This window comes from Talpa europaea, assembly GCF_964194135.1.
Source record: "Talpa europaea genome assembly, chromosome: 13".
NCBI lineage: Eukaryota > Metazoa > Chordata > Mammalia > Eulipotyphla > Talpidae > Talpa > Talpa europaea.
Window position 1 is genome coordinate 681182 of NC_140080.1, and position 273824 is coordinate 955005.

At 57.2% G+C, this 273824-nt stretch overlaps 1 protein-coding gene across 1 annotated transcript; it reads right to left on the minus strand.

The window, feature by feature from the left end:
• Positions 1–83876: 83876 nt before the first annotated feature.
• PPP3CA (protein phosphatase 3 catalytic subunit alpha) lies at positions 83877–231977 on the minus strand (the record flags this gene model as incomplete). The annotated part of the gene is made up of 14 exons (XM_084252451.1): positions 83877–84064; positions 86718–86747; positions 89181–89278; positions 90878–90962; positions 95936–96010; positions 97149–97274; positions 101529–101623; positions 102912–102989; positions 107090–107229; positions 111017–111162; positions 112056–112167; positions 116374–116498; positions 141470–141670; positions 231920–231977. 14 exons carry the CDS (start codon positions 231975–231977, stop codon positions 83877–83879), a joined length of 1557 nt encoding a protein of 518 aa, XP_084108577.1.
• Positions 231978–273824: the final 41847 nt, after the last annotated feature.

Consider the following 273824-nt stretch of genomic DNA (forward strand, 5'->3'; position numbering starts at 1 on the left):
GCCAGAGGGGACACCTGCGCCACCTGGGGCAGAAGACTGTCCTCCCCAGCCCCGGGCCTGGCAGCGTGTCCATCACATGGGGATCCTAATCACAAGGGGAGACCAGAGTGGAGGCGGGAGGAAGGTTTCTAGAAAGTTGGTATTGAGGTGGGCAGATCCACCTGGACTCCCAGGTGGGGACGGTGCAATCAGAGCTGTCCTAGCAACAAGAGGAGGTGGCATCAGGGATGCAGCGCTACCAAGACTGGGCCGCTCATGCTGGTTCTGAGGTGTAACGGTGCCACGGGCCGAGGACACAGTCGCCCAGAGACCAGAAAGGTGAGGAGCAGAAAGTACTTTTACCTTAAGAAGAATTGTCCACAGCCCCAGCCCAGCCGGCAGCAGCGACGCAGATGCAGGGGACAGGGAAGCCCCGCCTCGGCCCTGAACCAGCACTGGGAGCGCCACCACGGGGCAGGGGAGACTTCCCGGAAAGCGTCGCCGGGCGAGGCCTGCCCTCGGCCTGCACACATGAGGCAGGGGTAGCGCCGGCTTTAGAGCAAAAAACACTGCCCAGAACGGGCCGCGGGCTTTGACGACTCTATTTCAAAGTGTCGGAAAGTGAAGTGCTTGGCTGGGGACCGCGGCCCGGGCTGGCGCGGCTGCGAGAGCCTCGGCGCCCAGAGCTGGACAGGCAGATGTCGCTCTGCTGTCTCCTTCGCTCCCCGACGTTGTTTTCACAGCTGAAGCACCTACGTGTGTTGAAGGACTAGGACCCAGGGGGTGTGCACGATCCTCAAAATCCTTCGAGCACGTCTGCGCACTCCCGGTTACCATCTACCAGGGCGCCGTCCTGGACAGCCCGTGGGGCCGCCGAGGGGCCTGCTTTTACGGACTGCGAGCGCCACATCCCCCCGCGGCCGGGGGAGCGCGTCAGCGGCCTCTCGATTCTGTTTACTCTGAGAAAACCAAGTAACGGGTTCCCTTGAGTAAATATGATTCCGTGTTGACTCCATGACAAAAACAAATTGGAAAATAAATAAAAATTGTTTTCCAGAAACTCCACGATCACGTGACCCAGCTTTGAAAATCGAGCTCTTCCTGACAATAGGGCCGGGCTCTCTCTTGCTGCCCGCGGAACCTGGTCCCTGCTGTGTTTGGGCAGCAAGTTTCCTTTGCTCCCTATTTTAGTCGTTTCCTACATCCCATGTCCAGGATATGGAGGAGCGGCCACTTCCCATTTCTCTCGTCCCTCTCCACCCTGCACAGGAAAGGTCACGCTCAAGCCTGTCCACCCCAGCTGGAGAGGGAGCTGGCCCGCTGGGCAGCCCCGCGCCTCTCCAGGGGCCGACGCCGAGGGGCTTGAAGGAAAAGTCTGCGTCACCCACCAAAGCTCCCCACGGATCCGCACGGGGCGGGGAAAGCTGGGGTGGAACGTTCCTCACCACTAGCATCTTTACTATTATTTTTAAAGACTTATTTATTTATGCAGACAAGAGCTGGGGTGCAGGCCAGAGATGTGGGGGGTGAGAGGACTCACCAAAGACAGAGTGGGGAGCAGCACAGGAAGATCTGCTGAAATCCACTGCTGAGGGAAGCAGTGGGGAGACAGGAGAGGTCTGCCATGCCATGTGGGTAGCTCCCTGGCTGGGGATGGAACTCGTGCTGCAGAGGCTGTGGAGAGCTTCACAGCACTGTCTTTAACCGGGGATGCTTGCGGGGGGATGGCTGTAGGGTGTGAAGAGCCAAGGGCCGGCTGAGGTCCCTGTTGCTGACGCTTGCACTCTGCCCGGCCTCTGTGGCCTCTGCCACTGCAGGGGGCACCTCCACACCCTGTGGGGTCTGAACCTCCCGCGCTGTGGTCTCGGTCCAGGCACAAAGCGTGTGACACTCGGGCCTTCCCCTGGAACCGGCTGTGCCACAGACATGCCAGCCAGCCCATGCCCTTGGTGTGGGAATGGGTCGTGGGGACAGAACCAGTCACCTCACCCACCTCGTGACCCGCAGGAATCGTCAAGCTCTCTTTCGGGAAACCTAGGCTGGCTTTCTCCCCTTCTCCCGGCACGTCTCTCACAGTAAGCTCCCACCCGGGCTGAAGTCAGTGACGTGGAGAGGGGCAGAGGGAGGGGGTCTGGGGCCCAGACGAAGCCAGGACATGAGCGCCACGTCAGGATCGCTGCTTTTGTGCAGAAGAGACAAATGCCAGGCTAGTTCTCATTCGCTCCTGCTTTCCAGTGAGCTCAACCCAAATGCTGCATTTGCAGAATGTTAATTACCTGATCTTAATCCCAAATAAGTCGGGATTCTGGAGTGAATTTCCGTACAGCAACCTTCACTGTGCCCTCTCATGAATAAGGATTATTCTGGTACACAGACCTCTCATTAGATGGTTACGTAACCGCCTCTCAGCTAGTCTGAAAACGCTCAATTAAATGGGCGCCATGTTGAATCTGTGTGGTTGACTTTTTTCTGATATTCAGGGAGGATGTAAGTAGCACAAGAAGGTTATTTTCAACATGCACAGAGATGCTAAATGGCCTCGCTTTTAGTTGACTTCTCAGCTAAATTTCTCCTGAGTTCTCAATAAATGCAACGCTTACATGTTTTGCAGAAAAACTCCACTCTAAGTCCAGTTTAAATCAGGTCAAATAATTCGGGAAATTCTTTTGTTATAGCCACATTTTTACATTATTTCCGCTAGTCACACATTCAAGAATTGCCAGAAAACAAAGAAACGCTCAGTTTCAGCATTTCAGTGAAGACCGATAAGGGATTACAGAGAAAGTAGTAAAAAGTAATCACTAAGGATTGTGATTTTCATATTTTCAATTTGCTCGCTTTTCCTTCAGTCAGAACAAAGGCAGCCTTCCTTATTTCCATAGGCGCAGCCCTCACACATCGCTGTCACTCCGTGCTCCTCCGGCTCCGGCACTGGACCCAGGAATAAATCCCAATTAAACCCTTGATAACCGCTCACATCTCGAGGGCATATCACACCTTCATGCTCTTCACACCTTCTCCAGCTCAGCTTCTCATCTGTAAAACTGGGTAATGACGCTTCTCTGCCGTGAAATAATAAAATCTTTCCCAAGAACGCGCCGGCAGCTTCATGGGGTGGCGAGTGTTTCCGTCAGGAGAGCAGCGGGTGCCAGGAACAGAGGATGGACGTGCGTGGCCAGGCCGAGCCACGAGGCTGTGGCTTACTCAGTGCTCACGGGTTAGAGGGAAGAAGGCAACGCATACTCTTGGATAAGACTTTCAGGTCAAGGTCATTGGTAAGACTTCAAGGTCATACTTCAAAGCTGTGGAGGTAAGAAAACTTTCATCTCCAGCACTGGCGTTCATTCTATTCACCCAACGTGTGGGTGGCGTGTGGGTGTGAGCCACGCCTTCCTCCTGGGCCAGAGTCACCCACCCACATGATGGACAAACCAGGTCCACAGAGCTTATTCCCGGCAGAGAGCTTGGAACTGAGTGCTGGTCACTCGGCACTGCCTGTTGGGAGTCCTGGAGAAACAAGTCACCAGAGTGCCCAGGGCAGGGCAGGGATGTCCGTCTACATGGTGGTCAAGGAAAGCCATGTCAGGAGGCACGGCTGGGCCACGGCCTGACAGAGGGGAGGAGCAGGGCAGGCCTGTGTGGACACCCGGCCAGGATTCCCTGAGAGGGGAGGTAGAGGGGCACCCTTGAGGGGAGTGGGCCCCAAGGCAGGGTTGTGAGCCCAGCCCCGCTGGTCACCAGCTGGACAGAGAATGTCAGGGGAACTTTCTGGTCACTGAAAGGGCTTTGGCTTCAGAGAGTGGACACAGCGGTCCTCAGAAGAGTGCCACGCTCTGACTCGCACTTGACATAACTCCTCTATTTTCTAAGTGTAGGGAGGACCGAGAGCGGCCTGGGCGGGGGGCCCTGCACACGGTTCCAGAGAGGGGGCGGCAGCCGGGTGCGGGAGGAGGCAGAGAGGGGGTGAGGCGGCCGGGACGGATCTGAGAACACAGCCGTGAGCACATATTTCGGCGCTATCTTAAATCAGCAATATTAGGGCACTTCTCAATCTAAGGAAATAGGGTTTCCTGGAAAATCTTTATTGCCCAGTGAAGTAGGGAAAACACCCTCAAGTGGTCTCCTGAGTCCTGTCACTTCACCATCCCCGTCCCTGCTGGAATTCCAGGACTCAGCAACTCCTCCGGGTGGCCAGCGAGGCCGCAAACAATGCTCTCGCCTGCCACACTGGCTCAGGAATGTTGCGCTTGGCATCATGGATTTCCAGTAGCGGGGCGCTGATTTCCTCAGGTCAACGCACCATCTGGCAGCAAACAAAGACTTGCCTGATGAACCCTGAGATAGAGCAAGCCGCTGGGGAGGAGCAGCGCCCAGGCCTGGAATCCAGTGGAAGCGTCGCCTCCACACTCGGCGTGGGCGGCCAGAGACACTTACCAACTTCCCATTTTCACAGAAGACATTTTAAGGTAAAATGAGGCAGGCGCATCTAGAACATTCTGAAGCAAGAACACACTGTAACGTCATAGCTGCTGTCATCTACAAGTCACATCCCACCTATGCCCTTGTTTTCAAACACCGTCCTTTGTGTAGAGGAGTTCGAGGTGCAGCCACCCCCACCCCAAGAACGCCCGGCATGGAGACGTGAGGTGGCAGGAGCACTCGCTATCTCGTGCTGCCCCAGCGCAGCGGCCGCTCGCCTCACAGCTCACTTCCAACAACGCCGACGAATGTTTAGGAAACTTTACTGCAGGCAAATGTTCTTTAAATGTTTCCCAAGGATGAAGTCCTTGTTAACTAGATACACGGTCACAGAGGTTGAGTGGCCAGGCCATAAGTGAAGCTTCCTACCCAGGCACGAGACTTAGCTCCCCCCACCACGCGCTGTCCTGAGAACGGAGCAGCTACGCTGGTGTAGGTAGACGTGCACACGCCTTCCCTGTGTCTCATGAAAACGGTTCGCTGTGCTGCTTGTACACCTTAACATAGCATGACCGAGTACATGAATTGTTTTTTGAGAGGGGCACGCAAGAACTGGGGTGTAGGCCAGAGGTGCAGGGGTGAGAGGACTCTCAAGAGACAGAGTGGGGAGCAGAACAGGCAGATCCACTGAAAGACACTGCTGAGGGGAGCAGCAGGGAGACAGGAGAGGTCTGCTGCGCCCTGTGGGTAGCTCCCTGGCCGGGGCTCGAACTCAGTCCGCAGGGGTGACAGCCTAAGACTTAGCCCCTAGGCCACCAGGGAGGCCCCCGAACTGTGTTTTTCTAATACAACATTCTTACAGACATGCAGGAGGCAAGAGCCAGGCTTTGGAGCTTGCCTATTTATCCGGTTTTGTGGACACAAGAATCACCCAACTGTGTGGCCCTTCTGGAGCAACGGGAGCCCCTGCAGGCTGATCGGTAAGGACAGCACTTTCCCACCCTGCTGAGTCTCCCTCACGTACTGCAGTTTGCAGCCTCTCAGTGTAAAGTGTTTTCTTTTGTTAATGAATTGTTCATTACTTATATATGATGGTTTATCATGAATGTATAAGATAAACTTATATGCATCTATTATAAGGTGTAATTAAGATAATGCAATTGCGTTGTTTCTTTTTCCTTCTGGTAAGATGAGCTCTTCAGCATGGGTCAGCTGCTGCCACGTAAGGAGTTTTAAGCAAAGACGTGAAATGAACTTAAGATGAGACGCCAGGCGCACACTGCATTATTTCAGAATAAGTATATACAGACATACTCATATCACGAGAGCTATACATTCAGGAGAAAGAACTATTGCCGGGTAAAATAACTTTTGAATGTGTGGATCTACAACATTCTATAATAGAATGTCATCCACAGTTCAAGTGATTCGACGCTTTCTCTCGCTTGGGGTGATACAGTCAGGAGCGTGTTAAGCACGGTTCTGTTGGATTCTCCATCACTGTTGCAACAACTACACCAACTATTGGCTACATTTTAAATTTTTATCCGTCCAAAAATACTAGAATCTTGTTCTTTGCACTCATTTCTAACAATGCACTCTTGAGAAAACAAGTATTTTGGAACACAAAAACAACCTCAGCTTACATAAACAAATGTGTGTAACTTCCTTGGGAAAGGTTTGTTGTTTAATTTGTTTGTGAAGGAAGTAATTGATTTTTCTTGGCAGATTTGATAAAAATAACCAGAACTCAATTGTCTAATCTGGAGGTCGTGTCCTCCTCAGGAATCATCAGTGCATAACTCAGATTAAGTAAATCTAGACCTCCCAGGACTCTCCCTTGACATGCAGCTACAACATGCCATCAAGCAAGTCTACTGAGCCACAAGTACTCACAGAGGCTGCCTGCAAGTAAAAAGCCATGGGTGTAGAGGTATGGTGATATATGTCGTTCGTTTTGTGTGACATGCCCATGTATGTGGGAAGATGAATCACACAGCAAGATGTTTAAGAATTCCCTTTCAGGATCTGGACAAATAACAAGGAAAGTGGTAGAATCAGGACTCAAAAACCGCCCAGTGTGGAACCAAGTTTAGCCAAGGTTTTGCCATTTTGTATATCCTCCACCTTGATATGTTAGTCCTTGTCCAGCCGCATTCCGGAGATAGTTTCAGCAGTCACAACCCTCACTCCACTTGGTGGCGAAAAAGCAGACCACCCCAGCCGCCAATGAGGGCAGTCCTGTCCATAAATGGGACAGCATCTCTAACCGTCCAGTCAGTTTGAAACTGTAACCGCGCGCGCCAAAATGCCTTTGTAGTAGCCAGTGAGTCATTGCCAGCTTCTTTCAGAGTTCGCGCCACTCGCGACCCTATAAGATACCCCTGCTTCCTCTATTCGGGGCTCTCGACCTCTGCCGTTGCATCGGTGCGTGTCGAGGGCCCGGTCTCGAGCCCGTCATAAACTCCCTTTTGCATTTGCATCAGCTGTCTTTGGATTCTTGGAGGCTATGCTCGCCGAGTCTGCTGATCTTGGGCACAACACCCAGCAGACAACCCCAGGACCACTGGCTTCACCTGATGAATTCTACCAAGCATTCAAGAATTAACACCGAACTCTGAACATTCTTCAAAAACAAACATACAAACAAAATGGGGGGCAGGGGATACTTCCAAACTCACAAGGCCAGCATGACTCGGAGGCCAAAGCCAGATTAGGGAAACCACAAGAAAACTATAGACCAATATTCCAGGTGAACACACGTGCAAAAAGTCTCATCAAAATGTTAGCAAACTTGCCCCGGACCAGCACAGCAGTAGACGATGAGGCCACCTCAGGGTTGAGAGAAGCGTGCAGGGTGGTCAGGGCGTCGGCGAAAGAAATGACAAACAGACACACTTCAAGAGTGAAAATCTGAGTGTAATTTTCTTTGAGTTTGTGACCAATATGTATATGTTTTCCAAAAGCACAGGGACAAAGAATATCAATGAAATCAGCTTGCTCGTGGGCTCAGCCTATCACCATCAGGGAGGTGATCTACATAACAAGCAATGACTTTTATAGAAGAAAGAAGGAAGTTTAGAAAGACAATAAGGGATTAAAGTTTGTAGTTCTAAAAAGAGGGGATAAGATTTTTAGCATTCTTGTAGTGGTTCTTGGTGGTGGTTATCTTTTGATAAGCTTCTGCCTTTTCAGGGAACTTCCGCTACACTTGCTCTGCTTCAGGGTGTTATGCTGTTCTCCCCCGCACGCTAGTTGCCCAGCCGGACCTAGGGACGGTTAGCCCTAAAGGTCACTGCAGGGGGAGGTGCAGCACAAACTGAATTCCAGAACACATCAAGGGGCTGCACAGCATGACCAAGTGAGACTTATTCCTGGCATTCAAAGTTGACTCAATATATGCAAATCAACAAACATATCACATTAATAAGACGAAACATAATAATCCTTTGATCATCTTACTAGATGCAAAAAAAAAAAAAGAAACCATGTGACAAAGACATGCTTTCATCATAAAGACCCTCAGCAGACTGGGCACAGGAGGAATTTATGTCGCCATAACAAAGGCCGTATATGACAAACCCACAGTTACACTCAGTAGCAAAAGGCTGAAGTTATTTCATCTATGATCAAGAACAAGACAAGGATGCTCACTCTCACCGCTCTTGTTCAGTACAGGACTGGAAGTCCCAGCTAGAGTAATTAGGGAAGTCAATGAAATAAGAAGCTTCCAACTTTGGAAGGAAGAAGTAAAACTATCACTATTTGCAGCTGATAGGATTATGCATGTGGAAGATCCCAAAGGCTCACTCACTCACACAAACTGTTGTAACTCATAAAAATATTCAGAAAAGTTGCAAGATATGAGACAACATACAGAAATAAGTGGCATGTCTTTACACTAAGGATAAAACGTCTGCTAAAGACATAAACCTATCCCATTCACAACAGCATCAAAACCAATAAAACATTTGGAAATAAATTTAACCAAGGAAACAAAAGATCAATACAATAAAAACGACAAGACTTGGATGAAAGAAATCAGAGAAGATGCAAACTAATGGAAAGACATCCGTGTTCATGAATTGGAAGAATTAATATTAATGAACTATCCGTATTATGCAAAGCCATCTATATACTGAATACAATGCCCACCAAAATACCATTGGTATTCTTCACAGGAAAAAAAAAAACCCGTAAAATGTGTATGGTACCTGTAGTGGCAGGATGGACACAGGGCAGGATCTCTACAACCCGAGCAGACGGGGTAAGGAGGAGAGTCCTGGAGCCCTCGGTGGCTTTTCAGGCTTTTACTGGGATTTTACTGGATACACAGCAGGCAGGTGCACTGGGGGGCCGGGAGGCTGGCAGGCTCCCAGCCCCCAGCAAGTCTTCACTCTCCGGGCTCTCCGGCCTTTTCTGGTGTCTCTGCTTCTCTGCTCTCCACTCCTCGTGGTTCCGCTTCTGCTGGCGTCCCCACGATGTCACCCTTATAAGCCCAGTCTCTCAGCCCAGGTGCACCCACTCACGCATGCCCACGCCCTACTCCAGGTGCCGCCATCAGCCCTGCGTTCGGGACCGCAGGGATCCATCATCCATCCTGATGGCGCGAGGGCAGGAAAGCCTGATGCTTTCCACTTACCCTACAGTACTACATAGCAAACACCCTGAATAGCTAAAGACATGCTGAGGAAAAACAACAAAAAGGAAAATATCACACATCCTGATCTTAAATTAGCTCACAAATTTACAGTAACAAAAACAGTAAGGCGCTGCTGCAGAAACAGGCATAAAGACCAATGGAAAAGAATAGAGAGGCCCTGTAGGGCAAGTAAAATATCAGGTTTTTCTGCCCTCCCGCTATTAGGATGGATGACGGATCCCCGCGGTCCCAAGTGCAGGCCTGATGGCGGCCCCTGGAGTAGGGTGTGGGCATCAGTAGATGGGATTCACCTGGGCTGAGTCTGGGATTATAAGGGCAGTGTCACGGGGATGCCAGAAGATGAGAAAAGCAGAGAAGCAGAGAGAACCACGAGGAGCAGAGACCATCAGAGAGCCAGAGAGCCCAGAAAAAGTGAAGACTTGCTGGGGGCTGGGAGACCTGCCAGCCTCCCGGCCCCCCCGGCACCTCTGCCTGCCGCGTACCTGGTAAATCCCAATAAAAGCCTGCGAAAGCCACCAAGGGCTCCAGGAGTGTTTCCTCCTTTACCCCATCTGCTCGGGTCATTGAGAACCTGCTCCTTCCTGGAAGGAAGGACACGGGTCCTTCCTGGCCCCTAGAGCCCCAAATTAAACATATTTTAATATGGTCAACTAATATTTAACAAGGAAACCAGAAGGACCCAGTAGGGAAAGGAGAGTCTCTTCAACAAATGGCGCCGGGAAAATGAGAGAACAGGAGCAAAACAATGAAACCAGTATCTGATGCCACCCACACACAAAAAAGTAGCTCTCAATGGATCAGAGGCAGAAGCATTGAGAACTGACAGCAGAAAAACTCCTAGATGAAAACATAAGGAAGAAAATCCTTGCCATGGGTCTATTAGTGAGATTTTTAATATAACACCAAAAGCACAAACAACAAAAGTGAGAAGGAGCAGAAGGTACGACATCAAACTTAAAATAGTTTTCAAAGCAAAAGAAACAAGGAAATGAACAGACAATCTAGAGAAAGGGAGAAAAAAATTGCAAACCATTTATCAGGTGCATCAGAGACCTACACATAAAAGTAAAACTACAAAACTCTAAGGAAACATAAAGGGAAATTTCACGGCCTTGGATAAGGAATTTATTGTACACAAAAGTAAAAAAAAAAAATTGTTCTTTCTCAAAATTATAAAGTTCAATGTAGCAAAAGATACAATTAATATATTGAAAAGACAACTTGCACGGGATGGGATAAAATATCTATAAACCATTTAAATGATAAGAAATAAATATCCAGAATAGGGGCTTCCCTGGGGGCGCAGGGGTTGAAGACAGCGCTAGCAAACGATCGCCAGCCTCTGCAGCACGAGTTCGATCCCTGTCTAGCCAGCGAGCTACCCACAGGGCGCAGCAGACCCCTCCCGCCCTCCCAGCTGCTCCCCGCGGCAGTGGACTTCAATGGACCCGCCTGACCTGTTCCCCGCGCTCTCTGGTGAGTCCTCTCACCCCTCGCTTCCCCCCCAGTCCTTGTGTGCATAAACAAATCTTTTTCAAAAAGCAATGACTCTCCAGAACAGACCAAAAATATCTGTTACTCAGGAGTGAGAACAACTCTATTTCAACAACAAACAAAGAAAGGAACAGACATCTCGCCATACATGACATACAAATGGCTACCAGGTAATCGTCAAGGAAACGTGTACATCGAAGCACGCTGAGATATCACCTCACACCCCTGGGCCGGGGGACGGCGGGAGGGAGAGCGCGCGTGAAATCCTGACAGAGTTGCCCCCATGTAAGGCTGGAGGGGCTCACCCTTAGCATAGGAAATAGGAAAGTGGGGAAATGACAAATTACCCAATAAATTTTCACTGGGAACGTCCAAATGTGCACAGTGTGGCCGCCCGCCGTGAGGAGACTGGCCGACGGGCTGGCTCTCGGTGGGCAGTGCCCATGTGTCCCCTCGTCCTTCAGCTGCTGCTCGAGCGGGACACGCAGGCCGAGCTGCCCTACCGGCCCGGTGCGGTGCCCGCGGGGGCAGAGACAGCCTCAGGAAGCCAGGGCAGTGACTTCCACGGTTTCTGGAGAACAGTGGAGGAGGAGAGATAAGAGCGTGGGAAGAGGAAACAATTTAAAGCAATTCCACAGGAAAAACAAAACCAAACCGAAAAAAAAAGAAGGAATTTTCCCTGCTGGAGGCGAAACAACAGAAGAGGCTCCAAAGGCTGGGAACCCCGGTCCCGGGACAGTGAGCCCCGGGTTCTGGAGAGCGGGCCCGTGGGTCTGTGTCAGATTTGGGGCGTGTCCAGGCAGAGACTCACCGAGATGCTGCAGAAGAGGAGCCGCGAGGCAGGAGATGGTGCGGACCCCCGGCCTGGAGTGACAACGTAACGCGCAGCTTTGCAGAGACCAGGCCCCGGCACACTCGTGGGGGTCCGCTCGGGCAAGCAGCGTCACCGCCTCCGAGGACGAGGGCAGCGGCCAGGCCGCCCACGGGCGCGGAGCCGGCCGGCCCAGCCATGCCGTCGGGGGGCGGCGCGGGAGGACGTGTCACGGCCCTAAACGCTGCTCCTCGGTTTTCCAGGCGCGCTTGGTCTCGTGCAGACGGGGGGGAGGCCGAGCGCGACCCTGGCTGCAGCGGCCACGCGGGGGCTGCCGGCTGCCCGCGGGCCCAGGGCGCCAGGGCGGGCATCGAGGGGGCCCCGTGGCCGTCCGGGAAGCGCAGCCGCCGACACAGACTGCGGAGGGCGTAAGGAGCTGTGAAGATTGTTTCTAGTAATTACATGTTAAATGACCACGTGGCCTCAGAAGAGCTGGCATTTTTTCTTGAAGACATGAAAACGAGCGAGCTGTCCCCCAGCACTGGGCAGAGGGCTGTGCTCAGCGTGCAGAGGCCGCTCCCTCCCGTGGCTCCAGGAGCGGCTCCCGGCCCGCGCCGACGGAGAGGCTCGCTCTCCCAGGTCAGCAGAGGGCTTCACATGAGCGCTTTTTCTTGGTGTTTATTTTTCCAGGGAACTCATCTGTGACCTTCAGCCTGCGGGGCAACTGTTGTTTAAACATTTCCATTCATACCGCGCGTGCTGCTTCTCTCGGTGAGCTCACTTCTGGAAGTTTCCTGCGTCCACTCACACACAGAACAACAACAGAGCAGCATGACCTCATCTTTACTCATGGAAACGGTTCCTCCTGCTTTATAGCTGAGTCACTCGGGGCACAAGGAGCCACGAGCAGGCGTGCTGGGGGGCACAGAGGGTTCGTGAGCCGAGAGTCTCCCCCACAGAGTACCGGGAGCCCCCCGGAGGCCAGGCGCCCCCGAAGGTGAGGGGGAAACGCTGGAATCTACAGAGAGCAGGAGGGAGGCGAGGCCGGTCTCAGAACGACGAGTCACGCTCCGGATAAGAGGAAATCAGGGCAGAGCCTGAACCAGGGCCACCGAGTACTGGGGGCGCCTGACACAAGCCGCTCGCCCTCGCCGAGGGGGCGTAAGGGCCGTGGTGAGGGCAGAGCCTCACGGCCAGGCCGAGGCGTGGGGCCGGGGCCACGAGTGCTGCAGCGGCACCGAGATGCGGGAACGGCGGGCCGTGAAGGAGTGCCCCAAGGAGGAGGAGGTCTCCAGAAGCTCTCCCGGGCCCCGGGGTGAGGAAGGTGGAGCCCCCGGCAGAAGGGAGCTCCGCCCGGCGGGAAGATGTCCGCGCGAGAGAGGACAGAGCGGAGCGGGTGCTCAGAGCTGGTCTCTAAACGTCTCAACCAAAGGAAAGAGGGATTCGGTGCACCTCAGAGTCGGGGGGCTCCCCCCGCCGTTCTCCCTCCTCCCCCGTCATCTTGACCAGCGCAGGCCCGACAGCTCACGCCGGCCGAGGGCCCGTTCCTGACTGCGCTCGCCGTGAGGGTGAGGCCGACACCCCACCCGCCCGCGGCCGGTGGCTGGGCCTGGGGCTCGGTCCCTGCACACCCCCCGGGGGTCGCTCGCAGCCTCCATCCGTCTCCCGCGGCCTCAGCCTGAAGCCTGTTCTCCCGCATGGCTGCACGCGTGCTGGTTCAACCTCTGTTTTCCTCAGACCCTCGGCTCCTTGCAAGCAGAGATAACACATTTGCCCCCTTTTCTGGCATTTTCAACATCCATCACGGGAGGTTTACAGTTTCCCACCCGGCACAGGGACCGCGCAGCGTGACAGGCCCCCGGAGAGGGCCCCTGGGGCCTGGGAACCCAGCCCTGCTGGCACAGCTCTGCCTTGTGTCAGGAAGGGGGGGCTCGAGGACTGTTAACTATTGTTCTCAAGCAAGTTATAGCAAGATTTCTGGGTCTTGGGCTCTTTCCAAAAGATAGGGTGGCCAGCTCCACAGGGAGGGGAGTATCCGCAAGGCCTGTGCCTCACAGCCTCGGCCCAGCCGCTCCCACTGCACGGCCCAGACCAGGGCTGAGAACAGGACTGAAGATGCCCAAGAAGATGCTCATTTCTGCTGAAATGGCAGGAAAAGCGGGGCCGGCCACAGCCCCGCAGGAGGAGCTGACTTGGCCAGGCGCTCCGAGGGGCCCCCTGGCTTCTCCCGGGGCCCACGGGGGAGCAAGGGCTGGGGCTGGCGTCACAGTGAAAGACCGTCCGGGAAGCAGGGGCCAGTGAAAGCATAAGGACAGCCACACTGGCACCGTTTTAGTTGGAAATAGAAAGGTGATGAACCCTTTGACCGTCTGCCCTAAAACGTCATTTTTGTAGTTTTCCTTGACAGAGAGCAATAAAAGAGAACCAAAGCGCCGCACACCGAGGAGGCAGCCCCAAGTCAGTAAAGTGCAGAGTAATCCGTGGCTGGTCCACAGTCATCCGCCCACAGATAGCTGCTCAATTCACAGCGAGATGAGAGGGCAGAGGTGGGTCCGCCTCGTCGGGCATCTCCAGGGACGCCGTCCACGCCGCCATCTGCGAAACCCACAAACGCACGGAGCCGCTCAGGAGCCGCCTGAGCACACGCTCGGGTGCCAGGAGAGCGCCGGGCACTGCGGCGTGTGGCGTGGGAGCTGGATGGCGTCGGCCACGATCCTAGTGCAGGGATCCGAGCGCCTGCACGCGCAGTGCTGAGCTGTGATTTACTTCCCCCTCAAGGTTCCAGTAGAACTGGACCGAGCTTGGGCGACTTGTTCTCTGAGCTCTGCGTTTTGCTCCTGTAGGAGATGGGAGAATCCTGACGGAGAAACAGCCCGTGGGGAAGGCCGAGGCCCCTCAGCCCACACCCGCCAGGACCGCGGCACTGGAGTCGCCTCCTGGTTCCTGCTGATGCCGAGACGCCGTCCATCGCACTGGATTATTTTCAGGAACAAGAGCCAAGATGGCCTGTGTCCCCAGCACAAGCGGAGGTGCTGCAGTGCGTAGCGGCCTCGGCCGCGTGCCCAAGAGATCAGAGACGCCCCCTGCACGGGCCTGGAAGGAAACACGCTCCTGCTGTCCCCTCCAGCCCACGGAGAAGGGAGATGGGACACCGTGGAGCGTGTCCTGTCCAGAGCGCCGGCACGAGGGCAGGCTGGACCCCGAGCCTCACTGGGGTTGCGGCCCACATGCCGACCACCGCCAGCTCCGTGTGGGTCACTCCACTGACTCCGTTTCCCCCAAGCTACTTCAGGCCAGATGACGACAGCAAACAACACAGACTAAACATTCGATTTACAAATCCAGAATTGCTCAGGATGCAGAAAGGGCTTGGGGAGGGGGGTCAGAACTTAGCATGGCCGTCGAGTGCTCAGGCTCACAGACCCCGGATAACTGTGAGGCTGTGGGGCTGCGGGGGAGAAAGCCGCGGGCCCTGGGCGAGCGGGTGCGAGCGCAGAGGAGGGGTCTGCAGAGAGGCCCACCCGGCGAGGCTGCTGGCGGCAGGACGCAGAGGGCCAGGCCAGGGGCTCTGCAGAGCGTCCGTCACCCCCGACCCCTCACCCACACTGGCGCCCGCCGCCCGAGCCGGCTGCGCTGGCGGCCCACGAGAGCCACTGCCGACGGCTCCTATAATTATTCAAATGTAAAAATCACTCACGTGACTTTCACTACCTGGATGCCTCCTCAGAGTGGAATTATGAGCCCGCAGGGAGTCCTGGCCAGCCCCGGGTGACACGGTGTACCCCAAAGGACTGTGGCCGTGCAGGAAACCTGGGGTGAATTCAGATACAGTGGAGGAATATTTGTTTCTCGAAATCTCGTGACTGTGCTCTCTTTCCCGCTTCGCTGTGCTGCTAAGATGGGGCAGAGCAAACACCCAGTGGCATGAGGACGCAGCCCCGGGCCCTGCGGTGCTATGGGGAGATGCCAAACAGGGTCAGGCCGGCAGGCAGAGCGAGTCCCGTGGGGCCGTGAATCCGCCGTTGAAGGATTCAAACCCATTTGCACAAGCCAGTGGATTGGGGGGGGGCAGATTCCACGTGGCTGATCCATCCCCAACCCCTTGTTACGGTCTCGGTCTCCTAGCAACGAGGGGCTCCTCAGGGGGTGTGGTCCCTGCGAGGCTCCAGGTTATGAAAAGCTTTGCTAAAAATGATACATGTTGTGCAGAACGCTGCAGCAGTGCAGGGCAGGAGAGAGGGCTCAGCGCCCCACAGGCAATCACGGGCCCTGCAGCAGCAGCAGCAGCGGGTCTACGGCATCGGAGGGGCTGATGCCCTTACAGGGAGGCCGCTGGGCGGCCACCAGGGCCTCTCGGAGACTCTCCTCGCGGACTTCAGGCCCCCTGGCCAGGCTCTGCGTCTGTGAACACCTTCTCTGCCTCTGGAGGTGGGAAAAGAGGACACACGTTCCCCTGTGTGTCCACAGGAAGGAGTGGGGAGCCCGCAGGAGGGAGACCCAGCTGCCGGCCCGAGGCCCTGTGGCTGCTGCAGGCCCAGCGGGTCTCCGGTGTCCCAGGACCAGCTGCTTACAGACCCTGGCCGCAGCCCGCAGAGTCCTGCAAAGTGGGTGCAGTCCGCCTGCATTTTCTAGAAGGTTCCTAGTGATGTGGACCCCACTCCTCTCACTCCAGGCAATGGTCTTCCATCGAGGAGGAGGACCTGTGAGGGTTTCCTTCTGCCCAAGTTGATATAGAACAAAAATCCCCTTAAACAAGGCGAGTTTTTCCTTCTCAGTTGACTCAGTTGCATGTGAAGCTTTTCTGATGTGCTTCCAGCTCTGTGGACAAACACTTACTGGGTGTCCAGTGCGTTGCCTGCAAATAATTGCACAGAGAACGTGTGTGTGTGTGTGTGTTCTTGGCTTTTTGGTTGCAGGTAGCATGTGGAGGCGACAAGGCCCTAATCTGGGAAGAAACAGACGACCCAGAAAGGCACTCATGAAAAGCACCTGCTTACAAGGTGAAACGCATTTTAGGTACGGAAAGACTCATGATTCTGGACTTGAATCGAACTCTCTAAATAAAAATCAATTAGTCTGTGTTATCCTTACTATTTTCAAAGGCCATCACGTCCCCAAGGACACACAACAGGGGCGCAGAGATCCCCACGGGAGGGTTAAGCTGTTTTGCTGACGTGGGAACATGACAAAACGCCTTGGGGCCGACGAGGCGACTTCTCTCTTCTCTATTTCCCCAGCCCCGCACCTTGGCTTTCTCCTGGAGCAGGAACGGAAAACCAGAAGGCAGGACAGCACGACCGCTTTTGTATTTAGATGAGGACTCAGGGCTTGACAAAGTGCACTGCAGCCAGCCAGGACCCTGAACTTGATTCGACTTTGTCATAGAACCCCCCCCCCCCCCCCCCGCGCGCGTCCAGGACTCTGTCTTGTGTGGGGAGAGGGTGAAAGAGGCTTGGAGTTGGTAGTTTTTTCTTTTTATGCAGTCAGAATGTTCGTGTTTCATGGGCCCAGAAATAAACCCTCCCGCAGAGGGAACTAGTTTATGGTAAAGGAGACAAACGTGCCCAGTGGGGAACAGCGAGGCTCCGGACAAAGGGCCCCGGGCGTGCTGAGCGGCAGCGCAGAAAAGAAGGAAACCAGACCCCGCTTCCACACCACACACTCGAGTCAGCTCAAAGGTGGACGGAAGACTGACCGCAGGTCCTGGCATTCCAAACCATGTAGATGAGAACATAGGGGGTAAGACGTTCTTTGGCGTCGGCCTTCGTGAGGTTGTGAACAGCAAGAGAAGCAGAAGACGGTAAGCCAGCGGGACGAACTCAAGCTGCAAACCTTCTGCCCAGTCTCCGCTCGGATACGGAGCCCCCTGGGATGCGGACACGAGCCTTCCGAAGATGCGTCCCTTCACCTGACTTTCCAATTAGCCCTGGAAGAAGGTGTTAGTGTGAGCTGTCCACAGCCGCGTGTCGGCCCGCCTGGCCTGCAGCTCCTCTGGCAGCAAAGACCCTTCTGTGCCCAGTTTTCAGAACAATATCTGATACTTTTAAGTCAATAAATATTGAAATCGTGGACAGCTAAAATGGAGATAACTTGTCTTTTATTTTTTTAAAGATTTATTTATGCATGCAAGAGCTGGGGCACAGGCCAGAGGTGCAGGAGGGTGAGAGGATTCACCACAGCCAGAGTGGGGAGCAGAACGGGCAGACTGACTGAAATCCACTGCTGAGGGGAGCAGCAGGGAGACCGGAGAGGTCTGCTGCGCCCTGTGGGTAGCTCCCTGGCTGCCGGGGGATAGAACTCATGCTGCAGAGGCTGCAGACAGCTCCATGGCGCTGAGACTTAACCCCTGTGCCACCAGGGAGGCCCCCGTCACTTTTTACTTCTTTGCTGCATGCTCTTGTCTGCTGGTCAGTTCTCTGCAGCAGCTGTTTCTGTAAAGACTCGTGCTGGCTTACAGGGGGCCCGGGGCAGCGTTACCACACACTCTGGGGTGTGTGAGTTGACAGACCAGCACTCAGGCGGTCCCGGCACACCTGAGAGAGGTGGCAGGCGATCACCAAGGTGACGGCCGTCCCCCTTCACGCAGCCGGGTGTGGAGCGAAGGGCTGGGGCTGGGGCAGGGTCTGTGCCGCACATGGCTGCTCGCGGGTGAGGTGCATGGCCACAGCCGTGTGCAGGATGCCTCGGGGGAACCCATGGTGGGAACCATGGTAACTGAGATACATGCGTTTTGAAAAACCACAAAAACGTGATTTTTATCCAGTTGGTATGTTTTGGACTCAAGGAGATTAAAGGCTCATGTTTCCCACCGTCTCCTGAATTTCCTGCTTTATGAGAGGCCGCACCGTGTGATCAGTTGATGCTCTACGACTGTTGTCACTGCTTAACACTGCAATGCAAGCTTTCTCGTTTCAGCTGGTGGTTTTAGGCCTGACCCCTACAGCTGACCAAGGGAGCGGCCGGCCTCGCTGGCACTCCCTGGTTCGGCCTTTGTTGATCAAGGCGTACTGAGCCTGTGCGGAGCTCTCTTAGCGCAGATTCAGTTAGGTTTTGTACTTTCATTGAAAATACTTTCCAGTGTTATTGTGTTAAGATTGTCATCAACATTGTATGAGTTTCAGGTGCAACAGGATTTGATATTTGTGTCTATATTCCAAAATGACGACTCGCAGCTGTCGCCCACCTTCTGGTTATTATCGTAAGACTCCGCTTGTAACGCCAGCGTTTTCATCGCCTCCAACAACGACTCCGTTCATGCGCCATCCACCTGCGGGGCGCAGCGTCTCAGCATCTGAGCGCTGAGGGTCTGAATTCCTAAGAGCAGTTTGCAACCAGGGTGTCTTTCATGTCCGGGATATTCGCACCCTCCAGCTTGGGTCAAACCCATGCAAACAAAATAAGGGCGTCGACCCACGATGACAGTCTTCTCGCCAACTGTGGCTTCATCCCACGTCTCATCTCTCACCTTCGCTCCCCGTCAGCAAAACAAGGGGGCTGGTCTTGATCGGCAGAAACTGTGAGCTGCAGCTTTCAGGTTATTCTGGGGATCCTGCAAGAGGCTGTGAGGATGACACCGGGAAGCAAATCTCTTTTCAGTTTTTACTTCAAACTGAACTCCTGTTCCTTTACCTGTACCACGTACTACGTTTTCGTCAGATTTCTTTTCAAGAACTGGATGTTCAGAAAGAATTGGAAACGATCGCATGGCTCCCTAACGTTCCGAAGTTCTACTATTCCCTGTTTCTTCTGGCAATACGTAGCAGAAAGGGTGTCAGAGAGGCAGGAAAATGTTCTGTGGCGTGAAGAATGGACGGACGCAGGCACCGCCTTGTGCATCCACTGCTGACCCTCCCGGGTGCGCACGCTAGGGCCAGCCACGCCAGGCAAAGGAGGCCGAGGCTGCAAACCCAGTCTGGAGCGACGCGCGGGGTGCAGGTGTATTCCAGGGCCTGGCTAGCTGGAGACTGGAGAGCCCCGCCCGGCCCTGAGGATGACTGCACAGGAGCTGCAAGTCGCCCCCCTGGAGTTAGGGGGGGAATGCCATGGATGTTCAGAAAAAAGGAGGTTCTTCATGGGCTGAGTCCCCGAGACCACACTGTGTGGAGGGGTCCCCGAGCACACGCAGCAGAAAAAGCGGGCGGGGGACGCGGCGAGAAGAGCAGCAAGGGCAGCCAGGGGTGCAGGACCGTGGAGCTTGCCCCCCCAGCACCCCCGGCACCCATGAGTGCACACAGAGACCCCGGCTCTCACTGCAGGTCTGGTGTTCTCTTGTGCTGTTAGGGAGCGCGAGAGCGTCCTGACTGATGGACGGATGCGCACAGGTTTTCATGGGGTAAGCCGTGACTCTTTGCAGAGATAAACACGGATGTGGGACATGAGCTTCGGGCTGGGGCAGGAAAGCCCAGGAGGACAGAGAAGAAGAGGCTGTGCGGTAGGCTTGGACAGACAGACACACAGACAGACAGCAGCGGGCCTGGGGGACGAGAAGGGGCACCCGACTGGAGAGTTCCAAGGAGCTGCCGGCCGGAAGTGACAGAGGCCCAGCAGAGGCCACGGGGCAGGTCGGTCTCCGTTCCAGCTCATCAAGGATAGGGAAAAGAACGATTTCTCACCAACAAGCCCGGCAGCTGCGCCCTCTCCCTGCAGGCGTGAGCCGGTCCTTCTGCGGTCCCGATGGACGCGCTGGGAGGGCCTGGCGGGTCCTCAGGTGAGAGGTGAGGGCTCCCGGCGGGGAGGACACGCCGTTGCTGGTGATGTCCCTGCGCGCCTGCCCGTTCTAATGCAAACTCGCCCCGGGGCGCGCCTATCGCCGGGACACCTTCCTGGTCGCGCACCTGGAGTGTGTTCTTGTCGGGCGGATCCTGACAGCCAGCCCCGTGGGCCTCCATCTCGGCGTCGACGGCACACGCAGCTTCAGAGCTGCGGCCCAGTGGGGGCTGCAGAGCCTGTTCCCGAGACAGCAGGAGGCCGGGAAGGCGCCTGCCGCCGCGCGCTGACCCCCCGGGACTCCAGTTTCAGTTCCCAGGGTGCAGAGGAAAAGACACACATGGACATTCACTCCCCTGGCCTCACCGGGAGTGCAAGGCAGGGACTGGTCAGAGCACCAGAGGAGGGGAGAGGTGAGAGGAGGGGAGGGGCGTGGAAGCTTTCGGTTCATGCCAACCCCTGCCGTCCAGTCCCCACAGTCAGTGCCCTGCACCTGGGAGCCAAGTAGGTTCCTGCATTTCAAGGCTTGATTTTCTAATCTGGCTCTTGGAGCATGAGCTAATCAAACAACACAAGGAGTTTATTAACCAGCAACCTGAATTACAGTGATCTCAAGAGCGGTGTCGGTAATTGAATCGTCGGTGTCTTCAGAGCAAGATGCAAACCAGCGCTCTGGACATCTTGAATGAGCTCCGCAGAGCTAAAAGCCTCAGGAACATTTCATAAACAAGCCGGCACTCCAGGGCAATCTGAGAGAAGAAGGTGGTTTGCAACGATTTCAGATTCCTGTTTGGCCGTTATTATTATTATTATTATTTTCATAATGTTTCCCCTGACAGCCTCCCCGTGTAGCTGGATATGTCCCAAGGACGCTCAAGTAAACGAGAGGAACAAATGTAAAATATGAAAGAATTCATGTCCTCAGAAGTCACTGAGACTTTGTTCATGTTTTTTCTAGAAATCGAACCAGCAATGTGAGGCAGGGGACAGGCCTCTGCCTGTGAAAGGCTCTCTAGGGTAATCTTGCACCCACAGGGGGCCGCGGCGAGGAGGGGAAATCCAGCCAGCCCCTTCCCTGCCAGCGAGACACTAGCAGGAGCTGAGTTGATGCTCTTCTCTCTGGTTCATTGGGAGCTCAAGTCCCTGCTTCGTCCGGAGTGAGGGTCACAGGTGAGGAGGCGGGTCAGATGTGGGGGTCCGGGCCAGGGCAGGCCACACCTGAGTCATGTGCTGTGTGTGCTGCCCTGGGGAGGGCTGGCCTGGGTGTGGGGCACCCCCTCCGGCTACCGGTTTCTGATCTGTCTGCTGGAATCCCCCGTCAGCCCAGAGGGTTTCTAGGAGAATTACGGGGTACCACTTATACACAGGAGGGAGGAAAATGACACCAGATGGAAATGTGGGTCTGCAGAAAAGTGAGCCAAGACTTTGTTCTTTGACAAGGATGTTAATTCATAAAATCTAAGTTTTATGCAATAATAATTTAAAAAGACAGAAAACATTAGTTACCACTATCAGAATGAAATAAATATCTATTTCTCTATACATATCTTTTAGAAAGTTGTCAGAATATCACGGAAAACTTTATACCTTAAACAGACAAACTTCTCATGGAGCTGAGACCGAGCCGAGGTAACATTGTAAGTGAAGCGTCGGCAGCGACGAGAGCGCAAATCCAACACTTTCTTACCAAGGAAATTCAGAGCCCGCGGGGTTTCACTGTGAATTCTACTGAACGTTCAAAGCCACTTGCTGTCAACCTTTTGGATCTCCAAGAAACAGGGGAGGACACTCCCGGCTGCCCGAGTGAGGCCAGATACCCCGACACAAAACTAACAGGCCTTAGAAAAACCTAAGCTTCTGGCCAATATCACTTCCTAGAGAGGCAGAAATCCACACGCAAACATCAGACGTAATCCAGCAGCATGAAGTGCATGAGCGTCTCCTGACCCAGTGCTCTCTACGCCAGGGATGTGAAGATGAAGCGTCTGAAAAAGTCAGATTAACTGAGCGGAGAAGTTCTGCGTCTAGCTCACGCGGCCATAAAGACACGGAAGAAGCATCTGGCGAAGTTCAGTGCCGTCCACACTGACAACTTTTATTCAACTGTGAATAAGAAGTAACTTCTTTAATGCAATAAAGGATATTTACCAAAAACAAGTAAAAAAGCCCGGTATTCTGACAGCCAGGCAGTGAAAGCTCCTTTAAGGCCAGGAAACAGACATTTGCTCTCAAGACGGCGACGCAGGTTCTCCTTGATAAGCCGCGGCTGCCAGGCAAGCAAGGGCAGCAGCGCAGAGATGGACGGGGGTGCGGCACGGGGGTGCGGGACGGGGGCGCGGGACGGGGCTGGTGTCTGGGGCGTGAATGGCTGTGCGTGGGGCGCCGTGTGCAGGCCGGGACGTGCGAGTTGAGCTGTGGGGTGCTAGTGGCCCCCTGGCTGCCTCCAGATGCTCTTGGCCGAGGCAGGGCCGGGGGCACGGGCCGAGAAGGCAGTAGGTGACTGGCCACGCGTGGGCGAGAGCCACAGCAAGGCCTCCTGGACGCCATCGAACTCAGCCTGTGGTCCGGAGCAGCTGGCCTCCTGGTCTCGCGCCTCCCGTTTGCCTGCTCGTCTCCTGTGTCTCCTTCCTCCCTCCTCACCCCAGCCCCCCTCTCCAACACCAGCACCCAACACCCACCTGAGGTCAGGGCGCCTCAGATAAAGCTGCTCGCTGGCGTGTGAACGGCTGTCTGGGAAGACAACCGATCTTCTAAAAGGTCACAGCAACAGGAGGGAAGGTGCTGGAGGGGCTCAGCATCCCAACAAGGGGAGACTCAGGCTGTGCAAGGAAACCCTGGGGGCAGCTGGGAGGACCACGCACGGCCTGGCCAGACACCCTCTGGCGGAAGCGAGCCCGGCTGTGAAGTGTCCCCGACACTCTGCCCAGGGCCACTGTGAGCACACGTGGGTCATGTGCTAGGACCCACCTGTAGCCAGGGGTACACAGGGTAACCCCAAATGAAAGACGGGGAGCCAGGAGAGGGCAGGGTAGGTGTCAGCTAGGGGTGCCCTACTTCCTCGCCTGCCATCTCCGCTTCCTCTCAGCTCTGCCAGACCTCTTCAGGCCCCGGGCCTGCTGCCCCCGCCGCCTGCGTCTGCACCTGCCCCTGCACCTGCCCCTCCGCTGGGCCCCGGCCTTCCCGGCAGTTTGTCCCTCCTGGAATTCTGAGGGGGCCCTTTGAAGCTTTCCTGAAGCTGCCCCTCCTGTGCTTGCCCTGACGGGATCTGCGGTGGCCATCAGGTCACCCCGGGCCCGGCCCCTCAGCGGGAGCGGCTGGGAGGCTTCCACTGCCCACCCAGCCGGGGGGCACCGCAGGGCGACAACGCACAGGCCGGGGGCCTGCAGGACCCGGCGCCGCTGCAGGAGACGCGCCTGCCAGGCCCAGAGACGCGCTGGGGAGAACCAGGGCCGGCAGGCCGGAGGTTTGTGGCGGAAAGTTTCAGGAATCTGAGTTGATGTTTAAAGACCCCACCTGCCACTTGGGGGCAGTTTGGAAAGCCCTGGAAAAATGTCGGGAGCAGTCAAGTCTTCCTTAGGCGGATTTTTGCTTTTACTGTGGCGCCATCTGGGACTTACACCAAAAAAAAAAAAAAATTCAGAACCAAACAAAAAACAAGAAAGACACGCGAGCACGCGAGCGACCCTGCAGCCCCCGCCCGCCGCAGGCCTGTGCTGTGCTTTTCTGGGCCCACCGCCAAGGGGCCCCGGCCCCGCCACCCCGCCGGGTGCCCACCCCGGCCCTCACACCGCAGCCGAGTTGGGATCGTTCTCTCCGGGCTGGTGCCCTGGAGGCGCACGGAGAGGGACGGCAGGGGCGTGTTCCTCACCCTGCGGCGGGAGGCGAGGGCGCTCTCTGGCAAGGACACTTTCCACTTTTAGTAAGAGGGGGAGGCCGGCAACGCGGTCAGCCCCACCAGCTTCAATTAATGATTGAAACCAAACAAAAATAGCCCCCCCGGCCCATTGTCCTCGGCGGCGCTTCGGCGGCCCCTGTCTCCTTCCTCGTGACTCACGGCCCTTTCCTGTGCTGGCCGCCGGTGGGCGCGGTGTGTCATCGGAAGGACAGCCCTCCCGCGCCCGCCGCCCAGCCATCCCTGCCTCAAGCCCCGAGCTGCGGGCCGGGACGGAGCAGGGCGGAGGGGCGTCCTGTCTCAGGCCCGAGGTGCCGGGCCTGCTGCGAACGCACACGGGCCGCTCTGTGGAGAGTTCTAGATCGCTAAGTGTCGCCTGCTCTGTGGGCTTAGAATCACCCCAGGCGTCTATCCGTTGTGCATAAACCGCCCTTAGCACAAAGACATCTTCTAGAAATAAGCCTCACAGGCAAAGGCCCCTAACCTGGCGGTAAGAGCTCCAGGCATCACCACCGAACCCTTAAACTCAGAGAGTTCACGCCCCACAACACTGCGTGCACGAGCACCACGCAAGGGGTTGTGTGTCTCAGAACTTTTTAATTAAATTTTCCGTTGTTTTACGCTGCTGTTTGCTTTTGCACAGTATTGATCTCTGCCCTCAGGTGTCGTCCCCGCAAATCTCCCAGCCCCACACCCCGTGACCCAGGACAGATGACGCCGGTTTCCATTTTCAAAATTCCAGTCTTTGCTTCCGCGAGGACACCCAATCCCACGTAACTTGGTAAATTTACTGTTTTCGAGCCGGAGCCACCACACCGCTCTCTCCCGGCCTGAGGGGAGGCCCGGCCAGTCCGTGCGAGAACAGGGCCACTGTCGCCACCTACAGGCCGACGTGGGTGTCTGCTTCGTTCCCCAAGACCCAGGCGAGAAAGAGCTAGAAGCCCTTGGGACCACGCGCCCAGGCTGGCCGGGTGTCCGGTTGCTGCAAGCCCTGCGCTCCCTCACCCGGCCGCCGTCAGGGACTGCGTGGACAGTTCCCAACGCCCCGGCTGCTGAGCCGCCTCAGGGCACCCCTGCGGACCGCGCGTCTCCAGCATCTTCCCTCGCCGAGGAGCGCCTTGGCGCCCACCCGCCCCCCAGGCCGTCGTCCGGAGCCGAGCACCGTGCCTGCCCGCACAGTCGGGGCTCCCCCGCGAGTCTCGACAAAGGGGGCACAGCGCTCGCGGTGGAGACTCTGGGCTCTGATTCTGTCTCCCCGGGAGTGTCTAGTTGCTTCCCGACGCACGGCCTGCGGCCCTCGGTGGGCCCATGACTCGGGGCGAGGGGAGGCGGTGCCTCAGGGACGCCTCACCCCAAGACTCCTCCGTCACCGCCCTGCATTTTGATCTTCTTACGTGTTTCTCCAAGTGTCAACACTGACCACAAACTTTTATGGTATTAAAAGTATTTGAAAATCTGTTATCTGTAGTCCCCAGATCTCCTGAGTCCATTTTCGGCATGCCACTTGCCAGCTACGGGAAAGGTTGTATTTCTCTAGATTCACGGAAGATTTTAGAGAATTCTGAGTGCGATTTCATCCACTTTAATCAACCAAGAAGCGCATAGGACATTATTTCCTGCCTTCTAAGTCACTGTGCCCAGGACAGAGCACCACGGAGAATCCGGCAGCTCAGAACATAACTTGCTCCGGAACCCTCACTGAGGAGGCCATCCCGGGGGTCTCGCGGGGCCGGGAACTAGCCTGGCTGCTCCAGAGAGGTCCGCGGCGGGCCCTGGAGTCCATCCTGCACTGCAGGTTTGAACATTCTCCATCACGCTGCGGTGCACGACTCTTCTGGAGAAAAAGGCTCCGCCACACACCCGAGATCCTCACTGAGAACAGCTGTTCTCTCTCGGGCGCGACGCCATCCCGCCCATCGTGAGAAGATGACTGGGCAGTGTTAGTCCAGACAGTGTGTGGAGAAAGCGCCGCACAGCCAGCAGTTTGAGAAGCTCCTGCTGTTATACCCCCTTCTCAGGTTTTCCTCCTCCTCTTCACGCAGTTAAGTGCTAGCCACCCGCCGTGAACACACGCATACCGCGTGGATTCAAGCCTCCCCAGTCTGCTGGACGGTGAATCCGACTCATGTCCCGCCGGCCACTGCCGGCCACAGCCCTCTCGGGAGCTCCGGGGCCCTCGCGACTCCTTTCCTGACTCTGCAGCTTTTGCAACTTGACACCCCCACGTCACCCCACCCCCTGACGTAAGTGGCAGCTGTGGCAGGCTACCCCGGGAGTGCGCTGAGGGCCACCATGCCGGCGCCACACCCTCTAGTGACAATAAGAAATTGAAGTGGCCTCAGCACAGAGCCGGGCAACCTGGCTGGGCAGGCGTGAGGAGAAAGCCCCTCCACCTGCAGGAGAGGAAGCGTGAGCAAGAAATGGCCTTTTGGGGCTCCGAGCCCCTAAGTCCGGGGCTATTTATGACGACCTGTTCTCAATGATACGCTGGACATCAGAGGGCTTGTAAGACTCCCAGGATGAATCACAGAGCCTATGATTCATCCTGGGAGTCTTACAAGAAATGTTTTAGGGGTTCTGTGGCCGCCTACCCGGCTTCAAACATCTTAGATGCTGTAGTGGGAAGCTGGTGACATTGAGAATGTTCTTTTGGTGAAACTATATAGCAGGGCAGGGCCGGGCCCGCGCCTTCCAGCCCGCACTCGGCTCCCCGTCCGGCCGCATTTCCTCCTGCGCAGGTCCCCACAGCAGTTTCAGATTCTCTTCCTACCCCAATGGGGTTAAAGGCCCCTGGAGGGCCTCCCCGGTGGCACAGCGGTTGAGCGCTGGGTTGCGAAGCTGCCCGCAGCCTCTGCAGCACCGGTTCGATCCTCGGCTGCTCCCCGGCCACCGGAGGAGGGTCCCACATGGCGCGCAGACCTCTCCTGCCGCCCGCTGCTCCCCTCAGCAGTGTCCTTCGGTCCTTCTGCCTGCTCTGCTCCCCGCTCTGGCTCTGGTGAATTCTCTCACCCTCCCGCGCTTCTGACTGTACCCAGTGCTGTATAAATAAATAAACAAACAAACAAACAAACAAACAAACAAATAAATAAATAAATCTTAAAAAATAAAATAAAATAAAGGCCGCTGGAGCACGTCAGCCGCGGCCCAGATAAAGGGGAGGCAACGTGGTTTCTGTGTTTCCTGAAACCAGCTCTGCCTTTGGCTTCGGGACATTAATGAAAAGACTAAACTCACGGATTGGGTGCTTGAGCCCAAGGGGGAAACACCTGCAGTCAGTGACTGTCTTCGGCCACAGACTTAAGGGGGGCCCTGGGGCCGGGAGACGCACACAGCGCAGCTCCTCAGTCCCCCAGGAGTCGGGTCTCCAAGCAGAGGAAACGTCAGGACCCCAGTCCACACTTCTATTTGGTGCTGACCCTTCCCAAAACCACAATAAGAGAAAACTCAACAGGAAATCATCTCGCAGTTGTCAAAACCACATTTCTGTGAACTCTCCAGGCCACTCCAGTCTTTAATCCCTGCACTTTTTATTTATTTTTTGCCTCAGAACCCTGGAAAAACTGAATCAACGACACAGTTTAGTTCAGGACGAGCAGGAAGAGCTGATTTCTGCCTCCGCCTGATTTGTTCATCGTCCTGCAGAAACACGAAGCCTCTGTCCTCGGCGTGCAGCGCCTCACTCGGCGCCGGAGGAGGGAGGATGTGCTCCGGCCGGTGACCGGGCGCGGGGACCAGACCTCACGTGCTCTCCAAGGGCACAATCCAGTGTCTTGATCTGCATTTTCTGACACGACCGTCACCAACCGCACACTGCCACTTCAATTAATTCAAGACTAAAACTGAGCCCTCGGTCACACCACACCTGCCTTAAGTGACCAGTGACTGCACGAAGGTAGTGGTCACCCCACTGGACACCCGAGCTAGGGAGAGTCCGTCACGCAGTGTGCTCTGGACTGTGCTGACGCAGAACGTGCGCACCGTCACTCAGCTTTATCGGACAGGGCCTGCTCTAGGTGATAAAACTCACGTCAGTTTGAGCCCAAGGGCTGTTTGGGGCCCGAGTGTGTCTTCCCGAAGAGGCGTGTCAGGCATGCAGGTGCTGCAGCTGGGGCACTGCTGGTGGCCGGCGAGGCTGGGCTCCATAGGGAGCTGCGCCCGGCATCAGCTTAGGTGCCACAGGCCACCTGTCATGCAGAATGGACCCAGGCGGCGGCACCAACGGGCCTTGGTGACACTCCCCACTCCAGCGACACACGTGTGCCCATGCAGGGTACCGAGCCAGCTGGACACAGCCCAGCAGGAGGGTCCCACACGCCAGCACCTGGGCCTGCGCCTCACCGCTGCCGGCCTGCTGGGGGCTCTGTGCCCGCCCAGGCGGTGAACATCCCAGGGAGACCAGGGGCTCCAGGGCCTAGGGATGTAGCCCACACCGTCACTCTCCACAAGGGCCAGAGCTGCCGGAGGCAGCCTCTCACGGCCAGCACTGAGGGGCGGAGCGGGGCCTCCGCAGGCCCGGTCAGGCTGACACTTGGCCACTCACGCCCCATGGCGCCGGGAGGGCGGACGAAGTGGCTGGTCATTGTGCAGTGCCAGTGTCATGTCCGCGAACATGTCTTCACGGTCAGGAACAGACGCGGGTTCTGACCACACACTGACCCAGACGTCGGCTGCTCAGCACAGGGAGGCTTTGCTCTGACGGGGGCCACTCGGGTGTGCACATGCGTCATCTCAGAGTCCGATGTTGCTGCTGCCGGCGCAACACTGAGGTCGACGTGTCAAGTATCTGGATCATCACATAGTCTAGTTGAAGGTAAGTCTGGGAAAGTGCTCTAAGATGGAGTCACAGGTCACCTGCATCAAGACTGCGGGGGAGGGCCTCCCCTGGTGGCGCAGGCGGTTGAGCGCCGCGCTCTGAAGCTGTCTGCAGCCTCTGCAGCGCCGGTTTGATCCTGGCTGGCTGGTGAGAATCCCACAGGGCACGGCAGACCTCTCCTGTCACGCCCGCTGCTCCCCTCGCCAGTGTATTTCATCAGTCTGCCTGTTCTGCTCCCCGCTCTGTCTCTGGTGAATCCTCTCACCCTCCTGTGCATTTGGCCTGTACCCTGGTTCTTGCATGCATGAGTAAATAAATCTTTAAAAAAAAAAAACAAACAGAAAGACTGCAGGGGAATGTTCTTCTTCACATGGACTGGAGCAAGAAGAGGGTGCCTGCGCCAGTCCAGGCTGAGTCCGGCCCGTCCCCTCCGGGGTCGGTGGTGCCTCTGAAGCAGGAAGGGCCCCCACACCGCTGCTCCTGCTCTCCCGGCTCCTCTGTCACGAGCCTGCTCAGACACCAAACCAACAACCCTCCTCCAGTGCCGCTGCTAGTACAACACAAAACACCGTTTCAAATAATGGCTTACTTCAGTTTTATGTTTTCTCTAACATTTGAAATAAAGAAAACAATGGCCACATCCCGACAAATGGCGCGTATGGGAAGTGAAGTGTTGACAACGCAGGTCTTTGCTCTCTCCGCCGGGCTAATGAGGACCCCGTTGCAGAGGAGCACTTTTTCTTCATTATTTCAGATTTTTTACTTCTTTCACAATCTTCGCGAGACTGTCTGTAACTTCAGGGGCCGCTCAGGAAGGCGGGTATGTGCTCAGACTAAGGATTCTGTGTCCAGCGTGCAAACAGGCAGCCGTTTCGTCATAATTCCCATTCCCGGCTCTGGGGGACATGGGACGTGGACTTCATGCGAACGCAGGGGCTGGCCCAGCTCCACCGCTGTGCCCCGGCGAGCCGCGATGAACACAAGTGTTGGATTCTTTGTTCTCAGTGTAAACGAGCAGAGGACTGTCTTGTTATCACAGGTAGAAGGAGATAATACATGGACGGGGTGTTCTCAGGTGGCTGCTCTTCTATTTTTCCAGCACCTCCCACAGTGGCTGGCCGGGAGGTGCTCACTAAATATTTGATCAAACAACAGATGTTTGAATAAATGAGTCGCAACCACCTCCCTCTGAGGCCTCTGCAGCTACTGAAATGGCTGCCACGGAGCCTTGGTCACCAGCCTGCATCTCCCGCCTGGAAGCGGCTGTGCGTTTCGTCCCCGGGGGAGCCGATCACGTGGGGGTGAGCACTGTGCTTTTTTTTTAAAATAAAGAAGCCGCGGCAGCTGACTGCGTTGCTAGCGGAGACACCAGGGTCGTCAGGTGAAAGCGCCTTCCTCCTTCCGTCCTCTCTCCCCTGCGGAAGGGCGCGCGGGTGAGCGGGCGTCGGTCGGGACGGGCGAGCTCCGGGCACAGTCAGAACACAGGCCCCAAGCCCCGCGCCTCACCGCAGCTGAGCTTTGCGTCCACGACCACCTCGGGGGCGCACTGCCCCTTCCGTCCGCTCACGACCCGGCAGAGCAGGCGCCACCTCCGGCTCCCAGCTGCCCACACATCAGGGGGACGGAGCTCCATGGGGCCTCAGATGGGCAACTAGGGGCACCAGCCCGCCGGCCTCGTGGCAGGGGAGACGCCGCCCTCCCAGGCCGCGCGGCCGCAGGTGGCATGAGGGGCCACCACAGCAGATGGCTCTGCTCCCAGTCGCTCATCGCCGCCGGCACGCTGGCCTCGAGCTGCACAAATCTTCCCCATTTTGTTCCGAACAGAAAGAGAGTATGACGGTGACGAGGCAGCCGGGGACAGCAGGGGAGAGAGACAAGAGAGCCCGGAGGGACGGCGGGCAGGCGGGAAAGGAGCACCCCAAGAACAGTTCCTCCGGAAAGGCCCCAGCCGGCGAAGGGGCGCACGCAGCTGCAGCACTTTCGGAGACCCCATTCCGCGAGGAACTTCCAGAAGTACGAGGGTCCTTAGGGGAGACTTTCTCCAGGCGTCATCATGGCCAACGGTGTTTACCGCCGGCAAAGGGTCTCCCCACCAGGGTCGTGGGTCCGGGCAGCACCCGAGGGGGAGGGAAAGCTTCCCCCACCCCCGGGCGAGGTGGCTGTGGGGGCGCACAGCGGGAAGGAAGGAGGAGAGGGAAGGTGAGAGAGGGAAGGGGCGTTGAGGTGGCCCTGGGAGGTCACCCAGGAAGGAGAGGCGCTGCCTCCGGGCTGGCGCTGTCCCGGCGGCTTGGCTCCTCTGTGTTCAGAGGGCTCCTCGCACACCGCGTGGCGTCCCGGGCTCAGCGTCCTCGCGACCGTGCGAGCAAGGGGTCAGGACGGTGAGTGCGAGCCAAGGTGCCGAGTGCTGGGAGCACCGGACGGGGCAGGGCAGGCGGCGTGGCCCTGGTCAGGCCCGCTGGGTGGACGGGCGCCCAGCGCGGAGGAGGGGCGCCCCGCGGCCTGGTCGCAGCGGGAGAGCAGACGGCACTGCTGCACCCAGGAGCCCCGGCCCGGGGCACTGCTCACGCGGGGGTCGTCGTGGCCGCAGCCCGGCCCGCGGGCAGGCCCGGGGTCCCGGTCAGGGGAAATGTGAGGTCACTGCAGTTTGGCCCGTGCAAAGAATAGTTTTCTAAGTGTGTGTTTGGTTTGATCCCCTCCACTTTTCTGCAAACTCTACAATCCTTAAATACCAAGTATTTGAAGTGAACTGTTCCTGAGACGAGGGGAACTCCATTCCGTCCTGGAGGAAAACTTCCCTGGGGAGAAGCTGTGGGCAGCGGTTCCCGTCAGGGCCCGGGTCTCCCAGCTGCAGGGCCCACGCTCTGGTCTCGGGCGAGAGGCCTCCAGGGCGTCAGGTGCACGCACCCCTGCGCTGACCACTCGGCCGCCCTCAGCGCGGTGACGTTCATGTGCATTGAGGCCCGAGGGGCGGGAGAGCATTTTTCTTCACATGAGCTTAAAAGTGACAGAGGGGGACGGTCATGCCCACCAGGGGCGCCCCGCCCTCTCTCCCGCCTCCTGCTCCTGCTCGCGCCCCGGAGCCCCTGTTCTGCTCCCAGCGCAAGGACCACAAGGGCCGGCGACTGCACTTAGGGTGCCCCTGCCACCTCCGCGCCGGCACCCTGACCCCCAGGAGAACTGAAGGCGCAGAAAAGAACATTTCCTCAGCCACCATCAGAGATGACGACTTCCCCTGGGGCCCCAAGAAGGAGGACATATTAAAATTGGGGCTGGATATTTGTTCACATGGCTGAAATACACTGCTCCCCAAAACGTGACCTCTAAGCCAGGACCCAGGGGGTCACCCGGAACTGGTCAGAAGTGGAGATCTGAAGACCCGGCTTTCTGAATCAGAATCTGTAGTGTAGCCACACCCCCAGCCCCCAGGGTTCTATAGACAGGTGGAAGTTTGCGAACTGGTGCTCTGAGCTGCAGCTCTCTCTCGGGGATGTCAGGGACAATGGAAAGAACAGAGAACTGAAATAAAAAAGACGGGTCTCAGGGCGTCACTCGGCCTCGGCGCCAGGGTCCACTCCACGCGGCTCACTCCTGTCCTCCCACTTGCGTTGGTCTAACTCCACAGCATTGAGCGGGCGCCCACCAAGGGCCTGGGCAGTCCCGAGCACCTCACTCGCTGCTCTGGTCTGCCTGGTAGCAGGCTGGCAGGCGGGCAGGCGATCGCCCTCAGCTTCCAGAGAAGCACCCCCAGCAGGGCCCTCCAGCCCCGGCCTGTCTGCCCACGCACTGCTGTGGCCCCAGGGCTGGCCGGCGGAGTCGGCGAGGACGCGGACCGTGAGACACAGCCCCGCCCGGCAGGGATGCAGCGCCGGGACACCTGCCGCCACGGCGCACACTGGAACGACATGTGTTCCCAGCTCTCACACCGCCGTCGGCAGGGACTGAGCTCACTAAACTGCCCTCCGTCAGGACACGCTCAACAAAACAAAGACTCTGGATGCTTGCGCTCCGGGAAAAGTCGGCATGTGTTAGAATGTACAGAAAACACCTCACGTTGGAAGGTACACATCCAGGATCACTGCGGCTAAATGTCTGTGGGGCTCAAACCGGGGGTGAGAGGCATGCCCCCCGAATTTCCAAGATGCTGCTGAAGAAGCAGGGACTGACCCCAGCACCCACCCACCCACTCGCAGCTCCACTGGCACTGAGTTTCCAGAGACTTGTTTTTCTTCCACAATAACGGGACCGTCCCGTTCCGGCGCCCTCGCGCTGACTCGGGATGAAAACTGCTCCTCCGGCGCTGGTCTGCCGGGCGTCAGGCAGGGAGAAAGCCGTCCTCCGCTCCTCCTGACGTGACAGCCGCTCAGTAACCTCGCCTTAGACTCAGGGCAGGTCAACCAGGTTTTGGTTAAAAACTGTTATTGGGATCATTGATTATGATCATGTCCAAAGCTGACTTTAGTCAAAAGAGAAATGGATTCACTCAAGAACTACAGATTCTTTTTAATGCGTTTGGCTTCGATTAGTTTCCTCTCTGCCACTTTACATGACAGCCAGTAACTCCCACGAGCCCCGTCCTCAGGTAACAGAACAGGCGCGTGGCCTGGCGAGGCTACGGTGCCCCAGGACAGAAGGGGAGACGCGCCTCCAGCGCCCGGCCCGGCAGGCCGAGTGAGTCAGCACAGGGCGCCAGGGACACCGCCGCTGCTTGCTTTGTCCGTCTTGAGGTTCCGTCTGCACACTAAATAGCCATGGCCCTGGCAAGCCGCACCGCTGGCCCGGGGCTGGCCGCCCTCGGCTGGCCCGAGGAGGAGCCTCGCCGGCATCACCCGCTGGGGCGCCAGTCACAGCGGGTCTTGCATGAGGAGACACTGTCACGGTGCCTGGGGCTTGAAATAAGGGCATGTGCCTCCCAATGACTGTTTATCACTGGGTAATTACAGAGCCCGGCAGCCGCGCTCTGCACTTGAAGGCCTCCTATTTTTCCTCAAGATCCAGCAGTCCTTTGTTTTAATTTATTTTGCTCCTAAATACCTCCTGCTATTAGGCAATAATTCCTTCTAAATCAATTGTTAGCAGCAGTTAATGACTGGTTGGTTAATTAATAGCTCAAAGCAATGCTGAGGGTGTCCCTTTCCAAGCCGCCAGCAGACTGGCTGCGGCATCACTGCTGCGGAGGCTGCGCTCGCCGCCCCCTCGGCCTGCTGCACCTGTGAGTTTATTTTAACTCGAAAGGACGAGCTGAATGGGAGCGAGGTGAGGGCATCATAAGCCCATCACAAGAGCACACGTATTTGTCAGTGATTTTCATGTCCAGGTCGAGGCTTAATCCCACAGGATGCGCCAAGAGGCGGGAGAAACAGCAGCTGGGCGGCCCCTCTGCCGCCTCGGGGCGCTGAGCCTGTGTTGCTGCACCAGCCTCCTGCCTTTCTAGGTCTTCTCTGTTCCAAAATTGGACTCTGAAGCGCCGCGCTCGCTGACAGGGAAGGAGAGCACCGCGCCACACACTCCCTGCCTGACACGCACGGCCTGCGCGGCGACACCCAGCCCCTCCGTGCAGCGAAGAGGGGTGCGCGCTTAGTGACTAGCCCAGGGAAGCCAGCACCGAGGGCGCCTGCTGTTCCCGACACCTCTGCCTGTTCTGTGCGAGCACAGCGCGGTGACTTAGCCAGTCTGTGTCCTGCGCGGAGAGGCCTCACGCTCCCCCTGAGGAAAGAGAAGGCACGCGCTCCCCTGGCCCGCCCGTCTAGAAACGCCACCGCGCCCCAGGGTCCCCGTGTTTACGCGCATACTGCCTGAAAAATGCCGCAGATACTTTGTGATTCACTAAATCACTAAAGTAAAGCTGACTTTTTTTATGCTTCCTTTACTTACTGAGGCGGCGCGCTGGCCCCGGCAGGGTGGCCTCGGCTGTGCTGTGCCATCCACCCTCTCTGTGTGCCACACGCCGCCGAGCTGCAGAGGGCGCACACTGCTGAGCGGAGTCAGGACGGGGCCTCAGCCGCGTCTTTCTGCCATAGTTCAACACAGCGGACACTGCCGGCTGCACAGGCTGCTGCGGTGGACGCGTCCGCCTCAACCCAGCTCCAAGGGTCTGCTGACGGCTGTCACCGCTCTCTCCACAGCCGACGAGAGGGAAAGTCGACAGGAGCTACCCACAGAGAGGGATGTCCCTGGAGGGGAAGGACATGAGACACACACAGAGGGAGGAGGCAAAGGTAAACACGAAGATGCTGTCACAGGTGCGGCCCTGCCGAGGCCCGCGAGAGCCAGGGACGGTGCTTCGGCCGCGTCTGGGAGGAAGAGCGCCCGGCCGGGGCTCCGAGCGGCTTCCAGGCCAGGCTGCGGGGAGGCCCAGACTGCCCGTCGGGGCTCACTGGTGCTCCCTCCTGCCTGCATTTCATGAATCTCACGGTTTCTACGCTTCATTGTTCAAACCGTCCCGACTGCCAGAATGAGCAAGACATTCCCACAACATAACACATTTCCCACGAGTTCTCAGACTGCGGAGATGATTAACAACATGGAATGTTAAAATATCCACAGAAATGAGTTTTTGACTAAACCAAGTTCCCAAGTACGTTGCCTTCCCGAGAGACCTTCTGGGAGGGCAGAAGCTTTGGAAGACGTTGTTCCCACGAGCGATAGAACAGATCGCCTCTTCCGCGCCGGTTTACGCAGCATCCGCAGACGCAGGGAGCACAGACGCAGGTTTATTGGAATTTGGGGAAGGCTTCGGTTTCAGAACTTGGAGGAGTAACTCCAGGGCTGAGTAGCTCGTCCGTTCTGGGAGCTGCCCTCATTTCACTTAACCACGACAGCGCGCGTGCCTGCCAGGGCCACGCTCACCTGCCCTCGCACACGGAAGACTCTGGGTGCACAGATGTTAAGTCCTTGCTTGAGGTCGGCCCGCGAGCAGCTAGCAGAGCGGGGTTCGGCCCCCACGCGTCCCTCCCACGCAAGGCACCGACTCTGAATTTCACATCGACTTAACGTGTCCCCTGCGATGGTAACACACGCATCCTTTTCATCCTTCAAGTTCCCTGCTGGTACTTCCCTTGCCTTATGTTTTCCTAACTTATATTTCCAACCATAGAATTGTCTGGAGAAAAAACAAGCGTAGTTCTGGCCTTCTCAGTCTTGATTAACATTAAGTATCTGACCCTGAAACAGAATCCCTCTCCGCCAAGGCCCTCTTCAGGGCTGACTGGAAGCCTCTGGCTAAGCACACCCAAACCGTGCGCTCAGGCTGCGGGCTCGGGGGGGCTTTACTGCGACACTCTGGGCTGCGCTGGGGGCCAGCCCGAGCAAGCCGCCTGCAGACGTCCAGCTGCGGGAAGGCCGCCGCCCAGGGTGAGCAGGGCATGAACGGTGAGTCACCAAGAGGTACCCCCGTGGGCCTCAAGTCGACAGCGCTGTGCCACACTGGTCACAGCGAGGGCACAGGAGCTGATCCCAGCCCTACTTCAGTCAGACGTGCTCTCCTTTTTCAGCCGGAGCCGAGCCAGGCCTCCCGACCACACTTCTCACGGTAACACGGGGTGTCGCAGCCACGAAGTAGCCGTACATGAAAACTGAACTTGTGGCCTGTAAACCCAGGCCCACCTCACGCTGGGTCACAGAGCATTTCCAGCGACCTGGGCTGTGTTTATTTTGTGTGGGAATGTAAAAGGGAGTAAGCCAGGCTCCATACATTTATTTCTTGCACACAACCCAATGAACATATCTGGCTTTTAAGCCGCACTAATTATTCACACCGTTTGGCAACTATTCAAAATACTGCAGCGGTGGAGACTAATGCAGTAAAAATAATTTTCACACATTTTCATTTTCTGTGAAAATTGTTCTTCCAATTCCCTAAGTGTTTACTTTGCAGTTCATTAGAAGATGTTTAATCTCCACCGCTGTATTGAAAGCAGCGTATTTGCTGTTCCTTCCCATCACACCAGAAGGTGTTGCTGAAGAATAAAAGGTGGGACATGGAACAGCACTTGCTCTGCAAGGTTTCAACTTACAAAAGAGAAACTTGGAGCTCTGGCCCAGCTTCAGAACAGGGTCTGCGAAAGCTGTGCAGTCAGGGCCCCACTGGGGGTCCCTTGGGGGCTTCTGAGTGGGGCCCAAGCCTGCAGGGCTGCGTGCAGGGCAGCTGTCACAACAGTCATCAGAGGGAGAGGCCAGACGCTCACTTGGGTCTGCGTTTACCTGTGACTGCCCGGGAGGCCCAGGGAGTGCGGGCAGGGGCAAGGGGCGTGCAGGACATCACGACCTGGCGGCCAGGACAGACACCCAGTTCCACCTGCTCATCGGCTGAGCGGCCGCTTCTGTGTGATCCGCAGAGGAAGCCTCTCTTGCACCCGCGTTCACGCGAAGAGCGTGCACAGGCACCCAGGTTGGCTGGGGTGAAACAATAAACCAGAACATATTCTCAGGGAACGCTTCCTCTTCACAGTACGGGATTCTGCCGTGGAGCCTTCTCTGAAGATTCTGTCCACGGGCTACTGGGCACAGCCGGCAGGGCACGCTCTGCGGAATCAGAGAAACGGAGCATTCGAGAGCTCCAGCCGGACTCAGATGTCAAGGGTGAGGTGCTGGGCGCTGGGCTGGCCTCCCGGCTTTCCCAGAAATGGCCAGTCGCTAGGAGGTGCGGGGAGGAAGCAGGCTGTGGTGATGGCACGTCCTGGAGACTCCTGCCCCTGGAGAGCGGGTCATGGTGCGAGCGGGTGGGTCACCTGCTCCGCCTGCTATCAGCCTCCCTGCCGCCCACAGACCGGGGACAGCAGTGGGGAGGATGCAGTTCTGAAAACACCAATTTAAAAAAGCTTCCTGAAAAATGCGTTCCCCTCCTGCCTAGACAAACACTTGGGAGAAGCGCTGGAGCTCGAGGCCGGGGCGCAGAGGCCCGCTGGCCGGGCAGGCTCAGGGCGTGACACTCGTGGAAAGTTATGCTCCAGCTTTCCAACGTTGCGCCAAGGTCTGCAGATCAAAACGGAGCAGAAGACGCTCTGCTTCTGGGAGACAGGAGATGCACACATATTTTGGAAAGATGTCTGTCCAAAATTGCCTCAGCACTTCAGAGGGTAAGTGGTATTTGTCTGCAAATGCACTTCCAAGAATGAGCTCATGCCTGACAGTAACCCGCCCGCCGCGAGCCGGTGGAGGGGGGGCCGGGCGGGACAGGCAGGCGGAAGACAGCTTGGCTCCTGCGGGCCACGTCACCGCCCCGTGCGAGCGCCGTGACGCCTGGGAGCACCGCAGCTCAGGGCGACGGCGGGCGTTGCGTTAGACGGTTCTCTGCGCACATGTGTCAGAGTCCGAGTTTTCTGGTTAGTTTGATTATTTACACGTTTTTCAGTCACTCGTTGACTCAGCACCTCCTCCTCAGCGGTGCTCGCCCGAGCACTCCCGCTCGCGGCTGCGGAGATGAGGAGGACAGGGCTGCCTTCGAGGGGCTCTGTTATCCGGCCACCGTTCCCCGTCTGGGGCGGCGACCTGAATGCGTGGAAAGCGCCTCAACAAACTCTCAAGAGCAGCTAAAGGAGCACTTTGCGGGGACTTCATGAGAAGAACGAGGCGCCGTCGGAAGACTCAGCGTGTCTCTGGAAGCCACATTTCCGGGACTGGCAGCTTCACCTGGTGCCCAGGACTACAGGGAGGGGCCTCTGGACGGCTAACTCCTGGGGTGCGCCCACCCAGCGTGTCTCACGGATTTCCCCTGTGAAGACCCCAAGGCCTGCAGAGGCTCAGAAGCTGCCGCCCCTCCCACAGGAGAGTTTCTCATGTCAGAACACCCGCTCTGGAGGGATCTCGCGGGCCTTTAAGCTACTCCTCCTGGCTGAGGAGGGTCTGACCCCACTGGGTACAGGCGCGCCCCGCATTGGCGCGCAGCAAGTGTTAACACCAGCGGCCTCCACAGTGGTAATCAGAGTTCCCTGGGATAAACTAGTTTGTCTCCGCCTTGTTTTTACCCCGTGTCTCCTATAATTGTCTGGCATTTTCCCTGCGGTTTCTGTCTTTTTTAATGACATCCTCCTGATAAGGCTCTTTGGCATCTTACGGCACATGGAGAGGAAGGTTTGCAGCTCTGCTCGCAAAAGCAGCGGCGGCGGCGGGGCCTGCAGCGGCGGGGCCTTCCTTACGACTGCAGCGTGAGGCTGAGCCGGGAAGGGAGAGGGAGGTGCCCGCACGGGCGCTGGGGGGACACGCGCTTCCCGCTCCCCTGCGTCCGTTCAGTCGCGCTGGGGGCGCTGGGACAGCAGCTCGCAGCCACTGCTCAGGCGCTTTCCCGGGGCGGGGAGGGGCTCAGAACGTGTGTCGGGCCACGGACGGGCGGGACGGAAGCACCCGGTCCTGGCCCCGCCACGGGCGCCCGGCAGGCTGCACGGAGCTGCCCCGTCTGTGCAGGCAGCGCTGACGACGCTCCCGGAGTCACGCCTGCAGGCCGGGCTGTGCGGGCCCCCGCGGCACCCTGGTCTCGGGCGTCGGGCGGCCTAGGCACGGGGCCTGTGGACTGTGGAGGACCCCGGGCTGCCTGAATCCAGTGGGGCAGAGACGGCGGGGCAAGCTAACCGCACGGCTGCTCCAAGTAGAGGGGCCGTCCCAGCCGCGGGGACGCAGGGACAGGACCCAGCTCTCCAGCCGAGGCGGTCCTGGGAGGAGCACCCGCACCCGCCAGCCCCAGCCTCTCACCAGCACCCTGTGGGGCTGTCCCTCCGCGGGCCGGGTGCTCGGGGACTGTTGCCCGGGACTGACTGCAGAAGGAGACGAGGGTCAGACCCGCAGGCGAGCCGGCCCGGCCTGGAATGACACACACCATGCGTGTCCCCAGCGAGGCCAACAGTGGGGGCCGGACGCCGGTCTCTGGAGGACACACGCCTGGTCACCGGGTCACAGGCGGGCAGTGTCGTCCTTCAAAGAATGTCCACTTGTTTGTTTGCGGCCTTGACCGGGACGAGCCGCCACTCACAGGAGCAGGTGCAGCCTCACCCGCGCCCTGCTGCGCCGGCCCTGCCCTGACGGCTCCTCGCGTGGTCCCCCTCCCGCGGGGTTCGCCCGCCCTGCGCTCCGCACGCAGAACCACCGCTCCGTTTCCGTTTGCTCACTCCCCGCTGGAGGCTTTCCTGGATAATCCTCCGATTTCCACATTGAGAGCAGTTTATTATTTTTTTAATTTTTCAATTTTTTTAATATTTTATTTTATATAATTCTTACATCATTTTTAATTTTTGTACAATGTGTGCATTTTCATTTTGGTTATTTTCCCCATACAATTGCCCCCCCCTTATTTTGACCGTAATCTTTCCTGTCCCTGCTCCCCGCTCCCCTCCCCGTAGGGTGTCTCTGGTTTATAGTTGCTTGTTGATTTTGGTTTTTTACTTTATTATAATTAGTCTTTTTCCTGGTCCCTTATTTAGCTTTTCTAGATTCCTACTAGGAGTGAGACCATCCATCCGGTATTTTTATTTTTCTTTCTGGCTTATTTCGCTGAGCATGATCCCTTCCAGCGCCATCCATGTTGCTGCAAACTGCATGTGTTTACCTTTTTTGATTGCTGAGTAATATTCCATGGTGTATATGTACCACATCTTCTTGATCCAGTCATCTATTTTTGGGCATTTGGGTTGTTTCCAAAGCTTAGCTATTGTAAATAGTGCTGCTATAAACATAGGGGTGCAGGTGCTCTTTGGAATGGATGTTTCTGTGTCCTTTGGGTACATACCTAGGAGTGGAATTGCTGGGTCATATGGCAGCTCCATCTCTAGCAGGTTGAGGAATCGCCACACAGCTCTCCATAGCGGTTGGACCAGTTTTGGGGGCTGTTCTTCCCACGAGAGCGAGCAATTCGAGGTGTCTGAACCACCCTTCACCCCCAGCTGTGGGCGCACTGCCTCCTGGGTATATGGGCGTCCCCAAAAGGTAACATTTCACATATCTAAGCATCTCTGGTGTAAGTCATCACTGAGCTCTAGTCATGGACAAGGATCAGGTGCTGGTTCAGATAGAATAAATATTGTTCTGAGTAAATAGTTATTAGAACAAATATTCGTTGTCTATAAATATTTCCTTGAGAATAGATTTTATATTAAAAGTGGTGTCATCTTCCCCAACATTCAAACATGGGATAAAGACTCTCTAGACCGCCTCGGCCATGGAAAGAAGCCCCTGAGAAGGCAAATACCCTTCCAAAGTCAGCCTGCACTGCTCCCCTATATGCTTCCGCTGTGTCATCAAGGGCCAGTGCCGTCCACGAGGACTGGTCACTGAGCAGCCACGGCCCCTGCTTCCAAGGGGCTGACAGTGCGGAGGGAAAGAGAGTCCGTACATTACAAAAGAAACTGCTGAATGACAGCTGTGGACAACCCAACCGCACAGGTTCTATGTGGAAAAATATGGGTGCGATGCTAGCAGGTGGGGGGGACAGACCTCGCTGGCGAAGGGGTGACCACGCAGGTACGAGGAAGCGGAGATCGCCTCGGAAGCCACGGCGTCAATGAAAAGAGGACCCTGCCCCGGGCGAGCGCTGTGAGCAATGACGGAGCCGGACCCGGCAAGGCCCACGTCAGCGCTAGAGTCAGCGGGCCCCGAGACGGAGGGGCTGGGCTGGAAGGGGGCCAAGGGGGAGGGGAGGAAGAGGAAGGGGAGAAAGACAGCAGGATGGCCCGGGCCACGTGCCGCGGCTGCTCCAGGGCTCATGACGCCGGCGACGGCCGAGGAACAGCGCGAGGCGAGAGCGGGGATGTGCGCACAAGCGCGCGCGTGACTCCTCAAAAATAGGAATTAAGCTGTAAAGAGGAGCTTTCCTGACCTTCAAATAGCCTATTCAACCCACGTCCCCTCGAGCCCTGCTCTCGAGGAGACCAAGCGGAGAGCAGAGGACCAGTCACGGAGGCCCCCGGCGCCCACGGCCCCCCATGCCGGGCACGTCCCACGTCTTGAATTCCATCCTCTCAGGTTAAAATTTTAAGAGAAACTATTTTCCAGGCAGGAGTCCGACCCAGACCCAACCCCAGTCAGTCTCACGCACCCGCTGGGCTGGCCTGGGAGGCGCTGAGCACGGGGCAGGCCGTGGCGCGGCAGCCCGTGAGGGCCCGGGGTCCCTGGCCGCAGCGGGCATGGGGCCAGCTCAGAAGGGAGGTTCCCCAGGTGTTCCCGAAAGCCCGGTCTGTTTCTGCAGGTCGCCCGGCCGGGCTCCGAGCTGCGAGACCCCCAGGAACGCCCGTTCCGCTCACGGCGCACGTGACTGCCGCCCTCGGCTGAAAGCCGCCCGTCCCCTCGACGTGGCGGGAACGATGCGTGACGCTCCCACGCGGATAGAGTCTGTGTTGAGAATAACTTTATTCACTCCACACGTGTTGTTATGCATTGAACACAGCTACACCCGAGCACAAATACACCGCTGAGATGTTTCCAAAAACAACCTAATAATTTTAAACTTACTAATCGAGTTCACAGAGTATAAAAATGCCATAAAAAAGGAAATAATCTTTAAAACGGCAGGAAATGAATATAGAAGCCGATCCATGCACGGCTATTTATAACCAGTCTCCAAGAGACAGAGGAGAAACAGGGCACGGAGCCCAGGGCTGCGGGGCTGAGGAGACAGATGGCGGGGTGTTGCGTAACAGGAGCCCCCACGCTGGGCTCCCACTCTTCCGTCTCCACCGAGCCGGGAGGGGAGCCTCGCAGGGGCCGGGTGCGGGGCGGGCAGGGGCTGGACGGGGTGCGGCTGGCGCGGGTCCCCACGCGGTCTACCAGGCCGACGACCCGCGGGCAGGACGCCAGCGGTGTTCAAGCCACCCCGGCAGGAAATGGAAAGCATTAAGAGCACGTTAAAGCTCTTCCTCTCTCTGCCCCACCCCAGCGACCCGCCACCCGCCGCGAGTCGCTTGACGTTTCCCCAACACGGCAAGTCAGTGCAGCAAACTCTGAGGAACTCCCATGAAACAAGGACGTGAGTGGGCAGCAATGTCCCGCCGTCCTGAACCCGGCGCAGACTGGGTGAGGAGAACCGGCCCGTGTCCACCCCACGCCAGGCCCGCCCGGGGCTGTCCTCGCAGAGCCCGCGGGTGAGGCCCGTGGTCAAGGAGAAGGGGCCTCACGGCGCCACGCTAGCGGGTGGGAGGGTGAGCCCCCACCTGCTCCGAGCGCGCTGCCTCCCCAAGTCTCCTCCCGGGCAGCGGCCTCCCCCCGGCGCAGGTCCTGGCCGCCACGTTGCCTTCCCCTCCCGACACGGGCCCCAGGGAAAGCCGCTCCGGGGCCCTCCGCAGCCGGGCCGGCCCAGAGCCGTTACCGCCAGCCAGGGGCCCTGTCTTCGGCCCCGGGCCCCCTCACAGGGCTTCTCCCCACAGGCAACGCTCTGGCCAGCACCGCACGGGTCCCGCCTGGGTTTCCAGCGCGCACACGCCCGCCCTCCGCTCGAGACCCGCACGCGCTGGCACAGAGGCGGGCTGCGGGCTGCTCTCCTGCAGGAGATCCTGAGAGCCTGAGGGGCGGGAGAGCGCCCGGGCGACTGGGCTTGTTTCGTTTATCTCCACAACAGCGTTCCCGCGGGCTCCGAACCGCGGTCCCTGGGCGGCAGGCCAACGGGCAGGGCCCGCTCCGGTGCGCTGGTGCCATGAGTCATTTTCAACACTGCGGCTGAGGGAGAGGCTCCCGACGCCATCATGGCATCACCAAGAAAAGCGCATTAACACGACTTTGTCCGCCGCAGAGGCCCTGGGCAGCCGCGGTCCGTGCTGCGGCTCTGGACGCACGTTCCGTCCTGTGGTGACAGACAAGTAAGACAAGGACCCTAGAGAGTCAGTGACGCGCCCGTGCCGGAGTCAGCCGGCGGAGCCCGAGGGCAAATCTACGCTTTCTCCCTTCAGCCCCCATGTTTCTGGAAAATGACAACTTTTATGACAAACGTAATAAACCACCAGTAAAGTCACTGAAACGTACACGTCAAACAGCGAACTTTAATTTTCGCTCTTAAAAATCAGATATAAAAAAATCGGAAAAAATTCACCGTAGAAAACAGTTAATAATTGTATGAAGAACAAGTTAACAATATTAGTGTTTTTTAAAAATGCCTAACTGCTGCCTAACAGCTTGGGGGGGGTTTGTCTACACTGGCAATTACAGAAGCTGAACAATTCACAGACACGGGGGGCCGGCGATACTGACACAACGTGTAGGTCGAACACGCTCTGCACCCCTCACACGCAACACTTCACTCGCTTCCTTCTCCACAGCAGGGTCCTACTGTCACGCTCTCCCTGCAGACGCTTGCAGCAGAAAGGGCCACCAGCTCGGCGGCGGACCAGGGAGAGCCGGCGCGCCCGGGACAGGAAGCCAAATGCTGCTGCGATGGGCCTCGGCGCGCTCCTGCTGGGCACTCACCTTGTGTGAGGGGACCCCGCGCCCCACTCCCGTGTCCCTGCGACCTCCCGTGAGCCGGGAGCAGGGCTGGTGGGGCCTACGAGGTCCTCGCTGTTTGCTGTCTCTGCTCCCCCAGCAGGAGCTGCGCTGCGGCGCGCGGCTGCTGCGGGCTTGACGGGGCAGGACAAACAGGGCCGGCGCAGGGAGGGGAGTGGCAGAGGAGCTGGACCCCCGGACTGGCCCCAGGGCCGGGAGCGTGTGGCCCGGCTCGCCCACAACGAACGCTGGAAGCGGAGGGCGGAAACCAGAAGGCCCGGCTCCCATCTTTCCTGAGGAACTTCACCGAAGCCACTGAAGGTTTGACCCAAATCAACCCCAGGGCCCTCGTGACCCAGTTCTGAGTAGAGTTTATACTCAAACGGACGCAGTTCAGAAGCCGAAAAGAAAGAAATTCTACCTTTTGCACATTCTAAGGCCAGGACAGCGAGCCCGTTCGCCGTGAAACCAGCACTTCTGCAGACCCGCTCCCTTTCCCTCCCTGTTTTGTGCTCCCGCTGCTGCCCCTGATCCTGACCTTTATTCTTTTCTCCGCCTGCGCCCACAAAACACTTGACACTGTCTTGCTTTCCTCGCTGCCATCAGTCTGTGAACCTGCCTCACGCCGTCCCGGAGACCCGAAGACGCAGGAGTCCTGTGGAAGGGCGTGGAGCCTGGCCGCGGGCCCTGCCTCAGGACACGGTCTCCAGCGCCCACGCAGACATCGGCCGCACAGCAAACGCTGGAACACACCTAACAGATATTTTAAAGCATTATTTCATAGCAATATACCCCTTTTACCTGGACATTAAGTGGTAAGACACAGTAACAGCAGTAACGCCTGCCATAGCTATAAAGTCATGGTTAGTGTAAAGATGCTGTGCAAAGTACTGCTTAAAAGGGCTCCACGAATAGCTGTGACGTCTATTGTTGAACAGCCTCGTGGATTTTTATTACTGTGGCTTGTTGTCACGCCAGCTGGTAAGTGAAAACAGCGAGCTGCGATGAGAAGTTGGTGAGGATAGTGATGAATGTTCCCGCACCCTAGCTGGAGGGGCTGCAGACACCTCTGGGCGCCTGAGAGCCCTCGGAGGACACGGGAGGAGGCCAAGGAGGCCAGAGGCTGTAGCGGGCAGGAGACAGGGAGGGCGGCCAGGAGCTCGCCTGTGGGGATCATTTTTACCAGCAAAGCTTGGGATGAAAGAGTGACATTCCAACAGCAGGGCTTCACGGATGTTAATTTGCTGGTGCTCGGACAATATGGGGAGCAAGGAAATGTAAACCGTCAGGAAGCTTTCCTGACAGCTAATGCATGAGGCGAGCAACATCGCTTACATCATATTTAGAAATAAGGGGATTTTATTTGAATGTATTTCAAATACTTTTATTTGAAAGTGTTTCCGCCACCCGTAAAGCAGGGATAGGTAGCAATGAAGCGAATGTTTCCAAGGAGTGCTGAATCCTTTGTTTCACAAACTAACTCCTCCCTAAACTCTCACACACACGCGCGCGCACACACTCAGAAGCGCGCACAACTAAGAAACTAGTAGAGTTATAAGAAACTGTGCACTGAAATTATTCAATAGGAAATTGCTGGAAAATTACCGCTAAGTAGAGGTATTTGGAGCGACAGTTTATCTGCAAGCCTCGGAGCAGACACCATGACTAGCTCACATTCTTACTCTGCCCCTCGCGCCCCTGGGCGGTCTCCGTCTCTACCATGAGAACAGCACCGGCGGCCTCCACCTCACAGGGCTGTGGGGATCCTCCCCCTGCACAGCAGCGCGGGGCCAGGGGCCGCACGGCGCGGGCCTCAATATGAGCTGATTGTATTTCAAAACAAGAGCGCCTGGATCCGCACACTGAGATGTGATCAATTTAAAATCATCTTCACACAAAAGGCCTCCTACGTTCCCTCTTTCTTCTCGGCTAAATCATGTGTTTGCTGCCCTGGAAAGAAAGCCGTACTCTGGCTCCCCGGAAAGTGTCCTTGATCCCGAGGCTGCGCTGCGCCGCCACGCTTGGCATTCGGGGAGTTAGAAAGTTGAGGACCTAACCAGGGTGCTTTGAAAGAATTCTGATTACATTGCACACTCCCGTCTTGTTGCCTCGGAACAAAATAATTATCCTCTTTGGAACACAAGGCTTGCGAGTGCCAGCCCGGATTCCCCAGGCTGCGCGGGCTCCGGGCCGAAAGAGCGGGTATCACGAGAGGAGGCTGCACCTGCTTCCTGGGAGCACAGACGACGGTGGGGACAGGAGCTGACTTCCGGAGCCATAGCTGGGGATGTGCACACAGGGAGGGTCTAACATTCACTCAGCGACGCGCTCCCGTGTGTCTGCCAGGTGAGCCCGGAGACCAAGGCGGCCTTTGTCCCGGCTTCTTGAGAAGAAGATGAGCTGCTGTTCGCCCGTCCTGTCAAGGGACGCTCCAGCCACGCAGGACGCGTCCCCGGGGAGGGTGCACCTTAACACACCGTCCTTCTAAAAACCGCACCTGCCCTTTGCTCCTCGCGAGAACGCTGGCGGGGTGCCGGGAGCCTGACGCCGGCCTGAGCCCCCGCGCTCACGCCGGCTTCTCCGCACCGCCCCCCGCCTGCACGCGCCAATCCGCCCTCCACACTGGCAGCTCCCAGCAGCTTCCCGCCCGTTATTTCCACGGAACAAGGCAGAACCAGAAAACTGAATATTTCAAGGCCAGGGGAAGGACACGTCATGCTGGCCTCGGTCCTCTCCAGACCGGCTCTAAGGACCGCCCGGAGGGCCCAGGCCAGACACCGCCGGGCACCCGTGGGCCTGTCCGGACCCCCTGCAGGCCACTCCCGAGTCCACCTGCTTCCGGCGCCTGTCCAGGGGCGGATGGTGTGCAAAGCTTGCTCCCGATGAAGACGTTGCGACTCCAGATCTCTCTCTCCCGCCGTCGTCTCCGCTCGCTCCCGAGGCGCTCTTCGGGCTCCGGCTGCAGCCCACACGCTCACAGGGAAACGGCAGGATTTTTCCGACTCCAGGTTTGCATGAGTGCAAGATCCGTGTGGGCGCTGTGCAACCCGGCTGCCGCCGGGCGAGAGGGAAGGCAGCGATTCTGCTGCCATGTAGAAGCACGGGGACTGCAGGAAAGGAACCTCAGCGAACTGGAAGACAGACCACAAGTTCAGGCGGTGAGAGCCGCGTGGCTGCGGGACACGGGCGCAGACAGCACCAGGGCCTCGGTGACCTGCCTGGGGTGGTGCCAAGCAGCGCTGGCTGGCACACGGGCGCTGAGGGGGCAAATCCCACCGCCGGGCCACGGCTGAGACCCGCAGGTTCGGGGCGCGCCCCCTCCCAGCGGAACCCCGGCCGGGGTGATCGCCGGTGCCCCGTGGAGGGAGCATGCCCTCCTGCTTCACGCAAGCACCAGTCCTAGGGCGCTTTCTGCAGTTGCTTGTCTGAAACACGTCCCCGACAGTTAAGTCTTCAAAACACAGCTGCAGGGAGAGCGGGCTCGCACGCGCGCGGGGGACACGAAGGCCGCCCCGGCCGCCCCACCTCCCTCAGGCCAGCCGCACACACCCACAGAACCCGTCGTCTTTAAATAACCTGCGTCGATACTGTGCCTTGCCTGGAAGCCCGCGGGGCCCTCACCTCTGTGCTCATTCTACGTTCTTAGCAACGAGGAGAAGGCGCTCGTCAGCACACCCCTTTCCAATTAAGCTTCCTCCTCTCTTATTCCCACTTGAAATGATCTTTTGTGTCAAGCAAATTTGCTCATTCCTCAGACGCTGAGTCCAGGCCCTGCATTTGCCCCACATTCCCAAATAGGTAAAATCAGGTAAAAGTAAGGGAGGGAAGGGCAGGACAGAAAGACACTGATCAACGTGCCACACTTGTATGAGATGCATTTGCTGAGGCGTCTTCTCAGCAGCCTTGCTGACCACGCCACGGCTGCGTGTAGACCCCCGCTGGCCGGGGAAACCATTTTGGGTTGTGTGGACACCCCTGGGCCAGGGGTCTGGCAGGTGGTGTTCCAGCAGCTACTCTGAGCTCGGCTAGCCCACGCAGAAGGACACGCAGAAGGACACGCGGCGCGTACGCCCAGCTCAGCTGAACCCAAGCCCGTGTTGTCACTCACTAAACCACACACCAAACCTCACCTGAGAAGCAAAGAGCAGTTCGGGTTACGTCACCTACAAATGGTGCCCGCGGGTAAGCACTCGAAGGGGCAGGTGTGAAATCCAGAACCCCCGAGCGGCCCTGCTTCCGGAAGCCACCGCCAGCCGGCGGTCCACGAGCCGGGGTTTCCCCACCTGTCACTAGATGTCACCTCGCGAGGAAGACAGTTTTGCCTCCGGAACCTGCCATTGATTTTCTGAAATCTGTTGCCAGTTTTACTTCTCTCTGCAGGGCAGTGAGCCAGCGACGCGTCTGCCCTGAGCCTCTAATGAGGTCGGGAGTGGCCTTGTGAGCTCTCGCGGAGCTGCCGCTTGCAGCCGAGGCAGACCCGAGACAGGCCCGTGTCCAGGGCATGTTCTCAAGGGCCCAGCTCACATCACAACTGCCCGCTGGAGCCCGTGGGCCCCTTAAGGAGAAGGAGAGTCAGGGCAGCAGACCCCTGCGTGGCGGAACAGACATTCCAGAACCGTGCAGGACAGCAGCACTTGTGAGAACACCACGCCAGGGTCCACAGGCTCCGAGCTGGCTCCCATTATGCGAGTGAGACACCCGAGCGCCAGCGGCGCCCCGAGAGCCCAATGCAATCAGGCAGTAACAGGATGACCCCGACTCCAAAGCGGCCCCAGTTTTCTGTGCCCACATTGGCAAAGATCCTGCTCAGCTCGCAGGGGTAAAAGCCACTGGGGCTGACTGTGACGTTCGCACAGGCACTATGACCACAACCCACGCGGCCTGAGGGTGAGGGTCTGCGCAGGGGCCGCGCCAGCCCCTTCACCAGGACCGTGTGCTGCCTCTGCCACGTTCAGGGCCTTCAGGTCTACAAGGGTTTCCTGTGCATTACGTGAGCAAGACTTGTGTCAGCAGGTCTGGCGTTAGCAGCTGACCGCAGAGTCGAGATCAGAGCTATCCCCCTACTCAGCCCCGGCCTGGGGGAGGCCAGAGACAGCGAGAGGGTTTCTCTGCTTATGCCCGGGCACGGCCCGCCACAGTTACCTGCGTGCGGGGGCGCCCCAGCTTGGCTGTGTTCCTCAGGGTCCAGCCCCACCCAGCAGCTCTCCTCAGCACGGAGCCCCCGTTCTGTCTTCCCTCCTCACCACACCGTCCTGACAAACACCACCCCATCTCGGGCTGAGAACCCCTGAGCCGGCCTCGGTGCTGCCGTGAGCGGGGGAGCGCGAGGGGGCCGCTGCAGGGAAGGTGGCGCCAGCACCACACGCACGTCGCCGGCTGCTGAGGGCAGCGCCAGGGAGGGGCGGGTTCCGAGGACTCTGCCTTCCACACGTAACGCAAACCCCACGAGGGTCGAACACCTGATAAAAACTGCAACGATGACTTTGAAGGAGAAGAAAGAACTGCTTGGGTTTGCAGATGAGGGTGTCTCAGGAATAAAACACGGACCCGCACCGGCTGGAAGGAAAGGGCGCCCGGGCACACTCCTGCACGCGGCCTCCGGGGCGGGGGGCCGGGGACGCGGCTGCTCTCGAGCCAGCAGCTCGGTCTCGCCCCGGCTGGCGACCGCTGAGTCACTCTGCGCACCTGTAACCCCGGAGCCACGCCACTTCCCCGGCGAATTTGAAAATGAAATCACGTCCCGCACGGTGCCTGGCGTGGAGCCGCGCACATGGCAGGTTTCAGGGAACACCCGCTCCCCCGTATGGCTGCAGGGCGCACGCCACATGCAGACGGAGTCAAGAAGCGGAAACTCGACACCAGGCTGCAGGAGGGAGAGGCCCGTGAATCCCGCCAAAGGCTGCTTAGAGAACTGATGAGGAAAACAGAAAAGCGCCGCTTGTTAAAGCTTCCTCAGCTGAAAACCGCAAGCACAGCGGGGTTTGCTGCGTTTCCCTTGGCGGAGCCTTCCGTGCCCGCGCATGCCCACCGCCACGGCAGAGGCCCGCAGAGAACGGGTGGGCGAAACCGGCGACGTGCATGAGTTGGCCGAACACACACTCCTTTTGCTTTGAAAACCATAAAATGCAGAACAGCAGCGCTCGGAGCACGACCTCTGCGGACAGAAAGACTCAAAGTCAGGCGCTGGGAGCCGAGACGGGCGGGGAGCCCCTCGCCAAGGCCGACGGGGCCGGCTGCCGGCAGACGAGGCGGCGGCGCAGACGGCAGAAGAGCAGGGGCCCGCGGCAGGCGGCTCGGGAAGGACGGTGTCCAGCGGTGACGCGGCGGAGGGAGGCCTGTGCTGGCACCCAGAGGCCTCCCTCGCTCCACCTCACGCCTCCGACGCCGCCGCCCCCAGCAACAGCTGAAGGAGCCGGGGCTGAGGGAGCTCCGCAGCACAACTGGCGTCCTTGGTCAAAAAGCGAAGAGGGAGAGCCCAGAAGCTGCAGACAGGCGGCGACGTCGGGGCAGATGGAACCGCGGCACGAGGCGGCCACGGAGCCACGCCGTCCTACACGCCCAGGCCAGCGCCTGAGGAGGGCCGCAGAGCCCTTAAATCCCGGGCCAACCTCCATCTGCTTCTTCCCGACCTTCGTGCCACACCTGCCGGGTTCCAACAGGGACACTGGCCGACGGCATTGCTCGGAAATGGCCCAACGCTGTGTCCCCCCACCCGCTCTCGCAGACCTGCCGCTCTCCCGCTGAGACGCAGGACCCGCCACCGAACCCCGCAACAGTCTTCACGGCTCACTTCGCAGAAAGAAGGTGCGAGAGAGACACCATGTGTCGCCCCCGGGCTGGGTGGGGGAAGGGGTGGCCAACGCTCTTCCCGCCTCCCTCTCCCCAGAAACAGCCAGGTTCTCTAAGCTGACAGGAGGAGACGCAGCCGCCTGAGCGTCCTGCGGGGCACATGCCAAGGAAAAGTCACCGCAGGCAAACAGACGTCCCGGAGCCCCAGCCAGTCCCGCTCTCACGGCCTGCGCTTCCCCGAGCCAGCCCCTGGGATGCAGGTGCAGACACTCAGCTGGCGCCAGCTCCAGCCTCCTCCCGTCATTGCTGAGGCCAGCGGGACAGGAGCAAACTGCCCCCACTAAGGCCTTTTCCAACTGCAGACTCGTGTGCAAGGAAAATGCCGGTCCTGGCTGCCCACCACGGAGGCTGTTTCAGTCCTAATGTCGTTTATCAGGCTTCACAGGTGACTCGAGGAGTCGCGGTGAGTATGACAGCGAGCGCTTCCCGGAGGAAGTGGGCCTCAGGTCATTGTTCAAAAAATAAATTCGAGGGCCTCCCTGGTGGTTAAGCACCGCACTGTGAAGCTGTCCGCAGCCTCTGCAGCGCGAGTTCGATCCCCAGCCGGCCAGGGAGCTACTCCCATGGCGCAGCAGACCTCTCCTGTCTCGCCCGCTGCTCCCCTCAGCAGTGTGTTTCATCAGTCTGCCTGTTCTATTCCCCACTCTGTCTCTGGTGAATCCTCTCACCCTCCCACACCTCTGGCCTGCACCCCAGCTCTTGTATGCATAAATAAATAAATCTTTAAAAAAAAAAACCCACATTCAAGCCAATACACAGAAGCATCCACGGCGGCTACGATATCTTCTCTCTACAGTGTTGCAGTCTTTCCAAACGAGGCTGTCCCTGACACAGTAAACACGGGCGCCCGTCGGCAGCATCACAGGAAACCCGATTTTGTGAAAATATGGGTAAACTTGAACTTTTTTCATTTCTTAAAAGGAAATTATTGAACATTTTCGGCAACGAAATCATGCTAAACTGGCATCTTCTGGCCTCGTCTAGACGCGCTCTCACCGCGGATGGGCTCGCGATCTCACGCCATGAAGGAACTCCCGCGGGTCCTGTACCTCCACCCGTGTGGGAGGTGAGGCAGTCAGACCCTGTGGAGAGTGGAGCTGGAAGGTGACAGGGCAGGGACAGGCAGAAATACCAAGCTGCAGGGGACCGACACCTCGGCTGGCCGTGACCTCCAGGTGGACGAAAGGGAACGGAGCGCGGGAAGCTAATGAGGGGGAGGCCTTGGCGACCGCGTGTCTCCCTGGGCAGAGGAGCACTCGCCACACTCATCGGCGGATTCCAGGGTGACGACGCCAGGCGCTGGCAGTGGTTCCCAGCACGCAGGCCACACTGGGATGTCTCCCCAGAACAGCCCCAGTCCTCATCACCCGGACACCCACAACTGCACCTCCGCCAAGGAGCGGAGAGCTGCCTCGCTCCGTGTTCTGCCCCCGGGCCTTGCTATTCACGCAGAGGAAGGGCGGCGCCTGGGGCAGCCAGAAGCTCTGGCACAGCTGGGCACGGGAGTCCGCAGGGCTGGCTGTGTGGCCACACGGGCAGAGGAGGGCCTGCAGGAGGGCCCTATTTCTCTGTGCTTCACCACGTTTTTAAATGAAATGAAAACTTTTATAGAAATTTCATTATCCGCACAATTCAGGGTCAGACCTTAAATAGTTGGAGCGATGGGGAGACAGAAGCTAGAAAGAACAGAAAAGGGAGTTTTAATCAGGGCAGTCATTTCCTCATTTACCCTGCGTCCCAGCAACTGTCAACCTTCACCTGCTCTAGTACCGCCCAGCCTGCTGGGAAGGATGGTGTTTATGCACAAGAGGGATTTTGGGCCTTCGGGGAGAGTTTTGAAAACACTGTCGATGCTATTTTATTAGTCTGGCCTTTCGATGGCATTTCAGTGTTTCCTTTCACAGGCTCTTGTCATTTACAGGCTGTTGATGAGGGTCCCCAGTGTTGGCACAGCCCTGGCGACCTTACAGTCAGGCCCTCCACTTGAGTGCGGGCAAACCTCTGAACATACGGACAGGCAGTCCCGTGTTTATTTATGTGACTGTGTGGAAGACTCAGCTAGGGCAGGCTAGAAGGTTCTCCTGCTGGCTCTGAGGATGGCATCTGCTACCTGGCGAGGACCTGAAGGCAACTCCTACGCACTGAGAACAATCTCCAGCCAGCGACCAGCAAGAAGCCAGGAACCTCAGTGGCGCAAGCACAGAACTGAACGTGGCCCACAAGCTGGAGGAGCTTGGAACAGGCCCGAGCTCCTGCGAGAACACAGCAGACACCTTGGTGTGGCCCCCGGGGGCCTCAGTGGGCCCCATCTGTGCCGTGGCCAGATTTCTGACTTGCAGAAAATGAGATAAGGAGAAGATCACACCTGAAGCGGCTCCATTTGTGCTTATTTTTTTTACATAGCAATGAATTCTCAAACCTCTCTTTCCACCACCCCCAGAGTCCTGACGGCATGACATCGCAGTCCGCCACTGTGCGCACATCACATTTTACATGAAGCAGCTTAGCTTAACTTAATCTGCATAGCAAACTATCTCAGCAGGTCTGACTCACTCGTGGCTAACAAAGTATCAGCAGGTATAATAAAACATTTTTTAGGTGCTTTTAATTTGGGGGGCACAGAAAAACTGGGGTGCAGGTCAGAGATGAGAGGACTCACCAGAGACAGAGCGGGGAACAGAACAGGGGGATCCACTGAAATCCACTGCTGAGGGGAGCAGCGGGGAGACAGGAGAGGTCTGCTGGGCCATGGGGGTAGCTCCCTGGCCGGGGATCGCACTCAGCCGCAGGATGATAGTGCTGAGACTTCACCGCTAGGCCACCAGGGAGGCCCCAGCGGCTTTGAAAACCTCTTTTCAAATGTAACGGGTAAGGGGTCTGATAGAAAGTGAAGTGCATAAATGTTGGGTAATTTGTTAATATCATATGCAGAGAATTGGATTTTCACATCTTCACGTGGCCGAGCATCACCTAACTCCTCGCCCATGTCTCTCTTGGCGGGCCATCACTTAATGCAAAAGCAACAGCAACAAGGAACCAGTGCATGGCAACTGAAGCAAACAAGAAAACGCTACACAAACATCAGGGGCAATGCAAGGTTCGGGGAGAAGCAGAGCTCACCTTTGGACACACACAGAAATGGCCACAGTGGCCCTGGGGCGCTCCGGAAGCTGCGGGACTTGAGGACGGGCAGGTCTCAGCCCTGAGGCCCGCCCTGCTGAGACCTGGCTCCGGAAGGCCGGTGTGCTGGGGTCACCCCACAGACAAAGGTCCACGTTTTCTGCAAACATTTTGCCCAAATCCCACGTGTCGACCTTGCCCGGCAGCAGGGGACCGGCTGGGCCCAGAAAAGAACCCTCTGGGCAGGGGGCATATGCAGAATGGGCTGACGGCGGCTCCCCACCTCCCCGCACGGCGGTCACCCCGTTACTTACACCTTGCCACGAGCTCCGTGCAGTGCAGTGGCCGGTGCTACCCGCGCAGCAGGTGCCAGGTGCGGTGCGGGCGGCTCCGGGGTGGGGCGCGGCGGCGTCTGCTGCTTCCCCTCACAGGCATCCTCTGCTCGGAAGCTACTTGAGGACGTGCTGAAGCCAAACAGCACAAAGCAACCTGATAAAAGGATCACAGACTACGTGGCTGAGATACATGCTGGAAAAACAGACGGATAAATTCACAGAGTGGGGTGCGGGGGTGAGAGGCTCCATAAAGCAGATTATCTAGCTGTGCCCTGAGATAACACCGCAAACACCACCATCTCCAACAGGAATAACATCTAGATCATGATTAGGAAATGTCAATGTGCATAAGGGAAGGTAGAGATTTGTAACCCGGAAAACATAAAGGCCGGCTGGCAGACTAGCATAGGTGGGCAGAGGGAGCGCCGCTCGGGGCCTGGGGACACTCTAGAATCATCTGCTGGAATTAGACACGGTCATTTCCGTAAATTGCTCGAAGTCTCGAAATGATCCATAAAACCAGCTCTAGGCTAACTCGGGGGAGCACAGGCAGGGGGGCAGGATGGTGGTGTCAAGGGCGCAGCCTCGCCCGCCAGAACAAGGAGTCTGAACCGCCAGCCGAGAATAGCAGCGTTTGTTTCTGGAAGAGGCGGGCCCAGCCCCCGGCACCGGAGCCGTCCCCCGTAGCAGGCCTGAGGACAGCAGGGGGAGCCGCGAGGCAGAGCTGTTCTTTCTGGATGCTTTTCTCGCAGGTTTCTACACATGCACAGATTATTTTAATTGAAGCTAAATTTTTGACTTTTCAGATCTTACAAGATGAATTCTGACTTGGTGAGCAGGTGGCAGTATCGTGACATCCTAAGACTTCATTCGGTTTCTCTGAATTGTCTTGAGAACGGACAGTCAGGCTGTGAAGTGAATGGCCAACGCAGCGATAGTCTGGGTGCCTGATGAGGGTCCCCAAGAACCCATATTAATTCTGCCCCTCCCAGGCCGTGACCGAGCACAAGCAACACTGTCCCTGGCAATCTGGGTCATCAACCTTAGCATAAGCAGACCGAATGGGTTGGGGTTTGGTGACAATTTATCACAGTTCAGGATTTAAAAAGCTCAGCAGCTGAAGCAGGCAGGCTTCCAGCACCGAGCAGCGAAATTTAACAAGTGAAATCTCCTGCTCGCCTTGTTTCTGTTTCCAGATGGAACGTAGGTAGGAGAGGGAGAACGCAGAGCTCCAGCTTCGAAGAAATCCCAGAAGAGGGGCCCTGGGGGACCCCGTGCTGGGGTGGAAGGAGGAGGGAGATGAGGCGCCGGCTGTACAGTCTCGGGGCTCCTTGTTGGGATTGAAAATCCCCCTCCCCTGGTATCACGCAGCCAGGTATGCAAACCTGCCGCACGCCTTCTCCGAAGGCGCGAGGCTGACAGCCATAAGGGGGACACCCGTTTAATTCCAAGCTGCCCTGAGAAATTTATCATTTTCCAGTAAAGCCCTGGCCTTCATCTCTTGGTGCTTCAAGTGCCCCATTTGTAAACAGAGAAACTGTTGCCTGCGCGACCTCACAGAGATGGCGCTCGCGTCACCACGCCTGGAAACACACCGGGACTTCCCCTCAGCGCTCGACGACATTGATTCCCCACGAAACCGTGTGGGGGCTCAGAGGCCCTGTGCACTGAAGTAGCGTTTCTTACCACCCACTGAAGTAGCATTTCCTCACACAGATGACTGTGGGCAGGAGCTCTGGCGCTCCCCGGTAGCCCAGGCCGGGATGACCATGTTCCTGACGCCATGTTCCCGGCGGCGAGGAACAAACCAGAGGTGGGCACCGTCTCAGGTGACAGACACCGGCCTTACGGGCTGTGGAGACAAATGGCTGTTTACCTCACTCAGATGAGAAGCTGAAATACAAAAATAAAAACCCACGAGGAATTCTGTTCTTGCATGAAAACAGGCCCTCTTCGTACATTCAATACAGGCCTTGGGCAGTGCTGGGGTTTGCTGTGCTGAGAGCATGTGCGCGAGCGGCCTCTCGACCTCTGTCACCCTCCCATCCTGCTCCTTCCCGTGGCTTTCACCCTCCCAGGCCCTGGACGTGCCGTGGGCCTGGCTGTGCTTGCCTCGTCCCCCGCCCCCGGCCCACCATCACACACGGGGAGCAGCAGCCCCGGCGCAGGAGCGAACAACACCCGAGATTCCAGATGCAGAGACAGTTCCAGACACGCGTGTAGCCTGTGCTCACGCCTGCGCTCCCCTCTGCACACAGTAACCTTTCCCCGGCAGCCCCCGGGCCTCCTCACCCACTCATCTGTTCCTACTAGGTGAGCGGCTCACAGGGGGCCTGACACCTGCTCGCAGAGCCTCTCTGTCAGCCTCCTCCAGGCATCCTACTCACCCCCCAGTCAGCTGCATCAATGTCAAATCTTCTCCCGGCTCCGCAGGCCCGGGAAGGCCTCACGCTGGCTCCAGAGGCCCGGCAGGCGGCTCCGGCGCGGCCTGTGCTGCTGTACGTCGAGCCTCTCAACTCTCACTCTTCAGCACCATTTCCTCTCAATTCCTTTAAAATCAACAAACTAGAATTTTTTTCTCTCTTGAAGCACTTCTGTCCCTTAACAAAATCCCTGTGAAGATGCTACGCCAGCTCTGCAGGGTCTGCTTTAAACGCTGCCTTTTTGACTCGGAAAGCATTTCTCCTTCTCCCAGAGAAATGCTCTGTCCCTTTCCGCCGACTTTTCCCTTTCTCGCTCACCACCAGCCTCACCACCTCGGGATACTCGCGCGGCGGCAGATGCGGGCAGGCGGGCGCGGCGAGGCCTCTGCTCCCAGCGGAGCCCTGGAGGCCCCGCGCCTTGCCTGGGACATCTGCCCCGGACGTGCTGCTTCACGGGGTGAGGGGGGTCAGCGGGACACGGCTGCTCGGAGAGAACGGCGGCGTCGCATGGAGCACAGCAGACAAAAGGGAGACCCCATTGGTCACGTTCCACAGCCCATTTTCTCCTCCGTTGTCTACAGGAGACAAGAACAGGCTCACGCTGAAGTTTTGAAAGTAAAGCTGGATGCTGTCTGCTGTTCCCACGCTAACACCCGTCGAGGACCAGCGAGAAGCCGGCGGAGGCGGCCCCCAGGCCCCGTCACGTCTCCCTGCTCGGGTGAGACAGTGACGCATCTGGAGTCCTCCAGAACACACACCCCTCGCCACGTGCTCGTCACCACGTTCACGCCCAGGCACGTCACTTGTTCCTCTCAAGTAACCCCCCACGGCCATGATGCTGCCGTGCACGGTGTCACTCCCACCTTGCAAACACCTCGCCTGATAATTAAATAGCTGGACACGTGCAAAGTGTTGCTGAAGGAAAGCGCCACGCACAGCTACAGCGGTCAGTCCCCTCCAGGCATGCGTGACGTGGGCCCAGACAGGCCCGACACCCACAGTGCTGGGCCGGCCTCCACAGGGCGCTCGGGGAGGACCTTGCAGACAGCCGCCCACTGTGGACTTGTGGATTTCGAGGTCCCCCGCAGCCCCCCAAAGTACTGTGTACGAAATAGCCAGGCCTCCCTGGCAGAGCAGCCCCGGAGCTGTGGGAACAGCCAAGAGCCTGGAGCCTGCACAGCTAACTGGGCCCGCCGATCAGGGACGCTCTCGAGAGTCAGGCTGTCACGGAGAGACACGGAGGAGGGCTCGGGGCGCCGCAGGGGCGGCTCTGTGTCCTCACACGCTGTGCTCAGTAGCGCGCACAGCCCTGGCCCCCGCGTCCACCCCCACCTCGGGGGCTGCGGCTAACACACACCCCAGACGTCCCCCACAGCTGAGGTCCTCGCAGGTCTTTGTGTCGCCAACAGCACATTTAATCTCATCACCATTAGAATTTTCTGGAAGCAAACAGCCCTCAAGCTCTGTGTAAATATTACAGGCTCAATAAGGACAGGAAGGAGTCGAAGGATCTTTAAAGTGTTTGTGTAAACCTGTCAGAACACCCGCGAGACCTCATCTGGAGCCGCGCTGACAAGTGAGGGGTGGTCGGGAAGGTGACGTGGGGCAGGGAGGCCTGGCCACGCGGCGCCCGGAGCTAGACACCCAGGAGCCTGACTGGGGCGGGGGCCCCACGGCGCTTCTGACGGGCCGCAGGTCCAGGTGAGCGGAGACAGACATGGAGACGTAGGCTCCGCGGCCTCACCCCCGCAGCTCGCAAGCTCAGCTGTCCCTCCTGAGAGAGACTTGGCCTTGCTCCCCCTTCCCTCAGCCAAGCATGGCCTGACCGGCCAGGAGTCCCCAGTGGCCGGGGCCGGCTCGTGCACACCCACACATGCACGGTGGACATGCACAGTGGATACGCTCAGCCGCCTGCCGGCCCCTGGTGTCCAGAGTGCGTCTTCTGTGCTGGATAGGAGTGTCCGCTACCTCGTCCTCTCCCTGCTGCTGGGTGGTGACGTGGGGTGTTGGGTGGCCATTTGATAGAGCAAGGAGCCCACAGCGTGGTGACGCCTGGACAGGGGCCTGGGGTGCACGAGGAGTCTGTGAGTCATGGACGAAGGCCCGAGGCCTGCAGAACGTGGCCAAGCCACACCAGCAGGAGCGGAGAGGGAGGGCGGGCAGCAGCGTCAGCGCGTCACCTGCACCACAGTGCTTTGAACAGGCTGTTTCAAAAATTTATTTATAACTTAAAATCATCTTCTGATTTAAGATGCCAGTTCATGTCTAAGTATGTCTAACATGTTCATTAAAATAATTCGTTAACAGGAAAAAAGAATCTTCCGCTGCGGGGGCCCACTTTCACTGGCTTCAGAACCGCTGAAGACACCCGCGGGGCCTGGCGAGAGCCTTCCCTGCGTCCGCTCTGGCCGGGGCAGCCGCAAGAAGGAGAAAGACCCAGGCAGGAGCACGGCGTTCCGGAACATTCTATCACATCCACGGAAATGTTCTCATATCTAGTTTTCCAAATTTCAGATAAGAAACTCTCAGCGTTTCACCCCCACAATGCCCCCGGAGGTTGCTGACCTCTCACCGTGTCGCAGGCGCGGCCCCCAGGCTGGCAGTTCTCTGTGCGTGAGTGGAGCGTCCTGGATCTCCTGGCAACCAAGGTTGAATAGAATCGATTTGCTGAAAGTGACACAAAGCGATGCTATAATGTTGTTATGGCAACGGGAACACTTCAGCTTAAATACCCATGTTCGTGTAATTTTAAATCACACTTGGGCAGTGAAGCGTGCGCCGGTAAGCAATCAGTGCGCATCCAGCCACTGCTCCCACTCCCGGACCCTGCGGACTGCCCTCGCCCCCACCGGGTCCGTCACTCGCCCCGGGTGAACGTTGGTGTCAGCACCGCGTTCCAGTCTGTGGCCTGGCTGGGCCGCGGCACGCTGTCCCCTCCCGCCCTGGCCCGTGTGTCCTCGCTGCGCTCCCCTGTTCACGCCATGCTCCATCGAATAACACCCCCTTCTCAGAACAGCCGCGTTTCGCTGGCGTCCAAATGCCGCTGGGTGCTGAGCCCGCTCTGCGTGGCACTGTCCCCCACGTTTACTCGGAGATGCCGGATCCAGCGCAAGGCACCAGGCCCGGCGGGTGTTCAGGCACCGGAGCGGGGAGCCGGCTCGGCCGCAGGTCCAGCCCGCCGCTGTGCAGACGCAGGCTCGGACGGTGCTGTCGTCCACCCGACGCCCAAGGGCTCTGGCTGCCTGCGACTCGCCCAGCAGTCCCGTCTGGCAGCTACGGACGGAGCCTCCTCCAAGCGCCACCCTGGAAAGCCCCATCCCTGGCTGCTGATGGCGCCGGCCTCTGCCGCCCTCAGCTGGCCCCAGCTCCGGACCCCGTGGGCTGGGCCGATGCACCTCTGGCGACGGAGAGCCGGTGTAGTTGGGCTCTCTGGGCTTGGCTTCCTGCTCTGCCCAGGAGACCGTGGGCTCAGTCCTGCCTCTCTCAGGCAGCTGCCTCAGGCGCTGCAGCCCGTGCTGACCCGCCTGGCCTGCTGCGGCCGCTACGCCCACCAGGGTCGGTGCCCCAGGGAGCCGGATTCCTGCCAGGCGCCCTCCACCTACGCCCCGCTGGAAGGTCGGCCGTGCAAGTCCTCCAGCCTTCTGCTCTCGACACGCGGCTCTTCAGCCCCGCTCACTTCCACACGGACCTTGGCCTCAGGACACACGCGTGTTCTGGGTTCCGACTGTGATGACGCGGAATCTGAAGTGCTTCTCGGGAGCAGACACCCTACCGCGGCCGGGCCCGTCACCTAAGAACCCAGGCAGCCCTGCGGGTAGGCGCGCCGTCTCCCGCGTGGTCGCGGCCGTCTGGACAGACCCTCTGCGTCTCCAGTCACATCGTGTCTGGGCCGACGGGGGCGACTCGCTGCCCCTCGCCCGCCTCTTGGTGAGCCGGCGCCCCGGTCACTCTCACCGCCACACGGTTTGCATTTTCGTGCTCTTCGTGGCTGACGCCCCTGTTCTAAGGACCCCCGCGCACCGCGGCTAAGTGCCACCCACGCTCCCCCGTGTGAGGGGCGAGGCCGCCTCACAGAGCGAATACCTGCGTGGGGGGAGCGTCGCTCGGTCGTGAGGGCCGACGCTGTTGGCAGTGGGCGCGGGGTTTCCCTCCCCTGCCCCGCCGCAGGCGCCGTCAAACCCTTCTGGAAACCACCTCTGCTGTTAGAGCCCTTCGCCCTAGTCCTTTCTCGTGTCTTCGTCGCTGCACAAGGAAGCCTGTGCTGCAGCTTTCCATGAAGAGGATCGAGCGAACGGAGTAAAACAAGAACAGGAGTCACTGCAGCTGCCTTCCAGAGAGGCCCAGCACACGGCCCCCGGCAGGGCCCTTCTGATTTCACGAAGAGGGTCTTTCAGGATGGAACGAGAAATCGATTCTGAGGGTCGCAATTCAGCTCCGAGAACAATTTCCCGAAGCCCCGTCATTCTCACCTAAAAATGCCGCCGTCATCCTGGACTCTGCCTGAGGACACGGGCCGGCACCGCGGCCGGGGGCCCGCGGGAGTGTCTCCCCGGCTCCTCACCGCTGCCTTCGGGCCTGGACCGGCTGTCCTCCGGCCAGAGACATCGCGGGCGGCGAGGAGGCTGCCGGGCGGGCCGTCCTCTCTGCCCCGGCCTCGGGGGTGCCCCGAACTTGCTAGCAGCCCCTCGCAGTCACAGGTGCTGCGACACAGCAGCAAATACCTCCCGTGGTAATTGCTCCTCCCTCGGAGGCTCTGAGCAGGGCTGCCCCACGGTGAGTTACGGCGGCGATAGTGGGTGCATTTACAAAGTTCATATAAATGCTGCATTGGCAGAGGGATTTTGTTCTGGCTGATGAAAGCTAATCGCATGCAAGCTGGCGTCGCGTCACTCGGCATAAATCTTCCGCAGAGCGCTGCCCGAGCCGCCCGGCCCCCAGGTGGGGGGGACATTTATCTGACGATTTCCAAACTGTCCCGATAAATCTTTGATGAAGAGAGCCGTACCAAAGGAGCTGACGAATGGCTTGTTTTCCAGAACTGTTCGAGTAAATGCATTGCCGGGGGCGCCGCAGCTTGAGCAGCCAGCCGGCAGGCATCTACAGTCCCAGGGAGACTCGCCGAGGAGTCAAAGGGGGAGGGCTTCGCCTCGATGCCCACGTCTCTCTTGACACTGAGAACCTTCCATGAGGCCAAGGAGCAAGCTGAGGCCCACGCCACGTCCCAGGGCTCCAGTTCTGCCCCTCCGGGCCTGGGCTGAGCTGCAGGTCTGCGAGGGGCGCGCTCACGCGCTCTGAGGCGACCATCTACTGCTGTTCGCTCCAGGTGCTGGTCGAGCTTCGAGACTGAGACTGAGTGTGGCTTCAGCAGTGACCACTCTGCCTCTGCTCACGCCGTGCTGAAGGATGCGTGAGGCACGCGAGCAGCTCAGGAGTGAGTGGCCGCCCGGGGGGCCTGTGTCAGCCACGCGTCCTCCCAGCGCTGCTCACTGTCTCCACAAGCCAGCCGCCCTGGGACGCGGGCCCTGCCGAGGTCACACTCCCTGGGGAGTGACCCTGAACCCAGGGTTGTGTGCACGTGGGCCCTGGAGTTTCTGCTGCTTCCTGACGGGTGCTCCAGGATGCTGGACTCTGATGTGATGAGATGCCATCAAGAGAGCCTTGGCCTGGAAGACGTGAGCTTAGGGAGCGCAGGTCAGACCCGGGGTCTGATGAAACCGACTACAGACAACCCCGAGTCCTTGCTGTGGGTGCAGACAAGACGCCCCCGCCAGCCACCCGGCGGGCACCGGGGCGTCGGCCCCCAGGCGACGTCCACCCAGCGGTGACTGTGGCCGCTGGTTCACGTAAAAGGAAAGTTCTGCATCTTGATTCTGCTACTGCCTGTGCCTCCTTTGTGAGCCGCCCTTCTCTGCATCTCATTTGCCTGGCTTGAAAAATGGGGCTTATATTTTGAGCACTAGGTTTTCATACGGGAGAGGGGCTCAGGGTCACGGAAACCAGCAGACACCCCGGCTTCGGGCGGCAGCTCTGCAGCCTGTCCTGTGCACGGCGCTGCCGTGTGCCCTTGGAAGCGGGTGACGTTTCTCCTCTCCTCTTCTGTCGTTGCGTTTAATTAAAATGTGATCTTTTCTAAATTGACTGAGTCACTTGGCTCTGCTGGGTGTATTTCAAGCTCCACACATAAATTCTTCACCAGATTCCCATTTGGGGAGGATTAACCACTTTGCAATCTAATTTCACTCCAGCAGAATGCTCCTGGGTCTCCGTTAATATTCGGGGGGCATCGACTCCCCAGGAGTATCGTTTTCTCCGCACAAAGGAACTGTTGGGGGCACCTTCTGACTGCCTCCTCCACGCCCTCGCCCCTGCCAGGAGCCTGTGTGGGGACAGCTTCTCAGGGAACAGGGACGGGTCCCCCGCCCCCGCGAGCTCAGCCTTTGCCACACGTGGCTTCTGCCAAATCTCATCAGGCGAATGCAAGCCTCCTGGCCAGGGGCTGGCCCAAGGGATTTCCTCGAGGGCAAGCATCTGGACGGATGATTCCCGTCTCACTGCTTTGCGGTGCCTTGACTGTTGGTGCTGGACGCCTCTGAACAGCTCTGGAGTCAGCGGCCTCACTGCAGACACTGGCACAGTCGGGGGGTGAAATGCAGAGGACTCAGGGCCGGGCCACACCCTCACGACACAGCCTGCGGCCTCACCCTCTCCGGACACTGAGGGGGAGAAAAGAAATCAACACAAAACCACAAACTACTTATGTGCAGTTCAATCCTCGATACTCGAAATCAAGGTAGCAATTATGGGGGGGGGGGATAAACTGGAGGCGAGGACACTGCTGTGGTGTGGGAATATCCCGTCAATTCCTGCATTTACAACCACTTTACCTGTCCACTCAGGTGCACGGTGATCTCAGCGAAAACAGGGCAGGGAGCCTGCCGTGCCCCCAAACAGCTACATCTCACCCCAATCACACCAAGACAGAACGAGGCGCTGAGAGGAACTGAAGCCCGGCCCAGAGGTGGACAGACAGGGAGCAAACAGCCGTCACACAGCAGCTTCCTGCCCTGCCCGCCAGTCCGTCTGTCCTGCAGGCACCAACGCCAGGGAGTAAGATGGTCGGCGAGGGTTGTCTTCTATGGAAACAAGCGAGTTCTGAGCTGAAACCAGGGAATATTTGATCCTGAGGTTTCTAGTGTTCATTTCTTTTGCTCCCCCTCAAAGCCCCACATGCAAAGCCTAGATCAACACGCGGGTCCAGCCAGGCTGTGTGAAGTCACGGTTAACTCGATTCTGCCCAAATGGCTGACATAACCCCACGCAGGCCCTTGCCAAGGCTTTCCTTTCTGATTCCCAGAGCACTGCTGACAGCGGGTGATCGCATGCATTGTCATTAACGCCGTGTTAACAAAACACCCAGGAAATACAAAACGCCTGCAATTTGCACAAGTCCTGGACTGCAGCTAACACACACGTCTCGCTCAGAACCGAAAGGAGAGAAGCCAGAAGACCGCGCAGGCAGTCAGGGGAACTGGCCGCGCAGCCCCACGCCAGAGAACGCCTCACCAGGAGGCGCAGCTGGGCCGCAGCGAAGGCACCAGATAAGCACCAAGGTCCAAACTCACCCGCCGGACAGAGCGTGGGTGGTGTGGCGGCTGGTCGGGGGAGCCAGAATGTGGGCCACGCCGGGGACGTGTGCGTCACTGCACGACAGCGCTCGAGAAGGTGACCAGCCAGGTCTCCCGAAGGCCCCTTTTGCAGGGAAGCTCTGGTGTGGCTGCTGCAGGACATCAGCACCACTGAGGCCTGTGGGAGCAGCAGCAGCCCCGAGATGGGTGGGCTGCACCCTCAGAGGAGCCCCCAGCAATTTCTCTCAGCAACACACTTGGGGTCAGCCCAGGAACTGGCTCGGCCTGTGCACGCCTGAAAGTCCTCCTCCTGCTGCCCACCTTGAGGCTGCCCCGCAGGGAGTCACGCCCACCATGGCCATGTCCACAAGGCACGCAAGCAGCTTCTCTCCCCCGCGGGGGCAGGAGCGGCCGTCGCCTGGGCCTCACCAGAGGGTCTGCGCTGTCTGAGGCCCAGCAAAGCACCTGTGACCAGCCGCAGCACCCTCCTAAGACTCCCGGGCCTCGCCTCAGGGTGCTGACTGCATACATGCCGGCCGGCACCCCGCATGTGGGCCCGTGGCCGCATCGCTGGCTTCCGGACGGTTCTCTGTTACAGGCCTGGTCAGTGGTCATGGTGACCTTTCTGGCCCAGACCGTCCAGAGCGGGTGTCCGTCCTGACCACCCTGTCTGCAGGCGACTGGGCCCAGCAGGAGCTGCCGCGCTCAGCTCCACGGGCACAGGAGGTCAGGGTGAGGGGCGCCAGGCCCTGCAGGCAGCAGTGTTTCCTCCAAGCCGGGACACTCACGCCTGCTTGTCCCGCAGCGCCCCCCTCCACCCCTGCTCCGCAGCTGCACCTCCAGCCCAGAGCAGAGCCCGAACACTCGTGACTGGGTGTGGGAGGAAAAGACTAAAATTAGAGAAACCAACACGCTCTAATATGAGGGATTTATTCGGAAAGTGCCAGTTCCAAGGAGAACTGGGAAGAAAATCCTCTAAAAATGGCTTGCTGGGGAGCACGGAGGGCGGCCCTGTCACCCCGAGTTGCTCCCGGCCTCTGCGGCGTTTCCAAGGTCGTGCAGATTCGGGCCGAGAACAGCAGCTTCAGGGCCGCGGCTCGTGGACGGCGACGTCCCCCGCGGCCCAGGGAGCAGAGATGAGGACGGAGGGCGGGGACAGGGGCCCGGCGAGGCACCCCAGCCTCCACTGCCCGGGCTCTCCCCGGTTTCCACTGAACAGTCCGCGCACACACGGCCGTCACCGCGCCCACCGCCAGCGGAGCTGCGTCTCCATGGCGACCGCTTGGCTTAGACTCTGCTCTGCACGCAGCCCCTCCGGGAGAGCTGGGGGCCGCAGCTCCCCGAGGCTCCTGCGAACCCCCTGCCGGGCAGGCGGGTCCTTGCAGCCAACGCTCTCCCTCTAGGAGGTGCCTTTGGGTGGGGCGTGTGCATCCCCTCACCCCGCGGAGGGCCCTGGGGTCAGCGGCGCAGACGGGAGTCCAGGCGAAGGGCATGAAAGGGCCTGGCCAGCTCTGGCTCTGCAGGGACGTCGGGGGCCCAGGGAGCAGGAGCCGGAAGGCCCTTCCCTGCTCTCCAGGCCTCCCTCCCCCGGCCCACCGTGGGGTGTTTTGGATCATCTTTCCTGAAAGATCATCCCCAAATAGCAGTCTCACCCCCGGGAACGCCCCCTTAGGATTAAATCGCTAAGAAAACAGCTCCCGGCAGGCAGAGGAAGACCTTGTCAGAGGGAAGCCGGCACAGGCCGCCGGGGGCCCGCCGGCGCGGCTAGGCGAGGTCAGGCGCTCGGGCTCCTCAAGCCCGTGTGTCCTTCCGGCTTATTTTCCATCTTCGAGAAGAGAATTCAAGGTGACAGGCTTGGCGGAAGTGACAGGAGTGTCTCCCCGACTCCAGGCCCAGCGGGCTCTTCCCTGAGCCACAGCAGCACGTGAGCGCGGGTGGGTTTTGCTGAGAAAGGGGAAAATCAGTCTTGATGCTCCCGGCGACCCCGGGACACGAGCTTCCAGGTCAGGGCGCGCCCAGGTTTGTGTTCGCAGCTGTGTCCTCTGCACCCAAAGCTGCCGTTGCCCGGAGACGCAGCTGGCCCGGGCCTGCAGGCCGCGCCGCGCCGCGCCGGACCCTCGGGGCCTGCCAGGCAGTCGCAGTGCCTGCGCCGTGGGCAGACGGTCAGCATGTCCAGCTCACAGTCGGCTTCAGCTCCAGGCGTCAGCAGGCCGGCCCTGCTCCATCGGAGCCCTCCCTCAGACTGATAGCTGCTCCCTCCACCCGCCGGGGGACCCCAGGGCAGTGAACCCCACCCAGCTCTGGCCAGCTTCCCCGGCAGTCCCAGCTAGACTCTGCGGAAGTCCTAGGAAACGGCTCGAGGCCCGCGCCTGTACAGAGCGGGGTGCTCGCAGCAAGCAGGTGGCCAGGGCTGGGGACGAGAAAGCACAGGACAGGCACACAGTGAAGGTGCACTGCTGGCCCAGAGGGCGCAGGGGGAGCCGCCCCGGGCGCAGGAGCGCGTGAGCGCAGCTGAGAGGCAGGCAGGAGGTGGTGCCGGCCTGATGCCAGCCCAGGAGGCAGGAGGGCCTGAACGACCTCGCCCCCATGACGACCTCAAAGGTGTGCTGCCTGTGGGCGCCACGCCCGTCTCGGGAGCCGCCCCATGGGCTGCCAAGGGGACACAGGTCCCGGCTCAGGCTTGGGTTGTGCTTTCCGGCCTGTTCTCAGCCGAGTGCTGCCATGTCCGTCAGCTTTATCCTTGGGAGTTTCTGCCTAAGATTTTATCTTATACAGAAGACCTGTCGCTTTTCAAAACTTAGGGGGGCCCTCCCAGGTGGCGCAGGGGTTAAGCATCAGCACTATGATGCCATCTGTAGCCTCTGCAGCACGAGTTCTATCCCCAGCCGGGGAGCTGACCCACATGGCGCGGCAGACCTCTCCTGTCTCCCCGCTGCTCCCCTCAGCAGTTGTTTCAGTGGATCTGCCTGTTTCTGCTCCCCACTCTGTCTCTGGTGAATCCTCTCACCCCCAAACCTCTGGCCTGTGCCCCAGCTCTTGCATGCATGCATGCATAAATAAATAAATCTTAAAAAAATAAATAAAAGTATAAAAATTAGGGTCCGTTGTACGGTGAAGGGTAGAACTGACCTTGCAGTGGTGACTGGTGGCTTCCACACGCGTCTGTCCCCAGGGATGCAGCCTAAGGCCGGGGTGACAAGGCAAAGTCACATCGGTAAGGAGCGAGATGAGTTTTTAGATGAAGAAACTGAAACTCAGGCAAGTGCTCACATGTCTGTCGTCAGCGATGGGCAAATCAGGGCACCCCTTGCGAGAGCACAAACACGTGTGCTCAGTCGGAAGGGCCAACAGCTGAGGGAGACGCACTGATGCCGCCCAGCTTCTGCCCCTTCCTGCTGGGTCTGCACCTTTGAGGAGGCTCCACCATTTGCTGGGATGAAGAACAAGTTGTCTGGGAAGGAAAAACCTCTCACTAATAGGTGAAAATGTCCTTAAGCCTGGGCGGTTGGTAACGAAGGTTACAAATGACGGAGGCACCAAATCCACACTCTGCAGACCTTTGTGTTAGCCTGAAGCCCATCTGGGTACATTTTTATTTCAGGTATTTGTCATCTTTATGGAGCTTTTGACTCATAGGGCTGTGATGTCTAATTTTAAATGTCCCCTCATGAATTTACACTTGAGATTTGAAGTTGAAAAGTATAAAAGCATTTTATCCCACCGTCAGCTCCGTTACATGTATGTCTACGTTATTCAAGTTGCGATAAAGAACTTGTTCAATATTTTCAAAATTTCTGTCGGCCACATCATTGAAATAGCTAAGAGCATCGAAGATCATACACATGTAAATGAAATTTAAAATTAAAGCCCCTTAAGAGGGGTTGTTGCCATTTATCAGATTTTGAATCAAAACATAAGATTTCCATAAAGGAACGAGTGTTTCCAATCCTGTTTATTTGAAAGCGGGCACCACGCCCCTCAGGCAGTGCCGACGTGTGCCGCCAAAACTCATTTTTCAACAAATGTCTGCTGGATGAAAGAATGAGGCCAGATCTGTCATAAAGACACGGCCCACGGGAGATCGCTGGCCGACATGACAATCTCTTTAATGAAAATATGAACAAAGCTTTTGGGGAATAAGTATCAAGTGTCTGGTGTGTTTTATTAGCCTTAACTGCAAGCACATGCTTAATTACTTCCTGAGAGTTCTGGAAGCGGCCCCAGCCCCAGCCCCAGCCCCGCGGCCCTCCCTGGCCGCCTCCCTCCTCGGCAGGCAGGGAAAACTTCCACGCAGCCTCCTGCCTGGGCCTCGAGTGCTGCTCACCCACCCGGAACCCTCCACCTAGGGCCGCACTCACCCTAACTCCCTAACTGCACGCAGAAGGAAGCTGCAACCTGCCCGAGAGACTGTGGACTCCAGAAACCTTTTCATGAAGACCCATTTCCACGTTAGCAGCCAATTCAGATCACCACATTGTTGATTTGCTCGACTGCCAGAAAAACGCAGCTCTTAAGCTTGGTGTCACTTCAGACGAGACCAAGGAACGCTCCTCGGGACATCTCCCAAGGCCACCTCTGACTTCTCTCCAGTTTGATTAAAAACAAACACGGCTCTGCTGCAGACTGTTGCCCGAAAACTGGAATGCTCTGGATGTTCATCTGTGCCACTTTAGAGGAAGCTCCCAGCCATTGGCTGCACACCCCTAGTCCCAATTTTATACACTGGAAACATTTGTAGTGTAAAAATACCAAAATCTTCTCCAAGCCAGACCTGAATCTCTTCCCTCAGTCATCTGTGTTTCTATGTGTAAACTTCATAGATGCATCTGTTTTGAGTTACGTAAATACACCAAAGAAGTATTTTAGAGCAGGAAAGTTTATGCATTCCATATTCTCACAGCTTGAAAATAGCCAAATTTATTCTCTGGAAGAAATGCTCTGGGGATAAAATCAAAAGCACAACTCCCAAGCTATGTTTTGTGAGTTTTCACAGTATCAAAGAGAAAGAAGGTGCATAAAAATAGGCACATGTAGATGACATGCAGATCCAAATAGCTGCTGTTTACGCCGAGGTGGATCTATCTGCATGGGGGATCTGCCGCAGCTAATTCCAAATGACTTACCACTCAGCAGCTCTTTATTTTGGGCTGACATGTTTCCATGCAAATATTTACATTTGCGTGCGGACGCGTTTAATAGTCTGCATTCAATTAAAAGCAAATACAGGAGTCAAGAGGGCTCCAGTGGGCCACATCGGAGAAGGATTTTAGGAACCCTTGCGTGACTGCTAGAAGGTTCTCGTTGTCAGGCCAAACGAACAGAGGCTGCCCCACTGAGGCTGAGGACAGGACGGGACGGGGTCTCCGTGCCAGCTCGTCCCCACGCCTCCTCCCACAAGAAACTGTGTGTCTGAGGCTGAACGCTGTCGTCCTCTGATTCTCCACCCTGCCCCGGACACCTGTGGCAGAACAGGATTTCCAACCCAGGCTCCGACCAGGACAAGCAGGAGGGAGGTGGGGAACAGCAGGACAGCCGCCCACGTCCTGCTGTGTGCCTCAGAGACTGGGCACCCCTGCCGGCTCCCTAACCTCACGGCGCCCCCAGGACTGTGTCCGCTCCTGCTTGGTGCCTGAGACTGGGTTAGCTCTGCTCACCCCCACCCTGCCCAGGGGTGCCCCCAACCCCCTGCTATGCTGGCAAGATCAGCTGGAGCAGCTGGTGAAGCTGGCGAGTGTCCGGACTTGGTTTTCTACAGGACAACCTGATTCAAGCTAAGGATCAACTCACTTAGGAGTTAAGGTTTTATATACTTGGGAAAAAAAAAAAAAAAACCCAGTAAGCAGTTTCAAAGATTTTCCTCTGCCAAACTACTAGAATGTCTTGACATGAGCATGAAACAAATACAGGCATCACAAGGAGACAGCCACCCCCGAGCCCCGGTGCTGGGCCCGCATAGAACGCCCCCGAGGACAATGAGGGGGACGCCTCGGCCCGCGGCTCTCTGGTGCTGACGCCCAGGGGAGGCTCCGGCCCGCTGAGGCTTCGCGCACGCTGGGCCCTGCTCTCCCTGGACAGCCCGGCCCTCTGGCCCCGCCCTCTGGTCTTTCTGAAACGTGTCCTCATTTTCCATGCCGGCTACTGCAAGAAACTGACTTTTTTCTTTTAATTTCCTCCCCAGTAGGGAGCCAAATGCCAAGCCACCCCACCCTGGCTGGTAAGCATGGCGAGGGAGGGTCGTGGTCAGGAGAAATCAATGGTTTTTACATAAAATTGGAAACAGTAAAGAACTGATTGCCTCAGCCTATGCATTCCTTTAACAGTCCCAGATGTGCCCTATCAAATCCCCACAGAAGTTTGCATTTCTGCTGCTACGTACTTCATTTTCGCAAGCATCTATATTTAATAATAAAAATGAATTAAATTTTAGTATTCTTTTACATGTGCCTGATTCCTAGTTTAACTATTATATTTTGTGCACTACATTTAAGGATGGATGTGTTTTCCATCATGAACAGGTTTCTGAGCACTGAGCTAAGCATGCAATATTTGTTCATAATGTTACCCCTTTAAAGAGAATTTTATAAATAACCAATGTCAAGACTTTCAAACACACCTATTTTAAGTTGAGCTGCGTTTTAACTGATAATTGCAGATCATACAACCATGTCCATGTCGGAGTTTCTCCGTATCACCCAAACTTGCCAAGCTTTCTTTTTCTAATCAGTCGAAGGATCAACAAAAATGTCATGAATTTACCAATTACCTTCAGAAGGAAAGTCGAGTTGAGGGCGTGGTGGGTCCAGTCCATTCAACGTGTGTTCCAGCCTCCCTGCACGCTGCAGACTGAGCGGGGTGCATAGTGGCCCCAATTCCAGGGGCTCCGAAGACACCTTGGAGCTTCCTCAGCAGAAAAGCCTCCTCCCACTCGGCGCAGAGTTAAAGCTCCTCAAGCCCCTCTGGTGAAGCGCAATTTGACCTGCAGTTTCTGCAGTTAAAACCCCCAATCACCCATCTCCCTATTTATCTCTAACCCCGCACCCATATTTATGTGCATGACATGTGCCCCCAAAAGTTTTGCCAGCAGCTTTTCACTGGATGAGCAGAGTGCGCCTCTCAGCCCCGCCCCCGGCCCAGCCCCCTCCCCGGCGGGGGGCCAAAGAGGGGAGGTGCAACTGGAAGCAGGTTTGGGGCGCTTTAATTTTCACACATTTGCAGAACATAGACGTCACGGCTCACCAGTCAAAGGGTGAAGGTGAATTATGTATGTGGACATTTGACCTGTTGTTCTTGTGGCCTTAAGATAATTGACTTTTCTCAAATCATTGATACCCCAAACCATTTCATCTTCAGTTAATCTTGGTCATATGGAGAACATGTTAGGGTTAGCTTCCATGAAAATCATTCCAAAATGATCCACCAGCTATTACTATATTCTACATGCTTTCTTCCAAATTTGAGTTTATCCTTTAAAAAACCTATTATTTTATGGCGCTTCCATATGATCCAGCAACTCTACTCGTAGGTATCTACCCAAAGGACACAGAAACATCAATTCAAAAGGACACCTGCACCCCTATGTTTACTGTAGCACTGGTCACAAAAGCTAAGTTATGGAAACAACCCAAATGCCCAAAAATAGATGACTGGGGGCCTCCCCGGTGGCGCAGCGGTTGAGCGCTGGGTTGCGAAGATGCCTGCGGCCTCTGCGGCGCCGGTTCGATCCCCGGCTGCTCCCCGGCCACCAGAGGAGGGTCCCACATGGCGCGCAGACCTCTCCTGCCACCCGCTGCTCCCCTCAGCAGTGTCCTTCGGTCCTGCTGCCTGCTCTGCTCCCCACTCTGGCTCTGGTGAATTCTCTCACCCCCCCCGCGCTTCTGACTGTACCCAGTGCTTGTATAAACAAAACAAACAAACAAATAAATAAATACATAAGCATGCCTCTATAAAAAATAAATAAATAAATAGAAAATAGATGACTGGACCAAGAAGATGTGGTCCATCTACACCATGGAATATTACTCAGCCATCAAAAAGCATAAACACATGCTATTCGCAGTGACATGGATGGAGCTGGAAGGGATCATGCTCAGCAAAATAAGCCAGAAAGAAAAAGAAAAATATTGGATGGTCTCACTGATAGGAGGAATGTAGGGGAACCAACTAAGGAATCAGGAAACAAAAATAACTATAATAAAGTAAAAACCAAAATCAACAGGCAACCATAGACCAGAGACATTCTACAGGGGAGGAGGAGGGAGAAGGTTCAGGACAGGGGTGGGAAGAGCACACGGGACTATGGTGATGGTGCACGGGGGAATTTGTGGGAATTTCACGGGAAATCATACATTGTACAAAAGTGAAGGATAATGTAATAAATATATATATATAAAAAGATTAAAAAAAAACCCTACTATTTTAAAGTGAAGCAAAATTGTGCTAGGAGTTAATATGATTCATCGATTGGACAAATGTTAACTGAGTGTCTATTCTTTGCCAGAAAGCTCTCGCAGATAATGGAAGTGACCGGCCGCTGAGACCTTGGCTTCTTCGTGGTAGTGTCAACAGTCTTGTTTTCTGGACTTATCTTCTAGTTGTCCGATGCTTATATGTGGGACTATAACGGACTTGGGCACTTTGCCTTTGTATTTTGTGATCTTGCCCGATTTACTTAATACTTTTAATTCTTTGATGACAACTTTGCATTTGCTACATATATGATAATGCCAGCACGGCAAATAATTTCACTTCCGTTGTTTTCCAAATCGGTTTGCCTTTATTACTTCCCCCCTTTATCGGAGGCCCGGGCCCTCCAGCTCAGCTGAGGCTCTGAGAGTGTTCTGTTTCCTCACCTGGGCCGCCCACGCCACGCCTCTGTTTTGTGTGGTTCACCAGGAGCAGCATTTGCGCAGTCGCTGGTGAAATGTCTTCTTCTGGTCACAGGAAGTTCAGCACAGCAGCTCCCGGTTGCCCCGTTTCCATCTTTGTGTCAATTTTCCTTCGAGCAATTTTGCTTCACTTTGAAAGGTTTCCCTTGCTAGCCCAACGACCTTCCGAGCTGCGCGGGAAGGCTAAAACTTGGACCATTAAGTAGCCGTTGCTTCCAGAGCCAGCATCAGGCACGCTCACGAGCTATTCACCTTCCTGACTCCAGCTGGCTTTGCCGACGCCAGGAAACACGGCTATTCAGACGGACGCCCGCAAACCGCCCTTGCGGGAGGCCCGCTGGTGAGCGCTGATGACCTCGAGTAGAATTCGGCTCCACTCGCCTTGCCAGGTTCAGTGGGCCCGCCGGCACCTGGTGTGCGGGCGGCGAAGGGGAGGCGACGCCAGGGGCGGACAGACCTCCCGTGCCGGGGCCGCGCCCGCCCGCCCGCTTCTAACACGTTTGCTCGCCGCTCGGCCGGCAGCGCTGCGCGTGTCCCCGCGAGGTGCCGGGGAACTGCGAGGCACCTGCTCATCCCCACCTCACCAGAGCGTGCCCACTTGCTGCTCCTCTGCCACTGAGGGATGGTTTGCAAAGAGCGTCCAGAGTGGACAGAGGCTGGTCCCCAAATCCGTCCATTCGAAATGTGCCCTTGACCCATGCGAGACTGAGCTGACCCTGAGCGCCCTTCGCTGCAGGGGCCTAAATGTTTATTCTTTCTTTTTGTCCCAAATACTCCCTGAGGCGATGCCGTGACCGAGGGAGAAGGTCCTGGTGGAGGAGCGCGGCCCCAGGCCGCCAGGGTGGGAGGCCGAGGCGCGGGGCCCGCCCCCTGAGGACAGCTCCTGCTCCGCCAGGGTCTCCCATTACCGGTCTCTGCCTCAATTTATCGAGAGAACGAGGCAAAGGAGTCTTGCTTTCGTCTCTGGAGAACGGCTGCTATTTTCACGGCGTATTTCTTCCATGATACACCCAGTGCTCCCCTTAACCGAAAGGCCACTGTCAAGAACACTCCGGAGTGGGGGACGGTAACCAGGGAGCTCTGTGCTTTCTCCACAGCCAGTCCCGGCCGCGGCAGAGACTCTGGCCGGGGGATAGAGGGGGTGAACGTGCACCCCGGCCTGCCTTCCGCGCCATCGGGAACCATGGATCCCTTGGCTCCCCCAGGTGATGCGGGGCGGAGGGGCCAGCGGCTCCTGGGACCGGCCACTGCAGGGCCAAGGCGCTGCCCTCTGCGCCAGCCCGTGTCTTTCCAAATGGGAAAGTGCCATAAACCCGGGGGCACCCACCCGCTCCCCACAGCCCACTGACGCCCGGGGTGAGGCCCGACATCTGGGGCCTCCTTGTGTGAAGCTCAAATGGCTTTCGGAATTGGAGTCACGGGTTGGATCACGGAGTGAGGCGCTGAGGTGGAACACAGCCCCCTGCGGGCCCCCCCCAGCGGCTGCCTGGACAGAGGGCGGAGCCACTCCTGCAGCTGCAGCCGCCGGGCCCACGGGCCCATGACCCACCACGGCCCTGCTGCCAAAGGGGCTTTGGGCAAATTGCCGGAGGCTGCCGTGTGGGCCTGCGGTCAGGGCCGCGCTCCCGGTGCGGGGCTGGCCCAGAAGTCACCCTTCTCTGCAGGACCAGGCTGCCGGCCGCTGAGGCCGCCCCACTTCTGGGAGCAGTTTCCGTAGACAGTAGAAGAATCTTGGCGCTCAGGCACGGTCCTTTCTCAAAGCCCCGCAGCCCTTCATGGGGAGAGGGCCGCGGGAGCAGAGTCGAGCGTCGGCCTGCAGGGCAAATGGAGGCACAGGAGACCCTCAGTTCTGATTAAAAGATGGCAGCCTGTGAGGAGCTCAGCACGCAGCCTCCTCAGGACCGTTCTCCACCGGCAAGATGAGGGGCTCCGAGGGGTGCCAGGTGAACCAGACGGAGCCCCTTTATCCCGAGGCCCCGGAAGGTGCACGGTGGACCTTCCCAGGCGATGGCCCGCCTCGTGTCCTGCACCACCCCCCAGGGACGTCTGTCCCTGTCCCCCTGGGTCCCAGCCTCTGGGCGCCTCTGAGTCTTTCTGCTTCCTTCTCTCAGCCCCGCTGCCCCCTCACCACCCGGGTGTCCGTCCACGCCCTCGTGCGCCTACTGTGAGGTCGCAGGCCCCGCTCCGCTGCCTTCCCTGCCCGGCACCTGCTGTCCCTGCGGCCTGGCTTGTCCGGGTGGCGTCCACCTGGGGTGCAAGGCCTGGGGCCCGCAGCAGCGGCTCTCACAGGGCCACATGTAGAGACCCCGTGACTCGGGCCCAGGGGGAGGGGCTGCTGTTTCCCTGGGCTTTGGGGCCAGGACAGCGCTGAGTCCGGCCCAGCCTGCAGCTGAGCTGCTCCGTGTGCTGAGCTCCCGCCTGCTCTCGCGTGGGGAAGACTCAGAGGCGCTTCTCCTGTCCTTCGAGGGCAAAGGGTTTTACGAAATAAGCTGCTTTGAACAAAAGGTTGAAAGTCATCTCCGCCCCCCAGCACAGGGGTGACCCGGCCAGCCGGGAGAGGCGGGCACGCGTGGCAGCACGTGGTGGGGTCTCCCTGCTCCGTCCTCCCAGGGTTTCCTGCGAGGCTCGTCCCGGCTTTTAGGATCTGGAGCTTTTTATCCGAGAAAGGCCCTGCTTTTAAAAGCACGGTGTCGGGACACAGGAAGGGCTTTCTAGAGACAGGTACTTGCAGGTCGCAGCCCTCGGGGCAGGTCAGGCAGGTAGGGGCACCCTGCAGAGCTGTCACCCTCTCACCCCTCATCTCGGCTTCTTCTGGGGACACGACGGCACCAGGCTGAAGCATCTGGAGCCGACGTTTCTGCAGGTGGAGCCGGCCAGGTGCCCGCAAGCGCATAAGCTGATTTCCCGGCAGGGAGAGGTGGACGCTGGCATAGGCGAGGCTCCCTCAACTCATCTCTAAATCTCCCCCCTTCTTGACACTTGAAACAGCTCTGAGAGCTGACGCTTACCTCCGGCTCTGTGTCCCCCCACTGCCTGGGCGCCCCGGGGGCCTGGGCACCGCACCCCGCGACTCCATCGCTGTCCCCAGCACAGACAAGACTGAGCCTCGGCAGTCACCTGTCCACGGGCCCGGGGCTGGCCAGCCGGGGCTGGGACACGAGCCCTGCGTGCCGCCCACCCTGGGGCCCTCCTCCAAGCTGTTGGCGTGAGGGTGTCTCCGGGGGCTGCACCCCCTCCTCAGGCCTCCCTGGAGTCCCCAAGTGGAGCCCCGGGTTCCATGACTTAGCGGGGGCTCCGGAACTGATGGGAAGCGCGGGCGGGAGCACGGGCTTGTCCGCTCCTTGCCAGCGCGGGTCCAGGGCTGCTTTGTGCTTCTTTGTTCTGCAAACGCGCCAGGATTCCACGGAGACCAGGGAGGCTTCGGCCCAGCCTCCAGCGGGATGGAGGCCACTGGAAGGCACCTCGGGACGGGGTAAGGGAAAGCACGTTGCGGAGGGAGCGCCAACAGCACCAGACAGCCCGCGCCTGGCCCGGGCAGTGTTTTTCCAGCAGCCCGGGCTCCGCTTCCCGGTGGCGTGGGAGCCGCAGCGACGTTCCAGCTCGGAAACTGCCCTCGCCCCTGGGAGCACAGAGCCGGGCTGTGAGCAGGAAGCGGGGAGGGAAGGGCCGGCCTCCCGGATCGCCCCACGCTGGCCGGAGCTTTGATCTCAGTCGGGGAGACAGGCCCCAGGCCTCCCGGGCGGGCGGAGCAGCCGGCTCCTCTGGGCTCGGTCCCATTGGCCCCGTGGGTGTGCTGTCCGGGTCACGCCAGCTCCAGGAGGGGAGCAAGACACGCAAACGCCCGGGATCAGAGGAAAAGTAACTCCGGGGCACAAACACCGCGTCCCTGCCCGAAGCCGGAGGCCCCGGGGTGCAGACACGCACCCCTCCCCTCCAGCCCCACGCCTGGCATCAGGACACGGCGGCGGGGGAGGCTGCGCCCTGCCCACCTCCCCCCCGGCTCCGCTGGCCTCCTGGCACCGTCCAAACAGCAGCCGGGCCCCTGCTCGCCGAACGCTGGGTCTGGAGGCGTGAGCCCTGCCGGGGGATGCCAGACGCCGCGGCTCACACGCCTGCACACGGCTTCTCCCGGGAGAGATGGCCGCGGGCGGAGGGCGCGCCGCGCACACCGGGGCCCCCGCAGGACGGCAGCGCTGACTGTGCCTGCACCCCACGGCCACTCTCCGCAGTGATGTCAGAGGCTGACGCCGCGAGTGCCGAGTGCCGGGGGGAGAAGCAGCTGACAGGCCCTCGGAGGAACGAAGCAGCACCGGACGCGGCCCCGGTTGTGGCCATCGAAGTGTCTTCACAATCAGCCTCTGCTTAGCGGCTGATGTTCTGTCTCCAGATGCTCATGGGACATTTCCACCTTCTCCTCCTCTCGGACATGTCAAGGGCAGCAGCCCCCCACCCGCCACCCCCCCACCCCCGGCTCACCCGCTCCTGGCTCTGCGGCGGCCTTGGCCAGCATCGGCCTCCAAAGCCCCGGCCCCCTCCAGCTCATGGGACCCAATCCTGAGTCGGGAGGCTGCGGGTCACCCCCTTTGTGGTTCACCAGCTGGGGGGGGGGTAGAGTGGGGCCACTGCGCCTCCGGGGGCCGACCAGCAGCTCCCGTTCCCCGCCCCTCACACACGCTGCCCAGCTCAGGCGGCTGCGGGAACGTGGCACTGGGAGGGGGAGACGCCCCCACACCCGCTGGAGCCCAGGGGTGCCCGCTGCAGGAACGGCGGGTACGAGCGTTCCCACCTCTGGCGTTGAGGACGCGCCCTTCTCCTGGGGGCCGCGCTTTGCCGGGTCGGGTCTATTGACTTGTGCCCCTCAGGACCCTCCCGTTGGGGTGGGACTGGACTCGGGGCGCAGACTGTGGGGGCACAGGCTCCTCTGACGTGCACTCGGGGATCTCCTCAGCACCCAGGGAGCCGGGGAGCCGACTCCCTCACCCGTAAACCTCCAGCTCTCCAGGGCGCCTGCTCCCAGGACTCCCCAAGCCTCCCCAGGCCTCCCCTGCTCCCCAAGTCCCTCTCACACCCCGTGCAGACCTGGGGCAGGGAGACCGTGCCCGGGGGCCTCCGTCAGGGCGGGGCCGGTGCCCATCTCTGCCCAGGGCGGTTCTTGGAGACGGAGCCTCGCCGCGGGCTCCTGGGAGTTCCAGCGGCCCGTCAGCCCCGTCCCCCGGCGTCCTTCCGCTCCCTGGGATGGCCCGCGGCGCCCGAGCTTTGTCTGGACTCGGCTTTTGGAAAACGCAAGCGGACACGCCTGCCCCCCGTGACATCTGAAACGCGGCAACGGCCGAGCTGTGGTCGCACCGAGGCCCCAGCGCCCGGCAGAATCGCTGGGGCCGAGAAATCCCTGGCTGCGCCACGGAGTCAGCGACGAGCAGAAGGAAACCCACCCCGACTCGTAACTGAAAACCGCCCGGGCCCCCTCTCGGAGCGGCCGTGCGCCGGGAAGCCGCCACCTGCCCCGATTTCACAGCCAGGGCGACAAGAACGCGCCGGCCACAGCCCGGGTCCTCTGCGCGCAACGGTTCCCGCACACGCAGCGTTTCCAGGAGCTGGGAGGCCGCGCCCCGGCAGCCCGTGGGGAGTCCCCGGCATGGCAGCTGCACCAGCTCGCCCGGCACCCGCCCCCCTCCCCCGGCACGCACCCCCCGCCGCCGCCGCGGCCCCCGGGCCCAGCCCCCCTCCTGGACGTGCTGCACGGACGGGCAGTCTCCGCGTGGGCACAGCGTCCTGCCCTGGCGCGGCTCTTGCTCTGCGGCCGATGGCGGGCGGCATGGGACTCGAGGGCCGGAGCAGCGGGAGAGAAAGGACGGACGTGGGCTTGGGGCGGCGGGGTGGGGCGAGGACGGGCGCCCCACGCGTGCCTGAGCGCACCCCATGCGTGTGCACGTGGGTGGGACGTGAGGCAGGGGGGCGCGGCCTCTGGGCTCAGGACCTTCCCGACTGGCTCCCGGGGCCTGCTCCTGCCGCCCGCCCCGCCCGCCCTGCCCCACCACGCGTGTGTGCAGCCCCGCACTGGCCTCCACTGCCCGGGCCAGGTGGCCGCTCGGCCCCCCGGAAGCTTCACTCTCCGCGGTTCCTCCTGGGTGTTGTCTGCAGCGTGAGCTCATGGTCTTCTCACCTTCTACATCCGGTCCACGCTTCCCCCCAGGCCCCATCCTGTCAGCCCTGCCCTCTGCCTTCTTCCTGCTTGTACTGTCTGAGGGGGACACCAGCACCCCACTGCCTCCTCAGGGAGTCTCAGTCCACAGCAGCCCCTCATTTGCCGCGTGAGGGCCCTGCCGGCCCCCAGATCGCACCCCAGCTCAGGCCCGAAGCGCAAGGGGCATCCCCCAGAGGGCAGTGGACACGGCGGGCAGCCCGGCCTCCAAAGCTGCCGTGTACCCAGCTGGCAGCCAGGCTCAAGGGGCCCCGTGGGGTGCAGAACTGGGCGTGGAAGCACAGGGGTGGGGGTAGGCTCCGCCAGGGCGATGCAAAGGGAGGTCACAGGCCTGTCTGTACACGCACTGACCGACGGATCAGGCGGGTGGCGGGAAAGCCCTGAGCACCAGGGGAGCTGCCTTGGCCCCGGACGCCGCCACAAGGCAGGTTTCAGAAACCCTGGGGTGCAGGACACCCCTAGCTCCCCGGCCAGGGCCCGCGTTAGAGAAGGCCACCGCGGGTGTGCAGGCTGCGGTCCTGCGGGGCGGCTGCATCCCAGCCAGCGAGGGCCTCACCAGCACCCCGCCCTCAGCAACACCCGGCCCAGCACCCCCGTCCCCGCCTGACACACCCCACCTGTCCCGGTCCTGAGCCACCTGCCCCAGACGCCCCAGGAGCGGGCAGCAGCTGCCCTCCTCGGGGTGCGCGGCCTGGCTGGGCTCAGGGCTCCACGCGCTCCCCTGCAGGGTCAGCTCTGTTCCGGCGCGCGGGGGTCCGGGCACGTCTCCAGGCCGTCTGCGCAGACAGAGGCCCTGCCGCACCCACGGCGGAGACACCTGACTTCCCACAGGGGCCTCACTCCAGGGCTCCCGCAAGGCCAGGCTGGGCGGGGGCAGGACGCAGCTCCCCCACCTGGCGCCCGCCCCGTGTCTCTGGTGACCCCATCTCACAGGGCCGTGCCGGGGCTCCAGGGCGTCCTGCCCACTCCCCTTCAACCACGCAGAGGCCACTGCTGGGGAGCTGTCAGGGCCCCTGCTGGACAGCGGCCTTCCCCCGCCCAAAGCGCTGGGTGTCTGGGCCACCAGGTGTGTGTGGGAAATAGAAGAATCTAGAACAGTGGGAGCAACACAGGGGTGCAGGGTCGTGTGTGAGTAACGGGAGGCCACACGCCAGGGGAGCAGAATCTCTAGCGTGGCTCCCCGCTGGCCCAAGTCAGGCGGGTGCTCAGGCTGGGCCCAGGGGTGCTCCTCCACGGGGGTGACTGGGGCCCAGGGGTGCCCCTCGACGGGGGTGACTGGGACCTAGGGGTGCTGGCTGAGGCCTCCCCAGGCCCTGCCCCACCCCACCCCACCCCACCCCACCCCACCCCACCCGGCATCAGCCAGCGTGGCTCGGGTTGCAAACCTAGATGTGACATTTATCCGTGACGGGCCAGGCGGGGGCAGGGAAGGGGCGCCCAGGGCGGGGTGGTCCCGGGTTCCGGCGGCAGAGTTACCGTGACCCTTTGGTGCCGACACCACGCTGCGGCCCACCGGGGGGCCCGCCGTCCTGCCGCGGCGGCCTGCCCGCTCACACTGCACCCTCATCACGGAGTGAGGCCTCTGGCGACTCCCCGTGTCCTCGAGAAACAGTTTAAAGGAGTGTAAGCAGAGGGACGCCGAGACGGGAAGCGCTGCCAAGCGTCGGTGACTCAGATCAAGCGCCTGCTCGTAAGCCCTGGGCGAGAACCGGGCGCCGGGTTTGAACCCGAGAGGGAAGTCACCTCGACGGCGGGTGGAGGAGCTGCGTGCCTGTGTGCGTACCTGTGCACACCTGTGCGAGCACACAGGTGCCTACCCTGGTGCACACACGCGCACTGCACACAACCACGTGTGTATGCCTGTACCTGTGTGCAAGCAATGTGTGTGCACGCCTGGCTCAGCCGCCTCTCTCACGCCCGCCCGTGCCGGCCAGAAGCTGAGCGGCTGGAGCGGCCCCAGCAGGCGGCAGCTCCCTGCGGCGTGGAGGCGACCGGCCTGGTGACCAGGGCCCGGCAGCACCGTCCGCTGGAGACGCGGCTCGGCCGCACCGGCACGTCCCCGACAGCCTGCTCCGGCCGCGCCGAGTCGCGCCCTCTCTGCCTAGGACCACCGACCAAGCAATACTCGCATCCACTGCTGTTTTCATGTCAAATGTTTATTTCTATGCCATAGTTGCCTCAGCACAATTTGTAAAAGAAAAGAATCCAAAAAAGGAGAATTTTTTTTTGGTCAGGATATTTTCTCTGCAGTTATAAGAAAGAAAAGAAACACCTCAGTAACAAGTGCCGCTTGTTTCGTATCATTCTACTAAGTTGCATCTAAATTTTTTCCTTGGGTGTCTTTTTTTTTTTTTTTTTTTTGGGTGGAGAAATATCCTCGGGGGAAGACTCGTTAGCATACGCGTGGGGTGGTCTTCGTCAGAAAACAACTGCGACCCCCGGGTCGGCGCGCGGCGTCCCTCACGGCCGTGCTCGACGGCTCCGTGGGCCGGGCGCGCTCCGTCACGGGAACAAAGTGCTCCGGGGAGGAACCGCGTCGGGAAACAAGCCGGCCCCGCGTCTGGCCCGAGGCTGGCGCCGCCGGGAGCCGCGCCCTTCTCGGCTCGGCACGGGCGGCTCCGGGCCCCGCCTCGGCCAGCAGCCGGCCGACAGTCGGGGCGTTCGGTGACAGGGGACCTGGGTCTCCACGGCCGCTCTCGGGCGGCCGGAGGGGGCTGGCTGCGGAGGGCGGTGCCTCCCCCAGCCCGCGGGGAGCGGGGGGCGGCCGGGGGGACGGACCCCAACGCCGGGGCCGGCCGTCGCCTCCGCAGACTGAGTGACGGGGCGAGCGCATCAGGTTCATGCACGTTTATTGAGTAGTAATAGAAAATGCTGCTTCTGTGTCATGTTACAGGTGCATGCTTGGATTGCCAACATCTCAGAGGTCAAGTCACAAAGGCAAGGCGGAGGCCGCGGCGGACGGCTCGGGCACTTACACACTCGTTAAAAAATAGGAAGGGGCTGTTGCTGCCGCCGTCGTCGGGACGGCCCAGGGGTCACCCGTAACCGAGATACAAAGGGCGGAAAGTGAAAAAAGCACAGATTCGGTGGCACGTGACGGAACAGGACGGGGGCAACCGTGAGGACGCCAACAGTTACCATGCAGTTAGTCTCACACGGAACTACAAACTGAGTTGGGCGAGGCTTGCTAAACATGCTGACCGCCTCGCCGTGCACTGACAAGCGTATGTTAAAAACTGTTAAGAATACTCTCCCCTTGAGATCGTTGTCAAAGCTCTTTTGATTACAAAATTTGAAAGGCATGAAGCATTGTAGAGAATATAAAGTACGTCAGGAACATACATTTCCGGTACAGGTCAGACCACTAAGCGCATTACGGTCCCATACAGGCCGAGACAGCCGTTTTGTTTCTTAAAAAACATGCATAGGCAGATTTTTTTGTTTTTTTGTTTTTTACAGAATATAGATGCTTTATCACTGTACTTAATATGGTGTCTTGTTCACTATACTTAAAAATGCACCACTCATAAATATTTAATTCAGCAAGCCACAACCAAGACTTGATTGAACAGAAACCCCTAAATAGAAACAGCAAACGAAAGAGAAAGGTCATTATTCCAGTTTTCCTTTTTTTTTTTAAACTCAAAGAAAAGAAAAAGAGCGTCATCGCCAAATGAACCAGAGAAGTGTCGGGGCGGGGCGGGGGGGGGGAGGGCGCCAAGCACACGAGAAACCTGAGGTAAGCAGAATCTGTACAAAATGAAACTGTCCTTTTTTGGCATTTTTAACAAATTTGCGACATTCTTTTTTTTTCTTTTTCTGTTTTTTGTTTTTTTGAGACTGCCTAATTCAGTTTATAGCCATTGTCTGACAAGAGTAGCAAAACATTATCAATAAATAGTCCTTATTTAGTTTGTACATCATTGTTAAAAATGTTGATGTCATCCATTTTGAGTGCTGCGACTGTAAACGTACAATAGAGTAAGAAATTAGACAAAGTTTTCGTGTCCAGTAACATAATAAAAGGCCGTCCACCAGCCCCCCCGCGCGGCAGGGCTGCGCGGCCACCCCCAACGGTGCAGCAGGTGCTAGCGTTAGCTTTCTTTAAAAATTTTTTTCCTAGAAGCATTTTAAAAGGCATACCCAAAAGAGGTGCTTAGTCACCACCCCCACCAAAATATAGTTTCTCATCTCCCTCTTTCCGAGCGATAGTGTAAACTGAGTCCAGGCCTGGCCCCAGAGCAGACCCGCCGCCGCGGCCCCGGGGCCGTCACTGGATGTTGCTGCCGTTGCTGTCGGTGCCGTTGGCCTCGGCGGCCAGCGCCTTGTTGATGGAGTTGAGGCTGGCGTCGGAGGGCGGCGCGTCCCGGCGGGGCGGCATGCGCTCGTTGATGCGGTCCAGGCCCTTGGCCTCCTCGAAGCTGGTGATCTTGTGCTGCGGCGAGAAGCCCTTGATAGCTGCACGGGAAACCATCAGAGGAGAGAGGAGGGTTAGGCCGGGCAGCGGGGGCGGGCGGGCGCCGGGGGGCGCGAGGGCCCCGGGTGAGGACACAGCGACGCCCGACACAGCACACAGACTCCTCCCATACCCGGGAGGACCGCAAGGGCGAGAACAGCCTCCGTCTCGTGCCACCCGACACGTCCGCCTGCCGTCAGTGAGGGGGGCCCTGCCTGCCGGGAGCTGGGACTGAGGGGCTGCGGGAGGCGGGGGCGCTCCAGGCCTGGCCGCGCCGGGCCCTGGGTGGCTGGAGCTCCGCCCGCCGCCACGTCCCGCGCTGGCAGCGCCCGGGGTCCGCTCCCTCGGAGCAGAAGCCACAGGCTGCCGCGGAAGGGCTGACCTCGGGGTCTCCCTGCCAGCCCGGAATTCCAGAAAGACTTTCTCGGCCAACAGCTCAGCGTCGGCAGGAAAAAAATGAAGCTGTGAGCGCCTGTGTCTGCAGTCAACTGAGGGCGTCTGTGGCGTGGTGCCAGGCTAAGAGAAGCTCGCAAAAATCAAGATCAGACCACGCATCAACAGCGTCGTCAGCCCTCGGGCAGCGAGCGGCCGGACCGGCGCCCCCCGTGTGCACCCCCACCCGGGCACAGGACACCGTAGCCTCCAGTCGGTCACCGAGGGGACATGGCCGTGGGAGGCAGCGGCGGCCGGAGCCTGCAGGGACCGTGGGCAGAACGCGCAGGCCCTCGTGGGGCCCGACTCAGGAGAACTCGGGCTCTCCAAGGGGCAGCACCGACTGGGGCTCTGCTGGTGACCCTGCCCTGAGCGGGCTGCGGGGACGGACTTAAGGTCCCCCCACGGGCCCCGGGGAGCTGGAATAAAGAGCGGGGAAAGGGGCAGCAGTGGAGTCAGGGGAGCGGCTTCTCCCCTCCTCACCTTACTTGGGAAAAACAGGGGCAGCCGAGCAGACTCGCTCCAGCCGGTCCTGCACAGACGGGGCGGCCTGGCGGCACCCCAGGTGGCCCCACTCGCCCAGCCTGGGGGGGGGGACCTCGCTGCCCTCTGGGAGGGGAGGGCGCCACAACGGTGGCCAGTGGGCTGTGAGCGGAGGGTGGGGACACGGGAGAGGCCGGCCCACGGCGAGGCTCGCGCCCCCTCCTCTGACTTAGTGACCAGCTGCGTCCCGGGAGCACTGGGGACTGAGCCAGTCACCCAGGGGCCGCCCTCGCCGCGCCCCCAGCTCCTCTCCTGGTGGTCCCGTCACCGTCACCGTCGTGAATAGAAAACGTCTGTCCTCGTGCAATTTGTGAGGCCACGTCACCAATTTCAAGGGTCAGTGCCCGTCCTGGTCTGGAGGCCGCGCGGCCGGCGGGCAGGGGGCCCGCTGCGTCCGTGTCAGTCCTTCTCGGCGGTCCTGGTATGAGAGAGCGCGCCCGCCGCGGCCACACAGTGGGTTAGCGATTCACACCGGTAGTCGACTGGACACAACACAGTCACAGAAACCACAGAAAACAGCCAAACTGTCCACGAGAATGCACACTGCAGGTCGGGGTGCTCAGGGGGACGGGATTCCCGCGTAAATAGCAGTCGGGCCACTGCTATTTAGGAAGCAGTTGTATTTTCTCTTACAGTCTCTCGTTGCCTACGAGATTCGAATCACAGACAGAGAGAGTCTCCAGGGGCCCTTTGGACAGCGTCCCACAGGCACACAATTTGGGGGAAAAGAAAAAGTTAGCTTGCAAGAACAAAATACAACTGAATCATATTGTTTTAAAGGGGAACTTCAAATGATGCTTTCGTGAATTTCCAGAGGGCGTGGGAGGCAGCATGTTCGAGCTCTCTGAGACGCAGTCCCCTCCAAACACAGCGCTTTAAGGAGCCCTCCGAGAGCGACTGCCGGAGGGCGAGCTCCGCTCGGGGGCGGGCAGCGGGGGGGCGCCCCGGCCTGCACCTGCAGCCCCCGCACGCAGCTGGCCCCCCGCGAACACTGAGCGAACGGGCCGTGACTCCAGAGTCCCAATTCTTGTCACCGGCCGGCCACGTCCACAGCCAGTAGGTATTTTTTGGGCCCTCTAAGATTTTGCTAGTGCCACTGTCCCACCAATGACAGATCCGCCAGTGGAAATTTGGTAAAACGAGCAGAACTGTTTGTCTCAAACACAGCTGTCTCGTGCCGGAGGAGTGTGCGAGACAGGAAGGAGCGTGCGGCTGTGACCAAGCACTGTGCAGGTGGGGTTTTTTTTTTTTTTTTTTTTGGCTAGACATTTCCGCTGACTAGCGTTCATCAGGCTGCTTGGACCCTCTCCTTTTCAGCGCTGACAGACAGTGATTGGAGGGAGGGACACGGTCCAGCTCAAAGAATATTGTCTTAGGCGTGAGTTTTCACAACAGCCGCCCGAAGCCCCACCCCCATCGGTCAAGGCCAGGAGCCAGGTCCTCTGGTTTTCTGTGATTATGCGAGGTTCATCTTCTACAAAGTGAAACAGCTTGAAGGGAAACAAACAGACAAACAACCCGTAAAAGGACATTTTCCCCTTTAAAGCAAGAACGTCTGGTTAATACGGAGCCACACTGTTAGCCCACGCCCACACACTCCGTACAAGCTACAGCGAGGGGTACACCCGGCAGAGCCCTTGTCTGTTGCGGGCACAACAGAAAGGGGACTGGCCAATTTACCTTCATCAGCCTCAATAGCCTCAACAGTAGCTGAAGAGAAAAAGGGGGTGCAAAATGAAGGAGAGAATGAGCAGAGGATTTTAACTCTAAGAACAAATCAGCGACGACCGGGGAGCGTGTGTTCCTGGAAGGGTGGGGTTCGGGCACAGACAGCAGAACAGAAACACTGGAAGGCAGGCGATGCGGGGGAGCCGTGAGCCTGCTGCGGGCCGGGGCGCCCGGGGAGTGAGCGCTGGGGGCCGGCTCATGGGGTTGGGGGGGGCGAGCGGCCTGCAGGGCAGCGCTGGACCTGCTGTGCCCGGCGCAGGCTTTGGATGCCAGCAGAACGACCTGACAGGAGGTGGCTCCATGGCGGGGGCGCTCCCCGCTCGGACATGGACAGCGCCCTCTCCTAACATGGCGGGGAGACGGGGCGCCGACCTGGCGGAAGCGCAGAACGGGTCCGTTTGAATGGACGGTCGTGAGACTCCACGGGGGGACGGGGGTGGGAGGGCCCCTTGCAGGGAGCCCCTATCAAATCATGTTTCCTCATCAGAGCATCACTTTTGGAAATCAGATTCCAGAAATGTTACAGCCGACGGGTACAAAGCCAGCAGCGGCACGACGATTCCATCGGCTTTTTGAAAAAAAAGTCACCTCAGCACGGAAACCTCAGCACTTTCGAGGCAAACCGTGCAGGTCGCTGCTTTCACCAGCGACCTCGGCGACGGGGTGAGGCCGCCCCCCGGGCAGGTGAGGGGGCCTTTCCGTGGCCAAGGGCAGCTGATCGTTCCCAAAGCAGCTGCGGGAACGCGGCGTTTCTCAGGAACTCCGAAATGCTGCCTTTCACACGCCTGCCCTTCGGCTGTCGTTTGCACATGTCCTGTACTTGAAGGTCTGAAACCTGGATCAGCGGCCAAGCGCGCGCTCTGATTTACTCCCCGCGCGTTCTCAGCGTCCCAGGGAACACACGGACTGTCACCAGCGTGGGGGTGGGGGTGGGGGTGGGGGGAGGACGCAAAGCTCCACGCAGCCCCCGCGGAGAGGGGCTGCGGGCGGGCAGTGGGCGGGAGCGGCTGCGGGGTGGTTCCGGGCGGCCTGAGTCTCCCGGCTCTCGGGGCTAGCGAGGCTCCCCCTCCGCGGGCTGGCGTGAGCACAGGCGTACGCGTGAGTGCAGCACAGAGGAAGAGAAGCAATGGGTTTAAAATGCAGGGAAAGGAAACAGAGTAACTTAAATGAAAACAGGGGTGAGGATCTAGAAGAGGGCCAAGCTGTAACGACTAAATAACCGAGATTTAAGACTAAAGCTCAAGTCCGGACCCGCGGCAGCGCCGGCGCATGGGGTGTGGCGCTGGCCGCGTCCCTGCCCACGGGGGCGGCCTGGTCTGCCCACGCCGAGGGGCCAGAGGACGCGTCCAGCACGAGGCAGACCAGCCGCTCAGGTGGACGTGCGTGTGCACAGACGGTGCCGTCCTGGCGTCCCCGGGAGCGCGCGGACCTGGGCGGGCAGACGGTTCTCGTAAAGGTTGTCAAGTAACGTGCAGATGTAAGAGACAGAGGCGCCTGGCTGCAGTGCGCTGCGTCTCCCGCCTTCCGCTAGAGCTGCCTGCCTGTTGGCAGAGCCTCAAAGGCACTGGCGTGGGAGTAAATCCACGTGAGAAGGAAGGAGGTGACAGGGCTGAGCAGGGCCGCCTGTCGGGGGGACCCTGGGGGAGGGGGGCGGGCGGCCCGGGGAGGGCTGCCTCCTGCAGACTGAGGCCGGGATTGGGGAGCAAACACAAGACGGTTTGTTTCAGGGAGAGAAGCAGGAAAACAGGCCCGAGGCCCAGATGCATGTCTTAGTGTGTGTTGTTTTCATTTTTTCGCTTCCACTCCAACTGCAAAACCCTCCTGACTACTGCGGAAACTCAGCGCCGACAATGTTATGGTAACAGCCTGTATCGTGTAGCCTTCACGTATGTCTAAGGTGCACTCGACTAATAGCCTCGTTAACAGATGAGGAAAGAGCGGGCGGGGCTGTGGCGCCTGGCGCGCGGGCAGGGAGCGCCGGGACACGGGACCCCAGGACCGGCTCCCCGGCGCGGGCGCTCTCAGGGCTGGGCCGCAGCGGCCAGCGGCGTCATCGCTGGGGTCCCGCCGGACACGCTTTGCACAGAATCACTCCCTTAGGGGAGGTGTTTTCAAAAATAAAACGTGTCTCTCCTCAGTCTCCCGTGTTTGGGGGGAATAAACAGGAGAAGAGGCTTGCGGGACCGCGGGTCCTGCCCAGGAGGGCGGCGGGTGTCCCCACGCTGCTGCCCGCTCGGGAGCGCCGGGGTTGGTGAGGTCAGGGGATGAAGGTCAGGGGACGAAGGTCAGGGGAGCCCGGCCTGCTCTCTGTGGGGTGCGTGTGCAGCCGGGGGTGGCTGGGCAGTGGGTGGAGCTGTCTCCTGAGAGGCCAGTCCTGCCCAGCCCAGGCGCAGGGACAGGGACGGGGGCGCTTACCGCTCTGCAGCGTCTGCTTCCCTCCAGAGAGCACCCCGCTGGGGAGCATGCCCGTGGGCGTCAGGCCTTTCAGCGTCAGCACACTCTCGCTCTCCTCTCTGCGGGGACAAGGGCCGGCGTTAGCGTCCTCCAGGGAGACGAGACAAGGACAGCGCACGGGGCGGGGGGGGGGGGCCTCACGTGACCCGCGGCCTGGCCACGGGCTGGGGCCGGGGCTGACTCCAGGCTCCCCGCAGTCCCACGTCCACACCTGCACGGCCCCCGGCCAGCTCGGCCACCCACAGCCCCTCCACCCAATGGGGACTCCAAGGGCTGCGCCCCAGAGTATTCCAGGACCAGACCCACTCCCCGTCGGCTCTGGAACAGCTTTCTCGAGCACCCGGGGACCTGTGCAAGTGCAGCGTGTGGTTCAGGGAACGCCTTGGAGCCGTGACACCAGCTCGGCCGCCCGTCCGGAGTGTGCTCGTCACCAGAGGGGGTGCACCCCCGAGGGCCGGGAGGCTGCGCCCCACTCCCTCCCCACGCACCCCAGGCTCGCTTCTGGACCGCACAGCGGTCACATGGGCTCCCTGCGGCCTCCTGCTACCCCCCCACCCGCCCCTCCCTGCCGGGGCTCCCCAAGTGTGGCCCTCAGGCCCTGCGTTCAGAGCCCCCACAGCTGCGCCTCTCCTGAGGGTCAAGGGCAAGACTCTAACAGGCCAGACAAGAGCTTCAAACACCGGCCCCCACACCAGCTCCGCGTCAGCACCCACAGGGCCGCCCCTCCCAAGAGCCGCCCCTCCGAGGTCACTCTCCCCGGCGGCCCGCGGCCTCCGCCCTCTGCTCTGGCCTTGCCGCCCAGCCAGGGCTTCCTGGGAAGAGGCCCTGCCAGCCACCCCGTTCTCAAAGCGCCCTTTCCTGAGCCTGTGGTTTGGGGTGCCCTGCACACTCCACCCCAGGCCAGGAGGGGGCGGCCGCAGTGGACTCCGGCTCCACCCATGACGTGCCCCAGCCGAGGAGAGTGCTGAGACCTGCCCCCAAGGGAGCCAGCGCCCCTCTACCCAGAGTCCTGGCCCCACAGGGGCCACGTCCCCTGGCTCTCCCCCGCACCCAGCCTTCGGGTGCTCCTGCTGCCAACCGCCAGGGCTGGTCAAGGGTCATGTGTGGATTCAGGAAAACCGGGACATTTCAAAGGAGCACTTTTCCTTGGTATTTATGTTTAAAATCGGCTTTAACCTCACAGGTGGAAGAAACTTCTCTGCACAGAACCTAGGCTCAGTCCTAGTAAGCCCGGGCCGTGCAGACAGAACACGGATCAGCCCTGATCTTCACACAAGAGCAACTGAGCTATGCGTCGTGTTTTAGCCACATTTTCCGTAATCTGGGGTATTTTTTTTTAATCTTCAAAATTTTATGTTTGTATCTGCTACAGCGAGATCTTCTGTGAGAAACAGCTTTGGGGTCAGACTCACCCAGGCCATGTCCTGCTCGTATGACCGAGGTCAGGATGGGTAAGGTGAGGGGGGCCCTCACCTACAGCAGTGGGACTACTGGGGTTCAATCTGTGCAGGGAGTGCTCTGCAGAAATGCCCGTACGCTGCAGTTTGTATGAAACAGTGGGGTGGGGGGGGGCAATTCATCCCACAGGAGGAAGGAGGGAGCAGCCCTTTTCTAGAGCAAGGGCTGAGGGCCGGGCCGGCCGGGGCGGGGGCACCCACCTGAGCACGGAGAACACCCTGGCCATCTTGCCGATGGCCCGGATCTTGTTCCGGATCACCTCCTTCCTGGCTGCCGCCGTCGCGCCTGCGGGTTCAGACAAAGGGCGTCAGTCAGGCCGTGTGTGACCGTGATCACCCCACAAACTGGCACGTAACATGGACCTCATCGGTGCACCCAAGCCCCCCTGCCACCCCCCAAGTCCCATCTGTAAATCAATTTTACAACTAAAAAAAAAAGCAACGCCTCTGGGGTCACTGTTGGTATGAATTCCTGAGAGGCCCCAAACAGCACAGGGCAGCTCTCAAGGTGCCCCGAGGGCGGCGGGTGAGGGTTCTCGGGCCCCGAGCAGCGGGGCGGCCCCACTCACGCTGGTCCCCATGAGGAAGGGCGGGAGACCAAGGGAGGCTCCTGGCGCCCCGTGCTCCCAGGGACACACGGCCACAAGGCGTGTGCCCCGGCATCTGCCACCTCATCTCCTGGTCAGTCCACAGAGACCAGGGACCCGCTGGCCTGGGCCTCGCAAGGGTGGAGCCCGCGGCTGCACCTGGCCGCACACGCAGAGGCAGACACAGCTCCACCTACGCGCGGCCCGCGCCTCCTCCAAGTGCAGACGCAGTTCACGCTGCGTGTCCTCACGGGTGTCTTGCTGTGGCTGAGCTGTCGGATGATGCCACGCGGCTGCCGGTGAAGCCATGTTCTCTGTTCTCACGTCACCCAGGCATAGCGAGCCTCTCGCTTCTTCTTAAGTCTCCGTGGTCCAGTGAACAGGGAGGAGACGCCCTCGCCGTGGCCGCGTGGCCGTGCGCACTTTGCAGGACGTGCTCACCCGAGGAGGTGCGCGCTCTGACTGTGCCACCTTGGCCAGAAACACGACGCCATGTTCCACTCCGAGGAGAGGCGCGCTCCGGCCTGAACCAGCAGTCTAAGTCCGCTCCGCCCGGGCTGTCTGTGGGTGGCTGGCTGCTGCACGCTTCTCGGCCGTGAGGACACGTTTCCTGACCTCTGCCCTCGTGCTGAGCGGGCTGGGAGGATGAGGCTTTCAATCCTCAGTGTTCGACACGGGTCAAAACCTCAGCATTTTGGTAAGAAAGAAAACAAACTTACGCCAACGGCTACTTAACTTTGAAATGGCTGGAGGGGAGGTCTCGGCCTCACCCAAGAGAGCGGGACCTAGGAGCCATTTCTCGGTCGCTGGCCTGTCCAGGGGGCTCGGGTCCCCGCTCCCCGCCAGAGCTGCCCCTGAGTGTGCAGCCCCCGCTCTCCACCCGAAGCCCTCACCTGGCCCAGGAGGGGAGGGCCGAGCGGGCGGGGCGGGGCGGGGGGATCCCTGCAGCCGGTGGCAGACCATCGGGGAGCCAGGCCTGCCGTGACGAGGGGGTGGGCGTGCAGGCCCCGCCTCACACCTCCCTCCCAGCTGTGTTAACCAAGACGTGTGACGAAGCGCCTGGTCACAGGGGAGCCTGTCCTGGAGACAACTTCCAGGTCTGACATTTCTGTCTGGCTTGCCAATGACTTTCGCTGAACAGGGGAATGAAGAACTTCTGTCAAGAGACAGGGCGGGTGGCAGCATCTCCTCTAAGGGGCCGACCACGGAGTTTTCAACCATTCCCTGCAGCGAGGCTTTCGAGAAGCATGCTCCCGCCACTCGCTGCCGAGCGCCCGCCCGCCCGCCCGTCAGGTCAGGATGTGCGGAGCAGGGTCCCGCCAGGCCGCAGGGGGCGGCCGCGGGTCAGCCCATGTGGAAACACAAGTCAGGCAGTGAGAAGGAGCCGCTAAACGTCACGAGAAGCGTGACAGGAGAAGTGAGACGGGACTCAACAGGAGGCCAGTGAAAACACGTAAGGAGGAGACTCCCCACTGGCCCCGGAGGATGTGTGGAAACCACGGTGGTGGGGGGGGGAACACCATGCAAAGGAGGGCGGCGAGCAGACGCGTGTGGGTGTGTGTGCGTGTGTCCAGCCCACGGCCACCGTGCAGGTGGCAGCTCCTGCTTAATGAGGACGCCCGGCTCGTCACGATGTCCCCACACACCAGGTGAAGTGAGTCTACTCGAGTCCTCACAGACAGGAAGATGAGGCTTTGAAAACTGGCCTCTTGCTTGCATCCAAGGGGTCCTCGTCAACACCACACCAGGCTGACAGCACACACGTGACCTCACAACACCTCACAGCGCGCACACGAGAGACCCGAGTGAAAGTGCAGCAAACGGAAGCCCAGGGACAGCAGCAGGGCGGGCGCAACTCCGACAGGACGGGCCCCGTGTCTGAGCGTGCGATTCCTGGTTTTGGGGTTTCCCGAGGTCACCGAAGCTCTTTTTTGAATATTGGTTTCCACTACGAGCCCTCGCAGTCCGTGACCCGACAGGACCAAGGGAAATGTGTTCTTCGGGTTTCACGCTGAACAGCGTTTGCAGCGTCCTGCAAACACCAAGTCAACCCCCGTCCTGGCGTGCGCGCCGCGGGCGCTGTGGACACACAGCCCATCGCGTGAAGTCAACGTGGTAACTATTTTTCTTTGAAAAAATAATCACTTAACTGCAAAGTCTCAAATTCAAAAGCAACATTCCATGTGTTCAGAAGTGGTCATTTTAAGTAAAGCTTCATTTTTGTGTTTTCATTCAAACGACAATCACTTCTTTTCGCCCCCATTCAAACTGCACGTTCTGACGCCATACGGTTCCGTGAGGCCGCACCCGTGTGGTGTCGGGGTGGGGGAGGCTGACCCCAGGGTGAAAGGCGGAGGCTGGGGCACGGTGTTACTCCCAGGTCCCGGCAGCTCCACACACTCTTGGTGGGCCGGTGACGGGACTCTCAGGAGCTGCCCGGAACACGTGTCCTCCGGCCCCTCCCTCCGCGCCCCCAGTCCCGGCACGCACCCCCCGCCCTCCCGGGGAGCCCCGGCAGCCTGGGCTCAGGCCCAGCACCAGGCGGGTGAGGCCCTGTGTTGACCGCACTGGCGGGTGTGCACAGAGCACAATCCCCACCCAGGCCACTGCTTCCCTGAGAGTCCCTGGGCCTCCCTGCACAGCCGGACAGCGTCGCTAGTCCGCGGCCGCGTGGTCACACACACCTCCGGAGCGCGTTTCTCATCCCACAGGGCGATCGCTGACTTTGAACAAAGGCTGTTGTGGGCAGCGGCATGTGGATTGCGGTGAGGGCCATCTCTGGTGGAGTTACGTTGAAGACAAAAATGGCCTCCACCCCAAATCAAAGCTTGGAAATACAAGGAACACGACTCCGCATGCTTCCAGAACCCTGGCGGAACCAGCTTTCAGAGCTCTGTGCAGACGGAGAAGCAGCTGTGAGCACACCGCCGTCGTGCTGCAGGACACCGAGTCCCTGACATCTCTGGGGTCAGCCCCTGCACAGCACTGGCCAGAACGGAGGGGGCACGAGGAGGAAGAGGCAGAGGCCGCGCCTGCAGCCCGCAGCTCAGTGAGTTCGCGGCGGGTCACCTTCAGGAAGGAGTGGACGCTGAGCAGCAGGGTTCCCGCCAGTTCCCCCGACCGTGCAGGGCAGCCTGGCACACGCGTTGGGGTGGCTGCCACCTGAAAGCTCAGCCCCACCCACCCCAGCCTGGGGTCTGACTGCCGCGTGGGCCGGTGCTCCGGCTGGCCCGGGCGTGCCGCTGGCTGTGACCAGCCTGTGAGCACCGGCCTCTCTGAAGATCACGTCGGGCGCATGAAATGCCTGCGGGCTCGCCCCCGGCCACCAGGCCGGACAGACGGCTGCCCCCACCACCGCGGGCCCGGGCCCGGAGTTCCCTCTGTGTCTCTCGCTCAGCCGTGCTCTCGGCACAGAGCGTCCAGCGACGGGATTCCCTTTAAAATGCCTATTTCAAGTAAAAGGTGCCGCCCGCGGAGCGGGTCTCCAGGAACACTGTTCTGCGCAGACTCTTTTTTCCACTTCTTTTGTCATAAAAAATGACGGACTCCTCTGGGCGAGACTTAGAGTGCACAGGTGACCCCAGGCGCACGGCGGCCACCACGGCTGTCCCCGTAGAGCGCCGCATCCACGCACGAGCTCTGGCTTGTCCTGCGGGTTCTGAACGTCCGCTCCATGGCTCCGCGGCAGAGGTGCTGCCGCCGCCCACAAGCACAACCCCGGCGTGTGTGGAAATTAGAGCCTTTACATTGACTCTTGAAGCTTCCATTGATTTTTCGAGAAACTTTCACATATGCAGCCTGTGCCTGACACAAGTCATTTCGGTCTGTTGTACTGACCAAAGGAAACAGCAGTCACAGGTGAAATCCTCTGTCCTCACCGTGACAGAGAAACTCAGCAATTTTATAAATTGAAGAGAGCAAAGAAAAGCAAAATAGAAAGACGTGATGCATGTCAAGTGAGGAATGTGCATTTCTACTGTAAAGGGAAACCAGTGTTTCTCATTCAAGGACTGTTCTGGATCTAGAGGGGGTGCAGCAGGTGTCATAAAGGTGTTATTAAGGGCCTAATCATGCCAACACACTAAGTGATAAGTGCAGGCTCTCAGCCGAGGACTTCATTTTAGGTCCATACCGACTCACTTAAATACTAGAATGCTAAGTGCACGCCGTCTCGGGGAGTAAACAGACTGAACGGGGATGTAGAGACAGCCAAACACGCTGGCCGTCGTCTCTGCAGCCGCCCCGCTGGGACACGGTCGCGCGCTGGACACCGAGCGAGCGGGCACCTCCAGGCGCGGCCTGGCATTGTCCTTGGCTTATTCCTTTCCTTTCCCGGAAATCTCTGGATTTCAGTTCACACCCACAGTTCTTTTCTGCCGGTCAAACTCACCGCATGTCATAGTCCCTGACAGGACGTGTGTGTATATGTCTGTGTGTGTGCGTGCGTGTGCACGTGTGCGTGTGTACACGGCGTGTGTTTTCAGGGTAAGGGAAGAGTTCTCCGGTTGTTCCGGTTGCTTACCTTCCTCCAGAGGGAATAAAAAGCATCATAACGAACATTCCCAGTAACACGCTGGGGTTAAAACGCAGCCCCGGTCTCAGGCACGCCCCTAAGGGCGGTGAGGCCCGGGGCGCCTAGCAGACGCCACCCCGCCACCCCGCCAGCTCTTACCGTCAAACCCATCCTCCTCCGAGCCCAGCTCGTCGTCCGAGCAGATGTTGAGGACGTTGACCAGCATCTCGGTCACTGCAGGGGAACAAGAAGAGGCCGACATCACCCTGACTTCGGTCACACTTGGCGCCACCGGCACGCGCCGGTCCCCTCCTCCTGCCCTGCTCAGGGGCCGCCGTGGCTGGGCCCCGGCAGGTCCTCCCGGTGCCTGAAGCAGACAGGACAGGCTAAACCCGCGGGGGGCTGTGGGCCTCACACATCATCCACAGAGCCTGCAGACCCGAGGGCCTGGCTGTGGGCGGGCACAGGGGCAGGCGCGGGGCCGCGTGTGTAGTAACACTTGCTCACTGATGAGAGGATTTATTTGACGTCACTCTGAGAACACGGACATAGACAACCACCACTCAATTTTAATTTCAAGGGGGCTTTAAAAACAAAGCTTTGTTAAGTTTAGTGACATTTAGTTGAGTGAAATGACCACGGCGGGCATCTCCACATGCCCACAGGAAGTCACCCGCACGCCGTGTCCACACTGAGGTGGCGCCACTCACGCTGGACACTTGAACGGTCAGCCGGGCTCCAGCAGGGAGGGCAGCTCGGTCACTGTCCGTCGAGAGCGGCTTTCTGGGGTCAGGGTCTGCAGGCTGTGCTGGGGCCAGTGCGGCGTGAGCACCGCCAGATTGTCAGTGAACAGTGCTTTGTCGTCATGTGTGTTTTCTTTCGAAAGAGTCCCTGCACCCATCGCCACGGGGCCACTGAGAAGAGCAGCAAAGCAGGCTGCGCTGCAGCTCAGCTGACGGGCAGTTCGCACCACGTGATGGCACATGAAGCCTCAGCACAGGGGCGCTGACCAGCGTGCCCCGGCAGGATGTGGGTGACCCCTGCACTGAGATTCGTGACAGCTGGGCTGTTCTGATGAGACTGCACCCCCGACAGCCTCGCTCCTGTCCTCCCCAATTCCCCGCCTGTGCTCTCTGGATCCGCCCTCAGGCCCTACCCGCTGGGCAGGCTCCGTCCGCCGCCCGCCATGGCCCTGCCTCACCTCAGGCCTCGCAGGGACACACAGTGTGTGAGCCGCGTCACCCAAGGAAGGAGAGCAGACTGACTGAGCGCAGGCCGAGGGGGCGTGAGCGGTGGGGGCGGGCTCCGTCGTGACTAAGGCCTCGTGACACGCAGTTGGTCGCCCAAGGCCCCCCTGCACCCCACAACGCACCTTTCTCCCCGACAAACGGCAGCGACCAGGTGAAGACGTCCATGAAGTTGGGGAGCCAGTACGGGTGAGGGGAGCAGTTGAACTGCCTGATGTTCATGACGTTGTTCTCGTACTTCAGCACCGCGGCTGGGGGCAGAGAGAGGGAGTGAGATGGGGGGCCGCTTATGGGGCAGGTACCCCACCCCCCCCGTCGACCCGGTCTGCGTGTGTGTGGGGCGAGCCTCCCTCGGGGGGCAGCTCGGAGTGTGCACAGCGGACCCCAGTGGCCTCCGGCCCGGCAAACACTGAGACGCCAAGTTTCCCAAATGCCTGCCAGGCAGCGGCCCAGGCTCCCCGGTGGCCGAGAGGCGGAGAACATCGTGGCCTCTTGAGTATCTGATGACACTAACAGGAGGAGTTTGACATGATTCAACAATGTCCTCGCATATGTGACTATAATTTCTTTCTGGATTTTTCGGAAAGGCACGCTGTGTCCCCCAACGTGTAAATCTACCAACGCTTAAGGCTGAACCATGAACGGCCTGTGACGTCCAGCAGGAGCTGGGCGTCTTCATGGTGGTGGTAGCGGGGGGTGTGGCTGGGGGTATCTTATTGTCTGGTTTTAGTGACAGGAGACACGCCTGGCCCACAGTCCAGCGTCGCAGTGGATGGCCCAGTGGCCGCGCGTCCCCGTGGTCTGGCACATGTTGCTGCGAGCGGCCCCTGTGGCTGCGGTGACGGCAAGAAAAGCCAGGGGCTGCCCGGGAAGCGGCTGGGCTCATCACACCCGCCTTGTGACCAACCGGCGCCCGGCTTGGGAGGCCCCAAGACGCTTCACAAATGTCCTTGTCCAGGCTAAAGGCCCCGCTCACCTGAGACCGGCCGGGAGTGGCTCTGGCCAAGCGCAGGCAGCTCTGCAGGGCTCAGGGGCTGCCCTGAGGGAGCGGCACCCGCTCCCTCCCTGTGGTCTCCCCTGCGGCCTGGCCCCCGCCCCCGCAGGCGCCAGGCTCCTCCTCTCCTGGGGCGTGAGGCACACCCGGGAGGGACAACAGGGGTCTGGACAGAGTGAGAGCGCCAGCTGGGCTGCCTCCCCGTCCCCAGGGCATCACTGGGGTGCCCCCCGGGGCCGGCCAGCCCTGCCTCAGCGCTGACCCACCTGCAGGTGACAGCTCACCTGCGTCCCTGCGGGGCCTCCACCTCCCCATGGCGGCAGCCCCCTCCTACTTGCAGTGGGCGTCGCCTGACCCCGAGATCACGTCGTGATCTGGAAATATCCGAGGGTGTTGGAAACGTCAAGTTTTGTGAAAACTAAAATGCTTTGCAAAAGAAATTCGATCAAGTTGCCCGGTTTAAAAGTCCAGAGTATCGCAGACATGACTCCCCAGTGACGGGCAGGGCCTCGCTTCTCAGGATGACAACCGACGACGTCTTCTTGTCTCCTCGAGACCCAAACTTCCACTTCCCCCTCCCAGAACCTTCTGTGGGAGTGAGTGGATTTGCTTCCTGGCTGCCATCTAATCTCTAGTCCTAATTGCTGAAGAACTTTGCTTGTCATTCAAATTCTCCTTTCAACCCAGAATTCCACGTGGCACACTTCGGGCGTGACTGGGCGCTCCAGTCCGTGCTGTCCCGAAGCCCAGCCGTGCCGCGGCACGTGGGCTCCCCCGTCTGCATCACAGCCTCGCCCACCACCCTCTCGCGCCCACGGGGACCCCCGGGACCACGGGCACCTCGAATCTGCCTGGATTTATGTGAAGCACAGGTGCAGCAGCGTGGGGACAAGGGATGGAGCCGCTGACCCCATTTTGCCCACAGGCCCAGTTGCTGGCCGCCAGGCTGCTGAGGCAGAGCCCAGGCCCGCCCCTTGCAGTCCGACGCCGGGTCAGTCTGTGCCGACGTCGCCCCAGCTAAGCCCTGTCCCCTCAGCTCCCCTCTACCCCCTTTATCCCGCTGCTTGGTGGCATTTTCCTAACACAGGAAAACAGTCACCTGTGCCGAGACCAGACTATGCCCCACATGGGGCAGGGCTGGGGCTCTCCTATCCCGGGCACTGGGCACGGGTAAGGGCTGCGCTGCTGATAACGAGGCTGAGACACGCTTACAGGTGGGAAATGATTTAAAAAAATAAAAAAAAGCAGCTACGTGCCACGCGCCTCCCTCCTGCAGCAGCCGCCGGGCAGCTGTGAGCGCTCCTCCCAGGGCTGCGTGCGCGGCAGGACGCCGGGCCACCAGGCCAAGGCAAGGGCCAGCGGCGGCGGACACCTGAGCCAGCGTCCGGCCTAGTGTCGAGGGGTGCTGGGTGCTGGCCTGCCGCTAACCCCTGGGAAGAAAGCGCGACACGCGCAGTGTTGCCCGCCTCTGGGGCACGGCGCCCTGCCCACGCGCCGGCGGCCCACGCTGACCCTGGTGGGCGGGGGGCAGAACGCTGCTGGAGGGTGGTGGGCATCGGGGCTGGCCAGGTTGGGCCTCGGCCACGCGGAGGCCCGGAGCGCCCACAGGAACACGTGAGGGCAGGCCCAGGCACACTCGCTGCGCAGGTGTGCACGGAGGCCGGAGGGGGGCCGTGGGCAGCAGGGCCAGCGGCAGGCAAGGGCGCGCCCAGGGCAGCAGAGGCAGGTCCGAAAGGGGCGGGAGACCCCGGCCGGGCAGCGGGGGGCTGTTCTCCTGCCCGGCCTGAGCCCACGCCACGCCATCCCGATGAGAACAGCTTAATAATGCACCGAGCGGCTTCCGAGGCGCGTCGTCCATTATTCACAGGAGACACTTCCCTCGCTCCACGGAGATGTCACCACGCGCCCGCACGTCAGCAGGCGCGGCTGTCGCAGGCAGGGCTGTGCTGCGGCGCGTCTCACCCACGAGCTCTGCAAGGTCCTTAAAGCCACAGGCAGGGCGGGGCGGGGGTGAGCGGGACCCCACGGCCTGGGGCGGTCCCCAGGCAGCCTGGAGAGCTGAGGGACAGGCCAGGAGCACGGGCGCAAAACCAGACACATCCCAGCAGGGAGCTGACGATGGCACGGCCGCTCCTGGCTGCGGAAAGCCAGCGCCAGCCCGTCTCCTCGTTCTTCCATTCTGCCGCGGTCGCCGCGGCCGCGCGAGTCTCAACAACAGTCGCAGGGAGACGCAGGTTCCAGCCCCGGAGCCCCCGGGTCCTGTCTTCCAAAGCCAAAGGGTCTGCTCGGGGGGGGGGGGGGGGGGCCCCGCGCGTCCTCCTCGTGCTGACGGCCCATCTGGGCGCTTCGGCCTGCATCTGCCGCCTCACATCCCCGTCTGACATTTGTTACCCCAAGACAGTAACTCCCACCCCAGGGTGGGTCACCGACTGGCCAAGGGCCAAGGCCGCCCAGGCCTCCCGACCCAGCTGACCGGGGGCGCCCATCACGCCGCTTCATTCTCTGCCTGACTCCTTTACTCTCAAACAGCCACAGCCAGGCAAGCGGCCCTCAGCACAGCAGCCCCAGCCATGGGCTGCCTCATCCTGTCACCAGCCGCCACCTGCACCTGCTCACACAGCCTCTGAGTCAAGGCCCGGGCCCCCCGAGAGGCCCTCACGTGCCCTCCCCTCCCCGAGTCAGTCTGCGGCCCCTCGTCCCAGGCACCCCGGGTGGGGCTCCGGTGGGTGGGACGGGGCCCAGTCCCTCACCACCCCACGGTCGCTCCCCAGGAGAGGCGCTGACCACAGAGACGCGGCCCCGTGTGAAGAAGGCAGCCGGTGCTTGCTCGGGGCGAGAGGCTGCCTGGCGGCCTGGGGGTAGGCTCAGCGCTGCCACTGCTGCGGCCTGAGTCCATCCCCGGTCAGGGAGCAACCCACATGGCGCAGCAGACCCTCCTGTCTCGCCCACTGGTCCTCTCAGCAGTGGATTTCAGTCACTCTGCCTGTTCTGCTCCCCACGCTGTCTCTGGTGAGTCCTCTCACCCCCCTCCGACTATGGCCTGCACCCCAGCTCTTGTGTGCAAAAATAAAAGAAAAGCTGTGATGGCGCCGCGCGGGGCTCGGCAGACACGGTCTGCATTAGAATTCAAGCTACAGCTTCTCTGGTGTTTTTCTCTACCCTTTATCTGCACAGTGACAGCATTTTTATTTAAATCCACATCCTTTGTAAGGAGCATGATTCAGGGAGCATGATTTTGGGTTACTTTCCACTATAATTTCTTTAGAAAGCCTGGGCCCGTCACGGCACTAGCTGTCGCCCTGTCCGCTTCGACTCTCCCGAGAACAGGTACCAGGGACCGGGCTGGGCCCCTCCTGTGGGCTGATCTGCCACTTGCAAGACAATCTCAGAATCCGCATCGGCGGAGCAGGAGGGAAAGCAAGGGGGGCGACGGTGGCCAACGCTCCCCTCAAAGCAAACCGAATCGCAACGGCTCCCAACTCCCCGCAGCTGTCCCGGGTGGCGCACTCACCTTTGTTATTGTACACGTCTAAGTAGTTCGGCGCTGAGAAAATGGTGATGAGCGACGGGAAGCCCGTGGTCTGGCTCTTCCTGTACATGCGGTACCTGCAGCAACAGCAGAAGGTGAGCCGGGCCCGTGGGGAGGACGGGGCCCAACCACGTCGCGTTCAGCGAGCTCCTCTCCGGTCTGTGCACGCTCCCGTCCGTGCAGCCAGGGTGACAGAGGACACACACTCTCAGTGTCCGGACCACTCCAAGCCCCGTGGGCCGGGAGGATGGTGAACCCTTCCCCGTGTCTGCGCGCCTGGCACAGAGGGCGCAGGCACCTGCACACACAGGTGTTCTGGTCCTGCCAAGTCTCGGGAGTTGCTGGCATTTGCCAGACTGAGTAACCCGAGCCATGTGCCCAGCCCGCCCACGACTAGCCCGGCTGGCGACCCTCCTGACCTGCAGCTTCTCTCATGGCTGCCCATACGCACTTCCTAGACTTACTCCTTTGGTGTTCAAGACTACCCGGCTAATAAGTGATTGATTTTACAAGTTGACAGTGTTTCTATTTTAGGGCTTTATTTATTGCCAATCGAGGCTGGTGTCTGCAGGTCACAGATTACTGTCTCGGCAGGAGAGTATCTAGTCAATCAGGAATGAGCTTATCCGCAAGAACTTTGGAAACCAACCAAAAACCTAGGAACTTTTCTCCCACCGAGACAAAAACAGGACTTGGTCCTCAAGAAATAAAAAAAACACACAAAACCTGGGCTCTTTCCAGCAAGGTGAAAATAAATTTCATGACTTCGGTTTGATAGGTTTCAGGAAGATGACTTAGAAGCATTACTACAAGGTGCAGAACAACAGTCTATCATTCCCCGGGCAATTTGTGTCAGTTATTTCTGGCAAACTAAGCATGCCTTATGCGGCACAGGCTGCGGGGTCAGCTCGGACCTGAGGGCCATGCTTGGGAAAGCCCCGTTTGGACGAAGCCCAGCTCTGCTGGGCTCAGGAGCACACACAGGGGCTCACGGGCTGACGCGGCCCCCATGGCCAGCCTGAGGCCCGTCACAGCACGCAGCCCTCCCTCTCGGGAAATGCAGAACACGGTGGGACGAGTTGATGCATCTGAAGGCAAACAAGGGCTTCCGGTGACACCTCCTGAAAGGACAGTGTCTCGGGCTTGAAATGCTATAGTTTTAGGCCTGTTTCTTCCTAATGCAGGTTTGATGTGGAGTTAGTGCCACAGAAAACCAGCCCTCATTGCAAAGTCACGTTACACATTCGTCACTTGGAACAGGATTTCGTCATCACTGACACGCCTGTTTGTGTCCTTCAGCCTCACCGCCCGACCGAGGGGGTGGGGGGTGAGAGCCTGGCTGGCACTCCCAGCCCCAGTGCTTACCCCGCGTCCTGCGCTTCGTGGGCTCGGAGTATAGACAACAGGTTATTGTGCTGTAGGAACTCACACACGGCCGGGTAACTGTGGGGACAGAGAGAGAAGCGTGTGTTACGGAACCACGGAGCCAGCGCATCCTCCTCACAGCCAGACCAGCACGGCCCCCCGCCCTCCCAAAGCCTCTGGGCCCAAGGCAGAGTCCCCAGCAGCAGACGCACCCACTGGCACAGCCGCCTTCACAGACGGGGGCCAGGGAGCAAATGCAGACCCTATGTCTCCACATGTGCACATGTGTGTTCCGGAACATTCTAGGGGCGAGGGAAAGCCCCCGTCCCAACGTCTGGTGAACAGTCACGTGCCTGATGACAGGAGTGTCCACCTGGGGAGTGGACACCACCCAGGTGGACCGGCTCTGAGACCCTGCTCTACTTGAGGAGCAGCTGCGTGGAAGCCTCTCCAGATCGTGTGTGGACCAAAGTCCCCTGGCCGTGCAGACGCCGGCCTCCGAGGAGCAGGGCCTGCTTGGGGGGTGAGCCGCTGCTGGGCACCCTCACGGTGGCACCGAGCTCTGTCCCCGCTCGGGCGCATCCCTGTCCTGGCCAAGGCCTCATGCGGACACTCGGCGAGCAGAGGCCGTCTGCCCACGCGAGTCACTTTTCTGCCCTTTGGAAATGACCTGGCTGCGCTTTTCAATTTCCTTTTTCTTCAGGAACGGCTCACAGCGTCTTAGGACAGCACAGCACCAGGGTACTTTCTCCACGCTGGGTCTGATGCCCGCTGGCGCCTAAAGTAAATTTCCCCATGAAGTACATGTCTGATCTTGAACGGGCAGGCGCATCTACATTAATGATAATGTTCCTAATTTCTAAAATTTTTCATCTCTATTATCTAAACATTAAGATTTCTAAATAAGTTTGGAAAACAGGCGAATAGCACTTGGATTCCTATGACTGGCGAGCGGCTGCCTGGGGCAAATCTTTAATAACAGTGAGGAAATAACAGCTCCATTTCTGTGCCTTTTAATGGTTTCTGTGGTTTAACTCCAACAAACCGCAAAGTGCTCAAGCAGGAAGGTTCAACAGCAAGGTTCGTAGGAAGGCAGGAAAGCAGATTCCGCGGCCCCGAGAGGCCGGGCAGAGAGCGCTCTGCCCCTCGGGCGCGCTGGCCTCTGCGGTCACCACCTGGGGGTGCGTGTGACCTGCGGGCAGCAAATCGCAGTGACAGAAAGCTGGACAGGACGCGGGAGAGGAAATCTTCCTGGAAAACACCCACTCGTGTTAAGTCTTTCCTGTCTCCTCGCATCCATCAGGGGCGCCCGGACAAGTCCAGGCCGGCCCCGGAGCTGGCGAGAGCCGGGGCGAGGGTGCTCGGGTTCCGGGCGCTCGCTGAGGAGCTGGCATGTGGGCTGACACTACGTCCCCCCACTGGGACAGGACTGCTCCTCAGGCAGGAGAGACGGCATCTCGCTGAGTAGGGAGGACGTGGGGATTTCCGTGGGATCTTGGGGACCCTGAGGCCTGGCTCTGAGGCCCATTTCCTGTGTAAACGGGAAAATCGATCAGACACGGTGAGCGTCCGTCGCCCCGTTTGTACAAACGCAGACAACACTATGTGCATGCGTCCCAGGCCGGAGATGGGACGGTGCGCCAGCCCAGAGAGGGCCGCTCCCGACGCCCGTCACTGTGGGAGGGCGCGTGCGAGCCTGGGCCCGGTCTGGTCCTGCCACCGCCTTGGTTGCTGCTGGCGTTAGATTTTAAAGGAATTAGTAGAAAGGAGAGGGGCCGGGAGGCACCCGGGAGGGGCTCAGGCTGAAGACGAATAAAGGTCAGGGAGCAGAACAGTCAGCACAGCGGTTGAAAGCCCAGCAACTGGCTACTGCTGGCTCCTGTCCATCCCAGTTTTGTTTCTTGCTGCACTGAACTGCATATTAGAGGCTGAATCAAATCTCACAGATTTCAGGCTGTCGTGTGACAGGGCCCTGGGCATTATTAAAACACTTTCTATGCTTCCCTGCCTCTCCACAGGCTTGCCAAGGAGAGGGCCGTGCCCCGTCCTCGGCCTCAGGCAGCGCCCCCGCCCCGCCCCGCGCGGCAGGCTCCATCTCAGCCTCCGCCCCCGGAACGTGTGCATGGAGAGGACCATGGTCAGCTCCTGCCTCTGCTGCCCAGGCCCAGTGGGTGCAGCAGGGCTCACGGCGGCGTCCAGCCCTCAGCAGGAGTCCTGCCCACCTGGCGAGTTCGGCTCTGCTTCTGAGGCCCGCCACACGGCGCCATCTCTCCAGCACCCCAGGGTGTTGCTTCCTGCGCTCACACCTCCGTGAGGAGCAGCCTTGCCACCGTGAGCCTCCCCAGAGCTCTGCTTGGAGGGGGCCGGCTCTCCTGTCAGCACTCCCCACGAGAGCCCTGGCCCATCCAGGTGACGCAGCAGCCCCAGCGCGGGCGGGCGGGTGTGAGGGTGCCCAGGACAGCACAGAAGAATGGAGGCGGGAAGTTGGACGAGTCCAGCGGCCTCGGGGGGGAAGGTGGGGAGCCCAGGGCAGGGGACAGCAGGGCCCCGGTGCTGGTAACTCGCCGACAAAGGGCCAGTCAGACACAACGGACGATCGACGGCGACGTCAGGGCAAGGAGAACACGCAGAGACAGCTGCTGTCTGCATGTCAGAGGACGCACTGTGAGCAGAACGGGGGAGCTGCGGTGGGGCACGGGGCAGGGGGCAGCCTGTGCAGGCGAGAGGAGCCTCAGGGGGAGTAGGTCGTATGGCTCCAGACGCCGCAGGGGACAAAGAGGACTCAGCCTGGAAGGGGAGGGGTGACGGGCAGGCACAGGCCGGGCCGGAGGCCGCAGCGAGCTTACGGGGACGCTAAGGCGGTACACGGCGGTCCGGGGAGGGGTAAGAAACAAATGTCCGAGAGGCAGGCCCTGCCGCGAGGAGAGGGGTGGTGGGTGTGGGGGGGGAGGCGGGGGAGGGTGTGTGAACGCAGCTGCGGCAGGAGCTGCTGAGCAGGCGTGAGGAGAACAGAGACTGGAGGCCCGTGAGCAGGAGGCCGGGGTGATCTGAGCGAGCTGCAATCTGCAGCTTCAAACACACTTTGAAAACGACTGTGAGACGTTCTGCAAACCTCGCCGCTCAGAACCGTGCCAGGCGTCGCCTTTGAAGCCGGCGATCCCGGCACAGAAGCGCCTGACTCATCCGAGGACACGGGCTCTGGGCGCAGCCGCGGGCGCCATGGCAACGGGACGCGGCTTCGGTGTGCTCTGCTCCCCACCAATCCTCACTCTGACACTGGCCTGGCTCGGGTCTCCGGGAGCGGAGCTCCGGCTGGGACACAGCACTGACTGCAGCCCTGGGGTCAGGCGGGGGCCACCCGGCCCCTCGTCGCACGGCCCGTCCTCCACAGCTGGCCGCCATGTTTGTCCCGGCCCATTTTCTGACTGTTTTATGTCAATCCTGGCCCAGACAGTGCATTAGCTCACGGACTGGGCGGCGTGGCGCTGAGACACGCAAACTTGATGCAAACACGTCAAACACAACGCGGTCTCACGGGCCAAAACTGCTGCCCGTAACTCAAAAGGCGACCGTACCAGCCTGTCCACCCGCGCTGCTGCCCCTGGTGTCCCTCCGGCAGCTCCACGACGGCGCGCAGAGGGCGCCGCCACACACGTCAAGACAGACTGAGGGAAGACAAGAGAATCGGGACAGCCCTAGAAGGTGGGGTCACCTTCGCATCCTGGACAAACCGTGACCCAGGCCGCCCGCATCGGACAGAGGCTACGGCTGTGGGTCCAGGTGCTCGGTCTGTCGTGACTGAAGATCACTGTTGATTAAGAATCTCAATGAGAGCAATGAAGTCATTATCGATATTTTTGTTGGGAACAGAAGTGCAAAGATGCACGATCCCTGATTACCCAGCGGAGCCTGACGTGAACACCCCGTGTCCACACCCCAGGAAGACACCCGACAGCAGGTAAGTTCGGGATAGGACTATGTCAAGCTCAGCTGTCTGCACCTGTCCTGACTCCGGCATGCAGAGCAGGCCGTCCTGCAACTCGAAGCCAGGGTCAGGGGCTGTGCACAGGCGACGTCACACGGGCAGCCTGGGGTGGTTGGGATTTCAGACTGGACGGACGGGCTGGGAGCCCACGGTGGGCGCCTGGCCGCGGGGTCCCACGGGACGCCGCCCTCACCTGTAGAAGTAGGAACAGCCCCGGACCGTGTTGTGCGTGAAGTGCTCCTGAGTCTTCTCGTTGCCGAAGTCCTCCAGGGGGTCGGACCACAGGATGTCGCACATGGGCCCGTAGGCGGGCGGCTCCTTGAACCGGTCTAACTGGGGAGACAGAAGACAGAGCGAGCCCTAACCTCGCGCCACTGGGACTTCGGAAGGAAACAGCCAGAACCTGCAGCAGGCTCCCGCGCGCCCCACAGAGTGAGTGTGGGGCCTCGCCGCCCCCTCCTGCCTCCCCCCCTTCGGATCTGCCCGCTCCTCCTGCCTCCCCGCCCCTCCCCCCTGCCCTCCCAGTGTCCTGCAGCTGAGTCACCAGGACCTCCGGTCACTCCCTCCAGGGCCCATCGTCCCGCTCTCCCCAGCGCCGCCCCGCCTCCGCTCTCTCGCACTTGCCCCCCCCAAGTGTTTCAGTGCCGTGACCCTCCCTGCCCAGCCCCACTTCTGGAACAGCAGCACTCACTTTACCTCGGGGAGAGACCCACGGCCGCCTGTGGCGTGGGGGTCGGAGGGGAAACTTCTGACAAGGGTTACGTAAGAACCACGATGGGGAGAGCAGGCGGCTTGTATTTTAAGAGCAGCAGCTGCTCCATGACATTCTGGGTAGTCACTCACTGGGGACAGCCAGGGCTTCTGGTGAGAGGGGGCGCCCGCTGCAGAGTGTCTGGGGGGCAACCCGAGGAGGCGAGCAGGGCGCACACTCAAGCTGCGCGCGGTGCCGAAGCTCTCGCACGAGACCCGCGCCCCAGCCGCGCTCGGTCACCAGCCCACGGCTCCATTCCCACGGGTGCCCTGAGACGACAGGAGCCCATTGAGAGGGGCCTTTCACCAACGAGGTTATGATGCCGTCATTTTCTTTTAGTTTATTCTGAATGAACTACAATTAAACTACAATTCAAGGCTCTTCGGGAAAGCTAACAGCCAGTACAGAGCCTCCTGAAAGCAAGCGCAAAGCAGCGACGGAAACCCATTCAGAACTGGTGTTCCGAACAGTCAACACTTTGAGGAAAAGCCCACAGAGGCAGGTGAATCCAGAAGGCTGGCCGACTTGTCGATTCCCCTTGGGACATGAAAGGTGATGCCCACAGTGGCTCCGCTACCACCGGTTTTTTCATTAGTGTCTAAAAAGAATGAGGCGGCATTGCACATCTTCAACACCCAACGAGAGACTCCGGCAAGAAAGACCCTCTCTCTCCGCCATCGCGCTGTCCACGAAATGTTCACTGCAGACACAGACTTGTGTAAGAGGCAGAAATGATGGATGCCTTTGGAATAATTCATCCCGGCAAAATAATGCCTCCCCATAAAAATACAGAGAAACAAGAACTAATTACTAAGGGTGAAGCAGCGGAGGAGGGAGGACTCTTTGATTAATGTAAATCCCCAGATGAACACTGTAAGGCGACCAGGATACAGAATTTCTTCTGGAAAAATTATAAACAGCCGTCTAAAAGCTAACACCGTCCACGGTAAGAATGAACAACGGCACAATTCAGGTAACCACGGTGCATTTCTGATCGCTGCATGGCGGAGGCACTCCCGAGCACGTGGGGCCGGCGGGCCTGCCGGACACGGACCACCACGTCGGGGCGCCAGGGAGGATGTCCCGGGGCAGTGAGCGGCGTCTGGAAGACCTACTTAGTTTACCGTAAGATGTTTCGTTGCTAGTCCAAGCCCATCAGATCACAGGCCTAATCAGCTACAGTCCGGCAGGCGTGACTGACCCAGGACCCGAGCCCCAGCGAAAGCCGGTGTCCTGCCCCACAGGGCGCTGCAGGCAGAGCGGCGACAAGGCTCCGAGGCCAGGGCAGAGGGAGGTGCGCAGCAGGGTCTCGGAGAAGGGGCCACACAGAGTCGGGCCCGTGTTCACTTGATGTTAACTACAGCTCCTGCGTTTCCCTTCTGACAGGAAGGCAGGATGCTGCTCCTGGAACGCTTGGCCTGATGCTACTACTGTGCTAACGTGGGGCTTGAATGTTTTACTTCCCGGAGTGTAGACTTAAAAAACAACAGCTGGGGACTTGTGCAAGAAAACCAGGAGTCGAGGTCCAGAGGCCTAGTGAGGCTCATGGCTAAATGAAGCGTCCCTTCCCTGCAGTGCCATGAGCACAGGCAAGTGTCCGGGAAACACCAGCGTGAGAGGCAGACACGTGGCTCCTGGTCCCGTGGGAGAGGCCACAGGCACTCACATGGCGGCTGCACGACAGCCTGCGCCCTCTCCTACCTCATCACCTCGCGCAGTACAGAACGCTGCACATCCGTTCTGTGCGGAGAGCGAAAACGCTGTGTGGAATGGATTCTGCACTGACCCTGTTCTTACGAGCATGACTGGTGCGCTGCCCACCTCCCAGCCAAGCCCGTGAAACCCGGCGAAACCTTGAGTCACCCCTGAGAGTGAGCCCTCTCTGCAGGCCCCTGCCAGAGAGCCCCTCCATCCTAGGACGCCCCGCCGCCCACGCCTGCTGCCAGGAGGGTCATCGGCCACTGATTTATTACAAGGGACACATGACGAGATCAGATATTTGATGTCCTGCTCTACGGAGCACAAGGGGAAACATGGTTTCCTAATTCAGTGTTTTAAGGGAATGGACGGGATTTGTAAATGTCCATCAAATGGATTTCAGGTTCAGCGATGAAGCTGTGAAATTCTGGGGAACCAGAAAAACTGCTTACCCAAGGGGCACCCAGGGGTCCTCTGAGTAAAGGCCCCGGGATTGTTGGTGATCCTGGAGCATGTGCACACGGGGGCGGTGAAGGGCACGAGGCCACGGGGCAGGGCGCGGCCTCTCTGATGCCAACTTCTACGACGCAGCAGGCGTCAGGACAGAGGCTAGACGCCCTGTGCTGCGGGACAAAACCCAGCACACCCAGATGCTTATAACTCGAGCACAGTGTAGAAGAGCGTGAGCCGTGCGTTCTCCCTGGACGTACACACAGGACTGGGAACTGAAGGTCAGATTCTATCCACCTCTCTTTCCTCCTTGGGGATAAGCGCCAACATCTTTTCTGATGTCTCTAGAAGCAAAGAGGGCGCGTCTGCCCTAACAGTGTGCAGCTCCTCGTCATTCTCTCAGAATCACAAGAATTTGGACTTCCTGGGTAGAAGGCTCGGTGGAACAGCATCTCCCCGTCGTGTAACGTGCTCCACCGTGATGTGAACAGACTCACAAACCTCGAGATGATTCCAACGGATATTATTTTAAAATAACGTAAGTAAACAACACTGCTTGCTCCCTTTGAGGAATTTCGCACTAAGGAAAAGATTACATTTCTGATCATTCTTTGTCTTATCCTTTTGTGTTGCTGCAATTATCCAGTTAGAGCACAGCCCCAGAAACAAAAGACCGTGTCTCCCACGACATGAAACTATCCTCTATTAGTACATTCGCTGATGAAAAGACACTTCCACATTCAGCGGGGCTCATCTTTTTGCTGCCTAGAACAGCAGCAATAGTCAATGTTAAATTGAGGAGAAAAATCCTTCTTAAAAAAGCAAATGCTAAATTGTTACTTGAAAGCTTTAAGCTGTAACAAATGATTTTTTTAAAAAGACGATCATATGAATACGTTTTAAAGGTCGACTTGTGATATTTTCCAAAAGCAAAGCAACGTTTCTATCCACGGGAGGCCCTGAATCCCCAGCGGGCGCTGGGAACCGCCAGCAAGAAACGCGAAGACGGGTGTCTCTCAGCAGTCGCGCGCTCGGGGGCTTGTCTTGGGAAAGACCAAGCTGAGGTTCTGGAGCCGACAAGGGTCCAAGCCCAAAGCTTTGCCTTCCCACACGGAGCCCGGGCGCAAAGCGGCGATCGCGCCCACTGCTCATTTTCATTCAGGAGGGGCGTGGGGGGCAGAGCCGGCGGTGGCAGTGCCCACCGGGGGCAGCGGGACTTACTTTCCGGATGTCGTCCAGGGTGTTGATCTCGGGGGACAGGCCGCCATGCACGCACAGGAACTGCTGGTTCATCAGGGCGGCCAGGGGCAGACAGTCGAAGGCGTCCATGCAGGCGTCATACACGCGCTCCGAGTACTTGATCTTACCTGTGGACACACACACAGGTGTCCCCTCTCAGCCTGCGCCGCGGGCGCTGCTCGGGACGGCTTCGGGGCTGTTTCTAGGCAGAGCCTATCAGGAGCAGGGAACTAGGCCGCAGACGCCAGGCGTGATGAATAGGATCGTCAAATGCCCTCCAAGCGGCCACTACATCTGCTCATGCACCGTTTATGACACTGGCTCTGAGCGTGGCCAAGACTGTTGCTGACGCCCCTGCTACTGACCTGCAGGACAGCTCGCAGGCGGCCGGGCACCCACACCATGGAGCGGCTGGCCCCCATCTGGCCCTCGAGAAGAGCTGGCAGCAGTGTGCTGGACCTGCCCATCTCGCTGCTTCCTGCTCTCCCCTCAGCGAAAGCTTGGAGAAGCTGCCTTGCCCAGTGAACACCGGCTCAGGAGAGGGAAACCGAGTGTCAGCTGGCAGCGGGCAGGCTGAGGAGGAAGGGACGCGTCTGCCAAGCACTCCTCAAGCCTAGCGTGCACGTTTCAGGGAAATGGCATTTTGCAAAATCCACAAAAGGCAGCAAATCTATGGGGTCTGAAGAGAAAGGCCCGAGGCTGGCTCTGCCCCCAGAACAGAGAGCTCTGCTCTTCTCCAGGGGCCTGAGGTTGAGGGGCAGCACTGTTCACCCCAACACTGGCGTTCTCGCTTTATTTTTTAAATGTACTTATTTCTCATGCTGTTATAGCAAATATTAATTCAAATAGAGACTTCAGAATTCAAAACGGAAAGCTAGCTTTCGGGGCTTGGCAGATGCGTTCGCCGTAGCACGTGATGTGTGATGTTACAGGCTCTGCTTTCGCATCCGCGCACCCGGCCGCAGGGTCCGGACACACGCACTGTGGGGCCCCGCAGAGGAGAAGCGCGGCGGATACTCACATTCTTGTTTAAATGTGAAATACTCCGTTAGATGTCTGCACTCGTGATTCCCGCGAAGTAAGAACAGTGTTTTGGGGTAAAGGATTTTCAAGGCCCACAAATACAGCACACACTGTGGAGAAAAAAAACAACAGGACGATAAGCACGTTTCCAGAGACGCCCTATCGCCGGCGCTCGCACGGCAGGCAGCCGAGAAGGGACGCGGAACCAGCCGTCACCGGAGGCTGGGCCTCAGCGCCACGCGGGCAGTGCCCCCGGCCCACGGCCACGGAACTGACCCCGAGACGGGCGCAGGAGCCCGCGGGAGCACAGCGAAAGCCAGGGCAGACGCCGTGCGTGTGTGAAGAGAAGGGACTGATAAATAAAATGAGGCGTTGTCTTCACGACGGCGCGCCCGTTCCCAGGTGACAGACAAGGGCGAACGAGAAGCGACTCGCCAAGGCGGGCCCCAAGAGGAAGCCGCCCCGGAGGGCTCAGGCACCTGGGGGGCCCTGCCTTCCCAGCTCCCTGCCTTCTCTCCCCAGCACCTGGCTGCAACCCGGTGCCTCTGCTGTGCGAAGCTCTGGGGTTGGTGTTAAGATACAAGCTCAATGTCATCAAGTTGAGGGTCAAGGAGACTCAGGCAGACGCTGCTAAGAGTGGGAGAAACACCTCCCACCTGTGGACGCTCCGGCTGGTACAGCTGAGGGCCATGTGGGCCTGGCGGTCTGGGGACACCGCACCACAGCCTTTTGGACAGCCCCGCTCACCCGTCCCCGCTTCGTGGCCCCCCCCTTTGACACCCAGCAGCTTCCCACCCTGCAGCCCTTCCGCTGCAAAGGGAGGCTGAGGAGGAACAGAAGCTCCAGCATGCTGAGGTTAGTCTGGTCCTGCCCACCAAGACCTGAGAGCAGACAACAGGACGTTTCCGTCTGAAGAAGACTCGTCCCCGGCAGGGCCCGTGGCAGTGGATCAGATCAGAGGAGACAGTGACGTCCGAAGATCCAGTCCAAGTTTGGGAGCAAATACTGACCCTCAGCACTGGCCTGCACTGGTGTGTCTGGTCAAGCAAGACCGGGCTCCAAGTACGTGATGACGACGGGCGGGAGCAGAAAGCGGCTGACACAAAACGATACCAGCCCGTTACTTTTGCTTTCTGGTCGCGGTTTCCGACTATGGCTGTGAGCTGGGGCTCACGTCACGCGCGGTGTAACTACTTCTGAAGAGCTGGCCGGACCCCTGCCGGTGACCCCTGGCCTGCGGTCACTGGCCTGTGGAGGTGAAAGCCCCCCAGCGCCAGGGGCGGGGGCACTCAGGGGGTCTCTGCGTGTCTCTCTGGGTCTCTGCGCGTCTCTGGTTTTACAGAGGCACTTTCACTGCTTAATCCAAAGGGTCTGTATGACTCAAGCTTGTCTCCCATTCCAGAGAAGATGAACTGCTGTTAATGCCGCCGAGCGGACTGTTTTTTTGTAAAATGTAGAAGGCCGTACCTCAACATAAAAGGAGCACATGTCTCTCAAATGCTCATCCACTTTGCTTGTCTAAGGTGGAGCGGGAACGGGTATAACGGCGCTGTGGAAAATCATGTTTCCTCGTTGAAAGCGCGCAGGGAAGGCACCTACCGACACGGTGGGCAGCGAGGCAAGTGCTGACCGCGTGAAGCCCACACAGTACATGCGGGTCCGTCATCTCCCACGTGTGAACGTGACTGCACGGGCCCTCGCTCCCGGGACACCCGGCCAGACCCAGCTGCCCTCGGCACGGACGCCCCTCTGCCGTCCAGTCGGGGCCCTTTCGCAAAGGCAGCCGCAGCCCCTCCCTCCAGCCCTGCCGGTAACGCTTCTCCTGACAGCGGAGCTCGTGTCTCGGCGCCTCCGAGCCCGCCAGCTGCTCCAGGGGTCTCCGACCGGCCTGCGTCCTGCCCCGTGGAGGCCCCGCGCTGACAGCACCCGCTCACCAGCCGGCCTCCAGCCTTCCGGCGCCAGCCCCCCGCACCAGACCCCACAGCCACCAGAGAGGGCCCGGGGGCTCCCTGCCAGGCCCCCCAGCTTGCAGTCACGGGGCACACATATGCTGCCCCTTGCTACCTCACAGACACTGGGCGCCGAGGCCTTCAGACCAGACCCCGATATTCCTTTAAAAAGGGAACGTTTCTTGTGAAATCACCACCAACAAGGAGCAGTAGAAACTAGCGAGATGATCACGTCTTCCTTCACCACTCAAAGCTTGCTGGACTCATTTGGGCCAACTTCGTGGGGATGCCCCCTACTCTGGCAAGAAGAGGGGATGCGGGAGAGGCAGGGGGGCTGCACAAGGTGAGCTCCGTGTCGGGGCCTCCCGGGCAGGACCTGCGCACCCAGCTGGCCAGGTCAGAACCGCACTCGGGCCCCTCCTGGGACGCGGCGGGGCGGCAGGTCCGAGGGGGACAGAGCCCCGCAGTCAGCCGGGACAGCACACGCTGGAGGCCGGCTCTGCCTTCAGGATTTTTCTAGAGCGAACAGTTCAAGAGTGTGTCTGCTTTGACGCCGCGGGCCTCAGATGGGGGGAGAGGGCCTGCACACACACCTGTAGCGTAAGAGTCTCTGCAGGACCCACATGAGGCCTTGTGGTTGGCTCGCCGAACCGCTGGCTGGACACAGGGTGGGGGCGCGGACTCCAGGCCCCGTGAGCCACATAGCCGGCGGCCCCCTGGCCTGGGCCGTGCATCGGGAAGGGGAGGCACCGAGGTGCCGGGGGGCGGGCGGGGCGGGAGGCCATCACACACGTCAGCCCCCGGGCCCGACACGGCCACGCGGGCTCCCTGAGTAGGGAGACCTGTCTTAGATATGACGGCATCAGTGAGTCATCCCCAAGCCCCTCAGAGGTCACATTCTTATCAAATCAGACCATCTTCACACACGAGGCCACTGCATTTCCGTCACCTCTGCAGGCACATGGCGTGCCTAGAGGCTGCTCCCCAGACTCTTGGGGTGTAAGTGAAGAGTGTCTGGAAGGCGGGGCCTCTGGCCCAAGCACCTCAGAGCGTCCACATGCCCTCCGGCAGCTGAGGCTGAGATGCATCATTTGATGGCTGCTGCTCAACCTTCTCAAGACAGACAGCTCGACAAACACTCGAGTTACGGAGAGCCTCGAGAATGCCAAGTGGCTTGAGGCGGAGGATCAGAAGCTAATGTCGGCAAGAGGCCGAAGGGATTAAGAAACTGTGTCACCCACGGAGCGGGAGCTGGAGACGCCCGCCTGTGCCAACGGCTCCTCAAGCAAAGTGAGTCTATTTAGAAGGAATCCAGCATGGCCTCCCCACCCTCCTCTGGCGGGAAGAAGCACCAGAGCCCTGGGCTCCCCTCGCCGGGTGGGGCTCCCACAGAGCTTGCCTGGCCCTCCCCACCACGCCTCCGCCGAGGCCCGCCTGGGCGTCACAGCAGGATGACCTCGGGCATCACCAGGAACTTCCTTCTTGGGGCATTTACGAGGCTGCACGTATCCTTAACATCGGGGAAGCAACAGGAAGCTGCACCGCCTGGAGTCTTCGCTCCAGCAGCCCCTGCGATCCCTGCGGCCTGTCACGGCTACTGCCCATGCAGCTGACCGGCCGCGCCCCTCCCAGGGGTCGCCCCAGGGGGGAGACAGCTCCCCCTCCTCACAGCGGGATGGGGTGTGGGGACACGGGCCAGCGGCTCTGCTGCGCATCCTGTTTTTTCAAAACTTGCTCTCCTTGCAGGTCGCTCCTGGAGAAACGGTTAAGTGTGATGCCGGGCAAGGCAGGCAGACCTCGGCACCCAACATGCAAGGAAATTCGGTCCAAGCTGGAATTTCCACTTACCCGAGGCAGACGCTGACGGCAGGCTGGGCGGAGCCTAGCCTCGGAGGTCATCTGATTTGGCTTTAATTAACACGCTGGACAGCTCACCCCACATCAAGGACAGGTGTCCCCAAGGACACAACCAGCAGCTGTGAGTGTACACACGCACGCGTGCACACAGAGGCTCACACAGGCAGGACGCACAGGCTACAAGGCCCAACCACGTGTCCCTGATTCTTACGCCACGTCTGATTAGTTCTCTCCACAAGGAAGAGAATTCTCTGATATAAAAAAAAATATGTAATTTTCGCAAAGCGGCAAATGTGTGAAATGCACAAAAGGCAAAACCCCACGCCTCGCCATTTCCTCGGCATCTCTTGAGGCGTCAGAAGCCCCGGAGCAGCCCCGGAAAGCAGGCGATGGAGCGTCCCAGGAGCCGTGCCCCAGCGCTCAGCGTGGCCGGCTGCCACAGTAACGGCTCCTGCTCCACCCACACCCGCCGGCCCTCCCTCGAGGAACCCGCACGCGCGCTGGACTTACTTCGATGCTGAAGTACCCTCTGTCGACGTAGTCCCCCAGGAAGAGGTAGCGCGTGTTGGCAGGGGACCCCCCCACTTCAAAGAGCTTCATCAGGTCGAAGAATTGCCCATGGATGTCTCCGCAGACTGAAAGAGACAGGGAAGCTTGGATTACGGCCACATCGTGGCGAGGCCGCGAGTGAGCAGCACAGTCAGACTGCAGAGCCGGGCGAGGCAGCGGGCGCCTGCGCAAGCCTCCTCTGGCAGAGCAGGAGTGTGAGACGGGCTCCAAAGCTCAGACCTGGCTCTCGTGCCCAGGCTGCTGCGCACCTGCTGGGAGGTGACACCCGACGGCACCGCGGCTCAGGCCTGCGCAGTATGGTGGCCAGGCAGACCCACAGCCGGGTACTCTGGCGCAACGCTGCACAGCGATGGCAGAGGCGTCCATTCGCAGGCCAGTGTCCCCGGCGCAGCTCTGGGAGTGGACAATCGGGAGTGGGGAGGGGAAGGCCCGGCACCGCCAGCTGGTGTCTGCAGGGGTTGGTTCTACAGCCGCCCGTGAGGAGAGAACACGATGCTCGTGTCCCTGCCCAGCAGGGAGCTGTCCTGCCCTGGCACAGCGCAGCCCCTGGGGCGGACTCAGGCCATGCGAGACTATGGCAGCAGCAAGGTCCTGGTCAAGAGGGGGGCGCAGATGGCACAGGCCGGGGCAAGCCCACCAGCACCATGGTGAGCCTCACACGCGGTGAGTGAGCACCCAGGAACCAACATCAATGCCCTGTCTCCAGGCCTGAGCCGGCGCCTGTGCCCCGGAGCGCTTCCCCTTGGTGTGAGGGACCCACGTCCCGGTCAGCCCCGGGCTGTGGTTGCTGTGGGTCACAGGCGCCGGCCCTCCCCCTTGGCTGCCGGGGCTGCTGTCCTGCGTCTTGCCCTGGGTACAGGCGTGGGGGGCCCGGAGGCCAACGTCGGAGCCGCTGCCTGGGGCTGCCGGGCCTTGCAGTGACCGCCTGGCCGGGGCACACGCTGGCCACGCTGCTGCTCCCTGCCGGTGAGGAGGTCACTAGCAACGCTGGGCCTGAGTTTCCCCTCCGAGATGGGGGACCGGCCTCGACCCTGCTGGGCCCTGGGTTCCTGTTTGAAGGCTTCCTGGGACCGGATAAGAACTTGATAAATTTGTATCAAAATGGCCTTTCAAAGTGGTTTTAAATAAAATGTCAAGGTCCAGAAAGAAGGGGACTGAGGAGCTGAGCGGGTGGGGGTGGGCCCCCACGTCCCTCCGCCCCCGCCCCGCCCGGGGCTCATTTCAACTCCCAGCAACACCGAGCGCCGGGGCTGGGCGCCCTTCACTGTCTGGGCAACGACACAAAGGCCAAAGCAGCGACTGGGGCGTGGCTGTGGCCCTGGGGCCGCGATTTCTGCAGCTGCCCTCCAGGGACCTGCAGACCAGAGCCACGTCGCCAGGAAGGGGCTGATGGAACCCAGAGACCAAGCTCCGTGACGGCCTCGAGCCAGGTCTGAGGGGCAGCGGCCCGCGGGACGGCACGCTCGGAGGCCACGGCCCAGGCTCAGACGGCCGCCCCCGCGGGCACCGTCCAGCCCAGAGCCCCACGCGACCGCAGACACACGGCTACTCAAACGCCAAGTCCACGTGGATGACCCCCGCCCCCAGCCACGCTGTTACTGTTACAGGGCAACCCCCGAAGCCTGTATGGAGTGTGCTCCGGGCATCCTTTTCCCCGAACATGATCAGGACACTCAAGGACGCCGGGCAGTGAAAGACAAGGCCACGTCCCTCATTGCCGCCCCCCTCAGTCACCAGACGCCGCCCCCGTCCCTGACACGTGGACACCTCGCTCCTCCCCAGCGGTGCTCTCGGCTCACAGTGGCGCTCAGAGCTCTTGCGGGCACCCCTGCACATTGCAGCTGCCTGCTCCCAGCACCGCTGCCCCCCGCCCGGCGCCCCCTCAGCACCATGCTCAGCGCCGCGGGCTCCCAGGCCGGCCGGCCGGCCCAGGCTTCCGGCTCCCCTGCTGGCATGAGCTTGGGCAGTGCCGAGGAGCCAGGGCGGGCCCGCAGGCGGCTGACCCCACCGCAGTGTGAGCGCTGCAGTGAACACAGGCCCACAGGAAGCCCCGAGGCAGCTCTGGCGTCTCGTCCTGGACCTGCCAGCGTGACAGACGCCCATCCAGGGACGGACAGGCCGGCGCCTCACGACGCGAGCACAGGCCTCCCCGCTCCTCCCACATGGGATGTGAGCCACATGTGCCAAGTTAAGGAGTTTCACAAACTAGGGGCGCAGGAGAAAGGGGGTGTTGTTTAAAGCAAATAAAGTGCTATCAGACAAGAAAGTAAGGTGAAAAATAGGTGTTCAACAGACCAGCATTTCCCCTGTGGTCTACACGCTTTGAAGTCCTGGCTCAAAACCCATCTTTCTGTAAAGACCCTGGCGGCCTCTCGCATCCGGCTTTCATCATCCTGGGAGACCTGCATGAGGCGGGGTAACTTTACACGTGTCCCCAGGTCACTCTAACCTAAGATGCCGTGACTTTTCCTTTATGACAGCTGTTACTGAGCCCAGCGATGGCACCCGTACAGCCCCGCCCTCCCGGCAGCCTCCCGACTTGGGCCCCGTCGCGCCCCCCAACAGCTGCGTTCACCACCACAACGTGAGCTCCACGGCGAAGCATCTACCCATTGTAGGAGCAACCCTCTGAATTCGCTGGTGAGCCTGCCAGGTTCTAGCTACCTCAGCATTTTCTTCTCCAAGACCTACAGCCTCGCAGGGAAAGATCTCAGAGTTGGCAGCTTTTGCCGGAAGTTACACGCAGTGGCCCACGAGGGCACAGCTGCTGCCCGTGGCGGCTCAAGGCCCAGCAGTTCATTAGCACAAAGGGAAATCTTCTGAAATCAGGCAATTACTCAGGTGGAAGTGAGTTTGATTACATCATTCACGTAAATCTAGAAACCATCATCAACTGAAAAACACACTAGCCAAGAAAACAAAATCACAGGCGTCTCGCTCACTCAAGAGCATACCTCGGAAGAATTCATGAACTCACTGAGGAATTACAAACGTCAGCATTCGGGGTGTATGGCCACGCTCACGGTGTCACTGGACTCAGTCCCGCCATGCCCCTGTCAGGTGCGCAGTGCGGTCCTGGGCGCTACCTGTGACCTGACAGTTCGCCTGCTCGCTCATCGCCAGCCACCGAGAGAACACGGTGAGCACTTCAAGTTGACAGGCTTTTAGCCAAGCATGAGTGAATTTGATAACAAAGGTACGGCCTGCACGTACAGATCAATACAGTGATCGAGGCCTCTCTTCACCTTTTGAAATCCTGATCCTGAGTATGGGCTCCCCAGGGACTGCCCAAGACCCTGAAGATGGACATCATCACCGCACCCAGACCAGGCGCGAGAGACCTCGGCCTTTGCATTGCCCCTCGGACCTTCCAAACCTGCATTGACAGAGCTTATTTTGAACTGCTCAGTCAACACGGCCACAGAAAGCTTTCGGTTCTGCCCAGTGGCCTTTCCCGGGGTGTGGCATTTCACCCCGGGGAGGTAGTGCGGCGCAGAGGTTGAGATCACTGACTACAAAGCGGAACGGCGAGCGGCAGGGTCACATGTCCTGGGGCAGGCGGCCTGATTCCTCCTGGGGAGCTCCGTCAAGGCTGTGGCCTCGAGTTACCCGTGTGCCATCCACTCTCCCAGAGTCACTTTACTACCCCAGATGCATGACTCCTCCAATGTGCTTTGCCCAGTCTCCCCGCACAGCCTCAGTCTACTCCTGTGTCTCTCTGGGTTTTGCCCGCCCTGGCCCATAAGTGGCCACTGATGAGGCTGGGGGAAGACAGCCACCCACTGCCGCAGATGCCTCCTAGTAGGGGCTGCAGAAGAGACCCTCGCCTGTCAGCTGGTTCTGGAATGAAACAATGCAAGGCGCACAGAGCCCAACTGGGGCAGGTGTGGTGACTGTTGTTGTGGGAGGCGGCCGCCAGGCCTGTCTGTTCAAGAAGCATCCTGAGTGGTTTTTTTTTGTTTGTTTGTTTTTAAAGATTTAACCATTCATTTATACAAGCACTGGGTACAGTCAGAAGCGCGGGAGGGTGAGAGAATTCACCAGAGCCAGAGCGGGGAGCAGAGCAGGCAGAAGGACCGAAGCACACTGCTGAGGGGAGCAGCGGGCGGCAGGAGAGGTCTGCGCGCCATGTGGGAGGGACCCTCGCCCGGTGGCCGGGGATTGAGCCGGCGCTGCAGAGGCTGCAGGCAGCTTCGCAGCCCAGCGCTCAACCACTGCGCCACCGGGGGAGGCCCCATCCTGCGTGTTTTGCCAGATCCGGACAAACGACCTCAGCACCTGTAATCACGCACCATAAATAACACGCACGGACGCTGCTCCACTTCTCCCCGCCTGCGATGCACATGACGCCGCCAGATGCCGGCATCTGGCAGGGCTGGAGTCGGGTGGTCCAGCCCCAGACCCCACGGCATCCATCTCTGGGAGTGGGAATCTGTCCAAGCAGCCTCCGTGACGTCACAGGGCTTGCGGTGAGTGGCAGCCCATGAAGAATTTCCAGTTGCCTCATCTTTTTTGCAGCACAGCTCGCTGGCAAGCCCCCTCTGCTCCTCAGCTGTGTGACAGCCAAGTGGTAAAAGCTGACAGTGCACAGTAAATTGAAGACATGTAAGGTGTTTCACCCAATGGATTTTTGAAAAAAATTAACTCATGTTAGGCTTCTGGAAAAGCCAGTTAAGAAACATCTCCTAAATAGGGAAAAAAGTGAGTCATCTCTTAGACCTTTTATGATACTGCGCATAAGTTGACAAGCGAAAACATTATTTGGGTCTTCACAGGTGAAAAACCCCAGGCAAGCGAGCTAATGGCATCGAACTCTAACGCAGTCACCGGCTGGGCACCCTCAGGCGGTGGGGACACTGGGAAAGGGTTTGTCTCTCCGTGGCTTTCAAGGTCAGGTCTGCGCAGCGAGGGACGGGGCCAGCCAGCGTGCTCCTGAAGGCCCGGCCGCGGCCGGGGGATGGACGACACGGCTACAGGGCGGCTCAGCCTGTTAGGAGGCGTCTCTGGAAACGGAACTTCCGAGTCTTAGTTGAACAATCCTGAAGAATATGAGCAACTTAGACACAAAATATTTTCCAGAAAGTCATTCTGAGAAAGGAATTAAGTCTAGTTCTTAGTTCTACCTCGTTCTCTCTTATCTGTGATTTCCTCGCTGTCTTCCAACAGCTACTCGAGATTTCTTTCCCAGGCTGAACATCTAACGACGTGACTGAAACACTGAAATGTGACTGTTACTCGTTCATTTACTATAAACACCACCACAGCTGACTCCTTTTCACTTTGCTGGGTTAGTCGGGACAATAACGACACGGAGGTGATGAAATCTGGCCTCTCGCGCACTGGAGGCTTCCTGAGAACACTCAGCAAAACGGGAAGAAAAGTTTTCGCTTTGGCCAACTTGTGAGCACTGGTTTGTGGTGGAAAAAAGGGCTGAAGACTTAGGTTTCCCATAAACATCTTCTAAGGGCAAATCATTGCCGATTGGTCAGCTGATAACTTTCTTAACAAATGCAGAAACGGAGCTTTTCTAAAAAGAAATGCTCAGTTATCATCACATTACTTTGAAGAATGGTGTTTTTATTTCAAAAAATTTAATTATGGAAAGGTAAGAGATTGCTTTGTTTATCCCAAGGGGATGCTGATTTAAAAATCCGTACACCCGGTTATATCCGACGCTGTGTTCGAGGCGGCTGTTTTTCAGTTGAGGATTCCTGTACGTCCCACCAACGGTCAGTGTCGCGTATCTCCACGAACACAAACGGGGCAGTGTCCCACTCTGACCGACACCCTCGTATCAGAACGTGTTTGAGGGTTTTGGTACATTTTTGGGTGTGTTCGCCTCCTATTTTAATGGGAATCATTTCTTGTTTCTTGAGCATCTGACAAATCTCTAATTAAATTATGCAAAAATCACGTTTGCCTAACATGTTCTATAGGGCACATAAACTCTGTGATCATGGCAAATAAATGCAGGTGTTTGGAAAACAGAAAAGTAGCTGCTGAAAACTCCTAACTTGTGATTCACTGGTAACCATACTTTCAAATTTAGTTTCATTTTCATCAATTAAAAATGATGAAAGTTTGTTATGTATTTGGATTGCTAAAGAGGTCAATCAGGATTGTCACTCGGTCTTTTCCATCCCCTTGACAAAATACCAAAAATTGAAAACCATGTTCGTAATGCGTGCGGTGAGTTATTAAACTTGTTTTCGGGAGGGACAAGTTTGTTTTGTAAAATTACATAATTTTGAGTTGTTTCCTTCCAGACCTTTCTTTACTTCATTAAATCTCCAGAATTCCTTCCATTGTCTACAATCATCATTTAGTGCATTTTATTTATTTTTTAAACATTTATTTTACTTATACAAGAACCGGGGTACAAGCCAGATGCGCGGGAGGGTGAGAGGATTCACCAGAGCCAGAGCGGGGAACAGAACAGGCAGAAGGACCAAAGTACACTGCTGAGGGGAGCAGCGGGCGAGACAAGAGAGGTCTGAGCGCCACGTGGGCATCTCCGCAGCTGGCAGGGATCGAACCGGCACCATAGAGGTTGCAGACAGCTTCACAGCGCTGTACTCAACTGCCTGCACCACCAGGGAAGCCCCGTTTAGTGCATTTTGAACTAACGTTCTTAATAAATATGACAGTCTTTTCAATAATTAGCTATTTTTGTTAGTCACATAAAAAATTAAAGTATACTTTACCAAATAATAAGATTTCTGCTAGGATGTTTTGTTACTTTATAAGAGACAGTTCACATCTCGGAGTGGATAAATTGCCTATAATAAATAATAAATGGCCTATAACACATTGCATGCAATAAATATGTAATAACTAACCTCATAAACTAAGATACTTTACTCAGTCTTAATTATCAGAGTTATTAAATATCTCTAACGTGTCAAGTTAGGTATGCAGGATTAAAAACCAGACATTATTCTTTCAAACTGGTGCAAAGACAAGTTCATAGAAATATGAAATAATTACAGGATAATAGCAATTTTAGAGTAAAAGAATAGAAGACACGGAGAGTATTTGGTACTGAAGACACGTGTGAATCAGGACCAGCCACTTAACTGCGACTGATCTGACCTTCCAGCAAGCACAGGCCCTGACCTCGGCTGCGGACCCCTCTGAGACCTCTGGCCGGGGGAACGCCTGGGAACATTCCACACGTCTCAGACCCGGAGAGGGGTGGGGTCCACCCTGTCTCCCTCACGTGCTCCTGGGGAGCCAGTGACTTGGGATTTGAAGTGTTGGTGGCAGCAGGACGGCAAGCGTGAGCCGCCTCTGGCCTCAGGGGTCGCCGGGACCGCCGCGCGCTGCGCTATCCCGACCGTGATCCTTCTCTGCAAGGGCCAGAGCACACACGGCATCAGGGCCTTCACCTCAGAACCTCAGGTACTGTTCTTTACACCCTGCAGGGATGCGTGTGTGAGCAGCATGTGTGCATATGTGTGTGCATGTAAGCATGTGTCAGTGTGTGTGAGTGTGAGCGTGTGTTGGGAAGGGCTGGGGGAGCAGACCTATTGTATGGCATCTACCAACACAGACATAGGCTTTAGGTAGGAAGATGCAAACTAACCAGGAGACGTGGACACCACAGAAAATCAGGCGGGGGAGAGGGCGTATGTGAGGTGGGGGGTAAAGCCAAGCAGGAAGACAGTGGAGGAGGAGGGCCGGGCCCGGGAGGAGAGTTCTCTGAGGACGACAGAGCAGCGTTAGCAGGCAGGAGGGGCAGCAGAACTGCCTACAGCAGGCTGCTCCCAGCCAGGGGCTGACTGCAGGACCGTCAGGCTCCGAGACAGGAGCACGATGCGGCTCCAGGGGACATGACACTCCATGACCAGCGTCAGTGAGACAAAGAGCGGGGTCTCTGCTCTGAGCCCTGACTCAATACCTGCTCAGTCCCACAGCACCGGGTGTTCGGCCCTGAGAATGCCACGAGCAACAGGCGCGGCAGCGAGGACAAGGAGCTGGCTGTCGTCAGCCTGGGGGATGGCGCCCTGACATGCCGCTACAGGTGGGCAACCCCATGCAGTTACGTGCTTATGTCTACCCAGTAACGTACACGTAACATCACACACACGGAATGTTTATGGTTAGAATTCCTTGCTATGCTAGGATGTGAGACAGGGAAGAGACGAGAGGCTATGAAATAACACGCAAAGCGCTTCCAGGAGTCCTTCCCAGAACACGGACCTGGGTGCTTTCTGAAGTGTAAAGCCCACCTTAGACTTGCCGGCCCACTCGGGATGCCCCGGCTGGCTGGAGACGAGACCAGGCCCGGCCTCTCGGGACACCCCTTACGGTCATGTCCACACAGCCCAAATTTGTTGGGCAACAAGAGGGAAAAACAGCCTGTTGTGTCCTCTCCGGCGTCCAGAACCTGCCTTGCTGGGGTAAGGTGGGAGCCCCATCCTCTGCCTGACCCCTGACCCAGGATGCCCAAGGGGTCAATGCAGAGAAAGGGAACTCCAAGGCCTGGGGGTTGTCACATCATGGGCCGGATCCTCTACCCAGCACAGGTTTCTTTGGTTTTGGCTTTTGTGCTCTAAGCGCTCAGCAAACAAAATAAAGGACTTGGACAAACTTCATTCTCTTACTGATTTTGAGTTTAAATCTGTTCCAACTCCCAGTTCCCGAGGAGACATGCTACTGCACACGGAACAGCACAATCACTTCTCTAAAGCCTTTCCATTTTTTGTTTTCTCATGCTATTTGTAAGTCTCTGGCAAGGCCAATTCCAGGTCTCGGCCACGGATCGCGCATGTGTAGGCGCTAACGTGGTTTCCTCAGTAGGACTGAGTGATGAGAGTAGACAGTCCCCTTCTAAGCAACTTACTTAACTTAGCAGGTTTTGAAACAGTTAGCGGGCATTTATCCACACCTCGCTCTGTCTGAGAGGCCTGCCGCGCCCCAGGGGTCAGCTCCCTGGCCGGGGATCGAACCCGTGCTGCAGTGGCTGCGGACAGCTGCACACTGCTGCGTCGTACCCCCTGCGCCACCGGGGAGGCCCTCATTCTGTCTGAGTTCACTGAGGGGGATCACTCATAAAAATGCTCACTTGGCCGGAGTCAAGCGGGAGCCAGGCTAGATTTCTCTGTGCAAGTTCTGTTTGCAATGACCTTCCGCCTGAGTGTGTGTCCACGCTGAGTTCAGAGGAAGGACTCAGAGCGCTCATGACTTCATAACATTCTCATTCGCAGAAGCACTACCCTTTCGAGACACAGATCTGGGCAGACGCGCAGCCCACGCAGGTGGCTCGACTGGTGCCGGGAACAGCCGGGACCGAGTGGCCCGCTCGGCAGGGTGTGCACACGTGCTAGGACCCCCTCCCCGGACCCTCCACTCCCCCTTCCAGGCTCAACTCCTCTGATAAGGCCATTTATTGTGCGATTCAGAATCATGGGGGAGAACATGCTCTGCTTTGCTCTCCTCGGAGGTGGAAGGAAAAAAATCGAAGTTTCCCTGCTTCCAGAGGGACGGGGCCCCAGGGTCTTTGCACCTGCCGCTCCCTCTTCTGGAAGGTTCTTTCCTAACATGCACTCTCCTCCCCTCTTCCTCGCCTCAGGAGCAACGCCACGGCCATGTTCTCAGGCCTTCCTGCTGCCCCGTCCTGCATCCCTCCCAAATGTCCAGTCCTTGTCCTTCCTGGTCTTCACAGAGCTGGATACAGCCTCGTGTTATTTGTTTCTTAAACCTACCAGCTCATTGGTCTCCTTCATGGAACACAGCTGTCTCAGAAGGAAGACTCTGCTCTGGTAACTGCTCTATCCCTGCAGTTTGCCTGTGAGGGGGCCCCCATGTTTCTCAAATGAATGGATGGATGGAGGATGGGTGGAAAATGGAAAATGGAGGATGGATGGACAACAGATGGATGGAGAGAGTGGTGTACACAGGCATCCTCTGCAGGTGCAACAAAAGTAGCAAATATGACCTCCAAGTCCCTGCTCCGGACGGCACAGTGATACGTGGCTTTGGAAGAGGATGCGAAACTATCGATCACTGTGGATCATTTTGGGAACGAAGTTAAAACACTGACCGGCTCACTATAAATTACCTGGTCAGGTAAATATTCAGGGCACTGATAGCACAGAAGCAAAACAGAGCAGAGGGGCTCCGTGCACCCCAGCCCTAATAGGAACTTGGTCCCGCTCCCCAGCTCAGCGGGCCCTGGCTTCTCCCGGGGGTGGTCCTGCCGGGCCCCCCCTCGGCTCTGGAGGGTCACCCGGAGAGCACAGCTGGCCCCGAGGACACATGCCAGGAGCATCTCGGCACGAGGGCTGAGCGTGGCCCTAGGGCTGAGGGTGCGGAGGGCTCCCGTCTCTCCGGCCACTGAGCTGCTGCTTTCCGGGTGCCCTGCCCGCGGGGACAGGCGCCAGCGCGTCCCGTTGTTCTTTGCTACAACCTCCCTGAGCCGGCGTGCCCTCTGGCTTCAAAGGGTCAGCTGTCACGGGAGTCAGCACAGCGTCAAAGCCAGGGGAGGTGCCTGCTCCGCGGTGAGCTTCCGAGCCGCTGGCCTGCGCCTCACACGCGGCGTCTCACTCAGGTGCAAGGCAGGGCTGGGAGCAGATCAGGAGACGACGCAGAGAAACTGAAAGAACGGGCCGGCTGGCCGGACGCACGGCTAAGAGAGCCAGCACCGAGGCACCCCTGGCAGGGCGGGCCTGACCCGATCCCCCGCTGCTGAAAGGCACCGGGCACGGCTTCCTGGCCGACAGCCCCCCATTTCCCCCCTTCTATAGAGCACGTAATCACATTCTGGCTTAATTTCCATTTACAAAAGTGGTGTGTGACGGGGGCTGAGACCGCTCTCGGGGGCGGTGCAGACAGGGAGCTTGGAGGCCGCTTCCTGCGCTGCGGGACGCTGGACCAGCCTGGTTCTTTGCCGCGGCTGCTCCTGCCCGAGCGTGACACACACCACTCCCTGTTGTACCTGCCACCCTGTTCCCGTGGCGCTCGCCTGGCCCCCCCCAACACACACACACTCTCTCACCCTCTCTCCCCGCCCCCCACAGGTTCCTGGGGTCACGGAAGGGCAGGCGGGCGCGGCTCCGGGCAAGCAGGGGAGGAAGCCCTGACGAAGGTGTCGCCTTGTCTGTGTACATTGTTAAGAGGGGTGACGCCCGCGATTTCCCGTGACCAGCCTCCAAATGAGAAAAAAAAAATGTTTTTAGCATGTTGTATCGAGACTTTCCTTTCAAAGCAACCCATCCGAGCAACAGTTCTTACTATTCTTTACTCAAATGTCACCTCTGAATCAATCGCTGAAGTGAGTCTCTTGTCAAAGTTTCCTATTCTGTTTTAAAAAGCGATGAAAGTTGCTTTTTGGAAATTGACACTTATGAACACAGAGCTGTGGAAACGCAGCCGTCTGTCCCGGCAGCCCTGGGCATGTGTGCACCGCCCACGACCGAAGGCCGGGCCAGCGCGCAAAGGCGCTCTCTGAACCGAGCTCTGGATTCTGAGAAACCACCCTTGAGTGTATTTCCCAACTATTTCTACAAAGCAAAGGTAACAATCGACATTTCTTGGTGAATCCTCATAGCTGGGAGGGCGGGGGGCGAGGCCAGGAGGGAGGGAAGTTGGGTGCAGGTGGAGGGGACCTCTGGGGGGCCTTCGGGGGTCCTGCCTGGCCTCTGTGCACGGGCAAGCACCCCTAAGTCAGACTGAGCGTGACAGTTTCTCTAACTAATCCAACCGTTTGTGCCGCTGGCTAAGCGCCGACCAGGTCTCACGGAAAGGAAGGACAAGTGGGAAGGACCGACTCGCCAGGGGGAAACCGCCCTCGTGCAGGGCTGCTGCGGGCTTGGAAGGGATTTTCCCATGAACGGTCGTGAAGTGTTGTGAGTTCTGTGTCGCCGACCACGTCCTCAGCCAGCGCCTGAGGCTACTGCACTCTCAGCCACGGCCCCTCACAGCGCCACGGCAGCACCGACACTCCTGACGGCGCAAAGGCCGGGAGTTGGCACTTGGTGATCCAGACCCTGGAAAGCAGATGAAATAAAGTGGAAGAACGAAACTCAAGAGCTAGTTTCCACTGGAAACAGAGTTCTCATCAAGCGCGTGCAGGACTTTGCATCCTTGTCACTCGGCCGGCAAATATTTTGGATAAAAGGCCCTGGGCGGACTCAGTCACCTCGGGTGGGGAGACACAGAAGGGCGTGGGGTCAGGCTCAAGAACGAGCGTGAGGTCTGGACGGCCCCGGCCCCGGCCCAGCGCGGGGAGCGGGGAAGAGGCGGCTCTGTGGGCAGGAAGGGCTTAGCAGCAGAGACAGAGCGCGAGCTGGGTGGCCTGGGTGGCAGGACCCAACGATCCCGCCTCCGGGGCAGCCAGGGCGAGGAGAAGGGCGGGCCCAGGGAGGGCCCAGTCGGCCCTGCATGCTCGGAGCTGGGGCCTCTGGGGGCAGGGGGCGGCGTCAGGGGAGAGCCAGGCTGTTTCTCAGAGTGTGACCCCAAGAGCCGGTTGCTGGGCCACGTCCAGGGCATCCTGTGAGGTCAGTTATCAGCGAGAAACACAACAGAGGCTTCTCCCTCCTCCTTTCCGTTGACTCGGCAGCACACACAGCCCTAGATTTCAGGGGGCGTCGCACGTTCCTGGGGCACAGAGCGTGAGCTTGGAGGCCTCACCCCGCCGGGTCAGAGCCTGGCTGGCCCTGCCCCCAGGGAGCGGCACCACACGGGGCTAGCTGAGCAGGGATCTCTTGCCTCCCTGTTGACCTTCTCCTGGGGGTGAGGTCAGCCAAGACAGCAGCCGAGAACCCTGCGTCCAGAGCACAGCAGAGGGCCCTGGGAATCCGCCCCCAATGCCGTCACCACCGCGCTCCTCCCAAGCGGGGTCAACGTGGACACCACACGCTGTCGCTGGCCTCTGAGGGGGGCCATTATCAAGCTCACGGCCATGTTCAGGAGAGAAAAATCCCACCAGCGACCCAGAGGACACGTCCACTCACAATGACGCAGCTCAGCGCTGATGAAGCTCCAGCTACTGGAGTATTTTCCCACCCCGGACTGCTGCCCACCCGCCAGGTCCTTCCAGAACGGGGCATGAGTGCACGTGAGGGCGGCCACACTGCAGTACTCAGCACCCAGCTGCTCATATGGGCACAAGGAAAAGAAAAGGAAGGACCAACGTTTTTCCTGGGATGAGAATCCTTAGGATCGACTCGCTCTGCTTTTGAAAACAGATTCCACGCGGGCCTCTCTGCTAGCTCGCTTAGCACCGTGCCCTTGGGCCCAGGTACTGCACAGGGCAGCGCTTCCGTGCTGGTTTTTTCTTGGCTGAATAATATTCCACTGCGTCGACTGATCACAGCTTCTTCACATGCCACCGCAGAGGGTGAGGGTGTCTTCCCCTTAGCCTTTTCCTTTGGGTCTACACCCAGAAGCGGGACTGCTGCGTGATAAGGTTTTTCTATTTTTAATTTTTTGAGGAACTGCCGTGCTGTTCTGCATGACTTACTCCCAGCCACTGCCACACAAGGCTCCCGTGTCCCACGCCCGGCTGGCACCTGTTATCTTGTGTCTCTTTGATAACAGCCGTCCTGACAGGTGAGAGGTGGTGCGGCCCGAGCTTCCCATGCCCCTCCCTGCTGCCGGGTCAGCACCGTCTCACGGGCCTCCTGGCTCCGCAGGAAAGACAGCGCCCTTCCTGCCCGCACGTCCCAGCTCAGACCCGAAGACCTGGGCGGGACGGCAATGTCAGCGGGGCTGCGCTCACAGCGCTGGGACAGTGTTTGCCACTGTGCAGACTCTACCAGTGAGTAAACAAGAGAAAACTATCAGAGCCACAGCAACACGCCCAGTGACACTCACAGGATCGAGACTCGGGGGCGGGGTCCCCAGAGCTGGTGGCCTGCAGCCGAGAGCTGTGCCCTGGGCCTGGTCTGCTCCCAGGCTGAGCAGCAGACAGGGGATGACACTATTCTCCCAACACGCGAGAGCCATCTGGCCTCCTGGCCACGTGCAGACGCCGGCTGCTCAGCGGCCTCCAGGCTCCAAGACCCTCCAGCCCGGAGATGTCCCAGCTACTTTCATATCCCGAATTCAGATCCACGTTGTGTTTGCTCCACTTGGCAGTGAGTGTAGCAAATGTAAATCCGTTTCTGAAAGTGTTCATTCCCTGAAGCAACAGCTCAGGATTTAATATGACTTGCTACATTGAACAGACACATAAACAAACAAAAGCCTCCAACATCGACATCAAGGTGGGGCAGTGAGTCCTGTGCTTTCCCCAAGGCCTGGGCCCAGCGGGAGACAGAGCGCCCCCCTTTTGCTGCCCCGCCTTGGAGGGCCCGCCCCAGGCAGGAGGGAGCAGGGCTGGAGCCAGACAGCCCCTCATGCCTGTTGGGGAGAGCGCTCCTTGCTCCTGGGAGCAGACCCACTGGCCAGGGCTTCTAGATGGGGCGATTCCATGACGAATGCGTGGAATGGCGACTCGTCAACGGCCCCTCTCTTGCAAGCCCCCACTTGGAGAGCACGGAGCTGCTGCGGCCCAGCAGCCGCCTCATGACCCTTCAGGACGCGTTCGGGGGGTTTTTATTTTAAGTCTGAGTAGATTTCATTCTCAAAGCAGGAAACGCCTTTTAACTCGAAATTAAACGTGGTGAGGTAAATGCCGAGACAGAAGAATACCACGTTCATGGGAAAGGAGCCGCGATGATCGTCTAGATCACCAGCTGGGGAGGCTGAGGCCAGCTGCCGCGGCCGTCGTGGAGGGACTTCTGTAGCTGACGGTGCCTTGCTGCAGGGTTTCAACTGGGGCGGTGGGGGGGGGGGGCGACAAGCGTGGTTTTTGAAAAATTAATGGGCAGAGCCTCAGGCTGGGCCCAGCGGGCAGGAAGCAGCACAGCCCTGGGCACAGCAGGTGCCTCGTTCCCACCTGAGCTCTCCGGAGGGGCGTGCAGACGCCCGCATTCCGCGCTTTCTGGGGCACAGACTGTGAGGTGGATTTGGGAGAGTGAGATGCTCCCTGGGCCTCGCCCTGCTTCTCCACGGGCTCTGGCTCGCTCTCTGCCTGGGGGCTCGCCCCAGAGGTAATGGAGTGACCGCGACTGCGCTCAGAGCAGAGGGCATCGGAGCAGCAACCGGCCCAGCCACACCTCAGGGTGTCCCAACAACCAGTGTCCCCAAGAATCACGGGAGACCCAGACCAGGCCGGCACCATGGGCAGCCCCGGGACGGGTGGGTGCTGCCCTGGGGGGCTGGAGCCAGCTCACACTGGTTCTCTCTGCTCCACACTGCTGACCCACGAAGGCCATTCTCTTTCATCCTCACGCGCCACCCGAGAGCTCCCTGCAGCAACGGGAAGTAAGGCCCCGGGGGTTGGGACATGGGAAGAACGATGATGGCGCCTGCCTCCTCCGTTGACACCAGCTTGGCTCGATTACCCTCATAATCCCCCAGCAAAATCCACCTGGTCTCCAGCTGCAGGTGAGCAGACAGGCTTCAGGTGACAGAGCTCTCAAGGCTGGAAACCCCTGCCCATATGCCGTGGGCACAGTGGGCTCTGGAGCCCCTCCGCTCCTCCTCCCCTCCACGCCTGCCCTCACATCCCCCCCCATAACACACCCGCCTCACCTGGGGTCACGTTATCTCTGGGGGCGGGAACAGGGACATGACCACCCTTCTACCCAAGAGACAGCTTTAGTCTTGAGATGGGTTTTTAACCACGAGTTGTGTTTTTTCCCAATTCAGCGAACAGGCTGACTTCTTCCCCATGCCAGCAGGAAGGCTGCTCTGCCAACGAGTGGCCGGCAGGGCCGAGGGCACAGCTGTGCTCCCAAGAAGCTGAGGCCCACAGAGAGCCATGATCCCCGAGTCTGCAAGTGGCCCCCGCTGGGTGCAGTGCTGTCAGGGCCTTCAAAACTCACAAAACAAAATCCAGTCCTATTACAGGACTGCAAAATTCCAGAAATAAATCTTCCCAAAACACATATTTATGGATGTAGGGCTAATTCTAAAACGGGGACCGCAGGCCTGGCTTTCTGAGCGGTGCTCCAGATACCTGCGTGCCTGCCCGAGCCATCTGCACGCAGCGGCAGCCGCGGGCCGGCGTTATTCTTAGAGCCCCAGAAACCGGAGCTGCCGGCCCCGTCTTCTGCCTGGTTCCTACTGAAAATAGCCTGATAGGGAGAAAAGCCAGGTAGGCAGCAGCATGACACTCACGGCGAGACAGGGAGGAAGCTCGGGAAGCAGACAGGGGTGTGAGGACAGAGGGTGCCGGCTGGGGCCTGCGGGGACACGGCGCTCGCCCCGGAACCAGCGCGCAGCCGGACACCGGGGGCAGAGACCAGGGCAGCCAGTGTGAGTGTGCAAGCCTGAGAAACAGGGCGCGGCTCCCTTTAAGAAAATAACTGGATGTTTCCACCCCAAGTGGTTTTTTTGGTTTGTTTTTCATTCCCCACCCCCCCACCGCCATTTCTCTGACGTTTACCTGTCAGGTGAAAACGTGTGTTACTAAAGATGCGCAGGAGCTGTCACGCACGGTCCAGCCCAGACAGCTGGGAAGGGTCAGCGTGGGCTGGACTCGTCGAAGTTTAATATCCCTCGACTGGGTCATAAAATAATGTCCCCAAATGTCTGTGTCAACAGACTATGTGGGTGTCTAATCTGGTAACGAGCAGGAGGAAAACTCACTCTACGGTAACTATGGCGGCGCTTCACAAGCTGCGTGCGTGTGTGTGCGCGTGTGTGCTCGCGCATGTGCGCTGCAGGATGACCCCGAGCCCGGCTCGTGAGGCAGCCTTCCGCAGGCACGTAAACTCTTTCGCAAAGGAGGGACTTTACGCGACTGCGCGGGAGCGGCAGCGGCACGCGTGACTTTCACAACCCATGCACATTTCCGCCCTGTGTGCGCCCAGGCTGCTCTTTAAAAATATCTTTAAGATCGACGGCACGAAGGCGTGTGTGAGGACACGGAGAGAGGGCACACCCAGGCACAGCGGGGCCCGGGACCCTGCAGCAGGGGCCCCATCCTCCACGTGCCCAGCACGGTGGAGGGCGGTGCCGCCTGTGGTAGGGGCGCGCTGGGCAGTGGCACCCACCCGGCGCCTGCCTGGCGCGGAGCCACCTCAGAGCCTATGTGCAGCGAAAACAGGAGGCCCTGAATCCTCTGTGTCGAGGGGTGTCCCTTGTCTGTCCCATGCATGGGACAAGTCGTTCTCCGTGGCTGTGGCCTGCGTTTGGGCACTGGAGGAGACGGACGACAGATCCTCTGAGATCCTTCCGGAAAGCTGTCTCGAGGCAGGTCACTGCCGGGCACTTGGTGGCAGTCCTGGGGCCGTCGCTGAGAAGCCACCAGGCATGAGGGTGCTGGGTCAGTGCTGGCTGTCCTTGCTCATCCCAAAGGACGTCCTGACTGGCCCACCTCGGGCCTCCTGACTTCCGTTCCTTTCTTTCCAAGCAACGTCCTGACACCATGAGAAATGTCCACGAAAGCAAAATTTGTTTTTCTTAATCAAAATCAAAGCTGACTGGCTGCTTCCAGAGGATGCAGGGGGCAGGCGGGCATCCCCAGGGACAAGGCCAGGCTGCGTCACCTGCTCTGGCCAGCTGAGTTCCCACGCCTGTAGCCACACAGCGCAGCCCCGGGCCAGGCGTCAGCAGGGAGCCCCGGTGGTCCCAGGACAAGAGGGAGTGGCGTCTCCAGACGAGGAAGCAGCTGTGGGTGGCACGGCTCCGGGTGGTGGGCAGCTGGGAGCAGGGACATGCAGGCCGAGCTGGACCCCGGGTTTCCAAACCTGGAGGTGAAGTTGTGGCCACACAAGCTAGGCCAAGCTGCCCATCCTGTCTCCCTAGTCCACGCTGCTCCTTTCATTTACTTGTGTTTCTCAGGTGAACGGCCGCACCAGGAGTCTGCGTGTAATCCGAGAACCCGCAGTGGGTTACCAGTACGATGGAAAGACTCTGCTCACTTGCCCCCTCCACCTGGCCCTCAACACACCAGGCCAGGCAGCCACAGATCGTTCTGGAAGGGCCCAAACCTCATGCATTCTCACCGCTTTCTCAATTCATATGCTCAAGTGGAATGGATATTCTGTATCAATAATGCAGGCAATTTACTTTCTAATTTTTACCTGGCTTTGATCTATATGTGATGAGTATCACCAGCTTATCGCTTGAAGAAAGCCCTGAGCAGTAGCTAAGATTAAGCCGAGGCCCACCTCTGAGGGAGTGGGCTGGCCTTTAATGTTTAAAACATGAGGCAGAGGCCTTCAGATAAGTCATGTGTGTCATGTTTACGGCGATCTGCTGGTCTCCTGCTCATACGTGACGGCCAAGCCATCCCTCCAACGCCACCTTGCAGGGCCTCAGTAAACATGCAGGTGGCCAGGCTCTCAAGGTGACGGGACCAAGCTGCGTGGTTGACATCGCAGCTGCTGCTGGAAGTCAGTGCGTTTTTAGGAAAGACTCAGACACTGCTAACGAAGACCAGCGCGGAGCTGGATTACTTCTAGAGCCAGGACGCAAGGCACAAGGGCGCCTTTGTTTCACATGGAGACAAAAGCCTTTGTGAGTCATCTCAGAAACACCCCCCCAGAACCAGCCAGGGAGGAACCTGGCTGGGCGGCGGGGGGCTGGAGGGACACGCCAGCAGGTGGACCTCGAGGCCCACTCGCGTCCAAGCCAGAGAGCACGTGGCCGCATTCCTGGGATGGGGCCAGGCACGCCCATCCCTGCAGGCTCTGGAATGCTGGCGCCAGTCTGTCACGACCCCCAAATCTCAAGCCTGGCAAGGTGGCAGAGGTGGGGCTCTGCAGAGGAAAGGGCTGCGCAGAGGGGCAACCATGACTGTTAGTTTTGGAAAATCATTACAAATGGGGTCTGTGGGTCTTTACCTATGATTTCCTCCCTCAGTGACCCTGATTTCCTCTTTCCTGACGTCGTCTATGGTAAACACGAAGGCGGAGAGCTCGGAGCTGAGTGCATGGGAAGGGGGGAGCAGCCACACCCTAGGGGTGACATCCTGCAGGGATGCTCCCTCGAACCCCGGTGGGACGTCCTCCCTGGACGTGGGCGTGTTAGCTGTTTTGGGACTGGCAGATAATGAGTGGAATCTCGTGGCCATAATCCCACATTTTGCTAGAAACGTCATTTCCACGAGGTGAGAAGCTCAGCGCGCACGGCTGCCACGTGGATCCACCTTCCAGGGCTGTCCTGAGTCCTCGTGCAAAGCAACACATTCGTGCCCTAAACATGGTGACCCGCCTGCGGCCGCGTGGCACATGCCATCCATCTCTGGAGACACTCAGCAGCACCACCCGTTCTCTTAAGCAACGAGGAGCAATCCTCTAGCCGGAGGAGGACACTGCTGCGCTGGGCCGTGGACGGGAGCCAGTGCAGCGGTGCATCCTAGGCAGTGCCAGCCACTCGCGCCCTCTGCCTGTACCTTCTTGGGCACGGGGGACAGCGCTCCCGCAGGCACCCATCCCAGCTGGACTGGGTGTCCAGGCCCCTGGGCCCCACACCTGATCCTAGCTCCGCAGGAAGGATTCACAGTGTGTGCGCGCGCGCGCGTGCGCGCGTGCGCGCTGCTGCCGGGCCTTCTGGTCACGCTGGCCCACGTGTAAAGTCAGCCGGTGTCCTGACACCCTCTCTAGTCTGTGACACGGTTCCTAAGACCAACCTTGCAAACCACGTCGGGGATCAGGGAAGGGGCCTGTTCTCATGTAGTGACTGTTACCTGCCTGCCTGCCTACCTGCCTGCCTGCCTGCCTGCCTACCTGCCTGCCTGCCTACCTACCTGCCTGCCTGCCTGCCTACCTACCTGCCTGCCTACCTGCTTGCCTACCTGCCTACCTGCCTGCCTGCCTACCTGCCTGCCTGCCTACCTGCCTGCCTGCCTACCTGCCTGCCTACCTGCCTACCTACCTGCCTGCCTACCTGCCTGCCTACCTGCCTGCCTGCCTACCTGCCTGCCTGCCTGCCTGCCTGTCTACCTGCCTATCTGTCTACCTACCTGCCTGCCTACCTACCTGCCTATCTGTCTACCTACCTGCCTGCCTACCTACCTGCCTATCTGTCTACCTACCTGCCTGCCTACCTACCTGCCTATCTGTCTACCTACCTGCCTGCCTACCTACCTGCCTATCTGTCTACCTACCTGGCTATCTACCTGCCTGCCATTGTACCTGCCTGCTTGCCTGCCTACCTACAGACCCATCTACCTGCCTAAACCAAGTCTGACACACAAACCCCAGGCCCAGGCTCAGGGCAGTGAGGACATCAGGATGGCGTGTGGCCACCACGGAAGGGCCAGAGATGTGTGCCTGACCAGCCCTGGGCTGGGCTCCAAAAATAGGCCTCTGGCCGCGGGGCAGGCCCTACGGTTTGGCCGCTGAGCCCAGTGGGCACGACGCCTCCCCAGCGACACCCCCAGCGAGCCCGGGCCACGCGCTGTGACGGTGACAGATGAGGGCGGCAGCGGACAAACACTGATGTTCAGGTCCCGAAAGGCCCAGAGTCCTCTCCGGCACTCCCCGGGGAGCCCGGCATGGGGAATTCTCCTAATTGACGTCAGCTGCTGTAGGGGAAGGAATGCCGTGACCTTAAACTTGGCCACGGTCCGCCCTCACATCCAGGAACGGAGCCAGAGGGCTCTCCTGGCAACTGCCCGCTCGCTCCCCAGCAGGGCGGCCGCAGAGGGAACCCTGCCCGCCCGGGGCACGTCCCCGCTGCAGGAAACAGACGGCCGGGGAGATTAGCAGCCCGCCCGCCCGCAGGCCTCTCCCCAGGCCCGCGGGGCGCCACCTCCCCATGCAGGCCGCTGCGGGTCTGCGTTTCCTCACAGCCGAGGACTGCGTCTCGGCTAAGTCAAGGGAAAGCACTCGCCCCCGGGAGAGACCGCGCGGGTCGGCGTGACGCCTGCGTGTTCGTCAAGTCTTCAGTGGACTGAGAATTTTAGCTGCAAGCTACACATGCTTTACGGCCGGCGTCGGCTATCGTTTGTAACAAGCACAGAAGTAAAAATCGGATCCAGTCTTCCACCCGTGTGGCTCCCGGGCCCGTGCGGCTCCCTCTGGTCAAGGGCTCCCGCCTCCTCTCTCCACTGCTCTCAGCCCAGGGCCCCCAGCCACACCAGAGTAAGGGAGGCCCTGCTGGGAGGCCCTGGCCGCTGGGAGTGCTGACCGGGACCCACGTCTCGGCCTGACCACCCACCTCGACGCGCCTCGCCGGGCCCCAGGCCTGCCAGCCCACACGGCCCTCCCCTCGCTCCCTGCCCGGGGGCGCCCCGCACCACGCACTTCTCCTGCGGGGCCTCTGCAGGCCCGCGGCCTCCCGCTCTCCTCCTCCGAGTCCCCAGCGTGCAGGGGCGGCTTTGCCACCCCAGGACAGGCCCCGGCCCCGCCCGCAGCTCCCAGGCTCCCAGCAAAGGCTGGGGCCACAGTCACGACAGGCAGGAGGGCGGGCCCAGGCTAGGTGGTAACAGTGGGTACCGCCAGGGAGAGCCCAGCCACTTGGAAGGCAAGAAAGCTGTCCCTCTGGCTGCCTCTGGGTTTGACTGAATCCTGGCCTCACCCGCTCATTTCATCCATGCATGTAACTCGTCTCTGGGCAAACAGTTCAGTCCTCCCCCGACATCCTGGTCCCTGGAGAGCAGAACACAGGTCTTACCCGTGCGTGACCCACCGCCTCCACCAGGTAGATGCTCAAGAAATGCTAAAAAGCTGGACTCCCAACAAACTCTGATCTCTCAGTCAGCTCTGCGAGCCCAAGACCAAGGTGCTGGTGGACTCGGCGCTGGGGTGGGACGGGCCCCGCCAGGGAGGCCATCTTCCTGCGCATCCTCCCAGGAGGAGCACGCGCGCCTCCTCTCCCTCCTTCCTGGCACTCCCACGGCGGCCACCCGCACCCTCCTGTGCCAGTCTCCTCCCGCCCCCCCCCCCCCAGCAGCTCCCCTCGGGCCCAGGGCTCAGCCCTGAGCACCAGGGGGTGGGGAGCGGTGTGACAGTGCAGACACAGCTGCTGACACAGGTGCTGACACAGGTGCTGTCTGGACGCGCTGCGGTCAGGGTGCCTCCCTTGTTTGCAAGGAAACAAAGAAAATTCAATTCACTTTTCAGAAAAGATTCCAAAAGGCAAGGACATACTTTACAACAGCCCCAGCACAGGCACACTCTTCAGTCACGTTTCTAGGACAGCTGCCCCCGGCCCCCCCCCCCCAACAGGTTAGTTCACAGGAAAAGGCCCCGTGTGGCCGCTCCCAGGGCCGAGGGCAGCACGCGGGGTGGGACCAGCAGCCTCCAGATCCTCCTGTCTTCTCCAAATAAAATGGGCTGCAAAACCCTACGTAAGTGCAAACCTTCCCCAAAGAGAGGGGTTTGGGCAGCGTGGTAAATCAAACTATTAAAAAAGTGCTACAGAATTAAACATCGGGGCTCCCTGGTGTTGCAGGTGTTAAGTCTCAGTGCTATGAAGCTACTGCCAGCCACAGCAGCACGAGTTCAATCCCCAGCCAGGGTGGTGACCCACATGGCGCGGCAGACCTCTCCTGTCTCCCCGCTGCTCCCCTCAGCAGTGGATTTCAGTGGATCTGCTTGTTCTGTTCCCCGCTCTGTCTCGGGTGAATCCTCTCACTCCCCCACACCTTTGGCCTGCACCCCGGTTCTTTTTTTAAAGATTTATTTATGCATACAAGAACTGGGGTACAGGCCAGAGGTGTGGGGGGGTGAGAGGACTCACCCCAGACAGAGTGGGGAGCAGAACGGGCAGATGGACTGAAAACACTGCTGAGGGGAGCAGCAAGGAGACAGAAGAGGTCTGCCATGCCATGGGGTATCTCCCTGGTTGGCCAGGAATCGAACTCATGCTGCAGAGGCTGCGCACAGCTTCACAGTGCTGCACTCAACCCGCTGCACCCCCGGGGAGGCCCTGCACCCCAGCTCTTGTATGCATAAATAAATAACCTGTCTCTTCACCTCTCTCTGCAGTTCTCTCCTGTGCTAATACCACTTTCCCTCTCCCTCCTGTCCTCCCTCCTCCCGCCTCTCAAGTGCTCTGCTCTCTCCCGTGTGGAGTCCTGACCTACAGAAAGTACGCCTGCCTGGGTGGGTCTCAAGTGGAAACTACGCCTCCTACAGCACAGTGCAGAGTCAGTAGTAAAATACAGCTTGACTGATACAGTCATCCGAGCAACAAATACCCTAAATTTGAAAATAAGTATTACAGCGCTGGCTCGGCAGGCCAGGAAATCTTACAGGCAAGTTGTTACCTTGGAAAGAGACCCTGCTTGCTTCCGGCCACCGCGCCTGCTTTCACTGCCCCGTCCGGTGTCGGCTCTTGCTCAGGGCGTGACTGGTTTTGCTCCGTGTTGGCTGCGAAGCCTCGGGTTTAACTTCCTGGTGAAATCCGCAGGACGTCCCCCATCTATCTTATGTTAAAATCGGTGTTTCTCTCCCACCCCTCGGCCACTGTTCTCCCCCGTCAGCGAGGGCCACGAGAAGGCCGCACCTGAGCCCTCAGAGGGGGAGGGGGTCCTGCCCATGGCAGAGGTGGGAGCCGCCTGGACCAGGCAGCGTTCCTGCTCGGGCCCCAGCTGACCAGCACCCCATGGCCATCCCACGCTCAAGCACCTTGCTTTGTCCACCCCCGGCCTAGAAAGTCCGACGTAACTGAGACCTGATTTCCAAAGTCTCTTCCTGTTGGTATCCCCTGTCGCACCAGCTGAGAAAGCACTAGGAAAACCAGGGCGATGCGTCCGTGGGCCCCAGAGAGTCCAGGGTAACCTGCTTCTTCCAGACTCTTCCTTGTGTGTTCTTGCAGGACCGTGCTTATCCACAGAGCAATGCTGACTGCAGCCGGAAATACTCTATCTTTACCGTGTGCCCTACGCGCCGCCTTTTGTGAAATTCTCACCTCCGTTACCCCACTGGTTCACCAGAGAGGGCCAAGCTAGTCTTCAGACACTATTTTTTTTTTTTTCATTATTCTCACATGTAATAAAGGAAAGCACATTCACCCTGGTTTTATCCTTGTGCGTTCTCAGGCTCTGTGAGCCGGGGGTGACACGCGTGAGCCCACGAGCTGGGGTACACAGAGTGCCTTTGCACCTGGACATTCATCCACCACTGGCCCAATCGCCTGCTGCCTGGCCCCAGGCACAGCCGTCACCTTTCTGATCTATGAACAAGGAAGATAAATCTCAGTCGAAGACAAAGTCGATCTCTCAGTAGCAGAAGTCCCCGCGGGCACTCGGGCCCAGGAGGTCCGGCCTGACGCTCAGGACAGGCTCTGTCCACCCGGCAGCGACAGGCGAGGCCGCCAGGCTGCAGTGAGACCACAGAGGAGAGGCTGACGGTGCGTGGACAGTGTTGCTAAATGTCCCCTCTGTTTTGAGAATGAAAATGTTCTGTGTCTACACTGGATCCTTCTGCCAGGACAATCAGCAGCAGCCAGGAAAAGGAGTGACTTTTAGCTTCTCTGAATGTGAACGCCTGCACCCCCATGAGGGGCAGGGGGGGAAGCCTAGAGCACCTGCCCTCTGGGCCACGTGAGGTCCGGCGGGGTCTGACCGTCGCGTTTAAGGACGTTACCCCGACGCCAAAGCGGATCTGCCCGCACACAGTGACGGAACAAAACCGCCAAAAAGACACGTCTGGCTGCAAAGCATGCACGCGACACACTTGTCCTCCCCGGGGTCAGCGGCTCTTGGGCGCCCCTTGGAGCAGACTGTCAGGCCCACCCAGGGCGGCGGGCTCAGCAGGGGAGGGGGGCCGGCAGCGGCTCTGACAGGCTGCCAGGAACACTGCTGTCCGAGACACGCTCCAGAACCACGCCCCCTGCCCGGCCCCCTGCGGGCGCAGCGGAGGTTGTCCTTCCCACTGGTGTGTGTCTGCACCAGTGTGTGGCTCCACGGGGGCCCTGGATTCACCAGGACCGCCTGCCCCGCCCACCTCCTTGCATGCCCAGGGCGCCCCGCACCCGAACCGTCCCCGTGCCCCACCTCCAGCCCAGCCTTGATGTGGCGGCAGAGTGTGTGTGTGTGGGGGGGTCTGCGTGGGTCTGGGCCCTGCTCCGGCGCACTGGCACTGACCTGTGACCGGAGCGTCGATGTCTAGCAAGTTCTTCTCCTGCCGCAGGATGGAGGCCCCCTCGGTGACAATCCTCAGCGCCACGCTCTCCTCCAGCCGGCCCTCCTTCATGAGGTGCGCCTTCAGCACGTCCACGCGCGGCTTCCCGTCGCCATCGAACACTTCCTTCGCCGTGAGCCGGTGGCTGGGAGGGAACGGGACAGCTGCAAGAGAAGGCGTCCGTCAGCACGGGCCGCGCTCGGCACAGGGCATCGGCCACCCGCACCCCCCACCCCGCGGGCCATGGCCCCCACGCCACGGCGCTGCGAGCCTGCGAGAGTCACCCGCCGCCCACGTCTCGGGCTGGGGGCCTCACGCTGCCCGTGGTCCAGCACCGCCTGAGTCAGCAGAGAACAGGCAGCAGCTGTTCCGATACAAGAAACCCCCCCCCCCACATACACACACACACACACACACACACTCACGGCCCCGGCCTGCTGGGGAGCAGCAGCCTCTGCAGCAGGACGCAGCTCTGCTCAGACCAGATGCCACCCTGGGTCTCAGGCCCGGAGGGGATGGAGGAGCACAGCAGAGGGACAGAGCAGGACCCACGACGCCAAGGCAAACCCCGGGAGTGCAGAGGGCAGGCAGGCTCTGTGCACACCAGCTGAGGAGCCAGCTCAACCGCAAGGGGCCCCTGGCGCTGGGGCACTCAGTGTGTAGAAAGGCGGAGCGAGGGAACCCCACTCTGCTTGACTGGGCCCGGCCACTGCCCCTTCCACACCCCCCACCTCCTCCGGGGAGCTCCCCCGGCACCGGCCAGGGACGAGGATCAGGGTGCAGGACAGCGAGGCCACGCCAGAAAGGGCCCAAGCGAGAGAGAGCCCAGGGGGCTGGGCTGCCCCCTCTACAGGGCTGGTTTCCAGGGAGCCGCTCCCAGTTCCTGACACACCCGGGGCCCAGCCCCAGGCTTGGGGGCAGTCCCTGCCTGTGCACCAGCGCGCCCCGGGATGCGGGACAGAGGAGTTCCCCGCCCCATCCCACCCCGGCTTCCCAAAGCTCCCCTCGAAGCAGCAAGATGCCTGCAGGTCCACGCCGAGGACGGGGCGAGATCAGAGATCCAGGAAAAAGGGAAGTGACGTGATGGCCACCAGCTGGACTTCCCTGCCCACTCAAGCAGAGGCTTCACCTCGCTGCCAAGCACAGCAGCGGGGGCCCCCGGTGGGCAGGCACCAGGCTGCGGGACACCCGGGGGGCGGGCACCAGGCTCCAGGGGCCCCCGGGGTCGAGCACCGGGCTCTGGGCTCAGAGGAACAGGCGGCGACCTTGGGCCCACACGGTGTTGACCTTGGGTGAGCTAATAACCCACTGTGGCTCCAGGCGCCCCGGCTGCATGGAGAGATTCTGGCTGTAAATTGCTCTAATATCTAATGCAAACAGGAGCGGCAGCAGGCGGCACGGCTGGGGTGTTGGTGCGATGCCAGGCGCAGGGGGCAGGGACGTCACCATGGCGGGAGCCACCCGAGGAGCGGGCCAGACTCACACGCGCGTGTGTGTCAGCCTGGTAGGTCCCCTAACGTCGCCGGGGAGAAAGCAGAGGCGCAGAGACACTAAGTTCCTCGCCCAAGGCGACGGCCTGGGGTTGACACGCAGCGAGCGCCTGAGCGTCCGGGCCGGCAGGGCGGGCGCCGGAGTTCCGTGTCCAGGCACCAGCCGGACCGTCACGCGGCCAGACAAGGAGCTTCGTCGCCTTGAAACTCCAGCAGAGCCCGAGAGCGGTTTCTTACAAAGACCACTTCCTCGTTTCAAAAATTACTTCGGGCAGCTGAAGGCCGGACAGACGTATCGCCAAGGGCTGACGTAAGTAAAGGCCCGTGGGCGCAAGGACAGGGCGCGGAAGGAAAGCGGTCCCGGCATTCGGCGAGGGGGCGAGGGTCAGCAGGCCAGCCTGCTGGGCGGAAGCGGCCTCTCGGGTTTCCTGGGCTCCTCTCTTTCTTGCCCCACATCCTCGCCTGTGAGGACAACATGGGAACTTTTCCACGGCTGCACTTCTGGCCTTGGTTCTTTATCTGTACTTGGTTTGAACTTAGAAAGGAAACCTGGCTGGCAACGTCCCCAAACCCTGGATACAGGGTGGGGCGGGCTGAGAAGACTCCAGAAGGCCCGGGGCCCAGCGAGAGCTGCCTGACCAGGTGTAGCTGGACAGCGGAGGAGGCCGGGCAGTGGCCGGGCCTCAGGCCCTCAGGCGCCAAGGCGGCCACTGCGGGGTCAGGCCGACGAGCCCGGGGCCTGCCACACTCGCCCACCAGCCGGCTGGTGAAACTTGACTTCGGAGCATTAGAACCGGGCCCTCCGGCGGGCGACAAGCGAGAGGCGAGCAGGGAAGGAAGCTCTCGGGTCTCCAGGCTGGCAGGGCCCCCCACCCCCACCGCAGGTCTGTGGCCTCCAGAAACCGCCGACCCCTGCTCTGAGGCGCCACCTGCTCGGGATCCGGGAGCTGCTTCCAAGCCAGGGAGGGAGGGAAGAGCGAAGCCAGTCAGAGGCTCCCCCAGCTGACGCGGGCCGCGGGGAGCCGGGTCCTCGCGGTGCACAGATGGCGCGGCCGGCAGGGAGCCCAGCTGGGCAGCGTTGGTGCCAGGGGCGAGCACGGAGATGCCGCCAGCCGGGGGGACGTTCTCCGGGACAAAAATAAGAGCGGCCCCTGTTGGTGTGTCCCCACACCCCTTCGGGCGCAGAGAGAAAACGCCGGCCGCGCCAAGGTCAGGCTTTGCTTTCTCTGTCCTGCCGAGGCACCATGCAGGCCTGCGCCAAAAACTGAGCAAAAACACCCGGGCAGAAACGCAACGTGTCTGGAAAACGCGCCTTCCGGCGGCCATGTGAAGGGAGAGGCGCTGAGAGGCGCAGGGAGTCCCCCCTCCGCTGCTGAGGCCGCAGGACGCTCTCAAGGCCCCGGCCGGGCGGGCCAGGGCGGGGAGACCTGCCGTGCATGCTGGTGAGAATTCAGAAGTACGTGTCGATGTGCGGGAGACTGTCCAAATCAAGTTTCTTGTAACAGCCGGTTAAGCACCAAATACAGAGTTTTACGACAGGCTTCTTAGAAGCTCCCGGAAAAGAGAGAAACACCTTCCCGGCTCGCTCCACTCCACCATTCCCACTCCTGTCACTTCCTTTCCCTGGGGATGAAACATCCAGCGGCTGACGTGTGGCACCAGCGAGTCCTTGGCGTACGCCTCACCCCAACCCCACCACTGCAGGCCGCGCCGGCCCCCCCCAGACAGGGCACCTGCTGCCGCCCGTCCCCCCACCAGAGATGCCGGCTCAGCACTGGGCGCTGCCCTTCAGGACACGCACCCGACGGGGTGGGGACTGGCCTGGGCGCCCCGCGTCCCTATGACACCGCCTCCACCAAGGCTGCTGCAGCTCCGTGGTCCCCGGGGAGCCCGGCCATGCAGTGCAGCCACCCCCAGCCCCCGCCTCCTGGACATCCTGCCTGTCACACTGGCTGCTCCAACTGTCAGTCACTCAACAACCACCAGCCCCTCCGGCAAGGACCCCTGCCGGGCAGCGAGGCAGGTGGGAAGGGCAGTGGAGCAGTGCAGCCCCGAGGAGGGGCCGGCTGGGAAAGGAGAGGCCTCCCTCGGGGGCGGCCGGGCTCCTGGAGCCTTTAGCGCAGCAGCACATTCCTCTCGTCTATAAAGAACAGCTGATTTTCAGATAACTTACAAGAGCAGGTTCTGGTTTTTAGGCAGGCGGTGAGAAGCAGACCCTGCACGTTGCTAGACGCCAGCTACGCATGCACCAAGCCCTCCAGCACGACACTTGGCACGCACGGGCCCTCGCCCCGCGTCTGTCTAAGGGAGGAGAGGCTCCCCGCGGGAGGCGCTGCTGACCTCGCTGTCGGGGCCCAGTGCTGAGCAGGGACGTGTGACTCCCATCCTCTGGTGGAAGGCCCCGCCGCAGGGACACGTGTGTTCCCACCAGTGTGTGTGCGGGCACAGCCGCTAGCACGGACTGGGGTGCAGGGACAGCCTGCAGTCTCCGCAAAGCCCAGGCAGGAGCGCCCTGTGCATGCCCACCCTGCTTCTCGGCCGCTGGGCTCCCACCACAGCTGTCGGCACCCGTGGGATGAAAACCTCCGCCCCGCCCCCCACCCCCTCAGCTGAGCTTCGTCCTGGCGGCAGAGCCTCGGTGCCACTCACACTAAAAACCTCCTCATGGCAGGTCCATAAACAAGACTCCAACTGACCAACCTGCTGGGGGGCTCAGACTGTGCCCATGACCTCCGCCTGCGAGCAGGGAGCCCGGAACCCTCCCCTGCGCCCACCTGCACAGGTGCTGACCCTCAGACACGGCCCGGCTGACTCCCGGGAATGCACACGAGCCACAGAGGCGCGGTCCCTCCGACGGCCCCTGACGTGGCCAGAACATCCCGTCCTCTGGTTTAGAGAATGTTTCTCACACATGGTGGGGTCCGAGCCTAAGTCCAAACTATTCACGAGCAGTTCTTCCATAAAGATCGGACACGGATTAAAATCTCTGGTGCAACTACAAGGGCTGACTACTAACAAGTAAAATAGAGCACCGTGTCAGCAGGTGCGCAGCGGCCCTGTCACCTGGACTTCAGAGTAAAGGTCACTTCAATGTGCTAATCATGGGTGCTCCCCGCTCCCCACTTGCACCTCTCCTCAGGCTCTGTCCATCCCTGCGTCTGAGGCTGGGGGCACCACAGGCAGGGCTGCCTCCCTCCGCCACTCGCCCCTCCGGAGTCTTGGAATCCTGGGTGGCTCACAATTACCAGAGTCACCGTGAGTAGCCCACGTACTGACTTACGTAACAGTGATTCAACACCAGGGAGGATGTGGCCAGGTTTTAAGAATTTCAAAATTTTTCTGCATTACTGAAAGCTCACAACTGTCTTGCTGTCGTTAAAATGAACATGTTATAGGCCTAAGTCCAGTGCGGAACGTGGCCAGGTCAATCACAAATTCTTTTATAGATGCACATGATAAAGCACATTTACATTTGTTGGTTTTGACAGGTGACGTTGGGTATGCAGATGAAGAACTTTAATTCAATAACTTTTCTGTAAGTAGACTGAAAAATGTAACTATGAAACCAAAGCTGTGCTGTCTTATAAGGGTCTATTCTATAGTGTTTTGCTTCGGTAAATAAATAGAACAGTCGGCAGAGTTCAGCTACACCAGCAGGCACCACACCGCGCGGGCCTCAGAACGAGAAGTGATTACAGCGACACGTCCAACGAACGGCATTTCTAGTCATCTTTGCAATAGCAGAATTATAATAAGGCGTAAAACTCTGGGAAGAATTCGGTCAGAGGACTTTTTATTTATTTTTTTCCCTTGGGCATTTTCTTTTTCCTCTGGAGAAGTATGTCACAGGAGGAGATTACCATCAAGAAACAAACAAGATACTTTCAGACAAGCTGAATTTATTTCCCAAGGGAACGGGTCCCTGAGAACACAACGATCGTCCCTCAGCAATGACGAGTATCCAGAGCCTCCCCACTTCAGTTAACCCGAGACGCGCCGTCCTTTCTGGACATCTCGGAGTCAGGGCCGAGAGCTGTGAAGTATAAGCGAACTCTGTCTCCGCGGCGTGGGGCTGTTTGGTGAGAAAGTCTTGAGCACAAACTTCAGAAATCTCTGGATTAAAAATAGCAAGGCAGCAGCCACACGCAACACGTGCCTTCTCAGCCTCAACCCCGATCTCAGGAATCGATAGGGAAAAATCAGCGCGTGCCCACGCACAGCTCTTTCTGTCACTCGGCCGTGGGCCCCGCGTCTGCCCACAGACCCACTCCCTGCGGTTAGAACACCTACAGCCGTCACAGGAACTCATTCTTTCACGAACAGGCCATCTCTTCTGTGAAAGTTTTTATGAAATGGCAAATCTATTCCCCACTGATGTGAGTCCTAAGCGGCATTTTACATGTTACCATTTTTGCACATAAAAGGTGATTTTTGCTTGAAAAATTAGTAAGCTTGGCACAGACCCTGGTATCTGAGTGCCAGGGAAAAGCAAAGATGGAAATACTGTGCCTCATGGCTGCCCTCCAGGGACCCAGGGCCCGCCGGCCCCGCCCGGCCCGAGTGTCTGCTGGCGCAGCGTTGCGGGGAGACCAGGCCCCAGGCCCAGGTCCCAGCAGGCCCACACGGGTGCCCGCAACTGCCTGGCTCTCGGCCGCCATCGCTCAGAACCTCGCCTCCATGAGCCCCCAGGGCCCCGCACCTCACGCGGGCACTCCCCAAATTGTGCCCTGATGCCATTCCACGCTCGGGGAGTTCACGAGCGCACAGCACTGTCCTCTCCGCGCCAGCCCCACCGGCCTTCCATGGAACTAGTCGGTTCTGATTTACGAGTCAAAGGTATTTCGGAACCCAGACGGAGGGAAACGGGTGACTCTCCAACGACACTGCAACCGACGGCAGTCCCTCCCCGAGAAGGTCGCTCTGGAGAGCTCCTGCCTGGGGCCGGGCGTCTCTCGGACACGAAAGACGTTCTCGAGTGAGAGAGGGCCTAGCGGCTGGGAAGATGATGCCGGCTGGGGGTTCACAAGCAACAGCAGCCTCGCCCTCGGCTGACACCCGCCACCTCGCCGACAAGCAGGAATGCCCTGCGGAATCCCGAGGATGCACTTCGGCAGAATGAGACAAAGGGCCTCTCTCCTCGAGTCTGGGGAAACTTCGGTGGCCCTAGGAGCTTGGGAAAAGGGAACGGAACAAGCGGCCTGGTTCAGATCTCAAAGGACGGTGTCATAAAGGGGGGTGAGCAGCCAAACTACGTCACATGCCCGGGAGGGTTAGCCCAGGGCCAGGCCAGCAGGGACGAGACCGGCCTTGGAGTGCTGCCTCCCGTCCCACACGCGACGCGGTCTCACAGGTGACCCGTGTGACTGCCGGCGGCGCGATGCGGACCCAGCGCCAGCAGAAGAACTCTCCGCGGGACAGCAGCGCTTCAAGATTTCAGACCCATAATTTCAGAAAACAGCTCCAATCTTTCCATCAAAGAACATTCCATGTGTGATAGCCATCTAGTAATATATATTGTATATTTTCTATATATACAGGTTTAGCAATATCTACAAAGACTTTCACAATCATCTTGGGTTGCTGAACTCTATATAGGAGGAGTTATTTTTCAATACGTATGTCATATGTTATACGCAAGAAACAACGTAATAAAGATGATTCTTTACTAGAATGCTATTAATGCTGTGCATGGAACCCGCTTCAGTAAAAAAGACACTTTAGATGGTTACACTTGGGACCCCTGAATGGCACTTCTCAGCCTCCCTGAGAGTCAGAAGTGGTTCAGGATGGGGCCTCCCTGGTGGCGCAAGGGGTTGAGCACTGCACTGTCCGCAGCCTCTGCAGCACGAGTTCAATCCCCAGCTGGCCAGGGAGCTACCCACATGGCATGGCAGACCTCTCCTGTCTCGCCCGCTGCTCCCCTCAGCAGTGGATTTCAGTGGCTCCGCCTGTTCTGCTCCCCGCTCTGTCTCTGTGAGTCCTCTCACTCTCCCACACCTCTGGCCTGTACCCCATCTCTTGTATGCATGAATAAATATATCTTTAAAAAAAAAAAGTCCACTCGAGCAATAGCCATGGCGGGCTGCGGGCTGCTGACAGGTTGATGCAGATGTCAGATACTGGGCCTGTCCTGTGGAAGAACATGACACACACACACGCACACACACACACAAGCATACGGGACGGTGCAGAGTACATGTGTTCTAACAACGCAGACGTGCGTGAGTGCATGTGAGCCCCCAAACCTGCTCCCCTCCACCCACCGAGCTCTAATCCTGGGGTGCGTGAGGAGTGTGGTTCTGACCAGCGGAGGCTGCATGCACGCCCCCCCCCCCACAGCGGGCACCCGCTCCTGTAGGCCCCGCTCCCTGGCCAGGTACCCTGGCGCCCGCCTCCCAGACACACCCCTTACAGAGGGGAGGATCCGACTTTGATGTGCTTTCATGAGCTAGAATGTGCAGATTTCACAGGTAAAAGAGATGCCCCAGCGCCAGCCCCTTCACTTCAGTCTAATGAGCGCCTGTCCCGATGGCAGCACGTGAACGAGCACTTTCCTGCACTCACTGTTGTTCTTTCTGGACTGAAATTCATACCCACAAAATGGGGGGAGTTGGAGAAAATCACATGTGGCAAAGCCAGTCAGAGCAAGAAGATGCCGGTCATGGACATCCATCAGCAAAGCATCGGACAGAGACAGACTCGAGTCCCGGGGCTGCCGGTGATCAAGGGGGTGCTCTGGGGCCAGGGAGGGGGCGGAGAGGGCGTGACACAAGAGGGGAGTAAAAATAATGTTAAAAACGCTCCGGTAACAACACGAAAGCAGCATGAAACTGAAAAAATAATAAAACGAAATCCAAGGCGGAAGAGGAGAAAAATTCGAGTCACGAGATGCTCATCCCCAAAACAGCGCCCTCGGCCATGCCCAGGGAAACCCAGACCCGCCTGCGGCTGCTGCCACAAGGAGAGTCTGTCGTGCGGGAACCCCGGGACTCCCACGCGGGGGGCTGCGGCTCCGGGCTACCTCCCCTTCTACTGTCCGTCGGAAATCACTGGACGGCAACATCGTGGGCTTTGAGGCTATTTTTACTCATTCAAAGAAATAACTGATACTTTGATAATGGAGACTTTTTAACAGTCCAGAGCGCCATAAAAGTTCAGGGGAAATTAAAGGAAAATTAAAGGAAGAGAAGGAAAGAAATCGGTGCCACAGCTCGAGGAAGGTAAATCTGAGCAGCTCACCAAAGTGCCGGATTAGGCGGTGCTGACAACAGACACCCCGCCCCAGCGAAATCCTGAACAGCATGTGAATTTACTAGAGCGACTCCCCAAAGGTCGGCGATGACTACCCCCCCTCCCCGCCACGTGGCCGAGAGGGACCCAATTACCATCTCACACCAAGTGATAAACAACTCACAGGCGATGCCCAGCCTCCCCGGGCCCTGCTGAAGCCTCTAATGACCCTCGGGGTGGGTCCACTTGGGAGACAGAGACGTGCCCTAGGCGCAGAGACAGTCTCGGGTCAGAGTCTTCTCGAGAGGCTAATTCAGCAGGCGTCGGGCAGGGCTGGTGTTGGTTTGCAGCAGCCAGGGGCTCCCCCAGGGGCGCCGATGCCGGTCACCAGTGAACGCAGGACAGCGAGCCGAGCCGTGGCCACGTCTGCCCCCCCAGCAGCTGGGGAGACCCCGCGGGTGTTATTCACACGTATCTGCTCGGGGGGCCCGAGGGGATGAAGTCATCTGGAACAGGGCAAAATCCTATTTTGTGAAAGTCAATAACCAAGAAACAGGCGCCTAAGAGGGGGTGAGAGAGGGCAGAACAGGAGACGCAGAGCAGGGCACCGCAGGCCCTGCAGGGTCAGATCGTGAAGGGGCTCGATGAGCAAGCAGGACGCTAGGGCGCGAGCCGTGGCCGGCACCGACGATCCGAGCCTGGTGGGGCGCAGACGCTCTGCGCATGCTGGGGGGAGAAAGTCTGCCGGTCACGAGATTTCCAAAGGGGCCAAGACCCCTCTGTGCAGCTTCCCAAGGCCACGGGTGAGTGGGACTCCCCGCCCTCCCCCCACCCCACCCCCGGCCCGTCGAGGTCTCAGCGCGTGCTCACCCGGACGGGGAACGCCAAGGCCGTGTTACTCTGTGGGTGCCACGTGTCTCCCCAGCCCCCAGACACAGCGGTCCGGCCACCCCAGTTACGCAGCCCTGCACACGTGCCTGCTTCCCACAGACTGCTGCGCGGGGAGGCACGGGGTGGAAGCAGGAGCTGGGGAGGCCAGACTGTACCCCAAATACACCTGCTGCATGATCTCAGGCGCAGGTTTAAATTCTCTGGACCAAAGTTTCCAGGTCTCTGTACTTTGTGCCTGGCACACGGAGGGTTAAATAAACTAATATTTGTAAGGTGCTCGGGAAATGGCTGGCACCGTGACGTGACTGCTCCGCAGGTGCCCTGTGCCCACGAGCACCGCACTAGCGGCCCCCCCGCCCCGCCCCTTATGCAGCCTCCTGATCATCCCTGCTCGCGCGTCACAGCACCGTGCCTACACCTGCGCACCCACGGGGGCAAGCTTGGTGCGTGCTCTGGTCGCCAAAACACAGCGCTTGGATTTTTTTCCTACTTTGTTTCCTGTTAATCTCCTGGCCCTTAAAGCACCAACCCTTGCGCCTGCCCGGGCGTCTTCAGACCTCGGAGCCCACAAGTCCCCCAGCCAAGGGCAGAGCTGGGTGCGAAGCTCTACACGTGCGCGGATCTGAGAGCCGGCTCACAGCGTCGTCCCCAAAATCACTAGGCCCACCCAGACGCCTGCTGTGTGCTGACAGCCCGGGCTCCCCGCACTCCTGCCTCGGGGGCTCCTGCTCTGCTCGCCCAGGGCCGCCGGCTTCCAGCACGGGTCAGTGGGGACAGCGCCCAGGCCCAGCTCTGAGCCTTGAGCCCTGCCCAGGTCCAGGAGGCGGGCGTCGAGGGGGCACTGCCCAGGCCGAGCCAGCACGGCCGAACGGCTTGTCCTGGATGCACGATCATGGGTGCACGCTCAGACATCACCCTCTCCTCCAAGGCAGCAGTGCACCCGGGGCACCCACTGTCCTCCAACAACTTCCAGGTGTCTGTGACGCTGTCCAGCCACTCCTTCCGTGACGACACTGGCGCTCCCTGCTGGGCCCAGAGGCAGAGGCCGGGCATGTCCTGCTGCACCCAGGACTGTGCGTCCCCAGGGGCCCTCGAGACGTCGCCCCAGGGCGGCTCAACCTGGTGCTCCGGTGGCTCAGACAGGCCAGGGCAGCCCGGGGACAGGAGGCCCGAGAGCCCAGGCCAAGCTCCGGCGCCACCAGGACACGTGCTGACAACAGGGTCAGTGCTGGGTCCTGCAGACCCCCTCAGAAGCTGCACACGCTACCGGGCCTCGCAGCTCGGTTTAACCCGGGGCAGCCCGTCACACCTGCACCCCACTCTGTTCCCTCAGAGCAGTCGTGCTGATGCAGGGCCTCCTGCAGGCCTACAGCAGACAAACTGCCAGCTCAAGTCTTCCCGACAGAAGCAGCCGGTGGCGACACAGGGTATTTAATAACAAGGTATCAGCAAAACGGATCAGAAATTTTCATCAAAGTCATGGACCTGCCAGTTCATCAGCCGAGGAGAGACTGCCAGGGCCTGTCGATTTCCAGAAAATGGGGGAAAACCTGCTTCTTCCCCATCTCCACGTACTCTGTGGCCACCACGGGAATGGTGACCGCACTGTGATGAGTTCATGTCGCTGGCCTCGACGGGCTGTAATTCTGCCTCCACACTGATGCCGTGGCGCGAGAACATGCCCTCAGGTGGGCTGAGGCCCAGCCTGGTCTGAAGACACTCCAGGCTTGGCCGGTGTCCTCCAGGCCAGGGGCGACACGTCCCCGGTGTTTTCTCTCAATTCAAGCCAGGCGCAGTGCCCACTGTCGTTGTCTTACTTTGACTGCTCCACCCAACGGGGAGATAAGTCATCGTAGTGAAAAACAATTTTATGAATTCTGAACTTTGTATATAAGATGCTGAACTTCAAAGAAGCTCGCACACTGGAGTGGCATCAGCGCAAGTTCACATTTCTGAACATTCCCAGGCGGCGGCACCTCCGTCCACTTCCCTAGCCCGGTGCGGTGGGGCTCAGTCCCGAGAGTAAGACAGAAGGGGCTCACCGCACGTGGGCACAGCAGAGCGCGGGGCCGGATGTAACCCCCAGGCCCGACGGCAGCCAGGCCTCTGCGCCAGAGGTCGGACATGCCTGCCAACGCGGGCGTCACAGCAGTCGCGGCTTCCCTTTACAAGGCGTGCGAGGAAGAAGGGACGCAAGAGTCCCCCGAGGACAGAATCCGCTGCCGTCCTTGCCCTTCGCCCGGGCCTGCTCCTGCACGTTGGCGTGGGCAGCTCTGCCTCCTGACGGCCAGCCCACCGCTCGTGTTCGCTCAGGCTCAGCGCCAGGGGCAGTTGTGTGGGGCAGCCGTGGCTCCCCGGGGCTCTGGACCCCGTCTGTTCCCCCAGGCCCGGGCCTGGGGTGAGTTCTCCACACTCACTGTGCCGACCACCCCGCCTGGAAGTGCAGCCGACTTTAACTCCGCCCTCGGAGGCCCGGGAGAGCGGACGACGGTGCCACCCGCAGAGCCCCAGCACAAGGGCCACGTGTGCTCCATCCAGGAGCCTCAAATGGGGGTTTGCCAAGAGGGCCGTCGCCAGCACCCCAGCTCTGTGCAGAGACCACCAGGAAGACCCCCCTGGGCTGCAGGGCTGGGAACCCAAGGACACGCTGTCTCCACCTCTTAGACGGGAGGCCTCACGCTCACGGAGACTGTAACCAATTCACCCCAGCAGGGGGACTCGGGGGCTCCCCGCCTCTGGGCGATGGGACTTGGCTTCAAGTATTCTCGGGACATTGTCCTGTGGGGCCACGGAGCTGAGCTGCACCGAGGACATGGTCTCCTACTCTGGGGCGCTGACGGCGATATTCACCACGAGCGAGGCGGACGATGTGCAAACGTTAGCTGACGACAAGCGGCGTGCGTTTTTAAGCCAAGAAAAATATGCCTGGAAATTTTTAATACAAATTAGGATGAAAATACAGAAAGAGCCATCTGAGCCGACATGCGAAGTGAGAACATACTCATCCGTCCACCCAGAAGACACTCAGCGACACAGAGAGGGTACAGACTTCTCGTGCCAGGGAAAACTTGTACCCAAGCGCACGAGGTTATTACCAAATCCCACACTGGCTCGGTTAATACAAGTCCTGCTGATTTCCTCCCAAGTCCCTCCTAGCATTAAAAAATAATCCAGAATGTTCTGTATTTCCTCTTGTACCTAATTACCTAGTAACCATCTAGCTATTTCTTAAGCAAAACATAATTTATTCTTAAGTGGTTACCGTGCAACCATTCTCTCTCCTCTGTGCAGGCAGAGACAAAGGGAACGGGATAGACTGCAGAGACGTGGACCCCAAAGCGGGCGTGTTACCACGCTACATCACAACGTGCCCTTTAACCTCATAAATCTAAACTGCAGTTTGACCTGTTGTATAAAACGTGCGGTCTAACAAAGCTAAAGCCACCTTCTCCACAGCAAACCTCAAATTGCTGATAGGATGAACTTGTTCTGAAAGGTCGTTCGACTACTTTAAATGTGCGATACTTCATAATACAGTGTGGAAATGCCACTTAGCGAAGATCGAGAGACGTGTCGGTTTCAGATAAAAGCCTTGTCACTGCAGGCAGCACTTGAGCAGGAGAGAAACCTGAGCCAGGCTGCATGGGGCTGAATTCAGAGGACCTTGCATTAAGCAGGCGTGTGACTTAATTAAAGGAGAAAAGCCCCTCGCCTTGAATGTGTGTGCCAGCGGAGAGTATCTCGCTGAAGATCTGAGAACGGCGATGCTTCCGGGGCAAGGCTCTGGCTGACCCACACATAAATGCACAGGAAACTGGTGCTCTCCGCCCGTGAGTGACCCATTTCCGGTGACCTCCCAAGCGGAGCGTGGCCCTACAGACCACCAGGGGAGCAGCCTGGTCCCCAAACGCACCTCCTTTACACAAAGGACCTCCCCCGTCTGCAGAGAGGGGACCGTTCCAGAGCAAGCATCCGGTGGTGATAGCCCGTGAGCACGAGCACACTGGTGTGAAGCCTGCATTTTCTGTTCTTGCCCCCAGTCCTGGGCCCTGGTCGCCAGGGCCCTGCCTTCCAAACCCATGTGAGTCCTTCAAGTGCCTTTCTACAACTGTTCTCTTACTAAGAAATGACCTTGTGGGCCCCCCTATTGGCACAAGGGTTAAGTCTCAGCACTGTGAAGCTATCTCCAGCCACTGCCCAGCAAGTGTTCAATCCCCGGCCAGGGAGCTACCCACATGGCGCAGCAGACCCCTCCTGTCTCCTCTGCTGCTCCCCTCAGCAGTGTGTTTCAATCTGCCGGTTCTGCTCCCCACTCTGTCTCTGGGGAGTCCTCTCACCCCTCCCCACACCTCTGACCTGCACCCCAGCTCTTGCATGCATAAATAAATAAAAATAAATCTTTAAAAATACATGTCCTTGTGGTTGTAACAGTCTACTGCGTAGAGATAAATAAAATCACCAAACCTCTATGGCTGTACCAGAAGCCACTTTAAGACAGAAGCCACACAAAAAGAAGACCTTCCTCAGCATGATCCAATAATAAGGTGCTGTCAACAATTGGGGACATAAAAATATGGCAGACTCTGAAGGAAGGATGGCAACCTGGAGCATGCTGGGCTGAACGGTGCTGGCTCTGAGAAGCCTGCAAACATGCTGAAGGAAGGAGCTCCCAAGGGCAGACACTGGGCGCTCCAAGGGTTCCTAACCCGGAGCACTTCCCTGTGGCATCAGGAGCTCTGAGCATCGGGATTTACCAGAATCGTATAAAGTAAGAGCTTAGTGTCCCCACCTGCCAGGATCCGTCACTGCCAGGCCGCACTGGGGGGCGGGGCCCACCGCCAGATGCAAGGCTCCAGGCGTCTCCCTATGCAGCTCTCGGTCATCGCATTCGCCAAGTAACAGCGGCCTTCGCAGAACTTTCGGGGAAAGGTTGAGCTCTGAGGCCATCAGGTCCAGCTCTGTATGAGAGCGAGCCCATGGAGTGGGGTTCACTGTCCCCCTATAGATGGGGGCCCCCTGCCTGGCCGGGCGGCCTCCCCGCCCAGTTCCTGGGTTCCATCCGTGACAGGAGGGACGGGTCAGCAGGCCCCACGTTCCTTCCCTTGTGCGGCTCACCTGAGGGCAACCGTCGCAGCCGCTGAACTGACCGTGACCCGGGGCGGCCCCAGGCCTACAGCCTTGGGGGACACTGGAATAACAGCCCCAGTGAGAGGCAGGGGTGCTGCAGGGTGCCTCAGCCAAGCCCTGTGCCCACCCCCACACCTCCTGCTATGAGGCTCCAACCCCAGTGACCAGTGACCAGTGACGGGGACAGCGCAGAGAGCAAGCGAGGGAGGGGAGAGAGCAAGAGGCGCAGGAGAGATTACACGTGCGGTCAGGAAGGGCGCCAGCCCGCGCTCCCGCCCTCTCCGAGTTGAGAGGAAGGTGTTTGATCTTCACTGGTGAACAGGAGGCAGATAAATGACGTCCTCTCGGGAAAGCCCCTAAGGCTGCACGGCGGCCTGACCGCGGTCAGAGCTGGGACGCGGGAAGGTAGCCGCTCGCCAGCCCCCACGGCAGGGCTTCTCCCTTCGAGATGTTTGGTTATACCCAAGTCTCCCAGCGCTTCTCATGGGCACCGGGGAGGCTGGATGATAATTACCCGCAGTGGCGATTCTGCTCTAGAAACAAGTCACTCAGAGGACACAGCGGGGAAACCCCGTGTGGGGCCGTGGAAAATATGGCCGGCCAGCAGCCAGGGAGGCCGGGAAGACACACCCCGACGGCTGCAGTGCAGGGAGCAAGCAGGGTGGGCTTCTCCCCGGGGACAGGAGTGGGCTGTGGAGAGAAGCGATGTGACAGAGAAAGGGGAGGCTTGGGGTGACCCGCACACCCCCCCCCCCACACACACACACACACGGGCCTTGGAGATCACATGCGGGAGGCCTGAGCGTGTCCACTCCCTCTGAAGCTTCTGTCAAGTGCGGGGGCGGGGCTGAGCGGTCTGGGGAGGGTGCTGGACTCTGGCTTTGCCGCTGGGCAGAGGAGCAGAAGGGACGGGGCCCCAGATTCACAACCACATCTGAAAGGCCAGAAGAGTCCACACTATCTCACGCATGCAGCTGGAAAGCACACGTAAGACTGTGGCCCATGGGATAAAGAGGATAAAAAGTAATCAGGAGAGACCTTCAGACACACCTGTGTTAGTGACACCTCTGCTGTCCACAGCAGCCACCGCCCAGCTCTTAGGAGAATGGGACAGAAGTGCCTGAAATCCCACCAAGATATTTAAAGAAAATGTAACACTGAGTTAACAATTCATAAAATATTGTTGACATTTCCATAAAAACCCACTACTCCCACTCCAATGGTGGTTGGCTAAGCTGTGCTGTTTCCAACTCAGACCTCCTTGATGATATGGTCTGTCCCTCACACCCAGAACATTCTAGAACTTTAAGGAAACATACTGAACACTGAACACGACAGGAATGAAACTTCAGTAACATCTCTTCTGTCTCGGCAACCAAACCCGGCTCGGGTGTTAGGAACTGGGTAACCACAGCCAGGTCAAAGGAACGCCCGCGCGCACTTACTTTCTAGAGACAGTGTTGGAATCCGTTCTGGAAAATACTAGGAAAAACGAACGAGGACAAACCAAAGGGAATTACCCTGTTCTTCAGGATGACTGGATTGTCATAATACAGTCTCGGCATGACATGAAGCGGCATCTCTTCCATCTGGACTTCTGCAGAATCGCCTCTGTGGAATTATCGCTTCCCCGGAACAGTGAATCACGGTGCCATCCGAGGTGGACACGAAGGCTTTTGTTCCTAGAGCTGTTTTCTTTACAAGAAAGCAGCCTCAGGTGTGGTCAGCACCTAGGGCACAAGCACGCTGGACACAGCTGGCCCTGGGGGCCGGCCGGCTAGCTGTGCCGGCTGGAACAGTGCAGGCTGATTTCCTACATCTGGGTTCTTGCTCTCAACTTGCAAAATGAAATGGTAGAATTCAAACTCCAGATGAGACGCTCCCCACAGCCCCTTCGCAACGAGACATGCAAAAGCTTAACTGGGGTGCATTAAGAGCGGCACTGACTTTGCATGAGATGTAGTCAAATGAGTGTTATTGAACATCCATAATGATCATTTTCCATGAAGCTAAATACTTATAATCACAAGGATTGATTAACATGCTCTGGTTTCTTGCATGCCAAGTTGTCATTATAATCAGAAAATGAAAGAAATTGTCTCCAATTAAATACACAACAGATGATCGCACTTGGGAAGAAAACACGTTTCACTGCCACTTATACAGTTAAGATTACAAATACATAGGAATATTTTCATGATAAGGAAAGAAAACTATCCAGCAGTCTAATTTCTGCAACCCTTTTACATTTTCAAGCCCTTCGGAAAAGTTCTAAGAACGCGTTCTTAAAATAAGACTATATATACCCAACGCTTTGTTTTCCACAATTACTTGACAGTTTGTTTTTCCTCTTGTTCTTTTGTGTGGTTTATTTGCTAAAATAATCCAAGGGGGATGGGGAAATTAGCCTATTCCTTTTTCACCAGAAACATTTCTCAATTTCTATTTTAACCCTTTTTAATAAACTGAAATGTAACCTCTGAAGTAGATCATAGTATTGGCATTAAGCTTTAACAGAATTACTGATGCTTCTCACCTGCAGATGAGTGAGTTTTAATAAAGGGATCTGGCATTTCTGCTATTCAAGGAAAATATACTTATCTGGGTACAACTGGCCTATGCAAACAGCTTTCTTCTTCCTTAATTATTCTTCGTACCTACCACAGGAAAATGAAACACTGGCTATTTTACCTGCCAGTTTCCCAACTCACATAAGGATAGCGTCTGCTGTGGATACGCTTTCTCAATCAGTCACACACACACACACACACACACACACACACACACCCAAGTGGAAATGATCCACACTGAATGAGGGCAGCAATGCCAGTCATGCCACAGGTTTCATAAACTTACAGTTCAGCCTTAAGGTCTGCACTGTAAAATGCTGGCTTGGCCCAAATAACTCCCTTTACTCCGAATTCCTCCGGAGGCTTTACGGGAACCCTGTCCTGTGTAATTAAACCATGAAAACGTCCAAATGTTCCACTAAGTCACTCTGTATCAGTCTTGCACCCACAATTCCAGAGCACAGGGCATTTTTCTCCTCAACGCTGTGAGCTGGACTAAATCACAGACAGCACTGTAAACCAAGGTTGCCTCAGTAAGAAAGACCCTGAAACACACCAAACAAGGACGCGTATGGATCTGAGCGCGTCTAAGCCAAAGGCGGTCGCACCACAGTCTGAGTAACATCTCCCACTTCCTCCTGTGGAACGACCCGCCTCGCTGGCCTCAGGGTCTCCCACGCACCGTCCCTTCCCTGGTGAGGGTCTGCAGAGGCCTGACTCCCAAGTGTGCCTGTGACACAACGTCAGCGCAGCCACAGAAAGGCTCTCCAGGGCGCACGGGAGGGCCGCAGGGCCGCGCACAGCAGGTGAAGCGATGCCCCACACACCAGGCTTCTGACTTGGGATTTCTGGCTTCCTGGACCCAGGGTGGGCCACATCACTCAAAGCGTGTTCAAAAGAAACGTCCTGAGGCACGCTGTGAAAAGGATTCCAGTTGGGTTCCCTCCACAGTCGTGAAGGGATGATAAACTCTTTTCAGGCTGGAATTCTAGACCAAAAGCTCTTTTTGGTAAAACAGATGAATCTAGAAGAAACCGTCCGTGCGGCTGACAGTGTTGAGAACATGCACTGGGTGGCAAGCCCAGTGCCAGCGGCAGCACACGGGGAGCTGGGGGTGGCCGTGGGTCCTGCAAACCAGCTTAGGGGGTTGGGGAGGGCAAGAGAGGGGTGAGGGGGCCGAGAGGGCCAAGGGGGTCTGAGGGGGGCTGGGGGTGGCCATGGGTCCTGCAAACCAGCTGAGGGGGCTGAGGAGGCTGAGGAGGCTGAGGGAGCGGAGGTGGGCTAGGGGGGTGAAGGGGGCCTACGGGGCTGAGGGGGACTGAGGGGACCGAGGAGGGCTGAGGGGGGCCCTCCCCTCCCCATTCCCGCACACCCCCTGTACAGAGAGCAGCGTCAGGCAGGGACTTTACAAACTGCTTCAGGGAACAAACCCCTCCGCCCTGACAGGAAGGCACATGTGAGGGCTGCCTGGAGGCCATGATTCCTGGCATCCACCACGTGTGTCCATGTGCACGAGCTGTCAAAACCCACATAGACGCGGCACCGCCCGCCTGGACCTGGGTTCTCTGCAGAGATCCACCCACTGGATTCTTCTCACACCCCTCAGCTGGAAAGCCACCCGTGGAACAACTCAGGCCACTCTACTCAGGCGACTCTAGATGAAACACATGACTGGGGAGCCGGGAATTCATGACAGACGACAGGTCACACACCACAAGTGAGTGATGAAGACACGCGAGGCCCTCGGAGGGCTCATCACGCTTCTCAGGCCACTGGAAGAACCAGAGCGAGCGGCTCTTGCTTCCGGGCTCAAGCGCAGGGACAGAGGCAACCTGTGGCTGTCACCACTGTGGGCTCCCCAGGAACCCCACAGGCTCCGGTCCCGAGGCCGAAGGAGGACCCCAGGTGACAGGCCAGGCCCCGGCCCCGTGCTGTCCTCACAACACCCTGTCAGGGGTGCGGAGAAGACCCAGCAGGCCCTGCGCCCCGCAGAGCAGCAGCTGGGGCGACGCTGGGCAAGCGACCCGGAGGCCCACCCTGTCTTCCCTTAAGAAGAGCCTCGGCTGAGGAAACGCTGTAGGCAAATCCTTCACGTTTCTGTACTTTCAAACACACAAAATGCCGCATCATATTATGTTGAGCTTTCCCAACTGAATACACCTTGTGATGGCCCCGGACCGTCCGTCCTGTGACTCCGTCCGCCGGCCCAGCACTCGTGGTGTCCGGACGAAGCGAGGGGAAGTTTCGGAGCCTTTCCCGCCGGAGCCTTCCCTGCTCAGATCTCGGCTTCCTCGGTCAAGGCACACTGAGCCTCCCCCAGGCCTCCGCCGGCACCGGGAAGGCAGAAGCCAAGCCTGAAACAAGCTGTGCCAACCCACCCCGGAGCTTTTGTGCATCTGTTTTCTTTTTTAATTTTTTTTTTCTTTTAGTGAGAAGTGAAGATTCTCTGCGTGCGAGGGCTCAGGGAGAAGCACCGCACGAAACAAGCGGGCAGAGCGCACGTCCACACCACTCGATGCCTCAGCTTTGAGGTCCCGCCCTCAATGCCACCCCAAGCACACCAGAGCAGGCAGCATGGGCCATCTCTCAGCCATTGTTGTTTCAGTTCTCAGAAGAACAAAGCCTGACTTCCCTTCCCTGGGTTTCCACGCATCTGAGTCACTGCGAGGCAGAGGGCGCCCTCAGGGGCCCGCACAGACGGATGCCAGGGACGGCTTCCCCATTGTTACTGCCCCCAAGGTCAGGACTGTCTGCTGGCCGGTGCCCAGGAGCGGGTGACTCATCGTGCTGATGAAGACTGGCCTCATAACAACGCAGTTTCTGCCAGAGCCCGTCGCACGGGCTGGCGTGAGGCTGCCCCTAACTGCGTGAAGGCCTGACGGGCCACTGCGGCCCACGGGCAGGCCTGCCGAGCACAGGCGTCCGCGCTCCCACACGGGAAGTCAGGCCCACGCGGAGCCGCAGGCACCAGCCGGGCGGCTGCAGGGACACAGCGAGGACCCCACTAGCTCTGCCATCAGCGCGTCACGGGTGCTCACCGCCCCAAAACTACTTGCTTGGGCACAACAGACATTTGGGGACCTCTGACACCTATTATTGTCCATTAATGTCACTAAAAGAACGAAATCGCTGTGAAAGGTCGGTTTCGATCCCCGTGCCCAGGCTCCCCGGCTGTCCAGCTGCTCTCGCCGGCTCCTGTGCTCCCTCGGAGCAAGGGATGAGCAGAGTCGTCGCCTGGACTAATGGAAAGACTGGCTGAAATCTGACCCTGGCTCTCTCTTCATAATGAGCTGATTCACTCCCTAGTGGAAGGAGGTAATTAACTTACTGGTTCAGAACTTCCTTAGCAAAGAAATGCAAGGGGCTCACTTAAAAGGGCTGTCCTTTTCTCTGCAGATCGAATGCCACGTTGGATTGCGACCGAAATGATAATTCACAGCATTTTTTTCAGACATCCTAGCTCCTTGGCTGCACACAGTAATAGCCCGTGGCTCAGCTGAGGCCAGAGAGCCGGTCAGAATGGACGACACGGCGAAGCCACAGTGCCGCTTACGAGAAAAACAGAACCTGACTCGATTCCTGCCTCTCATGCTCTCCCCGACGCCCAGGCGGTCACAGGAACGTCACACCCATGCCCACTGTGCAGTGAGGCCTCCACTGGACACGCTGCATTAGCAGAGCCGCGTGGACCCACACATGCGAGTGGCCATTCCAGAAAGCCCGCTCTGAAACGAAACCTTTGTTTCTGTCTGCAATCCCTTTCCACAGTGTTCCTCTCAGTAATAAATAACATATGACATGAATAACATACCATCGTGCTGGTAACATATGATCAGTTAATACCAGGTTAACAGCAAAACCGCAGAAAACACACCTCTTTGAACCTAAAATCTTTTCTCATCTAATGGATCCAGACGCCAATAAACACAAACATCTTGTAAAATAAGGTAGATTTCCCTGCGTTATTGGAAAGCAGACAAACCCTGGTGCCCTCAGATACAAACCCGCCGCTGTCCCCACAGGGGACGCGATCCTTAATGGGAAAGATGACACTCCCCGAAGTCACCAGCACCAGTGTTGCCCCACATCAGGCTCCACGGAGGGAGACACCAGCACAGGCCCCGTGGAGAGCATCCCAGGTGTGGCGGGCACAGTGCGGGGGTGCGGAGGGACTACGCCCTCTGTCCGGGGAATCAGGGCATTTTGGGATGAGGGGTGCAAGTGTAAGGAGGTGCCCTGGGCACCAGCAGGGCTGTGCTTACCCAATTATGTCCCCACCAACTGGGTTTTTTCAAGGATTCCAAAGCATCTTGATACTTTTTTACATCAAAATGACTGTTTCCCGTCATCCCTTCCTGCTCCTATTTCCTTCTCCCATCCCGGAGAACGTGCTCTGTGACAGGGCCGTCCTTCTCTGCCTGTCGTCTTCTGTCCACTCACCAGGGCAATGAGTCTGAGGCATCGCTAGGGACAGGCCCCCCCAGCCTCCACACTCTCCCGTGCGTCCATCTGGATGGGCCTGACCCAGCCACGCTGGCATCCGCGCCAGGCTGGCAATGCCCTGACTGCAGTGTGAGGCGCTCGCCGTGGCCCGTGCGAGCAGGGCTGGAATGAACAGGGGAAGGGAAGAAGAGAGAGGCGCAGGATGGGGGGGTCCTTCCTACAAAGGAGGCTCTCCCCACGCTGGTCTCTGAGGCTTTCCACACTCCCCTGCTGGAAGCTACCTCACTGGCTGCTCAACTTCCACAGTCCAGCCACAGGCCTCACAGAAGGGTTTTTGGGCCCCCTCTCCCCACACAACCCCTTTTTCACCCCCTCTCTGCTCCCCTGCCAGGCTCATGGGCCTCGGGCCCAGCCTGTGACCACCCCTCAGCAGTTGCAGGGGTAAGACTATCTCTGCTGGAACCTTCCTTCATGGAAGTGCTTGGTGACTCCCCTCTTATACCCACTTTCCTTTGTAGCTTTGTCTCCAAAAAAGAAAAAAAAAATCACTGTTTTATGTATGCCATCTTCTACTGATTGCCCCCCTAGAATGGAAGCTTCATGAGGACAGAAATATTTTGGGATTTTTATTGGTTGTGCTCACGGCTGTATCTCCAGGGCAGGGCCTAGAAAAATGACAGTACCTGGAAAGACTCAATAAACATTTGCTAGATAAATAATATAGAAATGTAACCTTTCCATGCACCGAACTCACAAAAAATGGCTGGCAGTCTGCCACGCCCCTCACACCTCGCCAGGAGCCTAATGGCCAGCAGAGGATTTTACATTACAATCCAGACGTTGTTCATCTGTAAATGTCCCGTTGAGTGTCAGTGAAACACAGAATTCCTTGGGTTTGAAAGAATGTGCTGTTTCCGGGACATTTTTATCAGCAACAGGCGCAGCAAAGTAGTTTTATTATGTGCTAAAGTCTAGTTCTAAAAGCCGCATTAAACATGTGCACTTTACTGCAGTTAGCAAGACTTTTAAACAGAAAGACAGAGGCTCCTTTATGTACGTAATGTAGAGAATACAGGAAATTGCACGTGAGGCACTAGGAGGAGAGCCCCCCGCCTCCCCGTCTCTAGAGCCCCCGGGGTGTCGTGGCCCACCTGACAGTGACACTCAGTGGCAACGTCATGCAGACGCAAACACGACCATCAGACGCTGGCAACCCCGTTTCCAGTTTTCTCCATCAGGAACGTTTGTAGGTGAGTGTGGGGGGCAAAAAAATTGAAACGAGCATGACATAATTTGAATTTGCTTTGAATGGAAAATAAAGTGTGCTGTGCAACACCGCCAAGCCACGGACGATGACACCTGGAATGTCAACATCTAATCCTGAGTCAGACACACTTCCTGCCACGTGAGGAAGACCTCCGGGGGGAGGGCCGGGGTGCGGACGGGCTTCAGTACAGGCAAACGGGCCTGGGCTGACACTCTGTCCACAGCTGAGGTATGTGACTTTTGTGGAAATCCAAGCTCCTGGCACACACACGTGTGCGCGCACGCGAAACACACACACACACACACACACACACACACTCTCTCTCTCTCTCTCTCTCTCTCTCTCTCTCTCTCTCTCTCCTTGCTTTGTTTTTCCCCTCCTTGTTATCACATCCAGCACTTGGGCAAATTTCCCTACAGCACAGCCCCAGCCACCAGCACCGAGACTGCAGACCCCCGTCCCCAGCAGCGTGGGCTGCTCAGGGTGGCAGAGGCTGACACGGTCACGACCGGGCCCCAGCACCAGCTGCCCACAAAGCAGCCCTCGCCTGGGCCGGGCCAGTGTGCTGCACCACTGAGCTGAGCTCCAGAAGCACAGCCCTGTCCCTGCACCACTGCACACTGCACGGCCTGCTCCTCCTCCTTCAGTGTGGGCTTCACATGAAGATCGCCCAGGGATGTATCTTTTTTGTACTAAAGCAAATGCACACACTTCAAGAAAAGTGAAATGCTTCCTTTTTTTTTTTCCACATCGAGCTCAAGCCTTCAAAATATGCCCCCTATAAAGGCCTCTCAGAACTCAAGCAGCCCGGCGCACTCACTCACAAGCGCTCCTCTGCGGCCACGTGTCGTCTGTGAAAGTGTCTGAGAACACCAGGAGACATCAGTGCTCGGGCAGAGAAAAGGAAGCAGACACCAGCCACAGGCCTGGCATGGCTCAGAAGGGCTGTTTGCATGTGATGGAACAGCACGCAGGATGGAAGACAGAGATGTTTACAGCTTCTCTGAACTAAAAGAGCGTCTGTTCTCAAGGAGCGTTCCGGACATGAAGTTAATGTGGTCCTGCTGACAAGCCCAGCGTTAGCATACAGATGCTTGCAAGGTAAAGGCACCTAGGATTATACATTCACACACACACACACACACACACACACACACACACACACTGACTGCCCAATGTCTTAGACACATGAACACATCACACCACTTCATGGGAACAGTCACACCACACTTGTATTCCTCTTAGGAAAACGAGTGGCATGAAGAGATGCCTCATATGATGCACTGTTTACAATTTAAGGGTCTCCCTTATGTCTCTCCTGTGTTTCCAGGTATCCGTAAGACACTCTTCTTGCTCTGTATGCAGGAATGCATAGTCTGATCATATACAATGGTATAACTGCTTCCTGCTTCTGCATTGCTGCAAAAGTGAAGCAGTGTGATTTTGTGACACCCTCTTCCAACGGCTACTTTTCAAAGACCTCATCTTTTTCCCATTTTGATCTGTCCATTATTGCAAAAGTGAACCTCGGGCAAGAATTACTTTCTGCATCATTGAATATTTAGCTTAATACTCAGCGCACAGAAGGGCACTCGAGTGTTTTTGGGTTAAGTGCATGATACAAAAGAACAAGTCCCAGTGCCCCTTCCTTGTGTTTCCAACCATGGACAGGCCCTCAAGGGGAACACAGAATTCCCCACTGTCCATGCACCTGCCACAGGGATTCTCTCTTCCATGATGGCCACACACACACACACACACACACGTGACCAGCAAGCGCGAGTGTGTAACACCCATCTACTAGGATGATGTATTTTGAGTAAACACAGCCTCCTTTTCCTGCCCAAAGAACAAGTATCAACAACACTTGTGCTTCAAGAGAGCTGGGACGCCCAGCTCCGCTTTGGTGATTTGAGTTCTCCGGCTCCATCTGGTTGGAAACAAACATAAACTCCAGGAAGATAACGGCCTCTCCCCAAAGTCCATGCTGTGCTAACCACCCGGTGTCCAAGACAAAAGCACCACACAGGAGCGTCTACTCTGTGGTAGGGGCAGGTGTCCTCGTGGGGTCCCCCTGCTGCAGGCAGCTCCGGGAAGGCCATGGCTGTCAAGGACGCGAAAGCAGGAGGCGCTCCCACAAAGCAGCGAGTCTGTGACGGCCTCTTCTAACAGCCACTCTTCAAGGACCGTACCTGTTTCCTGCTTTGATGTGTTCATTATTGCAAAAGTGACCTCAACCTGCAGAAACAATCAGGGAGTCTGGAGATAAGCTAGGAGCTGAAGAAACTGCAACCCTGGACAATGTAACATGAGCCCTGGGGCGTCCCTGGGGGTGTTTCCCCAGGGGCGTCTCCCCCGAATCCCACGGCCCAGCACTGTTACCCGGCGCTGGTGCTGGTGCTGCTCGTGAGGCAGGAGGGAAGGCAGCAAGAAGGGGAGAGGCGGACAAGGAGGGATGAGGAGGTGGATGTGCCCGCAGATTGACAGCTGTTTTCACAGGGAAACGCACAAAAAGGAAAAGGAGAAGCTAAACGGACGAGGACAGGATGGAGGAAAGTCCAAGGAATGGGGAAAAGATGGCGCCGCCGATGGTCGGTCAAAGTACTCGCGCCTTCCCTGGGCTGGGGAAAGGTGAGAGTCACGCACACCTTCTCCACCAGCACTGTTTTCAGACACAAAACTGGTGTTAAAAAGTAACAGTCAAGTCCATCAGATTATGCCCGCGGACCTCTAAGCGCCTTCTAATCAAAGTACCTTCACACTTACTAAGCATTAAATGCTAGTAATTTTTGTAAACCCTTTATCATAAGACAAAAGATGGTTCACTGGGCCAGCTGTTCTTCTCCAGGAAGGCTGCAACTTGGAGCCCACCTTGCCTGCAGGTCTGACTTGGAAGACATCACCTCTGCATGAATTACAGCTTTCAGGGACTTTAGAATCCATTATTACCTTATGTATCTCCAAGAAAGAAAAATGAAACTGCTGATTAATCTATAACTTCCGTCAGCTCTAAGACACAGCACGATTTGAGAAACGCGCAGAGTTCAGAATGGAGTAAATCGGAGTGCTGACTGAGCCTCTCTTCCCAACTGCACACATTTCCGATGCAACTGCTGGGACCGAATGTATAAATTTTAGCTACTGAGCACGGCCGAACACCTTTTCTTGTTAAAAATTTAGCTTTTTTCCACCAAGCAACACCACCAAGAGCAAAATCAAACGCCCAGGGCAGGCAGAGCAGAGAAGGCTCTGACCTCGCTGGGCTCGCGGCCGGTCACCTCTACCCCTCACGCGAGGCCCAGCCTCTCAGGACGGAACACACACAAGAGACCTGTGCGGTGGCCAGTGCTGGCCGCTGGCTGCTGGCGTCCTGCCTGGGGTCAGTGTCACAAGCCTGGGGCGGTCTCCCTGCATCCCAACTTCTATGTGAAACCTACTGTCTATGCTCTAAAGTTTTTATTTTGTTTCAAAATAAAAAAATACAACTTTTTATTTGGAAAGCATCAATTTTAAAAGCAGGCGTCGTCCCACTGGTGACAGTGTAAGGTCCACCTACCTAGTATGAAATGCGCAGAAGAAACCACACCATTTCCAATCACCCTCTGACAACTTTTATTAGAACTTTCCAACATGCAGAGGTGAAGGGTGGCTCTCTAGAGGCGTGAACGGAACAGGGTTTACCTGGAGGGCCCCGCACCACTCCTCGGAGCAGCCCCGCTCTGCTCTGCCTGGAGGAGAGGGGCCCTGCAGGCCTCCCTGCGCTGAGCCCAGAGCTGCCTTGGGAAGGGAACCCTGGTCTCGGCTGCTACAGCGAGCTGAGATGTGCCCGTGTCTGCACAAAGTGACGTAAAGGTAAGCCACCAGCAATCCCAGAGAAAATTCATGCTTGCAGCAGCTGGGGTTGTCGGAAAGGTTCGGAAAAAGGCTTGTTTTGTCTGCCTACTTTGAGGAAAATGGAAATAAACCCTAACAGGTTTTTTAAAGTCACCTTCTGAATTAGGGAATTTAGTCTTAAAAGTCATGTCCTTTTCACTTCCTATAATCAAGGTAACCCATCTTTGTGTGTGGCTTTCAAAGCCAAGAACAATAAACTAAACCAACTCATTAAATATTCAACCCTAATGAAGACTCAGTGACTTCCTAATGTCGGAATGTTCAGGTCTTTTGTGTTAACGTCTTGGGGTAAGCACAGCATTACTCAATTTTTTATTTTTTGTCTCACGAAGTGATACTTAATCGTTTGGCAAATTATTAACAGTAATAGAAAATCTGTCTATTGTAGCATGTGTTAAGGCAGTTAATAGTTAAAAGTCTATGAGAAATTTACATGTCCCAAGTGAAAAATGTACCCAAAAAATACTAGGCTGGATGATGACGCGTTTTTACTGGGTAGGTTTTGGCCTACCCAGTAACTGAATTGAATTCTCTAACCATGAACCCTTAGACTCTGAATATTATTCTAAAATTACTTAAAAAAAAAAAAGAGTAATATGTTCAAAGGAAATGTGAAGCCTTAATGGAGTTATTCACAAATAATTACCACAAACAAGCTTTCTGTACAACAAACTTTTCGATAAATTACTAGGGAATGACACAGGGATACTTAGCTGACTTTTTTTAACATATAAATTATTAATAAAAGGTATTGTGAAGATATTACTTCAATATAATAAAACTTTAATTGCATACCTGAATTTAAACTGCCCAAATTATACATAATTTATACAACTTAAGAAACTAAACCTCTTTACAAGCTGGGATTGCATAACTCACTTTGAGGGTTGGAGTGAAATGCCTGAGGAGCAAATCCAAATGAAAAACACTTTTTAAGGAATCTCAATGGGCTTCAAAGAACACTGCAGCCCTTCAGCTTCAATCTGCATCACTTAAGGCTTTTCAAAGGGGGCCTCCCTGGCAGCACAGGGGTTAAGTCTCAGCACCATCAAGCTATCTCCAGCCACTGTAGCCTGAGTTCAATCCCCAGCCAGGGAGCTAGCACAGGGCGCAGCAGACCTCTCCTGTCTCCCCGCTGCTCCCCTCAGCAGTGGATTTCAGTCCACCTACCTGTTCTGTTCTCCACTCTGTCTCTGGTGAATCCTCTCACCCCCACATCTCTGGCCTACACTCCAGTTCCTCTATGCAAGAATAACACTTAAAAAAAATATATTAAAAAAAAAAACAAAACAACATTTGAAAGGGTTCCCAAACCTGTGTGTACATAATTGAAGAGAGCACACACAGGCCCATCATAAAACCCGTCACTGCAATGGTGCCCAGATGCCCAGGCGCCAGAGATAAGCTACACTAGAGATAAGCTGACAGCAGTAAATACTCCAGCTGACCTCCTGGCAGGAAATCCCAGCACATCCCCTCAGGGCAGGAGACCCCACCTAACCCTGTAGACCAGAGCTCCTGTTCTGAAGTGTGACTCTTGGCCTGGAGAGTCGGCACCTCGCGGACTTTCAATAAAGTCTGCTTCTGTCTGATACTCTTGGCCTGCTTTCTTTTCTAACAATATTAACAGCAGCATTTTACACGCACAGGGCGTGGTGTGAAACGAGCACCCGCAACAGCACGTGGCACTGGGGCGAGTGTGCAATCCCAGGCCCTGGGCAACACTGCTGACGAGGACATCCTCTCCTGGCTGGACCAGGCCCTGAGGACTCGGGGTGCCCACACTTCCCAGCCCAAGCACCAGGGCACAGCCCAGCTGGCTAGGGCCGCCGCATCGCTCCGCCGTCTGCAGTGGGTACACATGGGGAACAGCCAGTTGGAAGAAGCAGATGCTGCGAGAGTCTCTCATGCTGGCATTCGCCCAGGAACAAGAAGTTTGCCCTCTGACAGCAGACCAGGGTAAGGTCGTCTCACATCACAACCCCATGCCACCGAGGGTGTGAAAGTCAGATTCCCGGGGCTGCGGGGAAGAGCCGGCCCATGACCACATGAGTCATTCAAGTAACGCAGGAAGACCCCGTCCTCCTGGGCCTGGGCGGGCCCAGACCCAGACCTCCACGCCCGCAGAGCCAGGGGCAGCGTCACAGATCACGAGTGCTCGGGAGAAGTCAGAGCAAGGGCCAGGCGAGCTGCCCGCCTTAAGACACAGGACCTGCAGCAAGGAGCCGCTCCAGGAGCAGGGTCAGCAGGGGCAAGAGCCACGTCCTCAGAAAGCTGGAGGAGCTGGGGTGACTGAGTGAGGCTGAAGGAACCTGGGGGGCGGGCCCCAAAGGGTAAGTCCTCGTGGGGATGAGGAGGGCAGGCCTGAGAGGCCCAGGGCCACATCCCTGGAGGGGCCGGCACACAGCTGGCCACCTTCTGTGCAGGCCAGGGGGCACCTGCTGAGGTTGCTTCTTGTCCTCCGCATTAGTGAACTTTTACTGTTTTTAAACCTCCCCTCGTCTCCCACGACCGACACACTATTTCCAGTAAACACGATCAGACATCAGGGGCTCAGAAGGCCGGGGGCTAAGTCCTGGCTCTTGTGCCTCCGGGGCTGGCCCTGGGTCCAGGGTCCTCACTGCGCGGAGCAGACAACAGGCCTCCTTCCCGGAGAGCCTGTGGAGACCAGGGCGCATCAGCTGAGCCAACCCCTAGAACCGCGGGCTGTTGGCAGCTGACAGGGTGATCATGGCAGCCCGGTCAGTCTAAGCAGAGGGCCAGTCATTGGTTAATGATGATTATGGTAAAAAGTGACTTCGGAGGTCTTCTTTATTGGCTAGTCTTCTTCTTATTAGCTTAAGAATGCAATTTCTCCGGGAGCCTCAAGTCCAGCAGGGTGTACCACAACCACAATTGTGATTTCCCAATGAATCAAGTCTCACTTGGCACGCGAACCGCGCCCCTGTGCCGGGATGAGCGTGCCACCGTCCTCGCGCCCGCCGACAGCTGCGTCAGGCTCGCCCAGCACCCGGTGAACAGAGGGCTGCGGGCTCACGCAGGGACCGGTCATTGTAACACACAGGTAAAATAAACCCAACCGTGAAATGCAGGCCATGAGTTTATGTTCCGGAGCAAAGCAGTAAGGGCTGTGCGGATCAAGTGGACACAGCCCGTGTGTATTCTTCAAGCGTTCACCTGCAGCGTCCAAACTGATTCTTAGCTTCTTAATATACGGCTGTCATAACACCTTGCATGAGTGTCTGTAAGAGCCACAGGTTGGTTTCATTTGTGTTGTTTTTGAACATTGACTCCAGCAACTCGCCCGAAGACTTCACCCAACAAATACGGCAGAGACCATGAGCGGTTCTGCCCCCCATCCAACATACCTTCCTTCGAAGGAAAAACCATTCTGAAAGCACGAGCCGGCAGTTACACTGGCCATAAAGATGTGCAGAGAAGCTTTAAGAACAGCCACCTATCAGCCCGTGTCACTATTTCATTCACTGTCAGGCAGTCAGATGTAAGCAGTCGCCTCCAGAGCTTACCCTTCCCTCAGAGAAAAGGAAGCTATCAGGAAAGTGAAAACCTCAGCTCTACACAAGCCTCAAGAACAGCACGCTGGTTTTCATGGAAGATAATGTGTGCTGCTGAAAATAGGCATCTTGGGCCAGGCCAGACTCTTTCTTCTCAACTTCCATACCCATCTATTTTTCTCCTAAAAAGAGATCTAATATTTATACTTACAGGTAAAATTATTTAATCTAAGAAGTCGACAACTCCCTTTCTTTATAACGGGTTACTACATTGGCTCTTAATTTAAAAAGCAAGGTATACTTTAGTATCATTTTGATTTTATCATATATAATGGGCTGAAACATTGGAACATAGAAGAAAAAAGTTGGGGCCGGAAGTTCAAAAAATAAGGGGAGATACTAAATCTTGAGGAGCTAGGGAAAATGCATTCAAGCTTATTTTCTCGTCTGCATAAAACACTGAACTCCCCGGGGGCCATTTACAGGCTTAAAGGGCATGGCATAAAGAGCTACACGTCCAAATCATACTTTTCCTACTTCAAAAATCAATGTTCATCTCAAAGCCCGAGCTGGGGTCACGTGGGGCGGGAGCCTCTGCAGCGCTCACGGCTCTGAGCGGAGAGCGTGCCCCGCAGCGGGACCTGGAACCATCTTCAGGAATCAGCCCTATCACCTACCCCTCCCGAGTCTCCGGAGACTTAATTCTCTGTCTGACCTAAGATGTTTTGAATGTCTTACACAATTATCGCTTTACTGGCACTCCCATGACTCATAACTATTTTTAGGGCTGAGCCCCTAGCGTAACCGCCGCCTGCCAGCTCTCCTGCACCTGTCCTGACAGCCACCCGGGATCCCGCCAGCTGCCTCTCACAGGAAGTTCCCTGCGGCCCAACCGGTTGTGAGGCGCCAGCGACCCCATCACCAGAGCGGGGCACCCATTATCGTGAGGGGCACACGGGCCCGGGCGGTCCTGCCCCCGGCCAGCCTCGTGGCAGCTGAGACATCCCACCCCCGTAACGCCAACGGATCCGTTTCCACCCTCACGAGTGGGCCCACGACTTCTGCCCAGCAACATTCAAACGGTGCTCCGCGGTATTTCCTGAAGCCCTGGAACACTGCTTGGGGTGACCGCTGATGACCCCCTTTTCTCTCTCGGCAGAGGGCTGTCCACCCCAGCGGAAGCTGGAAGCCAGCACACAGACCTCCAGCCCGACGTGGGCTCACATCGTCTCTGCAAACAGAGGACAATCCCGCCCGACATGAGAGGATCCGGCAGACGGGCCTTCATGCTCACGGTCAGGCAGCGCGGGGCCCCGGGAGCGGCGGTCCGAGGCGAGCCGGCGGAGAGCGCGGGGAAAGGCAGCGAGGACAGGAGCTTGCAGGACTCGGTCCCCAGCTCTGCGCAATCTCACCTTGAACACCCACCCTGTGCCCGCGCCTCGTGCAGAGAAGACACCGGGATGAGACATGATCTGACAAATGACAAATCGCCAGCGCCGGCCCCGCACCCCCTGCAGGCCCGGCAGCGCTGGGGTGGACCCCCTCGGCCTCAGGCCAGGCCACGGGGTGGGGTGGGGTGGGGGAGGTGAATGGAGGCAGGAGTGGGTGCCTTGGGGAAGCCCCTGAACCCGGTGCTGGTCAACGGGTTGTCTCACTCTGCACCACGCACCTCCTTGTGCTGAGAAACGCTGCTCAGAAGCGCCAAGGGGACCCCGAGTTGGAGCAGGGGCCCTGGCATGCTCTCCGGGGAGCGCCCTGCCCGGAACTGGCGTGGAGGTCGGCAGCCGCCACTGGGAATGAGCAAATCGCATGAAATCAATGGGATGTGCTGCCAGCTATGCACACACTCGTAACTGCATGGTGAAAGCCGCCTACCGTGCGTCCCGGCAGGGGACGGCCGCGTGCGGGTCCGGTCCTCTGCGGAGAAGCCACCGAGGGGACAGGCCCACCTGCCCTCCTTGCGGGGCTCCTGCTGCGCTGAGGGGCAGCGGCCAGGCTGCCCTCGAGTTGAAGGCCAGGAGCAGAGGTGAGAGAGACGCAAATGGGAAAAGTTAAAAAAGGGAAAGCTGGGACTTGGAAAAGCCACAGACACAAAGGAATGAAAAGAAACACCAGAAATATGAAAGAATTTTGTCAATCAAATGTTCTGGTTATTTTTTTTTTAATGCACACTTTGGCAATATTCTGAAAATCTAAAAGAAAAGAAAAACCCCAGGATGGAGCCGCCGCGGCCCACCCCCGGGAGACTCCACAGCCTGCCAGAGAGCTAGGCCCGGCCGCAGCCCTGCAGGACCGGGCCTCCGCCGGGAAGAGGGCGGTGGGGAGAGGCGGCTCCCCCCAGTGCGGTCTCTGCACCCCCAAGAACAGTGACCTCACGGGGAAGGGGCACCATTATTCCCTGGGCTGCCTCACAGGAGGCAGCCGCACCAGGGCTTGTCCAGCGGGCAGAGCACAGCTGGCCGGCCGGTGAGAGATGCCGCGGGCAGTGCCACCGGGCGCCCCAGGCGACGTCAGTGGGCGGATCAGCACACTTCGTGATTTCTGGGACCTGAGACTTAACCAGCCGGTGGGTCCTACAGGCAACACTGGAACATTCTGCAACATTCTAAGTTTCTATAGCAAGTGCAGTGCACCCCCGTGCTCACTGCCTGCGGCCCTGCTCCGCACATTGGCCACCCTGGCTGACGGCATCTCCAAGACCCCATCTCCGTCTGACATCGCACTCTTGGGGCCCCGTGGGGTCCTGATGACTCACGTCAGCATTAAATGAAGGGGCCTGAGCCCCATCTGGGCTCCCTACCCCCGAGAGGGCAGGTCTGCAGGGGGTGCGCTGGGTGGGGTCGGTAAGGCAGAGGCTCTAGACCAAGAGTGGTCCCCAAATATGGAAAGTGTTTAGAACAAGCCCTTGTCCGTGTGCCCCCCCTTCGCGACCCACATCCTGGGAGAATCTTCTGCTTTCCTGCCGCCTCCTCTCCTGCGGGTCCCTCAGTCCACACTGGCCACTGGTTTCTGGGAGCGGCCTGGCTGCCTTCCAGCAACTCGGTACACACACGTGTGCAAATGTGCTCACGTGTGCACACACGCACTGCACTCACACTTGTTTACATGCCCAGGCTGCAGGGCCAGGCCACCGGCTGGGCGGGGCCACTGCTCAGCTCGGGGGGCGCAGAGAACGGCCGCCCAGGCCCCAACGCCCCTGTAGCCCTGGCTCTCCTCGCAGGCCTGCTTGGCCCTGGGGACACTTCACCTTCCTGACCCCCAAATCTCTCATCCAGAGACTCTAGGGTGATGAAACAGCCAATCCACTCTCCAGTTCAAAACTACTCATTCTTGAAAAAATAAAAGTAACTTGAAAGGGAAGCAGAATGGTGCTGACACACATGACCGAGCTCCGTGTTCCCGGCGGTCACGGGCGCGTGGAGGGCACGCTGGTCCCCAGGCCAGGGCAGGTGAGAGCACTTCTCCAGCTAGTAGAAAAATTGTTAAGATAACGCCTCCACTAAACCCTTCCCTGAAATTACCCTTTCCTTACAGAGGCCGTTGTCCTTACAGCGAACCGTTCCCTGAAAAGCACGAGAAATTCTCTCGGGAAGAGCCGCGACCCGTTTTCCATGCACCACATGGGCGAGGCGCACATTCCCCTTTCGTCACGGCATCCCCTCCTCACTGAGATGCCAACGGTGACCACCGAGCGGGGCCGCACGGCCGCCAGGCGCTCTGTCACTCGGTGAGGACGACATGCGAATGTTCCGACTCCTTATCTCTCCTCTTCAGCTGACGGAACTGAGTGTTAAGAACTGAAGGGAGGACCTGCAGCAGACTCTGTGTTTCACTTTGGAAGGAAAGACTCGATCTGCAGCTGTTCGCCTCATTTGTAATACAGGACAAAGGTGCCATTGTATCTTCAGCTTCCACTCTCCGGTGGAACGACACACTAGCAAACCCAGCTTCAAAGGGCAGGGCTAACCCACCGCCGGGACGGCGAGCGCGGCAGGGCCGTGCCACACCGTGGAAAGTGTCCCCGACACATTGAGAATGTGAAACCGGAACAAACTCGTTGTGTCCTGAGTTGCTGCCTCTCTCATCTTGGCGACGGAGCGCCAAGGACTCGTGCCTGACGTCGGGGTTTGGATGGCTGAAGACTGGCGCGACCGCGTGTCCGCGTGGAGGCGAGAGCACTGAGCACACCGCGCCGTGAGCCCTGGAGCACCGCCCCGTCTCCACCTCTGGAGCAAGGGGAAGGGAAGTTGCCAGAATTAGACAAGCCTCGCTCCTCCACTGATGGGAGCCCCTACAATAGGGGGCCCCCCGGCAAGGCCGTGCAGTAGGTGGCGTGGACGGGGGCCAGGGTGTCATGGCAGAAGCACGTCACAGGAACACGTGGGTGACCTCGGCGCAGCGGTGAACAGGGCGCGGGGTCTCAGCCTTGTCCTCTGGGCCATGGGTGACGGGGAGCGCGGTCTCTTAACGTGCGAGTGGCTCGAAATCCAAAATCTATTTTCCCCTTATAATTCTGAAAGTCATCCCTGTCAGGTCAACCTCGGACCCCAAAGCTTGCCTCCTGCCACCTACACACTCAGCACGATGACTTCATCTGCCGTGACCCGAACAAACTTCTCCGTCCTACTCAGTAACCTCTGCCTTTTTCCCCTAAGCGAGGCCAATTTTTTTCTCCAAATTGCAAAAATTTTAACAGGGCTAGTGAGGGAGTATGATTCTCTTTTTAACCACCATGAACTGGTACCCTTTATAGTAGTGGGGGGTTCAAGTCAAATTAAATGCCGCAGCTATGATTACCAAGTGGAATTTTTCCTGAATAATGACTTTATTTAAAAGTCTATCATTTAAAAGGGAAAAAGCTTGGCCCTCTTTCAAATAAAGCCTCTAACGATTATCTGTAAGAGAATAATTTTAATTTTCTAAGTGAAACTGCACTTCCACTGAAACCAAAGAAAAATTTCCTATGACTTAGTTTTAACCTAATGCAGTTTATATTAACTTAGGAGGAATAGCAATGTGCTCTCAGGGCGCCACGTATCCCGGCTGACATCTGTTTGGAGACGAGAGGACAGTGGTGAGAAGTCCGGGACAGGGACAGGTGGAGAAAGTCCTGTATAGTTTCGTCGGCCAGGACCAAGACTGCAGGTAACGATCACAGTAACAGGGGCCTCCCTGGTGGCGCAAGAGATTAAGTCCTAGCACTATGACGCTATCGTCACCCACTGCACCATGAGTTCCATCCCCAGTCAGGGAGCTACCCACATGGCGCGGCAGACCTCTCCGGTCTCCCCGCTGCTCCCCTCAGCAGTGGATTTCAGTCAGTCTGCCTGTTCTGTGTCCTGCTCTGTCTCTGGTGGATCCTCACCCCCACACCTCTGGCCTGTACCCCAGTTCTTGTATGCAGAAATACATAAATCTTTAAAAAAAAAAAAACTATCACAGTAACATACAGGCTTTCCTCCTCCTCTGTTCCCGTGATCAAGACATTCTTTCATTGTTGTAACTTTCATTAGATACAAACCAGTAAACGCAGGCCTCAGACATTCCCGCTCGGGCCTGGCTAATGCTAAAACGCAGCCCTGGAGACTCTCATGCGTGAAGCATGGCTGGCACAGTCGCTGCCGGACACGGGAACTCCTGGGGTCACGATGATGGGGGCTGACCCGGAGGCGCCGCCTGCAGCCTGTCTTCTGACGGCAGCCCGTTTGCTGGGCTCCCTCCCGGGCAATAACCACACACCCAAACGCTGCTGAGCCTGGGACCCACGTGGAGCCCCACGGCAATGGAAGTGCACCCCAGCACCCTCTGTCCGTCCCCAAGGGGGATGTGTTGGAAAAACGTCTGTGGGCCCCCAGAATGAGTCTCCACCCAGCACGCACACTTGCACGGGCCCCTCTCCCCAGCACCCTCTCCCTGCACCAGGGCAGCCCGGGGCGCCTGCGACGCAGACTCTGCTCGGCAGCCTCCTGTTCCGTTGCCGTGGCGTGCCAGGCTCGTGAGCTGCGGCCCGCGGCGGGCTGCGCTTCGCCCAGTTTAAATTAGGCCTGAAAAGCAGGCCAGTTACCAGTTCAGGGCAAGAATAGTTTTCATCTGTCAAGGTATTTCGGGCACTCAACCAACTGTCACATACACTTTTCTGGGATCCCTGGTTCCGTGGCAAGTTTGGATCCAAACCCCAGCCGTCACACGTCTGCAGCAACAGGCAGAAGCCCGGGGAGACCCACCCTGCCACACGCTGTGGCTTATGTTTATTTATGAAGTTCCTAGTGCCGGAATGGGGTTATCCCGTGTGGTACCGGCTGCCCGCAGAGCGTTCTCCACACGAGGAGCAGGTGGAGGGTGTCGACCTGGCACCGCTCCCCGGGGGTCTCTGCAGAGCCCGCCAGGTCCAGTGCTGCCCACAGAGGGAGCCAGTGGCGCTGCTGAGGACAGGCACCTTCTTCCCGGGATCCATTCACCCACGGCACAGTCTGTCTCAGCACGTCTTACTAAATGGACCGCAGACGCAAACAATCACTTCTAGGAGCTGGTATTTTTCCCACATGAAGAAAAGAAACTACTCACAGATGTCTTTACCCTCCACAGACCCAGATGCCTCGGCGCCAAGGGACACATGCCAGGAGCAGCCACGCATGGTAGGGTCTGGGGCGCGGGACCGTGCCCAGGCGTAGGGTCTCCTGTCAAGCTGTGGTGCCGGAGTGAAGAGGTTCAGTGCCCTCATCCGACCTTCAAGCCGTGACCGTGCACATGATGTACCCAGGGAACCAGAAACCGGAGGGGGAGCGCCCCCCGGCCCCGTGCGCGCGCCCTTGCGGCCACCCTTTAGGGAGCAGCGATCCGTGCCCACGAGAGCGTCCTGAGCGCTGTCCACGGCAGAGGCAGGACATGAGTCCAACCACCCCCTTCTATGAATGAGGCCGAGCATGCGTGACGCACAAGAGCTGCCGGACCAACGTCAACAGCGAAGTGCTGGGGTGTGAGACGCTGGGGAGACAGGGCCATTCAGGGAGCTCCCACGCACCAGGCGGCCACAGCTGGGCCATCGGGTCCTTCTACCTCACTACGCCCGTCTCCATCGGGTCCTTCTACCTCACTACGCCCGTCTCCATCGGGTCCTTCTACCTCACTACGCCTGTCTGCTGGGGTGACAGCCTGGGGACGTGGGCGCCGTGCCAAAGCCGCAGAACTCTAAGGGAGCCTCCCTGAGGCCGCTCGCGCCTCTGTCCCGGAGAGATGCGGCTCCTGCTATCTCCTGGCGCCGCCCAGCACGCAAGCCACAGCGACCCCTCCCAGTCGCCGTCCGTCAGGGCGCGTGTCCGGGAGGCTGCCCTGAGCGCAAAGGGACACATCACCATCAGACAGACGAGGACAGTGGCCAGAGTTGCCCAGCAGAGCCGGACGTCTCCTTGCTCCAGCCCCGCCCTGGCTTCAGCCAGTCCCTGGCACCCACAGAGTCACAGAGGCGCGTCCCCAGCTCTAGAAGTGGGGGCCACGCTATCTGCGTTGTTTCCGCGCTACACCCCAGGCTGTCACAGGGCCCCAGCGCACACGTCCCCCTCCTGCCCTCAGCTCCTACCGGATTCCGCCGCCCGTCTAATCGTGACGTTTCCTCTTACATTTCCCCTTCACTCACACCAACAAAATCCCAGCGTCCCAAGCTGTTCCCTTGTCTGTTGGGTGCTCACTGACCCATGGCCGTGCTCTGGAGGCTCTGAGCAGCGAGTCCGCAGAGGGCAGGGCGAGCACACGCACGGACACGACGTGATGTTCCCGCAGCCTCCTCCGCCAACCCCCACCCGCCCCACGGCCTCTGGGCTCCCCAGCGTCGGCACCAGACTCTGTGACGCCTGCATCTCTGGAAGAAAGAGGACAAAAGATCTGACTTCTCAAAAAAAAGGTCAGCTCCAGTTCTCTCGAGCGGCCACGACGAAGTCTCTGGACTCCTCTGCGCCTCTGACCTCGGGGGCCGCTGGCCTGACTTCATGCTCTCGGAACGAGGTGCTGCAGAGCCTCGGCGCACCGCGTCGGAACAGGTGGAAAGGCCCATCCTGGCTCTCGAGCCCTGGGCCTCCTCCCTCTCCCAGGAGAGTCCGTTCTTGCTCGAGACGAGTCAGCAAACCGCCCTGCGGGTTCGAGGCCTGCTAGCGTGGTGAGGCCAGGTGTGGGGCCAGGTCTCCGCTCTCTGCCCAGCAGGAGACATCATGCGTCCACGGACCCCATGAATGATGGTGGGAGCCACGGCTGTGGCCAGCGAGTGACTTACACGTGGTCTCTAACTTCTCTTTCTTATTAACTGCCTGCATTTTTAATCTTTAACAAGCGAGCGGTCCTGGTCTGCAGCTTCCTCCCAGAGCCGGGATGTTCATCACTGTAACAGCGAAAGCTGACAGCTCTCGGCAAGGTGTCCACAAATAAAGATTCAAGAACATAGTCTGTCTTTGCAAGGAAAAGGAGGCCCCGCGCGCAGGAAACGGGACGGTGCTCCCGACACCGCTCGGACCAAAGGCAGGGCAGACGCCCTCCGGGAGGCCTTGGGTCAACCCCACCCAGCAGACTCAGCTGAGTCAAGAGCAGCCGCTGCCCCCCACCAGCAGGGGCTCCGGGCCCCAGGATGGCTCCTCTGGCCGCACCACCCTGTCCTTACCTGTGTCCACTCACGCCCGAACCCCCACCGAGCCGCACCACACACACAGAGGCTCCGTGGAGTGGCCAGGCGGTAAGTGGCCAGGGAGAGGCAGGCCCCACCCCCACACACCATGGTCACCAGAGCTCCCCGGCCAGGAGTGGACAAACGCTGCGTTCATTGCGTTCCCTCGAGGGGCTTGCAGACCTGGGATCACGGCAACGGCGAAGCCTGGCCCGGGCCCCCCAGCTGCCCTTCTCCAGATCGCAGTGCCCCTGCCCTCACCCTGCCAGCCCACCGCTCTCGGCGCCCCACCACCAGAGGCCTCACCCTTCCAGCCAGACCCCACAGTCCTCACCCTGCCACCCCACTTCCGGAGGAGAGCCGCCTGGAACCCGCTGGCTTTTTGCAGCCAGTGACCCGGCACCATGCGCCCCCCAGGGCCTGCTCTGCTTAAAAAGCGGAGGGGGACAATGAGACAAGGCAACTCCTCCTCCGAGGGGAAACACACAGAAGGTCAGCGCTGAGGGAGAGGCCGCACGGACAGTGCCCCCACAGGAGAGGCCGGGAGGCACCCAGGCGGCCCGTCCCCGGGGTGCAGGTGCTGTGGAGACCATCACGTCCAGGTTTCCTGGCAGACAGTGACCCTGGCAGACAAAGGCAGGCCCCGGGGGTGGGGCTGCCACTGCAGCCACCAGAAAGCGTCCCTGCTGGACACCAAGGGCCCCGCGTGTTAGTGCCGCCTCCCTGCCACACAGCTCAGGCAGGGGAAGGCTGGCAGGTGAGTGTTCGGTGAGCTGCTTTTCTTGGAAGAAATGAAGTCTCTAGGAAGCAAGTCTCCGAGAAGACGCCAGGCAAGCGCGTGCTGACTCCAGGGATCCCAAGGCCAGGTCTCCACAGAGCCCCAAGGCGCCCAGCAGGCCGTTCAGAGGGTGTCCTGCCTGGCACCCGTGGTGCCTCCCGCTGGGGGCAGATGCAACTCTTCATCTCTGCCCCGGGTTTCCCCTTTGGCCAAAAAATGGGAACTGGGGGTTTTCTTCGTTTTATTTTTAAATGTTTTCATTCCTCTGCACACTTCCTCTCTGCACAGGGGAGGGCGAGTCTGAGTGCCGCTCCCTCTTCCACCATCACAACTGCTTCCCCTCTCGCAGCCCGGAGAGGTCAGCCGGAAGGTGCCGGAAGCGGGTCACGAGCCCGGCTGCCATGCATCTCGCCGCTCAGCACTGTCCCTCCATCTCCTGGTTCCTGCCTTCCTGTCCGACTTGCTGGGTGGGTAATTATTCATTCAACAAACACCTCACCGAGCCTCCACACCACTCCGCTGTGGCTTTGGGGTGACGGTGGACCCCCCTCCCGTGCGAGCGCGAGCAGCCATCTGAGCCCCAGCTTAGAGAGTGCCCGTGTGCGTCCGGTGGGGTCAGGGAGACGAGCGCAGCATCTCACGCCAGACGGACGGCGCTGCATTGAAACCGTCCTGGTCACACAACTTCAAGACTCTGAGAGGCGCCTGCACCCCCCTGGATAAAGAGGTGGCCACGCCGTCCTGAGAGATGGACCCTGGAGGGCCGGCACAGCTGGACGGGCAAGTGGATGAGCCTGAAGCCTCGTCACCTGCCCGTCGCTGAGACCGGCCCTTCCCCGGAACCCTCCCCGGCCACCCACCTAGGTCTCCCGTCCCCAGGCCCTACCTGAGCCAAGGAAGCTGCTTCCGAGACACACGCTCTCAGATACGCCAGCCGGCGAAGCACACGAGAACCCCCCCAACTTCAGCACCGCCACCCTTTCACTCAAGCAGAAGCCACTGCTCGGCCCAGCCAGCTCTAGGGCGGCGGCCAGCGGCGAGGCGGCGGCGCAGAAGACGTAGTTGTAGGGAGGCCAGTTGCTCTGACCGGCCCCTCTCCGCTGCATGGCTTCTGGGGACGGGGCAGCCCACTCCAGGGTGGGGCAGAGCTGCCGCTGGGCAAGGCTCCTAGTGCCGAGATGCCAGCCCCTCGCTAAGCCTCCCGGGGGCAGCTCCACGGGACAGTGACTGAGCGGGGCGCACTGTCAGAATGTGCAGCTCAAGGCTTTGCTACCCCACGGACTCCGGCCTGGTCCTGCGAGGAACTCACAGCCCACAGAGGGCCTGCACGGCCAGCGTTGCTCCCCCCAGGGGCCAGCGACCTTCCTCAGCAGTGTCTCCAGTCTCCCGGGAACCCCTGCTTCAGCTCTGCTCCTCGGGGAATGGCGCCCGGTCGTCCCCTCGCCTCCGTGGTCCTCGTCGCAGAGGCACGTTCTCAACCAGCCCTCGGGTTCTGACCCGGAGGCAAATCATTCACCGAAGAACAAATTCTAGCAACACACTGCAATTCCCTCTCCCGCTCCAATGTGAACCCCGACTACTGGCCTCTCCCTGCAAACAGTAGCCTCTGTTGGTTGGAAGTGACTCCATTGGCTGCCCTCGGACCGTTTTAGTCGCTTCGCCATCATCACCGGGAAACGACCTTCACCAAAGACGTTAATTCCGGCTTCTAATTATCACCGCCCCCTACTTTCTCCTTATTGCCATCTAGAACAAGAGCCACTGAGGCACACCCCTTCGCTGCCTGCACCGTCCCCGGGATACCTGAGCTCTTAAAAGACAAAGTTCGAGGCGAGGGTTCAGAGCGCACCAGCCGGCCGCCAAGCAGCTCCCAGAACAGACACGACGGCGGCCCCGCCCCGGCTCCCCCCGGCTCACTCCGGCTGCCCTTCCTGGACGCCCGCTGTTGCCTCCCTCGGTCTCCTGAAGTCCAGGAGGAAGGTCATGACCCTCCCTGACCCTCGGGGGCCTGGTGACCACAGCTGCCTGCCCAGCACCGGGACAGGCAAGTGGCCAGCGGGGAGCCCCGAGTGGCTGGCTGGAGGGTGAGTGCAGGGGGGCCAGGGAGGGCGGGGGAGGGGGGAGGCCGCAGGGGGCGTCAGGACCACCCTAGTGCCCCAGGTCCCGCGGTGGACGTCAGCGCATGCTTCCCTCACCCTGCAGCTCCCGTCTGCCTGATGTACCCGCTCATGCCACATTCGGTGGCCGCAGCGACTGTTTACGGGCACTTCCCAAACAGCTGCGCGTCTCCGGGAGCCTCCCACACGCTGCGCCCGCGTGCCCAGGGTCCTCTACACATGACGGTGCTGCAGGCGTCTTTTAAGACCCTTTTATTTTCTGTAGAAGCCTCAATGATTCCTTGCAAAGCACTGGTCAGAACCTCGTATATGAGCTCAGAAATACATAATTCATTGTAATTCTGCAAACTGCCGAATTATGGAAACATGGTGCGTTGCCTACACATTCTTCTGAAGATCGCCTTTGAAAAGTACTGAAACTCTGGGCCTCCCCGGTGGCGCAGCGGTTGAGCGCTGGGTTGCGAAGCTGCCCACAGCCTCTGCGGCGCCGGTTCGATCCCCGGCTGCTCCCCGGCCACCAGAGGAGGGTCCCACATGGCGCGCAGACCTCTCCTGCCGCCCGCTGCTCCCCTCAGCAGTGTCCTTCGGTCCTTCTGCCTGCTCTGCTCCCCGCTCTGGCTCTGGTGAATTCTCTCACCCTCCCGCGCTTCTGACTGTACCCAGTGCATGTATAAACAAAACAAACAAATAAATAAATAAATAAAAACATGCCTCTATTAAAAAAAAAAAAAACTAAAAAAAAAAAAAAAAGAAAAGAAAAGAAAAGTACTGAAACTCTACACAGGCTGTCAAAGCCCCCAACAGTCTATCAAAAAAGAGTCAAGACCAGATGTTTCTTCGCCCCAGAATCACTCACATCACTGACGACACGGACCTCCCTGCGGGGCTGCGGGTCAGCACACTCACGGCCTCAAGTGTGCGCAGCCTTGCCTGGTCTTGGACTTCAGCAGCTTTTTATTGCTAATTTTACCGTATTAAAACAAGTGATTTTTAGAGCTTTGTAAGAACTATGAGATTAATTCCTGAGCGTGAGACAAGGCAGCTCACAGACATAACTACTTTATCAGGTTCTGCAGCAGAGGAGCAGAAATCCGCAGGCTCCCGCCCAGGGCACTGGCCACTCTGCCAACGCCTGTGCCATCCCGGGGACTCCGTGTGCAGCGACCCGGGAGCACACCCAGGCCCCGCACAGGAAGCAGCTCCCTTGGCGTGGCCTCACCCCTGCATCGAGACACTCCCATCAAAACTCTCCCAAACGAAAGCTGTGGCGGCCTCACCTTCAGCGCTGCCGCCACTGCCCCCGGGTGACCGAGAGGGGGGCCCCCGCAGGCACGGGCCAGCAGCCCAGCAGCCCTCAAGCGCGCACGATAGCTTGGCAAATCCAAGTAATCGTTAAACAGACAGTTCATGGATGGCCCAGGAAAGCAGCACCCAGTCGCCTGCAGGGATGGGTGACAGGGTCACGCTGGGTGGGGGAGGCCCCCGGGAGAGTTGGGTTTTCTGTGCAAACTTTGAGATCCCACAGGTTGGAAACCACACGGCACCAAAGCCTCCCTGCAGCCAGAGTCCTGTCGGAGCCGGGCGCAGCCTGCTCCGCTGGCCGGGTGCAGGAAGGCAGGAGGGAGCAGAGCAACAGAGGAAGCCTGGAGCCATTCCCTGGAAGTCCGGGGCCTTCCCATCTGCGCGAGCTGGGCCTGCGAGTGCGCTGTCTTCTGTGGTCCAGACACCCCTTCCTAACTAATTCGGGCTGAACCCTCAGGAATGTGCCAGGGACTACAGGGCCTAGGCAGAGCCGCCTTTCTGGACAGACCATTTTCTGCGGTGACTCAGGAACTGGGTCACCGCACACGGCTCTCCTGGAGACAGGGGTAAACATAAACAGGGCTGCGCCGCCCGTGCTCTGCTGCCGTCAACATTTCGGGGAGAAGCTGAATGAAAGGTAAGGAGTGGCTGCATTCCAGAGTGGAATCCTATGCCAAGGGGAAACCACACGAGATTAACAACAGAGCCACAAGCACTGCCTTAAACCAACCGTAACCCATAAGCACGCGGCGAACAATGCAACTGACTTTCTGACAGGCGTCCCTCGCCTTGGTGGAAGGGGCAGAGCCAGAGGGCGGGCGGGCGACGGCGGGGAAGGCCGGGGCGCAGCCACGTCTCTGACCTGGGGAAACACTGCACGTTTACAGACGTGTCCGTGACCACGGGCGGGGTGGGGCGAGAGAGAGATGGAGAAGTCGCCGCGTCTCTGCCTCTGGGTGAACGGCCCTGACACAGACACCAAGAAAATAAGAAAACGCAGTAGGCTCATTCCTTGACCGCTGTACTCGCTGCCCACGTGACTTTGACAGAAAAAAATTCTTCTGTCTCCCCCATTAATTTTGTATTTCACCGAAATTCTGTATTTTCTTTCAATCTCACACTACTAATCCTTTTCCTAAGCTGTCAAAATATGAAAAGTCAAAAATAAAAAGAAGACAAAGCCACATATTCCTACACTTTCGAGACTCGTTCGCAGAATCAGAAGTGTAAATAACTAAATAACGCGACAGAATCGAATTACATCTTTCTCAACGAGGTTATTAAACTCAGATGTGGCTACGTGACAGCGACTAACGTGTTATTAAAATTACTTTCACTCCTGTAAATTGGATGCTTAAGGCCTCGTGTAAAATGGCAGGGTCACTGCACAGTCCTCACCGACCGCGCTCGAGGACAACACTGAAAACCTACCACGAAACCACCTCATCCCATCCAACAGCCCAGCCACGCTGGACGCGACCCGCCGACACCCAGAGGTGGCCCGAGCAGGGACAGAGAGGACGGAAGCCCCGAGCGCGGAGTCCCACCCAGGAGCCGTGGTCTCCACCGAGCCCGTTCACGGAAGATGTGCGAGCACAGACGTCCCGCAAGGGGCGCGGAAACGCCCGCACCGGGGCTGCCGCGGCGCCCCTCTCAGCTACACGCGCCGGCCGGGGTCATCTCTTCAGACCCAGCAGACCACCGCCCGCTGTCCCCGCAGGCCACAGCCCTCACCCCAGCCCGCCCGTGCCGGCCTGGGGGCTCCCCGGGCGGGGGCCACGTCCAGGCGGGCACCTGGCCCTGCGCACAGTGGGGCTCGGGCGCCAAGGGTGAGAGAGAAACGCGCAGGTAACTCGGCCGGCACAGGACGCACGCTCCGCACGGGGCAGGCGACCGGCTCCCTAGACCGTCGAGGCAGACTCTGCTTCCACGGAATGAAACAGGTTTCGGAAGCCACTGTGGAGCGTCGCGCACAAAAATGGTGCCCGGCAGACGGTCATGCTTCTGACTGGTGTTTATTCGGGTGTAGGAGGCGCGTGAGAGCTGGGGCTACCTGCCCTGCTCCTCAGATGCGCCCGTCCGTGGGGAGCGGCCGGGAAGCCACCGCGCAGCGGCTCTGAGGGCCCGGGCCTGGCGTTTGGCAGCGGGGGCGTGAAAATCACCCCACTGACGCTGTGTGATTCACAGAGGCTGCCCGGCTTCAGACGAGGCCTTGCGGTTCCATCAGATTTACTCTGGAAGCTTCTCAGTTTCCCTCCACAAATGACTGGCTGCTGCAGCGTCCCGTGCATCGCTCTGCGAGGCCCGGCCAGGGGAAAGAAGGAACTCCCTGCCCTGCCGGCTGCGTCAGGGGACGGGAAGCTGACTCAGCCTCACAAGTCCTCCCGCACCTCGTCTCCCGGAGGCCCCTCACAGACCACACGCTGCTCCCGTCTCCCTCCCTCCCCCAGGCCCTCTGCTTCCCGCCATGACTGAAGAGCAGCATCGAGGCAGTGCTGACCGCTGGGTGTCCGTGGCGGTGCGCGGGACCCACCCCGTGCAGATGACCGACAGAGACGCCTGCGGCTACGAATACCACAATCCAGACTTTCTAAAATGTTTTTTAAATAAACGATCCAAGCACTTGGTGAGACAGCTGTCTCTGGTGTAGCATCTGGAGCAATTAAAGCCCGTCCACCAAACACGCCTCTCAGTGGACCAATACGGAGCGGCTGAGGCCAAGCGGCTGGGGACGCGCCCGTTACCTGCTGCCCACACACAGGCCGCTGCTCAAGGGCAGTGCAGTGGGCACCCGGCGAGCAAGCGCCACAGCCCTTCCGCCTGCTGAAGGAGGGACGCACCCATATATGTGAAGCTGAGAAACAGAGCAGCTGTTTGCTCGTGGCTATGCCGGTGGAGCAAGGAGGAGACACTTGGTGTAAAACGACATTTAAAAAGGCAAAAACTTGTGCTCCTCAGCATGTGCTGCTCCTGCTCCGCAGTCCCGCTCCGCCGTGCCCCAGGGCGGCCCCCCCTTCCCCCACCCTGCCCCCACCCCGCCTGGGGGGTGAGTCGGCACCAGGGTGAGGCGGCACCAGGGGCGTGGACAGCTTCTGGCCGCGGGCTCCGCCCCAAACGGGACTGCAGAGGGCCCGAAGACCTGGTGGGAGAAGCCGAACCAACACACCCCGGGAGCAGCCGTGCTCGGGGAGCCCGCCGCTGCCGAGATGACTTACCTTCTTAAACCCAACTGTAAATACCACGCTCTGTGATTAGTCACTTCTAGTCATCCTGACATAATGATGATTATTAATTCCCTTAATAATTAGGAACGTAGTTTTATTAGTGGTTAAGCCTAATTTGCTTGGAAGAGGCTTCCCTGGCACCCACGGCCGCCCCCCAAGTTAGCTCTGTGCCCCGGCACGGGCCTGTGGGCGCCCCGATCACCCCTGGAGTCATGAACATGAAATGGGGGGCTCTGTTTTCACGTGTCTCCTGCTTGAGCCCTACCGATGCCGCTGTTGGCTCATCACCTCGTTAGTGTCACCCTACCTCATGAGCACCCTGGCTACATGTTCTACCTGAACAACTGGAAGCAGGGGAGTCAAGACTGAAACCGGTTCTGATCCGCACCGGGCCCTGGCCCGCTCCACACAGGTGCTGCCTCGGCCCAGCCCATGCCGGAAGCGCAGCTCACACAGAAGGCGGCCGCCCCCCACCCCGAGTTCGATCCGAGCTTATCCAAGAAAAACGTGTCCACCCTCCCTCCGGTCCCGTCCTCTCCAGCTCAGAGGAGCAACACAGCTCACAGCAAGCGTCAGGCCTGGCCCCATCCCGCTCCCCACCTGCTCCTCCGCACCCGCGGGACTCGGCGGGAACACCGCCCACCGCCCAGGGCGTGCTGTTCACAGAAACCCTCTTCAGTGCAGACTCTATCAAATCTGCTTAACGCGAACTGTGGTGACAACAGAGCGGCGGCCTTTATTTAGGGAGAAACACCTTGCAACCCAATACTGGTAAGCACTCCCTCAGGGTGAGGGCGCGAGCTGGAGGCTGGACAAAGAGCAAATTGTTCCAGGCAGGAGCGAGGAGCCAACAGCCCGAATGAGCACAAAGGAGCTAAGTGGGGCGCACGCCTCCCAAACAGCACGTGCCTTGGCCGCTGGAGCCCGCAAGGTAGCCCCAGACCCTAAGATCACGCCCCGTTCAGAGGCAGATGCTGTGAGTGTGCATCACAATCCTCTGATGTGACTCAATAAGCCCAGTGTGTGCGAGTTGGTACTTGGAAAGTGCAAACTGGCAAGTGTTACTTTCAAACTCAAGATCACTTCTTGTAGGTTCCCACACCTGCATAAGGTTTCTATTACTCATCAATAATTAATGAACAGTGGGCCTCCCCGGTGGCGCAGCGGTTGAGCGCTGGGTTGCGAAGCTGCCCGCGGCCTCTGCAGCGCCGGTTCGATCCCCGGCTGCTCCCCGGCCACCGGAGGAGGGTCCCGCGTGGCGCGCAGACCTCTCCTGCCGCCCGCTGCTCCCCTCAGCAGTGTCCTTCGGTCCTGCTGCCTGCTCTGCTCCCCGCTCTGGCTCTGGTGGATTCTCTCACCCTCCCGCGCTTCTGACTGTACCCAGTGCTTGTATAAATAAATAAATCTTTTTTTTTTAATTAATGAACAGTGTCTACATTTAATAGAGAAAAATAATAAAAATTCGCTTATTCAGACACGGTTATGACCCTGTGAGATTAAGCGTCACTGTCTATCAAACATCTAAGGTCAGAATGAAGGAAGAAGTGGAATGAATTCTTTCAGAAAAAATGGCCAAAGGTATCAACCCCCTCGACAGAAATGCCAACACCTGTCTACACTGCAGGCTAAAATGGAAAAGAAATGTAGACCTTGTCAACAAACCAGCAGTTAAGCGTTGAGTATTACAACAAAAATGTTGTGTTTTTGAATAAACAGATACCTGAAAAAAGATTTATTTTAAAAAACTACAGATTAGCTCGGCAAACAGCACAGAGGAGATATCAGAACATTCTAGATGTTTCCGTTTTAGTCTGTTCTGCAGTGTTTACTCAACACTGAAGCCATCTCAGCTATGATTTGGCGACATTTTCCAAAATCTTTAGTACTTATTTATTTCAACTAATCAGATCAAAGGTCTGTTGAGTTATTTAATAATTTAGGGTATAATTTATTCTGCATGAAGACTAAATCGTTACTGTTTTTGTAATTTTCAACTTATCCCTTTTCTTGTAATTCTGTTTTCTGTGAACAGCCACAGACCCAACGGAAGAATACTCCACGTGTTTGCTGCAAAAGTAAAATCTTTGGGAGGTTTTCTCTTTCTAGAAAACCCTTGTTCCGTAAATCTACCCTATAAAATGCATTTAATGTTTCACATTAATCAAACGAAAGTCAAGTTTCATTCAGATTATTACAAATCCAACAGGTGAGTTGATTATTACAAGTTTTTTTGAACCATTTATTTAGGACAATTCATTCAGGAAAAGACTGGGAGCAATAACATTTAAGACCTTTAAGAAGCACTCATTATTGAACTTTCTATTTCTAAAGTATACGATGTTCAAAAGCTCTAACTGGTCCTGAGAGGCCTGTGATGCCTGGGTTCTGGGGCTCGATGGGTGAAGGCCCAGTCCCTGCGCCCGCCCTGTTCCTCTGGAATAGAAGACCCTCAAGCCAACTCCCTTGCTGAGGCACATTTGCTCAGAGTCCTCAGGTCAAGGGGCCCATGGGGCATGCAGGTCCCAGTGACGAGGATCGCTAGAATCCAAGTCACTTTACAAAACAGACGAAGCACAGCCACATAAAGAATACACAGTCAATGTCGTGGTGCGCGGGCCAGGCCTGAGGCAGCTGGTGGGCCCGGAGGCCAGGCAGCCGCCAGGGAGAGGCGCTGAGGGTGGAGGGAGGGGCCTGAGGGGCAGCAGCTGGGGGCGGCCGGCCTGGCGGACCCCAGGGGACAAGCAGCTCCTGAGTGCAGATGGAGGGGCCTGCAGAGCAGCCCAGGGTGGGTGCCCCGTCTCCTGCCCTGTCTGGGGCGAGGGCTCTGCAGAAGTTGCGTGCAGAGCCCCCGGCTTGGACCCTGCTGCGTGCAGCCTGGCCCAGGGTGACCCCTGAGGCCCTCACCATGTACAGGGCAACCTTCCCGAAGGAAGAGCTGGTGCCTCGGGGCAGGGGAGACCTCATGCACAGAGGAGAACATCCCCAGGGCGGGCCCAGGCCAGCTGCCGGAGGCCTCTGCAGTGTCCCTTTCTGGACCGGAGGGGCCTGCTGATTCCTGACCTGAGCCCGTCACAGGCCAGCCGCGGTGGGGACCCGGGCCTGGGGGTAAAGCGGGCAGAGGCTCGGCCCTCACAGGGCAGGTGTGAACTCGCTCGACGCCACGCCTGGCTGTTGGCTACTCAGGGGACAGCGGTGATTTAGGGGGCGAGTCCAGCAAGACGGCGCTACTGGATCACACAGCAGCCCTCAGGTTCACTTCCTCTTCCCTGAAACTGCAGGGCCCGGGCGTGCCTGCGCGTGTGCTGGCTGCTCTGCTCTGAGCTTGCGCTCCCGACAGCCTTACCAGGAGGCATAGTGGTCATTTCCGGGACATTTTATAAAAAATTTCTGGCACTCTCAAACTTCCCAAGTCTTGGAGTTAATGTCACTTCAAAATGTAAAGAACACGCACGCTCCTGGTGGACTCCTGGTCACGGGCTCGTGGGAAATATGGAATTTGAGTTCCTGGGGTTCACCCATGAAGCCACGGAGACCCAGAAGGCCGCGACCCTGCTTCTGCTTCTGAACAGACTTCACTTGGTCTAACCGGGTATTTAAGAAGTCGAGTAAAATGGCACATACAGCTCGGCCCTGCAAATCGCATGGCTCCGCAAGAACCAGGTATGGAGTTTAAATATTTGCTTATTCACCGAGCTGGCACTGCACCAACTCCTGCCCACCCCCACCCCGTCTCTCCCTCTCCCCTGGCTTCTGTGTGAGGTGCACTCGCCATGGCAACCATTGTTTGTAATGTCACAGTTCCCCTATCTCACAGGCTCAGGAAACATTCTGTACTTTCAAATCGAGTAGCAAATACATTTTTATTGCGATTTTTATTTTTCACCAGAACCTTTATGTTCAGATGTACCACGTGGTCAGTCATCTGCACAGACTGTGATCTGGAAACTGGCCGTGTTTTTATCTGGTTGCCTCCAAACCTCACTTCAGCTGCGTGGTCTAAACCGGCGCACCTATGCGCCCAAACAGCTCCACAAACCGATGTGTTAGTTCTAACACCCCCCTCCCAAAAAAAACTCCCCTGAAACACAAATCCAACAGTGACAGCCAGGAACGCTGGCACGCTACCATCCTCACCGTCTCACGCCTCTCGGAGAGACACCCGTCACCGTCCACCCCCAGGAACTCGCAGGTTGTGCTCCAGTAAATACAGCATTTGCGCAGCACTAACTTATATAACAAAGGAAGATGAAAGATATGACTTTTGAAAATAGTATCCTGTCCTGAGCTCCTCAAGCCACCGCTGGCACATGCTGGAGGAGGAGTTGGTGGCCTCCCCGGCCCCTGCTGTTAGAGACAAATGCCAGTGTCCTGTGCGCTGCAAGTACCCGCAGAAGTGGGGCGACAGTGACAGCCCCGCAGGGCCCCCACCGGCTGTGTATGCCTCCCACAGGAAACAAGCAGAGACTCCCAAACAAACGTCCAGGCCTCCGGAGACAGCAGGCAGTCTAAAGAGTCAAGCAGGACTATTTTCTTTTCCTTCTGCAACACCCGAGTGTGTGTGTGCGTGAGTGTGAGTGTGGAAGTGCCAGCAACCCCATCTCGGGAAACCTTTCCAGCGTCCCAGGCTTAGAGCACACACAGTGCGTGGGGGCAGCCCGAGTCACAGCAACCCCCGTGTGAGTCCCGAGGGGTGCACAGGCGCAGGCCCGTGGGGACCCCTCCACTTACCTCCGCGGCAGCCCAGCCCACGGCGCAGAGCCCAGGTGCGCAGGGGAGGGTGCTGGCACCCAGGCGGGGTGTGGGGGCTCGAGCCTACAGACTGAGCTGGCGGGGGGCAGAGGACGCTTGCGGGGCTCGTTTGCGCCCTCACAGTGCTGCTGGTTAGTCCGCAAATGCCATAAATGCTAAGCCCAGGGGACTGGTCTGCACGGCACCAGGTCCGCAGGCCTCGAGGGCGGGCCTGGGGCGGGGACCCCGACTTGGCAGGTGGGTGCCACCGCCGGGACTTGGATCTGGGGTTCTCACAAGGCTTTAGTCATTGTTTCCAGAGGAGCCACGGGTATTTTTTTCCAGTAGGTTTGAGGTTGTTCCATGAGGTTTCGGAGAGTCTGTGTATGCGTAACATGAATCTGCCTCTTCTCTTAACACGAGAAAGGAAAAAAACAACAACACTCCAAGACCAGGCTGGGCCATCACTCAGGTCTCCGGATTACGAAGGCCGGTCTCAACCCCGTCATCGTGGTCCGGGCCGCAGATGCCGGACCACAGATGCAGCATGCCCAGCAGGTGCCTCTGCACCTCCCACCCTCTCGGCCAAGTCTGCGGGGCTGGGCCACCTGCGGCTGCACACCTCAGCAAGTCAGGCACACGGAGGCCGGCCCCACCCCGCCCCACGGCCCCCTGTTCTGTCCTGGTTTGTTCCGACTGTCACTTTCCCGGGAGGCGGCAGAATAAGCCATGAACGCAAACCACAGCTTGGCCATCCTGACTCGGCTGCCAAGTGTTATCAAAAGCTGAGGCTCACCCAAAGCCTCCCAGGACCTGCCGACGCACAGTGCAGGGCAAGCAAGCTCCTCATGCCCATAGGCGGTGCCAGGTGTCTCCCCTGGCCTGGGACACCCCCGTCCTCTGCAGAGACCCTGTCCAGAGAGCACCCATGGGGCTCCTCCCACCCCTCGCTGCACGTCCAGGGCAGGAAACACAGGAAGCAGCACCCGACCCACTGCCCCCAGGAAACTGGGAGGCAGTGGACCCGCACGGAGGCACAGTGGCTGGCGCCCACCCTCGAGACCAGGGCTGGCACCGAAGGAAGCTTCCAGGACATGTGTCCTGAGCCCAAGCTCACCACCGCTCACATGTAGACATGCGGTGCCGGAGACGCACAGGAAAGGCGGTCGGTGCCCCGCTGACCACACCCTGCACCCTGCCTGCCACTGGGCCTCGGGAGCGGGGGCCGCCACCTTCCAGAAGCCAAGGCCACTCCCCCTCCCTCCCCAGCACCCATGGCAGTGTCTCACATGGAAATCGGACACATGGGGCACCAAGGGCCAGGGGCCAGCGAGGCCCCCAGGGTGACAGGCCACGGCTGATGGCCACCCCACAACCCCAGGCCAGTCACCCAGGCCCCCGGGGTGAACACACCACTGGGCGGGCTCTGTACATGTGTATTTTGGAGGTGAAGTAACAGTTACCACCAAACCAAGAGCCACGAAGTGTTGGGATAAAACACTCTGAAATCGGCGTCCATTGCTGTCCACACGGGACAGCCACAGGGGTGGCCACTGCAGGGCAGAGCCGTTCTCTGGCGGGGGCCAAGCAGAGGCAGAGGCGGTTATGCTGGGGTCGGGGGGAACCACGGGGGCGCCGTCGGGCAGAGCGAGGGGGGCGTAGGGCCTGGAGGTGCCGGGTATACTAAGGCGTGATGCCTGTGAGGCAGTAAAATGTTATTTGTGAATTAAAAAAAAATAAAGGAAGCAGCTGTCCAAACATTTCAGTTTTTTTCCCCAAAAATGTTTATATACTGTTCTGAGGCTAGAAATAATCCAAGCTGAGGTAACCGCCCTTCAGAACACACACACACAATCGCCCTGTCTCTCAGACACACTCCCACACACATTCATACACACACCGGATCACACACACACCGGATCACACACACACCGGATCATACACACACCGGATCACACACACACCGGATCACACACACACCGGATCACACACACACCGGATCACACACACACCGGATCACACACACACCGGATCACACACACAGAAGATCACACACTCACACACAAGATGACACACAAGGTCACACACACACGAATCACAGTCACACCACCACAGCCCGGCACCACCTCACACACCCACACAAAGCAGGCCTGGTGCCCCCGCCCTCCCCCGCCCGGGCTGAGCGTGTCCTCCCAGCGTCGGCTGGAAGAAGGAAACCCTGCGCGCAGGACTCACCGCGGCACTAACCACCCCACACTCAGGATAGAGCCAGGGAGGGGGAGCTGGAGCTTGTGGGCTTCATCTTAAAAACAAAATTCACACGGGAGTTTCTCTTCCGCAAACCACCATATAAACGTAATGCCCAACACCGTCCTAAAAAAGATCTACCTGCATCAACGTGCGACAAAGCATCTCCAGGCGAGACGCGTCTCAGGCCCGCCTCCCGGCCCCCGGGCGAGCGCCGTCCGCACCCGGCAGTCATGGGCCCTTGGAAAGTCTCCGCTCAGACTTCCCCCAACGTTCCATCACACAGGGGCACACGCAGCAGAGTCCACAGCCTCCTGCGGGTTTAATGGGCTTCTCCCTCACTTCGGGCCCCACCTTTTCACCGAGGGCCCACGGGGGGCCACCACGTGGGGCGGCCAGGCCCTTCCCTGGCCCGTGGCTGGACACGGGGAAGCCCCGCGGCCCCTCCGCTGCGCAGCCTCTCCCCAGGGGCTCACAGGCCGCAGGGGGCAGGGAGCGGCTCTCCGTCCAGGCTCTCGCGCCCCTCAGCTGACCACGCTCAGTCCGTCTCCAACCTCAGCTCCTAACATCTCCGTGCCAAGCCCTTCGGGTAGCAACGCTCAGATGCTGCCACTGGCTGGTAACCCAGGGCGCGCCAAACGCGGGCGCAGTCTCTGTGCGTCTGCATGTGTGTGACTGCGTGTGCATGCTTGCTCACGACCGCCCTGCTCATGTGTGAGTCCGCTGGGGTAGGACGCTGCACTCAGACCACAGCCCTGGGCGGGGCAGCCTGGCACAGCAGAGGTCCTGGCCCCCGTCAGGAAGACGGGCAGAGACCGCGGGCTCCTCTGAGGGGTGACCCACTCTCCCGCGTGGTTGCACTTGGTCACTCAGGTACGTCAGTGTTTACAGAACAGTCCAGAATGCGCATTACCACATGGCCAAGGTGGAGCTGCCCCCAGCCTCACCAGGCCCCCCCTCGCCACCCCCCCAAGCTCCTCGCGCCCACCCTCTGTGCAGGCCAGGTCAGCACCCGCGCGGGCAGCGGGAACGGCACTGACTGGGAGGGCAGGGGAGGCCCCACGGGAAGGCCGGGGCGTCCTGAGCAGCTGAGCCAGCAGGCAGTGGGCACCGGGCAGACACCTGTGAAGGACTCCCCAGGCCCACCCGGTGGGGAGGGGCAGCTCTCCCTGAAGACATGTGAGGTCCCTGAGGGCAGAGGTGGCCGGTCCTCCCGGTGCCCCCAGATGCCACAGCCCCTGGCACACAAAGGGCCTCCAGTGGAAGGTTCCAGAATCCAGCCGGGTATGCCAGCCTCCAGGGGCACCACAGACACCCAGGCCAGCCCTGCCTGCAGGCGCCACGGCCTCCAGAAGAAGCCGGCACCATGCCCTTGGCGTGGACACTGAGGCCTCTGGGGATGGCTCCCGACCTCCCTCTGCCAGGCATCTACTAGGGGCCGAACCAACTTCTGGTCTTGGTCTCTCACGCGAGCTCTGCGGGTGGCCAGGTGGGTGTCCGGAGCCCGGAGGGGCGGGCGGAGAGCAGCGGATGTGCGTCACCCGCTGGCAGTCCCAGCTCAGCTCCGGACAGGGCAGGGCAGGGACGAGGTGAAAGAGGGCATGGGGCCCTGGCCACAGAGCGAACAGTGCACAAGCAGTGGGAGGCGCTGCGAGGGGCGGGTGGTGTGACCCCAGGACAGGCTATGGACTCTTCAGAGCTGGGGTGAAGAGTGAACAGCAGGGCGCTTTCCCCACGGGGAACGCAAGTGATGTCCGGCCAAAAGTGTCCCTAGGGCGAGCTCCCACGCCAGGCACCAAGCTGCAGCATTGGCAGCCTGGGGTCCGAGGCAGCTGGCACTGACAGGCTGACGACCCACCCGCTGCAGTTGGCTGAGCTGCTCCTGCAGCCCCCACGTGTGGCTACGGCACTGCTCTAGGCGCAGCCGAAGGGCGCTGCTCAGGGCTGGACGCCGCGGGACACCTTCACTCCCGGCAGGGCTCTGCCAGGCGGCAGGCCAGGTAGCCGCAGGACGTCGCAGCAGGCTTCTACCAGGCCCTGTGTTCCCCTCCCTCGCTTCCCAGCCCCACCCGCGACACACCCCTCCCTCCTCCTGCCCCTCCCCGCACCCGGACCGCACCCGGACCGCCTGGCCAGCGGCCAGACAAGGCAGCTGGGGAGCAGAGTCCCCGGGCCATCACAAGGCTATGCCCGCTGCAGGAGGGAGGTGTGAGCCCTCCCCCACGATGGAGGGGTGACCAGAGCTGGTCCTCGGTCTTCAATGTCCTTTAAAGAGGACTTTCCATGATTACAAGGGATGGTGAACATTCTGCATGTGGAGGTCCCGTTTCCCAGCACCATTTATTGAACAAACTGTCCTTGTTCCCTTGAGTAGTCTTTGCTCCTTTGTCAAAGATTAGTTGTCCATAGACGTGTGGCTTTATAATCGGGGAAATGCAAATCAAAACCACAATGAGGTGCCACCTTATACCAGTGAGAATGGCGCATATCCAAAAAACCAGCAACAAATGTTGGCGAGGGCGTGGAGAGAAAGGAACTCTCCTGCACTGCCGGTGGGAGTGCAAACTGGTCCAGCCACTATGGAGAGCTGTGTGGAGATTCCTCAGTCTACTAAAATGGAGCTTCCATATGACCCAGCAATTCTACCCCTAGGGATATACATAGGACACAAAAACATTGATTCAAAAGGATACCTGAACCCCTGTTTATTTACAATAGGGAAAACCTGGAAACAACCCAAAAGCCCAAAAACAGATGACTGGATCCATAAGATGTGGTCCATCTACACAATAGAATATTATTCAGCCATCAAAAAAGATAAACTCATGCCATTCGCAGCAATGTAGATGGAGCTGGAAGGAATGATGCTGAGTGAAATAAGTCAGAAGGAAAAAGAAAAATATCGGATGGTTTCACTTACAGCAGGAATAGAGGGGAACCAAGTAAGACATCAGTGTAAAAAAATAACAACAGTACAAAGAAACAGACAATTATAAAGGAGAGCCATCCTGCCGGGGAGGAGGCGGGAGAGGGGTCCGAGGGAGGGAGGGAGGAGCACAGGGGACCGGGGTGGTGGCGCACGGGTGCACTGGGGAAGGAAACTCTCTGGGGACTGCACCTGAGGGGGGTGGGGGGAGCAAACATTATTTAAAAATGAACAATGGTGTAAAAAATATATACAAAATTTTTTTAAAAATTACATAAAATTAAAGAGGCAGGCAAAATACGTTAAGAGGACATCCTGGCCGACCGCCTGCGCTCCAGGCCGGGTACCTGACTGCCGGCCCCAGACAGTGTCCGCAGGAGACGCAGACGTTCCCTCTGGCGCTTGGGGAGGGACACTGGCTTCGGCCACTCCCCAGGAAAGCCACGCCGGGTTCTGCCGGGCTGTTCCCGCGCCCCGTCTGTGCTGTATGGGGTCACACCCTGGGGTGTGCTCTGAGGAGAGCCAGGGCCACACCAACTCCAGCCCTAGTGCAAAGCTCTTCAGGCCGCGGCCGAGGCACATCCTGCTGCACCTGCTCAAAGGCAGGCCGGTTCCGCTGACCGGCCTCCACTGCGAGGGCCCAGGGTCCGAGCGCCCCCGTAAAGGTGCTGGAGCCAGCAGCAGCCAACAGGTCAGCTGGCCCTCAGTCAGCCCCGTCACCACCCAACCCAGTCAGCACCACATAAACACCCAGCCAGGGTCACCCAGGCTGTGCACCACCCCCGGCCTGGCCACAACTCTCCGGTCAGTGACAACAGTGCTGTCCCCAGAGGGTGGGGCAGAGCCCTGCCGTGGCGTGGCCCGCACACCCTGCGTGGCACCGCGAGGACAGGCAGAAAGGACACAGCAGGCCCCCCTCCACAGCGAGGCACACAGGCCCATCACCAGCCACCTTCCCACACATGGCGGCGGGCGCCAGAGAGCCTGGCAGAGGCGCGAAGCCGACCAGGACATCAGGCTCTGCCTCCGGGACACAGTCCAGGGAGGGGGAGGGCAGGGGACAAAGACAGACTAAGAGCTCGACCTGCTCCAGAGACAACGATCCAGGCCCCAAACAGACAAGCTAATACGTTAATATTCTCGACTTATTGAAGAGACAAACCACGCGTGCACACGGCAGCCCCAGCCGACGAGGCCAACACCCGCCCAGGGAACCAGCAACACCCCAGGCGCGCGGAGCCCGGGGCCGACATCCACCGGGAGTCCCTGGCGCCAAGGACACAGAGCGGGTCAGAGGTGGAGAGTGACGGCCACCAAGAAGGCGCCGGGCGACGCCAGGAGACACTCCTGCTGCGTGTTCCTAGGCTGGTGATCAAGCCCCAGGCACACACACACCCACCTCGAGGCACACCTGCCACGGGCCACTGTGTCACCCACAGAGGAAGCGCCGGTACCCCAAGGCCCTCTGGCTCTAACACTCTGAGATCAGCCCTCACGGTCCCATGAACACCTCCCATCCCACAGGCTGCAGCCAGGGCAAGGCTTCCAAGTGAACGTCCACCACGGGGTGACCAACGCTCTCGATGGGCGAGGGATCTCGGGAGCGCCACAGACGGGGAGGTCACACGGAGCGGCCTCTCCGAGACGTCTTCGCACAGCCAACCCAGAGCCCCCCCGTCGCCTAAGCTACTCCTTGGTGGGTCCCCAGCACCTCGGTCCCTGTTGCACAAAAGGAGAAGTGGCACAGGCCGGTGAGAGTGAGCGGGACAGGCCAGGCCCCCACCACACCGCCCAGCCCCGGCCCGCCCCCCACCCAACAAGCCCCAGGGCAGGGCCCCAAGGCGCGTACACCAAGGGGGATGACAGGGCCAGCACCATTCAGAGCTGCGTCCCACTTCAGAAGTGAGCCCTGCTGAAGCAAAACAGGAAGGATGTTTCACAACCGGAGGGTCCGGTCAGCTGTGACTGCTCCAACCAGCAGAATGCTGATGCCAGGCACCCGCAGCCGCCCGCAACGCAAGAATTTGTGCATAAGATGCGTGACCGGCGTGCTTCGAGATAGCACTTCCTGGAAGTGAAATAATCACAGCGGCCGTTTCATGCTTTATTGGCATCCTTTAAATTACAGCCGTCCCAGGGACCCCTATTTCTCGCACCCCCGCCGACCAAAAACCCCCATTCCCCAGGGAATAGCCGTCTTTTGACCACGTGCACGGCGAACGCCCAAGTGGATGCACCTTATGGTCTGCTATTAACAAAAAGGGCAAGGGCTTATTTATTTCACGTCTGTGAAATTTCACTTCTACAAAACACTAATACATGAGCACGTATTACCTGTGCAGAAATACCCATGGCTTCTTTGTTCCCTTAAAAATACCATGGATCTTCCCAAGTATAAAGCTACCGGCCAGGTGTTTTCATAAAAGCCGTGCAATGGTTTGAATGCACCATACTCAATTCAAGGAGTTTTCACTCGTTTGATGAATTGATAAAAATACGTTTCTAACAATGAACTTCTAGTAACAACAGACGGCGGGCAGCAGGCGTGTCCGTGGTCTGTGATTTAACATGGAGGGGTTCCTAGCAGAACAGGGTGATGTGACACCAGCACATCTCGATGTGAAAAAGTCATTCTCACCCACCCGATGTCTGAGACCTCACAGCCCCCCAGCACTGGCTACTCGAGTCCTGCTGACTTAACGGGTGGACGGGTAACTGGGGTCTCCTTCCGTCCTGCTGTGAGGCCACTCAGGAGGCGGCGTGTCCCAATCGCCAGTGTCACCCACTCTCCAAACAGCTCTGCTTTCCTTTTTATCAGCAAGTAGAAGCCTTATACAAATATCCATCTTCTATCTACCATATTACTTACAAGTATGATTGATCTTGGCCCACGACCTTGATTGCAGATGTGAATGTTCTTTTCAGGTGACCAAAAATGTTTACCGTTCCTCTAAGAATCACAGTTTCTTAGCTTAAAAGCCCACATGCAAGAGGATGCTTTCCTAATGCTGTCCTGTTTTTCCTCTAGTACCCTCTGAATTGTGTACATTTTACTTACGTTATCAATTTATACTGTTAAGATACTTGGAATTTTTCAATAGATGCTGTCAAATAAGACTAGAAACTATACCATATAATTTCTTGAACAATCTGGTTTTTTTGTTTTATCATCTAAATTTTACTATGTACTAGAAACTGTTTCTAGATTTGCTCTAAGGATGCCCACTTTTTCGCTTCTACAGATGAAAAAGTTTTCATTATGATCCTTACAATGAAAACCATAAAATTCTACACAGAGAATGTTATGTAAGCAGTGCTTACGTTTGCTCATCTAAGTAAGCAAGCCACTGATCCACCTGTAAACTCATTCAAATTTTAAACAATATTCAATAATGAATTAAAATGTGTATGTTTCTATATCTGACAGATTTTGATGTTAAAACTCCCAACTTCTAAGACAATCTGCAGGTTTCAAACTCTGGCCATTTCACCAACACAAGTAATTAAAGAATGTGCAAGAAAAAATTCTCCCACGTCATGTTTTTAAATAGGCAAATTCAAAGCGTTCTCACAAATGCTCCTTATTTTCATATGGGGCAGTTTACAGGCGACGGTCTGATGTTCTCCAGGCTCATCAGTCTGGCCCAATTTAAGGAGAAACACTGCGGCCATTGAGCACCACCTGACACGTCAGCCCATTGAGGAGGGAGCTGTTAGTCAAAGCAGGGTGGGGTGACAGGACTGGAGAAAAGCACAATAAACAAACAAAGAGTCCCATTCAGGGGTGCGGGAGCCGACAGGCTCTCAGGCCCACAGTACCAGGGAGCTGCTCCCGAGGCCAGGGCGCCCTGCTGGCTCTGCTCCTCTGCAGTGGGAGCAAGGCTCCAGGGCGGGGAGGCCGGGGGACATCCCCCGTGAGGAGGCGAGGACGCCTGGTCTTCAAGCAGAGGCTCTGCAGCGGCTGTTTTGCGCCTGCTTGAAAACCAAAGGATCTGGACCACAAAAGGCAGTCTTCCTTCCACCCAACAGCTCCTGCAGAGGAGTGGACACCCGGCCCCTCCGGCCCCACCTACACAGTGGGTGGCCCCTCAGGGACACACGCGTGTGCAGAATCCTCGCGTCTCACGCTCAGCAGAAACGGGAAGGCCATTCTTAGTCACTCTGGAAAACCAGCAAGTATTTAAGATGTGAGAAACGCTGGTTCCATGATTTAACTCGGGGCCCTGTTAACTATCTGAAAAGACAGCCCAGAATATGCTCCTTTAAACACAAGCGTGAGGCAACACGATAGATCGATCACCCCCTTGACTTCCTTCTCCACTCAAAAGGCAAGTCTACTCCGCGTGGATGCGATGAGGTGAAGCAGCATCTTTTTCAGGGACACTTGAGAGTGAAAGCGGCCCGTTCCTCCTGCTTCAGCGGCAGAGACGAGCAGACTCGCAGAGGTTTTGTGGTGGTTTTTTTTTTTTTTTTTGGGGGGGGGGAGAAGGAAGGTGTCTAAAAAATTAACTATAAATTTTTTAGATTCTATACTGTCTTCTAACACCTAAAAGTATGAAAATAATTTTAAGAGACACGAAAGTATTTCGAGCTTCAGAACCAAGTCGTTTTCTAAGCGTTTCTTCACAGCTCACAGCGAATCTGAATGGAAAGACCTGGTTCTCCTGGACACGGACCGCAGGAGCCACCCCCACACGGACACATCAGGCTCTGCTCGGGAAGGGAGCCTGAAGCTGCTCCCTCCCGGGAGCTGATGTGAAGACGCACCTCAAGCCCAGGCCAGAGCTGCACACTCCCGCCTGCGGGACACAGCCCTTTGTGACGCCCTTGGCGCCGCCTGTGTGTGCTGTGCGAGCCAACTCTGGAAGGATTTCTTCACCGGTCGGCTGTCATTAATCAAATTGCACACCAGGGCAGCTAATTAGCAAGGGTGCTTTTAGTTTAGAAAACACCGCCTCAGGTGAGGTGGCACCGAAGCCAGGCCTGCCCGCAGCCCCTCGCCGGCCGGCTCCTCTGAAGAGCTTCCCTCCCTGGAAGGCGGCCACCCCCCTCGAAGCTCCCTTTCCAGAAAGCCACAAATTACACCGCCAGTGCCAGCCAAACAGAGGAGGCACTCGGAGGCAAAGCCCAAGCGAGGGTGGAAGAAAATGTCTGCTGAGAAACCCACATAACGACGCGTGCGCCGGACGCGGTGCTGCGAACGTGTGAACGTCCACCCGCCGGGCCTTGCTCCTGGGCGGGGCGGCCACGGCCAGCGACGGGCACCCCCACCCGAGGCAGCGCCCGCAGCAGCGAGCCCCATGCAGACGTGCTGGGACCTCTCGGCGCCAAGCAGTGCTGTGGTCTTGATCTTGGCGCATCCACCGCTGGCCCCAAGGCAGGTCAAGGACTCTGAGGAGAATGACCGTGGCCGGGATGGCTGCGCCCCGAGCAGGGGAGGGCAGGCCTGCATGGACACGCTGCATCGGCACAGGGAACCTACATGGGCAGGGGCCTAGGAGGTCCGCTGTGCAGGCCCCGCTCTCCTGGTGTGAGCAGCCAGGAGGTGGACAGACCGCTGAAGTGGGGATGCAGGACGGCCGCCCTCTGGCCCCAGGGGCTCACACCTGAGATGATGCTGAGGCTGGGGTGCGGCCGCACAAGACTGCGAGCCCCCCAGGTGGGTCACCCAGGTAGGCAGGACGACCCACTGGCTGGAAATAAACCGAGTAAGAAGTTGAGTCGCTGAGAAGGTTTTCTCTTCACGAACTACCTTGGCTTTGTTGCAAACGGCTGCCATCCTGGTTGTCACACCCAGCCACAACTGGTCCAGGGCCCAGAAGGGTTAAGACATGGTCAGTGTGGGCCTCCCTGGTGGCACAGGCGGTGGAGCGCCGCACTGTGAAGCTGTCCGCAGCCTCTGAGGCGTGGGTTCCATCCCGGCCGGCCGGCGAGAATCCTACACGGCATGGCAGACCTCTCCTGTCTCGCCACAATCCTCTCCTGTCTCAGCCACTGCTCCCCTCAGCAGTGTATTTCAGTCAGTCTGCCTGTTCTGTTCCCCGCTCTGTCTCTGGTGAATCCTCTCACCCTCCACACCTCTGGCCTGTACGCACAAATAAATAAATCTTAAAAAAAAAAAAAAAAAAGACATGGTCAATGATGTGCATTTTCTCTGACGTTTCTAAAACTCCCAGATTTGCCGGAGACACTGGACACCAGAGCTGAGCATGGGACGGTTCCTTTGTTGCGGAAACCACGCTCAACGCTGTCTCCCAGGGCAGAGCGACCAGCGGGGTTGCCGTGGGTGCAGCAGAGGATGGCGGGTGTGTTTTTATTAAAGGACGAGGACTTGCACTCCACAGTGTGAGTCCTCACTACGAATCTACCAATCTCGTGTGAGGAACAGTAAAGAAGGCAGCTGTGACCTAGCAAGCGCAGAGAATGGTCCCGTCACGGCACATGCGACCTCAGCCTCCAGCACCGATGGGTCCAGGCAGCACTGCATCGGGTGACTCGGCCCAAGGTCGCGGGCTCCTCGTGCTAGGAAAGATCCGGGGCCCAAGTCTGGTGTGGACACGAAGTCACAACTTATCACGACTTCTGTGTCTTTCTCACACTCAAAATTCCACACGCTAAAACACGGAGGTTTCGGAAGCTGGTCCCCTCCATGGTGAGCAGTCTCACAACTGGTGAGGTGGAGGGGCGGGTGCTCCAGAGAAGCCTGGGTGCTGCGCTCCTACTGCCCGCAGGGTGGGCTCAGGCTGTGCGTCATGCCAAGGGCACATCCAGTGCTGTCAATATCTCCTGAGCTAACATCTCCGACTCACATTTAATTAAAAAATTGACTTGTGAAAAATCAGTTTATTTTACAGACACAAGCATGCCATTCCTCAACCACAGCATGCCTTCTGAAGACAGGTCTGTGCACACACCCGGCTGACACTCCTCAGTTTACAACATACTGCCGAGGGGCAGCTATTTCCAGGAAGGAATCAGGGCTCACATAAAGGCCCCATCTTCTTTGCACAGGCTGCGAGGCTGTGACTACGGACACTGAGGCAATGGACAGAAGGACACACTCGTCAGGTGCCGACTCAGCGCTGCCTGCGGCATCCTGTTGCGGGGCTTTACTCCTGGGGAGCAGTGACCAAGCTTCCACCCAACAAGCACCCCGCACAGCAAAGAAACCACCTCTGGGTGCAGCAGAGGTGCTCTGGAGCATCTGCGTCATGATGCGGGTTTCACACAGACCCCTGCAACCTCGGTGCTTGTGTGTCTACGTGTGCACGTGTCTGTGTGTGCATGCATGCATGAGTGTGCAAAGAGGTGGAGGGGGTCACAGTCCATGCACATCCTGCCCCAGCACCCAGGGAAACATTCTTAAACACAGCCAACCACAACACTAGTTTTAAAGAAAGAAAGGATGTGGCCCTGTCTAAAAATAAAGCAGCTTAAAACACACATACACACACATCTACACGTATCTGGACAGGTGTGTCTGTGTCACAGACGTGCACGTGTGTACATACTCATGGTCACAGATGACCCTGCACATCTGCTCTGCAGGGCCCTGGGAAAACTCCAGTGGTGCGTGTTCCACCAAACACCCCAAAGTGCCTGCACAGAACGGCCTCCCACCCTGCACCTGCCTCCCATGGCAGACAGGAGCGTGCAGTAGGCCCAGCAGCCCGAGTCACACAGAGGCAGCTCCTGACATGCGACACAGGGGACACGTCTATGGAATGCTCTTGACCAGATCTAACAAGACAAACAACTTTGTAAAATATGCCACCCATTATTTGTTTTGAAAGGAATGCATTGATGAGTGTTTCCTGATGCGTCAGCAGGCCGGCGCCAGCTATGAACAGACCAGAGTACAGAGAGAGGCTGGCTGAGCCGAGGGCAGTCCTGACAACGCTACCGGGACCTGCGCCCGAGTGCAGCTGCACTACGCCGAGCGCGCGCCGACTGCCCTGCAGTGACCGCTCCGCCAATGGATGCGAGACCACAAAGCTCTGCACGGCGGACTTCCTGCTTTCCTACTAACTGCTTTTGTTTCTCACTATCAAGGTGTTTCTAAATCTATCACAATTAATGCGGTTCTAAAAAAATAAAAATATGGCTTAAATCAAAACAAAGATGAATTCGCAGTAGCCAATAATGACGATTCAGTCTCAGTGTTGATCCCTTTGCCTCAGACACTCCTGGGAAGACCACAAGCCGCAGACTCTGAGACAGCACAAGCGCTCATGGAAGCAGGCGGCGTGAGCTTCTGCTCAAGAGACATTGATTCTGATGTTGAAAACTAACACTTCAATCAAAAAAACCACAAAATTACTTGGGAATAAAAAATGAAATCCATGACAAAAGTCAGTACCGTAAAAAGGCTAAGCATGAACACTTTGTTTTTATTTGAGGATCTTGTTCAGATTAAATAAAAATTCTAGATTTACTGCAAGTGACAAATGAATGAATTTGCGATGGCAACAGCAGGTTACCTGAAATTCATAATCCTCGAGCTAGGAGTAGAAAGTGTAATCCACACTAGATGGGGCAGTGAAAACACGAAAATCCTTTTGAAGCAAGGAGTAAAGTCACAAAAATGTAAACTCTAGGAGAGACTAATTTAAAAGTCAAGACCCGGAAAATCCCCACTCGTGCTAAAAAGGTCACAGCAACAAGACGCACAGCCTTCGCTGCGGGACTGACCGCCAGGGTGCAGCGCTAAGCGCCTGCACCAGTGCGTGTCTGAGACTCTGCGGACACTGTGGGGCACTGACCCTGCCCTCTGTGCTGGTCCTGCGGGTCACTCCACTGCCCTAGGAGGTGTGGGGGAAGGTGCCTGGGGCAGGGGCACCTGCCTTGTCCCACCAGCACCCGGGTAAGGAGCAGACACTCCGACACACACGCGCGGTCACCCCTGAGGGCAGGCAGCTAGTCTCGGGGTGCTCCAGTCCCTACACCAGCCCGAGCTGCACCCCAGACAGCGCCCAGCACTGAGGCACCACCCCCAGCGATGCTGCAGCTGCTGTCCGGAAGGCAGGTCTGAGCCCTCACACTTCTGCACTGACCCAGTCTAGCCTCTCTTCTCGGCTTAGCTCCTCTGCTCGAGGGGGTGGGGGACATGCAGGAAGTCCGTGGTGGCTTATCCACGGACGCTCATCACCGCCCGCTGTGTCACAGCAGGTCATGTAACTGTGATGCCGACAGCTGACATGTGCTGAGCTGCCACCCTGCCAGGCGTGGTCTAGGTAACTTAACTCAGACACCTCACTTCATCTAGCAACTCTGAAAAAGACAATCAGAAGAAAGTGTAAAAAAGGTTAAATATGCTTTTAATTTAAACTGCTCCCTTGATCTAGACACACAAAGGAGATAAATAGCTATCTAGATACTGAGATGATGCAATTATTGTAACTATGAAAATGGATCTTTACAACAAATTCAATTTCACTTTCACTATAGGTACCTAAGTTCTGACTTGACTCACGTGAGGAGACATGCAAAGAAAACTCAAACTTATCAAAGTGTTGTTTTGCAATAGGTGAATGTATGAATAAAAATTAAAAAAAATTGTCTCAAATAAAATATCCAGAACTCCACTTTTACATTATTTACAGCCAATATTCGTAAGTTATTTTATTCTTCCGTGGGATGAACAGCCATTCGCTACGGTGATAGGCAGACATGCTGTGGAAAAATGAGGAAATTAAAATAGCTCCTCCTCAAGAACTCAGCTGCAGAATTGTTTTCTGTAGCAACTTCAAGCAATGTTAATAATTTTGAAAACAAAATGGACACGTGAGAACTATAGGGACAAAGAACAAAGTCTGCAAGAGGCCCTCACAAGTACACACACACACACACACACACACACACAGATGCGCGCGCGTGCGTAGAAACAGGCCCCAGCAGGCCTGGGATCTCACATATCTGCACTCTGCCTGCCAAACGCGGAAGGAATTCACAAAAAGCACATTAAAAATAAAAACCAAACAAGACGTGGCCGTGAACTGGGTTCTCATCTACTTTTCCTACTGTTACTCCGTCGGCAGCCACGGGCCCCGCTCCCTGGGGTTCGGCTTCTTTCTTGTGATCTGAGCGCCTGAGTTGCTGGCAGGATCGTAGAAGCCAGCCTAATGTAGTCTGGGGCCTACACTTGCCCTTCTGTTTCTTTTCTTATCCTGGCAGCACGTGCTGGGCTCGCAGGACTGCTCCGCTCAGGAGTGCACACTCACACCTGCTCAGGTGAGCTGGCCCAGCCCCCGCCCTCCCCTCGGGCGGCCTATCCCACGGTCAGATTCCCAGGGTTGGTTTTGCTTTGGTTTCGTCTGCGCATTTGCTTTGTTTCTCTACGTGCCACAGAGGAGGGCACCCAAGCCCTTCTCCTCAGGACTTACTTGCTAAAACATTCTCAACGGTTTCTTTCTTCTCCTTTCCTGCCCCACCACGCACGCCCTTCGCCTGGCACACAGCAGATTCCTGGCGTCTTCCTGCAGCTCTTCCATGCCTTCCTGCAGATGAGCCCGTGAAGGGAAAGGCAGTTTTTTATGACGAGCATCTCTGCTTTAGCTCTTAATGCCAGGAGATCCTGAGTCTTAGAGGATCCAGTATGAGGAATGACCGCTGGGACATAAGGGAGGTTCTGACGTGACGCAAAAGGAGAGTCACCTTTGTCTCCAAGACACGGGCCTGAAAGGCCACCCTGTGAGGCGCGCACTAGCTGCCGGCTGGTCAGCTCTGCGGACAGCAAACGCGGATTCGCGATTGTCTGTAGCCCCAGAGAAGAGAACAGCCCCGCCCCTGAGGAGACCCCAGGCCCAACCCTCCCTGGGGCTGCTGGTGGGGGCCCGGCTCGGCACACCCCTCACGGCGCGGTGCCCCAGAGCGCGCCTGCCGGCCCTGGCTCCCAGGCGCTGGGACTCCCAGGCTGCGGCATGACGGGCGGGGAGCAAACAAGAGGCCTGGCCTGTTCAGAGACAGAATCTGAAGAGAAAATAAAATCAAACAACAAGATACACCCTATTTGGATTTTTTAAAGGTCAATTAACCTACCGTCTAAATGAGTGAACAGAAGGGTTGGGGTGATCAACCATCAAGCCGGGCTGACGAACATATACACAAAAGTGGCGAAACAAGCCCGAAGCTCTGTTACTTGAGCAGCAGAATACAAACAGCCCGCGGCCCGGAGGGTGGGCTGTCCGCAGCTCTCGGGGAGGGGCGACCTCGCCGCCTGTCCTCACTGAAGGCTGGGAGGCTGTCCAGAAGCTGAAGGGAGACCAATGTTTGCAAAAACATGTTTGCACGGTTCTATCCAACACTTGCACTGGCAACGCTACCGCAGATATTTCAACATATGTTGATTTTAAAGAATATGTTTCGGAGTTAGGCTTCTAATTTATCACATTTTAATTAAGCAGCTATTGCTAGCCAAGTTACCAACACATCTAATTTGCAAAATGGTAGCTCCAAAGTCACTTGCTCTGCCGTGAAAGCTCACAAAAGGGCGTCATCCCACCCTCTCACCACTTACCATCCTGAATAATTTAATGAAAAGCGTCTGACTCAACATATCTCTGAGTGCACAAGTGCCCTACGCTTTCTATCTTTTTTTCACTGGAACTGCAGCCAGGAGTGGAAATGAATTTCCTCTCACCTGTGTCTTCAGTTACCGGACAGCCGCCTTTCTGTATATAAAAGTCATTGCTTAAAAAGTGTAACAGGACAGAAGATTTTACATTTTAGTTGTATTTTTCAAAATTAGAAACAGTCGGCTCTCCACTGAACTGATTGTCAGTGAAGCGCCGCCATCCTCCTGAGTGAGACCCTTTGCGTGCACCAGTGACTATGTGTTCTCAGTGGGTAAAGCACTGAAACTAGATTGAAAACACAGATCAGTGTCCTTAACACCGTGTCCACTTCTCCGGCTGTTCTTTGTCATCGGGTGTAAGTCATCCTCACCTTTGTCTGCCAACAGCCTTAACACATTCCACTTTCTGGCTTATTTGCACTGTGCCACTAGAAAAAAATGCCACTTGACATGATCTCACATTCCTTAATATAAAGGAAAAACAGGAAGTAAATTCTGAGTCATTATGTATCTACTCTTTGAGCCAAGTTTTTGTATTTTATTCAGCAAGAACGTCTGGGAAATACTACAATAACCCCAGTTTTACAGAAAAAGAAAACACGGCTCATGTAAAAAAAAAAAAAAAAAAACCCCAGTTACCCAAGGTCACATAATAGTAGAATTCCAACAAGTTCATGATTTCCCCCTGGATAAAATGTGTTGCTTCTCATTTCTCACTGACATTCACATGACAGAATGGAGGACTCTCATTCAGGACAAAGAAAAAGCGCCCATCTGAAAAAAACAAAGTATCCCAAAAGAACACTTTCACTAGCTTGTTTATACCTGCTAGAATTACATTCAGCTGCATATGACAGAGCCAAAATAACAATGGCTTAAATAAGATACAGTTACACTCTCTCTCCCAGAAAACAAGCCAAGGTGGCAATCCACACTCAGTGCGGCGGCCCAGTCAGCAGAGTATCCACAGTCGCTGTGGTGTGGCCCCATGAGCCCAGATGGCTGCCAGAGCTCCTGCCATCACAGTGTGTTCCAGGAAACAGGATGAAGGAGACAGGAAAAGAACCGTGTTATCCATCTTTCAGGAGGTGTCAGAGTAACACTCAATACTTCAACTTTTCCCCATAAATAGAGCTCAGCCACATGCACTTACCTGGCCACTGGGGCTGGGAAATAGAGGTTTTCTGCAGGGCAGTAAGGTGTTGACATAAAAACCACAATTTTATTCCCACAAAAATGGAAAGAATGGAAATTTGGAGGCAACGAAACTAACCTACCACAAAAATTTGCATCTATTGTCCCCTGATCCATCAAGTGTCCAGGCGGCCTCCGGCAGGCTGCTTCCCTGGTGAGCACAGGGCTCCTGGGGCCACCTCATGGCAGGAGGCCGGGACCTGCACGGGCCCTGCATCAGGAAGTCCTGACAGTCACGTCAGAGAGACTGCCCTGAGCTAAGCAAACGAAAGCAGGTGGACTTTGTTTTGGAAATGGGATCTTTCTCCAGAACTGAAATGCAGGGCATTAAATGGGGTGACAAAGTCAGAGGAGGGGGGCGAACTCCATGGAGCTATCTTCAAGGGTTGTCCACCACCCAGAGGCCAGCAACAAGCACCAGAGACACCAGGAGATGACTGGTGAGGAAAGCACCAGGTCATGACGCAGCATGCACCCTGATGCCCACACATCCCGACACCCCACACCCCAATACCCGCATGCACAGGGAGCCGACCCTCTCGCACTGTGGTCACAGCGGGACTCAAAGCACTGCTGGGAGACGCGTGGACCAACGGCCTCTGTGTCCGCTCCCTGCTGTCACCTACAAAGCAACCTTTTTCCAGAGCTCGGTCTCCCATGGCAAGACTCTGAGCCAGGCACACTCAGACCTCGGAGGCACTGATCAGGGAAAACGGATTTGGGGAGAAGATGGAGAAGGCACGGTGAGGGTCCTCGAAATTCCCTAAGTATCTCCCGCCGATGCCCCCCACCCCCCTGCACACCCCCACACCCGCTCTCAAGCCCTCCCCAGTTGCTTCCCGCCGTCCATCCAGCGGCAGCGGCCAGGCGGGGCCGGCGAGACTGCGCAGGACAAAACAACACGTGCCACGCGTGTGTCCTGGGACCTGGTCCAAGTCCTGGGACCTGGTCCAGGGGCCCCAGCGCGCGCGCACACACACACCAGACACACCCCCACACCACGGACACGCCTGACCAACCACAAAGACAGAGCGCAGACACACAGGCGCACACCCCACGCCGGCCTGAAGCTTCTCCGACAGCTAAGGGTGGGATTTCTCCTAAACCAAACCATAACCAGGTCAGTGAAGTGGGTTCTCGTGCCCGGTTCCCGCGGCGGTGAGAAGTCACCAGGCAGATGAGCCTCCTTGGCCCCCACAACCTCACACTAAACGTGCCGGCGCCACGCTCTGAGGCGGCTGCTCCTGGGTTTGTGTACGTTTGTCACTCGTTACACGTAGCTGCATTTCAAAGCTCACGATGAAAATGACGAGGCCGGAGAGCACAGCCATGATGTCCTGTCACACACGACAGACTCCCTCACTCGCCACCCAAGGGACTCTGGATGTTGTTTTCTCCTTTTTAAAACCCAGGACGCCATTTAGTGCTCTGCCGCGGGTCTGTGTCTGCTCAGCGCCATCTCCTGAGAACCCCGGGCGCAAAGCTGACAAGGGGCCGGCTGGCCATCCCCTCCCCGCACAGCGGCCAGCCACAGCCGCTCAGGGAGCCGGCCCGGACGCTGGAGGGGTGAGGTGAGAGCCGGGGCCGCAAAGGCCAGCGCTCAGCCGCTGCTGCCCGTCTCCCGCCCTCGCACAGGAGGCCGCGCCAGAGCCCCCCGGGTGTAAACCGGCCCCTGAAAACAACAACGCACGCGCCCTACGGAGAAATGCTGGCTCTGTGATTTTAAGAACGGGCTTCAGGAGAACGAGCTCCCTGCGTGGGGTGGGAGTGGTACTGAGGCGGCCTGCGGACACCGGGTCACGGAGGTCAGGCCTCCGAAAGCCCCAGCAGCAGTTCAATGATGTCCTGAAGTAAGAGCAAGCTGCAGAAAGGGAACTTCAACTGTTTGTTTATTTGAAAAAGTAAAAATTATTTTTTTATGAAATACAGAGAAATGTGTTCTTTCTTATATCTTGAAATATTTTCTGAAGAAACTGCCAGAGGGGCCTCGCTGGTGGCACAAGGGTTGAAGCTGTCTGCAGCCACTGCAGCATGAGTTCGATCCCCAGCCAGGGAGCTGACGCTCAGGGAGCAGATCTTTCCTGCCTCCCCACTGCTCCCCTCAGCAGTGTGTTTCAGAGGATCCACCTGTTCTGCTCCCCATTCTGACTCTGCTGAATCCTCTCACCCCGCACCTCTGGCCTGCACCCCAGCTCTTGTATGCATAAATAAATATATTGTAAAAAAACATAAAAAGTAAAAAACAGAAGCAAAAAAAAAACAAAAAACAAAATCCAGAGCCATTTAAACTGGCAGCAAATGAGGAGAAACTTTATTTTTGAAGCAGGCGCCACAGAGAGAATGTCCCCTCCAGACCCGGGGTGTGTTATACGCAAAAAGGGGCCCAGGGCGGAGTCCAGCTGACTGTGGGCTGCAGGGCAGGTCTCCGGGAAAGGCGAGGCGTGACAGAGCCCCGTTTGTCCCCCACGTCTCCCTAAGCACGGATGGGCCTGTCGGCCACAACCCCCCAGGCCAGGCACGGGCTGGTGACACTACCAGTGAGACTCGGGGACACGCACCGAGAGCCACGGTCCCAGCCCGTCACGGGGGAACAGCGCAAGCACGCTCCCCCGGCAGCCCCTCGGGTGGGCGGACGCGCCCCTACAGAACCGACGTGTCTCGAGAGCAGACTAAGGGGAAGAAGGCTCTCGGACTGGCTGAAAAGTCTGAGCCAAAAATTCATTGAGGGGCATTAAAAAGAGCTTTCAAACAAAAGTGTAGTGGTATCAATTACTGAAGATTTAAAGCTCTGAGGGATCAGCTTTTATCAAGTCACCTGCTTTAAATATAAAATAAATTGCTGACGAAAGAGGCCAATGAGGCCCCGCCAGAGCTCTCCGGGCAGGCCATCCTTGTGGTCTCGTAACCAGAGCACAGACCGGGGGGGGCCACTGGCCTCTCCTCATCCATTTTCTCTTCTCAGCAGTAGGAGAGGCCTGCTGGCATAAGGGGACCGAGCAGGGCCTGCGGGTCTCACGTCTGCTCCTCCTCAGGCCCGCCACAGCGGGAGCCGGAGAGGCCAGCGGCAGGGCAGCGTCCAGGCCCCGTAGTTGGAACAAGAGCAGGGGACAGGCCCCACTCCGGACACCCAGGGAGCCGCCGACACGCGACGCCTGCCGCACATCCAGTTAGACACCAGCCCGGCCGCCCAGCCAGAAAAGCCTCCGTGACAACAGAGGATGTGCTGGTGCAAACGTGGCCAGAGGCTGACTGCGGCCAGCGCCACCTTAAGAGGCTGCAACCAGCCAATGGCCTCCCGGGTCTCCAACACCTGCCGCCTGGCAGAGGGAACAGCTCACTGGAGCCGCCTGAGCCCTAGAGCGGGCGGGTGCTACACGAGATGCTCAGCCCCCAGCGGTGCCCAGGGACACACAAACCAACTCAGCGTGGCCCGCAGGCAGGCACAACCCCCGGGGCCCCGTGCAGAGGAGGCCAGTCTTAGGCCCCGGCTAACACAGCACTGCCCGGTCCCCTCCGGTGCGGGAGCCCCACACGCTGTGTCCACGTGGCTCATCCACTGGCCACACGTCCAGCCTGGGCACCACAGCTGACCCCAGGTGAGTATGGGCTGCACAGAGCCTTCTGGGCGGCGGGTCAGGTTCACCCTGAGTCACGCCTCCCCGAGGGAGCTCTGCCCAATGAGGCGGCGGTGGCCTGCAGCCACTGCAGAACCCATGGCGCTGGCACAGGCCCCAGGCTGCACAGCCCCGGTGCCTTGGACCCCAGCGCAAGACGAGCCCCTTTGCTGGATGCGTGCGCATGGCCCTGTGCCCAGGGTGACGCCAGCTCCGCGCCCGCCCCGCAGCCCAGATGCTGAGGTTTAAGGTCCAACTCCAGGGCAACGGAGGACAGAGGCCAGCCACGTCCACACGCTCTTCTTGCTCGTCTCCATCCTGGAAGTAAGAAGCGGAAACACAAGCTCCCAGATGTGGCGGACTAAGGGTCACGTTTTCCTTTAGAAGCCAGAGTTCGGACACCAGGAGGGCTGACTTGGAAACCGGGCGCTTCTCCTAGGTGGGTGCGGGGCCTGCAGGCCTGGCCCGCCCCCGGCAGGGGCTGAAAAGCAGCACAGGGACTAGGCATGCGGGGCTGTAGGCCCCTCCAGCTCGGGATTGGGAGATGTTCACTTTCCTTCCTCTGAGTGTGTTTTCTTCCAAAAAAGATAAAGTATAAGAGGACCCAGGAGAGGGACCCCTGTGGTACCAGCTGGCACGGAAGGGGGCTTTGAAGGCCCCGGACACTGGGGCACCAGCCCCACGAAGGACAGAGGCGGACAGCGGCCACTCGCAGCTGCCGGGCAGGGCAGGGCAGTGGGAGTAAAAGGACAGAAGCCAAGGGAGGAGCCGCAAGCTGTCCGGTGCCGCCTGCACAAGTCCCAGCACCCAGGAGAGCGCAGCCCTTAGAGGCCCCGACCCGGCCGGCCTGGGCCCCACTCAGAGCCCCCCCATCGGGCTCCTGTGCACACACGTTGGCTTTTGCTTAAATGTCAAATAAAGAAGCCGCCCTCCTCACGTGGCCCAGTTTTCCCTGCCAAGAAAAGCACGCCTCACCTCCCCGCAGAGCCGCCGTCACCCACCCGCGCGCACGCCGCGCCTGTGCTCACTGGGTGCTGGGCCTGAAAGAGGGAGATGCGGAACGACAGGTCACGGCTGTCTCTCGGCTCCTGCGGCACCGGACGGCGCGTGTGTGCGGCGCACGCGGCGACTGGGGCGAGGACCAAAAGCAAGTGGAAAAACGACGTGCTGTCCTCGTCAGAGCATGGACCACTCCACTTCCCGCCAAAGGCCTGCCATCTGCAGATAAAGGCGCTGGTGACACCATCCCGAGGCCCCGCAGCGCCCCGAAGTTCCCAACGGCCGGTCCCCCGGCTCCTCCCCTGTGTCACCAGTCTCACCGGTCCCCACACGCGCGCCCCCTCCCAGGCCACTCCTCAACGGAAGCCAAGCTCCGCTGCGCATGCGGCCAGCGGCTGTGACAGAGCTCAAAGGGGCCGCGACGGGACTCTGGGGAAGTCGCTCCCTTCAGGGCTGAAACCTGAATTTCTGCAGAGCCTCTCCTCCAGGCGTTACCTGCTTCCTCGCAGCCAAGGCGCACTAATTAGCCCACTTACCCAGTGCAAGGAGGAGTCAGCCCGCGGGCCTAACCGCCCCGTGTCCTGATCTGATCAGAGCGCAGGGAGCCTCCACAGAGGTCTGCTCCACCCCAACAAATGTCTCACTTGTCACAGCCGTCAGGTTAATAATCCATGCCCGCCAGGTGGGCGCGTCTCCTGCAGATGTGGGGTGCCAAAGGCGCCCAGCTACCTCTCCCCAAGCCAGGCATCCCCAACCTTTCCACAGGTGCTGACGCTCAGCGAGAGCTCTGCAGGACAGCACTGCAGATTTAAAATAACAGCCGAGATCAGTGGAGAGGGGGCGCGGGGGACAGGGCACGGCTGGCTGCGCAGCTCCGGAGGCGCGGCTCCGGCCCCTCACCCCCTGGAGCGCCACGGCCCGCAGCCTGGCCACAAGCCAAGGGCAGGCCTGGCGAGGAAGCCCTGGGCTCGTGGAGCCAACCCCGAGCATGGGCAGGAGAGCGTCTGGCAACAACGCACACAGCCCACCCAGTGCAGGCTCGGACCGCGCTCCCCGGCTCTCGGCCGGTTTTTACCCTGGATGCCAGGCCCCCCGCCTGCCCCGGGGCAATTCCTCACCTGAAGGAGCAAAAAATGAACAGTAAGCGTTGGCGGCACTCTCACTCCCCGCTGCCAGGGAAGGCTAGGCGCCTGGGGGGGTGTCCACCCACACGCAGGGACCTGCTTCCTGGGGGTCATCAGCAACCGGCTTCCCCAGCAGCTGAGCAGGAGCTCCCCCCACCCCTGCCCAAGGCTTTGTCCTGGGCACAAGGCACGGAGGTCCCGGGGGAGTGGCCTGGCGAGAGGGAGGGAGGGAGCGCTCCGAGAAGGCGCGGGGAGGCACCTGGGAGGCTCAGAAAGACACGGAGACCACGGGACGCCTGCCCCACGACGACACGCTGTCCACTCTAGGGGAGATGCCTCGGCAGAGGTGGTGAGCAGATGCCGCCAGGCGGGGCTGAGACCCAGACATCCTGCCGCGCCCCTGGGCAGGGGCAGGGGAGGTGCTCGTGTCTCTCAGCTTCCAGAAGTGTTTGACGACTTTCAAGCAGTTCCTGGCTGTTCGGGGTCGAGCCTGTGCTCACCCGCGTGCTTGGTTGGGAGCGTGGGCCTGTTTAGCTCCTCTGGTCCTCAGACGCCTCTAAGTAGAACAGGGTCCCCACCGCAGCCTCGCAGGGCCCGAGTGTACACGCTGACACCCAGCTGGCCACGTGGGGATCAAGTCCACACTAACCTGAGTGAGCACAAGGAAAGGGCCGCTCGGTGCTTTTAAGGCAGAAAGAGCCGGGTCTGTAGGGACTGGCCCTGCCTCCTCGTCCTTTTTTCGACATTCCAGGACAGATCCTATCAATAACAGTAAGAGTAGCGCTCACGAATTCTCCAGAACGCCAGGTCCTGCGATAAACAGGCCACAGAGGTTTGCGAGGACACCTGCAAACAGCCCCACCTCGGCCTCCGGCCACACAGCGCAGCTCTCCCTCCCTCCTCCCCGCCCCTCCATTCATGAGGCGCTCGGACAGCAGCTGGGGAGCCATTCCAATGACAGCGAAGTCCTGCATACATGCCAGATAATCAAAAGCAGAACAGCCCCCCGGGTGCCGTGTCCTCACAGGACAGGAGTTCAAATAAGAACAGACGGTACCCGGGTTACGTGGTATAAATGCAACACCACGACCCTATCGTTTAAAAATGTGCATTACGGAAGAGCGTCCCCTCATTCCAGAAATAACGCAAATCATTCACAAACCCTCACGGCTAGAAACCCCGCCAGGAACAAAAGCGCCCAACTCACAACACCCAGCGTGAGAGGGGAAGGGCCAGGTTACCAGAAGCGGCGCGTGTGCAGGAGACGGTCCGTGCACACCGCGGGCATCGGGACGTCACGGCAGCAGCGGTGCCCCGAGCCTCACCACACCCCTCCCCGTCGCATTCTGACAGAATGCAGGGCTCGGCGGAACCCCGAGGGGCGGCCTCTTCTCCGGCAAGAAAAGAATTGCGAGCTGAGAACGTGCCACCGATGCGCGACGGGCCGCGCTTGCCGCAGAAGGAGCACAACGGTGCCGCGCGCCCAGCATCCTGCAAAGGCGCCGCTGCGCCCACCCGCCTGCAGCCTCACGCTCGGGCCGCGGCCCGAAGCCCCGCAGCAGACGCCGCCCCGGCAGCCCCCAGGGCCCGCGCTGCCCGGAGCGCGGCGGGCGGAACGCTCGGCCACCGCTGCTGTCCTCGGTTCTCCTATCTGTGCAGACCCCGCCCCCCGCGGCTTTCCCGACACGCGTGGCACTCACATCGCCGACGGTCGCTGGCGCCGCTCAGGACCAACTTCCTTGCACGGTCAGGCGCCCTCGGGACAAGGTCTGCGCGAGGACCAGGGTGAAAACACACACCTTGTGACGTACGGTGTGGCTTTTTTCTCAGGACATGAAATACCTCGCATTTCGATAGACACAAATGACGAAAGCAGGAGCTGCCAGGGACGCGACCCAGCTGTATGCCCACGGAGGGTCGACCCGTTGTTTCCTGCGTTGACGGTCACTTTTACACAATGGCCAGAAACAAGTCACAGCCGAGGGCCTGGAGTCACAGACGCGTCGCGCGGGGAAAGGGAGACAGGACAGAGCCCTCCGAGGTCAGCGGGGGGGGGGGCTGCTCGCCCGCCTGCTGCCCCGAGCGGTGGCGCTGCCAGGGCAGAACCTCCCCGCGCTGGCCGCGCCCCGTCCAGGATGCCCATGGCGACCAGGGGAACGAGAGAGAAACTTCTCCAAACAGCCACCCAGGAGAGGCACTGGAAGTCTGCGCCGGGCGCGCCGCCCTCCTGACCAGGCGCACAGGCCGTCTCCAAGCAGCTGCCGGGCATCCAGGGCGTTACAGGGGAAACCACAGAGCGTTTCATGTGCCTGCTCCTTGAAGTGGCTTTCACTTCGCCTGCGTGTGGCTTCCTTTATTTGCTTTGGTAACAAAAACACGAAAATGGATACAAAGAAGCAAAGCCTGCCAGGCCGGAGGCGGCACCGCCTCTGCTCCCTCCCACACCGGACCCTGAGGAGCCCCGGCAGCAGCGCCCTCTCCAGCCAGCGGCCGGCCTGGATGGCACTGCAGTCAGCAGGGGCAGGAGCCTGACCCCAGGGTGGCCTGCGGGCAGGGACTGGCCTGGCACTCTCCAGGCAGCACCCACGTGCCCCACAGAGTGCTAGAAGTTTCTCCCCCGAGAACCCACGGGTTCCCCTATGAGGACTTTCTTTTTTTTTTTTTTTTAAATTAATTTATTTATTTATACGAGCACTGGGCACAGTCAGAAGCGCGGGAGGGTGAGAGAATTCACCAGAGCCAGAGCGGGGAGCAGAGCAGGCAGAGGGACCGAAGGACACTGCTGAGGGGAGCAGTGGGCGCCAGGAGAGGTCTGCGCGCCATGTGGGACCCTCCTGCGGTGGCCGGGGAGCAGCCGGGGATCGAACCGGCGCTGCAGAGGCTGCGGGCAGCTTCGCAACCCAGCGCTCAACCGCTGCGCCACCGGGGAGGCCCAACAGTAACAGCGTTTCGTAGAGAAACAGGCCTCACCCAGGTCCGTGTCTCTCCATCAAACACGCGGTGCCCAGAGCCCAGTGTGCTGCCCGCCTGGTCCTGAAGGGGTGATCCGCATGCCGGGCAGGATGGCCAACAGGTGGGCAAGGGGCTGCTCCAACTACAGCCAGGGCCCCGACACCGTGGAGCTGTGGGCCGTCCGGGTCCAGCCCTCTCCCCACGGGCCGGGCGAGCCGCAGCCTCCACCCAGAAAGGGCCAAGAGGAAGGTGGCCACGGGCGGGCCGGGGCTGGGACCTGTCCTCTGTCCTGAGGGGGATGTGGAGGTGGGGGATGTGCTGCTGTGGTCCAGGGCAAGGTGAGGCATCCGCTGCCCAAAGGAGCCCCATGCTGCCCCAGCGCACAGACCCTGACAGAAAGGCCTGCACCCTCTCCTCCCAGCTGGCCGGCTGCAAAACGCATTGCATTGCCAGGCTAGGGGAAGGCCTAGAAATATCCACCAGGATGTAAACTGGGGTAAAGAGGCAAAAAAAAGAGGTGACGGAGCCCAAATTTAAAAATCGAACAACAGAGAGGTTCAGAGGGGCATGAGAGGATGCACTCAGCACTCAGCAGACCGGGGCAGCGAGGGAGACGCCCTGGGGCCGCCAGCTCCCTCCAGCCGTGTGCTAGAAAGACGGCTCCAGCTCCTGAAGAGCAAAGCAGGAGGAGGGCGCGCCAACGCAGTCATGACTTTGCCGCAAGCAGGAGCATTTTCTCCTTGGACTTGCTGCTGGCCGAGGGCAGGGAGCCGTGCCGGCATCAGCGGGCATCATGCTCGGCACTGGACGTGAAGGGCCTCACAGTTAAAGAGCAGACCTGCCACGGGTGTCCCTCACACGCGTGGGTATGAGGACACGTGGCCCCCATGGGGCAGGGGCCCGAAGGAGAAAAGAGAGCAGGAGTGCCAGGACAGAGCGGAGGGAGCGTGGCCAGCGCAGAGACAGCACAGGCACGCAGGGTGCACTCGGGCAGGTGAAGCTGGCCCTCCGCTCTCAGGGCGTGCGCTGTCACCTCCGAGGCCCCGGCTCAGTAACTCCGCTGTATCACAAATACTGCCCTGGATGACAGGGCCAGCTCCATAATATGCAAAGAGCACCCACAAACCAATAATAAGGACCAAAAGCAGATGGGGGCTGGCTCAGGAAGATGCAGGCGAGACGGTGAGCACGGGAGGGGCGGGCAGCAGGTGCTATGGCCCAGGAGGTGTCCCAAGGGCCTGCACGCCAGGCAAGGGGCATCCATGTGAGCTCACTGCACCTTGCACGGCACCTGTGCACGCGCAGGGTTTGAGAGACCGCGCCAGCACAAGACCAGCTTTCCAGAGAGGCGCTAACTGCCGCCTTGGGAGACACAGCCACCCTGAGTGTCAGGCGTGACCCCACCTGGAAGAACCAGGAGGGATAAAGGAACAGGGACGTGGGGTCTGGTCAGAAAGAACAGGCCAGAGAGCCAGAGACAGAGGAAATCCAGGAGGACTCGGAAGCCCAGCCCGGCAAAGAGCAAAGGAATCCAGCGACGAGAGGTCACAGTGACCTTGCGCTACCATCCCTCAGGGATGGATGAGCCTGCCAGTGGAGCCCCCTCGCAGACCGCGCCCTGTCAGAGGAGCCGTGCCACGGCCGAGCAAAGGCCGGCTTTGGAGCCCAGACCCCCTCGTGCTGCAGCCTGCGGGATGAGGTCGTCGGTGCCGCTGTCCAGTAAGAATGTAGGTTCGGGATGCCTGATGCCCCTGCAGAGAGCAGATTCCACAGAGGTTCTGTGCAAGTGTGAAAGAAAGTCCCTTCGGCCCCCTGAGGCTGCCCTGCCCCAACACCGGCAATATTGGGGGCAGGGGTTCCTTTTTGGGAAGAGCTGAACCTGCTGACTTTTAAAGTCATCTGCAGCCTCAAAGCACGGGGCCCACCGCACCCCGGCCCACAGCTCAGAGCCAGCCCCCGGGCAGCCGGGTGCTCCAGCACACCCACGCCCCACCCCAACAGTGCCCCAAGAGCCACGACACAATTAATAGAGTGTTCACTTCTGTTTCCCCAAAACTGGAAGTCCAGCCCATGAGGGCAGCGTCACCGCCGCTCCCCGTCCACAGCGCCCGGCCGCATCCGTCCCAGCGGCCACGGCGGATGCCGTGGTTTGGCTCTGCGCCCCCTACCCCCGCCCACAGCCATCAGACTCCGGATGAACAGGACCCAGCAGAGTGGCAGAACAGGATGGAGGGCGACGGAGGGTTTCCTAAGTAACTTTTCTTTCAGTAGCCATGTTACAGCCGGTAACGGGTTCCCGGAGCTCTTTAGCAACCAGGAGAGCACGGTTATGTCACCCTTGCGGGGAGTGGCATCAGAATTGAGTAATGCGAGAGGCATCGGATGTGGATTTCAAAACAGGTACGAAGCGTCACCCTCACAAAGGCTCCCAAACACAGTCCCTGGGCTCAACGCCACCAGTGGTCAAACTTTTTGGCCAATTCACTAAGTTATTTTTTCAAGAGCAGCTGCTTCTGAACCTTCCGTAAAAGACCAATCTTCTAAAAGAATAAACAATTTGTAGAATTTCAGGCGTGGCCCCTGGGACAAGATTGGGAGAGAAGGCGGCAGAGCACTCGCGTCACCCCAGGGTGCCCGCACCAGTCGCAACCAACTCCGCCCCAGACCCGGGCGGGAAAGAAGGCCTCTGCGCCGCCCCCAGCCTTCCCATCCAGGTGCGCGTGACCTGACAGGCCCACGGCACCAGTGGGAGTGGACCCGGCTCCAACAGTGTCCTCCGCCCGTCCGCAGAGGTGACCCTGCCAGCCTAGGACGGCAGCGGCCTCTCAGCCTCTCCCGGAGCAGCACAGCCCCAGCGCAGGCGAGAGCCGCAGGGCAAGCTGGGGGCGCCCCGCCTGCTCCCCCCACGGGGACTGAAGTCATCTGCAAGCCTCTTCCCCCGGGCTGCCAGCACCTCCCCACCGAGCGCGCACAGAGCTATGTTGTGACACAGGCGGGAAGCCACCGGCCTCTCTCAGGTCTGAGGGAAACCCACACTAGTTCTGGAATTGCAATCACACTCACGAGCCCTGCCAAATCCGATGGCCTCAGGAGTTGTTTATCAAACGGAGAGGCCAGGAGCCGGCAGAAGAGGCGGCTCCCGGGCACTGAGTGGCTGGTGCGGTGCAATCTGCAGAGAGGACGGGGCTCGGCCTCCCTCGGCCACCCACCACGCGCCACACTGTGTCCCTGCCTGCGGCACGCCCCGGCTGGCAAAGGCGACACCTCTAGAAAGTCGCTGCTCACCAGCTCTGGAAAGCTGGGGCACCATCCAGGTGTTCTGGAAAGCCCTAACTTCCGGGCAGACTGGGCATTTGACACCTTAAAGCTGCAGAGGGACAGGGAAGGGGTGATGTAGCAATTGTCAGGGACAGGCCTTCGGGGCGGCAGGCACCAGGCGCACCTGAGCACCGAGGCCCCAGGGCAGGAGGCGAGTTGAGAGGGACCTTTGCTCGCCTCTCCTCGGAGAGACCGCACAAGCTGCCTGGCTTAAGGGCAGGCCACCAGGGCGGTGGGCCAGGCGCAGAGCCACGGGTCGTGGGAGCGGGGGCGTCACGTGTGCTCAGGAGCAAGCGCGCTCTGGGGAAGATGCGGTGGCTGGTTCAGGGGTCCACGGGGCTGTGCAGGGGGAGCGAATGTGAGCAGCAGGGCACTAGGCCGGGCTCGGGCCGGAGGAGGCCCTTCTGGCTGCCAGGGAGGGCCAGGCTGACGTGGGGCCTCAGAACAGAGGCGCCTCGAACCCCGCCACAGAGGGGGCACCATCCCAAGGCAGGCGGGGTTCCAGACCGGCATGGCAAGGTTTCTGCCGGTTCACACAGTCTGACTGGTTTTGCTCAGGCCAGACACAAGCAGGCATGAGAGAACAGGTGTCCATGTGTCTCCCAGCCCTGTCCCCAGTGAGTGAGTGGAGGGGGGCTCCGGACCCGAAAGGGCAGGTGTCCAGCCTCACAGCTTCCTGCTTTTAGGTCTGCGTCACATGGACAGCTCAGAAGACGCCCAGTTCCTGCAGTTACGTCCTCGCCTGGCTAAACAACCTCCTCGATCCCTGTTACTCCCAAACCGCCTTCTGCTGCCCGGCTGCTGTGGTAATGGACAGACTGCGTGGGGCCTGCTGCCGAGGGACTGTTTAGTGCCCGAAACAAAGAGTTAAGTCGCCGCTCAGCCGCTCTTGTTTTGAAAGAATAATCTCAGTTCCTATTGCAATTTCAAGTCTGTGAATCACGGGAGGGGAACTTTTTTATTTTTTTTAACATGCGCCAAATATTTGGCCCCTTTTCTGGAGGCACAGAGGGAATCCGGCCGAGGCGCCAGGGGAATTCAGCCCAGGTGAGGGCCACAGAGGCACCCCAGGCCGCGGAGGGCAGAGGGAGCTGTTGACATCACCACCTCATGTGGGGAAGCGGCCCCCTGGTCTTCATTCAACCCCTCGAACGCGTCCCAGGGCAGCAAGACGCCGGATCCTGGTGGTGAACTGGGTCGGGCAAGTCCCAGTCAGTTTGCTTTAACGGGGGAGCTGCCTGACTGACGGGCCCTGCAGGGTCAGAGATCATCTGCGAGAAGCAGGCGGAAAGCAGGCGCCCGCCCCATGCTCCCAGCAGCAAGGAATCCTGCGAGCTGGAGCTCTGACTCCCCGTATGCTATCACTGTCCCTGCCCGTGTTCTGCAGCCGAGAACCCCAGGCCGGCCCCGCGGGGGGCACGGGCCAGCTGCAGGCACGAAGGTAAACAGAAGCAGGCCCAGCTCCCTGGGGACAGGGGCCAGACAGGTACACACGTCTTCACAGCCACCTGTGCTACTCCTGCGAGGCAGAGAAGGTCCCTTCCCTTCACGGGGCGGGAGGTCCGGCTGGAGGGAGGAGGCACCCCTGGAGCTGAGGGAGGGGAGAGGGCGAGAGGGGAGCAGAGCGCCCCCCGCCCCCCAGGGCCTGACTGCATCCGCGGGAAGCACACACACCAGGACTACCGCCAGGCTCCACAATAAAAGCTGTTACCATTCCTTGGACGGGACTAGCAACCACAGAGCAGAAGCAACACTGACACAGGAAGTCCTGACCCGGGCTCTCGTGCCCAGAGCCTGTGCTGGGCCTTTAACTTCGCTGGAAGCAGCAGCACAGCTTTGAAGACACCGGCAAACACATGTCCAGGGAGGACTTCACGTCCATCGGGGCAGAGCTGCTGGCGCTCACTGTGCGGAGACAGAGGACAAAAGCATCACGGAGAGTAAGCCACAGTGTAAACATGGGAGAGGGGATCTTGTTTGGGGTTGGTTGTCTTCCCCAAGAGATTTATCCAGTCATTTTCTCTTCAGCTCCAAGTCTGAGCAATGCCTAAACCACAGAAATCACCCAATAAATCAAACACGAGTGATTAAGAGAGCTTTTCTTGCTTGTCAAAAACCGATCGGCCTGTGGGATATATGACAGACACGGAACGCAAGCTCTCAGGCTCACACGGCCAGTCAAAGGACTTAGCCTTTTAACCTCAGCTGGCGTGAAACCAGGCCAAACGGCCACGCAGCGCGACGGCCCTCGATTCAGTGTGTCTCCTCCTCGCCCCCCCCCCCCACTCTTTGGCGCAGCAACTGTCCCCACAGAGAGCCGTTGGAAAAGGCTCCGTGGACACACGCCCGCGGCCCGCAGCTGGTCTCTGTCCACTGCTCCGGAGGCGGGGGAGAACGCCGCAGTGTCACACCGTCCAAGCAGACTGGATTCTGCGGGCCCCGGAGCCAGCACCCCGGGTCTATGTCATGTTTTCCAAACTGAAACTCTGAATACACAGTATCAAATACATGTACTTAACCTCTAAGTACCCGCAGCAAGGTAGGAAATGCAGTTTCCATACCTACAAACGAGAATTTCTGAAACATTCTAATGCCACATAGAGACAAGTAAGCATTTTATTTTTTAAAAGATTTATTTTTATCTATTTATGCATATAAGAGCTGCGGTGCAGGCCAGAGGTGGGGCTGAGAGGACTCGCCAGAGACAGAATGGGGAACAAAACAGGTGGATCTACTGAAGTACACGGCTGAGGGGAGCAGCGGGGTGACAGGAGGGGTCTGTTGCACCATGTGGGTCAGCTCCAGGGCTGGGGATCCAGCTCAGGCCACAGGACGGGTGAGAGCGCTGAGACTTAACCCCTACGCCACCAGGGAGGCCCCAAGTATAATCATTTTAATTCAGCAGCAGTAACTCCCCCCAAAACAGCAAGACTGGGCTATTTATTCACTATGAGACTCTTTAAGCCTTAGAGTTGATGGGAATATTTTTAAATTTAGCTCCATAAGAATAAAGTCTACCTCTGAGTATCAACCACCACCCCTTTGGCCTCCTGACTGCAGGCAGTACCTACAACTGACCAACACTGCAAGGGGTCTGTGCGATCAGGGGCAGCTGTTACCATAAACCCCTGATACCCACTTGTTTGTTTTCCCTCTCTGCAGACACATGCAAGATCTCCAGTTGCAAGAGACAGAAGCTCACAGAAACTCAGCCAGACCATGCTCTTTGAAAACAGTCCTATTTTGCTGTAATGTAAAAAGTGTGGTTTAGGGGACTACTAAGAAGAAAAACACAAAGTTTTATTTTTCTTTATAAAGATCTCAAAAAGGGATCCCTATAATTCCAAATATGGAGCACTTTAAGCAGTGACTGTCACTTTCTCGGTCAGGATTTGTGTTGGATTTCTCTCTCTCTCTCTTTTTTTTTTTTAAAGTATCCAAGGCTCCAGCTACCTCAGTGTCTGTACACGAAACGGGTCAGTGGTTCCAGCCACAGGTCGAGGCCTCAGCTGACAGGCCCTCCGAACCCAGCCACTGCTCAGAACACCCAGCCTTGGGAGAACAGGCATCTATTGTCAGACTTCTTATAAGAAACACAGTTACTGGCTTCGTATAGAAGACAGACGTGCCATAAGACAAAGTGGGTTAAAATACTCTACACGGTTCCCGAGCTTAGCAAAGACTCAGTTCCAAGCTGGAACCCGTCTGGATGCTGACGACATTCCCACTCGGTGGCTGTGTGTACGGGACAGCCGTGGAGCAGCAGCTTGAACTTCCTCTAGAAATCAAGTCAACCCTCAAACCAGAGCAGCACTGTGCCACAACCTGCAGCCAGAGGCCCTCGGCGGTGGCACCCATCAAAATAAGAGTAAGTGACACACCTGGGCAGGTGAGCGCCACTTCCTCACCTGCTCTCCACTTCTCTACCTGCACACAAAACCCAGCTAACGACGCTCCCTCAGTGAGGCTCACGCAAAGCCCAAACCAGATCACCACTTACTAACGTCACCAGAATTTCTGCTTAGGACAGGCAGAGGAAAACTTCTTCCAATCCAACTATCTTACATAGTTAGGCACTTACTCAAATCTTGATAGAGTGAGTGACAGTTTCAAAGGGGTTTTCAAGAGAGAAGAGCACGTCTGGGAAGGGACAGGATTTGCTCGGACTTACCGCACCCTTCCCACCTGTGACCGCCCGCCCCACGTCTCCGGCCTCCGTTTCTTCTACTATACAGGACGAGTCACACAGGCGGCTGCTGCAGCCTGGAAACAGCCGTGGACTGCAGGGTGAGTGGTTCTGACTGTTCTCGAGTGACCCTGGAGATGCACTGGAGTGCCGTCACCGCTCTGTGCCAGCAGCGGCTCAACGGCCACTCCCAGGCCAGCGGCCCAGGAGTGACCACCCACAAGGCTCCCGGACCCCAGGGCGCCCAGCCGTGTCCGTGAGCGGTAAGTCCACTTGTCACTGATTTATGCACAGGGAGAGCAGGCCCCGGCGTTATTAACAAGCAAAGGTGGAATTACAGAAATGTAGAGGTCAAGGTCTCACTGAATTCCTCTTGAATATCAAAAGAATCCCACAGCAGAAGTTGGACAATCTTGCTGAAAAGAACAGACGGAATGATTTTTAGACAGCTTCAGATGGTGAACCATCATAATTCTTTACAGTTCTGAAAGTGCTTAATATTTCCATAAAACTTTCAAAATGGTAATTTAACAACTGGATTTGGGAAAAGGAAAGTGTGTCTAGAAGAACGCTATTTTCCAATGAGGTCACTCTAAATGGATTCTTTATTTGGTTCATAATTAGTTTCAACTTCACACACGGCTGACACAAAAAAGATAAGGGAAAGCATAAGAGGCCGACTATAAAAAAATCAAAAATGTGCTGTGTACCGCTCACGTTTCAGATCTCTAAAATCACAAATAAAAACAGGTCATAAGGAACCATGGGTTAAAAAGGGCGCAGTTTTAACCAATGCAAGCGAGCCTAACTGTCAACCCCATTAACTAGATTCTAAGGTGTTTTTCCACACTTTCATTGGATGTGTTAAAATAGACATCTAAATAGAGGTTCTTCCCACACATCCCCCCAAAACATTATTTTTAAAATGTTAATTGTTCTAAAAGATGACATTTTAGGATTGCTGGAATTTCCCTGACTCCCTGTTTCAAATGGTGCTTTAAAAAACAGCCTCAGTGTTTACAACTGTTTTGAAAACAATGCGCTCGTGTTATATTTAATTTATAGTAGAAATCCCGGAAGGAAACACTAATGATCAATTTGTAATTAACAGCATGAATCTGCACGCTGTTCACTAAGTCCCGAGAAGCATTTGTTCTCTTAACTGTGTTACCCGTGGCCAAACCGAGAGCCGTTTACACGATTAATTAGATTACAGCAGACCCTTTTTCTCAGGCCCAGAGCAGACAGAAACTTCAGCCTGCGAACTTACATTTCATCATAGTAAGTGTCAATGAATGACGCTGAATTAATGAGGCCTTACTCTACTGGAAGGCGAAACCGGACACGTGGAGTAACCGAAACGATGGAAACAAAATGTCCGTAAAACAAATTCCCTACCAGTGTTTCTTGACACGCCACAAAGCAAGGCATTATTTAATAATCTGTTTCAAGTTACAAACATGCCATTACTGCTGATGTATTACATGCTTTGTTTTCTTCTGAAAGCGGGGCTGCAGTCTCCTGGGGCTGCACGCACCTGTGGCCGGATCCTGGCTCGCTTCAGGGCGCTGGCTCCTGCCGCGGGAGCCTCCGGGGATTCCCCTGTCCCATCTCCACCAAGGCACCTCTGCCCTCAGCTCCCAGGAGAACGCTCCTGGTCCCGTGTCCCTGCAGCCGAGAGCACCCTGGCCAACGCGCAGCCAACCCCTACCTTGAGCGTTTGAGAACATCCCAGGAATTCGGCCCTCTGCAGCCCGCCAGGGCATGTGGAATGTCTACCATAAAATCAGTTTGGGTTCAAGTCCAAGGCCCATTCCAAAACGCCTGGACGTGGAACAGATGGGAGGGCAAGAGTCACAAGGAAACCACAGGCCGCCACCCAGCTTAGCTGCTTCCAGGTGCGTGACCGGCCCGGGGCCAGGCTCGCGGCCCGCAGGGAGCGGGAGGTGGGGCGGCGGGATAAAGGAAAAGCTGCCACCCACCGGGAGGCGTGTTGGGGGATGTGGGGGGACACCCCTTCTTCTACCGTGGCCCTCACTATTTTGCTGTATAGCCATGCGGTATTTCTTCTTAAACAACGTAAATCAGGAAAGGGCTCACATTATTGTGATTTCCAAAACTAGCATTCCCTGCCACTGTTTTCATCCAGGAATGGCCTAGATGAAGCCCCGTCCCGCTGAATGAAATGACTTTCTCTGAGGTAACTGGGCGCTTTTAGGCTGCCACTCTCTTTAACTTGCCAGGTTTAGAAAGCTGACGGGGCTCAGGGCCCTCGCTGGAGGATGCTGCGGCCCAGGACGCCCGCACCGCACTGCTACGGAGGGGGCGCCCACCTTCCTGCAGCTGGCTCTGGAGGCCCCGTCAAGAGCCGCTCCTCGGCGCGGCTGCAAACAAAGCCACAGTGCAGCTTCGATATGACTCCCGTGTCCCACAGCAGTCAGGTCCCTCGCAAGAAAACAACTGTAAACAGCCCACGGCGTGCCTGGCAGGGCTCTCTCCACAGGTGAGCAAACACACCGTACCTGGGGGAGGAGTTTAAGGAGCACTCAAGTTCCCGCACAGAGAAGGCCTTTCCTGCTGGAAAAATGAGTCTGTCTCAAAGGCTGAAATTACATTCTTACAACTTCAAGGCAAGGTTTCCGCAGCCATCTTATGTAAATTTTTATTGCTACGAAAGATCATCTGGCCCAGTTTCCCACCACAAACTGTATACGCCCTCAAGGGAAGGGCTACTTTACAGAAGACTGAGGGTCACAATGGACAAGCACCCCAAATAACCACACAAAGGTGTGGGCACCAGCATGCCGGCTGTCCGTGGCAACACCTGCTCAGCAACGGTACGGTCTACAGAGAATTGTCACGTCACAGCGAAGCCACTTTAAAATCGGGATTAACAGAACATCTTTCTATAAACAAGTTTATAATTTCACCTCAAGATCTCTTTCCAAAAAAATGCAAAGTTCACGCTTCCCATTTTGAGTCTCGTACCCACATTTGTATTTCCAAACCTTTGGAATTATGGGTGGCGATGTGGACGTACAATGAAAAGCCATTTATAATCATCCACGTGGTGCGTGGGCTGCATATACACACCCGCCCACGCTCCTGCGTGTGCACAGCCCCAACGGGAGGCCGGGCGGCTGGCCGGCTCCCCCACTCCCTGGAGGCACCTCCACAGGGTCTGTGACAACCACGTCGCTGCCAATTTCAATTTTACATCAAGAATCCACACTTGGTGATGTAAAACAGGGAACACAAGGGTGCGTGTGCAAGAGCGGTGGTGACTGCCCACACGTCCTCTCGGCAGGGAGCTTTCCATTAACTGTTTTTGAAAATAGCTGATTTTCACCTACAGTTGGGCCTGCAGCTAAACCGCCAACATCAGGGCGATGTTTGTTATTCTCTGACATTTCGGCAAAAGCTCTTAATTTTTGAAAATGTCAGCAGAGGCCCTTAACACACCACACGGTTCTCCTGACCGAATCTGCAGGGCCTGCCTGAAAGGCGACCTGCGCACAGGAGTCCAATTCAGAATTATTTTGCAGAGACATTTCCTCCTTATTTTGGAGCACCCACGAATATCACCCTGAGGCAGGAATCGGTGCAATGCTAACCCACACAAAAGACATTTCATTGTCTTTATGGGAAAAAAGGGAGCGAACACACACACACACACACACACACACACAGGAGGGAAAAAGCTGTGCAGGCCTGAGTGGCGGGAGGGGGTTCCAAGGCCCGGGAGGGTGTGGGTGCCAAGGAGCTGGGGCGGCCGCGCACTTCACCCAAGAGCTCGGCACCCACGACCTCACCACCTCGCCCTCCACTTGCACGCTCTGGTCGCAGCGGGCACTGTGGGTGTTGCACACACACCCTCGGAGCCAGCCAGGCTGCCTCCCCTCTGCGGGCGGCGGGACACCAGGTCGCGTGCCCACGGCTCCGCGGGGTCCTGACCCGGGAACAGGGATTCTGCTCAGGCCTGGAGGCCGGGCCCGCAGGCTCATCCTTCCAGGATTCCCGGGAGGCTCCCCCGCCGCTCCCCCACGGGCGGGGAAGGAGGCGCCCAGCCAGGGCAGGAGGGCAAGGCCAGCCCCACGACCGCCCCCGGAGGCGCGGCCGGCCCACAGGACCCTCCCGGGAGGGCCGCCCGGCCCGCGGGAGAGGAAGGGAGAGGAAGGCAGACAATAGAAGCCGGGAGCAGGGCGGCCGGGAGCGGGGGCCGGGAGGCTGCGCCCGCGGCGAGCCGCCCGGGAGGACAGGCCCCGTGGGCGGCGGGGCTGGAGCCCAGATTTCTGCGTCTCCCTCGGGGCCGGCGGGGGAATCCCGGCGGCCGGGCGCTCCCGCCGCCCCCCGACCCGCCCCCGTGCGCACCCCCGCGTCCCCGGGCGCCCTCGGTCGCCCCCACCGGCGCGGCAGCGAGCGTGGGCTCCCCGCGCTCTCCGGCCCGCGCGCGGGCGCCCCCGCGGCGCCCCACGGGCCCCCGCGCCCCGGCTCTCCCCGCCCGCCCGCCCGCCCGCCCGCCCGCGCCCCGCCCGCGGAGGCCCGCGCAGGCCCTGGGGCGGGGGGCGCGGGGACTGCTGCAGTGGCGCGCGGGGCGCCTCGGGCCGGGCGGCGGCGGAGAGCCGCGGCCCATCCACCGCCACCTTCATGCCTGAAGCCGTAAATCACCCTCCGCGGGGGACGCCGCCGCGCCCGGCCGCCAGCCGCCCACTTCCTATTCCTGTCACGGCCGCCCCGGCCCGCCCGCCCGGCCCGGCCCGGCCCGGCCCCGCCGCCCGCGCCCCCCGGGCCCGCGCCCCCGCCCCCCGGCCCCCCCACGCCCCCGGCCCCCCGCGCCCCCGGCCCCCCGCGCCCCCGGCCCCCCGCGCCCCGGCCCCCCCACGCCCCCGGCCCCCCGCGCCCCCGGCCCCCCGCGCCCCCGGCCCCCCGCGCCCCGGCCCCCCCACGCCCCCGGCCCCCCGCGCCCCGGCCCGAGGGGGGCCCGAGGGGGGCCCGAGGGGGGCCCGAGGGGGGCCCGGGGGGCCCGAGGGCCCGAGGGGCCGAGGGCGGGCGCCTCACCTTTCACCACCCTGTCGGTCGTCGACAACTTGGGGTCGGAGGCCTTGGGCTCGGACATCTCCGGCCGCCGTCCGCGCCGCGCCGCTCCGCGTCCGATGCAAGCGCGGGCCGGCGGGACGCTGTCGCCGCCGCCGTGCGATCTGCCCGCCGCGGACTTGTGCCTGCGCCCGCCGCCCGCCGCCCGCCGCCCGCGCCCCCCCGCCGCCGCTGCGCGTGCCGCCTGCGCTCCGAGCACGCCCCGCGCCGGGCGGGGCGGCCCTGACGCCGGGCTCGCCGCGCGGGGGAGGCCGCCGAGCGCGGCGCCGCGGGGCGAGGCCGCTGTGCGCGCCGCCCCCTCAGCGCCGCCCGCGCTCCCGGCCCGTCCGCCGCCGCCCGCCCCGGCGCCGCGAGCCCGACGACCCGGCGCGGCCCCGCCGCCCGCGCCGCCGCCCCGCGCGCGCGCGCCCCGCCCCCGCCGCCCGGCGGCCGCGCTCATTGGCCGCGCGCGCGTCACTCAGGGCGCCGCGCGCCCGCCCCCGCCGCCCGCGCCGCCCGCCCCGCCCCGGCGGCCGCGCTCATTGGCCGCGCGCGCGTCACTCAGGGCGCCGCGCGCCCGCCCCCGCCGCCCGCGCCGCCCGCCCCCGCCGCCCGCCCCGCCCCGGCGGCCGCGCTCATTGGCCGCGCGCGCGCGCGTCACTCACGGCGCCGCGCGCCCGCCCCCGCCCCGCCCCCCGTCGGAGGCCGCTCAGGTGCGGCCGGCGGCCCGAGGGGGGCGGGCGGCCGGGGCCGCGGCAGGGGAGCCTCGCCGGCCGCCGCGGCCTCGGCCACCGCGGGGGCAGCCGGCGCGGGGTCCCCGCGCGCGAGCGCCGGGCCGCGAGGGGCAGGAGGGGGGCGGGCCTGAGGCGGGCGGGCGGGCGGGCGCGGGGGCGGCGGCTGCTCGCGGGCGCGCCGGGGGCGGGGCGGGGCGCTGTGGAGCCCGGGCCGCCCCCCTCGCCCGCGCCCCGCCCAGGGCGGCCCCCGCGGAGGGGGCGGCGCGGAGACCGGGCGGCGCGGGCCGTCTGCGCCGCCGCCCTCGGGCTCCCGGGCCTGGGCGGCGGCCCCGCGGCGCCCGCCCGAGCCCGAGGGAAGCGGGAGCCGGGCGGGCGCGCCGGGCCGGGGCGCGGAGGACACCCGGGAAGGCCGCGCGCGGGCCGGGGCCGGGGCCGGGGTCGGGGTCGGCCCGCGCCCCCGCGACCGCGCCAGAGCCGGAGCCGGCGCCCTCGCGCGCCCCCTCCGCGAGGCCCGGCCGCGGCGCCCGCCCGGCCACCTGCCCCGCGGGGCTGCGGACCCGCCTCCCGGCCGCGCGGCGGAGTCGCCGAGGCAGATCGGGGCGGCTGGCGCCGGGCCGGCTGGCGGGGCGCCCGCGGGGGCCGCCCTGTGGGTGAAGGGCTGCGGGAGGACGGCCGGGATCGGGGCTCTGCCGGGGAAGCCGCGCCCCGCGCCCCGCGGACTCCCGTCTCCCGGGCAGGAGACACTCCCTGCGGCCCAGAGCGGGTTCCAGGTGCCAGCGCCGCGGAGGTTTTACGAGGCCCATAGGCAGGCGAGGCGCGCCCTCCAGCCCGCTAGCAGCCCGGGCCGCCCCGCGAGCAGCGCGCGGGAACAGAGGTGATGAGTCACGGCAGCCGCCCCGCGCGCCCGGCTCCCACCGGGGACCTTCCCTGCGCGGGTCTGTCGCCACGCGGACAGGCCGCCCTCCAGGCCGGGGCAGCCGCGCAGCCGGGCCCTGCCCTCCCGAAGGAAGAAAGCCAGCTCCTCTGCTGAAGCCTCCCTTGTCGCCTGTCCTGCCACCGTCGCGCCGCCAGGCCGCCCCGCAGCCCTCTGTTCCGCAGCACCTGACGACAGCGCCTTGCGCTGGGAAGTCATGTTGCCACAAAGTTACCGCCATTCCCCAACGCTGGCTTGGACACCGCGCTGCTTTGAAGAGGAAAAAGAGAAAAAACCTTGACAAGAGATGACGTGTCTTCACTTCCTTCGCACCCCTGTCTCGGGACGCACCTGCCCAAGCGTCTGCTGAGCCTTCACGGCTAGTGGCAGCCAGCGCTCCGCGGCGTGAAGCTCGCTGTCCCCAGGCCGAGGCCAGGACCCCGCGCCCAGCTGAAGGAGGTTTCAAGGCCCAGCAGCAGGCGAGGCCAAGGCAGGAAGAGCTGCGCGCCCGGATGCCCACCCCTAGCAGTGAGACCTGTCTTCTGGGAAAAGATGCATTTGACTTTCCAGGAAGGAAACATAACCCCTCCTTCTGTTACTCCATGGAAATGTGCGGCTGTGTTAGGCTAGCTAGTCCTACCATACCAAGGCAGAAAAGTCCTTATGGTAATTCAAAAAATAAAACCCAAAATGACCGTGTATCTGTTACATAACAGAACTACCAGAAGACAAAAACATACTCTCGCTTCTTTTAACAAATGAATGTTGTGCCTCCCTGGTGGCGCAGGCGGTTGAGCGCCGCACTGTGAAGCTGTCCGCAGCCTCTGCCGCGCTGGTTCCATTCCGGCCGGCCGGCGAGAATCCCACACGGTGCGGCAGACCTCTCCTGTCTCGCCCGCTGCTCCCCTCAGCAGGGTATTTCAGTCAGTCTGCCTGTTCTGTTCCCCGCTCTGTCTCTAGTGATTCCTCTCACCCTCCCGCACATCTGGCCTGTACCCCAGCACTTGTATAAATAAAAAAATAAATCTTTGAAAGAATAAAAAATAAATGTCAAATTTGGGGGTTTTGTTAATGAATTATTCATTTGCCAATTGTGTTTTGAACACCTGCTTTGTGCAAGGCACGGAGCAACATGCTGCGTGATGATGAAGGATTCAGAGACATGGTCCCTCCACCCAAGAAGCCCCGTCACAGCAGTGGGCACACACTAACTTTGCAGACCTATGGGGCAGAGGTGCCACTTCCCCTCGCTATTAGATAAGGAAACTGACCTTAATATTTGCTTCATGTACAACTTGCTTTATGTTGTAAAATCTCTGACTTTAGCCATGAAGGTAAATATGGGGGCGGCGGGTGCAGGAGGATGGTTCCAGAATGAGGATCTGGAACCATCTGTGCACTCAGATGCCCTCAGTCACAGCTTACCTCTCTTAGCGCACACCTTAGAATATTTTCATTTGCTATTGTTTGGCTAAAGGTAGAGGTATGATCTTAAATAAGGAGTTTGCATTTTTATGTCCTGTTTTGAGAATAAACTGCTTTTTGAAAGTTTGAATTTACCTTTGTTTCTTGGATTTATTCCCTCAAAGCAAAGTCTCCTGATACTTCTACCAAGTACAATCTACCGGCTCACCGGGGAGGGTCTCTGAAATGATTACTCAGTGTAGACTTGATCTGACGTTGGATCTGACGTTTACATTGAAAGGGCTAATTTTTATTGTTTATCTCTTGGCTTGCTCTTCAAATTTTGTTGAAAATGAAAAATCTTATTTTTTCCAGAAGGCATTGTTACTCGTTTAGAGAAGTCATTTCTTTTTGGTTTTTTGTTTTTAAAGATTTATTTATTTATTTATACAAGCACTGGGTACAGTCAGAAGCGTGGGAGGGTGAGAGAATTCACCAGAGCCAGAGCGGGGAGCAGAGCAGGCAGAAGGACCGGAGTACACTGCTGAGGGGAGCAGCGGGCGGTAGGAGAGGTCTGCGCGCCATGTGGGACCCTCACCCAGTGGCCGGGGATCAAACCGGTGCTGCAGAGGCTGTGGGCAGCTTCGCAACCCAGCGCTCAACCGCTGCGCCACCAGGGAGGCCCTAGAGAAGTCATTTCTTGAGGAACATAAGACAGTGATGGTGAGTATATTCAGGAATACATTCATTTTTTCCCATCAGGGACCGAACTGTAACGCATGGAATCATATGCTAGACTTAATACGGAGTGGGTGTATTTCACATAAAAGGTGGCAAGACTACAGGTCACCATCCTTCATGTGATTTTAATAAGCACATTCAAGTCTGTTGCATCTACGGTCGCATCCTTCCCGGGTCTCACGAGCCAGGAACGCACATTTTGTTGAGTGAATTTCAAGGACAAATGGGCGTGCAGCTCCCCGGGGCCAGGCTGAGACCCCGGCCACCGGCTGTGTCAGCGTCACCGATACACACAACAAGACGCGAAGAATGTCATCATGCCCTCCTCCTGGACTCTTCCAGTTCTAATTGCATTAGTAACATAACAACGTACGTCAAGATTCATGGTGCTGATCCTGAATATTCCCACCTAAAATAGCCATGTAGGTGCGATTGTGTTGAACATCCAGGAAGTATTCATGCTGCAAAACTTCATGTTCTCTGGCTTTTCCACAGTGAGAATTTCAGAATATCTGACCTGCAATGGGCTGAAGTTCACCTCTGGAGTACTTTGAGCAAAGCCCCCACAGCAGAAGGCTCAGGAATCAACCCTGAGGCGCTACCAGGCTGTAGGAGACGGGTCAGTCAATTAGGACAAAGTCTGTCAGGCCCACTAAAAGCACATTTGCACGTATTAAACCAGTCTGGTAATGAGAGACGGGCTTCTCTCTTCCAAGGTAGCAGAAGTGTACCTCTGCCGGAAGGTTTACCTATTACCAAGGGAAAATTCATGCATACACAAGTAAATATTACGCTATTGGAAAGGAATCTTGCCCTCACCGTGGCCATCTTTCCACTCCTAATTAGCGAGGCTTTACTCTGCGAGCGTGCAGGGCTGTCATCTATGCACATGCACATGCCCACCCTGGGAAGGTAACACGAAGATAAACCAAAGTCGCTCCCTTTGGTAATTGCACACGTTGGTGAGGAGCCACAGGAGATAAATAGGACACACCCCCTGCGGGGGGATGCAGCAAGGAGCCCCTGAGGTGTCCAGTGACAAGGGCAGTGGAGAGGGGCAGTGGGGGTGCCCGCTGCTGAGAGAAGACCTCCCGGAGACGGTGGTACTTGGAGAGCGGCCCCAGCAGTCGGGCGACGGAGGTCAGAGTCTGCTAGACATGAAAGGACGGTCCAGAGGCCCTCGGGGCTGGAGCTCCGTGACTGAGAGCATGGAAGGGTCGGGCCGGGAGGCCCTCTGGATCAGGCTCTCTGGGGTTTCTCCTGCTGAAATAGAGGGCTGTTGCTAGGACAGGGGGATGACTTTAGTGGACAGGACACAGACACCCCCGTGGGCACAGGCTCCAGAGGGGGCCGGCGGTGGGAGGGGCAGGGGTGGAAGTGGGCGGGCACGCACAAGCCCGTCCCCTTCCCCGGAAAGAAGTCGGCACCATGGAGGTTACATCCCATTGCAAATATACCTCAGAAGCAGAGCCAGGAGACTTTCTGCTGCATTGGACACAGGATGTGGGAAAATTAAGAGGAGAACTCAAGAGCCCCAAACTTTTCAGTCAGCGTGAACTGAAGCTACTGTCTGCCGAGTCACCCAGCAGGGGCGCTCGGTGGCCAGCATCTCTGGAGGAGACCCGCAGCGGACGTTCCGGATGCTCCCGCTGAGATGCGGGCACTGCGTGGAGTGGGGGCAGGGCCGTGCTGCCTGGGCAGGGCACGGCTGGGGTGAGGGCACCTGAGTGGCACATCATTCCAGGTAGAGGGTGGCCAGCACGGCTGACGGGATGGACAGCTTCAGGGGGCACAAAGGTGGCCTCTGGGGTCAACACGTGAAGCGAATTGTGTCACAGTGCTGGTGAGTTGACTGAAATGACGGCTGAGAATTGACTGTTGGTTCTGACAAAAAGGGAGATCACTGGTGATATTAGCAAAGGAGTCCTCACACCCGTGTGGTCCTCCGACCCCTACAGTCCTCCCACCCCTCCGGTGCCCCCACCCTCCTAGTCCTCCCACCCCTCCAGTGCCCCCACCCCTCCAGGGATCCCACCCCTCCGGTCCTCCCACCGTCTAAGCCAGCGCCTCATCACTGCCTCTTCACACGGGAGGAGCACCCTCTCAGTGTTCGTGCCATGTGACGTGTGTGGCTGCTGTGTGTGGCGTGGCGTCTGTTGCACAACCACGTAATCCTGCGGCAGGGACTTGTCTTGTTCCCACACGACCCTCCAGCGCCTGCCCTATGCCAGCACGTTCGGGCCGCTGGGTGCCTGTCCGCTGCAGGAACGAGTCTTTGATCGCGTGCGAGTTTACGCTGCTTTTCCTCATTTCTTGGCAGTTGAAGCAAGCACTTCAAAACATTGGTGAGAAAATTAAAAATTTCACATTTAGACTTTTTAAAGTTACTAAATCAACGTTTACCGAGTAAAAAGAGCCAGGGTGAGACACGAGAGGGGAGCAGGCGCCCCGCACGCGCCCCACAGGCAGGGTAATTGCACGTGTGGATCCGGGGAGGGCATGGGTTACTCAGCCTCCTCTCTCCACGCTCACAAAGGGCTCTATTGTCTGCAGCATGGAAGTCGCTCCCTGGTGATCAGTCAGGCCACATATTAGCAATTTTCAGAGAGGAAGTGGGTCGGGTCGGGGTACGGCTGTGGGAAGCAGCACCTTCCAAGCGCACCCCTCTCCACGTCGCCTGTCCCCCGAACACTGCAGGCAGGGAATGTTCTTCCTCTGCCTCGGGAGGCCTTGCCAGGCCCACGCCCCTGATCTAGAGAAAATGTCCAGGCACGGCTCCTGCCGAGTGAATGGGAGCCAGGGCCCAGGCGGGGGTGGGGGGAAGACCCGTCTAGAGGAAGCCTAAGGCCTGTGCTCCCTCTGACCTAATTTGCAAAATACCTAGGCCAGCAGAGACCCTTTGCCAAGAGCCGGGCTGAAACACTCAGAGGACAGTTGGCGGCGGGGGAGTGAATGAAAGGTCTTGAAAGCAGGCCTGGGCGGCCACTGGCCAGTCACTCAGGGTCAAGAGGACGAGCAGGTGAAGCCATCAGGGTGGGAGGAGGCCCGCAGGTCAGCTTCAGCGGGAGAGACGGGGAGCGAGGGGCAGAGAGGGGGAGGGGGCCTTCCTATTGGTGCTCTTTTCAAGTCCAGACTGACGTGTCTGTTCTTCCCTGTTCCAAGGCCGGAGTTACTCAAAATATCACAAGGGGCGGCCTGCGTGTCCACATCTGTCCACCCGTGCGCGCGGGCACACGCTGCCCACACGCAGGAGCGGGCCCCGGAGTCTTGGAAGGCGAGGGCTTGAGTCTCCAGGGAATGCCTAGCTGTGCTTCTCCCTCATATCCTGGAGGAAGCCTTCCTGCTCTTCCCAACAAACCAGCTTCCGCTGATTCTTGTCGATGGTCAGGGACCTACATACGGGGCTCCAGAAACAAATCCCGGGACTCACATGAGTACTTATTACGGAATGTCCCCGGAAGCAGGCTGGCTGGGGGCAGGTCCGCTGCAGCCTCAGAAGGTGCTGGGTGTGTGCTGGATGTTTTGTTTGCTCAGAAGCCGCACTTCAAGCGTGGCTCACGCCGTGATTCCACATGACTCATGGGCCAGCCCACGACCCCACATGACTCACGGGCCACAGTTCCACCGTCCAGACCGGGCCCCACGCCAGCTCCCATCAGAGTCCTCGCCTTCTCTGGAGGGCAGGTCACGTGTACACTAAGGGATTGATGGTTATCATTGGGCGTCAGGCTTGGGAAAGTAGGGAAAGGTTTTCTACAGAAAGAGACTGTGCATCAGATGTGCAAAGAGCAGCACGGACGGAAGACAGACTGTGGGCTCCACAGCTGCTGACCCTGCTGGGGGCCTGCGTCCCGGGGGAGCCACAAGACCCCTCCACCGTCCCCATGTCGCTGGGCTGAAGTTTAGTCCATGCTACCAAGGAGTAACAGAGAACGGAGAAGGTAGGAATAACCCATTTTCTAAACTGTGACCTCTGTCCCAGTCCTCAGCGAGTCTCAGGCCCCTGGCTGAGTAAAGGTGCCAGAAGGCGCCGGCCCCAGGGCTTCTCTCTCTTAGCTCTGCAGAGGCAGGAAGGATTTCCAGATGTTACCAGGCAAGAACACTTCCCAGGGGCCCAGATCCCAGCTCCCCCAGTTCACGCTTGCCCTAGAACTGCCCTCAGAGACCCTCCGGGATGCACACTGCTCCTCCCCCCGCCTCTCCCCACAGACCCTCCACCTCCCCTTGCTCATTTGGAACCAGGGTGCTGTCTCATCTCTGGCTGTGCAAACCCCTGGGACCCCAAGCAGAGAAATGGCTTGAGAGGTGACACGCAGGAGCAGGGCACGGCCAAGCCAAGAAGGCGTCACGACACCACGGGAGGCTGTGGCTGTCTAGCAGGGACCAGGCCCTGTCCCGGCTCCAGAGGCGAGCTGCAGCGGGACACACACTCACACGCCTATTGTGATCAAGAAACAAACCAGCGTTGTTTTTATTCCCCACGGAACAGCCTAGATGAGGTTATTGGCCTCACAATTAAGAACTAACTTTACCAATTAAGTTCTTTCACAGGAATTTTAATTAAATACACTAAATTTTCCACTCTAATGTTTGCTGAAAACTGTTGCAAACACATCGATGCACTGTATGATCTGCTGGAACGTACACTCAGGTTTAAATGTTAAACCTTCCATTTAAAACTGCTGTTAACCCCTAAAAGATACAATTTAAAATTTAGTTTAGGAGATGCTGAGCAAGAAGGCCAAGTGCCTCTAGATTAGCAAAATACATTCCCCACGACTGACCCACTCTGGCCAAGGCGAGTGAGGGAATCTTCTGCCCCCCTTTCCACACTGTTGGACACTCGGGCCCTAACAAGTCCAGCACTGCAAGCGACTAGCTGAGTGACGTCGGTTCAAAGCAGTCATTCAACTCATGTTTTGACATGTGAGAGAGAAGCCACACGTGTCCTGGCTACCAGGAAGTTATTGATATTAGAGGGAAAAGGGAAAAAAAACCAGGAGTTTTGCGCATTTGGTAAGGCCGCATCAGACAGCAGCGACCTCTCCTGGTGCTCTGCAGTCCATGTTTCCCACCAACGTCCTTCTTGTCCCCATGGTGTCTGATGTAGACGGCTTTGACTGGGGTCATCTGCACACATAGCATTCACGTCCTCGGTGCCGGGCGACAGCCAGCACCTTGCACACGCGCACTGGCCATTTTGGTGTCCAGTGTGAGATGGTTGCCATGTTTCTGTGGGGCTGCCTCTGTCTTTTTCTCACAGGCTGTAGCACTTTGTCCACACTTCGGATCCCAGTCCTTTCTCATGTACCTTCCCCCCTCTGTGACTTGCCATTTCGCTCTCTGGATGATGTCCTGATATTGGACAACTCTTCCACAGCAAGAAGTCCAATTGGCCAGTCTTTGGCCCCATGGTCAGCGTTTTAAATATTTTGAGACATCTGTGTACTGCACATGAGTGAAGGTGTCTTCTACGCTATTTTCTAGGTACTTTATTCTTACATGTTTCACATTTTGTTACATAATCCATCTGCAGTCGGGTTGTATTTGCCATGTGAAATAGTAGTTCAGGCTTCTTTGTTCTGCATGGTTAGCCAGTTAGCACACCATTGTTTATTACAAAGACTTCTTTTGCCATTCTGCTGCAGTGCCGCTGAGACATAAGTCTAGTATTCCTACACAATCCAGTCCATCTCTGAACTGTTTGTTCTTATCCATTAATTTACCCTTGTTCCAATACTGCACCTCCTTTATTTTTGTAGATCTGTAGTTATTTCTATATTGAATAGAGCAAGTTCTCACAATTTGTTCTTCTTCAATGGTGCCTTGGATATTTGCATTTCAATACATATTTCTACAAAACAGATCCACTGGGGATCATGATTAGGATTGCATGTACTTTTTTAGATTAATTTTTGGGAAAGTGCCATTCTTACGATAGTGTAAATATTATCTTCCAATCCATGAACATGGTATATTTATCCATTAATTTAGGTTTTAATTTAATTTCTGTCAAGATTGCTTAACAGGTTTTTTCTTGGAAGAGGCCCTTGTTCATAATTCCTTAGGATTCCTTAAACTGGATGTTTGAAATTTTTTGGTAATCATTATCAAGAAAAATTAACTTACTTGGAATTTCACTCAAGTTTTTTGTGAAGCCCAAAATCTTCAGGCTGGTGCTCATTTATACATGAAAATGAGTGAATAAGTCTGCTGTGAATGTCTCAAGATATATTATTTTAATTTTCCATGGTAATAATGCCAATGAACTGCCATTCAGTATAAATTCCTCAGGTTTCATGAAATGTTTCCAGAAGAATTAGCCACACAAAGAACATGTCCCATATTCGGTATGTCATAGCCAACATATATTTGACTGAGAACTTACTCATCCAATAAATTTGTATCTAGAATTTAGTGTAAGGAAAATATCCATTTTTGTAATGAAACAATATACCGCCTGCTTTAGGCAGGCTCACTTCAGCACACATATGCCATTTTGCGCTCTGGATAACTCAAGTGCTGTGCAGAAAACTCAGCAAGGATGCTCTGCAAGGCAGGGGGGTGTGGACTCCCATCAAGTGAGTAAGAGCAAGGCATTTTACAGCCCGCCCACCTAAAATGACCAGAAGTGGAGGTAATTTACCAAACAAAGGGGTTGGGCTGCCTGGACATGTTGTGGCCTTCAAAGCAGCCCCACAGCCAGCTCACATACTCCTCCACAGAAATGGGGTTCTGCTTGTTCTTTATTCTCCCCTGTGACCCTGCTGGCTCAACCCAACCAGAAGCCAAAGTCAGAAGAACATCCATGCTGATCAGATGCCCAGCTTCTAGGAGACACAGCGCACAGCAGATGGAAGAGCTCTGAAGGGTCCAGCAGGATACAGCCGACATGCTTCATAAGCTTAATCCCTGTTTCCCTTGACCCTGGGGAAGCCGTGTTATTGGCAGCCAGCGAGTGTGGGAGCTCTGCATGCGTCACCCTTCTGCATGGGGGGTGTCTCACAGAGGTAGCCTCTGCCCCTTGGCACCCCTCCCCCTGGGCTGGACTGCTGCCCCCTCTGCAGAAAATTGCTCTTGGTCAATAGGGAACTTCTTTTTCAGGAGGCTGCTTCCCCCACCTCATCCTCAGCAAGCGTGCCTGGGACAGGCTGCGCAGGGAGACAGGGCCTGGCCCAACCACCTTAGTGGAGGATCACATCTGTGCTACAACCAGTGCTTCCACCCTTTTGAAGGGGGTTGGAGTGACGCTGGTGTCCAGCTGGGACACAGCCATGGCTGGCTGGTCCCCTCCCTTCTGAGCACACCCGGGTCAGTCTCAGGAGCACGAGTCCCTGCTGGTTCCACGTGCGCTGAGACGCTCAGAACAAAACCCATGGCTAGGCTTTGCTGACGAGGGCATATTTTGTGGTATCTTTAAGTGGCATTTATTAAGCACTGAAGAACATACTGGTACATTAATGGCAACTTTATATGCACTTTACAATTTTATTGTCTCAACAAACGGAAGAAGAACAGTTCTACTTCCTGCCCTGTAAATGAGGGCACACCCAAAGTGCGGGGATATCCTGAGGCCTCCTCAAGAGGGTGCATGGAAGAGCTGGCTCTCAGGCTGCCCTGTTCACAGGCCACACTCCTGACCACAAATGCACTGTCCCCTTTCTGAGCTGGAAGACACACACCTAGTCCTGAGAACTCACTCGTCACTCGACCTGCACTATATTATTAAATCCTCAGGGCATTCTAGGAGGTGAGTATCAAAATCATCCCCATTTTTCAGGAGAGGGAAGCAGAGAAGAACACAGTCATTAAGACCCTGGTCTTAGTGCCCTCCTGGAGGCCGAGTGCCCTCTTCTCACACCTGTGCAGGCCTCCAGGTCGCCTGAGAGACCGTCTTGTTTACCATGACTGAGACTGCACGCATGTCCCGCTAAGTGTGCAGAGGGAAAATGACTGCTTCTCTGTTTCTAGCACCTTCTACAATGTCTGGACTATAGCAGGTGTTCATTAATTTCACAGAAGTGAATGAATGAAAGAATGAATAGACGGAGAATTTACTCTCCTCTTAATTCACGCTGTTCGTTCCGACAGAATTCCACTGATGGGGCACTCAGACACCCATTTGTTTCACCCAGTTCTCGAGGCTAGAACGTCCAAGGGCACGGCAGCAGGGGCTGGGGGTCTGCACAGGCCCGCTGGCTTGAAGAGGGCTGTCTCCTCACCACACCTTCACATGCAGAGATGAGAGCACAGGAGTGAGTGGGCTCCAGGCTGTCATCTTCAGGGCACTGAGGCCACTCACGGGGCTCTGTCCTCCTGATCTAGTCACCTCCTGACACCATCTACTGGGGTTAGGGATGCAGCATTCAGTCCCCACCAGCTCTTTTTCAATCACTGCTGAGTGCCTCTGCTGAGGACCTCTTCGGCTTCTGGCTTTGCTTTCTTGACAGAGTTACTTTCACTGTGACCCCACAGATCTCGCTTGGATACTATAAATAGGAATATACCCTAGAAAAACATGAAGTGATGGACTATTCAGGATAGATCAGAATTACAGAAATCCTCTTGTCCTGACTCTGGTCTTACAGCTGGGGAGAGCAAGGCATGAGCCCCCGCGCTGGCCTGCGAGGGGCAGAGCAGCGGGCAGCAGCAGCAGGGACGGTGCCCGGGCTTTCCTGCCAGCACAGACACTGGACATGCACGTCTCTGTGCATGCTTCTGTCCACACCTCCACATCTGTGAGGCTCGTCGTCAACCCAGCTGCTTAAGAACGGCCATCGGAGCTGCAGGCTCCACCCATGTCATGCGTTCTGCTGGGAGTCCCCTGTGCCTGAGCATGCTGGGTCATCCAAACTGCATCCAGGGGAAGCTGTTGTATTCTCCTCATAAAGATAAAGCAAACCAAGAAGAGACGCAGCTTACCCGGGGTTACAAAACATCGAATAGTGGTTTGGAGGCATCACGTCTTGACGCCAAAGCTTCCCAGTCTTTCACCATGAGCACTGAGGCAGTGTGTCAACTTCTGCCATCTGTGAAACTTCTCATGGTAGGTAAACATTTCTATTGCCTAGAGAAGAGAGATCAAAACCAAGACATTGCAGGTCTGGCTTCCTCCTCCTCTTACTGAAAACCACCGGTGGAATAATACACTTCGAGACAGGGGTCAGGCCAGCGAGGAATCACAAAGGAACAGACGGCAGGTACACACACACAAGAAAGCCCTATTTTCAGTATGATACAGTTCTTACACTTAAAATCCAGCAATCTTGGGCCTCCCTGGTGGCGCAAGCGGTTAAGCACCGCACTATGAAGCTGTCCACAGCAGCACGAGTTCGATCCCCCAGCCGACCAGGTAGGTGACCCACATGGCATGGCAGACCTCTCCTATCTCCCCGCTGCTCCCCTCAGCAGTGTACTTCGGTCTGCCTGCTCTGTTCTGGTGAGTCCTCTCACCCACTCCCCAACTCGGCACCTCTGGCCTGTACCCCAGTTCTTGTATGCATAAATAAAGAAATCTTTAAAAAAAATAAAAATCAAGCAATCTTACTTATTCTGTAACTCTATCATAGGTGTTTTTCTAATAGAAACACTTTTAAAATGTAGTATAGAATTATTTTTACTTAATAGCTCACATGAAATAGCATCTAATAAAAATAGTTTTGATGAAAATTTCAACATGCATGCTTAAAGTTATTGAAATATAAATGCAAAGAGTAAAAATGTTTAATACAAATTGTCAAAAGTCTGGGCCTCCCCAGTGGTGCAAGGGTTAAAGTCTCAGCCGTATCAAGCTATCACCAGCCACTATGGCCTGAGTTCAATGCCCGGCCAGGGAGGAGACCCACACGGCGCAGCAGACCTCTCCTGTCTCCCTGCTCCTCCCCTCAGCAGTGTGTTTCAGTGGATACGCCTGTTCTGCTCCCCGCTCTGTCTCTGAGGAGTCCTCTCACCCCCCCCCCACCTCTGGCCTGCACCCCAGCTCTTGTGTGCATAAATAAGTCTTTAAAAAGAATCTTCAAAAGTCTTGCATGCTTTGTTCACAGGTTGTGGCCGGATTAGGACTCGTGTGGGACCATCTGCATTTCCTGGGGGGACAGGCCCACGGCGGCCGCTGGCTGGCCGGCGCCACGGCCTTGTTAGCATCCGTCTAGACGTGAAAACGAAATCGGTGTAAGTGGCTCTGCCTGTGATCTACTTTTTCCTCTTAGAACGCACTACCATCTTTCCTCGGCGAGGCCTAGGCAGCACGTGGGCGACGCGCCCGGGCTGTCCGGCCCCCGCGTGGGGCGTGGGGCGCCACAGGCTGGCGCCCGTCGGACTCAGACAGGCACCTGCGCCAGGCGGCCACGCGAGCCGGAGCGCGCCCCCCCGCCCCCCCCACCCCGCCCCCTGCTCACACACGCTCTCTCCCGCGCCGAGGCCCTCCAGGCGCCCTGGGGGGCGCGGGGAGCCCGGAGCCCGGCCGCCCGCGCGGGCCGCACTGGTGGAAATGCGCTGAACCGTCTCGGGGTGGGCGCCCTGTCTTTTTTTTTTTTTTAAGAGAGATTCAAGAGTCTGTTTTTATTTTTATTTATTTATTTATTTTTTGTGGGACCCTCGCCTGGTGGCTGGGGATCGAACCGGCGCTGCAGAGGCTGTGGGTAGCCTCGCAACCCAGCGCTCAACCGCTGCGCCACCAGGGGAGGCCCTGGTCTTAGTTTCTTCCTTTGGGATCCTAGTTCTCCAGTTTCCCCTGAAATTGTGTCCACTGTTATTACTGCGATAAAATTCTCAAACCAAAACTAACAAAAAAAGACCCAGAAAAACCAGAAACCACTGACGAGCTACAAACACGATGAGCGCCCCTGGGGGTCGGCTGTGAGCGCCAGAATTCTGAGCAGTTCAAGCCCGAAGCCGCCTGCAAACCCGCCACGCGCCTTCCCTGGCGGAGCACGGCCACCCGGTTAGACAGAAGGCGGCATTCGCGCCCCAAATTGTTTCCACAAATTTATACACAAAATATCTCGCACTGAATAAAACTGTGATCTATCATTCACTGAGATACTGTATCAAACACAACATACAACAAGAAATGTAAGGGGCAGGCAGAGGAAACACACGGGGTGGGAAATAAGCAAAGGAACGACATGCGCTGGGCTTCCCAGGTAAGGGCTCTGAAATCACTCTGATGCAGATATTTAAAGAAACAGAAAAAAGATGAAGAATTTTACCTGGAAATTAAAATTCATAAAGAGAAACTGACAGGAAATGACACAACTGAAATGCAGAATAATTACAGTGGACGTGCTCAAAGCTGATGAGTAGGTGAAGGGACGGTCAGTGAGCTGCAGCACGAGGCAAAACACAAGCAGCAGCAGAAAAGTGGCTGGAGACACAGTGGAATTTAGGGTGTACCTGGAACTTACGGTCCAGAAGGAGAAGAGAGGCAACTAGGAAGGACTCATATTGGAACAGGTCAGGGCTGCACCCGCGCGAGGGACAGCTCCCCGCCACAGGGCAGACCCATGCAGAGCGCACCCCGGAGAGGACAGCCTGGGGCCACGGCGCCGGGCACTCCCTGACACGCGAGGGCAAAGCCTCACAATCCGCCAATCAACATTCTAGAAGTACTCACACGTGTAACTGAACAAATGGAGTCTGAAATGTACATTGAAATGCAAAGGACCGAAACTGCCAAGACACTCTTGAAAGGAAGAGCAAAGTGGGAGGGTTAAGACCCTGGAGCCGGAGCTTCACGGCCACCGGGACCCAGACAGTGCGGTGCTGCTTCAAAGAGCCCAATAACCCAGCTGAGCAGGTGAGAGTCGGCAAGGAAGCTTCATGTGTGTTAGCACGAGCTGGTGCCCAATGTACAGGTTAAGAGAAATGAAGAAAGGATGTTTTTTAATTAAATAGTAATGGATCTGTTGAATATGCATTTGGAGGGAAAAGAACTTTGGGCCTGACTCACAACAGACATAAAACTTAATTCCTGCAGCTTGCAGAGATTTGTGTGAAGGCAACGGCAGCAAATGTCGAGAAGATTAAAGGAAAATCTCTTTAGAACTTTGAGTGCAGAGGAACGTGTTAACAACAGCACACAAAAAGTACTGAAATATTGACAATGCCAGGTAAGCACCGCTACCCTAAAATGGTTGACGGAGCGACAGAAAGACCGGGAGAGGCTGCAGACATGATCAGAGAGAAGCATCTAGACAAACTAGTAGAAAAGTGGGTGAGAGATGTTAAAGAGAAATGACAACCACGTGGATTAACCACGTGGCCTGGGTACACACAAAAAGGCCCTCTACCACATTAATCGTCTGGGAAAGTCACTGTACCTGTGAGATTTCTCTGCACATACCAGCATGGTTTAAAATGACCACACCTTGGAGTGGAGAGGGTGAGGAGTAGCTGGAACTACCGATACCACACAAGGTGGATAAAGGATTGGGATAAGGACTCTGGAAACCCGTTCAGCATTGAGCACTGCCTGTCAAGGCCCACACTCCTGAAGACCGGCGGTTTCCCGTGTAGGTCCGTACTCAGCAGAGCAGATTCACAGCTTTTCAAACATAGTCTCGATTCCTTCCTTTTGTAACATAGAAACCACCCAAGTGTCCACTTGACATAGAAGGGGCAGCATTTGATACACTCCTATAACAACACAGCAATATGACCATGAGTGACCTCCACCTGGACAATACCTTACATACAGCATCCTGGGGGCAATCTTCCTGCCAACGCCGGAAACCTGGCCCCACGTGGGCGCTGAACCGAGAACTGTCCTGCCAGCACCTGGGACTGGCTTTGCCAGAGTGGGCTGGAGTGAGCCATACTGCTTTAGGTTGTGGGAAGCTGGAAAAGGTGCTGCCTTTGTCCTAGCAACAGGAAAATGCCAGATAATCTCCAGTCACAATTTTTAAAAAATGCTTTGTAGAGCTGGGGTTTTATGGGAGCCGAAATCCAAGAATGGCAGGTCTTCCCAGGGGAGACACCAGGAGACGCCAGCTTTCTGATGTAGTTCCAGATACTGAGGGCGGGCCTGGAGAGTCTTCTAAATGCTCGTGTGCCCCAGGGCAAGCGCCTTCGTTCAAAATTTGAGGTTGCTTCACTTTTTTGTTGTATTTTAATTTCTCTTTAAAAGACAGTCCCCCCCCCCATTTATTATTGTTATAAGCAGAATTATTCCCATACAAAGCGCTCCATCACTATCAGAAACTAGCTATTAATTTATTCTCTTGATTTTATTTCAAACAACTTTGCTGATATTTCTTGTAATTTCATTCTTTTTTAAACATGTTTTGTGAAAAAAATATAGAATGCATAATGTCTGAGAAAAAGGATAATTGTTTCTCTGTTTCAAATCTGTATGCCTTATTTAAACAATTTGCTTTAGTATTCCATTGGCAGGAACCTTTGGAGGGGAATGTAAAAATAATCACTGAAAGCACATGTTCTTGTCCTTGATTTTTTAAAAAGTTCTGCTTTCACCTCTCGATATTATGGGTGCTGTACAATTTAATAGATATTGTTTAAGTCATGGAAATGTCTTTCTGTTCCTAACTTGCTAAGAATTTATTTACTGTCAGATAGAATATTGAAATTTTATGAAATGCTTGCTCAAGTATATGATTTTTTCCTTCAAATTACCACTATAGAGAGTTAATATATTGCCTAACTATATAGATTATCTAATGTTAAAGCACCCTTACATTCCAGGGAAAAACCCAGATTTGCCATGATATGTGAACAAATATATCTGCTTATGTTTCTAGTTCTATATCATGTCTGGATTCAATTGACTAAAGGGATTTTTCTTTATGCTATCCATGAACTTAGCTATCATTTTTTATCATAAATTGTCTAGTGTTGATGTGAAGACTGTCATTGTCTCATAAAATTAAATGGAATTTTCCCTCATTTTTATTATATGAATCAGAATGTACAGGTAAAGATTACATCTTACACAATTCTTGGAAGACACCACTGTAAGATCAGGTGAGCCTGTGTTTTGTTTGTTGGTTTTTAACTACTTTTTCACTTACTTTAATGATTATAGGTCTGTTTCCTTGAGACACCTCTCATGAGATACAATCTTTGGCAATTTGTTCATGTTATATAAATTTGCAATATATTGGCGTAGAAATATTGTCTCATATACAGGTCTCTTTTTGATGTATAACATCAAATGTGTTTTTTTAACCTTAATTCTTGCTTCCAATTTTGTTAGCACTCATTACATTCCCCCCTACCTCCCCGCCATTTTCTACTTATTGCCCAACCTGCCTGGCTTTGGGGTATCTTGTCTTCCATGTGCTGGAGCTTTTCCATGATCTCTTTTGTGACTGGACGTGCTCTCCTGGTGCCCCCAAAGCCTCCCGTCTCAGCGCTCCCACGGTGTGCGTCTGCTGCTGCTAGGTGCTCGGCTTGGGCTCACTGTGGATTTTCTTCCCCTCTGTTTTGTGATTTTGAACTGGGAAGTCGTGTGTGTGTCTTCACCTGTCAGAGCTGTGTGCAGGAGGGCTTGGTGTGTGATGTCCACTCAGAACTTTGGGGCTGCACCCGCCAGGCCTAGGAAACGTGCTTAGGAAACTGACACTTTGGGAAACGTGCTTTATGGTAACTGTCTTGACCACGAAAGCCTGCGAGTTTGAACGCTTCACTTTGCTGGAGCAGGCCCATGGATACAGAGCTCAGGGGGGCATGGACGATACAGCGCCACACTGTCACATTCATTTCCAAGGGAGAGGGCTTGATGAAGGTCACACTTCGATTGTGGGTGACATCCCTGCACGGTCCTGGCTGTGTGAGTCATCTTTGAGCCATTTTATCCACTCGCAGGTGCCCAGGGCTTCCCGTGGCCTTTAAAGGCCAAGCCTCTTGGCTACTCAGCCGACCAAAACCCCCAGACAGCCAAGTTGCCAGGGGCTGATTAACAGTGGTTTTCCATTTCTCCTGCTTTTGAAGACACCAGAGGTTTCTCTTAGTTATGTGTGAACTCTAGCATTTCTACTAAAGAAGCTTCAGTCAAGATTTTGACAGATTCACCTTGAGGGCTTTTCGCCACCATTAAATACCAAAAATAAAGAAAAGGTGACCTTTGCAAGCCGTGCAATGCAAATCCATAAACTAGGTTTTTAAGCGGTTGATGGTCACCACTGAGACCACAACACATTGTCATCTTGTGCCACAGGGGACAGGCTGGAGCTTCCATTGGGTCGCACTGAGGAGTAACAACGCAGGACGCACGAAGAAGTCATTCTGCTCAAAGTCACTGCACACTTTAGAGACCTCTTAGTTTTTGTTGGCTGTGACCATCATTCACTATGCTATAACCTAAAACTGGAGAGTTTCGAGTCCTTTGTTGATTAACTGCCTTCAAGCTAGGCTCCGCAGGCGCCAGCCGCGGTTGCAAGGGTAGCGCCCGAGGAGGCCCCCAGCTTGCCCGACAGCTCCTCACGCCGCCGGCATCGGAGATGGTGCTAAGACAAGAGACCTTACGAGGTCTCAAAAATAGCCACAATAGCCCACTACATTTTAGCATGAGTATTTTCAAGAAAGGTACATTTCCCAGGACGGCAGTAAGGAGCGGCGGGCCTGCTCTGCACTCGCGCTCACGTCCAGCGTCGCCTCAGCACAGAGAGAACCGGGTCTCCGGGCTCCGCGGTGCGCGCTGCAGCTCTCGGAGCGTCCGGGCGGAGGACCCAGCCCCCAGCACCTGCGCTCGGGAAGGGACGGAGACAACCTCTTCAGCACATCCTGGATGTTCTCCGACTCCACCACACCTTTCCCGCCCGCAGCGTCCGTGCGGGCACCGCCGAGGACTGGGGCGCGGGCGGGCGCGGGCTGCAGGGCGCGGAGCTCCAGGAGAGGCGGCGCGCTGGAGAGGAGACCGCGCAGGGGGCAGGAGCCAGGGCCGTGGAAGCCCGAGCAGCGCAGGTGGGGGGCAGGCGGCAGGGAGGCCGCAGCGGGCAGGGCCTGGGCAGAGGACACGCAGAGTGCCCAGGGCGGCGGAGGAAGCTGGGCACGCGGGAGAAGGCCTTTTCTTCACCGAAAGAGAGCCCCGGCGCCCACCGCAGGAACACGGACACCGACACGGACACCGACACGGCCGGGAGCCCGGCCCGGGCTGCGCTGGGGGCGAGGCCGGGGAGGGTGGGGCCGGCCAGCCGGGCGAGCTTTCCCGGCTCCCTGGACCGAGCCGCTGCCCGCCAGCCCCACTCGCACCGCCTGGAGCAGGCCGGGCCACGCGCCCCGCGCCGGGGGCCCAAGCCAAGCCCCAGCGGCTGTCCGCGGCGCTGCGCTCGCTTGTTCCGACTCCCCGCACAGAACTAGACTTTCTCAGAGTAACGCAGCTCCTCTTTCATCTCAGACGCGCACTGCCCTCACATCGCAAAGATCTCCAGGCCGGGATCTCATTTTGCAGGCTGAACATTTACTATCTGGGGCCCCACCGAATTCCGCAGCCCGGCACCCACACTGGTCTCAGGGCGCTCCGCTGGGTCGCATTTCCATTGTGCCCTTATGACTTTGCGCAGCATCCTGCTTTTCTCATTCTTTTATTTTCTTGTAATAACCAGATTTTTTAATCTCCCCCACACGCCACACAGAACCACTGTCTTCAGAAAGGGCTGTCGTCATGGCTGGGTCCTTCATCTGGATTGTTACTGTCTCCCCATTCCGGGTAAAGGCAGCTGAGCCTTCTGTAAACAACTCTTTCTGGATTTTGTTACATAGAAACTTAGTTGCCATTTTTATGCCCTCTCATACCAAAAGAGATTTCTGCAGTTTATCTCTGTTAGTTTATAATGTCCCTGCCATAAACATTTTATACCATTTACAGACTTGGAGAATTGGCTATGGACTATTTCCTCCGAATTATTTATAAATCTATAAAAGAAGACTCCGGGATATTTTATTTATCGTGATCCTCTAATTCCCGTTCAAGCCTACTGTAAAACCACGGCTTTGATCACTTGGCAAATTTTGATGTACAAAAAGATCTGAAAATCTAAATAGATTACAACTTCTGCTCTCATTTTTCTCATATCATTCCAAATAAGCACCAGTTCTCTTTTTTAAAAAAGTTAACTTTCATACAATATATAGGGTGATAATATAATATATATCCCTAGATATGCACGCATGTGTCCCTAGATATGCACGCATGTGTGTACATACATCTCACCCTAGTTTGCAAAGCTACCATCCTTTATTTTAAATTCTTACAACCTCTATGATGTGGAAGACTTAATAGTGCGTATGTCTCAGTATTCCCTTGGGAGCCCTCTTATTACTGATTATCGCATTGGAAAATCACCAGCTGTCTTGTGTAAATGCGCGAACATTCTGGGAAATATCCACAACTGCACGCCTTAAATTTTTCCGATCATCTACATAAGGGACAACTGGGGCGGGTATTCATATTTTTATTTGGTATTTATTCCCTGTAGTTTTGGTTTTATACCATTTAGAAATTCCAAATTATAAAAAATAATTTGGGAGTGAGAATCTTGGTAAATTTTTCCTCAATAGACCCAGGCAAGTAATTATTATTTTCTAGTTGCCCTCTCTTTTCAACCCCCACTTCTTTTGTACCATGATCCTCAAGTTATTCCTTAGACTTCTTAACTGAATTTCTCTCCTTATTACATTATTATTAGTTTAGAAGTGGCTATAACAGACTCTTGAGAAAACTTCTGCCCTACCTTGTTTGTAATTGTGAACATTTCAGGTCAACATGGGAGTAAAGCTTTCTTCCCAGGCCAGCACTTTAGAAGAAAGGATGGTGAGGTCAGGGAAAGGCCCCTGGCACCCATCCCAGCCCACCTGAATATGCTGGCTCTCCTCAGGCCACAGCTTCTCAGAACATCCTCATGTCTAAGTCACCAAGGGGGAAATATTGTACCGAAGGTAAGGTAGAGAGAACTCACAACTTTCTTGAGACGTCCTGAACACAGAAGATGAGAGAGTCTGGGAACAGTGAGTGCAGCAGTTCTCACAGTGGGATCCCTGTGGCAGGAGGGGTGGTGGCAGCCACTGCAGCAGTAGCATCTGGGAAGAAACAGAAATGCATAGGATTGGCTCCCCTACTCCAAACTTACTGAGCCAGACACTCTCTAAGTCAGAACCAAGAATCTGTTTTAATCTCCAGGTGTTTCTAAGGTCCACTAAGGCATGGAAGTCATTGCATTAGACAGGTCCATTTAGCAAAGCACAGGCTTCCCAGACACCACGCCCCATGGTGGGAGCTAGAGCTTTCCAGCAAGACTGGAGAGTTTACAATCAGAGAAGCTCCCAGCACTGCTGCTTTGTAGGTGACACTTGATTATAAGGCTGCTGATAACATGTTGGGAGGGGTGGCAAGGAGGTGCCAAGAAAAATGCTAAATGGAGTCACCTTGATGATTTTGGCCCAACACCGAGGGAGACAGCCTAGAGTTGGCTACAGTAGGGCTCTTCGCAGGTGACACAAAGGAAGGCCTTATCCTGAGTCCAGGATTTGAGAAAGGTGATCCGGCAAGAAAGGTCAGTAAGGAAGGACAAGAGTAAAGTTTCAGCTAATGCCAGGCTGGGGAGTCAGGTGTGAGACTGCACCTTGTGCTGTATCTCAATTCTCTCTAGTAATTTTTGGAAGAAACCGGAGAGACTGCAACTTTCCAAAAGCTATCCAACTAGGTACAATGGTGCAAAGTGTGCTCAATAAAGACAAGAAGTCTGTCAAGTTCTGTGGGTGGAACCTAGCTGAGGAAACCTGCAGTTTGGGGGCTGCTGTGTGACCTTGGTCAAGTTACTTGATATCTCTGTGCCTCAGCTTGCTGGTATCTAAAATGTAGATACAAGTAACATCTATTTTACAGAGTTCCTGCAAAGCCTAAATGAGTGAGGGTTTGTAAGACATCCAGAAGAGTGCCTAGCACACAATAAAATACAATCATTACAATCAATTCTTTCTTTATCTCATCTTTATCTTCACTTTTTAATTTTCAGTATTACTATGACATCTGCCACATTCACCTTCCCTCTGCCTCTCACAAGTGTGCACACACAAAAATTACTCATTCTTGACAGTCATTTTGATTTGTGTATATTTTCAGGTATTCTCAACACACTACATGTTCAAGATCTTAGTAAAATAAAATCAAACTAAAAATTCACTCCTGTCTCAATCAGCTAAGATTCTATAGTTTTTACAAAGGTCCAAAAAAAAAAAGGTGTTTAAAAATAAAGGTCAGTATTAATGTTTTTAAGAAGCACATGTGTCTGACGCACTGCTGGGGAGAATAACCTTATAGTTCTTAGCGGGTTTACAAGGTACATAAATCTCTGTTATCCAGGCGAACCCTTGCCTCACCCAGTGGTTCGAACAGACAGTAATATTTCGTTGTGTGCTTCATGTAGCAATAAAACAGATAAATGGCCCTCTCAAAAGTTACATCCTGCATCATATTCCTCTTTGGCGCATTACAGCCTGCTAGCCACAAAGCACTGCAATCTGCTAGCCACAGAGTAGGGCTCCCCTTCTTGAGGCCTAGGCATTTTCATTGATTTTCCCATCATCACAGTGAAATGGCCCATGTCAATAAATTAAATAACAATATTTTATTGAGACCCTAAAACATTATTATCATTTAGTATTTAACAGCCATGGGCCTTCCTAAATGAATTCGTTTGTACTTCAAATGATGTGAAGGTGGGAGAGAGACGAAGGGCAGGAGCACTTGTGTGTGTGTGTGGGGGGGGGGAACCCCCACAGATGGGGCAGAGGCAGAGGCAGGTTTCTGGCCCCTGGCCAGTGGTCAGGCCTGTCCACCTACAGGGTAGGCAGAGAAAGCCAGAGCTCAGAAGCAAGAGTGGAGGTCGGGTTTCCTCTTGAGGAGAAGCAGGTGAGAGTGGAAGGGCTGGGACAGGTTCCAGGGGGATAATAGCTGTAATTTGGTGACCAATAAGGGGTAGGGGTGGGGGCGGGGGGGGAACTGGCTGCAGTGTTGACGTTTCTGCAACTCAGTTTTGTTTTTTTTAAAACTTCAGTTTACTCATGGAGGTAAATTTGTACAAACCTGGTCCATTTTGAGAAGAGGGACAAAGGGTGGCTTGACCACTGCATCCTCAGCAATTAGGAAGCAACTGGACTGCACATAGAGGCGCTTGGACTTCCTAGGACAGAGGCTAAGGACACGTCCCTGCCCAGCCCGTGCCCGCGAGGCGCTGTCCGAGCGGTCAGTCCGCGCCGTCCCGTCGGGGCCGGGGCGGGCGGCCCTCGGTGCGTGGTGGACGCGGCCGAGCGGGCCCGCAGCGCCCGAACAGCAAGGCCCGGGCCTGCCTGCGCGAGCGGCCGAGCCGTGGCCGGGCCTGAGCCACCGCAGCTGGGCGCCCCCACCCGAGGGGACCCGGGCGCCCCACTCGCCTGCGGACTGGCCTCCCGCCTTCCCGGGCCCCCTCGAGGAGCCGCCGCTGCGCGTCCGCCTGCACGGCCGTCCGCCAGCGCCCGCGTCGGCGCCGGGCTGACTCTAAAACGTCTCCTCGCGGAGCCCGCCCGGCGAGGCGGCCAGCGCGGGAGGCCACGGGCCGGGTTTCCGAGCCGGCTCGCCCGCGCCGTCGGGGGCGCGACGAGGACGCCGCGCCCGGCCCCGCCTCGCTTTACGGCAGCCGCGGCCACAGCGCAGGCGTCACGGCCCGCGGCTTTGCGACAGCGTCGCGCCGCGCGCAGCCGGCCTCGGTCCCCCTGACAGAGCGGCCCGCGGCAGCCGCGCCGGCCGACGCGCCCCGACGGCGGACAGGAGACAGGAGGGCAGCGCCCTCCGCGGAGACGCCGGACGCCCGCGCGTGGAGGCGGCGCCGCCAGGCCAGCCCAGGCCGCCGCAGGACGCCCGCGCGTGGAGGCGGCGCCGCCAGGCCAGCCCAGGCCGCCGCAGGACGCCCGCTCGCCTCGCCCGGCCGACGCGCCTCCGAGGTGAGAAGCCGCGCGGCCGACGCCCGGTCCGCGCGCCCGTGTGGTGCGTGGCCGCCCGCGGGCGACCTGCCGGGCCCGCGCCCCTGTGGCTTCACAGAAGCGTCGGTTTGCTGCTGAGGAGGCCGCGCCGCTGGCCTCGTTGTCTCCGTCGTCGCCTCAGGGCGCTCAGGGGCTCGTCTCGCTCCGCCTGGAGGCCAGGCCCGGCCCGGCCCGGCTCTCTTCCCGCCTCCTCAGCTCCGGGCGCGAGTGGCCGCTCGTGGGCGGCGTGGCAGGGGCTTGCGGCGGCCTCGGCGCGGGGGCCGGGCGCTCTCGGCTCCTCACCCGACTCCCGCGCCTCAGAGCCAAGGCGGCGGCGGCTGGGGGAGGGGCTCCCGGCCCGTCGCCGCCCGGGCTTTTGCCTCGTGCGCCTTTGTTTCTACCCAGGTCACGGCTCCGTGCGCGTCTGGAAAATTATTTATTTTGCGAGAATATTCGATTTAAAAACTCTCACCTTTCGGGAAACTCTCCGCGCGGTGCTCCTCTCCTCGGCCAGCACCTCCCCGTCTCCGCGCCCGCCGCGCCCGCCGTCTCCGCCCTCCTCCCGCCCCCCGCTCGGCCCGGCCGCCCGCGGTCCTTTTCTTTTTTTCTTTTTTTTTAATTTTTTTTTAAAAGATTTATTTATTTACACAAGCACTGGGGACAGTCAGAAGTGCGGGAGGGTGAGAGAATTCACCAGAGCCAGAGCGGGGAGCAGAGCAGGCAGAAGACCGAAGGACACTGCTGAGGGGAGCAGCGGGCGGCAGGAGAGGTCTGCGCGCCATGCGGGACCCTCCTCCGGTGGCCGGGGAGCAGCCGGGGATCGAACCGGCGCTGCAGAGGCCGCGGGCGGCTTCGCAACCCAGCGCTCAACCGCTGCGCCCCCGGGGAGGCCCTCGCGTTCCTTTTCTTCTCTGGGAAAGTCTAGAAAATGTACCCCGTTTTGCTGCTTCCCCCTTCCCTGCCCGCTCTGACTTTCCCGAGCCGCGCCGGCCGGGGAGCACGGGGTTTGGGGTGTCGCGGGGCTGCGGGGGCGGCGGGGGCGCGGCCGCGGGCGGGCGGAGAGCTGGACTTCATGCCAGCCGGGCCGAAGGGCGAGGCGGGGAGAGAGACCCCGGGGAAGGATCGGGGGAGCCGCAGTGGGGAGGAGCGAGGCCTCGGCCGCGGCCCCTGACACCTGCGTTGTGGAAGCCGCTCGTGTGAGGCCCGTAGGCTTCCAGCGAGACGGGCACGGCCCGGGTCGCCGCCGTGAGGCCGTGGCCGAGCCGCAGGGCTCCACCTGCGCCGGCTTCTCTGCTCGTGACCCTCCTGGCTCCGCTGGCAGCAGCTGAGCTTAGGAGTTTTTGGCGCTTATTTTTTCATCAAGGCTACCCTTTCTGTCCTGCCTGAAGCCTGTCCAGGTTGTTTTCAGTCTCCTTTTGGGAGTTTCCTAACCCCGCGGTGGTCGCCATTTCCAACTCTGAGCCTGGTTGGGGGGAAAGCAACCGGCAGGCCCCGGGCCTCTCCCAGCAGGCTTCCGCACCCACCTCGCCGCTGGCTTGGAGTACAGTGCTTGCGTGGTTCTTTCCTTATGCAGTGCTCCCTGACTTGAAGCTGAGGCAGGGAATGGTATTTGTAGACCGTGTCTTCCCTTTCCTAGTGGTGTCTGTATTTTGGGATTAACTCAGTCTATGAGAACTGGGGAGAACACGCAGGAATCGGGTGTCGGCTGGTATTTTCCTGCCAGTTGTGTCAAGATGTAATTCACATATCCTGTAATTATTTTCATGGTATACAACCCAGTTTTTAAATCTTTTCAGCCTTGTGCAACCCTCATCACTTTTTAATTTAGGAAATGTTCATCACCCAACCCCCAGGGAAAACCTGCACTCAGTAGCCATGACCCCAACCCTCCTTGCCCCAGTCCCCAGGGATGCCTGATCCACTCACTATTTGCTTATTCCCTATGCTTGGAATAAATGGAATCATGTGATATGAAAGCTTTTGTATCTGACTTCTTTCCTTCACTTAGCATAATGTTTTTAAGAGTCATTAATGTGGTAATAAGTATCAGCACTTTGTTCCTTTTTATTGCTGAATATAATTTAATTATGTGGACAATCACTTTTGTTTGAGCACTCACTGGTGATGACCGCTTGAGTTATTTGTACTTTTTGGCTATGAGAAATACTGCTCTAAACATTCATGTTCTCATTTTTGTGTACACGTATATATTTTGAATTGTTTTAAGTTTATTCCAAACAACAGAATTGCTGAGCAATATGGTATCCACTTCCCTATGTCCGCTGTGAAGAATTATCACAAAAGTAGTTTCATAAAACAATACAGATTTACTATCTCAAGTTATGGATGTCCGATGTCTACAACATTTCCCCAGAGAATCCGGCCACTCCCAGCTGCCTGGCCGTCCTGCGGGTGCTCCCATCCTGCTGGTGCTCCCGTGCTGCCTCCCAAGCCCGCAGTGCAGTATTTTACCACTTTGCTTTCCCTGTACCTTCTGCTTCCTCCACACATTCATGTCATTGATTTCTCCGCCTCTCTCTTTCCCTTGGAGGGATGTTGGTAATTACATTGCCCTACCAGTCACTCCTCTGCAATCCTAGCATCTCAATGTCCTTAACTTAATCAGATTTGCAAAGTCCCTTTTGCCATGTAAGGTGACACAGTCTCAGATTTGGGGGATTAGGATGTGGACATCTTTGTGGGTCATGACTCTATCACATTTGACTTTGTGATAAACTGTTTCATAAAGTGAGTACCATTTTACTCTCTTTGCATGGCTCGGAAATGAAGGTAATCCTGGCCTCATAATGTGAGTTAGGAAGTATCTCTGCTTCTTTCCTCTGAAAAAGATTGTAGAGAATAGTTATTTTTTTTAAAGATTTATTTGTTTATGTATACCAGAGGTGGGGTGCCGGCCAGAGATGTGGGGAGTGAGAGGATCCACTAGAGACAGAGCGGGGGAAAGAACAGGCAGATTGACTGAAATGAACTGCTGAGCGGAGCAGTGGGTGAGTCAGGAGAGGGCTGTCCTGCCATGTGGGTTTCTCTCTGGCCAGCCAGGGATCGAACTTGTGCTGCAGAGGCTGTGTATTGCTTCATAGTACGGTACTTAACCCCTTGTGCCACCAGGGAGGCCCCAAATAGTGATATTTTTGCTTTAAAATGTTTGGTAGGATTCACCAGGGAGCCCATCTGGACCTGCTGCTTTTTTTGGAGATCAATTATTGATTCAACTTCTTTAGCAGACATAGGTCATTTAGATTGTCTTTTCCTGCTTGTGTGAGTTTTGGAAAATTGTGTCTTTCAAGACTGCTCCATTTTATGTAGGTTATAGAATTTGTGGGCATAGGCATTCATCACAGCCTTTTAGTAGTCCTTTAGTGCCCCTTAAATTTGTAGTAATTCTATTTTCGTGCCTGATGTTACTATTCACAATTGAATATCTTGCTTACTGTGCTTACAATTTCAATGTATGTGATCCTTTAAGAATAAAAAAAGAAAAGTTTTTTACTTCTTAATTAAAAGTTTTTACTTCTTAATTCTCTGAGGAATATAGATCTAAGATTCTTTGAGTTTTTGATCTACATTATCTTCTTGCTATCTGAAGAAATTCTTTAATTAATTAATAGTTTTAGTAAATAAAAAATTTACATCATTGTAGTCCCCATAGTTCTCCCACCACCATTTCAACCAAGACCTATCAGCATATTCCCTTATGCTCTTCCCTCCCCTGTTTTGCTGGGCAACCCCCCCACCCCACTGCTCCCCTCTGCTGTATGCCTCAGTTCTATGGTTACATGCTAGTTTTGACTTTTTGTTGACCTTTCATTTGGTTTCTATATATTCCACATATGAGTGCGACCATCGGTATTTATCTTTTTCCTTCTAATTTCAGCTCACGTCATCCCTCTCAGCTCCACCCATGTTGCTGAACATGGCATGAGTTTATCTTTTTTGATTGCTGAGTAGTATTCCATTGTGTAAATACCCTGCAATTTTTTGATTCATTCATCTATTTTGGGGCATTTGGGTTGTGTCTATATTTTGGCTACTGTAAATAGAGCTGCAATAAAGATAGGGGTGTAGGTGTCCTTTCAAATTACTGTTTTTGTGTCCTTTGGGCAGATCCCTAGGAGTGGAATTGCTATGTCATAAGGTAGATCTATTTTTAGTGTTCTGGGGAACCTCCACAAGGCTTTCTACAGTGGCTGGACCAGTTTGCTTTCCCCCAGCAGTGTAAGAGGCTCTGAAGAAACTCTACATCTGTTGCAGGGCAGATCTGCTGGCAGCAAATTCCCATGATTTTGTTTGTCTAAGATAATATTTATTTCTCTTTCACTTCTGCAGGATAATTTCACAGGACACAAAATTCCAGGTTAATAGTTTTTTTTTCCTCTCTCATTACTTTAAATATTTTACTTTATTATCTTCATATTTCCTTGGTTTCTGAGGGGGAAGTGATTTTTATCTTTGTCCCTCTGAAGATAATATTTCATTTTATTTCTCTCGTTTTTTTTGAGAATCTTTATCTTTGATTTTCCATAGTTTAATTATGATATACCCAGGTGTAGTGTTTTGACATTTATCTTGCTTGAGGTTATCTTGGCTTCCTGGATCTGTGGTTTGGTGTTTGAATAAGGTTGAGGGAAATGCTCAGTCATGATTACTTTAAATATTGCTTCTGTTCTTTTTTCTCTTCCTGGTATTCCCATTACACATAGTTTATACCTCTGGTACTTGTCCTGCAGTTCATGGAATCTCTGTTCCATTTTCTTCATCTTCTTTTCTCTTTGATTTTTTAGTTTTGGAAGTTTCTATTGACATGTCCTCAAGCTCAGAGACTTGTTCCTCCCTCATTTTCATTCTAATGAGCCATTTTTTTCCTTTTCTGCACAGATCAAAGGCATTTTTTTTTCCTGTTCTGTACAGATTTTTGATCTGTACCAATTCTTTTTTGTCCTTTCTTAGAATTTTTATCTTTTGGTTACATTATCCCTCTGGTCTTCCTTGCTGTCTACTTGTTCTGTTACACTTAGCTGCATAGTAATCATAGCTATTTTAATTCCTGGTTTGATAATTTCATTCCACCCCATATCTGACTCTGATGTTTGTTCTGTCCCTTCAAACTGTGTTTTTTGTCTTCTGACATGCCTCATAAGATTTCTTAATAGTGGGACACCATGTACTGGGTAAGAGGAATTGAGATAAACAGCCCTCAGTACTGTCCCGGTGAGTTGTTGGAGGAGGGGGAACATTGTCCAGTTTTATAATTCAGGCTCAGCCTCTCGGCTAGCTTCTTCCCTGGGCGGTAAACTTCATGATGATGTCTGCGGCCCCTGCGCCCTCCGCCCTCAGCCTCCTAACAGATGGTGGAGGGGCCTGGAGTCTGGGGTTTGTTTCCCCCACAGTCAGTGATGGAGGGAACTGCAACTGAATACTTCCTTTTCCCTGAAGGAAGCTGGAGCAGATGGAGCTGGGTGTTTTCCAGGTTAGGTTCTGGTACAGTTCCATCAGGCTGGACGACGGCCACGCAGTCTTATCTGAGGACAGTGCTCTGGTATGCCCTCGCCCCCCACAGGAGTCAGAGGGGGTTTCTCGCTGATGTTCACTCTGAGGACCTAGTAGGACTCCTGGAGATTATTTAAACATTTTTTGAGACGTTACTCTGTGTTGAACAGTTTCAGGTCTAGTTGTTTTAGCATCATTGGGGGGTTCCCACTTACTCCCTGCTACCAGGCATGCACAGCCTCCCCCACCAAGGGCATCCCCCCCAGATGGCAGGTTTCCTACAAGGGATGAACCTGCACTGACACACTGCCACCCCGGGCCCACAGCTCACGCTGGATCATGCTTGCTTTTGGGCACACGCGGTCCCTGGGGTGAAGGCTCACCCTGTCCACACTGAGCCCTCAACGATCCATCCCTTACAGCTGGGGTTTCTTCCCTTGTCTCTGGTTCCCACAAAGGTTTCTGCTGATGGTTTTGCTTTGTTACTTTGTGATTCTCTGCATCTCCTGCTGTCTCTTGGATTTTGGAGACTCATTGGTTTACCCTGTGACCTCATTTCTCTGATGATTCTAAGAAGCACCATCGATTTTTCAGTTTGTTCATTTTTTTTTTAACTTGTTATGAAGAGAAGGAGGCGTCTAAGGTCCTCCTTGCTGGGAGCTGCCAACACTTGGTGTTGTCTTCCAGATTCTGACCGTCCCAGTACATGTGAAATGGTGTGGCTATGGTTTGACTTGCATTTCCTTGGTGACTGATGCTGTCAAGCACGGTACACATAATTTTAAATAGAATTTATGTGTTTTTTTATTAAATTAAATTTCATTGTTTTAGGATAAACATACAGTTTTCCAGTGATGAGGTTGCCCGGTTAATACTGTGAGCCAGCTACCATTTAGATACTTTTAGAGTTTTTCCTCACTGGTTTTGATTAGCTTTCCAGGTTGAGGTTTCTTCTTGAAACAGGTGGCATTAGAAGTAGATAATAGATGCCTAAACTTGTAGCTCAATTGTAGCTTGTAACTGACATTCATTTTTGCCAGGCAAACACTGGTGTCATGTGATCAGGATATAGTAGAGAAATTGATATTCGAAAGGTTTGTCATAGCTACTTCACGCTGCCCAGCTGCTGGTCCTTGGGAAACGTCCTCACATCAGCTCATGCAGCCCAGGATGTTCACCATCACCTCACCCTCACCCACCTGCAGCCCCCATCCCCGCCAGGGCACCGGGGTGAGCGCAGAGCACGTCCCCCTGATATGGCAGTGCTAGTGTCTCAAGCACATCTTCCCACCACATCTTCTTGACAGCTCCGTTCACTCCATGCAGTTTCTCCCAGGTCCAAATCTTTGAGGAAAAAAGCAACTGCCAAATGGCATCCATATACATGCGCACGCGTACACACACACACACGTGCACACACACCCCTCCCAGTCATTTCTACTTAGGGGAGCTGTGCCCTTTGGTGAAGATGTCGGCTAAAGGCCACTACTAAAGTATGACCTCAGAGGACCGATTCATTTTCGGTCATCAACGTGGGCAAGAATAGTCCAGAGTCCGTGACCTTGGTTGGCCAGTGTGGAGTTGGAGCTGCCTTCTTCACGTCTGTCTCAAGGTGACAGAGAGCAGGAGACTTCAGGGTTGCTTTAAGATGTGCCTATTTACAATCTTGAAAAACCCCACTATATGGAAGAATTACAAGAAAACTGGTGATTTCAAAAATATCAGGAGCTACTGAGATAGGTGTGTAACAGAACGAGATAGGTTTCCTTGACGACGGATAACAGTCTGACTGAGTTAATCACTGTGTGATGATCTATCAGGAAGTCAGCTCACTGATGAGCTGTCTGGAGGGGGTCGATGTGCATGTGGCCCTGGGCCTGGACAGAGCACCAAGTGCATCCCAGTGCGTGGCTTCATTCTGTCTCTCGAGGACCGGAGGAGCAAAGGGTGATGGTGCGAATGCCAGGCTGTGGACAGGAGCGGGGCCGGCTGCACACAAATCCTCCGAGTGAGACTGCTTGATGAGGGATTTTCCTTTCTGTCAAAGCGATCCTGTTACACTGCCAGATCTGAATGTCACCTCTGTGCCCCTGTGGGCCTCAGACTAACTCAGGGAGCTCAGTGGGTTTCCTCCCTGACACCTACTGCAATCGATTGGGGAAGATGTCCCAGAGCCCTGCACGGCCGAGGGAGTGCTCTGCGAGCCTTGGTGGTGGCTGTGATGGGCCAGATGGAAGAAGGAGAATCCCACTGCCAGCAGCGGCCAACTGTGATCTCTAGATGGTGACAGTTGGTTGGTGGGTGAGTCGGAGGAAAAAAGGAAATTTGAGAATATCAGTTAGGTTTTGATTAAAAATTGCCTGAGAATATATCAAATATTTTCTATAGCTGTATGCAATCCTTTCGCTATATTGGAAATCTAAATGTATCTCTTGGGGAAAAAACTTGTGATGACCACAGTGTGGAGAGACAAATACAGCAAAGGAGCCAAAAGCTGCAGATCTCCAGGATCCTGGTTCCTGGGCTGGCTCAGGCCTACTGGGTGCCTGTTCCAGGAATATCGGGGACACTGGGAGAGAAGCCGCCATCTGCCGGCGTTCTCTCTGTTGCAATCTTATGTTTTGGGCAGAAAAAAATGTGGATCTGTATATTTTAGCAGTTAATCAAATATCACTAATTTCAAAACTTTTCGGGAAAAAGCACAGGCATTTTATAGTTCTCAATTATATTCTTATCTTTCTTATTTTGTTATTGAAATTTAATATTGGGTGTGTACATTCTATTTGGAAAACCAGTTTAGAAGGGGGACCTCCTGGAAAGCCTAAGTAAATAGACACATACATTCCGTGATCACAGCTCGCGCGGGAGGAAGTAGATAGAGCTGTGCCATTCACAGAAGAGCACTCCCTTCGAGGGGGTCTTTCCACGGCAGGGGGGCATTCTTTTAGGGAGAACCCAGCCCAGGAGAGACGCGCCCCCACGCACTCATCCCTGAAAGGCGGCCGAGGCCGGGGTGCTCCGGCCCCGGGGCCGTCCTCAGGGCGCCTCCGGCAGGCAGGCGGCGCTCCGCACCCTGCGTGCTCCCTGCTCGGCCTCCCTGCGTGTCCTTCTTCCACCTGCCGCAGGCTCGGGGTCGCCTGCTGCAGACAGCGCGGGTCACCTTCCGACTGTCCAGGCCCCCGCCCCGCGAGCGGTGCCCGAGACACGCGCGCGCCGAGCAGGGGCGCCGGGGTCGCGGGCCTCACCTGCGCGGGCGGGCGGCGGTGCCTTCGCGGGCGCGGGCCGGGCCGGGAGACCCCGCAGGCGGGTTCGTCATCCTGTGGTCGCGCGACGATCACGTGTTCCGACCAGCCGACCGGAAAGGGCGGCAGTCCCGCTGCCTCGACGGGCGGCCTGGTGGCCAGGGAGGGCTCCGGGTGGCGTTCCCCACGCTGGGCGGCAGCTCGGACGCCGGGTCTCCGCTCTGGGTCGGGCGTCCAGCCCTCTCCGTCTGTCTCTGCGCCTCTCGGGGCATTCCCTCCCTCGAGCCCGCGAGCCGTCAGGGGGCGGCCCGCTGTGGAGGGACGCTTTGAGTCTGAGGGGCAGGAGCAGCTGCCTGATAGACGGTGCTGAGGGAGGGAGGAGCAGAGCGGAGGGGGAGGAGGGGCGGGCGGGGCAGAAGGGAGGGAGGAAGAGACAGGCACGTCTAAAGCGGCTGGGGAAGGAAATGGTCAGCACGAAACCAGAGGAGCAAAACCCAGGAAGTAGTTTATGCCGGACTCCTATTTCCTGGGTAACAAGCATCATGAAGAAAAAGAGTACCTTGGTTACATAGAAAAAGAGAAACCAGACCCACTCTGCCCAAGCCAGCAAGCGGGGAGCAAGCAGTAGCGCGAGCGCACGCCTGGGGACAGCCGGCGCAGGACCCAGCCCCGAGAGTTAGGGCGCCTCGGCCCGGGCGCGCCCTCTCCGCAGCAGCCCCTGAGGAGCATGAGCACTGCGCGGTGATCAAAGACATGTACCTTGAAAGCTGTTATTTGGACTGAGTACTTAGAAAAATGAGCAGAGTAACCACAAGTGTCTGGTGAAACCGCACATTTGCTTACATAGTAGGAGCAGTTTTCCAGGGCAGCTTGGCCACCCTTGCTGAGTCTCCAGAAAGTCTGTGAATTTTCCAGCAAGTTATTTCCGTTTTAGAAGCCTGTCCTGCGGAAATCGTCCTCTGCAAATTGTCAGTCTACTGCTAATTATGGTGTTAAAAATGGAAAAACTCTGCGTTTGCAGTTACAAGAGCATGTTTGCCCAACCCAAGGCGCCACCAGGCAGGTGGCCGGGATGCCACCCTTGCCTCCAGCTGACGCCCTGTGGCTCAGAGGCCAGGGGGGTGGCCCAGCAGCCCCAGACTTCACCGCACACTTGAGAATCGCAACCTCACGGAGTAGCACACGGACATCAATGTGTTTAAAGACAACACGTAACATGCAAATGTGAAAAAATAAAAAAAAAATGCAAAAATGTATATAACCTGAGATTAAGTGCACCAAAGCAAATGAACATTGCTCATGTTTAATAGGGCCTTCACTTTGTAAATACGTGTGTTGTAGGTTTGCGATAGTGAAACCACCCGCGTTGTGTGTTCACCTGTCCACCATACCCACACCTCCCGCGACACCAGCTCTTCGCAGTGTTCTGTGACGGCAGCTGGGTCACTGCTCTGCACCCCTGTGTCCTTGCACAGGATCTTCTCTGAGGACTGACTTCTTATCAGCATGGGATCTCGGCCACAAACTTCTTAGCACACATGTGGCATGCTCAAAGCTCCTCGTTTGCTCTCATCCTGGATGTGTATTAGCCTTTCATGGTCACATTGGTTTTTTGCAAAGAGAGACCCCTCTTCATTAGCAGGTGCTGTTTTATCATTGACGACACAGTAAGATGTGGTGCCGGGCGCCCGGCCACAGGCAGGATGTGGCTGCTGGAGCAGAGCGCGCGAAGTCTTTGAGCAGCCAGCCGCATCCTCCTCCCACCAGCTCTTTTTTTAGCTGAGGCAACTCCCAGGATTCTGTGAGCCAGGGTGCACCTCCCCTTTGTGTTGCTGTCATGCCCCTCTCACCTCAGCAGGTCTCCCAACTGTCTCACTGCCAAGCGCGGCAGAAATTGAGGAAATAGTAAGCACTAGGAAATTCAAAGAACCGAGCTCACTCAGCTAAAAGTTGCTGATAGAGGGAACCAGAAAAGGGTGAGAATGAAACAACAGTCGTTTCCCCTCTTAGGTTAACGATGCCTGGTTCTTTGTTATCTCAAAAAAAAAAAATGATCAGATGTGCACTGGTTGCCTTGAACCCACAGCGATCTGAACAGATGGAAGTTTCAACTAATCCCAGCAGCGTTTGCACAATGTCGTGAAGGTGGCATGGTTTACAGTGGTCTTAACATCCTTAAGTGCTGGAATCATTTAAAGTGTCATATAAAATAAATACTGTAGCATGCGTTTCTTTACTGGCCCAAAGCACCAGAACCAGAGACATTCATTTTGCTTCCAGCTCAGAGTCATGTAGACGGTGAGATCAGTGCTGCGCACCTGCAGCGCCCCTTGACACTTGCCCTTGAGGGTATTTCGGGGCTAAGAAGGGTCGTAATCCTGCTGCTATGCCACAAGGGTTTAGCTGCCATGACTGAGTTTGGAGAGAGTCTAGATGCAGACATACACTTCCACTGACTAAGTATGAGCAGAAATTGCTAGAATTTGGAGGTTGGTGTTATGCTAAAGAACACCAAAGTGTTTGAGGAAATATCCAAACTTATAACATCATAATATATTCTTACATTAAAGAATATAACTCCGTATAGTTATCATGACAATTGTATATACTTATCAAGTTACTCAATGGCAACAGTCTCATTTTTCCTAATATCTGTGATTTGAAATCCATGACTCTGGGGGGGTGCCAGATCCGGACTTGAACGCCTGCAGCTCCCCACATGGAGGTGGAGTTTGTGGGGCACATGCCCGGCGCCCTCAAAGTGCTGCTCGCACCCTTATGCCGGGTCACCGAGGGTGTCCTTGCAGCTTCCTCCAATGCACCTTCTGTCTCTGAGACACTTAGGAGTGCTGGGTTAAGGCTGGAAATACTCGCAAGGTTTTTGGGAGAAATCTACAGGACATTTGGAAATGGACTGCCTTGTATGGGCTGCACATGAGGTGATCCCACAGAAACCGGAACAAAGGAAAACGAAGCAAGGATGTGGGAAACAAGACACTTGATGCTGTGTGCTGTCGGCAGCAGCTGGGCAGCTGTGCTGGTGAGGATGGAAGACACTAAGCCCATGCTGGGGCCAGGAGCCAGCTCAGAGACAGGCTACAGGACCAGATGGCTTTATGGCTTCAGTAAACAGGAGATCTGCATGATGCCTCCCCATTAATTTGGTCAAGAAAAGTTAGAAAACAATGTGCAATTGTGCCTTGTTGGAAAACTAGCTCTTTAAATGGCCAGCTGGTAATTAGGGAGAAACTGAACTGCGGGGGGACGGAGTGGGTCAGAGTCCTGTCACTCACCACCCAGGCCACAGGGGAGGGCCAGCATGTGGGAGGCCGTGCAGGCCAGTCCTCATGCAGGAAGAGGATTCTCTGCATTCCGCGCCTCCTCCTGCAGTTTCCTTGTTTGTGCAGATCTTAGTTTCCTGAACTTTTGTCTATAAGCCTTGGGCGAATGCCATTAGGTTTCTCTTCAAGAAGAACCAACAAACCACTTACTGCTAAATTCTGACCCAGTGAACACACATCACTCCTCCCGGCCCGTCTCATGAAGTGGGTCTCCATGGACCTTTTGAACCGAGTCCTCTGTGAGCAAGTAGATGGGAACCCTCATAAGCGTCATTAATTCCATGGCCAGAATTGACAAGTCATCGTCCCTACAGCTCTCTCCGTTCACCACCTGAATTGTGCTGAGTGATCTGTAGAGAAGTTAGCAGCTCTCCGTTCCCAGACAGTTGATGCCATTCGATGGAGCTAAGGATGCTAAGAATGCCTGATTTCCTGGATTTTCAAGAGAATGAAAATCAATTAAAAACCCCTCAACATTATGAGACTACTGTTGGTTTCTCAAAATCAGCAACTAAATGGAAATGTTATTATTACTGTAAGGAACAGACCATGCTCCTCTGTGAGCAGTGCGTATCTCACAGCGTGTTCTGAGCGCGGTCTCTAAGGCAGAGCGGCCAGCGGAGTGCAGTGAGAACCACGGGGGCTGTCACCTCTGCCTACTGCCCTGTGCAGAAGAAAAAAGGCACAGGAATTGCTTTTAGAAGGTATTTCACTTAACACAGATATCCGAGAGTTATTTCAATATGTACGCATCATTCCAATGGCTGAGATAATTTATACTCTGTGTGTTGAGTGTGGAAGTTGAGTATGTATTTTTTATTCAAGTGGAGTAAATAATAGGGATGCAAATATTAGTTTAAAAATGAAACAAATCAATCACAACCAAACAAGAAAAAGAAAAAGTGACAGAGTTCCAGTGCTTAGCTGTTCAAAGGTTGAATGGATTTCCTCGAGTTCCTTATATAGAAATGTCTAAAGAATGATTCATTGTTAATATATTGTCAAAGAAGCTTTATTCCTCACTCTCTCTGTATTTTTATCCCAAACTATTTGAGAATAGATTACAGATATCACGACCTTTTACTCCTAAAAATTTCATCACATGTACGAGAAGAACATTTTGTTATGTCACTGCAGCACAATTAACAAAATTAGGAAAATTAGCAATGACAAAATACTGTTGTATAATATATAGTCCATGATCCCGTTTAGCCAATTACCTTATTAGGTCTTTTGTGATAGGCTTTTTTGCTCTGATTCAAGATCCAGTCTATTTTTATGAATTGTTGTTAGTTGCTAGGACCATTTAATCTCATTATCTTAAACAGTTTCTCACATTTTTCTTGGTATTTTTTTTTAACACTGAACATTTTGTAGGGTGGTGGCCAAGTATTTTGTAGACTCTCCCACAATTAAAACTGGAATTATTTTGTCCTTGGGTGTCCATAGAATTCTCTGGTGAAGCCCTACCTCTGGATTTGGAGGTGTCTATGTGAAGTAATTTTCAGTGTCTGATTCAGTATCTTTAACTGTTATGAGATGATGAAAAAAATTATTTTTCATTTAGTTGTTTTACTTAACTTTTCTAGCACCCCACCAATTTTATTTTAATTGTATTTATTACTTAAAGGTGTTGATAATCTTTTAGTGTTTATAAAATATTTAGTTATGCTCTTTTTAAATTTGCAATTTGCCATAATGATTCTTTGTCCTTTTTTCTTCCTAAAGAGAATGGTCACTATTTTCCCATAATTTTAGTCTATTCAGAAGCTCAACCTTAAAATTTGCCAGTTTTTGTTACTTTTCACTTGTTTACTACTTAATTTCTCATATTCATATTTTCCCTTCTTGTTTAGATTTCTTTGAATGTTTTTTTTTTTTTTAAAGTTTTTCAGGTATGCATTTTTTTTTTTATAGAGGCATGTTTTATTTATTTATTTGTTTGTTCGTTTTTTTTTTGTTTGTTTGTTTATACAAGCACTGGGTACAGTCAGAAGCGCGGGAGGGTGAGAGAATTCACCAGAGCCAGAGCGGGGAGCAGAGCAGGCAGAAGGACCGAAGTACACTGCTGAGGGGAGCAGCGGGCGGCAGGAGAGGTCTGCGCGCCATGTGGGACCCTCCTCCGGTGGCCGGGGAGCAGACAGGGATCGAACCGGCGCCACAAAGGCCGCAGGCAGCTTCACAACCCAGCGCTCAACCGCTGCGCCACTGGGGAGGCCCGATATAAAGTCCTATTAGTGTTTATTCAAAATATTTTCTAGGGCCTCCCCTGGTGGTGCAGCGGGTGAGCGCTAGGGAGCAGAACAGGCTGATCTGCTGAAATACACTGCTGAGGGGAGCAGTGGGAAGACAGGAGAGGTCTGCTGCGCCATCTGGGTGACCTCCCTGGCTTGCCTGGGGAGCTAACTCTGCGCTCCAGTGGCTCCTGACAGCTTCGTGGGGCTGAGACTTAACCCCTGCGCTACCAGGGAAGCACTATGTTCTTACTTTATTTTTCTTGCTTTATTTTTTTTATTAGTTGTTTTAAATTTTCTTACATCATTGTTCATTTTTTAACAATATGTTTCCCCCCACCCCCACAGGTATAGTCCCCATAGAGTTTCCTTCCCCAGTGCACCATCACCTCAGTCCCCTGTGCTCCTCCCTCCCTCCCTCTGATCCCTCTCCCTCCTCCTCCCCTGCAGTATATCTGTCATATACTGTGACTGTTTTTGCTTTGTTGTGTTTGTACAGTTATTATTTTTTTACACTGATGTCTTATTAGGTTCCCCTCTATTCCTGCTATAAGTGAAACCATCCGATATTTTTCTTTTTACTTCTGGCTTATTTCACTGAGCATAATTCCTTCTAGCTTCATCCACGTTGCTGCGAATGCCATGAGTTTATCTTTTTTTTAATAAATTATTGTATTTTATATAATTCTTACATCATTTTTCATTTTTGCATAATGTATGCATTTTCTTTTTGCTATATTCCCCATACAATTCCCACCCCTTTATCTGACCCTAATCCCTCTTCTCCCCTCCCTCGCCCCCCACTGTAGTGTAGGTTCTTCTTATTTATTTATTTATTTATACAAGCACTGGGTACAGTTGGAAGCGCAGGAAGGTGAGCGAAATCACCAGAGCCAGAGCTGGGTGCAGGACAGGCAGACCGACAAAATACACCGCTGAAGAGAGCAGCGGGCGCGGCAGGAGAGGTCTGCGCGCCATGTGGGACCCTCGCCTGCGGCCTGGGGGCACCGAACCAGCGCTGCAGAGGCCGCGGGCAGCCTCGCAGCCTAGCGCTCAACCGCTGCGCCACCAGGGGAGGCCCTAGGTTCTTATTTTTAAAGAGCAGTTTTTGGTTCACAGCAAAACTGACAAAAAGCACAGAGTTCCCAGTATGCCACATACCCTCCATACACACAGCTTCCCCATTTGTCAAAATCCTGCACCAGAGTAGTATTTTGGTTATAACTGATGAACCTGCACTGATACATCATTATTAATTCAAGTCCAGAGTTTATATTAAAGTTTACTAAATGCTTTATATTTGATAGATTTTGGCAAATGTGAATGGCACGCATCCTCAAGTGTAGTATCATACAGGATAGTTTCCTTACTTAGAAATCATTTCGTCTATTAATCCTCCCCCACTAACCCCATCTCACCACTGAGGGTTTTTTGTCTTCGTAGTTTTTCCTTTTCCAAAATGTCATATGGTCGGAGCACACCAAACTGCTGGATTTTTGTTGGAATTGCATTGACTCTATAGAGAAAGTTGACATAAGAAAAATGACATCTTGATATTATTGAGTGTTCCTATCCATGAATGTGGGAACCTCTCCACTTATTTAGTTTTTCTTTGATTTTTTTTAAATCAAAGTTTTGTGGTTTCGTTATTCAGGTCTTGCACACATTTTGTTGGATTTATACCTAATATTTTATTTTTGGGTGGTGTTAATGTAAAAGGTAATTTGGTTTTAATTTCTAGTTGTTTGTTGGTGACATACAGGAAAACAACTGACTTTTGAATATTAACCTTGAATCTGCAAACTTTGTATAATCATTTACTAGTTCCAGAAATTTTTTTGACAGTTTTTGTTTTTTTTCCAGATTTACCACACAGGTGATCATGTGATCTGTGATTTATACTTAAAGGACCGTGTTATTTCTTACAAATCGATAGTGGTTTTTTTTGTTTGTTTGTTTTTTTAAGTTTTCTTATTTCATTAGCTGGAACTTCCAGTGTGATGTGGAGACAGAGTGGTGAGAAGGGACATTCTTGTCTTTTTTCTGATCTGAGCAAAATAGGCTTCTCGTTCCTCACCATTACATATGATGTTAACTCTAGTTTCTTATGAAGATCTTCCTTATCAAGGAATTTCTCAAGGAAGAACTTCTCTATTCCTTGCTTGCTAAGAATGGTTATCATGAGTGGTTGGTTGTTGGGTTTTGTCAGCTGCTTTTTTCTGCACCTATTGATAAATCTTTTGATTCCTACTTTAGTCTGCTGGTAGAGGATGTATTACATCCATTGATTTTTTTTTTGAATGTGGACTGGTCTTGCATAACTGCTTATTGGAAATATTCTAAATGCATGCAATTATTTTCTAATTACTGCCTCCAAATAAATATTAGTAAACATTATATGTTTTTGGTTAATAAAAACAAGTGATGTAGAATCACAGTCCTTTCAGTATAATCCTAAAATCCAAAATTTGGATAGTGAAACGAAGCAAAACCCTAAGTTCCTTAATGTTTAGCAGTAAACATCCTTCACACTGAAATGAGGATATTTATAGTCTTCACTTATCCCGTTTCATGTGAATATTCATCTGTTTCTCCGCAGATGTATTGATGTGTTTGGTTATGGCTGCTTCCTCAGGCCCCCTGGGAGGATCTTCTTATAAACATGCTGTGCCCTGTATTAGCCTTCCAAAATTAAAAAACTTTCAATTGCAAAACACATATTGCCCTAAGAATTTAAGATAAGGGATTAAGGATCTGTATTGAGATCTTTGTTAGTTTCTGACTTGTTAAGTATTTGATATTGGAACAAAGTGTTTGCATG